The following is a 235,582-nucleotide window of genomic DNA, read 5'->3' on the forward strand; positions in this document are numbered from 1 at the left end:
GCGATGAATATTGTATATTTCGAATCAAATTTCCCATATTTTTCTCGAGGGAATATGGTCAGCCTAACATTGTTGCATCAATACCAGAACTTCATTTTGGAGAAGTAAGTCATGTGCTGTCATCTATCCTGGAACAGCGTAACGACTCGCTGGATTGAGTAACCTAGAGAAAAGAAATTGAGTGGGCTCTTTGATGAAAGATGGCAGCACACATTTGATAACAGGAAAATTGTTGGGCTACTACCAAAGTAATCGGAAATTTTTTTTTTTGAAGAGTAAATTTCTGGGGCACTCTTCTCTCAAAATTTCAGGGGTAATTCGGAAAAACAGGGAGAATTTTTTTTTAACAATAATAGCGAAATAACTTTAATAAAAAATCGATAAAAATTTGAAGGAGTATTTTCACTCCTCAACGAAATTTGGAGGAGTATGGGGGTCATTCCAGTATTACGTCAGCATCGAGTGGGGAGGGGGTTTCGGATTTGCTGACTTTTGATGACAAGGGGTGAGGGGGTTTGAAGGTTGCTTATCGTCACCAACCACACCTTTTTGAAGATATGAAATATTCTAAGCTGCTGACGAAATTTTGCTGAAAGGGGAGGGGGTCAGTGTTTTGCTGACTTTTGCTGACGGGGGGGGGGGGTCAAAAATGGGTAAAATTCTTCTTACGTAATACTTGAATGGTCCCTAAAATTGAGTAAAATTTTTTTATGTCAATGCTCATCTATGTTTTTAATCAGGGCCGCAACTGGGGGGGGGGGGGAGCAGGCGAGTCTCGTGCCCCGGGCGCTGGACCAGAGGGGGGTGCAAATTTCATTCACAAACGTTTCCTTCAACTTTACAAGGGATCGCCAAAATGCACACTTGTCCCGGGTGACCAAGCATCTAGTTGCGGCCCTGTTTTTAACAACTGGTTGGAGTGGGGATGAATTTAGGAAAGAGAGGAAATTCAACTGCTCTTGCGGGGAATCGAACCCCCCACATCCTCTCACTCTCCCGGTGATCACACTAGACCAGTGGTGTGCAAACTTTTTGAAGCTCGACCCCCAATTCCGCCAAAAAAAAAAAAAAATTATCAGCGACCCCTACATAAGCTGACCATATATTCACGACCCTTGCATACGCTGACTACATGTCCCGTAAAATCGGGACATTCCGATTTTTTGCCAGTAAACGTGCTGTCCCAAAAGACCTTTTCGCAACGCTTGTTTCGATTTTAACACTAGAACTTCGGAGTGGGTCAATTTGACCCAAATCAAACTTCGTTTTCGTTTATCTCGAAAACTTAGACGCAGATGTTAAAAAAATTTCGTGACTTTTCATGATATCATACGAATATTGATTCACGAACATTTTATTATCTTCACATTCCGTGTTTCAGAGCTATAAGTTCTCATACTTAGAACCGCGGTTTCGGTCATTTTGACCGAACGTACTATTCTATAGGAAAAAGGGGACGTATAATTTTCTTGGAAGGGGTTACCCTTTCTAAAAAGTATTTGTAAATGAAAATCTGAAGAATAAAGGTCTTTCAAGGTCAATTTATTATCCGGGGAGATTATATTTTTTTGAATAATGAAGGAATGGCAAGTCGAGCTAAATATTTTTTCCTTCGTAAACTTGAATACCTGGAATTCTGACAGAACTCAAGAAAGGTTTTGGGAAAGTAAAAGCTTAACTCTAGAAAGAAACGTGTGGCTGAAATTTCTGTAGCCACACGATGTCAGAAAAAAAGAATAAATTCTGGCATCAACCAAATATGTTTTGAACGGATTTCCAAACCTTGGGAAGGATCAGCGTTCAACGAATCTCTCCCTGTTTTAGAGCACATAGTGATGCAACTGATCAAGCCATTTCAGAACAAGGGCCGAAATGCCTCAACAGACACCTTTTTCCCCTACACTGAAACTGGCTCAAATGCTAAAGGCCAAAAAATACGAGTTTAGTAGAGACGGTGAGACGAAATCGAAGAGCAATATTATCTGGCGCAATAAAGATAGTCAAACTACAGTTGTATGGAACAATGATGCCACAATGACAGTTTATCAAGGAAAGAACGATATATATAAGTTTTCATTACTCAGCACGCGCTTCATCTGGCAGTCGATATTGGCGGTAGTAGCCCCAAAAAGCTTCCACACACACACACACACACACACAGAAACTATTTCACACTACAATTCAACAAAGTGTAACGATTAAATGCCCAGAAAATATTCGGTGAAGGTAGCACCACAGACGTTTTTTCTACAACGTCCTGGATATCACTTGATCAGCCATTTGATCAGCTGCAATTGAGTAAATGGCTAGAAAATGTTCGGTTAAGCCTGTCCGTGGCCTATTCACAATTTCTACATCTTAGATCTCAGTGTAAAAAATCCTAAATTTTGTATAGAGCAGTACAGAAGGCCAGAACTATTTTTTGAAAGCAGTTCCTCTAAAATCTTCTCGAAGAGCTGCGTTCCTCATACGTGTTGTCCTTGCGAAAAAGGAAACGTTCGTGCGCTCTTGATCATGTAACTGTTCAAGAGCGATCAAAATAATTATAGTAATAAATAAAAATAAACGAGTCTGATATGTCAGGTAACACTAAAATGTTGAAACAAAACTGCTAATTTTTGCATGGGTTGTGCAACTTCAACATGCGATGAATGTGCAAGAATAATAAAAAAAAATTGCTCAACTGCTCATCATAAATCCCACTTATCAGTAATAAATCAATACTTATTTCACAAAATCATATTATAGACTTTTTCATACTCAATTTGACACGCTTATTTTACATCTTTGTCATATTATGGGATAACTGAAAAATGTTTTTGGACTGAATAGAGTAAATAATGCATACTAAATCTTATTTTTACTGAATTACATTATTTTTTAGCTAATTTTGTGAAGCCCATTTTATATTCATAAACAAATATAGTTTTCCATTATGAATAAGCAATTAAACAACATTGAAATAAAGTAGGGGAAAACCCAGGAACCGAAAATAAATTCCATGTTTTCGCTATGAAACATCGTTTTTTCACAGTTATACAAGATATTCAAATTTTTTTTAATACAACCTCTGGCAATAAAGTTCGGTGAATGAAGTCAGAACGGCCGATCTGGCAACACTGGCGAAGCAAAACGCTGCACATGCATAGCGGCAGGTATTGACCATCTGCTGCCACCGTTGTTCAGTTGAGCGTCGTTTGTGTTCCGTGAAAGACTTGTTTTACAAAGTGCTTGTTTAGTGCGTTGGTTCCTAACTGAGAACAGGAAAATCCACAAGGAATTTCTACCTGAGGGAACGACGATGAATGCTGCAAGGTACAATGAAATTTTGACCCGTTTCATGAAACGTCTACGCAGGGTACGACCTCAGTACGCACAACAAGGTTGGAAATACGCATCTAGATGCGTGGTGGCGAACATCTGACAACTAGATTTCGGAACAAAAATTAGAGCACGTGTGGACATGTAACGTTACTTATACAGTCGAATTCCGTTATAACGAACTCCAAGAGACCCGAAGAAATCACTTCGTTATAAAGGAATTTCCGATTTTAAACATGTGTAAAAAAAAAAAAAAATTCGTTGTAACAGAATTTGATTCTAAGTAAAAAAAAATACTTATTTACGTTCTAGATCATAGTTTCCCAACCTTTTTTGTCCCATCGCGCCCTTCTTCAGAAATTTTTTTCTCCCACCGCCCCCCAACGCAATCCAACTCATAGGATCCTATGCTATACCCGTACCTTCTACCACCCCCCTGAAACATCTATCGCCCCCTAGAGGGAGTTAACGCCCACGTTGGGAATCACTGTTCTAGATAATAGAAAAAAATGAAGCTGAATTTTTTGAAAATAACACAAAGCAACTCCCATCAATTAAGCATTGAAGTTTTATGCATAAGTTTTACTTAATTAACACACATTTTATAGGCAAATAATTTTTTTTTTTGCGCAAGTGTTGCGAAGCCAAGGAAATAACAAATTCCTCTAAAACAGTGTTTCTCAAGCACCGGGCCGCGGGCCCTAAAACTAGTCACACCGGGCCGTGAGTGTGATTCGGTGTTTCATTTTCCCATTAATTTCTCGTCAGGGGTTATTCAAGTATTACGTCAGCAACGAGGGGGGGGGGTTCGGATTTGCTGACTTTTGATGACGGGGGAGAGGGGGGGGGGGTTGAAAGTTACTTACGTCATCAACCGCCCCTTTTTGAAGATATGAAATATTCTAAGCTGCTGACGAAATTTTGCTGGCAAGGGTGGGGGAAGGGGGTCAAAAATGGCTGAAAACCTGCTTACGTAATACTTGAATGGCCCCTTAACTGTATGTATGACCAGTGGCGGATCATGATTTTGGGAGGCCCCAGGCGCAACCTGATCTGGAGGCCCCCTATCGGGGGCGGGTTAAAGGTAGGGGCTGTCACACACACCCCCCCCCCCCCCCGAGAGCAGAAAAATTAAATGGAAAAAAAAATGTTTTCTACGTTTTTGACTGAATAACAAACCAAGAAAATAAATTTGCTTAAAAAAGGGGGAAAATTCAGAATTTTTTCCAAAAAAAATCAGAACCGTCCTGAAAAATTGAACACATGGTCACAACCACCGCCGCCACCCACAGATTTGCGTTTATCCACCACTGCATCCTTTTGGCCCTAATAAGAACGAGATGGTTCACTAAAATGCACAATATTATGAAAATCATAACTTTTTTTTTATTTTTGCATCGCCAAAACCATAAACACAAAAATAAGATAAGGAAATATAATGATATTCTCTGGTACTAGATGAAAAATAATCACACTCCCATTAAAAAAAAAAAATCACAGTAAAATTCTGCATCATATTTTTAGTAATCTAAGATGTCCGTCCTGGTGCCTTCAGCCACACGGCAAAAATGGAGATCCGTCATAGTTTTAGTAATTTAATATTACTGATTAATAAAGATTTGATAATATCTCAAATATAATATATTTGATTTGATATAAAGATACTGATAATATTTAATAGAAAAACATTTCTTCAATAGAGGGAAGAAATTATATCAGAGTAAATATAAGAATTATATTTTTAATGGAAGAAATTAGTTCAGAATGAATTAAATTTAATGAAAGAAATTATTTCAGAATGAATAAAATTTAATGAAAGAAATTATTTCAGAATGAATAAAATTTAATGAAAGAAATTATTTCAGAATGAATAAAATTTAATGAAAGAAATTATTTCAGAATGAATAAAATTTAATGAAAGAAATTATTTCAGAATGAATAAAATTTAATGAAAGAAATTATTTCAGAATGAATAAAATTTAATGAAAGAAATTATTTCAGAATGAATTAAAATTATTGTCAATGAAAGAAATTATTAAAAAAAAATTTTTTAGAAATTATTATTTATTTGTTTATTCTATTTTATTTTTACTATTATTATATTGATTATTATTATTTTCTCTTTCAGCCACCTCGTTGGGCACTCTGCCTGTTGTGGCCTTTGCCTTTGCATTATTTGTATTCAGAGTGAATAAAAATCTTCTATATTATGCCCCCCCCCCGTTTCGTTTAATAACGAAAAATGCCACAGTATAACATTGTGGCCCGCGTACTTTATAAAATGTTTCAATATGGCCTGCTATGCCTCAAAGGTTGAAGACCCCTGCAGTAGACTCTCGCTAATCCGATACGTATTACACCACGGTGTGCCAGATTTTACCGAAATTGCTGGATTAACTTTGAAGAAACCCATTGGAATAATATATGAAATTTGTGCAAAGACATAGTCAGGACTTGATCAGCAATTAAGAAACATTAGAACGTGTTAAGGGGTTAGGGCATCAGGAGAAGTGACACCACACCACCTAAATATCCTGGACTACTGGACGTGCTGGATTAGAGCACGACCGAATACTCGAGAGACTACTGTAGTTGAATTGAAATGCTCAAATGAAAATTTATCATATAATTTATATATTTTTAGTTTTGCTTACCGTTATTTTTGGAGATTCTGCAATCTAAATCCTAAAGGAAATCTTGAGGATCGGCATGGGAATTTTTTTCATTACAATAACACACATTACAATTACATTAACAATAAACACTTTTCGGTCTGACACAAAGATGTTGTCTACCCAAGCCTCCTTGACCAATCCAAAAATGTAGCTTTTTTTTTTTAGAAAGAAGGAAAAGAAACCCCCTTGATTTCTTTCAGCCGGGGAGGGAGTGTTAAAAGAGAAACAGAAAAATCACGTGATTCAGAATGCATGTCATTCAGCATTCATTTCAAACCCCACTTTTCTTTTGTCATATGGTCGTATGGTTCCAGTCATAGATTGCAAATGTATATGTTGTTTGAACCAGCTTATAGTATTTCATTCAAACAAGTGGGAGACAAAATCACAATAAGAGCTCTACTACATTCATTTTAATTAGTACGAGTGTCTCTTCCTGTCGATGTCGCCGCTTGCCGATCTTGCCATCCATTATACTGTATACAAAAGCTTACACCAAAGCTGTCGTATTATCGGCGCCCATAAAAGCATTTAATACTGTGGAATGAGACATCTGTTTATGCCCTCACTCCAATTTTCATTTCGGACAGACATTAGGACCTGCTGTTCTCACCCCTCCTCCTGCTTGTGCCCTTAGGGAAATACTGTTTGAAAATGACCCTCCCTGAATGATCGCTTTATAATGTCTCTTCTTTCTTTGCTGGGACCTGACTACGGCGCGGTTGCACGCGGTTGAGGTTGGTGGGGGAGGCATCATCTATAGTTTTATTCTGTCAACGCACAGATACAACTGCAACCGCTGAGCGCGGTTTTTTCAACCGAGAAAATCCACATTTTTTGGGACGGTTGGGGTAACCGGAAAGCTGCCATCATGTATTGCAAAGGCTTGAGCTCCCTGATGACGGTTCGGCTGGACCTGCGGTTGCTCTCTTCCATTGTCTATTAAGTGGTTTGACAAGGAGGGTGATGGGATTTCGGATGCACTGGACAAAGGAATTGCTCTCCTTCTCAGGCTGCCATAAAAAAATGAGAGGAGAAGACAAATTCGAGGAACTGTATGGTGAAGTTCCATGCGACGGAAACTAATTCTTTGTTTGGCGCTTTTGCACTGATAACAATAAAAAAAACCAATGAAGAAAAAATTTAAATTTTTCTAACTAGTGAAATTTTTTTGCTTTCCTACATGAGCATACATTGAAACTCGGTTATAATGACATTCATAAACTAACGTGATTACGCTAAAACCGAGATGTATATTTTAGAACACTTGAATGAAATGCATTGGATCCCGATTATAAAGTTTTAGCAAAAAACCAATTAGTTACCTCTTCCAAAAGTTACAAAATAAATCAGTAACTTTGATGAATAAATAAAAAATAGGCCTACGGGGCTCCGCCATAGAAATTATATACTGGAAAGGGCTCCGTGGGTCAAAAAAGATTGAGAACCGCTGATTTAGACAAAACGTTGTATGCGGGTAATATCGAAGAGTGCACTAAAACAATTTTCACACCTACCGTTCTTTTCAAGCAGTTTTTAATTTACATACACACACACAAAGTCGCAACTAGGGAGAGCGGGCACACTGTATCGAGTGCTGAACTAGAGGGGGCGCCGACAGGGGCGTAGCCAGAAATTTCGTTCGGGGGGGGGACCAAAGTGACAGAACAATGGATTTGGCCATCTTTTTCCCTTTTTTCGGTAATTTTCTCACATTTCGGGGGGGGGCAGACCCCCAAGTCCCCCTCCCCCTCGCTACGCCCTTGGGCGCCGAATTGCCCCTTTAACACCACTCCTTCTAACCTTTCCTTATACGGGACGCCAAAAGCTTGCTAGCTCTAGTTAAAAAAGTATCCAGCTGCGGCCCTGTATGTACCTTAAACCTTGCAACATACATACTGATGAACAGGGCCACAACGACATGCGTGGTCAGCCGGGGCAAGCACGCATTTTGGCGCCCCCTTTTAATATTGAAGGAGAGATGAAGGGTTAACATTTGCGCTCCTGTCTGGCTCGGAGTTCGGGGGCATCAGTCAGTGCCGTCTTAACGCATGGGCCCACCCGAGCACGGCCCGGGTGCCTCAAGAGAAGAGGGGCCTCCCAAAAATGAGATACGATTGAAAGTTTCAAGGATTTACCATGTAGGGCCTCCTAAAAACTACTTGGTCCGGGGGGCCCCATAATACTCTTAAGCAACAGTCCCACCTGCTCCTCTCTAGTTGCGGCCCTGATGCCGTATGTACAGGGTGTTAAGCGGGCCGGGGTAGCAAGTTCAGAGGGGCGGCAAATTTGAGTAATTCGTGGTCAAGAACTTTAAATTATAACGTGAATGGGGGCAGAGCAATTCGAATAGCCAGCACGTGGCGAAGCCATAAATGTGTGTCTGGAAACGGATTTAGTGTGAAGCATGTAAATAATTTCGTATAAGGACATTACGTTCCCTTCGTGTCATCGCATCATCTGGAAAAAATCATCTGATAAATGATCGGGAGAAATGATAAACGAAGAAGTTTTTTTATGACGTTTTTCGTTACCACGGTTCTTCGTGTTCATCACAACGAATTTACTAATCCTTCGTTGATGGATGTTCTTAGTATTATTATATAGCGTTATACCGTATCATGTGTGATTGAATAAATTAAAAAAAAAATTACATTAAACGAAAATATCATATGTTCCAGTGGTTGCCAATTTTTTTGTGAGCTAATGGCCCTTTGTACCGTATTTCCTTCTCGTGCTGCCCCCCCCCCATCTTTCCCCAGGACCTTCTACCCCGGGTGGGGCACTGTTTCACTTGCTGGTCGAAAATTGAACTGCAGCTTAATCCCATTATAGCAAACTTCCAAGAGACCGGAGAAATCACTTCGTTACAACGAAGTTTCCTTGTAAAGGAATTCCAGGTTGTTGCCGTTGTGCCTATGTAAACTGTTGTGGGAGGTTAGAAAAGTTTTCGTTAGAACGAGATTTTCACTGTAACGGTATTCGTTAAAATGGGGATAGACTGTATTTGTTTTACTTCATAAATCTCCCCATGGTCTCATTGAGATATCCTGAAAATTTGGATGTACTCGGTTAAGCAGTTTTTGAGGAAAAACTACTCGAAGTACGAGAACTTAAACTGTAATCACCCATTATGTAATTATTTACACTCTAAACCGGAAGTCCTCAACCTTTTTCTAGTTGTGAGCACTGGCTGTACCCATCATCGAAAGGAGAGCACCCTTACAAGTTTGATCATACATATGCATGAAAAACTAGGATGATTTTAATCCTCGAATGCAATTTGAACGAGGTAATTTGATTGAAACGTCGATCGAATTCTAGCAAGCAATTATTGGACAGCTTCGAGAACTCCAGTTGCTTCAGGTAGCACCGTGGTGCTCGCGAGCAACAGGTTGAAGATGCCTGCTCTAAACCATTATACTACATCTGGTCATGTAGGCCCTATGTGAACAAGAAGCCCAGGGTCACGCGAATATGGGTGGCTTTAAGATGGCCTTGGTCCCACGAACAGCTTCGCTGAGTTCGCAAAGTAGTCCCTTCCCCCCCCCCCACTTCTTTCTGATGTACACCCCAAACCCAAAACAGAAGTTCTCGAGGTGTGGGTCGCTTTTTCTGGGAATGTTCGGCATTATCGCTCGGAATGACGTCACGACGACTTTGCATTGCCGTGAACCCCTGCAGTGCTTTGGAATGGCTCTTGCTATTCTTACGAGCAGGCCGAAGAAGCCGCGAGTGGCAAAAGTTTCAAGAACCCCTGCCAAGGTCTTCCAAACGGGTATACCAGTCGGTAACCGTTTTCCAGTTTGTTTGCCTTCATCCGGATTTCTGAGAATTATAAGAAAAACCATTATCTATTTTAAGGGCAATAGACCTGTTGGGAATAGTAATAAAATTTAGATACTGTACTTCCATTTAAGCCCAATTGACTAGCCTTCCATGCACGCCCTTGGGAAAACGAATGGTCTTTTAAAAAAAGGGACTTCGCGAAACATAAAACAAATTTCGTGGAACCTGTCAACTCGGACATCTCCTACATGGGGCAACTTTGAAAGCCACCGTCATAATCCTACAACACAGAATGTCGGCAATACCGAACGGCTTAATTTAATTGTAATGGAACCGTAGAGGTGTCCACTTCAGAAAGGTTTTGGTATCAGTAAGCCAATCTGAAGCCGCAGCTACGATTATTATTAGAACGCGTGAGGGCGCTTGCACAGTGTTGCAGTACATTACTAATCATATTTTATCCATCTCATTTCTTATTTACCAGTTCCATTAGTCAGCTGTGTCAGAAAGACCAGACGCGCCTCCACGTTAATATTCGTGAGAACCTCTAACGTATTGGAGACGCGCCGGAGACCGTTTATTGAGTAAAAGAAAATCTGACTGCAAGAGCCATACAGAATGGACACAACCGTGGAAGACAATACTGTCCCATCACGAGTCCTAGATTCTTGGATAGATATATGTGAGAAAAGGAAAGGTGACAGAGCAGCGCGTCCGCTTTCGAGGGAGCTTGGTGTCCAGACCTAGGCTCCCACCCGGGCCGTCTGCGCCGGGGAGCATCTCTGCTGGCCGTCTGCCAGAGAGTGATGGCTCCCATCTAGCCGTTGCTAGAGAGCGCTCCCATCCAGGAAGCTGGAGAGCCAAGTTTTACCAAGGGGGGACACCGCGCCGTCCCTCTACGACGGTTACAGAAAGAAAAAGAAAAAAAGATTGAGCGAAGCAGAGTGCCCGTGCTGTGCAGATTTCCAAAATGATGGAAAAAAAAAAAAATAGTGCAAGAAAGAAGAGTATACAAATATACAAAATGTACAGGAGATCCTATAATACACACTATATACACACGATAATACACATGTGATCCTATAGTTACGGCGTCGACATCAGGGAGCTTACACAAGCCCTGGGTGTGGTGAGTGGATGAGTTGGTCGTATCGCATCTCGTTGAGGGGTTTCGGATTACACCAGCATAAAATGTTGACCAGTGGAGCGTGATCTGGTAACTGGCGGGTCAAGATCATCCGTATTTTCGCTGTCAGAGTCGCTAGACGGGGGGTCAGACATGGTATCTTGACGTAGAAGGTGCGAAAAAGCTTCCAAGAAGTTAATTAGTGCAGCAATTTTGTTGTAGTTGAAGGGGCTGCGCATCATACGTCGTTTCCATGCATATTGGTGCACGCTCCAGTCTCCCAAGAAGAAGGAGTGGTACGATTCCGTAAGGGTACATATGGAAACGTAGTGATGGAGATCGCCGATTCCCCCGCAGGCGCAGAAGTGGTTATTCGAGGCCTTAAACCTCTTCAAGTACGTCGGGAAGGGACCATGTTCCGTGTAAAAGATGATTTTCGTCCTTGACCACACCTCCCGACCACGTGAGACCGTTGGGACAATGAGGTTAACGTTGGTGGAAGTCTCCTCCGCATTCCATATGAGTTGCCACCTGCGGAGGACCAGCGAAGCAAAATGTGACTTCGCGTGCGAAGCTGGCAGCGGGAGAGTGATGGCAGAAGTGGCTGTCGTGGCGCTTTTTGCTAGGGTGTCGGCCTCCTCGTTGCCTTTAAATCCTTGGTGGGCTTTAATCCATGAAAGGCGTATGCGTGGGTGCAGGAGGAGGGTATTGCGAGTGTCGTTCACCAGTTGGGTTCGGTTGAACGGGTTTGATATGGCGTGGAGGGAAGAGAGGCTGTCAGTGAAGATCATAGAAGGTTCAGAGCATGATGAAGCGAAGCGGACCGCTTGGAGAATGGCAAAGATCTCGGCTTGGAAGATCGAGTTGAAATTGTTGAGTCGGGAGCTCCAGTCTTGTACTCGGACATGGTTGCGGAATGCCACGAATGCAGAGGCCACGCCGTCGGAGTTCTTGGAGCCATCTGTGAAGATCTGCCACTGTTGTTCGTTGAATGGCGCCTGGAAAAGAGCAATTTGGTTCGTGGGCAGCTCCTTTGACGGGTGCTGGGGAACGCTGGGGACCGGGCGTTCAAACCTGTCGGCCAGGAATCTCGCGTTAAAAAACGTGACGTCTTCCCTGAACCTAAGCAGCCGAACCTGGCGATTCTCCGCTTGCAGAACGAGGCCCAGAGGAGGGTTGTGGGTGGCCAGCTGGAGTACCTTGTTCGACGTGGACCTGTATGCTCGAGTGATGAACAGGAGGTGCGGGCGCTGAAGAGCCTGAACCGCCCTTGAGAGCCTGACGCCGGGGTCGGAATACCATATGGATGCACCGTAGGCCACTTGCCTGACAATTATCTGACGATAGAGGGTATTCCGGAACTCCTTGCCGTAGCCCCAATTCGAGCCTGAGAGGCGCCTGAAGTCTTTGAGCATCTTTGCCGTCTTCTTCTGCAAGTACGACACGTGCGAGAGGAAGTTAAAGTTCTTATCAATAATTATCCCTAGAACCTTAATTGATGAGGCATGCTTTAGCCTGACGTTGTTCAGTTTGAACGAGGGCTTCTTCAGGCGCTTGTTTGGCCACAGGACCAGTGATTTGGATGGTTCCACCTGAAGGTCGTTTTCCTGGAGCCATCTGGAGATCGTAGGGAGAACGATGCGTCCCAGTGACGTGACATTCTCCGGTTGGCGAGCGGCTAGGACTAGCACCAGGTCGTCGGCATAGGCTTGAAGGAACGCCTTTGTGCCAGGGGGAAGGGGGAACGATGAGTGAAGAAGAGGATCGAATGCGAGGTTCCAGAAGGCCGGACCGGTGCATGAACCTTGCGGGCAGCCACGCACTAAAGTGCGTGATACCTCGCCCATGTCCGTAGACAGGGTGACCTCTCTGTCCGGCAGGATATCCTCTAGTAGCGCACTAAATGGGGCTGGGACATCAAGGTTACGGATGGCGCTGATGACTTTCTCGTGGCGTACGTTATTAAAGGCTCCCTTGATGTCCAGCGATATGACTGCCGTAAGGAGATTCTCCCTGCGGTTTGCCTCGATCGAAGTCAGCAGGTGGCGAAGGGCGTCGTCTGCTGATCTTCCTGCCCTGAAGCCGAATTGCATCGGATGAAGCGCCTCTCCTTGCTCCAAGTAAAACGTCAGCCTCTGTGCGATTAGTTTTTCCAGTATCTTGCCCAGATTCGAGGTCAGCGTGATAGGCCGGGATGACGTTGTTAGTGCGGAACCAGGTTTAGGTACAAGTACCAGGCGGCCCTTTTTGAAGATGGATGGGAACAGGGAAAAATCCAGGCACTTGTTGCACACTCCTGTCCAGTAGTCCAACATTGTCTGGACAAACGTCTGTACAATTCTGTTGGAGAGCCCGTCTGGACCGGACGCCTTGTTGAGTTTCAGTGCCTTTGCTATGCGGAGGACCTCCTGTGGGTGGAAAGGCGGCTCATGGTGTGTATTGATTGTCGGTGCTTGGATGTGTATGTTTGTCTCCACGTCGGGAAAAAAGTCCCTGAGCTGCATGGCTGCCAGTTCTTTTGCTGAGAGATGGGGATGAGCCGTAGGAGGCGATGGCGGCGGTTTCTTTGAACGAAAGATAGCTTTGTAAGGTGTTCCGAATGTTGTGTTTGTCGTCGTGCAGAGCTTTCTCCAGGATTCGATCCGAGTACGTTTAACCAACCGTTTGAAATTGGCGCGAAGTTGTCGCAGGGAGAGAGTTTCTTCCGTCGTGTCTTGTTGGCGCCTTTTGCATCTGGAGATGCGCCTCTCCAGGGCTCTGATGGCCCTTTTCTCTGTCGAAAGTTGGGGGGACCACCAGCGTATGCCCTGCGTGAAGGTTGGGGGTAACTTGACTCCGAGAGTGGATGCGCAGGACGCTTGAAGAGCAGAAACCAGCGTGGTAATGTGCGTGTCGAGATCCGCTTTTGTGGAGATGAGGGGCAATTCCCGGCAGAGTTGATTGAGTGCTGCAGGGAGATGAGCGCGAAGTCTGAGCAGGCATCGTTGCGTGTCTCTATACCGGATAGGTCCTGGCAGGTTGTGTTGAAGATGGCGATCGTGGACGTGAATGTCGATGTACTTGTGGCTGGAAAGGGATTTATTTCTTGTGTCCACGGCCCACTTCGTGCGATCAAAGATATGCTTGGAACTTGTGAATGCGATATCTGGCCAGCCGGAGCCCGTTCCATGCGTGTATGTGGCAGGTGAAGAGGGGTCATTCAGCAGGAAAAGGTCAAAAGACGACAGGAAATCCAAGACTTTTCTGCCCCTGTCATCTTGATTTCTATAACCCCAGACAGGGCTGTGGGCGTTGAGGTCTGTAGCAAAGATAGTGTCTGCCGGGCCTGCTGCCTGGATGAGAGAGTCCAGTTCGGCAATGGACGCGTCAATGTCCGCTAATGGCGAACAGTATGCCGAGCAGAGGACCACCGTAGAGGATGGGAGGGACAACTTGATGGCAACTGCCCCTTGGCTGTGGAACAGGAAAATGGGGGAAAAGGACTGGTTGATTTGGATGATTGCCGCTTTTGCGTTTCGGGACTGCCAGTAACGCCAGTTATTGGGGCAGTCCACTCTGTGGTGCAGTAGGGCTGGCTCTTGCACAAGGAGGAAGTCGTATTCATGTTTCCTGGCGTGGACGTAGGCGTTGGAGGTGGCGGCATGTGCCTTGTCCAGATTGATCTGTAGGATCTTAAGGCCTCTCCCAGAAAGCGAGGAAGGGTCCAGTAGGGAGTCTGAGTCAGAGTTTGAGGAAGAAGTTGTTGATGAAGACATATAATGGCTGGGAGGAGAACAGAAAAAAGTTAGGCAATGTAGATGTTATGCTTAAGCTTAAAGTTGTTTGATATCTCCTGTACCACTTGGCGACGGAATGTTGTGGTCTGTCCCGTGATGGTGATGCCACTTGAGGTAAGTTTAGCAGCGACTAGTGGTTTGGCTTCCAGCGAAATGATGTTGGAAAGGAGGATTTGCTCCATGAGGTCGTCGTAAACCTTATCGTCGTATGCGTGGAGGGCCCACTGCCTGGAGAAGTGCGAGGTTTGATAGGCGTTGCCCACTGCCCTTGCATACGTGGTATAGCGAGGAGGATCCATTGTAAAAGACTGTTGGGGGCGGCTGTTCAGATGCGGGGAGCTGGAGGGGTGGTCAGTAATGCGAGGGCGGTCCCTCTGGAATTGCGTCGCTCTGGTTGGTTTCGGGCGCTGCCCATGCGTGGGTGTTGTTCGGGCCCAGTCGTTGCCTCTCACCATGTTGGGGCGCCGGTTGGGGTCAATAGTCCGCTCCTGTTGCTGACGCCTTCGGTCAGGGTGCTGACGAAGGTTCTGTTCTTGATGAGGGGTTGCCGTGTATCTATTGCGAATGGGGGGGTTCCGAGGGCAGGTCGAGGGGTGTTCCTTCAGGTATCTGGGCGTTTCGAAGTGGACGTGGCGGGATCGCTTTGGTGCATGACGCTGTCGACGACGGAACTTTTGGCTGGTGACCTCGGTCCAAGGGTTCTCCCTTCGGTATTGTAAATCCGGTGCCGATCTGTCGGCCAGTTCCAAAAGTCTCAGTTGAAAGGCGGTCGGCTGAGGTAACACATGGCCCTGTGTACTCGCTGGGGGATTGTCCTGTCTTGTCGTGTCCGCGGCTCTGTTGGAGGTCTCGTCCGCTGCTGTCGCTTGCATGACTGTCGGCCCTCTAGTGGTGTCCGCAAATTCCGGGGGGGGGAGGGATGGGTGCATCGTCCTCGTACGCCACTGGCGAGTCCGCTGGAGGGTTCAAGGCGTCCTGTGGAGGCGTGTCAGTTTTCTCCAGAAGTCCCAGGGCCCGGTTTTCTCGCAAGGGGGGCGTAGGGTGCATAGTTGATACGTTGCGGCCCCTAATGCGATTTCGTTGCGGTCTCTGAGGCCTGGTTGATGGAACGTTTTCCTTGAGGGTGTTATCCTGTAGGCGGGTGGCAGCACTGAAGATTCCATCTCCTTCCATGATGTCCTGGATAGTTCTTTCCCTTATTTCGTCTGTCTGGGTCTGTTGGTTGCGCTTGTACTCTTTCGGGCGGGCGCCAGAGTTCATTGACGTTGGCGAGGTGGCGTAGTACCCTGTTCCGGCAGGCGGTGTCGCTGAGCTCGTGGGGACAGGCATCTGGTCCGCCTTGTCGGCCCACAGAGCGAGGGTATCTAAGTGCCGGAGGGCAGTCTTCCTATGGGCTGAGGGGACGCCGTAGCGGAGATTCTTCCCCTTCCCTGAAGCGTGCAAGACAATCTGCCTGACTTCTTGGATGATATCCGAGACGTTGATCAGCGTACGGCGCGTAGGGGAGGTCGCAATCTGATCTGGGCCCGGCTTGGGAGCGTCAGAGTTCGCAGTGATTTTCGATTGCCCATTATGCCTTTCCAGGGGGGTAATTGGGTCAGCTGGCAGCGTTGTCCGGCGTGTTCGTGCCATATCTCTGGGGCTGGGGGCGTTCGCTGCAGGGGGATCTATGTGGGGGAGCGTGTGACGACGAGGGGGGGGAGTCCGCCGGGGGGGATCAAAGTCTTCTCCGGAGTCCGTAGCGGAGTACGGGATTCCCAGATTGTTGTCCAGGGCTCTCCTTCTCTTGGCTTTCTTGCCTAGACTCTCGCCCCTTAGACTCCCGGCGGCGGGGGAGCATGACGGGTCTTCGTGTATCTTTGCTGCCAGGAAGTCCGATGACGAGGCTTCCTGCGGGGGGGCAGACACATGCTTGGTTGTGCGAACGCACAATGTGGGCGGGGGGAAAGATGACGAGTGTTCGTGAGTTTCTCCTTCTGATCGTTCTTCGTCGTGAATGTCGAGCGGCGAAACGAAGAACGAGCTCACATCCCCAGTGGGCGTTGTTGGTGAAGCTGATTCCTTCTGGGGTCCGCCCCTTGGGTCGTTCGACGACTCCCGAGGCTCGTGGGACCGGGCCTCGACCTTCCTCTGGGTCTCGGAGGTCGCAGGTGCTTGGGAAGTGTTGGGGGGCCGGGACAGGATGTCCTCCATGGCTGTTGAGACAACGGCGGCCACGTCTTCGGTGTGTAATCTTGTTTTCTGACTCTCCGGGAGAATCGGGGAGGATGCCAGGGTTGGTGAAGTGCGTTTCGAGGGTAGCTTACCCCCGGGCGAAAGGGGGGTTGAGCAGAAGAATTGTTGCAGGCCAGGCTCGTCCAGCTCTCGCGAGAGATCCAGTGATCCGCTGCTATTGTCTTTCGGGGAGGCCTGGCACGGCCGGGCGTCCGTAGAGACTGGGGAAAGCACAATCTCAGCGATTGTATTGGTTGGTGGTGCATCTAGGAGGAGGGATCCATTGGAGCTCGAGATCGATGAAATGGAGACGACAGTAGCAGTTGATGACTCACTTCCACTGTCATCCTCGTAGGCTGTGGGGATGTGAAGGGAGTCCTTCAGCTCACTGGGCCACACCTGTGATCGGATGCGTGCCCGCATGCGCTTCTTCATCATCCTATAGTCCTGATTTTTCTTGTTATCCGCGGGGGCAGGGGTCTTCCCCTCAACAATGCTCAAGAAGCGCTTAGAGTACATGCCGTTCGGGCAAGAGGAAACTTATCGAGCAGAGCAAAACGGGGGTGGAGAAAATACGGGCTCGAAAACAAGGGGGCGGGTACACAGAAATGCACAGAATGATAGGTGTGGGGCACTAGAAAATTATCACAATGCAAAAATACCCAATGCAAAATATACACTGCAAAAAGACACGATGCAAAATATACACTGCAAAAAGACACGATGCAAAAAGACACGATGCAAAAAGACACGATGCAAAAAGACACGATGCAAAATATACACTGCAAAAAGACACGATGCAAAAAGACACGATGCAAAAAGACACGATGCAAAAAGACACGATGCAAAATATACACTGCAAAAAGACACGATGCAAAATATACACTGCAAAAAGACACGATGCAAAAAGACACGATGCAAAAAAAAGACACGATGCAAAAAGACACGATGCAAAAAGACACGATGCAAAAAGACACGATGCAAAAAAAGACACGATGCAAAAAAAGACACGATGCAAAAAGACACGATGCAAAATATACACTGCAAAAAGACACAATGCAAAAAGACACGATGCAAAAAGACACGATGCAAAAAAAGACACGATGCAAAAAGACACGATGCAAAATATACACTGCAAAAAGACACAATGCAAAAAGACACGATGCAAAAAGACACGATGCAAAAAAAGACACGATGCAAAAAAAGACACGATGCAAAAAGACACGATGCAAAATATACACTGCAAAAAGACACAATGCAAAAAGACACGATGCAAAACACAGAAATATGTACAATATCACAAAAAAAAAAAATAAATAAATAAAAAAAAAAAAAAAAAAAAAAATCCAGATAACTCAGGAGCGGGACGAGCAATCTGAATGGGACAACTTTGACAGTCCCTTATACGATGTGAGCAGTCTCCTCACCAAGTACAGGGATGATCGGATCAGCCGGAGAGAAGTTAGCTCCTACAGCCCCAGGCGGAGGGGGAGGAGTAGACCATGTCAAACAAAAAAAAAAACAAAAAAAAAGAAAGAAAAAAATGTTCGTATAATACCCAACTATCCGATGAATACACACGCACAATGTAGACACTATGATGACACTTACTCACAATGGCCGAGAAGAGACGCTACGAAACTGGTGATATCCGGAGAGGGGACAATACAGTCTTTGTGTGAAGAGAGCGAAGTGGCGTGGGTGGCCGATGCGCACAGGATTCCAAAGCGGAATATTTGACGAACCATTGGTCGCAGCAGGAAACGGAGAACGGTAAAAAATACGGGAGCAAATTTTTTACCTTCAGTAGGAATCACAGGGGCGGTCGTTCTCGGGAAGGGACGCAGGCGGAGGGCAAACTTCATCGTCCATAGGAAAACATTGAAATCCGCTGAAAAGAGGCGATCCGGGAAAATACACGTAGCTTTTTCCACGTTGAACGCAGGATCACAAACTTCGACACGAAGATGGTCGGAGGATCACTTTACACACTCGCGAAGGAAGAACGAGGAAATATCCAATTGGCGACGAGTTATTACGTTAAAAAAATCACTTCGCGAAAGAAGGAAATTTATCCTTTCGTTAGTCAGCTGTGTCAACGAAATTTTTTTGTGCCACCATGTCTTCAGCAGATTCTGATTCGTTAATGGCTAGCGATAGTTATTCCGAAAAAAATCATAAGCGCTGTTGAAAAAAGACCAGCTTTATATGACAAAAATATGTTATTTGAATAGTTTTTTTATAATATATGTTATTTAAATAAATTATGATGATTCCAGTCGTGATATATAAAAAAATTTGTGCGATTTGGTCACGAATCGTAAAAGCATCAAAAATGGGTCAACTTGTAGGTTGTCTTTCTTCAACTTTGAATTAATTTCAAACGGCAAATATTGTTACAGAAAATTAAATTCCATTACATGAATATTTTTATTAGTATATACAGTAAAACCCCTCTTTTTTGTGAACACGGCCAGGACAAAAAAATTAAATACATGTAAAATGGGTGACCGTTAAAAAGAGGTTTGAAATTCATACTTTTATATATTATACAACTGTAAATTATTATTTGTCCGTAAAAGAGGAAGTATCCGTTAAGAGGGGGTTATACTGCAATGCAGCTTATGATCACGAATTTGCATGCTAACTGGAGCCAACTTCAGCTTGGCGAAAATAATTTGGTCAATCCCGAGATGTCACGTGACATTAAAAAATAAAAAAAACCCCGGTTGCTAACAGCAGTGTGTGTTTCACGCGAAATTCCACGGTTGCTGATAAGATCAACCGCGCCAGCCGAACCGTAGTGTGTCGGGGAAGAACTGGCCCTTGAGAGCTGCGTCTTGTAGATTGTTCTTTTCTTTCAGTTCCCGTTTTTCTTCCTACAGTATACATAATACGTACAGTATACATAAAAAAAAAAACAAATTGCGATTAAAAAAAAAAAGGGAGAGCAGATACTGTACTTAGTTCAAGAGATTTGTTGATGCGCATGTAAATTCATATGTAGGATGAAGCACACAACTATTTGGGGGCCCCCCAGCTCTGCCGAGGCCCCAGGCGCGCGCCTCATGCGCCTGTGCGGTAATCCGCCACTGTGTATGACCGGGCCTTTCTTTCACTTACGCAAAAGAGATTCACCGGGCCGCGGGCTTCCAAAGATTGAGAACTGCTCTAAAGTATACACATTCTCAAACAAATGGTCCGGAAGGATCTGATAAATATCGTATTAGTGTTCCAAACTAGCTAAGACTTCGGATGGTGTAGGTACCAAAGCATACTCTAGTGTAGCGGTTCTCAATCTTTTTTGACTCGCGGAGCCCTTTTGGCATATAATTTCTATGGCGGAGCTCCGTAGGCATATTGTTTTACTTATTCATCGAAGTTACTGATTTATTTTTATTATTTAAGAGTATTAATGATTATTTTTATTCAAATTAACTTTTTTTCTATATTTTCCTCGAGCGGCCGCGAAGCCCCTGGGGAATGCGTACGGAGTCCCAAGGGCTCCACGGAGCACCGGTTGAGAACCGCTGCTCTAGCGAAAGCTCTTCTTCGTCACCGCTGTCCGCACGCGATTGTTCATTGTTTTCTTGTATCATACGAAAACGATATCGTTGCCTGTTAACGGTTCCAAAGCGAAGACGTCATCGTCACAGAAAAGAAATCGTCCGGCGTCCATTTGTAAACGGACGTTTCTGTTGCTATGTGTTCCCACAAAGGCTGCAAATCGCTGGACGCACTTTCGTCAGCTTTATTCAGTGCTTCTCAGAATTCTGCTGCGATTATGCGTATTACGTCAGCATCGAGGTGGGGGAAGAGGGTTTCAGATTTGATGATTTTTGATGACAAGTGGGGAGGGGGGTTTGAAGGTTGCTTACGGCATCAATCACCCCTTTTTGAAGATATGAAATATTCTAAGCTGCTGACGAAATTTTGCTGACGGGGGGTTAGTGTTTTGCTGACTTTTGCTGACAAGGACGGGGGTCAAAAATGGCGAAAAAGCTGCTTACGTAATACTTGAATGGCCCCTATCATATCCATAGCTTGCTTGACTTCAGGCCTCACTACGATTTCTGTATTACCAAGCTGGTGAATACACCTCAGCTGTTGCGTACGGTGCTTCCCTTTCACCACCTTAATTATGCATCGATCAAATGATTGAAGAACAGACGTGCACTTAGGAGGCGTGTATTCGATTCGAATGCACTCTAATATTGAAGATTTAATGTGTGCCGTGCAATTGGCGATGAGAAGCAGGATCTCTTTCTATTTTTTCCGCTTCATTTTTCCATAAAACTTAAATAGCCCCTCATTAAAAATTCCTGTAGACATCCATGTCCTTCGACTTGATTTGTAATTACACGGCAGTGATTTCACGTTCTTCAGGCACCACGGATTCACGAATTTTCCAATCACCGCGACTTTTCGGTTCCGTTCACGTTGCAGCAAAACAAAGCAGTTAAGTGTCGCTTGAAGTTTTTGCCACTAATGCATTTGTCTTTTTTTTTAGGGGCCAATCGATTATTACGTAAGGGGCCGTTCAAGTATTACGTAAGCAAATTTTCGGCCATTTTTGACCCCATCCCCCCCCCCCTTGTCAGCAAAATGTCGTCATCAGCTCTGCCCCTCTGAATCCTAACTCATATTTTCATAAAGGGTGGTTGATGACGTACGCATTATCCAAACCCCCCCCCCTCCCCTCCTTGTCATCAAAAATCAGCAAATCGGAAACCCCCATCGATGATGACGTAATACTTGAACGGCCCCTAAGCAGATTTTCAGCCATTTTTGACCCCCTCCCCCCTGTCAGCAAAATTTCGTCAGCAGCTTAGAATATTTCATATCTTCAAAAAAGGGTGGTTGATGACGTAAGCAACCTTCAAACACCCCCTCCCCCTCCTTGTCAGCAAAACACTGACCCTCTCTCCCTCCCCCCCCCCCCCCCCATCGTCAGCGAAATTTCGTCAGCAGCTTAGAATATTTCATATCTTCAGAAAGGGGTGGTTGATGACGAGAGCAACCTTCAAACACTCTCGATTAAGGACCAAAAGAGTGACAGTGTGTGCAAGTACCCCACCGTCGCCACAGAGGTGATTGGTTGAAGTTGGTTTTCTATGATTCCCAACTTCGATCTCTCCGTTAAAAAGTCTCACCACAGAGAGCAACGGGCTCACAACGATATAATTATCCAATCATTAAACTCTTGAAGCTAGAAAAATTGTTGGCAGATGTCAGCACTACACATAACAAGCATTTACACGGGAAACAAACTTCACGTTCACACACATTCCAACATGTATCAATTCGTAAGAAGTTTTTCAGAGGAATGTGGACGATGTGTATGTGGGGTTTAGTATTATGTGCAAGCACGTGAGTGCCCATGGCCCCACATTCTGGAGCAGTGCCCCTAGGCTACTTTACCGCACACCAACTCTGGTCATATATCGCCATATAGCAATTTCTAACCAATGGAGTTGGGGGGAAATGAATGTGCCATCTATCGGTGGTCGCCCCAGGCTCGGTAGGTAAAGAACTTGATCTGATGTTCTTTGGCAGGCATTGAAAACGTGGACCTTGACGGAAACCTTCATAGTGGAAGAGGAGCATCTTACGACTGTGTGCCCCTCGGGCACAGTCATGGCTCCCACAAGGGGTGGGCTGGCAAGGCTCCAGTCCTGGGGCCCGGGACGATTTTCATCTTTTTTGTTTTTGTTTTTTATGCTATAACTCCATCATATAGGGGCCCATGAAAGTCTGATCGGGGGCCCGCAAAAAATTCCAGCCTAGGGGCCCTACTCCAGGATGTGGGGGCCATGGATACAGTGCCCCTAGGCTGGGATCTTTGACGGGTTCCCAAGCCATACCTTCACATGCCCTTCTATATCCCTTCTCTATATCGTAAAAACAAAAATGATGGTAATTGTTCCGTGCCTCAGAGCTGGAGCCTTGTCAGCCCACACTCTTGTGGGGCCATGCGAGAGCCCAAAACAATAAGCAAGTATGCGTGTTCCCCCAACAAGGATGGGGGCTAACAGACTCCAGCACTGCGGCCCAGCACAATTACCATCATTTTTTTCCCCATGTTATAAATTCCTATAGCAGGGTTTTTGTGGAAAATCTTTTTTAATTGGGGTTGATATTTTCATCCATGTAGAAGGGCTCCCGGGTAGTAAGCCATGCAGAAGGGCCCACTTCGATCGAGAGGGGTGGGGCATGACGCTATAGAGAGGGGCTTTGGGTAACCCCCACTCGTAGTCAGTAATACTAGAGTTGATAATATCACACGGAGGTGTCCCCGAAAATTGTTCTTATCGGGGAGGGCGAGGGGCGCGTGTGATGTTATTATGACGGCCTACAGCAAGGGTACTCAACCTTTAGCAGAGTGCGGGCCACTTCATTGGTTTGAAAACACGTGTCACTCAAATTATCCGCATATGTGCCACGAATCACTAAAGTTATCTGTAAATATGCCACGGGTCACTTAAGTAATCTGGGAATGTGCCGCGGCCACTTAGGCACTTTGGGCCACTTAAGTGATCTGGGACTGTGGTGCGGGTAACTTTTCTGATGTGGAACTGTACCGTGGGCAGCTTAAATGCTTTGGAACTGTGGCGCACGTTGTTTGTAAGTGTGCCGCGGATCACTCAAGTGATATGCCAGTATGCAAATACAACAGGCAAAATGCCCAACGAGGTGGCTGAGACTGTGGATCACTTGAGTGATCTGCGGATGTGCCACTTGAATAATGTGTAAATACACATAGGCCGCTTGAGTAACCTTTACAGGATTGATGTCGCGGGCCGGCAGATATATGGCCTGCAGTTTAGAGCGGCTGGACGAAAGCACTTACAAGGAAACTCAGATTCGAACCAAGGACGGCTATACCAGAGACCTCGCGAGCTAACCACTAGGCTGCCTAGCGGAATGTTTTTAGCTGGTTACAAAATACTACTTCAAGATGGAAATAAAAATGCATTCGTTCACGAATCTTATCCGTGATTGGTCAACGTCATCAGATGAAATATAAAAATACTTCGTGTGGCAGCGGCGGTTCCGCTCGCACGTGTGAGCTTCAAAAATCCTATATTTTTTTAACGTTTTTTATAATTGTTATAATTACCACTATAATTATTGTTTTTAATTAATGCGCGTGTGTGTGCTTGTGTAAATCATGTATTTGAAGCAGCGAGGGAAATTATGGATGAGATATGATCTGGATCATTGTAAGTATTCGATATTGTATGTGTGTGGTTATATTTATGTTTATAGCAAAAAATGGCCGCCTACCCCCGTATGAGCCTTAATGAGTTCTAGCCGCTGAGCCTAGAACTGAAAATTAGAAAATTTTTTGACACAATAAATTTACTAGAAATTAGGGGAACGCCCACGCTTCGGGATCCCCTACATCCTTCGGCAGGGCACGTGGCTGAGATCTTTGTCGGGTCTCTACATAGTGAATTTGTCATCCCTTGTGGGACTCATGCGTCGTGTCCTACAATCAAACATATTAATCCTTGACACCTACATAGTGAATTTATGAGCCCTGTCAGCCCTAACCCTTGTGGGGCCCTACAGCCAAACTTATTGATCTTTGATGGGCCTCTACAGTAATTTTGTTTAGCCCAACAATTATGGGACCCATGTGTTTTGCCCTACAGCCGAACATATTGATCTTTGACGGGCCCCTGCCTGGTGAATTTATGAGCTCTGCCAGCTCTACCCTTGCGGGTCCCTACAGCGGAACTTATTGATCTTTGACGGGCCCTGTGTCAGCTCTACCCTTGTCGGATCCTACAACCAAACTTATCGATCTTTTGCGGCCTCTGTATAGTGAATTTGTGAGCTCTGTCAGCCCCTACACTGTGAATTTATCGGCCCTGTTCTTGTGGGGCCCCCCTACAACCGAACTTATTTATCCTTGACGGGCCGTACATAGTGAATTTATGAGCCCTGTCAGCTACCCTTGTGGGGCCTATGCGAGGGACCCTACAACCGAACTCATTGGATTTCTGACCTCGGATAAAGTTGGTAATAGGGATTTAGAGTTTGTGATGTTAAGATTAAAATGTTGATTACGATCAATTTGATCTCGGGATCGATCACAGTTGTGATCGTTGATTTTTGAATTGATTGAACAAAACCTAGATGGTATATATACAAATATATATATGCATACCTTGAGTACATGTTCTTTGCCCCCCCCCCGCGGGAAAAGCTGAAATGACGGCCCTGCTTTCAAGATTCCTCCCCCCCCCCTCACTTCTGGCAACCACCTCCCCAATTCCGGTCCTGCTCCAGGCATCGGCCTGCCGCTGTGGTGGTCGAATGGACATAGTGACGGACTCGCATCGCAAAGTCCCGGGTTCGAACAGCACCTCCTAGAGATAGAGGAGAGACCACTCTAGGAGGTACTGGTTCGAACCTAACTCGCGCCGAGTGGTGGTCGGCTGAAGTTTCTTTCTCTGGTTCTCAACTTCGAGGGGGGAGCCGACCTCCCCGTTAAGAAATATCGCCACAGACAGCGACAGTGAGTGGAAGGCCCTGTCAAACACAAGACCAACGGAAAATCAAATGAGGAGAAATAAAACCGCTGATCACTCGCGGCCCGGTATGAATGATGTCAGGGCCCGGCGGTTGAGAAACACTGCTCTATAGTGACTTCTAAGTGCCCAACCTTTTTGTGAGAGTGAGGGCCAGTTCATTAATTCTGATTGGGGGGGTGCAGAGCATGTCTTTGCCTAGTGGGTCTGTTGTCATCAGGGCCGGACTTGAGCAGGTGCAAAACGAAAGGTGCATCTACACAGGGCCCGCTAAATTTTAGGGAGTCGCAAAACGGAATAAAAATTCTATCAAGTTACATTGAGTAACATTTTGAGTTCTTAATAAAGCAATAGCTTGAGATGCTTTTTAATACAGGGAACTAGCAGGCTTAGGGTTTCGACCCCCAAGCCAATAGTTCACGCTGGTTCGGGGGCCCTGGACCAGGAGCGCCGAATTCTTTAATGACGCATTTAAAACTACATGGGGGGGGGGGGGGGGAAGCATGCTTGCCCGGCCGAGAAAAGTGTTTAGGGGCCGTTCAAGTATTACGTAAGCAAAGTTTTCGCCATTTTTGACCCCCCCCCCCGTCAGCAAAACTTCGTCATCACTACCTCCTAACGCATATTGGTGGGATCAGAAACGTACGCGGGGGAGGGGGGTTATAGGGGGATCGTGCGCCTCCCCCCCAGATGAAATTTTTATTTTTTTTAAGGCAAAAAATATATTTTTTTTTTTCTTAAATTTCGAAAGAAAATACCTTTATATGTTATTATAATCAATTTCTGTTAATTTCAATGATATTCGAAGGTTAAGAACTCAAAATTTATCTTTAAAAAATTCATTGCGACCCACCCTTTAAACCATATATGGTAAACCCTTGACCCACAGACCAGATGTGGTCCTGAAGGTTATCTGATGTGGCTTGCCCCCCCCCCCCGTCAAACCTAATTTTTGTAAAAATGAACTAAGCGGCACATTCACAAATCGCTTAAATTACCCATGGCACAATTCCAGAGCCTTAAAAAGTGGCCTGTGGCACATTTTCAGTTCACTGAAGTATGCTCAAAGATCACTCACATTCAAAGATCACCTAAGTAACCCGCGACACAGTTACGGAACACTTAAACGATCCGTGGCACATAAAGGATTCGTGAAACATTTATAGATCATTAAAGTGGCTCTGTAGGTGACTTATCAATAGGGCGAATGTTAGTTCAGGTGCCCAATAACTATCGAAAGGTTTTTCTGTTTTTGGTGCACCGAATAAGATGCCATTAAGAATATTTCATATCTTCATAAAGGGGGTGGTTGATGACGTAAGCATCTTCCAAACCCCCCCCCCTTGTCATCAAAAGTCAGCAAATTGGAACCCCTCTCCCCCATTGATGCTGACGTAATACTTGAATGACCCCTTAGTTGTGGCTCTGGGTAGCGGTGGGACAGCCTTTCCATGGTGGTGCCGTGTGGAAAGATATAGCCTCCCTCTAAGTGCCCAACCTTTTTGAGAGTGCGGACTACTTCATTAATTTGAAAATGTGTCGCGAGTCGCTCGAATGAACTGTAAATATGCCCCCGGTCACTTGAGTGATCTGTCAATGTGCCGTGGTTCACTTGAGTGATCTGTCAATGTGCCGTGGTTCACTTGAGTGATCTGTCAATGTGCCGTGGTTCACTTGAGTGATGCTGCACGGGCCGCTGAAGTACTCTTTAAATGTGCCGCAGCTCACTTAAGTGACCAGTAAATGTGCCGCTGATTTTATTTTAACAAAATTAGGTTTCAGGTCGCGGGCCACATTTGGCCAGCGGGTCATAGGTAGAGCCTATATGGTTTAAAGGGTAAAGGAAAAAAAAGAATCGTTCTCTGCTCTGGAGCCCCACCCTTGCTGGCCCATGATTGTAGAGCGGTGGTACCCGAGGACCACGCTTTTAATTTTTCGCGGTGGGTGCTATTGCCTGAATTTATTGTCATTGTCTTTTTTTAATACCGTAACATAGTATTACATAGTTTGATAGTCATTTACGGGTGCTAGTGTGAATCTGGCTGGCACCGGGCATGGGCGGCGATACGCCTATTCTAATAGCCCCCAGAGGGTGATGTCACCCACTTTCAGGAAAGCATTGTTATGTCTAATGTTTTTAAATGTAAAATATTCTTTATCGGTTACGTCCGCAGGCCAGTGGTTCTCAAAGTTCTTGCCGCGGTTCTCTGGGGCATCGCAAACTTGTATCAGGGGCGTTGTAAAGAAGGGGTCATTCAGTTATTACGTCAGCATCGAGGGTGCGGGTGTCGGATTTGCTGACTTTTGATGACAAGGGGGGGAGGGGGTTTGAAGGTTGCTTACGTCTTGAAGATATGAAATATTCTAAGCTGCTGACGAAATTTTGCTTACGGGGGGGGGGGGTCAAAAATGGCTGAAAATCTACTTGCGTAATACTTGAATGGCCCCGAATGTGAAAATTTATGTGTTCGTTCAGTTCTTTTGAAAAGCCGGACCTACACCCGCAGCACTACACTGCTTCAACCCGCAGAAAAACCAGTTTAGAGGTGCTGCTAGAACAGTGCAGGCTACTGGTCGATTTTGCGTAGCCCCTCCTTCAGAACAGGTTTTGTGCAGCTCAGAATCGCTTAGCAAGCACTGCAGGTGTGGGTCATAAGAGGATAGTCTCTGAAAAAGCTACTTTTCTCAATTTGTCGCGCATGCGCAGGGATTATTACGACTTTAATTATACAAAACTGTATGGGAGGGTTTTCCGATATAACGGCAAAAAACTCGTTGGGAGACAACGTGTTTGTTTTTTCACCTTCATAACGACACCTATGAGTGCCGAAACGTATGTCTTTGTTTTGTAAATTGTGTTATTTGTCCTCATCGAGTTGTCAATATTCTTCTGAAGAGAGATGTTTCAAAGTGAAAAAAAAATTCCCCGGGGGAAGAAAACAATTCCAGAAACCGGAAAAGGAACAAACGGTTAAATTTTCAAAAACGTAGGAGGACGCTTGAAATGACATCAAAAAGGACATCTGATAACCCTAGGCACGTGTCCTCATTTCCAATTTTCGTAGTCTGATACCCTATAGGTAGGGTTACCAGATTCGAAAACTGGGAAAGCAGGACGCCTGCGTGCACACCCTTGATTACATTTTTTGTAATTTCCACAACAGATGGCACCACTTTCCACCAAAAAAAAAAAAAAAAACACAATAATTTTTTCCCAATTAAAGTAGAACTGCTCTATATATGTTACAGAAATTTAATAAATCTGGTTATCATGCATAATCACTCGCTATTATGCATAGTTACCAACCAGTTTTGTAAGTTTAATCAATTTTGTTTTTCCCATTTACCTTTGATTATGAAACATCATAATCAAAGGTAAGCCAGCTTCCCCAGCTCTCGTATTGGTAAATATGATAAATCGTCAATAAATTATATAAATTTACTGGAAATTTTGCTCAAATTTCAGTCTAGGATGATGGATGATTCGATCAGTGATGTTGCTTTAGAAATGTTGATAAATGGAAGAAAGCCAACATTACAATGCTGATGATAATTTATACGTTTTTTGTTCTCATAAAACACTTATTTTAATTTACGTATTTTAACATGTACAAGGAACCCTTATTGCCAAAAACTAGGGTCCCAAAAATAAGGGGAGGGTGTTCCTTACACATGTACATGGATAGTATTATAGATATATCTTCAATCTTTAAAGAAAACCCTGGCTGCGCCGGGTATTATAGCTAGTATGAAATAAAAGAGTGATCTAAAGAGTTTGCAAGCACATGAGCAAGCAAAAGAGTGACTTGAGCATGGGCAAGCATGTGAATGACCAAACAAGTGATCTACAGAGCAAGGAGCTAGGTTAGAGAGTGTGCAACTATGGCAGTGACCAAAGTAATGACTATAATAGCGACTCTAGAGAGAAAGTGTGAGGAGGGGGAGGCCAAATGGGTTTAGTTAGACAACCATAAATATATTTAATGGGCATTGTATAACATTTTATCAGTTATATATGGTTTCTAGTTTTTGTAATTGCATTTTTAATTGGGGGTTGCTGTACTTTAAAAATATGTGACATCTATATTTGTCATGGGCATTTTTTTTCTCAGCCACCTTGTTGGGCATTTCGCCTGTTGTGGCCTTGCATTTGTATTTATAGCAGAGAGTGGCAAATCCAAAACCTTTTTCCAAATTTTAAGCCCAATAAAGCAGGGGGTTCAGGCATTACACTATAAAAATTTTGTAAAAGCTCTTTGATAAAACGTGAAAAATGCAACTAATAAACATATCGATTACATTCGAGCGAATATAATCAATAGACTTATTAGTTGCTTTTTTTCAAGTTTTGTAAAAGATCTTTTATCAAACTTTTATAGTGTAATCCCTACTTAAGAAACGGTAATTTAGTTTTTATGGCAAAATATGTGCAGGGCACCCATCACGTACGGGTGAAACTGATAAATGGATGAATTTAAGTGATATATATTGTCCAATGCAAGGATGACGTCACTCTCCTCGACCATACGAAGGGGTTTTTTTTTTAACAACTGGCTGTTGCGAAGACATATTTTGGAAAGAGGGAAAATTCAACTGCACCTGCGGGGAATCGAACCCACGTCCTTTCACTTTCCGCGTGAACGCCCTAGACCACTAGACTACGAAAACGAAACGACCAGTAGACCGAAACGAAAAAAAAACAAACCTTCATATACGGGGTGATTATAAAAAAACTATCCCGACATATGGGCCCCTAACTATCATACCATTCACAGAAACTGAATGAAATTTTGGCATAAGGTATTTTGATGTATGCGCTCAAGAATGATATGGAAAACAACAGTGTCACTCTAACAGTTACGGTGACAGTGAGAAAATTTCGAAAATATCAAATGGCAACACCAAGTTTTTTGTATTGGAATGTGATCTCCATACTGAAAAACACTAAATAGCGTTGGAATGGCACCTGTAGCACGAAAATCCCCGGAGCTAGGCAAGGAAAAAGTAAAAAGAACTTTGCCGTGCACCAGAGCATTAATGTTCGTTTCATTCGTCACACCGTTTCTTCGGCTGAGATCCAAGCCTGATTAGTCCTCCACAAGGTCATGTGGAAAATTTGTGAAACACAATAAAATGCTTTATTTTATGCTGCTTCTCTGTCCTTATTGGTTGTCCTCACTTTTAGCCTATCTACCGCCGGTGATTTTCATGCTACAGTTGCCGTTCGAACGCTATTTAGGGTTTTTCACAATGGAGATCACATTCCAATACAAAAAACTTGGTGTTGCCATTTGATATTTTCTCACTGTAACCGTAACTGTTAGAGTGACACTGTTGTTTTCCATATCATTCTTGAGCGCATACATCAAAATACCTTATGCCAAAATTTCATTCAGTTTCTGTGAATGGTATGATAGTTAGGGGCCCATATGTCGGGATAGTTTTTTTATAATCACCCCGTATATTGTCGCATGATTTCTTCCATATTTATCATACTTCATTAAAAAAAAACTGCTTACCAACTTCAATCGGGAATTACGCATAATTACCGGTAAAAGTGGCTGATATAGAGAGATTTATCAAACCGAAACGATAGGTGTAATGCATAATTGAACTTATTTAATGTTACCGTAAATTGGTTAATATTTTTCTCCTTCAGAATTTCAGACCAGGTGGAAAGAGGAGGGGGAGTAGGTTGATGAAACAGCTATACAATAGTATTGGACTTGAAACGTCTCGACATTTTGACATATATGTCTAGCACAGACATATGAGTTGGAGCAGAAAAGAAAATAACAATCTGTGTTCCCCCTCGCCTTTAATAAGTTGTGCCAACCTTCTGATCAGTTTTATTATTTCGCCTGGAGCAGGGGGGGGGGGGGTTCCTATAACCTCAGAAGTTTTTTATTTTAATATTTTGGGAATGTTTTTTGTTTTTTTTTTTACCAAAGGAATCTGCATTGTTTGTATCCTATTTTTTTATTTCTGAATGGAATAGGTAACCCCCTCCCCACTTCAGTACACGGCAACTGCTGTTGCTGAACAAACAATGGTATTCCCAAAATCTATATTGCGTTCTTCTCTTTTCAGAGCTGTCTTTCCGACGGTCTTTTTAATGTTACTGGGAAATGGTTAAAATAACATCTGCCCTGCTTGGGGCAACTTGGATGCATCTGGGAATTTTGAGGGCGTTGGTCAAAGCGTGTAAAAATGTGTGGAAAAAAACCACACGAAAACACTCATGCCAATAAACAAAGAGATTTCTGTTGGGCAGTCGCCATCTGGAGAAACACTGAAGTGGTGGCCGAAGAAAGAGCGTTAGCGCAACCTGTCGGCAACTTCGTGAAACTCGAGATTTCCCCCTTTCTACCTATACATTATTCGATCACAATGGATTAAAAGCTGAATAGTAATGATTTTTTTAAATCGGATGATTCTTTTTGAAACACTCTGTACATTCTTTCTTTCTCTCTCTCTCTCTCTCTCTCTCACTCACTCAATAAAATTAATCCAAGATATGAAAGTAAAATCTTCATGCTTCCATTTAATCGCTTTCATCATGTTAAACTCTTATGGGTAAGCGCATATCACATGTACACTACTACTACTCAATCGTACATGTACACTTCCAAGACATTTCTCTTTTCTTTTATAGAATTTCTAACAAATTGGTGCATGACGGAAAGTTCTTTCTCATATTATGCGTGACCGTAACGTATCCATGATGCCATAGTTATGCGTGGTTTTGTGTTCGAGAAGTTTTACCATCTGTCTTCCATATTAGAAGTAAAGCCGGCAGATGACTGAAGTTTCGTGTAATGCAAATACCACGGTGAAAGCCTGTCTGCTATGTGCGGGGAAACTTATCAAACCAGAGATCGGTTACCATTCGTACCTCGATATTGGAAAAACGAAAAAAACACTCACTCCACAGTCAAACCCGCACTCTGCCGCATTTACGGTTCAAACTGGGGTCATCGCGAAATAAGCCCATCATAATGCTCACACGATCGCACAGTGGCTATCACATACTACTGGATTGCAGACTTACAAGCAGAGGGTACCATGAATCCAAAAACGTTTGGGAACCACTGTTTTTTTCAAACGAACTGGTGTGTGCCGGAAATTGTGGTATATGTCCGAGGCGTGTTTCAAATGCCACTGCTCATCTTCCGAATCGAAGTGAAAGTGGCAGATGCGTGAATCGATTGAAATAATTTTTATGTTTGGTGGTCTACCGGCTTCCTTTGGAGAAACCGTTTGAATGGTGAGGTCTGATCGAAGTTGAAAAACTTAAGCAGGGGATTGGTGCACAGTATATGTATAGTTATTTCTAGTGAAATAAATTTATGGGGTGAGTTTTATAACAAATCAAAGAAGAATGAAAATATATCGAGCGATGAAAGGCACAGACTAGAGCGGGGGTTCTCAAACCTTTTCCATCCACGACACCCCTTACCCTAATCAACGCTTATCCGCAACTCCCCGGAGCAGTTTAACAAGGAATCTCTTTGAAAAACCTTCGGGTTGCTCCACGGTGCCCCCGACAAAGTGTGCGGTGCACAGTTTGAGAACCTCTGGACTAGAGAGTTCTTGGTTTTTTCCCCTCGTTGTTTGACCGGGCTTTCGCGTTAGTGCTGGCAAACCACACGACGGCAAAGTCCATATTAGTAAGCATCGTAAGCCCACGGATGAGTGCTAATTGAAAAACACTAGATAATATTTAAAGACTAGACTCACAAAATTTCGCGCGCACTTTAGACAGGCATTTCTAAACAGGTGGGGGGGGGGGGGGCCTCAGAAAAATCTCTTTGATGCTCGTAAGACGGCCCTGCGTAGACCACCAATGTGTTGTAAGAAATATAAAAAAAAAACAAATAACACCTGGAATTCTGTTCTAAACAGCGATGAGTATATAGTGTATTTATATTATTTTATTTCGGAAATATTCAACGGATTCTCAAAGTGTTCGCCGTGGCTCATCGCCAACCATTTTTTGAGGGGCGTCGCAACACGTTGGTGTATTGATGCGTGCTCATTGAATTCTTTGAAGTGGTTCTTTTTTACATTAGGCCAGGGATTCTCAAACTGTGCCCCGCGGCGCCCTCCAATCTTTTGATCAGAGCCGCCACGGAGCGGTGACTCTGACAAAGGTTTTTCGAAAAATATTTTTTGTTAAAAAGCTCTAGGGAGCCGGCGGAGCTCGCGGATAAGCATTGAATAGGGGGGAAAGGACGCCTCGGGTGGAAAAAGTTTGAGAACACTTGCGTTAGGCTATTCTAGGCAGCCGCAAATAAACATTGACGAAGTCAGGGGGACCACGGACACCAACAGTTTAAGAAACACTGGATTAATTGGATGTGTCATGAGTTAACAAACACACCGGTCATAACTTTTTCCAGGGAATATTTTCTCCTATTCAGCCCACTATTGTATATGCATAATGATGATGAGACAAACTACACCATGAAAAAAAAAAGACGCTGGGGGGCACCTTCCCCCCCCCCCCCAGCATCAAAGGTGGAGTCGACTGATCTAATGTATATATGTATAGACATCATCTTGCCCCCCAGCAATAATGACCGTGTCCAAGTCTATGTCAAGGTGGAAAAGTCATGCCACACTTTTCCCCCTCTTTTGACATATGACAGTGTTTTTGAAATCGAGAGTTATTCATATCGTGTTTATGTGTCATATTTTTTGTGTCAAATAGTAGATATGTGTCATGTGTTTTGTGTTGTAAGAAAATTAGTTTGTTGTTTTTTTTTCAGTTGGGAAAACGAGTAGCTTGCACACCTATTTTTTGTACACACGGTATGTGTTTTCGAAATTGTTGATTTTCCACACGATGTCGTGGACTTTGACCGATTTTTCTAAATTAATCCCCTGAAATTTTTGCTCCTTGGTGTCAACAGTCAACCGATTTTGAGGCATCTTCGTTGGAAAAATTAAGAGTGTAAAAATTTAAATTTGTTCCAGGATACTAATGCAGGAGATGGCCATTTTTCGAACTTTCGTTTCCGATCTCGAAGGTGACGCGGAGAGAATATTTTTTTTTGTTTGTTTGTTTGTTTATTTTTGCAGAGGGAAACACACAAAATTACCGCTTTTCGTGTTTGAAACTTTTTGCAACGTCTTCAGAAATTTTCTGGAGGATGAGACATACATGCTGATCTATTTTGTGGAATCATTAATTAAGTAATTCATTAATAATTTCTTTTTTTTGAAATGGAAACTTACACACGTGCCGTTGATATTTGTTAACGTTGAATTTGAATAATAATTCTGATTGGAAAATATTTAGATATTTCAAGAAAGTGTATTCTATGTGTCATCTTGAATTTAAAATCATGTGTTAATTAATTTTTTTAATTTTCTCTGTCATATGACGAAATTCTTTCTGTATCATTAATTATGCGTCGAAGTATGTCATGTGACCTATCATTGGAACGCGGAATTAATTTCCCGTCTAATGGTCAAATTTGATTTGTATTTTTTTAATGATGTGTGTGTATAATTAAGCGTTTTCCTTTTTGTATAACATTTAGTGCATTGTCCTTGGGATCAGAAGAGACTCCCCGTAGGAAGAAAGTTTCGTTCAGGGCGTTATTTTGTCCGGATTTTAGACTTGCCCTTTCACCTTAATTGGTCAAAATTGATGTCGTAAAAATTTACGCCACGAATCAAAGTGTGCGCATTTTCGAAACCACGCTCTGTATGCCCTATTCGAATCACTGGCCGAAGTGTTGAACGATATTCATATAAGGAGCAAAATGGTTATAGGTCTCGTAAATAAAATTGTTATGGTAAATATATTGTGGTGTATATCTAGTGCGGCCTAGAAACAACAAATAGTAGATTCAGTAGTGCCAGGAAGAGACAAGAGAAGAGATGAATCTGGCAACACGAGGAGTTGACACTTTTGGCTAGACCACGCTGTACTGATAGGACACGCTTCCGTCGCTTTACTAAAAATATGTAATTGTTCTGATATTATGTTAAATTAAAAAAAAAGGTTATAGTAGATATATAAAAAAAAGGCTAACTTGAGTTCTTTTCTGACTCCGACGAAACCATAAAATGGTGACCAAAACGTGATATGAACCTTCTGATCCCAAAAAAAAAAAACAACCTCGTGGAGTGATCCATCAACATCCGAACATCTGCACGAGATGCGAGCGATATACAACAGGTAATGTGGCATATTCTGTATATTTAATGTATCCGTGAAATTATTTTTAATTTCTACCACGATGCTTGAAAATAGAATCGGTGCATGTCGATATGTCACGCTGAGCGAATTTCCCTCTCAACCCATGTATATACCTATGTTATTTTTCCCGGTATTTACCGCATTTTTAATTGTTCGCATCTAAATTATTTCATTCTTCGCAACGCATAAAAAACGTCATGGATGACAATTCCGAGCCGCAAATCAACCGCATTGCCATTAAGCTTCCCCCATTTTGGAAGACAAATCCCACATTATGGTTTATGCAGATAGAGGCCCAATTCTCCTTGGCCAAAATCACCGTAGATGCCACAAAATTTCATCACGTGGTATCGGCTATGGAATCCGATGTCCTCAATTCGGCAAGCGACATCATTATCAACCCTCCTGAAGGTGGCAAGTACGAGGCCTTAAAGAAGCGTCTCATAGAACTGCATTCAGAAAGCGAGGCTTCCAAAATACGAACCCTCCTTCAAGGCCTCGAGCTTGGCGACCAGCGTCCATCACAACTTCTCACTCGGATGCGATCGCTTGCCGGGGGTTCCGTTGGTGAGCCACTTCTGAAGTCGCTATGGTTGTCCCGACTCCCAAAAAACACGCAAAGCATTCTGGCTGCCTTAAACGAAGACCTAACCCAACTCGCCGCCGTTGCCGACAAGATCAATGATCTTACCTTTTCACCCCACGTAGATGCCGCTAGAGTGGAATCCCCCACGACGCACTTAGAAAAGCAAATTGAGCAGCTGACCAGGCAGGTGAGCGAACTTTCAGCTACTGTCCATGCGTCCCGCTCACATAGACGTTTCTCGTATCGGCGGCCGCGCAGTCGTTCCCGCAATCGCCAATACAAACCCGCCGCAAATAACTTGTGTTTCTACCACACTAATTTCGGCGAAAAGGCTAAAAAGTGTGCATCCCCTTGTGCATACTCGGGAAACTAAGCGGGCGATCGCTAGGCGGCCATGACCGCGATTGCCGTATCAGCCGAATCATCTTGGCCGACCGTAAGAATAGAGTAAACTTTCTCATCGATACGGGCGCCGACATTTCGGTACTCCCAAAAATCCACCGCCCACAGGAAAAAACTGATGATGGTCTAGTCCTTCGTGCTGCAAATGGCACCAAAATCTCTACATATGGCACTAAACTGCTTACTCTCAACCTAAATTTACGTCGTGCATTTACCTGGTCATTTGTAGTTGCCGATGTCGAACATCCTATCATAGGCATTGATTTCCTCAAGCATTTTAATTTGCTTGTCGATGCCAAAAACAGTTGCCTCATCGATAAAGAGACCAATATCTCTTCCTATGGTAAAACCGCTGACGTCAGCTCATCTAGCTCCAGCGTCACTATTCTTTTTGAAGCTTCCGACTTCAACCAAATACTTCTGAAATATCCAGAAATCACAAGCCCCTCTCTTTTATCTGACAAGGCGGAGAATACCACAGTATTCCACCATATTGAAACAAAAGGGCCCCCAGTATTTTCTAAGCCGAGACGCTTATCTGCCGAATTAATGTCAGTAGCACGACAAGAGTTTGAATTCATGATGGCACAAGGTATCATTAGACCCTCTAGAAGCCCTTGGGCTAGTCCCCTTCATATGGTTCGAAAGTCCAATGGCGAATGGAGACCATGTGGAGATTTCCGTCGATTGAATGCTATCACGGTACCAGACCGCTACCCAGTCCCTCACATCCAGGACTGCACTCAACTATTCCACGGAAAAACCATCTTCTCAACCTTGGACCTCACACGGGCATACCACCAAATTCCAGTGCACCCAGATGATATCCCAAAAACAGCTGTTACAACTCCTTTTGGATTGTTTGAGTTCGTCACTATGCCGTTTGGCCTCCGCAATTCTGGTCAGACTTTCCAAAGATACATCCACCAAGTTTTAACAGGGTTGGACTTCTGTGTTCCATACTTCGATGATATTTTCATCGCTTCCACCAATGCTGAAGAACATACACACCATCTCCATCAGGTCTTTGACCGTTTGAAACAACATGGCCTTAAATTGAATCCAGCCAAGTGTGTTCTTGGTAAGAGTGCAGTCAAGTTTTTAGGTTGCCTCGTTACCCCACAAGGTGTGAAACCACTGCCAGAGAAAGTAAAAAACATCACAGACTTTCCGACCCCAAAAACCATCGCTGAACTCAGACGTTTTTTAGCAATGATAAATTTTTATCGACGTTTCCTTCCGAATTCTGCGACTACACAAGCTCCTCTGAATGAATTCCTGAAGGATTCAAAGAAAAACGATAAACGCCTTATTCCATGGACCCCAGAGTCCCTCGCTAACTTTGAGAAATGCAAAGCCGACTTATCCCAAGCGGCGACTCTTGCATTCCAGGCCCCTGGGCAACAACTCTCTGTAATGGTCGATGCCTCCGACATTGCCATCGGAGCAGTTCTTCACACTCACGAAAAGGATGGTCCTAAACCTTTAGCATTCTTCTCAAGAAAGCTATGTCCCGCGGAGCGCAAGTACAGCACTTATGATAGGGAGCTCCTCTCAATTTACGCTGCTATCAAATACTTCCGCCATAGTCTCGAGGGCCAGAATTTTATTATTTTTACCGATCACCGTCCTCTCACATTTGCGTTCACAAAAATTTCAGACTCTGCCTCCCCTAGGCAACTCAGACATTTATCCTACATTGCTCAGTTTAGCACCGACATTCGACATGTATCCGGCTCTAACAATGTGGTCGCGGATACATTATCACGCATACAGAGCATCAATGCCCAGACCATTGACTTTACTGCCATCGCTGCTGCACAACAGAGCGACAAAGAACTTCAAAAGTTGCTCAGTGATCCAACGTGTTCCCTTCAACTTCAAAAACTAGAACTCTCTCCTGGTGTGGAATTGGTATGTGATTGTACCGGACAAAAAATACGACCGTTCGTTCCCGAGAACTACCGAACTGTTCTATTTAAGACATTGCACGGCTTGTCCCACCCTGGGATTCGGGCCACGAAAAAGCTCCTCTGTGAGAAATACATATGGCCGTCTATATGCAAAGATGTCGTTTCATGGACGCGTGCCTGCATGGACTGCCAGCGATCAAAAATCACTAGACACACTAGGAGCCCGATCCAGCAATTCCCAATGCCTTCGAGCAGGTTCGACCACATTCATCTGGACTTGGTAGGTCCGTTGCCTCCATCTAACGGATTCACTTATTTACTCACCTGTGTGGACCGTTTCACCAGATGGCCCGAGGCGATTCCAATAGAAGACATCTCAGCTGAAACAGTCGCTCGAACTTTTGTTGGGCAATGGATTGCTCGATTTGGGACCCCATCCACTATCACTACCGACCAAGGACGCCAGTTCCAGTCCTCCCTCTTCTCTTGCTTGTCGAAATTATTGGGCGTTAAACAAATTCGCACGACCCCATACCATCCTGCCAGCAATGGACTAGTGGAGCGGTTCCACCGATCATTGAAGCAGTCGCTTCGATGCCACAACGATCATCGATGGACCGAGACACTGCCGCTTGTTCTCCTGGGTTTGCGAGCAGCCTTCAAAGAAGATATACAGTGCTCCACTGCAGAGATGGTGTACGGTTCCCCAATCAGACTACCAGCCGAATTCCTTAATCCAACACCTAAATCAGAGGAAGATACATCAGACTTCATCCTTCGACTGCGAGAAAATATGCAAAAGCTAACACCAGTGCCAACATCATCTCACTCAAAACGAACGACCTTCGTCCATCCTCAGCTCGATAAGTGCACCCATGTCTTCGTGCGCCGCGATGGGGTGAAAAAACCTTTACAGCAAGCATACGTTGGACCGTTCAAAGTGCTGAGACGTTCTCAGAAACATTTCACCATCAACCGAGGAACTAGAGAGACCACAATCAGTGTAGACAGGCTAAAACCTGCCTTCACATTATTGGAGGAGAACTGTTCATCGACAACCGAAGCAACAGATACGAAGGCAGATCCTACTCTACACACATCGACGGTACCAAGTCCGACTCAAACCACAACAACACGCTCGGGTAGGCGCGTACGTTTCAACCCTAAGTACAGTAACTCGTGTGTGTAATCAGAGATCGTACCGTTGGTACTTGGGGGGGAGTAGTGTGGTGTATATCTAGTGCGGCCTAGAAACAACAAATAGTAGATTCAGTAGTGCCAGGAAGAGACAAGAGAAGAGATGAATCTGGCAACACGAGGAGTTGACACTTTTGGCTAGACCACGCTGTACTGATAGGACACGCTTCCGTCGCTTTACTAAAAATATGTAATTGTTCTGATATTATGTTAAATTAAAAAAAAAGGTTATAGTAGATATATAAAAAAAAGGCTAACTTGAGTTCTTTTCTGACTCCGACGAAACCATAATATCTTTTGGGGAGAACACCATAACATATTGGTGCCGTGTTCTCTATAGTAAAACCAATATAACATCTATCTCCCCCTATGCCCTATGCACAAGCTAGTAGCTCTTGCCAAGGCACCTGCAGATAACGTGGCATTTCTAGGCACTTTAAATCTAGCCAAGTCTTCTACATAAGGTAGTATTTCTACTCTACCTAAGGCGCCCAAAGAAAATGTGATACTTGGAGCTTGAATCCTAGCCATTACTTCATAGGTTCACTAGTCTATCCACAATAGGTTCCCGTGCTTAATTTCTTCAGAAGGTGCCTTAATCAAAGCTCTTGGTGGCCCTTCAGAACAGAATGAGCATTTCGTGAAGGTTATATCCTCAGAACTGAGGCACCTATGAAAGGTATTTCTAGGATCTCTACCGAGAACGACGGGAAAAAAGTTACAGCAAGAAACAGGCAAGATTTTGTCATTTAATAAAGGCGGGAACAGGGGCTGGTCTGAACATGCTTCCAGATGAAGAGCTTGAGAACAGTTTTCGAAAATGGTAATGAAAAAATCTCCATTTTCTTTTTTGTCTTCTCTCAAATGACTAATAAAAACCCAATCACTGTGAAACTGGAAGAGGCACATACAGTATATAAATGGAGATTTTTTTTTCTCACTCATCATTTTAGTCGATGAAGGTAGAAAATGAAAAATTCAATTTTTTTTCAAGTTTTTTTAAAGATCATAAGTCGGAGAATAGTCGCCAATGTAAGCAAAATTTTGAGCGGGGGAGATTGCTCCCCCCGCTCTTCCTTCCTTCCACCCCCCCCCCCCCACCCCGGCTACGCCACTGAACCCTACCTGCAGGTCAAAGGCCGAAAAAAAACAGTAATAGCAGTTCTGTTTTGTTAGAAAAAAAATCAAAAGCGACTTTTTTTTTTAAAGCAGAGTGGTGCCATCTTTTGTGGACAGAAATGAGTCGTTACTAAGATGGCGCAAATGTCCGTCCTCATTTTAAAGTTTCCGAACCTGGTAACCCTAGTTGAACGTCAATAACCAGGCAACATAATGGTTAGATATTGCAAAATCCCCGCCACAAGTGGCAACAACCGCTAAGAGTGGGATTTTATTCTCGACACGGCAACACACAAAGGGGTTGTTCGTAGAGATTTTTTTCAAGGGGGGAGGGGGGGAAAGCACCAAACTCATCTCCTACGACATGGAAATTTTGCGAAATGAGTCTGGTTACCCACCTCCGAATGTACAAATAGCTTCCTCATCACATCAAAAAAAAAAGCAAAATAGCCGCCGACTCAACAAACGTTGATGACCTAATACTGGCATTTTGCCCTTGGCACAAACTAAGGCTGTTGTTTTGCGCCTCTCTCGTAAGAATATATATTTTCAAGAAACGGGCCTTTTTCTCTTCAAACAAAACACGAGATTTTATTTTCTTATTATTTCCTCCAGAAATTCGAGTGCGTCGTCATCACGAATAACCTTTGTGGTGGGAAAACAAGTGAATAATAAACCACGCATTGCACATATTCTCGTCGCGTAATGGATTATTTGAGGCCTTCGTTGAAACGGAGGCTTCCTCTCCTTCAAAACGAAAATATTGTCTCTTGACGATAAATAACGTCTAATATGTACTTGAAAAAATTTTTCGATGTTCTCACGACAGGATATGACTACCCACAAGGTTAATACAGTCGTCCAACCAGAGGATAAACGTTACACGGGGCATGTCGTAAAAAAATATATAAAATACTGGCTAACGTTAAGCTGGTAGAACACACAAAGATAATCTCTTTTTTTTCTTCATGAGACCTAGGATTAAAGATAACTCTCAATGAGGCTTTTTGGATCACGTGATATTTTCTTTCAGTAAAAAGGGTAAAGTAAAGCAGAGCCCTAACTGTAATTTTTGCCGCCAGGGGCAAACATGAATTTACAACCCCAAAACTTTAAAATTTGATAACTTTATAACGGTGTTCTTTGTTCCCTCCTAAAACTGCCCCACCCCCCCCCCATATAATAATACAATTTCAACAACTAGATATAGTTCAGTTTTAGTCGCGCCACTTTATACAGGCAAAAGGGACCTTCTAGAATAATCTCGACGATTCGCGTGGCATCTTAAGCTTACCATCCCCCATAAATTTTGCCACCTCTAATTCCGGCCCTGAGTGAAGGGTTTGAGGGACATACAAACCGTATCCAAGGTATCCAACATGGCGACTTCCTCAGCGGTTCATGGAAGAAACAATATAGATTGAGAAGAAATATATAACAATGAAAAATAGATTATTTTTCTTTGTGATGGACGCTAAATATTTAGATCTTTCTTTTCTGAAGTTCGTACCCCAGATTAAGATTTTTAACTGGCTCCTTGTATTAATTTTCAAGAAAATTTGTAGTTTTAAATTTTGGGAAAACAAGACCTATACTTAAGAGGTCCCCCCCCCCCAGAGCCCTATTAGCCTTTCCCTCGGGGTGAGGGGAAGGGGCATGGCCTCAAGAGCACCATGAGCCCTCAGGAAAATGGATTCGCTTTGCAAATCTCGTCCTTATCAGACTTGAGGGGTGCCAGCCATCCCAACTCAAAATAATTTTTCATGTATTAGACATTATTGTGTTTGCATATAAGTCTCGTTAACATGAGGCTCTCAATTTACCGGTTTATGCCTTAAGACGACCCTGCACTCTGGAACCTCCTCGAAAAGGTTCTTTCCGGACCCGAATTTCGAGTCTTTTAGAAAACCCCATAGATTAACTCATTTTTGCTCTATATATTCATTACGTAATCTCTGGGCCTAATCTCTATCATATCTCTCGTGGGAGAAGCGAAGTGGCATGGACGTAAATATTGTTACGAAAATTATGCGAATAATCATTATTTATCATGCATTATGTCGCTCATTTTTCGTCTTTAAGTAACCATTAATGGAATTCTCTGTAAATATCGCTAAGTTGGCACGTTTAGCGATGCCATGATGCCAAACGAGAAGCTTAAAGATGCCACGCGAATCGTCGAGATTATTCTAGAAGGTCTCTTTTGCCTGTATAAAGTGGCGCGACTAAAACTGAACTATATCCAGTTGTTGAAATTGTATCGGGAAGACGATACCTTATTTGTCGATTGTATTCTATTCGTAGGTCGTATTCCGTCAAGATCTTCGCTTGTAAATATAGGCTGTTCTGTACAATAAATCAGTAACGTCCTGCATTTCGTTTGATCCTCTGCTTATTTCAAGAACTTGTGAGAGAAGTTATCCGGAACAATGTTAGTTGTATTAGGGCCGCAAAACTGTTCTCGCACCGGGCTACTAAATTTTATATCCCGGGAGGGACAGAGCCTGTGTCGTGTCTGGTCTGACGGGCTACTAAATGATGCCGCGCGCAGAAGACTGGCTCACCCGAGCTAAACAGCCAAAGATTGGCACCAAGAGACGAAAAGTGGCCCAGCATCAGGGCTGGCCGCGCGCTGAAGATGGGCTTAATCGAGCTAAACAGCCAACGGCTGACACAGAGAAGGAGATAGGTGGGCCAGCACCGGGGCTGGCCACGTACAGAAGACGGGCTCATCCGAGCTAAACAGGCAAACACTGACATAAAGAGAGGTGACCCAGCACCGGGGCTGGCCACGTACAGAAGATGGGCTCACCCGAGCTAAACAGTCAAACACTGACATAAAGAGAAGAGAGGTGGCCCAGCACCAGGGCTGGCCACAGACAATCGTCGGGCTCACTCAAGCCACCTCAGCCAAAATAGTGACTGAAAAGAAATTACTAAAAGAATTGTGGCCCAGGAACTTGTTTATGGAAAATAATCGAATCTCATACAAAAATGTTCAAAGGAGCTGTCATCCATGTTTTATTATTTTTTTGTCTCCATATAAAACAACCTGGGAACTTCTGGGACCGGGTTGTGGTGTTGCGGCTGGGGGAGCCCCTTCGACCGTCGCTCTAGTTCGTGGGCCCATCCTGGGCTTGTATGGGATGGGGGAAGCTGCTGCTACTAAGGGGGTTGCGACTTAAAAGACAGGGTTTCGGGCTTGCAGCTAGGACCTAGACAGAGTCGAGGATGTTCACCGTCGGGCCAGCACGATCCAATCCACATGGGTAAATGGGTTACATCCCAGAAGGGACAGGGGCTACTAAATGATCAAGTCCGGCCCTGCGGTATTGTGACATGGACATAATTATAATATCAATCCAAGTATTCATAATATTAGCGAAAGTAGAAAGATAAATGTTCGCTTCTTCAATTAGACGATTTTCCTCCGTCCAGTGACTTATAATGATGTGAAATATTCTCAAGGTCTATATCTCCAAGGGCTGCTGGCATTGAACCCTTTTTTTTCCAGAATAACATTTATAGCGGGAAAAAAAATGCTTTTTTTTCCTCCTTTTGGAATTTTGCCAGACGTTTGAATATTTTTTTTTTTTTTTCGCCCTTCCGTTTCGCTCGTCCTTCAGTAATACAGAGATGGCCCTTTTTTTTCCCTAAATAAAACTGACCTTGTCCCAAAATATGTGAGAAAAATTTTGTTTTTGGCGACAAGAATGTAGTTACGGTTTTCAAGTACAATGTTGTTATGACGTGAATAATATTGTGATGTTATGTGAATATGCACTTCAAAGCAGGGGCGTCGGAAGTGTTTCGAACCTGTGGGTGCCCGTCTTGAGATTCATGTAGGAAATTTCGATTTTTGAATCAATTCTGTGGGTGCTCGAACCCGTTCTACAAACTTCCGTGGGTGCTCGAGCACCCACAGCACCCCCCGGCTCCGACGCCACTGCTTCAAAGTAACATTACTAAGAATTGGTTTTGAAAATAGAATAATCTGTTAAATTAATACCTTTGTTTGGTCATTTTACAGTCCGTCACAAAAGCACTTTTAATATATAATTTATTTAATGATGATGCACTTTTTTTTCTTAAAGTAACGAGAAAAATACAGCGAGTGAAAGGACATTTGGAGCCTGGATACTGATGAGATGAGGCTGATTGCCTATATTTATGAATTCTAAGTTCACATATAGTGAAAGCCTTTCAATCCAGTTGTTTATATGCAAATTTGAAGCCGAGATGCTGATGACATGGAACTCGTAGAAGGCCTATATAGCCAATAAGATTGGGAGTCTTATTTCATTTCACACTTGAGCTTTGAATTTATATACAGACAATCATATCAAATGTTATAATCTTGAATGCTATCCCAATAAGGCGCTTATAATCTGTCTGTCTGTATACAAATCCGAAGCTTAGATAATAACGTGACAAGTGTCTTTTATTGCGGTGGTGCATATATGCATGGAACTGAATTTGAAGGACCTACACGAATGAAATGAGACTTTTTCGATATGGTTGTTCATACACTCTTGTGTAAATTATTTTGAAGCTCAGATGCGTATTAATGTGATTGCGGTTGTATATATAGGCACCTACATTGGAAGACATGTTTCATTGGCATTTTCAGCTTTGAATCTGTACAAGGACAACCAAACTGAAAGTCATCAGCGTGTTGATGGAATTTGTACATCCAGAGAACCAGATGGAAAGCCAATGTGACGTTGGACCCATTGAGCTTTGTGAATAGACAACCAGATTGAAAGCCAGTGGTGCGTTGAGCTTCAAGTTTGTGCATAGATAACCAGATTGAAAGTCACTGGCATGTTGAGCTTTGAATTTGTACCTAGACAGTTAAATTCAATGTCCTAAGCTCAAATTCTAATGCAGTAAGGCCGGGATTACACTATAAAAGTTTGATAAAAGATCTTTCACAAAACTTGAAGAAAACAAACCAGTAAGCGTACTGGTTACATTCGCTCGAATATGACCGATGCGCTTATTGGTTGAATTTTTAAAGTTTTACAAAAGAACTTTCCTAAAACCTTTATGGTGTAGTCCCGGCATAAGATAGGGATTACTCTATAAAAGTTTCATAAAAGCTCATTTATAAAACTTCAAAATGCAACCAATGAGGGCATCGGTTGAATTTGCTCGAATGTAACCGATAACCATATTGGTTGAATTTTTCAAGTTTTACAAGTGAACTTTAATGAAACTTTTATAGTGTAATATCCTAAGACTCAATCTAGCTGTTTATATAAAAATTCAAAGCTCAGATACTATTGTGATAAGGCGTTCAATCTGGTTGTCTGTACACAAATTTGAAAATCAGATAGTGAAGAGCCTCTCGATTCACTTGTCTATGAAAAATAGCATTTGACCCTTTGGATTTGTACAGTTCTACCTACCCAATACTTAGACAATAAGACTATCAAACCGGCTGTCTATATACAAATCTGAAGCTCGGACAGTGGCGTATTTACAGAGGGGCTTAGCGGGCTATAGCCCAGAGGGGCAGCAAATTTGAGGAATGATTGGCCAAGGAAATTGGTGGAATGGGAGAAGGGCGGCAAAATTTGTATGACCCATAGGCGGAAATTGACTTGGAAGTCTGGGGGGGGGGCAACGTCATTATTGCTGGGAGGGCCGTATCTCCGCCCATGGTATGACCCTCAATAAATACGCCTCTGCCTAGCTAAAGGCTAGGTCAGTGAGTGAGCGAAAGAGTGACTCAGAGCTTTCGCAAGAATGTAAAGGACCAAAAGAGTTACCTACCGGATGTGGCACCAATTCAGTGAGTGACCTAGAGCGTGTGCAAGCATGTGAACAACTAAAAGAGTGACCCAGAGTGCGTGCAAGCATGTGAATGACAGAAAGAGGGACCGAGAGAGAGTGTGAAAGCATGTCAATGACCAAAAGAGTGATCTAGAGCAGTGTTTCTTAACCACTGATAAAGCAGTGTTTCTTAACCACTGATAAAGCAGTCTTTCTTAACCACTGATAAAGCAGTCTTTCTTAACCACTGATAAAGCAGTCTTTCTTAACCACTGATAAAGCAGTCTTTCTCACTTTATCAGTGAGAACCACTGATCTAGAGCGTGCAAGCTTGTGAATGACCATAAGAATGACCTAGAGCAGTGTTTTCCAAAGCCGAGTGGTTATCAGGCTAAGCGCAAATTGAGTCGCGTGCAGCGTTCGCGGGTGGGCGGGGCCTGAGTGCGATGACGTCAACACGCCCCACGCGTAGCGAGGGGATGCGCATATTGGAACACGTTCCCAGTGCACGAGCGTTTTAGAAAGGAAACAATTTCGGGAGACTGAAACCTTGTCATTTGGGAAGCTCCCGGAGCCTGGATTATTGGTAATTAAAGTTGACATTAATGAAGACAACATTAATTAAAAAGAAAATGCGGAAAAATGCGCTGAAAAATATACATTAAAATACCGTGTATAAAAACGTGAATACAAAGAAATAATAATAAATTAGGATTGATGACAATTCAAAATTAGAGTATAATTAAAAAAACTATTGAAAATTCAGATGTTTCTGATGAATTTTTCCTTAAAAAAACTAAAGGTACATAAATTAATGAAAACTTTACATTAATTAATCAAAATTGAAAATGGATAAAAATTGAGATAAATTTAGGAGGGATAAAAATTTTAATGAAAATTAAGGGTTTATGAAAATTAATGAAAATATATACAATTTAAGAAAATTCAAAATTTAGAATGAATCATACAATAAACTTAATTAAAGATTATTATATAATTAACAGAAATTGGATTAATGAATATTCCGAAATTAATCCCATAATGAATGAAAATTTGGAACTTATGAAAAGTTATAACAAATGAAACGATTGATCACAATTTAAAATTAATAAATAATTCCAAAACTGCTGGGAATTCATATTTAATGGAAAAATAGATTAGTGAAACACCAGAATTAGTGAAATTAATAATTAAATTTCAGATTTAATGAAAAATTATTCCCCTATCGTTCGATAAAATATAATTAATGAATATTCGGAATTAAAGCCGAATTCAGAAATTTAATGGAAAATATTTCGTAGGCTATGAAGTACAAGTACAACGCCACAACAGGCAAATTGCCCAACGAGGTGGCTGACTTAAGAATATCATGGATCCCCGAGCCCCTACCTACTACTGCTACACCACACATGCACCACCCCCCCCCCACGTGGAACCCCCAACGAATCGGTACATACTAGAATGTGCGTGTACGTGTAGTGCAACCTGACGTAAAGTTTGTTTCTGTGTAATGCTTGTTATGTGTAGTGCTGTCATCTGCCCCCAGTTTTACTAACTATGAGTGAAGTGTTATGGTTGTATGATTTACCGTTGTAGGACTGTTGCTCTCTGTGGCGATACTTTTTAACGGGGAGATCGGCTCGCATTTGCGCCTTGAAGTTGGGAACCACAGAAAACCAACTTCAGCCGACCACCACTGTGGGGTTCGAACCCGGATCCTCGCATCACGAGTCCGGCACTATAACCACTCGACCACCACAGCGGCGAAAAAACAAAAGCAGATTTTTTTCTCTGAAAATTAATAAAAATTATGGATGCATAAAAATTAATAAAAATTCAGAATTAATGACAATATTTTAAATTTGTAACCAAAAAAATTAGTGAAAATCGCATAATCGTAAATGAATCGCATAATGAATTCCGAAAAATAACCCCATAATGAATTAAAATTTATATCTAATGAAAAGTCAAAACCTTGGAAAGAACAATATTTAATAAAAACTCAGAAAGAAAGAAAATAATTCAGGAATTAATTATACAAATAATTGATAATATATGTAAATAACGTTGATATTAAACAACATTTTTCATAAGAGAACACGAACTCTATCAGAATGGCGGTTTAATTTTTAAAAAAACCCTACCGAATACGAAGAATCGTGCGCGCGGGACACGGAAATCTGCGGCTCAACAGCAGCGCCAACGAGTGCGCGCGTACACGCGCTTAGTGTAGTGTCACCTCGTGTCTCAATTTGCGCTGTCTTTCTGATTACCGTTGGCCGCAAAACAGAGTGCTGCCCTGCTTCGTGTCGCGAACGCTGCACGCGGCTCAATTTGCGCTTTGCCTCATGACGGACTCGCGTCGCGAGGTCCCGGGTTCGAGTGCCGCAGAGTGGTGGTCGGCTGCAGTTGGTTTTCCGTGGTTCCAACTTTAAGGTGCGAATGCGAGCCGATCTCCGCTTTAAAAAAATCTCGCCACAGAGAAGAACAGACCTAAAAAAAGTACAAATGTAATTCAATCATAACACATCACTCACTTCACTTCTGAAATATAGATGGCAGCACTGAAAAATGAAAAACACAACATACGCACTCAGACTGTTAGGTACAAACACAGCTACACTTCCGGCACAACTCACTAGGTAGTAAATCGCCCATAGAGATGGCGATAGACCTGAGTTGTGCTCGGTTTGACAGAAAGAAAGTGTTTCATGTAATGAAAGCATTCGCAATTGGTGGTTCAGTAACTTGTACGGTGTTGTGAACGATTCTTGAGCTGTTTTCACTGGACCCACCTGGAATCGGTTTTTCAACGAACACAAAGGAAGTTTGTGTATCCACGAGCGGATTAGAACCGCTGCAGGAGGTCGTGCGTTGCAAGATCGGAGCGCTAGTGCAGTGTTTCTTAACCTATTTCAGCTCATGGCCCTCCGACGGATCACATTTTTGTCTCGTGGCCCCCTGTTCTATCCAGGGCCCCCCCCCCTCTACCCTCATCCAAGAGTGAGATACTTTCTATTTTTTTTTATTATGAATGAAATTTAAATAAATCAGGTTAATCTCTAGAATCCTGGCTAAGCACGGATTCAAATGATGGATTATCATCTCTCCCAGGAGTCAAATTATATGGTAAAAACAGGTCTGTGTAAAATACGGGACTATCCAACGAACATGCACAATAAATCGACTCTCCCAACACATCAACCGTTGCTCTGGCAGCCCTCCATACTAAGCTGGTACTAGATTTGGTACTATGGTTTTCACATATAAGCTGTTCTTGCATATGAAAATCATAGTACTAGATCCCATATAGTGCAGTCTCTCCCTCCATTATAGACATGAAGACCCGGGTCATGCCCACATAGACCCAAGGGTTAAGATGTTCCTGGTTCTATGGACGGATCTGATGAATTCTGAAAGTAGTAATATTTTTCAACCATGTTTCACTTTTAAAGCTTTTTTTTCTTCACAGCTCTTTATGACTCCCTTCACCACCTGTCGTGGATCATCTTTCTTCTGATTTTTTCCCGTGGCCCCCCTAGAATATCCCAAGACCGCAAGGGGACCATATGGCCCCAGGTTGAGAACCACTGCGCTAATGTATACGCGCCTTTACACTGAGTGACGAATTCGAGGAAAGCGTAGTCAAGAAAATTAGACTAGAATGGGGGGAAGGCAGGGCCGTAACCGGTCCCAGAGCCGAACTGGGGGAGGGGATGCTCACAAATAATGTACACTTATTTTGCATAATTTTTTTCCTTTTAAGGGCCCCCCCCCCAAATAATTTTTTCCCTTTTAAGGGCCCCCCCCCCTCCAAGAAAATGTCTGCCCCGAGGCTAGAGTCCTGCCAACCCCACCCATGTGGGGCCATTCAGATGTGCCATGCAGCTCAGTTCAATGTTGAAATGATACGGCTCCCAATCTGGTGGTCTACAAATCTTTCATGAGAAGACTTTTAATCTTGTTTGTCTATGTACAAATTGCTAACTGGCATATCATTATAAGATTACAGGGTGAATAGAAATTCCATAAACAATTTAAAAATCCATTATAAATGAGGAAATTTTCTTACTGAGGAACGGTTGGTTGGCAGAATTGTTATTTGTCATAATTGCAATTAATTGACGATAGGTGGCATTGGTATGAAAAAGACAACTAATCATTGTGGAGGCATGGGCAGAGATATGGGAGTAGTGGGAAAAGGGGGTTACTGGAACAAAGGACTTAGTACAGTCAAGGCTAGGACCGGAAAAAGGCGCAAAAGGCGTTCGATGTACGCATGCGCGTCAGGAGGTCCCGGTTTTATCCCCCCCCTCATTATAAAAGAGGAATGAACCCGTGTTCCACTTTCACTCCGATTAAAAAAAAAAAATGGAAGATGTATACCGAAATCCGAAGAGTGAGGGTAGTTATGGTGGTGTCGAACCATTATATCGAGCTCTAAAAGGGGAATTTTCTCGAACAAAAATAAGAAAGTGGTTAGAAGGGGAAAAATCTTACACACTCCATCGTGAAAGAAGAAAAAAGTTCCCCAGGAACCGTATTATAGTTGGTGCAATGAATCAACAATTCCAGGCTGATTTAGTTGACATGAGAAACCTGGTAAAATACAACGACGGTTATCAGTATATCTTAACGTGTATTGATGTGTTGTCTAAATATGCTTGGGCCATCCCGCTCAAAGACAAAACGGGGCGGAGCGTGGTGAAAGCGTTTGATCAAATATTTGTCGAAAGGCAACCACATGTTCTGCAAACGGATAAAGGCACCGAATTCAAGAATAAGGTCTTCCAAAAGTTTCTGAAGGAAAAAGGGGTCAAGTTCTTTACGACAGAGGATGACGTCACAAAGGCTGCGATAGCAGAAAGGTTCAATAAAACGCTGAAATCGAGGATGTGGCGATACTTCACAGAAAATAACACGCATAGATACATAGACGTGTTACAAGATCTGGTTTTTGGGTATAATAATAAGTTTCACAGGAGTATAATGATGAGTCCTACCGAAGTTAATAAAGAAAACGAAAAGAGGGTGTGGGGCAACCTCTATGGGAAGAAAAAGGTTAAAAAAGTAAAACAAAGGTTTTTTATCGGTGACCAGGTTCGTATTTCTCGTACGAAACACCCTTTTGAAAAGGGATACGAGTCTAATTTTACACATGAAGTTTTCGTGGTGGATGAATACATACCGAGGGAGATACCCGTCTACAGACTAAAAGATTTGATGGGTGAAAAAATTAAAGGGACATTTTACGAACATGAAATGACGAAGACCACACTAGAAGACACCTTTCCTATAGAAAAAATTCTAAGAAAAAGGAAGAGGCAAGGTAAAACAGAGCTACTCGTAAAGTGGATGCATTATCCAGAAAAGTTTATATCATGGATATAAATACAGCGACTCAATCCATCTTTACTCATTTCAACAAGATGGCTTCGTTCTACTTAACGCTCCCAAGCGATTCGAGCATGAATTTCTTTCCTGATAACACCCTTTCCAACTTCGTCACAAAACTCCCCAGCGCGTTAGAGTTTGATTCGGATATGGAAGTAGCTCTATCAGAGCTGATATTTCCCCATTCTTTCCACAACATAACGGAACGGTCTAACAGCTTTGAATTTAATTCTGGAGATGGAGTGATAAAAAAAGGTGTCATCCCTTGTGGTTTCTACGAGAGTACCACAGACCTGATTAAGGTGATGACGAGAAATTTTAGAAAGGAAGATATTGATTTGATTTTCAACAAAACCACGAAAAAAGTGAAGGTGGCTACGAGGAAAGGTGCTAAGTTAATTCTACATACAGGAATAGCAGAGAATCTAGGTTTTGAACCCGGTGAGATAAAAGGAATGATGATAGAGGGGCCTTTCACGGCTGATCCGAAACTAGACTTTCATCTGTTGTACGTTTATTGTGATATAGTCGAACCGCAGATTGTCGGCAACACCTTTGCCCCGTTATTAAGAATCGTAAAAACCGAAGGACACGATGGCGACATCGTCAACGCAGCCTTCGAGAGGGGTCACTACATCCCTCTAGCCCGAAGGAGTTTTGAAACAGTTCACATTCATATAAGGACGCACACAGGTCATCTCGTGTCATTTGAACGTGGGAAGGTGATAGTTAAACTCCACTTCCGACTGAAACATTTATGATGTCTTACCACCCGTATCGCTGTTGTATAGATAGCGTAACTGATTATTACGTCAACCAAGCGGGTCAAGGTCTTGGATATTATCAGGGTATACCACTGCAACGGGGTTACGGTTTCGGTTCAATATTCAGCTCCCTTTTCCGATCGGCTATGCCTTTGTTCAAAAAAGGAGCGAAGGCTCTTGGCCGTCAGGTTCTCAGGTCAGGTGTAGATTTTGCCAATGACGTCGTACAAGGTAGAGATTTGAAAACAGCTGCGGTGGAAAGAGCAAAAGAGGCTGGTCGCTTGCTGAGTGATAAAGCTTCTACGAAAGTTAAAACAATGCTCGGAGGACATAAAAGGAAACGCTTAGCGAGAAAAAACGTCATTCGTAAGAAAGCTAGGAAGGCAACAGCACCCGATATTTTCGATTGAGAAGATGGCTCTCATCATGACAAACTCACCCGAGTGTCTCAAAAGCGAAGTAGATTTGTTCGCTTTACCCCCTACTCAAACCGCCATAGAAGGTGGAGAATGGATTGAATTTCTCCCACTTTCCAGTATTAAAGACGGTCCGATTGAGTTCAACATTACAGGTAGCACCGAAGATTACATAGACCTATCTTCCACACAACTACACGTCAAGTTGAGGGTCACAAAGAAGGACGGTAAACCACTTCTTGATACCGACCTAGTTTCTCCTGCGAATCTACCGCTACATTCCCTCTTCTCCCAAGTGGACGTCTCTCTCAATGGTAGGAATATCACGAATTCGTCTCACACCTACCCTTACAGAGCCTATATCGAAACTTTGCTGAACTATGGTCGAGATGCGAAGATGGGTCCCCTCACTATGGAAGGTTTCCACAAGGACACTGCAGGTTCCATGGCCGACCACGAAAATAACGAAGGTATGAAAGAGCGGTCAAAACACATTGCAAACAGCAGATCTTACGACCTATTGGGAAGAGTACACTGTTCACTTTTTTTTCAACAAAGACTGTTACTCAACTTGGTAGATGTTAAACTTAGATTAGTGCGTTCGAAGCCATCGTTTTTTCTAATATCCTCGACAGCTGATTATAACGTGCACATAGATCATGCCAGCCTCTTTGTAAGGAAGGTGAGAGTTAACCCAGCTGTTGCCATCGGGCATGCTAAAGCATTGGAGAAGACCACTGCGAAATACCCTATCAATAGAGTACTTTGTAAGGTTTACTCTGTGGCACAGGGAAGCATGTCATTCGTCCAAGACAATGTGTATCTGGGTGCAATGCCTCAACGAGTTATCATCGGCCTAGTTGACAATGAATCTTTCAACGGTACATTTAGAAGCAACCCGTTCGATTTCAAGCATTACGATCTCAACTTCGTCTCCGTATATGTTGATGGTCGACCAGTCCCCCACAAACCCCTAGAGCCTAACTTTGAGACCGGAAACACCGTAAGAGCCTACAATAACCTGTTTCGAGTCGAGGAAGATCGTGGCATAGACATAACCAGAGAAGAATTTCATAGTGGTTACACTCTATTTTGTTTCTCCCTACTCCCCGACCAGAGCGACTGCGGACACTTACACTTGGTGAAACATAGTAATCTACGTGTGGAACTAAAGTTTGCGAAAGCACTACCTAAAACCATCTCGGTAATCATATATGGTGAGTTTCAGAACCTTATAGAGATAACAAAATCGAGAAGTGTATTGTGCGATTTCTCTGGCTGATGGATTCCGAACAGATTCGTCGAGCACTCCGCAGAGACCCGAAAACGAAAAAAGTTTTCAGGAACGTTTACGCTAGTGACGCGTTGCCTTCGAGAATACGAAATTATCCTACAGCTCTGATCGTTAACACAGATACCAGTGCAGAGTCTGGAACACATTGGTTGGCTATATATCTTCATGACAATTTGACCGCGGAGTTTTTTGACTCATTCGGAAGACATCCTTCAAACTTTCAGAAAGGTAATATCACGAAATTTCTGAGAAGATATCAACGACTCACCTACAATGACGTGGCGCTGCAGTCAGCTGATACCCAAGTTTGTGGCTATTATGTTATTTATTACGTGTACTGTAAATGTATGGGTGAAAGTATGAATTCTATTGTATCTCGCTTCAATGTGAACAACGATTTACGTGTGTTTAACTTTGTAAGAAAATACTTTTCTTTTTAATAAAATTGATTTGCACAACTCATGTCTCATCATTTTTCACGATGGAACCGTTAACGTTACACCATCCATTCACTGCCGTCTGTGCAGGTGCAAGCGGTAGCGGGAAAACATATTTTTTAAAGGGTCTGCTCGAACATCGTGAAAGGCTTATCAAACCTTTACCGAAACGCGTGATATGGTTTTACGGAGAATCTCAGCCACTGCACGAGGAAATTAGAGATGTTGAATTCCGAGACGATTGTAATTTCGAGGGAGTCTCCAATGCCTTACTGATTTTCGATGATTTTATGTCAGAGTTATCGGGAGAAGAGAAAATGGTTAAGCTATTTACTAAGTATAGCCACCATCGAAATTTATCGGTTATCTTTGTAACTCAGAATTTCTTTCATAAGAAACTGCGGGAAATAACGCTAAACGCGCATTATATTTTCCTGTTTAAAAACCGGAGGGATTTGAACCAAATCACCCATTTGGGGAGACAGTTGTATCCTACGAAATTAAATTTTTTCGAAGAAAGTTACGCAGATGCAACGAAATCTCCGTATTCATATTTATCGATCGATCTTAGGCAAGAAACGGATGAAAAAATGCGTTTACGCACCAACGTGTTACCCACGCAAACGCAGTATGTCTATCAACCGAGACGTTAAAAGACTGGGTACGTCAGCGACACTATTTATTCAACGATATGTCCGCGAGGAAGCAACAAGTGCTGAGATTGTTAAGCGGATGTCCTCAAAGACAACGTAAAGAATTATTGAAGCGGTTACCAAATTCTGACATCAAAACCGTTTGTGAATGTGCATTGAATTTACTGCATGGTAATATCCCAATATCCACCCTCCAAAAAGCTAAACTTCAAAAGTATAAAGGTTTGCTCCGTACGTTAGCAAAGAGGAAAACACCTCTTTATAAAAAGAGAAAGATCCTCATACAAAAAGGTGGTTTCCTTCAAGTTCTTTTACCCGCTGCAATCGGTTTGATTTCAAGTCTGATAGGACATGGAATTCGCTAAAAAAGTTATGGTACTTGTTCCAGAAGATAGAATGAACCGCCATGTTATTAAAGAGCCGCAGCTTACGGAACTAGATACTGAAATGGCGAAGATACTGAACAGTGAATTACCGAACGAGGTTAAAATAAAGTTTTATCAACAGATTTTGAACAAGAGGAATACTGCCTTAGGAAACAATTCGCCACTCGACCGTTTCGATGAAGAAGAAGAAGAACCTAAAATGCGCGATCTCAGTAAACCGCCGTTGAAGAAAAGTGCAACATCTGATATATTGTTAAATTTACCGAAATCTCACCGTGAAATATCGGGAAAAATTATAAGTCACCTTAAAGATTACCCAAATGTTATCAAATGGTCACCGAGCGGTCAGCTTGTGTATAAAGGGGTGGAGATAGATAATACAAATATTTCCGAACTGTTATCCAGTGTCGTGAGCATTCAAAAAAAGAAACCTGTTCCGGGTGAGAAAGAGTTTCTTCAAGGTTTATACGAGATAAGTTTACCGCATTATTACATAAGAAATAAAAAATATATGAAAAGATGGCTTGAGTTGTAAAAAACGTACTGGAAATAAAGATTTTCTTCTCTGAATTGTGTCTCCTGTTGTTAAAAAAAAAAAAACACACACACACAATCGTTTAGAAACATGTACAATAAGCATTTATTTTTCTGTTGGTTACATCAACTTTCTTCTTCTCCGTGGGGATTAATCGCGTGGTGTCCATAAGCTAATGTTGAAACCCCATCATCTAATATATAGCGTTTGTCATCAAGGGGACAAAGACTTACTTTTCGTACCATGGTTGTGTGGAGTTGGTGCTTAGTGTTCGTGATTTTTACCATCGTATGTCTGTACCGCACTTGATCGAAAAGCGAAGACTTGTACAGCTCATGATGCAGTTGATTGCAGGAAACGGTTTTGCTGACTCCCTTGGCCGTTTTCTTGTTTTCCTTAGCCGTAACAATGCTGTACATTTTTGAACGAAGACCGACAAACGATAGAATGGGGTCACCGGGGCATTCGTCCTTCATCAGCCCGAGCACTGCTTTGTTATGAGGGTTGTAAAGGGTGTGATTTGGAGGAAAATTGGAAGTGTCGAATTCGTCCATGTTGGATTTTATCACGCGGTGTAGATTTTGGGTTTCGATTGCATACGTTAACGAATCTGTGTCGGTGAAGAGAAGTTGCGCTTTTTCTCCGAACCGTGATTTAACCCACCGATAGTGAAAATCATAAATTTTGATTTTACTCACGTCCAGAACTACGAAACCCACATACATAGGACGAACTAATTTCAGTTTTAACCTTTTCATTTTTATGGCAACCAATCCATTGCTAAAAATTCTGAAGGCTTCAAAGGCTGGGGATGCAATTAATTTTTTAGCTTTTTTCTCCTTATGCACAATTTTTACGTTAACATGCTTCCGCTGGTTTTCCATGGTTTTCCCGAATACTGCATTGTTCATCAGTTTGAAGAACGATTTTTCGAAATCGTTCGAAGCTGCTTGACGGCGTTCGGTATTAAAGTCAATGTACGGTTTCAGCCACGGTTTTTGATTGAACTCTATAACCCTTTTTATATATTTTATTTTGAGACCGAGGGTGAGGTAGAGTTGGAGGTTGCGATAATGTACTACATAGTTTTCTTTGTCGTATAAATTGGGAACTAGCTTTGTGCATTCGGACGGTTTCCCCTCCGGGTTAATTTTCCCCCACACGCTCTTCATATGGTTTGAAAACAACTTTTCTGTTATCACCATGTTTTCAGGTGCTAGCGGATAATCGTTATGGTCATTGTGAAGTTCTTTGGGGTATTCTAGCCCGACTTCTAAGACATAGCCTTTCGGAGAGTCCTCGGGAACGTTTGCGATGTCTATGTTAGATATTTCCTCTGTGCTCAACCATCGGAAACCTGAATATGGTAGGTATTGGGACATAGCGTAACCATAAAGGTTATTTGCATCCCAATACACTATTTCTTTGGTCGGTTGATTGGGTTCAAACTGTTCGCTGTATCGGCTGTTAGCCTCAGCGTAACGATGGGTGATCATAGAAACACCTCCTCTAATACCGGATTCAAAAAACAAATGCATGTCTATGTCTGTGAGAAGTTCCAAATTAATATCGGTCATCCTCAGACATGCCGAAAAAGCCAAACCAGGGCCTGTATACATATGCGCAGGGTCAATTTTGTAATAGCTCATGCTAAGGTTCCTGAAACGTTCGAACACGTCTGCTAGTAAAAGCACGTCTGATTTTACGTAAAGGTCATGATAATCACCGAGATGTTGAATGCCGAATTTTTCCCATACGAGTTGTGCATGAGTGTAATCATCCACACTTATATCGGTTCCAGTTAGACTGCTGAAGAAAGCTTCGCGGGGTGGTAATTCAGTCTCTGAAAATCGAGAGAACGAGTCGATGTACTCGTACGGGTACACCCCTTTCCTCACAAGTAGGTCAGCATCTTCGAAAATGCTGTCAGTCAATCGAAAATCTGAACGGGTAAGATTGCCAACCAACTTATCTAAAGAAGCCGGTAGGAATTGAAATGAGTCTAAGAAACGTAAATCCCCAATCGAGAAAGAAATGTATTTCTCCAAATTATTAGGGATGACTGAGATATCCTGATCTTTGAAGAGCCCTGCCGCCTGCATGACTAGATGACTGTCATACCCTCTCAAATTATGTATTATTACAGGTACATGGTTAGAATATTTCAGCTGTAAATTGCACGCGTTATGCAACGCTGCAACGAACTCACCCGATATGTGGTCATGGTGTCGAACTCTATCACCACCCAACGGTTTCTCACACGTCATACATACAACAGCATCCTGAAATTTTTTCTCGTCTTCTTGGGATATGTTAAGGGGCTTCACGGTGTTAAGAATGTTTTGAATGCTAGCGTTCTCCTTCACCAGCATGTGAAGGAATACCTGCACGCAATCTTCTCCTCTATACACCACTGGGGGTTTATAAAGTGTGGTGTCAGGGCCTACTATAATATAACTGAAACCACTTGGTACATGTTTTTCTGTGTGGGTAGTGGATGAGTGTGTTGGGTTCGGAGTACAGCAAGAAATTTTCTCTAAGATACACTCAAAGTCAGCGTAAATCGTGAAAGGAACACGTAGCTGATACTGGTGCTGAGTGAATCTAAGCCATTTTTCATCTTCATTAGGCATACATATTCGTTGTAGACCGTGAGGTTTGCAATACTCTTTATGTTCGACCAACAAATTTTCTCTAGAAAACCTGTGTAGACAGTAAGGACAATAGAACCGAGCACCTTTATGCTTAGTTAGAGGGGATAACAACCTACTCATGTTTTTTATTAGACTGTAATGACTGGTATTTTCGTTACATATGTATAGCAAGTCAACGTGGTGAAGACGTTGGGTTGCCTCTGTCACCCTCATCGTGAAGATTTCATTATCCGCTAACCCATAGACATTGACAGAAATGTGTGGGTTCTGTTCTTCAAAGCGATTTATTTGGGTTATTTTGACTGGGAGCTCTATCCCACCCATGTTCAACTCATGCTCGAACTGTAGATATTTTGATACTCGTTGCGGATTCTCGTCTTGGGGGTGAAGGGCTGCTAATACACTCCAAATAAAACATTTATTATCCGTGTTTGAGATGTTTATAATCGCTTTTCTGTTCACGATTGATGGAGGTATGGGTAAGTAAGAAGCTGCTGCTAATGGGTTGTAGGCAGCTATATTCAGGTCTAATTTTAAAACCTTATCAAAGACCCACCCGCTGCCCATTCTTGTAAACTCGTCGAGCGAAGACAGAATTTTTTTGATAGCTGAATCTATCTTATCACCGAGTTCATCCTCAGAATGTATGAGTTCCACTCTCGAGCGGAAAAAAGGTTGTATAAATTCAATTTCATTGGATTCTGTTCTTCTTGAGAAGAGAACGTTCAGCACAATATAAAATTTAAGAGCCTTTTTCACACCTACTTCCCGGAGTATGATGTTTTGTATTTCGACTCGAACCTCGTTAAAGAAAAGAATGGGGTCATATGCGTTATCGGAAGTTGGTTCTATCACTATAACTGTGAAAGTGTTCAACGCATCTTCCTGTTGGTTTGGGGGAGCACCCGCCCCATGAAAGCATTGCCGCTCGTGATTTCGTCTGTTATCGCCTCGGGAAAAGCGTCTGCTGCATTTTCTACAAGTAAAAATTTTTTCTTTTGAGTGGATTCTTGTATGTCGACGTAAATCATGTAACCTTTTAAACACCTTACCACAAGTCTTGCAAGAGTTCGGTTGCGCATCCTGAAAGCAGAAATGCAACAACGTCTGAGAAATAATAATAAAATTCTCGAATCCTTTCATGTGTTTAAGTTTTTCCCTCAGTAATCTATAAACTTGATTACTTACCGTCTGTTTCGATGTGCCCGGCAAACAACCATCTTGTTCATGAGAATTCGATTGCGCATCCTGAAAGCAGAAATGCAACAACGTCTGAGAAATAATAATAAAATTCTCGAATCCTTTCATATGTTTATGTTTTTTCCTCAGTAATCTATAAATTTGATTACTTACCGTCTGTTTCGATGTGTCTGGCAAGCAACCATCTTGTTCATGAGAGTTCGATTGCGCATCCTGAAAGTAGAAATGCAACAACGTCTGAGAAATAATAATACAAACAGATAAAATACCTGACGAAGTGGGTACAAAAAATCTATTCATTTTATCTGAAATAATACACTATTCATATAAATAAAAATAGTTGTCTTATGGAAAAACAAAATACGTAAACATCAGGTACCCATAAGATTAAATGGCAACATCAAACACTATAATGAAAGAAACGGTCATGGTTGACGATATGGGAGAAAGACATTAATTTTATCGTTATGTGATTTTTATCTCAATCGATTCTTATGTCAGACATATCATTCACTATCCATACTGAAGTTGCCTTGTGCAGACATGGTTAATTATTATCTGTTTAATATGCATAAAAATGTGGAATTTTGATTTATGGTTTTTAAGTTTTTTCTCTTCTGGGAAAAAAATATTTCTGACCTGTTCTCAATTAATGTAACTCTTAAGTTGTTCACATCTCTCATATAGCATATCGATTTGAGTCACTGAGTATATAAGCGACTTTGAAGTAATATTCACAGGAAAACTCTTAGGGAAACATTGGAGTTCATTCTCCAAGATCAGATCTTGGTTTACCAGAAAATACCGGTCCTTTTTTATAAAACTTTTACTTCGTTTCTTAACCCATTAACGCCGGTTGGTATGGAAATTTGTCATTCGAAATTTTAATTTTTTCCTTTGTCAATAAATGGCTGAAGTGGTATCCTCATTATTTTTGTTATTCTCCGTTAATGGGTAAATACGAATTTTGAAAATATGTCTAATAGATTTGATTAAACGAGTAGAAAAATCTAACGCTAACAAACGTCAATCCGGAAAAGTTTTGCGCTTCATAAAATACTAGCTATAATACCCGACGTTGCCCGGGTTTTCTTCAATGAAGCTTTTTGGATCACTTGATATCTCCCTCTTTCTTTGAGGGACATGCAAACCGTGTCTAAGTTAACCAATATGATGACTCAGAAACGTAGAAATGTATATATATATTTTTTTTCCTTTCTTAAAGAGAGCTAGGTATTTCGACCCTTCTTTTTGAACTTCAAGTTATCCATCTGCCTATTTCAGCTTCCGCAAATGCTTGGTTAAAGCTGTGGAATTTCTTCGATGCACTTTATGGGTCCATAATTAATTTAAAAAACAACTTAAACTATATGAATTTATGCAGTTGAATATTAACGGAGACATTAATTTTCATGCTTGAGAAGATATAAATGAAAAGTTGAAAGCAATGTTATTGCATGAATATCCAACTCGAAAATAGTCCCGACTAATTACTTCGTATTTAATTTTTTTGGGCTTCGTATCTCTAAACGGACTCAATATTTCAAAACTTGAGAATTCAATACAATTTTTTAAATGATTTATGTGGTGAAAAACCCCACTAAATTTCTGCATTTCTATAGTAAAATCAGCAATTTTAACACTGATTTCAATGAGGATCACCATTTTCCAGGTCCTCAAAGCGATGATGATTATAACGTCTATTCGAAAAGCCTCATTACTGGGAGTATTGAAAATGTAGCAAACCATTATAAAGGCATAAACTATTATACATACACTGACAGAAGTGACAAACCATTAATAAAGGCATATCTGAAACGTATTGTTAGGGAACCACGGTAACCAAAGTAAACGTTCTGAAAGTAATTGTTGAGACCCAAAACCCATTTGTTGCCAGACAGTTTTTAACCCATTTACCCAGGTCTGACAAAAGTAGCCTATTGTTTAAGTCGGGTCCCATTTGGTACATATGCAAAATTTGACGACGATCGATCTAAAATTGTAGATTTCCATAGAGAATATATACACACACAAAATCAATTTATATATAATGATATCCCCCCCAAATACTTCAGATCTCATGTGACCAAAGTATGATTATTTTGAATCAAAACTAGCCCCCTCCCCATTATAAAACCCTTTTTTCGGTGTTGATAAATATTTATTGTTCAATAAAATATAAGAGAATTTATACTCAGTTGGATACATAATATAGTAACCGTCAATGCTTTGCAATGTTCTAGAAACTTGGGAATTCATTGTCTATTAAAATATTTTGATTCAAATGCACAATGACAGAATTTCATAAATTCTACGAAAATTTTTTTTTCTTCCTATTATTTGAACTCTGATTTGTGAAAGTTAAAATGTTACTGGGTTGGATCTAATGTTTAGAGTTCAACCAGTCTTCCATATGGGTAACGTGTAATCCAGTATTAGAGAAAAATCCCTGTATTTGAACCGGAAAATTTAAACATTTCAAAATCAAGTCTTTCTTCAAACCCAAACATAATATATACTAATTAGAATTAATTGTAAAATAAATTTGAAGTAATAATATCAAAAGTACTTACAGTAACTTTCTGCTTTTTCGGAGAAGACGGTGTATCGAAGAAGTCTGGTTGCACTTCGCTAAAATGTTCTTCGATTTCGTAGAAGTCGCACAACGCGTTCAGTTCGTCAAGAGGTATGCCAAAGTCCAGAAAATCTTCGTTAAGATCCGACATCTTTCAAGTGAGGAGAGTTCATCAAGCGGATGGGGTTTTTATTCACCTAAGGGGGGGGGGGAGAAGAAAGTTGATGGGGCTATTTCCCTCATAGCATCCAACAGGGTAGGGGATCTTTACGTGAATAGAGGTCCTTCACGCGTAAAATAAAGTTTTCAAAATCTAACTTGTTTAAAAAGTTCGGATGAACATTCAAATCCCTAGCAATACTCTTCATGTTAATTTTAGCGAACGCCCGGTTGAAATATCGCACGAGTCGTATGTCAAAAGATTGGCTTAAACAATCATGAGAACTCTGACCCGGGGCATCAAGATCACATCCATCACATTGGAAGATGTCGTTGATACATTCCTCGAGCATGTCACTGAGTTTTTCAGCATATGCAATTTCAGGATCCGCGGTCTCTGAAAATGATCCGTTTTTCTTCATGCAATCCTGCATGAAGTCGATGCACTTCACACGTCTTAAATACGACGAGCACTTCGCTGCCGGATCAGCTAACTTCATGAAACAATCGCGGTAGATTGTTATATAGTTCTTAGCCGTATTGAATGTACCGTCTTCTTTTTTGTAAATCGGTTGAAGCAACACCTTTTCTCCGTCTGACTTCACCAACAGATCTTCGCATACCACAAAAAAGAATACTTTTCGGGGTTCATTCGACATCATCTCCCGTAAGGTCTCAAATACGTAGGGCGTCATCGATATCCCTTTCTTTGTAGGGATAAGGGATCCATCTCCACCAGATTCAAACATTCGTAAGTGAACTTTTAAAGTATTTTTGAAGATGACTACCGATAGGTGTACGCCATCACATACGGGAAACATGCTCACTTCGCTGGGTGCTATTTTCGGACGTTTCATCGAGTTGGTCTCATCTTCCTTCTGAACACGTTTTACGACGTTCATAGTATCCTTGCTGGATGTTGTTTCCATGGCAGATAACTGAAAATATAATGAAAAATATTTTATCGTCTATCTATAATTATTTAAAACGAAAATAAAATAGAATATAAGAAATATTAAATTTTTACTTACACGAGAGTTCGTGAAGACGTGGAACTACTTCAGGAGCAGCAGATGAAGCAACTGAAAATGAGGGTAGCACCTGTATAAATAGGTAGTTGGCGTTATCCGCTTGCGGAAGAAAATGCAGTGATTTAATATGAGAATGCTAGTGCGTTAGCAGGTGTTCGGACCGAAAGTAAAAGTGGCTTTTTGTCAGCGGTGAAAGTTTTCTTGGAAAAAAAGTATATGCTATATTCCCACAGGTTAACAGGTGTTCTATATCCAAAGGAAAGGCCAGCAAAAGTAGGTCGAGCAAGGTGCATCTTCTGAGAACGTCCCCCTTGAAAAAAAAGTATATCCCATATTCCCACAGGTTAACAGGTGTTCAATATCGAAAGTAAAAGTAGGTCGAGCAAGGTGCACCTTCTTGAGAACGTCCCCCGGGTGAACAGGTGCATAACGATCTTCTCCGAAAGTGAAAGTAGGGGACAGGTGCGATTTTCTTGAGAACATCATATTGGGTATTCTTTTATAACGGATCAATTATAATTTTCGTATGAAAAAAAGTCCTGTAGAATATATTCCCGAAGTTCAAGGACCCTATGAATAATCCCCCCCAAGAAGCACCTGACGCGCATGCGTACATCGAACGCCTTTTGCGCCTTTTTCCGGTCCTAGCCTTGACTGTACTAAGTCCTTTGTTCCAGTAACCCCCTTTTCCCACTACTTATGGGGGAGGGGGGTCATGGGAGGACCCCCCCCCCCAGCGTCGAAGGTAAAACCGACTGATATAATTTATTTGCGTATATATGAATTGACATCACTCATCCCCCTCAACAATGATCGTGCCCCCCCCCCCCAGACTTTCAAGTCTATCTCCACCTATGGGTGGAGGGAGCAATCATCCTGCATCCACTTATGCGAAACGAAAAAATATACAGCTGTCATTAGAAATGACATCGACTGCAATTATTATGGTGAATATTATGTTATCAAGTGTCCATGCCCAACCAAAGCGTTAAAGTGTTTACTACACTGCTGGCCACCTAAATTGCAACACCAAGAAAGACAAGAGATATCGCAACAATATTTATTTTGTAGATAACATGTTGACCAAGCATCAAATGATTAAATTTATAGACTTCTGTGAAGTGTGGTTCCTGCCAAAATCAGTAGCCAGAGTAGCCGCCATTGTTGGAGATCACCGCTGCCACACGCCTCGGCATTGATTCAAAGAGACTTTGGATGTGTTCTTGGGGTACAGCAGACCAGGCAGCTTCCACGCGTTGCCAAAGTTGATCTGGTGTGGCAGCTGGGGATGTAATCTGGGTCAATCGTTGAGCAACCATGGACGACATGTTTTCTATCGGCGAAAGATCCGGAGAGCGAGCTGGCCAGGGAAGCAATTCAATCTGGCGATTGACGAAGAACCTTTGGACAATGCGTGCCACGTGTGGTCGCGCATTATCCTGTTGAAATATGGCTGTGGGCAAGCCCTGAAGGTAAGGAAGGACAACTGGCTCCAACACCTCGGAGATGTAGCGCTGGCTTTTTAAAGTACCGGCAATGCGTACTAGAGGAGTGCGAGAGTGATATCCAATACCGCCCCCATACCATAATACCCGGTGCAGGACCAGTGTGGCGGTGCATAACGCAGCTGTTCAGCATCCTCTCTCCACGGTGTCTCCAGACTCGAATCCGACCATCGTGGTGTTGCAGACAGAAGCGTGACTCGTCAGTAAAGACAATTTCATTCCATTGTGCCGTCCACATCCTTTTTTCATCGCACCATTGGCGGCGGAGACGTCTGTGGTTCTGCGTCAAGGGTAGACGAAGCAATGGACGTCTTGCGGACAGACCACTCTGCTGTATACGGCGTCGAATGGTACGCGCAGACACTGGATGATGCGGTACAGACTGAATGTACTGTGCTATGGTTCGTGATGTGGCTGAGCGATCCGTCACTGCCATACGCACAATACGCCTGTCATCACGTGAAGTGGTGCACTGAGGTGGATGCGATCGAACACGTCGTACCCTCCTGCATCCAACGATCACATATCCGCATTGCAGTTGTTTGGTTTCGTCCAACACGACTACCGATTTCCCTGAAAGATAATCCACAATCTCGGTAGGCCACTATCCTTCCTCTGTCGAACTCGGATACTTGATCAAAAGATGATCGCTGTTTTCTACGAGGCATAATTGATCGTTTTTTTGAAAAAACCACAAGAAAAACACAATTGCCGTACTTCCAATCGTCGAAATCTCCAAGCCTTAAATAGCGCTTTGAAGTGGCGCCACAGGCGCGCGTGATGTGCGTCTGCGCTGAAATTCTAATCATTTGCATATCTCACCTCCGCTAATGCATGTTGTAAATTTCATATTATTTGCATGCTTCCTTCAGGGTGTTGCATTTACGGTGGCCAGCAGTGTATTTCTGAAAACTCGCTATTTACATACACCTTGCACGACGCAATTCCTTATTGAACCAATATTTAGTAGCCATCTCATATATTTTTGGGTCATTCTCAAAAAATGAAAAAGTTCAAAAAGTGTCAACCAAGAAATCCAAAAAAAATTCCTTTTTTTAACCTGTTAATAATTGAAACATAGTCAGTCAACAATGAAGTTTGTTGAAAATTCATGGTGAAAAAAATAAATTTATTACAGTCGAATTCCGTTCTAACGAATACCGTTACAGCGAAAATCTCATTTTAACGAACACTTTTCTAATCCCTCAGATAAGTTTACATGGGAACAATGCAGACACCTGGAATTCCTTTATAACGAAATTTCGTTGTAACGAAGTGATTTCTCCGGTCTCTTGGAGTTCGTTATAACGGGATTCGACTGTATTTATTCATTTTAGCTATGAGAAGAGGAATTTTGCCTGTTTCAAAATTTAACTTGATATTTACGCTTGACATTTGCAACCTGTTCCATCTGCTTCGGCAGTTGATTTTCAACTAGGATAAGTACCCATACTGTGAACAATTTCTTTTTTTCTTTTCAATTGTATTTTTATTTACTTCTAGTCGTAGTTTATTTATTAGTCGAACACCCCGTTATGATAGCGCCAACGCTGTAGTAGCGCTAACCCGCTTACCGCCACAAGTTTTCAGTGAACAAATCTTCCATATAAGGATTATAATATAAAAAACCCCGTTATAGCACCAACTCGTTATAACGCCAACTGTGGATGTATAGGAAGTCTACATGTGTCATGTGCCAAGAAAATTTTCACAAATCGTCTCTCATCATTTTTTTTCTCTGAAAGGAGTTGAGGAACAATTCTTTTCTCATCCATTGTTGTTATCAGTCAATATGACAATAGTTTAGACATGGCCCCCACAAGACCGGGGCTGATAGGGCTCTAGCCCTGGGGTCCGGGACAATTCTCATCATTTCTTGCTTTTTTATGATATAAATTAACTGTAGAAGGGTCCGTGAAAAGTCTAACCGGGGCCAGCAAAAAATTTCAGCCTAGAGGCCCTGCTCCAGGATGTGGGGGCCATGAGTTTAGAGCAGCGGTTCTTAACCTTTTTGACTCGCGGAGCCCTTTTTGGCATATAATTTCTATGGTGGAGCCCCGTAGACCTATTTTTTACTTATTCAGCAAAATTACTGATTTATTTTTATTGTTCTAAAGTAATAGTAATTATTTTTTGCGAATTACTGTGTTTTATTTTATTTCTCTCGAGCGGCCGCGGAGCCCCGAAAGAGCGCACAAGAAGCCCCAGGGGCTCCGCGAAGCACCGGTTGAGAACCGCTGGTTTAGAGCAAATGACTTGAATAAAAAATTGTGTGTAGTCAGGGGGGGGGGGTCTTAGAAAGCACATTGAATTCCTGTATGCTTGTAGGAATCAAAACCACCAGCGTATTCAACGAAACAGATTTCTTGATGGGGATGTGGGGGGAGGGGTGTACAAAAAATGAGCGTACTGCTCAAGTATTTTCAAGGTTGCCAAAAAAAGTCTTTCAACAGTGCATATTTTTTTACTCACTGGTAGGGCCGTAACTAGGCTGGGGCAACCGCGGCACTGCCCCAGGGCCCCGAGCCAAATAGAGGGGGGGGGGCAAAAATTTTTACACTTATTTTGCTTAATAACAACCCTTTCAAGAAAGGCTCTAAGGAAAAATCAGCTCCGGTGCCCCGAAAAGGCACAATACGGCCCCCTGCTCGCTGGTCATTACATTTCCTATACTATCATCTCCCTTGATTCGCTTCATTCAAATTATGTCGACAGGTGTTCTTTCAATATCTGAGAAACGGGAAATTTGTGATTATTAAACCAATACGGACTAAAAAAGCAATGACGCCATTGTGTTTTCCATTGCTTATTTTGTTTTTGTACTTATAGAATGCATCGATAAATTAATGTAAAATTAAAATAATTTCAGAGGTAAGTGTACAGTATATGTATCTCAAGTTTTACATCAAGAAATAAATTAAATAATTGAGCAGTTTTTATTAAATTTTACGAATTTTCTCATCTTAGAATTGAATGCGTATAAAATAGGTTATTTTACTTATGGAGTACCTAACACTAATAAGACACCGAGAACAGTAGTTCATATCATACTAAACGTGTGAATTTATATAATGAAGCCTCCCCGAAACGCTATTCCGATATAACGCTAAACTCGTTATACCGCCAGAATTCTTTGGGACGGAAGGTAGCGTTACAACGTGGTTCGACTGTATATTATTGAAAAAAAAGAATATATTTTTGTTTAACGATAGAAAGTTATCATTTTGAAATTCTAAAAATGCGCTGGGGGCAGCCAGGAGCAGGACATTGTGACTTTTACAATAAACTCGCAATCGTGAAATGTTATAAATCATAAATACACACAAAGATATCCTTTCTGAACTTTCAGCGGTATAAACTTTAATAAAATGCAACAGTTTCACAAATGATAAAAAGGAATAAAATACAAAAATATAATAATAATAACTAACACGGTCGAAATGATATGGTTCATCAACGCTATGAGAACTATCCTTTGACAAACTTAAAAATAAAAAGTAAAACAATATATTGTATAACTATCACAACAGAAAACCCTCACACACAAAAAAAAGAGGTTATTTTACACACCTTGTCTCGGGGGTAGGGAGGGGGATTTTAACACAGAAAGCACAATGGTTACGAGCCTCGCAATATGGAACAAGTACTCTAACAATTATTAAATTCATAGGTGATGTGCATCCAACAAATAGAGATTAATAATGAGTATATCGTAACTTTTGATAATAAATATTTCCCATTTCATTCATTAATATAACAATTAATGAGCAACACAAAAAAAATTATGTATGGTAAATACATATCTTGACATGTTAAAATTGTACCTTTTTTACCTCAAAGGCGATAAATATTTTTTTTTTCCACAATTCACGAACCAAAAAGAATCAAACACTCCAGTTTGCAGAATCGTTACTACAGCAATACATGAATGATAAAAATAAAAGCAATGAGGTAATATACCGTAATTTCTTTACAATACTTTTGAAGGAACAGAAGTCTTTCGCCTGTTAATAAGTAACAGAGTAAAGAAAAAAATACAACAATAAAGGCAAAATGGCAGAAAATACCCATTTGATAACCTGATTTTTAGGCAAAAAACTTAAGAGCCAAACGTTATGGTCAGTACGGTTATGCTATTTGCCTTGATCTATGGTTTTTTCCCTTCCATTATGTAACATGTAATCCATCTTTGAATTATCAGCCTCGGTGGCTAAGACATTATGATCATATGAAATGTAGAGGTAGTAATAATATTGAACGATTATTGTAATTAGATCCAAAAATATCCATCTTATACAGCTGAATAGGCACATGGTTCAAAGCAAATTCCAAAAGCTATGAAAAAATTAAAACAGGATCAATGGATAGTGGCATGCACTCAACCTACCAATGATTGTCTGGACACCTATGTGTTATGCACATAGGTTTATGCAGTGAGTATTTCCATCTGGAAAGTTTTCTGCTGGTAAATGGTCATTGTGACAACCATAGGGAGAGATAAACATGAAAGCTGGGGGAGGCATGATGATGATTCCTCCCGTATCTCCACCCATGTTGACAACCGGTGGTTTATCATACAACCATGATGTGGAATAATTACTTTCTAGGCAATTGCATCGTTTCTAGACTTGGGTGTGAAACTATTGTTGCGCCAATCTCAGCATTTTGATCTTCGACCAATTGAGAAGACCAGATCAGCACTTGGTTGAGCATCTAAAGCTTAACAGGCTTTGTTAAAATTTTCAGTGTAGTAAAAGATTGAGAGAAGAACCTTGCTTTTGTAAAACGTTTTAGGCAGAACTGTTAGGAATTTTGAACATGTGTCACCCTTGTCTGATCTCAAGAAACCTTACAATATCTTAAAGCAGAGGTAGCCAATGAGTGTCACATTATGCTGAGTTACATGTGAAGATTTATTTTAAAAACTTAAGAAATTTTAATATTTTTCAATCAATCAAAAAATTTCTCCATTTTTTTTTTTCTTACCAATAATAGTCCTGTAGGCTACCAAAACTACATTTGGTATGGTAGGCCTTGTTATTTATAATTATGCGATAGGCCTACCTTTCGATTTAATGTTTTTGTTTCACCTCTCATCTTGAAAAAACATTAACTGGAGATGGGGGCACAAAGAAAAACATTTGGGGTGGGGGCTAGTGCTGAATATCCCATATAAAAGGGACCCATGCAAAGGATTTACATGCATAGCATTGTACATCCACGAATTATCAGGTTGAGTGTGCTCAGTGCTCTTACCAAATTTATTTGAGTTGGGGGCAAGCATCCTGAGCGCTTGACAAGCATAAGATGACTTTTTTATCAATACACAATTTGTATTATATTAATCAAATTTAGGATTAAAAAAAACAAACATTTTTTTCTTTACTCAAAAAAGTGAAAAAAATTAGCATTACGAAAACAAAAGTACAGCCAAATCATGGAATGGAGAAAGGATAATGATTTTCTCTGGTAAAATAGGATGTATGTGGTCTATATGTTAAAATTTATAAAGTGGCATGCTCATTAAAAATAGTTCTAATTCTGGCACAGCTTGGCCACCCCCTGCCTTAAAGGACTGCAATCTTGCAGCATTCCTGATCTAGCGCAACCACAGAACATTGTTTGGAAATTTGTTCAAAAATTATCACAACTTAAGATCAACCTTAGATCCCCAGATCTACACCTTAACTGAGTACCCAACTGAATGATCATAATATTTTAGTCAACGAGTTATTCAAAGATGATAATGCTAGAAAAAAAATTATATGCAATTCAATATGTATCAAACAAAACTCTGCAATACATTGTTTTCTACTGTAACTGAAAGGAAAATCATTGATTGTCAGATTCATATCCCCGAATTAAAATATACATAAAGGGAAAAACATTATTTCTGGATTTACACAGTATCTTCCCGATTCATCAAAATGTGTGTCACATCTAAAGGAGGTATTCATAAGAGCATGATAATAATAATATTGAGCAAAATCAGTACAAATCAAAAAATTTCTACCAGAAAAAAAAAGTTCAGCTAAATCACTGAAACAACTAAGCAATATTTCATTAATATTTGAGCAATTCGATTTCAAGCATTCCGTTATCATATTTATGCTAAAGATTATTTTGAAATATTTCAACGATTCTTCTTTATAGTGTTACAATCAGCTATATTTTGCGATTCAAGTCTTGAGGCAGTGATATTTGTTCTTATAATGGTTATTTGCCAAAATATACAGGTACAGGATACGGAAGAGCCTAGTGAATAATAATCTATATAGAAAAGTGTTATTTGAAGTGAACAGTGGTTGGTACTCGACAAGTACCTTGAAATAAACCAAGATGTAAATGAAATGATAATATTTAATATTGTGTAATATATATAATATTTAAAATATTGTGTGTATATATCACAAGAAATCAACCTTCTCGGGTTCGACTTTCCATTGGAGGTTAACTAAATTTCATTGAGATGGCATCAAAAAAATATATCAGAGAATCTCTTTTGATAAGCAAATAAATAAACAGCAGTTAAAATAAGTGCTATTGCATGCACTGAGCGAGTTTTGCATTAGGAACACCTGTCTAATAGATTGTAGATTTTTTTTGAAAATTCCAGCATTTGGACATCGAGAAACCAAACCTAAAGTATTAAATTTTTCACATCAATAAATAGGAACCATGATACTTGCAGTCACAAGGATCTTTACAACACTCACGTGACTCTTAACTATAACACCAGATATTTTTACAGGATTTTTCACATTTTACATAAGAGACTATGTAGCCCCTGTTCGTGTTATAAGACATTATGAAATGAATTCTGTGTTGTCTTCAGAGTCTTCAATTGTTAATAAAGCTCCAATACCAATAGTGTCATATCATCATGGCAAACTTGGTACCTGGGATTTGTCATTTCTTATGTTAAACTAAGATTGTAGCCAGAGATTTCTTTTGGAAGGGGACAATTAGCATTTTGGAAAGGGGGAACCAAAGTGATAGAATAATAGATTTAACCATGTTATTCCATATATTAATAATCTAGCATATCAATTCGCACGCAGTAATGACTGAGGTTTTCCATGACAACCTGGCTTCACTGACGGAAGCATTTTTTTTCAGAAGTTTAATGGGGTAGCAGCTGAATAGTATGTAGTTCAAGGTGACAAGTTCAGAGGAGTGGCAAATTTGAGGAATGAAGGTCAAGAAAATTATTAGAATGTGAAACACATTTTATAGCTCACAAGCAATGAAACCATAAACCTGCCTCTGCCTAGAGAGCGAGGGACTAGGTCAGTGAATGACCGAATGTGTGACCTACAGGGTTTGCAAGCATGTGAGAAACGAAAAAGTGTGCAAGCACGTGGAGAATCAAAAGAGTGACTAAAAGAGCAAATAACCAGTCAGTGAATAGCCAAAAGAGCAACCTAGAGAGTGTCTGAATGTAGGAATGACCTAGAGATCAAGGGACCAGGTCAGTGAGCAACCAAAATAGTGTGAATGACTACAAGAGTGACCTAGAGCAGGGGTTCTCAAACTTCTTTCACCCACAGTGCCCCTTTCTCTAATCAATGTTTATATGTGGCTCCTCAGAACAGTTTAACAAAGAGTTCCTTTGAAAAACTATTGGTCAGGTTCACCGTGGCACACAGTTTGAGAACCCCCTGACCTAGAGAGTGTCTGAGCATGGGAGGGACCTAGAGATCAAAGGACCAGGTCAGTGAGCAACAAAAAGAGTTACCCAGAGAGTTTGTGAGCATGAGACTGACCAAAAGAGAACTATAGAATGTGCTTGCGAGCATGTGAGTGACCAAAACAGTGTGTAAGAATGTGAGAGATCTAAAGAGTGACCTAGAGACAGAGGCGTATTTACAGAAATGGGATCCAAGCGAGTTATAGTGCAAGGCTGCAAATTTGAGGAATGAGTGGTCAAGAAAATTAGACTAGAATGGAAGAAGGCAACATCCACCTCTGCTCACTGACATCGTACTATGAATTAGCATCATGAATGCATCACACCCAGAGATGTAGAACATAGTTTGCACATGATGCCAAACTATTGCACCATGTAAAGTCAAGCTGTGAGTGTTCTCAATGCAAAGCTCATTCAGTGCATGTGTTTACAGTTTCGTGGCCAATAAATATTTTACACTTTGATCTTGGCCAAAAAATGATACGCGCTGCAATTCCTTTATTCAGTAGTGGATAAATTGCATAAAAATTTCATACACATTGGTGATACATGTAAGTACGTATATGCGGGCGAACACATCAAACTTCCAGAACATATTCCTGATTCTAATTAGAAAATTCATTTGACTATCGATACATTTCAACAAAGAAACAGTTACACAACCATAATTTTCGAAGATCACAGATTTCTCAAAGTTACGATTTTGTCAGTAGGATATATGTAATGTTATACTATTTTAAATTATATATAATGTCACAGAACATAAATTACTGAAAACTGATTCCATTTAGTAAAGAGAGTAGAGATATCGAAACTAGTCTAATTTTTCATTGTAATCTTGTAAACTGGTAATGAGCGTTCACTTGATATTGTCCACAAACTATTATAGTGTGAGATGATTAGAAAAGGATTAAATAGCGATTCAAATTCATTTTACTATGATCATTTACAGTATATGTGCATTATAAAGATTCCAATACTGAAACATACTATATTATAAGCTGGCATCCAGTAAATATACAGTCCTTGTCCCTTCAGGACAGAATCGGGCCTTACCTGAGGAAGTTTTAACATATGGGATGTATGTCGGGAAAAGTAGACTACGATTCCATAAGCAAGGTTGCCACCAAATTGATGCCCCCAATCACCACTAGCTTGCCTTGGTGCTCTATTAAATTTTCTATTGGCAACCGGAATGTGTATTTCAAGACCCAGCATGTTATTCTTACCATCTTTTGGTACAGTTTTCGATTCTTATTATCATCAGCATCACTCCAATCTGATGAAAAGACCTAGATTTTTTTTTTTTTTTTTGGTGGGGGGGGGGGGGGATAGAACTTGAATATTATAAAGTTGATACCACTTATAACATTTTCCCGCTTAGTACAACTTATTTTCATAGTCAGAACCTTTAATTCTCATCAAGATTTCCCATTAAAAGCGCTTTCCGCCTTATGGTTTTTCCATGACCATTTCTCAAAAACTTTATAAGTGGCATTCATGGTAATTTATTTGGCCACCATGTTAAAAATGTTTGGTGATTTAAAAACATTCTGGATCGCTAAGGGACTGTGGTACAACCTTGGCGCAATTGGGAATCGCCAATTTGACAGAAACCTTGCTTATGTAATGTTATCTGAAAAGTGTTAAATGTATGTATTTGCAACGTTGCATCTGTCTTCCCCATCGGAGGCGAAATTGGCAGATGCCTGAATTTTTGTATCATTATTGGACTGCAAGGCTAGCTGCTCAATAAAAGTTTGGGCTATTTGAAATAGTACACTGCAAAGATTGCATTCAAACTTGCGAGGCCAGATTTTAGAAGCGGTAAAAAGTTTGAAACCCCTTATTTTTTAAATAATAAACCTTTTTGAAAATTATCAGCGGAACTATTTTTTTCCCCAGTCTGATCTCTCTACATACCGTCCGATACGCATCATTTATAATCAATATGACTAAATACTCATCATATTCCTAAACAATAGGGTGCCTGGTAGCCTACTCGAGACATGGAAGTTGTATTACCAAAGGTTCCCCAAGGGGAAAAAAATATTTTCTGGGGTGGGGGTTCTCTACTTTACCAGACTGGAGGTATCAGCCAATGAGGAGCTGTCTTAACACATGGGCTCAACAAGTAGGCAGGTCCCCTCTGTTAAAAATATGAGATCTGGTTCTTACAGCAGGGTGAATACGCCAAATCAAACAAAATCCGGTTTGGAGAAACTGATCTGCGCAGCTCATATGAACAAGTTTATTTCTCCTGATGTAGCCTACAGACACAGAATGGATCTTGTTCATCTTTGCACAATGTTGTGCAGTCTGCCAGGTCTGTGCAGAACTTCCTTTTTGAAACAGGCTTCCATCACATTCTGTGTGCAGGGCTGTAGCCAGAAATTTCTTTGAAGAAAAGATTGGTATTTTTTCGGGGGGGGGGGGAAGAACTGTGATGGAAAAACACTCTTAACTATATTATTCTATACGTCAGTGTGATTTCTTACATTTTGGGAAGGTGGGGAATTCACTCCCCCCCACTTTCACTCTGGCCTTGCTTCCATGAATGGAGCATGCTTGTGATTTCCCAGAGTAAATATATACTGACAAAAACCTTTTTCACAGACACCTATGGGACCAACAAAAATCTGTCCATAAAAAGAGTGGCTGACCATAAAAAAAGGGATTTCCTATTGAAGATTGCAAGCATAAAACTCGATTACTATTTTGACGTAAAAGATAGGTGACCGTTGAAAGAGATTTTACTCTACAGGTATTACATTCAGGCCTCGGTCAAATGTTTTAGAAGCCAAACATGGTCTTTGCTTAAAAAAATGGTCCAAAATAATTTTTATTAACTTCCCTAAGTTTTAATATATCGCAAGTGCTGTCATGAAATCAAAAAATTTCATGTCCGAAATTTTGTAATCGTGAATAGAAAGTTTTAGGTGCCAATATCCATACTCACCAGAGCCAAGGCAATTTGAGCCCTCTCCCAACAATTTCTGCAAAAACAATGCAATTCGCCTTCTGTCTCCTGCATATGTGCTTGAGTCTCGTACATACAGAATGACCAGCAACTTTCAGTTCCCCCCCCCCCAATGCTTCTTTATGTTGGCACCTCTGCCAATATTGATTTTCTAGTCACCATGGCGACCTTGGATTAGTGAAGCTCTGTATTTATTGGATCACAATTCTAAATAGGTAAGAGAGCCTCACTGAATCATCCTTTAGTAGGGACATCTTTATGCATGGAGCTCACCCAGGCACAACCGGTTGGTCTTTCAGTACATGAGCAGCGTATGACCATTTATATCAATTAATCTCAACTGTATCAGATTTATAGGGGGCATGACACTGTTAGGATGGCCTTGCCTGAAGAGGGAGATGGCCTACAGTTTTTTTTTTCTTCACATTTTAGTCTTGACACAAGGCACGAGTAAGTAGGCCCATGCATTAAGACAGCTTTCTTCTGAAGATTGAATTTTTTATCAAGGCCTAGGAGTAACTATCTTTGTGCTATTGGACTCTGGGAAATGTATGTTCCTCGGCACATAAAACGGTTGGCAGTCACTGCTGTAAATAATCTGTGATAATATTATAATAGTGCGATAAATATTTTACATACAACAACCCTTATTTTAAAACAGATAAAATTTCGACACTGTACATATGCACATGCAATATATCTCATATCGATATTGCCGGGAGTGGATAAGAACTCAATTATACCAAGTTCTGTTTTGATATAATTTGATAGAGACTAATAATTAAAGATACATAATTTACTTCCTGGGAGCGCCATGCATGTCCGTGAAAGGGATCAGCGATCTTGGTATAACCTTCTCGTAAGGTAACCTGTACTTCCTAACAGCCTTCGCCGCCAGACACTTCAGGCTGAAGCTGTACTGGGCTTTCAGTATAATTTCTGCGACACCCGTTAGAACGACATCCGCAGGAGTTTCCCCGTTGTTGTTGACGCAGTCAGCATGAGTACCGGCATCAACCAGCTGATTGATGATAGAATGCAGGGTCATGAAATCGGTTATAGGCTTCTGGTATGCGACTATGATATGCAGAGGCGTGTTCCCAGCATTATCTATAGCGTTTACATCTGCACCACACTGGATTAACATTTTGGTGGTAGCTGCGCACGGGAACTTACAAACGTTTCTCGTGTGGAAGTCGTCCACCGGAGTGTAGGTACTGACAGCAAGGTGAAGGAGAGTCGATCCATTTTGTGTTGACAGCTTGAGCCTATTGATTCTGTACACCAGTTTGTAGAACTCGTGCTCTTCTTCGGGTGGGTATTTCTTTATTATCTTTGTACTTACAACTAGGAGGTATAAAATTGAATGCATGTTATCACTCAGTTCTTCCAGAGCATTCGTGCATACATCTGTATTATTGCAAACAGCGAACTGAATGTTTTTCTCAACCTCTTCCACGGCAACAGTTAATACATCCCGTAGATGATGTAACGATACATCTTCCCCTATGTGAAGCATCTGTGAGAAGACCTGGGCAAAACGTAGTAGATCCTGCGTGACTGATATTTCATTAGTATGCTTCAACCTAAGAGCGTGGAGCCACAGATTGATGCACCGATCAAACTGGCCCACGTCCGCGAATACTGCACCTCGGAATATTATAGGATGTGGCAGTTCTGGATTTTTAGTGCCGAGTATTCTTTCCCGAATTACGAGTGATTCCATATGCAATGCGTTCAAGTCATGACGGATCGACTGCAAGTCTTCCATAGTTTGACTCTCAATTCTGTTGTCGTAAGCTGGCATTGGTGGAAGACACTTCTTAGGCAGGAAAAGATCTGGATTAACCAACCGCAGCTTCATCGCCCGTTCCATATAATAGAAAGCTTTCTCCAAGCTATAATGATCTTTATCATTTGCGAATGACGCTCCAAGGAGTTCAAATGCTTCGATACACTCATCACTCGTAAACCATGGCGAATCTATGAGATACTCTACAACACTCGCTTTCGTCCTTTCAGCAGCAGCTATAAGAGGACTCATGCCAATTTTATCCTTCGTGATCTTCGCTCCACTTTTCAGAAGCTCTTTGACTATATCTAAATGGCCGTGCTCAGCAGCAAAATGCAGCGACGTCGCACCACACTGAGCTCTGGCGTCAAGATCCATATTCTGGCTGATCAGATACTTAACCACGTCTAAGTGTCCTCGGAACGCAGATATCATCAAACACGTGTTATTGTACTTGTTCGCTGCATGAACATCAGCACCATGTTCGACGAGGTACCGGACGATATCCAACCGCCCATCGAAACATGCCGCACGGAGAGGTGTAGAGTTCGTGAAGGTGCAGTGATTGACATCAGCACCGTGGACAACCAGACACTTGACGACGTTGAAATGTCCAGCACCAGCAGCACACCAGAGGGCGGTAGCGCCCCTTATCAAGTAACCATCCACCACAACGGTGCCTTCCTCTTCGACGTCCGGCTGGAAGTGGTGCAGCAGTGTCTTGACGACGTTCGAGTGTCCATTTATGGCAGCGATGATCAATGGCGAGCAGTGGTGTCCATCATCGTGGGTCATGTGCCCAACGTATTCCCTCTCCTCTTCCATCTTGGACGTCGCCCTCCTCAGTAGGGTGTACACCATCGTGGCCATGCCATCTCTCGCTGCAAGGAAGATACGGCGTTTCAGCGTGTCTTTCTCGGCCTCAGTCATAACCGAAACACATGGTCGCCGCGTTGGAAGCTTCTCTACTCCATCGCACCGCACGTTGCTGTTGTTGTTGCTACCATCGACGCTGCACAGGTCCAAGTCCCGACTAACCATTTAAATGCCCACTGGCCACAAGTTGATGGAGCCCGAAGTTCAGTTGCCGCAGTCGGGAAGATCAATTTCTCTATAGAAATCAGTGGCGTAACTATTTAAATATTCAAAGCAATGGGGAAACGTTCGCGACCGCCGACCAGTCCTCTCAGCTACGGATTCATTATAACAGATGATCAGCACAAACACAGATTAAAAACGTGACATTGCGTGTGCGATGTTGCAATACAACACAGTGTGGTACAGCTGCTTTTATGCATCATCCTTGATCGACCAATCGTTAAACATCTTATATTGAAATATATAGTGCTATTGAATAAGACTTTTCTCGTGATTGGATGTTATAATAAGAACTGCCACCTAAACGCGTCAGCTTCTGAAGCTGTTCGGGTTGCTGCTAGTGCGAGGCCCGACCACCTAAATTTAATCACAATATTTACCACAATCCATCGCCTCCATCACGCTGAAGAACAACAGGCACAAAATGATCACATTTTTCAAATCAGTGTTAGAAATATCATTTTCACTGGAGAAAAAGAATGGAAATTTTCTGCCAAGTCAACATGTATTGCACATACAGTAATTTCAAAAATTAACCCTTTCACGTACAAGCTTTTGGCAACAAATTTGCACTATCCCTATTAGAATATCACCGATAGTTCTTAAAATAAATTGTTTCCTTATTCGAATGTTTCTATGTTCGCTAAAAAGGAAGAAGGCGAAAGAAAAAATAGGAGAAACAAGAAAAAAAAAAGAAATATAGAAGGACAGAAACACGCAGACAATAGATGAGATCGAGGTGCAAATGCGAGCCGGTCTTTGTCTCACAAAAAAAGTCTTGCCACAGACAGCAACAGGCCTACAATGGTACAAATATTTATCAATTCGGATAAACTCACAATTTGAAATAATTGTAGCAGCACAGAAAAGTCAGAACATTAAATACGCACTCAGTGTTAGGTTAGATCACTGAGCTATAGAGAAACTTGAGCTCACATTAGTTAGAGTTAACTTAACTTGGTTAGAGAAACTTAAGCTCACATTAGTTAGAGTTAACTTAACTTGGTTAGAGAAACTTAAGCTCACATTAGTTAGAGTTAACTTAACTTGGTTAGAGAAACTTAAGCTCACATTTGTTAGATTCATAAACTGAGAAAGAAGTACGCCTGCGCACCCTTGCAAATATCACTTTTGCCAACTTTCACAACAGATGGTGCCATTATAATGACAAAAAAAAACTCCATCACCACCGCAATAAGTTTTCCCAACTAAAACCTAACCGCTAAAATAAACCAAAACAAAAAAAGAGCAAATAGTGATCCACCTTCCTTCACTTATTATGAGTTGTTCCTGCCGTCTGGTCAATTTTATTGCTTTTCTTGGGGCAAAGCAAGAGAGGTTTTCAAAGAACTTTTTCCTACTGTTACATTCATTAGCGTTTCTGAAAGCTTACATAGGTTTGTTATGCTCCATCCTGAACATATTCCCTTCCTCCCCACTTTAGTTCAGGGCACTAACTATTGGTGAGCAAGCAGCAATAATATTCTCAAAATGGATGTTGCGGTTTCTTCTTCCAAAGCTATTTTTCTTACTGTCTGTTTCATATTATGCCGGAGCAAGCTGGGCCGTAGTTAGAATAGCATCTGCTCTGCTTGTTGCAGATTTTTGTGGAATCTGCAATAAAATTATCTCGGATTCTTGTATTCTAGGAATTCTGACTTTAATTGGTCAAAGCGTGTAAACATGTGGAGAAAAACACACACACAAACTCATATCAATGAAGAAATATGTTTCAGAATGTGTGTGTGAAAAGACATTCCCCAGAGAGAGAAAAAAATAATAATTCCGGAAACCTGAAAAGGAGGACAAAAGAGAGGATTTCCTAAAACATAGGAGGACGTTGGAAATTATATAAAAAAGAGGGCGTCTAGTATAACCCTAGTCATAATACCAATTCTTTTATAGCCATGACAACCCCTTCCCCTCTCGCTTGGGATTCACGCGCGTCAAGCCTTGCATTACTAAGTACAATTCTAATCCAGGCACAATTACAATCCAAGTACAACTCTACCTCTGGCAGGATTATGTTAAGTTACCCTAAGTTAGGTTCGCACACTTTGTTCCAGACTCTGCCACGAAGCTGGCTCTCTTTGTCCCGTATATATATGGGAACTCAACTCAAACGCTTACGCAGGATAGGGAGGGTGCATTATTTTTTCAGTGGGAGAATCAAACGGCCTATTATGGCCATAGGAATCAGTACTGTTGTTTGCATCCTATTTCTGTTATTTAAAAATGGGCGAAGTGACCCCCCCCCACGCCCTCTTTTGTACATGGCATTAGCTGTTTGTTGTTGAGCAAACGATGGTATTCTCAAAATGAATGTTTCTAGGACTGTCTCTTTCTTTTTATCCCGGAGCCAGGCTGGACCACTTAGATTAGATCATGGGCGGAGATACGGGAGGGGGGGGGCGTGGGGGGCATTGCCCCCCCCCCCAGTGTCAAAGGTGGAGTTGACTGATCTAATGTATAAATGTATATATGAATTGACATCATCGTCATCGTGCCCCCAGACTTCCAAGTCAATTCCGCCTATGGATTAGATTAGCAGCCAGTGTCGCAACTAGATGCTTAATCACCCGGGGCAAGCGCGCATTTTGACGCCCCCTTGTAATGTTGAAGGAAAGGCTTCAGAATAGACACTTTCGTGGGTCCATGAGCTTGGATGAGAAAACAGTTAACTCATTGCGTTGGTGTAGGCTTTGGCGGTAGGCGTCTAATTCAGAATAAGGATTTATTGGACTGTTAGGTCATGGTATGCTATTTCTATCAAACGTTTCTCTTGCAGCTGTGGCGGTAATCTTCAGAGGTGAGTCTGGTACTACCGATTGCAGACGACAGCAACTTCTAGACGGGCATCTCGTTGGCGCTCGGTAGTACCAGACTCGCCTCTGAAGATACCAATCAGAGCTGCAAGCGAAGCACCGGAAAAAATATCGGACCACGGCCTAACAGACCGGTAAGTTCTTATTCTCAATTAACTCATTGCTTGTACATTCCTATGTACAGAATATTTTGTAAAGGAGTTCGTGGACTTGATCTCACTGGCACAAATTTTCCGTGGAACACAAAACCCATTGACGCCGGTTGGTAAGAAAATTTGCCACCCTTAGTCAAACCTGTTTCACTGAAAAATAAAAGAAAAGTCAAGAAATGCTTAAAAATAAAAAAAAATTGAACTGATATAAAAAATGGCGTTTGGAAAATTCCAAGCCTTCATAGAAAAACTCCAATTTCCCCCTAGTGGGATGTGGGCCTCACCATTGGGAATCATCGTTCTCAAATGCCTCTTCTAAGTTGTAACCTTGATTTGCAATAATGCAGATCACGTGAAGAAATTCTAAAAGTAGTGATGTTGCTTGGAAGGAAAATAATACGATTTCTCTGGATATTTGAAAATGTTTATATTACACCGGGAATTACACTATTACCGGGAATCAAACCCAGGATCTCTTGTACAGATTTTTTTGAAAATTTTTATACATTATAAGAGTGCAGGTGTCGGAAAATGTGAGCGAAGTGCTCAAAATTTCCAATGGGATGAATTAAATGGACCTTGAATCATCAATACATCGTCAATCAACTGTTTCGACAACAGGACATCAGTATCGACTGGTAAAGGACAATTCAAAATTGTGGTGTCGTAGGGAGTTTTTCTCTAATAGGGTTGTGAATGAATGAAATAGCTTACCTCCGGGGGATCGTGAATGCTAATACAATCGGCACATTTAAAAAAAAGATACGATAATCATTGTGGGATAAATCTGGAAGCTATCCGTACTTAGATGAGACAACCATAGCTTTTTATGGGAAGTATATTTATATTTTATCATAACTATTGGTTCTTATTGCTCTTATTAGGTTTCAGTATTTTTGATATAGTTTTTAGATATGTATTCACATCCATATATGTAAATGACATTCAATTAGAATGAAGATGAGGGACAACTCGAAGCTTCGCATCACAGTTTACGGTAACGGCTACTGTGCGTGTTTAACACTAGAACCGCGAGTGTGTCGATTTGACCCGAATTAAACTTCGTTTTCATTTATCTCGTAAACTTAAGCTCAGATAAAAATATTTCATGATATATGAGTATTAATTCACGAACATTTTATTATCTTCACATTCCGTGTTTCAGAGCTATAAGTTCTCATACTTAGAACCGCGGTTTCGGTCATTTTGACCGAACGTACTATTCTATAGGAAAAAGGGGACGTATAATTTTCTTGGAAGGGGTTACCCTTTCTAAAAAGTATATGTAAATGAAAATCTGAAGAATAAAGGTCTTTCAAGGTCAATTTATTATCCGGGGAGATTATATTTTTTTGAATAATGAAGGAATGGCAAGTCGAGCTAAATATGTTTTCCTTCGTAAACTTGAATACCTGGAATTCTGACAGAACTCAAGAAAGGTTTTGGGAAAGTAAAAGCTTAACTCTAGAAAGAAACGTGCGGCTGAAATTTCTGTAGCCACACGATGTCAGAAAAAAAGAATAAATTCTGGCATCAACCAAATGTGTTTTGAACGGATTTCCAAACCTTGGGAAGGATCAGCGTTGCGTTCAACGAATCTCTCTCTTTCAGAGCACAACTGATCAAGTCATTTGAGAACAAGGGCAGAAATGCCTCAACCGACACACCTTTCTTCACTACACTGAAGTTGTCTCAAATGCTAAAAGCCAAAAAAATACGAGCTTAGTAGGGACGGTGAGACGAAATCGAAGAGCAATATTATCTGACGCAATATAGTGACACTACAATTTCATGAAACACCACTACGGGAAAACAATGATGCCACAATGAAAATTTATGAAGGGAAAAAAATGTTTTATTACTCAGCACATCTGACAGTCGATATCGATAGTAGTAGCCCCAAAAAGCTTCCAGAAACTATTTCACACTACAATTTATCAAAGTTTGATGATCTTTATCTCGGATATCTGCCATTTGATCAACTGCAACTGAGTAAATGGTCAGAAAATGTTCGGTTAAGCCTGTCCGTGGCCTATTCACAATTTCTACATCTCAGATCTCAGTGCAAAAAATACTAAATTTTGTATAGAGCAGTACAGAAGGCCAGAACTAATTTTCGGACGCAGTTTCTCTAAAATCTTATTGAAGAGCTGGGTTCATCATACTTGTTGCCCTTGCGCAAGAGGAAATGTCCGTGCGCTCTTGATCATGTAACTGTTCGTTAGCCATCAAATAAAATAAAAACAAATAAATAAACGAGTCTGATGTCAAGTGACATCAAAATGTGGAAACAAAACTTAAATTTTGCATAGGTTGTGCAACTTCAACATGAGGTGAATGTGCAAGAATAATGAAAAAACATTTGCTCCACTACTAATCATAAATTCCCTTATCAATTAGAAGTCAAAATACTTATTTGACAGAATCATATTAGATATTTTCATATTTAATTTCATACGCTTATTTTACATCTTTGTCACGTTATGGGATTACTGAAAAAAGTTTTTGTACTGAGCAGTATGCTAAGTCTTACTTTTTTGCAGCACCACATCAATTTTTAGCTTATTTCCCAAGTAGTCACCTGACGTCAAATATGACGTGGAAATTTGGTCATTTTCTCTGAATGACGTCAGTCGAAAAAAATTACGTCATTCCAAAGTCATTTAACGACCACGAACAATAAAGGTCAGGAAATAACGTGATACTTGATGACGTTAATGAAATATCATGTCATTTTATGACCTTAATTAGCCATGAAGGTCATGAAATGACGTGATATTAAATGGCGTAAATGATTTTGCGTCATAAAAATCCCGAATTTCTTTCGAACTGAAAAATTCTGTTCCGGATGAAAATATCAAAATTATCCAAGATGTTTATTAATGAACCTTCAGAGGGTGTTTCAAAATTACCCGGTACTGGTTTGGTCCAAGGTAATGAAGTACTTTTAATTGCAATTTTGTTTGAATAGAAATGTAAAACTTTTTAATGAGTACAATTATAATTGCTCATATAAATTTATTCACACGTTTTATAAATAATACCGTCGTTAGCTTGTTCGCTCGGGTGAGCGGTCCGCCGTGGCCAGGCCCGGTCCTGGATCACGCGTCTTTCCTCGTTAGCTTGTTAGCTCGGGTGAGCCCTTCGCCATGGCTAGACCAGGTCCTGGACCACGCATCTTTCCTTGTTGGCTTGGGTGAGCCCTTCGCCGTGGCCAGGCTCGGTCCTGGACCATGCGTCTTTCCTTGTTAACTCGGGTGAGCCCTTCCGCCGTGGCCACGCCAGGTCCACGCGTCTTCCCTCGTTAGCTTGTTCGCTCGGGTGAGCCCTCCACTGTGGCCAGGGCAGGTCCTGGATCACGTGTTCCCTCGTTGGCTTGTTGGGCCAATTTGACCCAGTCCGCGGTTCTAGTGTTAGAGAGACGATCTTTCTTTTCCTTATGATATAATGGTCAATGCACTTGTCCAGTATACAAATACAAAGGCTACAACAGACAAAATGCTCAACAAGGTGGCTGTAAAAAGATGCCCATAAAAATAAGGATGTCGAATATGTTGCGAAACAACGGGGTGGGTGGATTGGATACATCGATTATACGTGAAAGACACTCTTCACACAAGGAAACGCACGTCCTTCATTATCATAGCTGTACTTATGGGTCCATTCTACTTAACATGTTGCCAAGAGGTCAACTACAATACTCTTCATGCTTTTGGCATAACCAGCCATTACAAAAGCTTCACTTTTACATCGTAACAGAATATACATATCAAAAAACAATATAAAAAAAAACCAGAAACTTAATAAGAGCAATAAACACGCACAGTAGCGTGACTTGCTGAGCAGAGGCATTACAGCCCCTCATTTTAACTTCAGCTAATAACCTCCAGGCGGCATTAAGATGATTTGTTTGTTTTTTAAATGGTAATGTTGCTGTTTGGGAATACTAGAACAAATAGTCATCTAAATCCTTACGAGAAATTTTGAAAAACCCATCTCATTTGTTTTGTTTTGGTCCTTTTTTTTTCCATGGGAGAAAAAGCTGTGTTTTACAATGATTGCTGGTAAGGATTTTATATTTATTATGATAAAACTATATAATGATAAGCGAAGTTGAATATCGCATACAATAAACTAATTTGTTTTAAATCCATTGTAATGCTTTTTAGAAGTGCTATAAAATCGAATTTCAAATTATGTATTAACATATGCCATGTTTTGATCATCAACTGGTGTTATTTCGTGGGGAATTAGAGCCCTGTTTAAGTATCGAGTGAGAAATTATCTTGATCATTGCTTTGTTGATAATAACAGGTAAGGGTATTAAACAGGGAATTTATTTTATATAGTGTTGGTAGATTGTAATGAATTGACTGGGAGTACGAAATCTCATTGAAAATATATGCAGTCGGTATTCGCGGATTTCGTATTCGTGGCCTCTTTCCCAGTTTTTTCGGAAAACACTGTTGAAGTAATAATTCTTGTCTGGGAACAAAATATAAGTTGTGCGAGTGAAATAAACGTTTGAAAAATCTATATTTTTAAGTTTTTTATGGTGCTTGTGGGAAAATATTTATATATGACTGTTTAAATGTTTCTACGAGTGGAAAACTTTCAAAAAAAAAAAATTCTAAATGTTGACAAAGGTTAGCTTTATTGCTGTGATTTCCTGTTATTAAGGCAACAGTGAGTCTACAGTCAAACATATTAACCAGTCAACTGCCCAATTAATTTCTCCGAGCGTTACCCGCAGTGTCCACTTTTTTTTGAAGATGCACGCTTTTTCCCTTTTTTTTCTTTTCTTTGAAATATTTGGAAGTTTGAAATATTAAAATATTTTTTTTATAGCTCGAATGTGTCGAGATATAATATGATACCCCAAAAGTGGGGAGGGGTGGTCATAATGTCCTGTAACTAAAAGAAATGCTGTTGATGGATTTATGTGGAACCATAGTAGTTGAACCTTTGCTAAAAGGTATATGAGTAATAAAACAGATGCATCTTCGCAAGGGAGTTGGAAATTGAAACAAAAACGATGGGGATGCAGCTTTGCAAAGCATGACAAAGATAATAGTAATAATAATCTCAGACCTTGAAATATAATTGTCAACTCCATCTAGTGATGAGATAATAAAGTAGAAGGATGGCTGTACAGAGATGGCAGCACATGTATGACAAATTATTTCGTCATATCTGTGAAAAAGACTGAAAAGTCTTCGTGTCGGCAAATGCCGTCGTAGGCAACACCATTACTTATATCAGCAACGGCAAATGCTGTCTTAACCACTTGACTGGTGAAAAAGGCTGAAAAAAGTCTGCACGTCGGCACCAACATTACGTATGACAGCGATGGCAAAAGCCGTCGTAACCACTTGACTGGTTAAGAAATAAGAAGAATGCAAAATTTGATCAGCCATTGCTGTATCTACACCTGCTACTATATAGCCATGGATCTGTCTGTCATGTAGAAAGTGCAGTTTTTCTGCGGGTGCAATAGAAAAGGAATATAAGTTATGTATTACATAACTTGCACACTATAGCCATCATTATTTGATCTGCAAATTTGTGAAGTATTGATGAAAAGAATAAGTCATATTCTCCCAGTATTTTGTATGAACAATGAAAAAAAAAACTATGGAAAAAAAATTGGACTATGAAAACACTTTTTCTGGATTGCTAATGGAGAAGAGTTCACTGAGATGTAGACATAAAAGAAATTATAGAAAATAATTAATAGCAATTAAGCAAGGTTCCCACTTATCCTACTTTTTTTTAAAATATCCTACTTTCTTGGTTTTGTCCTACTTTTACTATTTTTTTTTACCAAAATCCTATCAACAAAATTAGTATAATTGGTTTTAATTGAGGAAAGTATCATCGATATAATCCCAAATATTATAAATGTTGTGGATTGCAATTAATGATTCTGCTAAAGCAGAACTTGTATTTTTTTAAAGTTATTTTGAGGGGGGAGTGTATGTGGATCATTTGATGGTTTATTAATTTTTCATTTCTTAGTTTGAGGGTTCAACAAGTAGAATAGTGATTAAAAACTTCTGCCTGGTTGACAAATAATTTTGTATTTACTTACTTCATGGTCTCTTGGACAGTTACTAACATTCATTGTTAAAAATTATGGTGCACATTTTGTGTATAAGTGACAACAGTTTGCATAACAAAGCAGCTGGGTACATAGGCCTATTCTACATTTAGGTGATTCTGATGATACCCAATAGCATTCAATTGTCTTCTGTATTTTTAGGGCATGCAGAGGCATAAACAATATTTACAATACTCAGCGAAGAGCTAGAAAAGAAACTGCTTCATTTGTCAAAAACAATTACACTGGTATTGAACAGTAAAATGTAAAATCCCTTTAAAAAAAAAGGATGGACAATGCAGTAAAACTATCTGGTTCACCTAGCCTTATTTACAACAGATCTTGTAATTTACAAATTTTGCACTGCTTTTGGAAGTGGTCTAGAAAGATTGTCATTCTTAAAAAACTTACACGTCTTCATAATTTCCTGTGCATTGTCAGAGAGAGTTGACAGACTCGACTGTAGAAGATTACAAAAAAAAAAAAAAAAAAAAAAAGAATATATATTGTGAGGAGAGACAGAAAAGAATTGTGTGATTGCTAATACCCTATTTTGGCCAAAAATTGTTTTTGTAACCAATTTTTCTTTGGCTCGAGAGTCAATCTTACAGGATACTGAAATAGTAATAATAATGTGATCCTCACGTATTCCCAAGGGATCAGCATGATCCGTCCAGGGAATTTGTTAGTGCTATAAAATTTTTTTTTAGGAATTTTTATTATGCTATGATTATGTTTGGGTGTACCCAAAATTCCAAAACGAACACGGCTATACGTGTTTCGGAACTATATGAAGTTCCTTCATCAGTGATGAATCAGTTCTTCATAACTGATGAAGGAACTTCATATAGTTCCGAAACACGTATAGCCGTGTTCGTTTTGGAATTTTGGGTACACCCAAATGTCAATTATTTAATCGTATTATCAAACCCAAAAGGTAATCCATATCTATGATTATGTTGTCTAATGGGGGTACCCTCCCCTATCCTACTCTTAATTTTTTGAATGGGAGTCCTGAATTCAGAAATTGTCAGAGGCATGATTAATCAAGCTTACTGCTTCTGAAACCTATAAAGATGATTGAGAATTAGAAGGCAAGTTCACACATTATGAGCAACATAGCAAAGCTTCATAAATTTGAATCGGCAATGAATTGTTTCCATGAAATAGACCCATCTGTGGAACATCTTTCACTTGTACAAAAATTGGTTGAGAGACCTCGTTTCTTCTGAATTCCAGTTGATTTGTTGTAGAAATGACAAACAGAAATTGTGCTCTTTCAGAAAGCATCACTTAGAGAATCACTGGTCCCTCCCTCCACTACTTCTTTCACCCAAAGCAGATACTGTAAAAATAAGATGCCTAAAAAATGAAAGCACAGGGTTTAGGTGATTCATGGTCCTGCCAGAATGTAACTTCCACGAAAAGAGAGGGAAGATTGTATAAACTTTTTTTTTTGTTTATACTCATCCAGAAGAGCGCTTATAATACTGATGCCAATAACAACTATGAGTAACTGTTTTTTTATAATGTTTTATATACTGATTTACCTGCTTTTAATTGTTCTCTAACTAATTTGTTCTTTATTTCACCATTCCATTCTACTGAGCATTGAAAAGGCACTATTGCATAAAACTTCCATTTTCTTTAATTTTCCTACCATAGTTAAAAGAAAAAAAAAATTAAGGGATATTTTTAATGTAAAAATATAGAATCAAGTTGCCAAGAAAATAACAAATGGATTAGTCTAATCACATTTATTGCAGATATAAATTCCTCAATAAAACTTAGAAGTAAATTCCATCAATATAAATTATCTATAAATGAAGAAAAATGAATTGTCCCTCCACCTCTTTAAAACGAACCATGCCCGTAAATTAAAATGAATTTGAAGCATTAAATTTCATCAAATCTAATATGAACGGACTCAGGAAATCCACTTGATTTACCGGGAGAGAACTTGTCACGATAACCTAGGAGGTTAGGTTGTGACTTGGTGCAATCTCCTGATTTACCCTTTCCGCGGAAGAGTGCCAAAGCTGAAATCGCTTGGCTGTCACCACACCTTTCCCAGGTTTCATGGAAAACCAGAAACCAAGGAAGCAAAGCACCCACAGCTTTCACTGGGAATGGTTAGGCTTCCCTTTTTCATCGAGGCTAAACCAAGTGGCATATGCCCTTACACCAGGAACATCCTATAATTCATGTTTGAAACTCATACCCCGATCATTTTAATTTACATCGGGGTATTACACGGCTTTAAAAGAACTCGTGTAGTCCTTTATCGGGACACGAATCCGTTTTGACACAAGTTCCTCGACCCACCTCATCGACCAAATCATTCTAATACCCTATTTGATATGGTCTCCCTCCCTATTCGAGAATTTACTTTATGCAACTTTTGAGCCAGTTGAAGCCTTGAAGGTGAATGAATAATATCAGTCACACAACCTCTATTTATATTATTTGTAACAATGGCAAGAATCATTCTAACTGTTTGAATAAACAATAGTTTCATGTTACATTGTTGATGCATTTCAATAGCTTTTATTTTACAACAAACCTTAGTGAACCAGAGTTCTTCACATTGTTGTGATTTCATTCGTATTTGGGACTTGCAAGAACTTGTTTTGCTGTTAGCCACTGAACTGACACTATGTTGCTCTTTCAAGAAAGCATCGCCTAGAACCATTAGACCCCACTTCCACACAAAGCAGATACTGTAAAAACGAGATGCCTAAAAAAACAAAATTTTAGGGTTTGCGTTTTTCGTGGATTTTCTATATTCATGGTCGCCCCTGGAATGTAATCCGGTGAATATAATGTAGTAAAGTATCCCATCACTGTGCTTTTGAAAGTGGTCTCAAAAGTGTGCCATTCTTAAAAAACTTAAATGCCTTCTCTCATAATTTGCTATGCATTGTTGAAGAGAGTTGACAACAACGAGAGTTGGACTGTGGAAGACTCCAAAAAAGAATGTAATATGTATTATGGTGAAAGAGACAGAAAAAAATTATCTATAGTTGCTAGTACCCTGTTTTTGCCAAAAATTATTTTTGTAACCAAGTCATTTCTGTCATTTTGCTTTGGCTTGAGTCAATCTTACAGAATACTGAAATAGTGTTATGAAAAAAAAAAAAATTAGAGTTTTTTTTTTTTTATTATGCTATGATTGTTGTCTTTAGGGGGTACTCTTCCTGTCCTACTTTTTTTAATTTTTTGAGTGGGAGGGAGCCCTGTTTCATATTTCCATTTTTATTACTTTATCCATACTAGCCATTATAGGCCTATCTGGAGTTTTAATCCCACAGTTTTAAATAATAAAACAATCAGGCCATGAAAGTATCTCTTATTTAGGTCAATACAAGCACGATATTGTGGGATTAAAACTCCTGTTTTCCAAAAGAAGTTTTCTAAAACTCCAAGAAAATTTCCAAAAAAGTCAGTATCGCCAAAAGTGATTATACTATAGCTATTCCCAATAATCTTAGCATTCTTAAAATTAAAATATGGATTATACACTAATCAAAAGGTGTCAAAAATTTGATCAAAATCTCAGTTAAATACATAAACAAAAATTGTTTTTTCCTTCATGATATGGTTGTAGACATTAAAATTATTTTTGCTTAAAAAGTATACAAGATGCTGCAATAGTTTTTTTTCTTCTACCAAGAGCCTGGTTACTGCAATGTTTTCCTGTCCCTTATTTTCAAATCATTCAGAAAGAGTTCTTTCTATGGATCACTCCTTCTACGTTTCAGTTCACCATCCAAAAACTGTTTTCTTCTATTCTTTTTTAAGATCATGGATAGGAAATGTTGAGAAATATTGAATTACTTTGATACCTAACTTTTTTCCATTTTTTGTCTTTCAAACAATAGTGTAGTTTCAATTTTTTAAGCTACAGACAACATTTTAGTGCTTGAAATTCACAAAACTTAACTTGCCACAAACAACATCCAAATCTAGGCAAAGATTAGTAAATGTGAGCACTAAAGATGTTTTGAAGCTTAAATTCTTGGGAATACAACCTCAGTTTTTTCTTTCTGATAAATCCTGTTTTGTTTGCGCAAAGTAATAGCAGAGAAGAAAAAAAAAGTGAAGCATGAGATCAGTATGAGAGGATTTTACAGTACTCAAAAGCGCTCTACTACAAAAGGAACCTGAAAACATTCTTACATTGGACCCTGCATTTGGTAATGATTACCCTGAGTTTGGTTACCCACTCTGCACCATTATGGGATGTGATGCACAAGATAGACATTCTAACTTGCAGCTCTGTTGATGACATCCTCCACTCAGGATTCCACTAAGTTCAAGCATTGAGTTTCATTTTCTTTGTTTCTGAATGGGTAAACACCCCCCCCCCCCACTTCAGTGCACAGCATTAGATGTTGGTGAGCAAACAATAGTATTCTTAAAACGGATGTTGCAATTTTTTTCTTTTAGAGAGTTTCCTCTGATTGTTTTTTTTACACTATCCTAGAGTGGTGGTTTCCAATTTGGGGTACCTGGACCAATTATAGAATTATAAGAAAAATTAATGCTAAGTTGAAAAAAAAAAAATATATAAACAAATATTAATTAAAAAGAGTTCTAATTAAATTAACGCATAAAAGCACAGCTGCTGTTGGTAGTTTGGGTTATGAGGTTGCGTGATTTGGATAAAATGATGGATTCAGGATAATTGATTAATTTCTTAAAATAATTATTTATTTACAACACGAAAATTCAGATGTAAAGTCCAGAACATTTGGAACACTGTACCGGTCTTTCACAGTCTGTGCATTTAAAGCTCGGTAATCACCAACTGGACGCCATTCATCACTGTCCTTTTTCGGGACCAAGTGCAGAGGTGATGCATAGCAGCTGTTAGATGGTCGTAAATGGCCGAGGTCAAGCATCTGCTGAAATTCTTGCTTCACGATTTTCAATCGATCAGGAGCTAGACGTCTTGGTTTGGCATGCACAGGTGGACCAACAGTCTCAATATGATGCACGACAGAGTGTTTCACAGGTTGTCCTGGTTGTGGTGGTTTGATGATGTCGGGAAACTTGCTGAGAAGGCTGTGGTAGATGGTGTCACCTTCGATGAGTTTGATTGAGTGAACTTCTGCAATGTGAAGATCACAGTCAGTATTGAGTTTTGTTGTCCTATCCAGCAAACATCGTCGTCGGAGATCCGGAACAAGATCAAAGTTGAACAGAAAGTCTGCCCCAATGATGGGTGTGGAAACATTAGCCAGTAGGAAAGTCCAAGTGAAATTACGACGGAGATTGAAATCTAATGTCACCCTCTTTTGACCATAAACACTAATGGATGAAGCATTAGCAGCAGAGAGCTTCATAGTGGCGTCGCGGCGTCGTTGTGATGGTGATGCCGGAAGGATAGAAACATCGGATCCAGTGTCAATCAGGAATCGAATTTTGGAATTTCTGTCCATGGTAAAAAGGCGACGAGATGCCTGTGGCAAGGAGCATGTCGCGATTACTCCTCGCCCGCCCCGTTTTTTTGAAACTTGCACGGCGACTCGCACTTTTTGGCGTTGTTGCCGAATTTGTTGTGATACTAGCAGTTTTCCGATCGTGGATGCGGACTGCGCGCACGTGAGGTACGTTGGCGAGAGTTGCTACGCGAACGCAGGACGTTTTTCAACTCGCGGCGTAACTGAGCCACTTCGTTCCGAAGTTGCGCGACGGAATCCGGCTGTTGCGGTTTCTCAACTGCGTCAACATGATGAGGGTTCACTTCATGAATTTTGTAGGCGAGTTGAGCAGCTTTCTCGAGAACGAGTGGAGTGACAGCAGCGAGAATGGACTGAGTTGATGCCGGTAGGTGTTGGAGAAAAAGCTCCATCAGCAATTCGTCGGAGACAGAATGCGATTCCGCTCGTCGTCGCAATTCGCGGAGAATGTCGGATGGTTTCCGATCTCCCAATGACCCGCATGTTAAGAGCTTTCGAAGTTGAGTGGACGACGACTCGCTCGACCGTTTAATCAGTTCCGATTTCAGCCTTTCATACGGATCCGTGGCCGGCGGATTAATGAGAATGTCTCTGACAAGAGCCGCACTTTCCGGAGGCAGATTCGCGACAACATAGTTGTACTTTGTGACAGATTCGGTTATCGGTTTCGGAACAGCGAGAGCGAAAGTGCTTTCACACATGATAAACCACAGCGCTGGATCATGGTGGTTAAAAAGTGGTACCTGAACGGCACTTACTTCCATGATGAAAATCCAGGAAAAGTGATGTCAAGTTCCGGAAAGCGAAAGTTCACTCACGGGAAACGCCAGTAGATTGCCTCGTGCTGCAGTGAAGAAACTGGAACTTGTTTGAAGTCCGCGGTCACCATACTTTGGGTTACGAGGTTGCGTGATTTGGATAAAATGATGGATTCAGGATAATTGATTAATTTCTTAAAATAATTATTTATTTACAACACGAAACATAAGACGAAATAAAAAATCTACGGAGCGACATGTTAAGCTCTTGATGGTTTGATCGCTTCTCTTGCGATTTCCCGCGCGACAATCCAATGGCGTCGGCTTTACAAGTGCCGCCATCTGTGAGATAAAATACAAATCGAATCTCACCACAGTAGACTGCAGTAGTGATATTGCTATGATTTGCCAAAAATTGAACCTGTAGTGACATCTCTAGATAGGACTATGCATATGAAACATTGTTTTAGTTCTTTTACAGTTAAGAAGATGGAATTGCTATCACATCACATTTACTATAGTTTGTTTCAGGTTAACTTTGCAGTGGAGAGAAAGGTATAGAGTGTATTCCTTCGCCACAAAATATAATTCCCATACATCGGAGGTTTATGATGATCATTTATATAGAATATTTAAAATTTTTTTATGATTTTGAAAAATATACTGAAAAAATACCGTTTTGAACCAATGTATATTCGTTTAAAATTTTTAAATTAGAAAAATATTGGTTACCATTATCAAAAATCCATGGCGAGCTCAAGAACATTTTGGTGCGATTTCCAAGAAATTTTCCCCGCCAATATTACTGTCGTGCTTTTTTTTTTTTGATTGCACAGTTATATATATATATATATATATATATTATATCGTCAGTTTGTTGAATTTTTTCCGATATAATTTTTCATTCAGTTTTGCATGTAGTTATAGGCCTACACACCCAGACGAATATTCAATCAGGTTTTTTTTCTCGCAAAAATAACCTCCAACGAATTTAGGTATTCACTCATAGATTACAGCAAGTGTCCCTCTTTCACGACAGTGCCGATACCGTTGTGAGAGGCTCTCTTTATGGGGGTAGGTTACGGTTCCAGACCCCCTTTTTTTTTATATCTATTTCTTGCCGTGTTTGTAGGATAGGGGTGGTTTCTGAATTCTAATAGCCAATAGCGGAGGGTGTTGACATAAGTAATGTCTCTTTTGCACCCACACCAACTTCCTCCCCCACAGCAGAGGCTGTTCCTCCAGATGCCCCTTCAGTGTCTCTCCAGATAAATATAAATAAGCAAGAGAGAGAGAGACCCACAATGGTTTAGGCTTGCAGTGTATTTTTTTCTTCTGTGACAGTTGTATCTTTCTTTTCACCAGAGATAGACACGCTAAAACGTTCTAACGTTCTCCGTTCTTTTTGGCAATAATGCATAAAGCACGTTATTGAAAAAGAAGAGGAATTTTGGATTGCAGGTGGCTTGATGGAGCAACAACAATTAATAAGTAATAGAGAATCAGATAGATCTACAACGTCAAGTGAGGATTCCATAGAATGGGAATCCGTGAAAAATGACTAAAACTGTAGTAATAATAAGTGGAATCGACGTATACCGTGCGTTTGGGTGGGTGAGGGACGGAAATTTCGGCAAGAAAAGTGAGTAAAAGAATTCTAAATTTTTCCGTATCATTTTTATTATTATTTGGGGCTATTCCCAAATTCAAACGTGAAAACCGGGTTAATAGGAGTTACTAAGATACTTTTCAATAAAAAAAAAATGATTTCAAAAACCGCCCTTTAATTTCTGAAAGTATCGACAATGATTTTTTTTTTCATTAGTTAATTTTTTGTTACTAACTGATTGCAATTTTTTCTACAATCATTACGTTACACGTAAAAAATATTTTTTTCTGCGCGATTGGCGAGAATCAGCCATACCTTACCGAGGCCGCGCATCGATACATAGGTTAAGAGGCTTTCGTTGTCATAGCAACGAGTGATGCGGTTCCCTCGTAGCTTCCTCTTCACTGCAAAGTTAATCTGAAACGGACTATAGTACTGTATAGTGTCCTCTATTGTTCAAAAACGTTCTTGCTGATAGATAGCTGTAGTTTCTGCTGCTATATAGCAAGCTCCCTAAGCTGGGCCAAGAATAGCACCTGCCCTGCTTGCAACTAGGTTTCTTGTAGTCTAGGAATTTTGACAGCAATTGGTCAAAGCATGTAAATATGTGTTGGGGAAAAAACAAACACTTATGTCAATGGAGAGATGTATATGTTTAAAGCTGGCATTACACTACTGACAGATGCAACCAATAAGTTTTATTGGTTGAATTTTTCAAGTTATATGCAAGAACTTTTATAAAACTTTTGTAGTGTAATCCCAGCTTAAGAGTGGGGGAAAAAAAGAGAAGAAAAATAACTGCAGAAACCTGAAAAAGAGGAAATTCAAAACGTAAGGGAATGACATGGAAAAAGAGGACGTCTGGTATAGACCAGGCGTTCAGTAACTCTAGTCTCAATTCTTTTGTAGCCATGGCAACTTCCCTATCCTCCCACTTGGGATTCGTCAAGCCTTGCATTATTAAGTGCAAGGTGTCCATAATTAAAAAACCCTATTTCAAAGCTGCGTACATCCAAAACCAGTCACTAGGAAATTATGAAATTTTGTGGATGACTTAATAAAGGAATGGGAATTTTTTTCAGCAAAAAAAAGTTCTAAATATCGCCAACAGACAGCCTATTACTTTGAAAACCTGTAGTATATGTGTCAATTTTTTTCGGCATCACGCAACAGCTGCTATAAAACCTGGAAACATTCAGAGATCTTGTTTTCCATGTGCTTGCTACCCATGGTTGTAAAATTGTTTTATCGAAATGCTGATTCCGTAGTAGCTGCTCGTCAGAAATTTCAGATTTTGATGGGGATTGGAAAAGGTCCACTCAATGTGAAAAACCTTTGGAAAATGCTAACAAAATTTGAATAAACAGGATCATTATTTACTCGTCCTGGAAGAGAAAAAAAAAAGACCAATTTCTGTACAGGTAGCACAGGGCTACTGAGGAACATGCAATCTTGCGATTTCAGATGGTGAAAATAATGGCCATCATGTTGAGCAGGTTCCGCTGAAATAAAAATCATACAAGTAAAAAAGTGTGGATAAATGTGTTACTTATTGATAAAACATCCTCTGGTGGCAATATTTGGAACTAATTTTTTTCTTTGTTGAAAAAAATTCCAATTCCTTTACTAACTCATCCACAAAATTTCACAATTTTCTGACGATTGGTTTAGGCTGTAGGCAGCTTTAAAATAGGGTTCCTTAATCACTGACACCCTGTACAAATCTAATCCAGGTATACCTCTGGTAGGATTATGCCTTTTGTTCTTTTGTTGAATTTAATTAAGAAAAGCTACATCAGTTCAGGTTATAATTTGAGGGTCATGCTTTTCAGAAAACCTGTGGTATATAGTGGGTTTCTGTTGTAGTCAAAGCAATATTCATTTAATCTTACTCTGCTTTGCATTTAATATAATCCCTTATTGTGGCGAATAACTTTGAACGATTTTTCCTTTTCAGTTCCTTCTGAAGCCTCTGCCTTCCTTGGCGCAGTTGGCGCTTTCTTGGTGATTCTGGTCATTTTCTACTTGTACCTGAACAAGAAGTTATGCTTTACAACGATCGGTGGATTTCCATGTTGTGACAAGCCTCTTGTGGAACGAAGGGAACCGGTTTCAAAAGACTTAGGTAAGGCAATATTTTAGTATTTATATTGGTTGTGGGGGTAGCTGACCATATTGATCCTATTGTAAGATGTAAGATCATTATTCTTGTTATCTCTCATCAGGGGCATCAGAAGTATTTTGAATCTGTGAGTGCTTCTCTTGAGCTTTATGCATAAAACCTTTATTTCTGAATTGTTTCAAACCGGTTTCAAAAATTACTTTGGGGCACCCCCAGCTGTGATGCCACTGTCTCTTGTGTTGCACAAACAGGGTTGGACTTTGGTACAGCCACAGTGGCTGTAAATAAAGATTAAAATAATATGGGGACTGATGTAATGCCACCATTTGTCTCGCAGATTTCTGGTGCTACAATGAGTTTAACGTTATATTAAGTTATTAAGTTACAAATTAACATGTGTGATACTTATATATGGAAGATTTGTTCTCTGAAAAATTTTGGCACCAATCAGGCTTGACGCTAAATTGGGTGGGGGGGGGCACTACAACAGGGTTTAACTAATTAATTTCAACTTCAACTGCCAAATGAAGTGATAACTAAAAGTTTATTGTTGATGTCATTATTAATAAACCTTAATAATTGCAGAATAATGAAAATAATTTTTTTTTCAATAAAAAAGGCTGTCTGGTCACTAATTTGGCGCAGCATGATCAGAATGATCCTTGCATCACAAAAAATGAAAATCAAATCAAAAGTCTACTATAACGAAACTTTTGCTGCTTAGTGGCTTGTTTTGTATCTACAGGAATGTCAGTATTACTGACTTGTAGAGAAAAAAATTGCTGTTTTGAATGTAGAATTAACTCAAATTCGTGAATTTTTGAGTTGTGACATTATTCTTACTGATGTGTGGTATGTCTTATTAATAAACATGCATACAGATATATTGAGATTCCTGTAAAATTATATTCATAAGCTAAAATGTCTAAGGCTGATCTAAGAGGTGATATTCAAATGATTTCCTGGTTCACAATGAAACTGGTTAAATTGATTGTACCTGCTAACACATTGGGGGGGGGGGAACCCTGGATAAATATATTACCTAACATACCCAGGGCATGTAAAAATGTTGACCAGGCCTTAATTTTTTCCCCCAACGACATACCAGTGCTGGCAAGACTGAAAAAATTGAATTTTTTGTTTGTTTTTTTATTGGTGACAATTCAAGTGTTCACAGTAAAACTTTTCAAATTGATTGTATCTGCAAACTCACATGCAGCCCTGGTAGGAAGAGCTATACAGGGTGTCCCATCAAGACCGCCCAAACTCTTCACAGCCAGATTCCTCGCTTGGAATATATAAAAAATGTCCAAAGAACTGTACTTGTATGACAGTACTTGTGCTCGATCACTCATATGGTCACTTGGTCATTCTTACAGTAGCTCACTTTAATTCCATCACTCACTTGCTCATTATTACAGTCACTCATACGTTCACTTGCTTGGTCAATCATATGATCATTCATTCTGTCACTCACTTGGTCATTATTACAGTTGCTGATATGGTCACTCATTTTATCACTCATACAGTGAACTACACAGTCACTCGGAAACTCAAATAAGCACTCACTCTGTCACCCATTCTGTCAATCCCTCAGTAACTCCCTTTGACACTCATACCATCACTCATATGGTCAATTACTCAGTTACTCATATGGTCAATCACTCACTTGGACACACTTACTGTCACTCACTCATACAGTTAATTCCACACTCACAGATACTGTTACTCATGTGGTCAGTCATTCGGTCACTTACTTAGTCATTTGTACAGTCACTAACTCACTCCTAAAGTCGATTTCACGCTCACTTGGTCACTCATGCATTCAGGACAGGTGAAATATCAGATGTGAAATTTTCGAGGGAGAAATGTACCAGGGCAGGCCCATCATTTGTGCCACCCCCCCCCCCCCCCGCTTTTGAAAATACACTAAAACAGATATATATATATACACAAATATACACAAATATATATATACATACATTGAGTACATGTCTTTGCCCCTCTCTCCCCCGGAAAAAGTTGAAATGATAGCCCTGTGTGTACCAGGGGCCAAATGTACCGGGACAAAATGTGAGAGGCGAAATATCAGAGGGTGAAATGTGACGAGGTGAAACGTTCCGGGGCAAAAAGTCAGGGAGACAAAATGTCAGAGGCGAAATGTTGGGGTGCAATTTCCAGAACCCATGTTACTATTTAGTGCGGGGGGGGGGGGGGGGTCTTCAACTTTTCAGACATTGCAGGCCAAATAAAACTTTCCAAGAAGCCCACTGGCCACCAAGTCATACTGCAGTGTTCTCGTTTAATAAACAGGGTTCCCCCAAATTATTTTTCATGCTTTATTACTTTTAAAAAATTCTGAAAATTGCTCTTAATACTTCTGAAATGTATAGAATTGCTACTGAATCTGGGAAATATCTCTCAGTTGTTAAATACAGTAGTACAGATTCCAGTGGCCACAGGGCTCTTTAAAGAATTCTATTTGTGAAATTTGATCATTTTTCTACGTAAAGTAGCTGTTTTCTAAAAATAGTCGGCAGGCCACAGCAAAAAGGGTTTATTGCAATACACTTTGGCGTATTGCACAAAAAGTAGTGATACCGAACACCAATATTATTAGATGTTCTCGGAAGAACTGAAACATATGAGTTGAAAAAATATACTGAAGGATATTTTGTGCAAAAAATAAACAGAAATAATAAAAGTTGCAGTGGTTTCAAAATCCTGCTAAAAATGTTGTTATAGAGGAGTTATCGTAGTAAAAGATATCATTATATCGAGAAGTTTAACATTACAGACTGTTCCAAACAACATTTGAAAAAATACCGCTGTAGAGAGATTTATCATTACATCAAGTATCATTGTAGCGAGGTCTTTTATGGGCTTATATAGGGCATTATAAGTAAATAGAACAAAATTATTTTGCGACATTGAAAACCATTATTTGACACTCCCGAAATGTGCTTTTCCTGTCATACAACCCCTATTTGGCAGTCACTTTTGCAGATGGTCACTTTTTTTTGTAAAATTCTGACTGACTGTCTTAGAGGAGTTTCACTGTATATAGTTTTTAGTTTTCATACTTACATTTTTAATTGGGTTGCTGTATTTTTGAAATATATGACATCCATATTTGTTATGGGCAACTTTTTCTTAGCCACCTCGTTGGGCATTTTGCTTGTTGTGGCGTTGTATTTGTAAAATGTTTTTTTGGGCATGTTATTTTAAGTTACATTCCCGGCTCAGCATGTAAATATTCCTGCCATAGGGAAGGGGGGCACCCAATGTAAAGCGAACCCTTGCTTGCTCTACAACAATATTTTTTTCTTGGGCCACAGAATATGGTTATTTTAAGTTTTTATTGTGCTACATTGCATGAAAATTTCTGTATAAAACCAGTGGATGCCACTCATCGCCCTCATGTGTGCTGCTGTAACATATCAATACACCTAGTGCAAAAAGTTTGTTAACTCAAAAAATATATTGTTTAAAAGTAAAATGTTACCTTTGTTCACCCGATCGACCGCATTGATCAACTGTTCAGCAATTGTGGCAGATCTGTTCTGGTGCCCTCTTGTTATGTTGAAGGTGAGATTAATGGGTGCAATTTGTGCCCTTTCTGGTCCAGTGCGTGGAGCACAAGACCCGCCTGCTCCCCCAGTTGCAGCCCTTGGTCTTGGTTTTCTACAGCTATTAACTGCTTCACATCGGTTCCTGAAAATAGACTAATTGCCAAACTTTCGCCACTTCATGGTTTTTCGTGATGACGTCCTCTGGGAATTTCCTTCAGCAAAATATCTAAAAGATAATCTAGGCCTTCCTCATAGACGGAAATGTGCTTGAGTGTCTATCAAAAAACGGAAGATATCTGGAGGACTATATCCTAAGACAAGTTTTCCTCAAGATCTATAGAATTTAGTTGAGTCTAGATCCCGATTGCAATGTGTAAATCTGTGCTGAGATGATGAAATGTCGTGTCACTTTTTCAAAAATTTGAGTTATTTGCATTCCTGAGTCTCGTTCGTCGAAATTTTGGAAGGTGGCAAAATTTTGTCTTTCTCTTTCAGTATATGAGGAAACAATAGAGGCAAATTGTGATAAGTCAAAAAACCACAGTATCACATTTTGGCAAAATATCGGCATAGTGAAATCTTGAAAAAGTGACTTATTTCTGTGTCCAGATGGCAAATTGCGTATATTATGAAACAAAGAAATCTTTAAATTGTTATAAATAAATCGTCTGTTGAAAGAAAAACCGATTTCTAATGAATTCCTTTTGTTGTCTGTATGTTTTGTGTCAGTTGGATATTTTAGTGAAATCAGAGGTGCAATGAGACACTGCAGGTTGGTCACCCTTGTTATAGCTACAAAATACAAAATTGAACCAATGAGCTTGAGACAATTTTCATAACACGAAAACTGTTGCATTAACATGTTTTTGAAGAAAGATGATGATCAGATGCAAGTTATGCGAATAAATTTATTTCTTACATTATCACAGTGGGAAGAGAAATTTTTAATTTCTTTATAAATTATGATAGTTCAACTTTTTTTTAGTTTTCCTTCAAAGGATTTAGCGGGAAAAATTTTCATTTTATTTATAATAATTTTAAGCATGAATTTTGAACTCTAGAAAAATTATCATTTGACATTCTTATTTTATTTATTTGTTTTGCATGATGTTTTTATTCTTTATTTTATTTTTTGCATGGTTCTTTTGATTTATATTTCATATAATTTATTCCTGCGCAGAAATTTCTGTTACGGTAGATGAAAAGCCAGAAATTCAGAGTCTTCCTGTGGAAATAAAGGTTTGTGAATTTTATAAGTGTTCTGAAATTAAGATGTACAGTCAAACCCAGTTATAAGAAGCCCCAAGGGATCAAAAATTTAGTTCCACATATCTTGCCAATAAATAAACAAATAACACTCTAGGTTCTATCCCATAAAGTTTTGTTCATATTATATCTGTAGGTTTGTTATACACTATGAAGCATTATATACTATAAGTCAGTGGGCACTTTGGAGTACAGAGATTTTTTCAAAAATTTAGAGAAATAATTGATGAATTGTTTTGAAATTTGTGCCATGTAAACCCATTAGTCATTATGAATGCTTGTATTTATAATTTCGAGTGAAAATTTAGTCACAAGTGCATTTAAGGGACAGAAAAAATTTAATGTGAAATTTTTGTTTTTGATTGACCCGGTGTCAGAAAAAGCTGCAAATCATTTGCAGCTTTCACAAAATATTTTACCTACCACCTTGAATGTTCATATGAAGTTTTGTAAAAATTATGTACATTTTCACCAAGATATGAATGTTTTGTCTGAAAATGCAAATTTTCATCTCGAGCCTTTTGCCTGTAACAAGTGGAGTTTTCAACTCCATTTTACAAAACTGAAAATTTGACAACATAAACATTATTCATAATAGTGGAATTTGAAATGAAACCATTCAAATCTGGAAAAAATAAGAATTTGCGAAGTTCTTGAAAGATCTACGTGTAAACTATTTGGAAAGAGTAGAAAAATCCTATAAGGGGTGACATCATTTTTGGGTTAATGGCGAGCTACAAGCACTGAGAGATTAATGAAGTGTAAAACTGACCAAAATTTATAACCACCCTTCTAGGGGGTTCTAGTGGGAGGCGTCCAACACAATCGGTCAAATTTACCAAAAACTTTTTCATTCCACTAGCTTTCAAAAGGACCTACAATAAACCATATCAGTGTTCTAGTTCAGGAGAAATTTAGCATTACGTTTACAATACATCATCGAAATTGGCATGTGAAGAACATTAGGTTACAGGTTTTGGAAACAGTTTGATTTTGCACTTCATCAATCTCTCAGTGCTTGTAGCTCGCTATATTTTGGTATCCTGTAGAGTCTGTCACCTTATATGATTTTTTCAGCAAAATCAAATTTTTGACAAAATATGTAACTGTCGATTCCAAATTTTTGTCAAAGTGAACATTTGGTGAAGTATAAATTATGTAACCATAACTGGGAAACTGTTAGAGGCAGGACCAAAACCGCACAGCATACTCTAGTTCAGGGCAAACTAAGCCTCAAAAAAGTGGAAAGATGACTTTGGGAAGAGAGTAAGAATGAAACCAAGCATTCTATTTGTTTTTTTTCACCATCAACATGGAACAATTTTCAGAAAACCTAAGCCACTCGTCGATGAGAATTCCCATTCTGTGAGCCCAGTTGCACCCAGAGCAGTTTTATCATTCAGATCGTAAGTAAAACGTGGGTTGTTTGAACCAAAATGAGCGACCATGCACTTGCCAATACTACAATCCTATTTAAGTTGGTCTGAAACAACTCACTTTGATTGCCAACTACACCCATTAATTTAATGGCATCTGTGAATTTGCTAATGATCCCATCACTCCCTGATCAAGTTTATCAATAATAAACTGATAGCCTGCAGTAATTAGGCTGTTTCCTCCTCTACATTATCACTTTTGATGATATAGCTAAAAATACAGTTGAGCTCTGATATCTCCATGTACTTCTGAACATTATTACAGGTACTTTGAATTATAGAAAATTAGTTATAGAGGTTTGACTGTATGTTTTCCTCAGGTAACTGTTATGATAATGAGTGAAATGTATTTTATGTCTCGGAGCCAAAGGAATATAAATCCAATTTATTTTTTGATATTTCACATTTAAATTGTTTAGTTTTATGTTATATCAATGCCACGAAGTATTAAGTCCAAATATTAGCATTTCTTACTACTACACCAAACTCTGGCCATATCGCTATATTGCAATTTACTGCAATTAATGAGATGGGATGGAAATGAAGGTGCTGTCTATTGGTGGTGCCTCAAGCTCGTTAGGGAAAATATCTTATCGATTTCCTCCCTCGGGTTTGAAGCTGTCACAGCCCCTCAGCAACATTCACTGTGGTAGATAAGCATCTTACCTCCATGCCACTCAGATGTCTCTGGATAATTCATATCCCACCATCGCCACAGTGGTGGTCAGCTGCTGTTGGTTTTCTGTGGTTCCCAACTTTAAGGCTCGAATGTGAGCTGATCTCCCCTTTAAAATGTCTTGCCACAGAGAGCAACAAACCTACAAATGGCACAAATGTAATTAAATCATTGCACTTCACTTCTGAAATATAGATGGCAGCACTGAAAATTCAGACAACACTAGATAAACACTCAGACTGTTAGGTACACACACTTACATTTCCGACACAACTCATAAGGTAGTAAATAGCCCACAGATGGTGATATGCTTGACTTGTGCTCAGTTTAAAGGCAAAAAGAGAATTTCTTTCTTTCAGCATAGAAAGAATCAAAAATTTACATACAACGACATCCATATTAAGCTCTATGCTAAAAAAATATTTTTCGCTCTCCCAAAAAATCAGATTATTGAAGTTATGTTCCTTTTGTTTCTGAAGTACAGTTTTTACTATATTTCAATGCATTAAAAAAAATTCAATAATTGTAATTTTGGGAGATTATTAAGTTTTCTGTCAGTCTTCATCTTATTTAAAATTTTTATGTATTTTATTTTTTTATTATGTTGAACTTTAATAATAAAAATGAATTCACTTCAACAGAATATTGCAGGAATTCGCGTATGCTTGAAATATTTTTTTCATGATCTACCTTTATTATAGCAGCGGAAGTCATTGACAGTATTACTTCTGCTAACTAAAAGTTACCATGAGAAGTCTTCAAGTTATTTGTTTCCTCATAGTAATACATCTTGCAAATTTAGCTACTATTTCTTTTCAAAAAGGAAGTTGATTTTTTTCTGTTATCAGATTTGCTATTATGTCTATCGCAAATCTTATGTGCAGTGTCTATTCTTATTGTTGTCCAATTGCTAATTGCTTAACCATTCATCTTAGAGATAGCTTCATTGCTTTTTTTTTTTCCAAATGTTGTCACACATTATCTCAGAAGTCATAAAACTTGATTATGAAAAGTCTGAATTTTTATGTAATTCCTGGGCCATGTTTATCTTTTATGTAGTCCCTGCTTAGTGTCAAGTTTCGTAAAAAATGCACCTGAACTGAAATGTGTGGGGGGGGGGGGAATCATCTTTTATGACCGAGTCATGAAACATTGAATTTGATTTTTATAATAGACATATTTTTCAGAAAACAGATCAATCCAACCTAGCTCTAAGAACTTGTATAAATTTTTTAGATCTGATAAACCAGGGCTTGACAAATCACAAAAAAAAAAAAATCTGGGCTCCAGAAAAAATTTGTGGAGCCAAAAAATTTCCCCCCCAAGAAAAAAAGGGTAAAAAATATTTTTTTCATCTTTTCCAGAACATATTCACCTCTTTCCATGTTAGTAGACATGATGATAAGAATTCCACAAGTTTTGTGTTGTCCTCACACTCCAATTTAGTAAGCGCACGTGTAAAATTTTAGGTGTCAGTTAGGTAGTAAATCAGACCGAATATTTGACTAATGTTTTGGCCGAATACCGAATATTCAGCAGCTTAATATCAATTTTCTTAAAATTCAACACAATTAGAAATAAAATTGTCATTTTTAATTGAAAATAAAATTATTGGTAATTTCAAATAATTGATATTGAATTTTAATTATGCAATTTATTATTTAAATTAAAATTAAAATAGTAGTAACTGAAAAATATTTTTATTGCCATGATACTGACAATGAAATTTAATGATATATTGTATTAATATTATGGTGATACCTCGGCTAATGAAGGTGATTCATTCCAGAACTACGTTTGTTAACCCAAACATAATTTACCATAGGTTTCTATAGAAAATTGTTTGATTCGTTCCAGCTTCTACTCAAAATTTAAAGATACATTTTTTAAAACAGCAAGTAATGCTATAAAAAAGACAAACTGATTGAAGGCTAAAATGAATAGCTTCAAAATTGGATAAATGAGAATCTACAGGAGTATGAGATACTACTACTAAACCATACATGTACCTCGTCCATATTCCTCTGCGGAACCTCTTAACGAATTGGTACATGTTCAGTATGAGCTACTGAAGATCTTTTTTATTTCACATTATGTACACAACCAACACCAGCTTTAGTCTATTAAAGCTTGTTTTGACACAATCCAGTCGAGTTCATGAGTGTCCCCATTCATTTGTAATTTGGTCAGCTCATTTCTTTGCCTGATACATGCAGATGGAGGAGATAATCTCCCAGAATGTCCAGATTCTTCAGCTTGATGCTAAGTCTTGCACTGAAAGAAAGAATGCTCTGAAAACATAAGCTATTTTTTTTTTTTTATGAAATGGTTCAAAGAATTTCAGAAAGAGAAGTGTAGGCACATTTGAAAAAAGATTCCAAGATGGACATTAGTTACTCGAGCTCCAGGGATAGTAATTTTGATAGTGATTGGTACAAAAATTCAGCTCACGACGGGGCTATTTTATGGTAGTACGTGCATTAATATCATCAGAAATGTTCTTTAGCTGAGTATTCATTAGCCGAAGCAGAAAAATCGCTAAAAAAACAGCTGAAAAATTCGTAAGCTGAGGCGTTTGTTAGTCAAGGTATCACTGTACTTACAGAGAATCAGTTTTTTTTTCAACACTTGTTACAATTTTACATCTAATTAAGAAAATGTCAACCATTGGTTACTCTGAAGTACTAATGCATCAGGTATTCGGCTGAACTGAATATTCGAGAAAAGGGTTGAATACAGAATAGCTGAATATTCATCCCATCTCTAGTGTTAATAGCGATACAATTTCCCATTGCGATCTAACACTTTTAAAGCCCAATGATAAACATTATAATTGTTTCTCAAATTTTATTCAATCAACATCATCAGGAGTTTTTAGAGTGATCTATGAAAATTATTTGTCTCGGAAATAATTTGGTGCATGAGCATTTTTCCTGAAAAAGACATATTTCATTTGTAATTGTTTAATTTCTGGTAAATAAGTAAAATCATCGTGTAAAATGACAGAGGATGAAAGTTTTTGTAGAAATTCTGCAACTTAGTATACCATATTTCTTACATTTTCCAGCATGCCGTAAAAATTAGGGGACCAGCCTTTTGACTGCTTTTCCTGGCATGCCAGGAAAAGCAGTCAAAAGGCTGGTCCCCTAATTTTTACTTTTCTGGCATGCCAGGAAAAGAGAGTTGAAATAAGGATCACGTGGTGCATTCAGAAAGACAGATTATAATTACTGAATAAATATGCAAATCAGAATATAAAATAGTTTTTTACTGTGCCAAATGTGTTTTGCCCAAGAATTTGATACCGATAATGAAAATTGAGCATTTGCTTATCACTCTAACGTAATTATCGCCAGCCTTATACAAAATACAAATACTGTGTTTTGCATGTTTAGCAATTGAAGAAATAGGATGCTGTCGTTTTTGTACTACAATATCGTGTTTTGTAGTGCGATTCTTTAATTTTTTGCTCTGCTTATTCAAATCTTAAACACATGATCAAAGAATACAAAAATATTTCACAGTCTATTAATTTTTCCATTTATTATCTAATTATAATATAATTTTTCCACCAGCTAATCTATGAGAACAAATATGCTTAGTATCTGACAATTGCAATTAAACAAAATTAATGATAACAAAAACAAATAGGAAATTCAAACTATCTTAACATAGTTAGTAAAATACAAAAAATCTTAAAATGCAGTGGGAAAAGTTCAAATCATCCAATTCAATCGATTCTCAGAATTCAGATAAGATGTATGAGAATTTTCAGGTATCTGTGACTCAAATTTCTTGGCATGCTGGCTAATACAGTAAGCCAACTGGTAATTTTTATTTGCAAACCAAAGGTTTTTATGAAACAAGTTTTTGTACATTTTAAATTACCTTGAGTGGTTTTTTTTTGGGGTATTTTACAATATTTACTTATTGAACATCAGACATACTGGAGTAAAAATGTTCATAAAAATTCATTGCAATCTCTCAAAGTTTCAATGCGATAAAAAAACTCTTGGATAAGCCGCAGCTTTTCAATTGAGCTGTGAGAGCTATGAACTTCCATGAAAGGCACAGCTTTATAGTATGGGAAATTACAGTAATTATAACTCGGCCAGTTTTAGTCATAAATAAATTTTTTTTGTGCAATGTGTGAGTGCAAGAATTTTTTTTTGGCACAACTCTGACTAACAGGACCCATTGACCAGATATAGAAATAGATTTCACAAATTTTTCAGAAATATTTTTCATGCTTAACCCATTGAGCAGTTTTTAAAATTTTGCTGATCCGCATTATCACAGTGGATCACTAGACTTTCTAGAAATTGGGATCTATTTTCAAGAAGAATATTCTTTTTCTGATTGTGTGAGCTGATAAATGCTTTTCTCCAACTCAAAATAATTATAAACGAGAAAGAGAAAAGATGTTTTCTGTCATTTATGCTGTGCACATGATCATATACTACCTCGACGGAAAAGGAAAAACATCCTTTCTCTCCCCTTCTGTTATCAAAATTTGAACAAAGGCCAACTCCGCTCACTGGTAGTTGATTGGCAGGACGGGAGAAGGAAAACATGTTCTCTTGCATGTTTTGAGACAAAGCTCTAAGCTCTATGTACAGAGATAGCTGGGCTTGAGATTGTCAAAATGAGAGGGTTTTAAGAAGACAAGATAGCTCTCTGGATTGCCGCTGTAAGGGTTGAATGAGACTTTTTTTAGGATGATGTATGATAACATTTGAAACTTTTTTTGTAATTTGAAGTTTCTTCTAAGGAATTAGCTGTTTTATAAAGATAAGAATGTGCGTGGACACATTATATATTGCTTTTCTGTCGTGACTGCCCGAAAAATTCTTTCATGCACCCAGCAGTATCAATGCTATTTCCTTTCATTGACAAAAATGACTACAGTAAATCCCGTTTATAATGGTTCCACTTAGAACATTTTCTTACTTAGTACAACCTGTGATAACTTATTGAAAAGCATTATAAGCAGGATCCACTGTATTGAAATTTCTTAAAATATTGTTGGTTAGTAAAATTATTGACTTGTATTAACAAAAATGTTATAACTAAACAGTACAGTATACTAAACAGTACCACTAAACTATACAGTAGATGTCTTGTAAGGTGAACTTGTATCTTACATTAAAATTCTTTGTTTATATTCTGATTTACATATCTGCGGGTCGTTTTTGGTCATTTTCTGAATGAACAACAATTGAAAATAAAATTCATATATACCCCAATTTTAATCTGATGCCATAGGGAAATTTATTATCATTTGGGTTGCTTCGGAATAAATTCCTAGCATGCTATACAATCAGAATGAATTGACTCTTTGCTGGAAAATCTATGTCAGATAATAAATAGCAAGAATTGAATAAGATGGCATGTTAGTTAATCCAAAAGTCAGTTGAAGAAAAAACAAATTGAAAAAATAATCAAAACTTTAAAGAATAATGAACGTACAACACTCTGAAATAAATTTCTATTTTTTTAATTACACCACATTATTTCTGTGTACCTGTGCTTAATTCATTATTCCTTTCATTGGCTTTTTGATCACTCTGTGAAGAACAAGAATCGTCTCTAACACTCTTCAAAATAGCATAGAAGCCATGTCACCTGCGTGAGAATGACTATCATAACAGTGCATAAAATGTTACGTTCACAGTGAAAGAAAACTATTAATCCTTCCACTACCACATTATGCAAAAATGAAAGCATTGTCATGCAAATTTTTTAGTAGGTAATTAAAGCCTAAACCAAAAAAAAAAATAATTAGTATGCAATAAATTAACCTGGTACTTGAAAGTTTTGTCTCAGCATTATAAGTTTACAATAAAAATTAAAAATAACAATTCAAATATGGCAAATAACTAACCAGGATTGGGTTTTTTGACATGACAAGTGTCAAAAACTGGTTTAAACTGTCAAAAACTGCCCCATGCATCAAAAACCTGCCAACCCTATAACTAACACATAATAATAATTACTTATTTTACTACAAAGAATGTTGTAATTTGCTTATATGCTACTGCCAAAGTCCAAAGTTGGCCACTTCATGAACCAGCCAGCTCAGTTGATCCAGCCCATGTCAGAAATTCTGACTTTCGCCAGCTTCTATATGTCAATCCCTATGCATCTATATATATATATATATGAATCACTAAGATATATATATTCAGATTCCTTTGATCATTCGAGTTGCCATAGTTGAGCATAATTATGGTTAGCTATAGCTATCTAAATGGTCATAATTATCACACAAAAAATACGCAGATGGGGAAGATCACCAAATCATAGGGATCAATAAGGATAGATATATAGGGGCTGGCCAAAGTCCAGTGAAAGCCTGAATTTCGGACACCAGCTGGGCCAACTGGGCTGACCAGTTCGCAAAGTGGCCAACTTTGGGCTTTGGCAGTAACATATACATTTGTTAGGGAACATTTTGTAAAAGCAGTGTTTTACTGCATTACACAAAAGTGTGATGCTGTAAACACTTTTACAGAGGCAAAGCATCTAACTGAATTTTACTAATTAACATATTTAAAAAAACTAGTTGTCCCACACTTGTGCTGTCATCTGCCAATCATAAAGTTATACAGCTCTTTATATTTCAAAATCTCAACACCCAACAATGTATGTAAGGAATGTTACAGGGGTCGAAATATTGGTGGTACTTTAAACTACTCAGTAGTGAAAGGGTTAAGTATTCTTTATGTGTGTCAGCAGTGTGAAAGTCTAGCTAAGTGGTCTTGCGAGCCACTTGTTTGCCAAGTTCATTGATAAGATACATTTAGTATGGCTTTGTGACCTGCAGGAGTTTTCTTCCTTTTTCATCATACTCTAAATTTTTATCTTTAAGTAAGAATGTATGCCAAACTTTTATGTCCATGCTTTATTGCTATTTATTGCATTTACTTGTATATGTATGCACATTATTTCTCCTTTTTTCATTCTATTTCTGTGCTGCCTACCCCTATTGCTTTTTTTCCCCTCGATTATTTTTTTCTCAGGTTCCGCTTTTCAGTATGAGGAAGTAGATTCCTCAACTGACAGTGAAGATGAGGTTTTACAGAGGTTACAACAATCATCAAGCTTGTATAACAACCTTCGTAAAGCAGCGACCGGAGGCAATGGCCATTGTGAGGGTGACGGTGCCCAAGGCGAAAAAAACGGTTTTCGCAAAGGAGCTTCATCAACCAACAGATCTTTTAATCACTGTAAGCTATTAGTTACAGCTTCATCACTGTTAAATCGTTGTTGGCATGTTCGTTTGATGCATTGCTCGTGGCCAGTTAGTATGTGTGTTTGTAATTGAATATTTTGCTGGTTTCTAGTAAACTTTGTTGCTTGTTTTTGTGAGCATTTGCAATAAGAATGTTAGAGCGATTTTTACTTAACAAATAATTAATGATGTGTTTATTCACTGCATGAGTTTAACACAATCTTCTGTGTGTAAGGGTGAGCAGTGACAATAATTGTATCTCAACAAGAGTAGCTGACTAAATCTGTTATGGAAAAAAAAAATGTGTTCTCCTCCTGTGCAGACTTGTTATCCATGGAAGAACTGATAACACAGTGATAACAATAACAAAAACCTTAACAATGTACAATTAGAGAACATTATCACACCAATGTTTTTCAAACTTTTTCCCATAGGTAGACTCTATCTTATTTAGGACAGACTTTTTCAACTTATTGAATTTTTGAGTAATTTTATGGTTAACAAAAATTTAATAGAAACGTTTGACTGCCGAAGAACCCCTGGGTTCAGTGAGTGCCCCTCTTGTGGGATTCTATGCTAAGCCGTCTCACATCATCATGGGCTCCCATCCAAAGTGATGTTCTGGGGTCCTGTATTTAGCTAGAATTAACAGCTTATATGTTTACATACTTACTCCCAAAAAATCATAGTATCACATCTCTCATCATCTAGACTCCCTATGGACATGAGATTTCTGGGCTATGCCCAGATAGGCCTATTTTGCATAATTGCGTTGGATTCTAAAAGTAGTCTCTCTTTTTCCACCATATTTCACTTAAAACCTTTATTTCATCATATCTTAATTTGTTTATGCTGCTCTGTGGCCCTTTCCCACTTTATATTCATTCATGAACCCCCCCTCCCCCCACCCCAAAGAATATTTCAAGATTGGAAGGGAGCCATAATCTCCCTCCAAGTTGAGAACCACTGAGTTGGAGTAAGCGAGTGAGTGTATCGGCTGCTTCATTTTCCCACCCCAAAGAATATTTCAAGATTGAAAGGGAGCCATAATCTCCCTCCAAGTTGAGAACCACTGAGTTGGAGTAAGCGAGTGAGTGTATCGGCTGCTTCATTTTGTACATGCAATTGTGAAGATTACACAAATTTACCAAACAAGATGGCATAGATTGAATGACAGCACCCCACAACCAGGGTTTCCTTGATGGTTTTCAATTATAATAATTATGAATGAAAATATTGAATAATCCTAAAACCTACACAAGTTTTTTCAAAATTTACTCAAAATCATCCCATTTCTTCTCTCCAACGTAATCATAAGAAGCTGCTCAGAAATGTTGTGTGCTTAGTGCATTATATTTGTCTGTGTAGATGGGTTCTGATCTTAGCTGGTGCATGGCTGTCTTTGTTCAGCCAGTTTTAATATGCTTCAAGCTGTAGGTGTGGTCTAATCTATTCTGTCAGACCATAAATACCATATGTGACCAAATTAACAAGATTATAAAACATGTACAGTTTTATAATGTATGTGTATCTCCCGTAGTGAGATTACGCATATTTCATTCATTGAATAATCTTGATATGCCACAAGTGAAGAAGCCATATCAATTACTGTTTTTCTTCTCGCTATTCACTGCATGACTACACTGATATGCTTTTGCTTTGCCTGTTTTTAACATCTCATGAATATTTTTCCATATGCATTTTTTCTGTCTTTTTTTTTCTTCATAATCTAAAAATATATCTTTACTTCCTCTTTTGTTCTTTCTCTTCCTCTACACCCCCACCTTCTACTTTGTCATTGGCAGTTAAAACAGATGAAGGAAGTAGAGTTATTAATTGCGAAGCCATTTCTTTCATGGATAAAGCTGGTTCTAGGAAGTCTGGTAGCATGCCATCATCCTCCAGTGAAGAAGAAGTGAGCGATGAGGATGTGAAAGAAGATGACCGACATGCTGTGATGCAGCCTCTCCTGGATAATCAGATGCAGACACAGCATTATGAGAACAGTGCATTCCAGACTGCTGATGATTCCCCAGCAGCATCTAATGACACTTTCTCTGCATGCGGAGACTCGGTTGCAGATGTAAGGGGCTCTAAATGCATAAGGGGCTCTATACCAAACTTAAGTCTTCCTTATATTTGGTCTAGAGATATGTAAATTTTGAATGTAGAAAATCCAAATATTGCAAAAAAAATCAGAATTTGAAATTTTGCATTCATTGAAAAAAAATTACATTTACTTGCAAAAATGAGAAATTCCAAATTAAAAATTTTATACTAATTTGCAAAAATATTTCTCAAATCAAAAATTTTGCATTCATTCGCAAAAATATTTTCCAGATGAAAAATTTGGCACAGTTTAGTTTTACAAATGAATGCAAATGATGCAATTTTTTTCTTTAATTTTGAAGCCAAGTATTAAAACCTAGTCAAAGTGTAAATTATCAAGATTTTATAGGAAAGTGGTAAAAATCAAACTATCAAATTTATGCATTTATTCATTAAAATATGGGAAATTTAGCATTTATCGCATAAATATGAAAATTATACATCTCTAATTATGACATATTTTGAAGAGCTTGGGCAAATGTGTTTATTTTACAGCGTTACAATCAATGATGCAAAAAAAGAGCAATCAAGCTTACAACATTTAAAATATTCACCCATATACAAGCAAAAAAAAATTTTTTTGAAAGAAATTTAAAGAACTAAAATATATAATATATATATATATATATAACCTGCCGAGTTGTTTGCTTCAGAATTTTTGAATACAAACAGCAACACATAAACAAACTTCACTTTATGTTCAAAACACATACACATTCCAGCATGTGCCTATTCATTAGAAATTCCATACAGGAATATAGACGAGGCATGTATATGCGGTTTAGTAATAGTAATCAATGATGCAAATCAGTTACCAGTATTTACATTGACCTGGGAAGTCGGAAATGAAAAATAATTGCTGAAAACATAAAATATTTGCTGGAATAACTCTTTTTCCCCATCGAAGAGCTTACCTGCTTATAATCTCAACAAACTTAAAGCTTCTTTTTTTTTAATGGTAAATTCCACTTTAAAGCAACAGCTATCATTTGCAGCTTCAGTGTAATCTTACTTAAAACAGTTTTTCCTTTTTCTTAATGAGGCTCAGAAACAGATATTTTTTTCTTCGATACAGTCCCAAAAAAACTTGAAAGATTGAACACCCCAGTCTATAACCAGAGGCGTATTTGGAGAGGGTGAGGGAAGGCGGTACCGATTATTGCCCAGGGCAACTAGTTAGCAAATTAAGTAATTGGTGGCCAAGAACATGAAATTTTGCCACCCTTCTCCCATCATAATTTAAATAGCCAGCAGACCAAGGAGCCCATGAATCTGCCTCTGTCTACACTCTGTTGGTATGTTATGTAGTTTGTGTAAGAAAAAAAGAAAAACTATGTGAAATCAAACCGTGCAAAGCTTTTCAATGAATGGGAAGTTTCTGCAATTATTTGTCACGTCAAATTGGTTATATGAATTGGTTTCGATGCCACTGAAAGTTCACAAGAAACATTTTGCGATTTTACAATGTGTTCAATTGAAAGTTCAAACAATGTTCAATTCCTTGCCAGTTGGAATATAGAGGGTATGTGATACATTCAATAATTATTTTGAACTGAAAGGCATTCATGAAGAAGTTGACATATTATGTATGCTTGGTTGTGTTTAATTTTTATGTTGGGGAAATTATTCATCAGCATTGTTTCATTTACAGGAACAGTTATTTGATGCTACCGATACCCGTTCAAATGTTGAAGATCCAGAGTCATCTAGTGCAACTAGATGTGGTATTATTGAAGTAGGCTTTGCTTATGATGTGCCATCTCGTAAAATGACTGTACATGTTTTACAAGCTCAAGATTTACCCGCAAGAGAAAGGGGAGGAGCAAACCATGTGCAGGTTATTTAATATTTGCTTCTTTTTTCAGTTTGTGTCTCATTATTTATTGAACTTGCCAATGTATTGATGGATCCACACTATATGTACTTGAGTTCTCTGGTTTTGCCACCTATGCGCTGCTGATGGAAATGCTTAGGAGCCCCAAACACTGTATCAGGGGTGTTTTCCTGACAAGACATGTGCCAGATCAAAAAAACTCCTGAGTGGGCGATATGCAGGATACAAGGCACATCAGGAGTGGAAGGACACTACAAGAAGCTCATTTCACGTGGACACCAATGAAATCACTTGAAGGTTTCTGATCTGGTACTAATTTTTTGTGGGAAAACTTTTGTAGTACAATCTTTGGCTTCCAAGGCATATGTATAAGTAACAAAACCATTGCTTCATGCGTTCAATGACAGCACTGTCTAACTGTCATCCACTTGCATTACAACAAAAATTGCTTGTAGAACAAATTTATATCATTCTGTAAAGTTTTGCCCATAAGTTTCGAATCCTCCTGTATACATGATGGTAACTATCAACTGCCCAATAATTGCACGTCTGATTCCTTGTGAAAAGCTGATATGAAAAAGTGTTTTTTGTTTTTTAATTTGGTCCGTAATTAATGAGATAACGCTTTAAAAATTCATGACATCACTTAAAAATCCTGCCAAATTCACCGAATGTACACAAAACGCATAACTTGGTGTTCTTCAAACTAATAATGATTGTATGTGCTACCGTAAAGAGAAATCAAGAAAAAAGCAAACCATTTTTTTTCTTCTCTTGTGTGTGTGCATGCACATTTCAAATATTTATGCGGTGGTTATAAGGATTTTTTCCGATTGCAGTTTTTGAATTCATTCGTGAGACGAAAAACCTACTACCCCAAAAATTCTGAAATTTTGCTGAAATGTTTACTCGCAGTGTGTTAGTAAATGAACTTAAGATTTTTAGAGATTAACCCATGGGTAGTATTTTTCTTTTTAAAAATGTTGAATTTAACTTTTTAAAATTTTTTTCAAACTTTAAAAGTTCATAAAATTCTTACAAGTGATTAGATATCAAAGTTCAACGTTCATTTTATTAACTCGTGTTGTACAAAATTTCAGAATCATTGGTGCAGTAGATTTTTTTTACTTTTACGTATGAGCTCAAAAACTGCAATTTGAGAAAATCATGTTCAAAAAGTGTTTTTTCTTGTTCATGGTTGCACTATAACTTATTAAATTTTTTATTTTATTTTGAAACAAAACCAAAAAAAAAAAAAAAAAAATTAACCCGATTGACACAAACTTTTTTGCATTTGATTGTCACAATTGAATGAAATAATGTTCAAAGTCATGTTTGAAAAATCTTCAGGGGTCGTGACACCCCCTTAAATGAATAGAGTATCACTGACAATTTTGAGATGAGATTTTTTTTCTAGTTTCGGTTCAGATTTGTTTTCAATTCAAATCATTTCAGATCATCAATTCAATTCATTTACACATTGCATCTCAGTTTTTGATTGTAATTCTGCAACACAATTAACTTGATTAACACAATAGCGTTCAAGTATTACATAAGCAAATTTTTAGCCATTTTTGACCCCCCCCCCCTTGTCAGCAAAATTTCGTCATCAGCTCTGCCCCTCTGAATCCAACTCATATTTTCATAAAGGGTGCAGGGGTGGGAACTCTGCGCCAATTGCGCCGCACTGCGCCAAAACTAATATCTTGCGCCATCCTGCTCCAATAGCGTATTTTCTTATTTTTCTGCGCCAAATAGCGAATTTTGCTTCAGTATGCCCGGAATTTCGGAAAGGACGAAAAAATTTTTTTGCTCCTGCTTGCTACGAAACGATTCTTTCCGAGAAGAGATTGTTTTATTCCACTATGCCTAAACTATTGCCTTAAATTATCGGCCCCTCATCGGGCTTTCCTACGTGAAACCCCGATATTGTCCGTGATCGTCGAACTGAAGATAATTTGCAATGTCTTTCAGCGTCAAAGTGCAAATGCGAGTGTTTCCGTTTAAAAAAAAAAATCGCCACTGGAAGCAGCAGAAATTACTGTAGTCGACCGTCATTGTGTTAAATCCCGATGTTTCGTGAAAAAAAATTTCATTCCGGGAGTAAAAAGCGCATGTCCGCCGAATTACGAATGTTAGTTTAGAAACTTTGGCGAATAACGAGCGTTAAATCGTCAATATCGCCAAATAACGAGTGTCAGGTCGCCAATTTCGCCAAATAACGAGTGTCGGATAGCCAATCTCGCCAGATAATGAGTGCTGAATCGCCAAACATCGTGTTGATTCTTCCGAAATTCAATTCCATTTTGCAACAAAATCTTTCCAAGTATAAAAAAATTGAAAACTTATAAAAATGTTTTAGCTCATTTGAAGTGCTGCTGTTCAAGGCAGCAAATAGTGCCCTCAGTAAGCAAAAATCATCTTAAATAGACAGGTGCAAAAAATTTTATGACAGCCGCTCTTTCAAACAAGGTTTCAAAAGCCTAAAACACCAAAAACAAAAATCAAGCTGACGAAAAAATGTTTGATATCAAAAGACAGTGCAGTTTTATTTTGAAAAGGGTTGAGGGTTAACGAAAATATTCTTGTTAATTTCACTGTTCTAATTTATAAATATCTGCTCCGAATCCCATATTTTGCTGCTCCAAATCCTGAATTTGCTGCTCCAAAACTGCTCCGAATCCCATATTTTGCTGCTCCAAATCCTGAATTTGCTGCTCCAAAACTGCTCCGAATCCTGAATTTTGCTGCTCCAAATCCTGAATCTTGCTGCTCCAAAGTGGACTTAGTCACTTCCCACCCCTGAGGGTGGTTGATGACGGACGTAAGCATTATCCAAACCCCCCTCCTCCCTCCCTTGTCACCAAAAGTCAACAAATCGGGAATCCCCCCCCCATCGATGATGACATAATACTTGAACGGCCCCATATTCTTTTGAATTAAATCGATCATAGTTATAAATTGTCATGATGAAATCTATGAATTACAGTTTAAATTTTTTACAGCTTCTCATTTATGTTATGAGTGTTGTGTATGAAACAATAGCCTACTCAAAACCATATTTAGAAAAACAAACAGTAAAGAGATGACTTTATTTTTCAATATGAAAGCCATCTCTTTATTGTTTGTTTTTCTAAAGATGCTTTTGAGTATTGTATTGGGGAAGAGGGGGAGGGCATGATTTTTCGGAAAAAATAAATTAAGAAAAAAAATACTAGAGCATCTCAAAGGGGCGGCAAAATTAGTTCTGCCTAGGGTGGTGAGAGCATGAAGTCCATCTCTGCTAAGAGGTTCCCTGGGAACTGCCGTCTTATAAATACACTCCAGAATGAAAATTCATCTGAAAAAGTTACCAAGTTTGGCGCGAATCATGTAGGTTGGAATAAATTTTGAAGTCACCAAAATCTTTCTTGTGAAAAGGTATAGAGAAAATTTATTAACATTTCGGCATTATAAAAATGAATTGCAGTCACAAGGAAATCAGGAATCTTTGTTGCAATGTGTATAAATTGGCATGAAAATATGACTCGATGAATAATAAATAGCTAACTATAATCAGAGAATCCACTAATTATATTGAATATGTGAATTCATAAAATAATTAGTTTTATTAAAAGTTTCTGACTGAATCATTATTTTACTGTTTCCACCAGTCACATCTTCGTCAAGAAGCTACAATTTTTTACATCCTTCATTGAAACTTTTTACACATAACAATTTTGAAGGAAGTTTGAAATTGCTCAAAGCTTAATTTTAAGAATTCAAAATTAGCTCAAAGAATTTTATGAATTCACAAGACTTGTTTTATTGACCAGCATGTTATTTAATTCGAAAGACAAGAAAAAAAAAAGGCGATCGCTCAGTAAACACAATGCACTGTATGCACCTTCCCTCAAAAGATTTCACTTATCAGTGAAGGAGAGCAAATTTCCACATTTTGGCAAAAAAGTGTTGATTTCGTTTAAAAAAAATTTCGAATAGATCTTAGTTGGCTAACACTTTACAAATATGGTGATATATTTGCCAACATAGAGGACAAAGCTAACATGTTATACGTAATAACAAGGTTATAATATCGCACTACACAGAGAGAACAAGCGCCTGTCATGAAAGAAGGCCAAACTTGGTTTCTAATGAGACGGAATATTTCAGTTAATTTTCAGGAAGTGACAACCCGCTATTGATGGAGAAATTATGCACTTGCATTCAATGTTTGGCATGTAATTAAGTTAGACAAATTACACATCACAAAATTTCAAATCATTATAACTTGCTTAATATTTGTCTGATCCAAAAATAAAAAACACTTTCTATGTTACCAGGGGCGTAGCCAGAAATTTCGTTCGAGGGGGGAGGGGCAAAGTAATAGAGCAATAGATTTGGCCATCTTTTTCCTTTTTTTGATAATTTTCTCACATTTTGGGGGTGGGGGGCAGACCCCCCCCCCCTTGCTACACCCTTGGTTATTACCCTGTATGGTGAAACCTTCATTATGAATACTCCCCATTAACAGACACACTTTTGAAGCCTGTGGAGCAGGGCTTCAATGCATTTTGCTATGCGTTTATATATACTCCCTGTTAGTTAACCTGTAGAATGTTTCTTTATTTTCTCCTTCTTTCAGTGAATCACATTTTCTGCTTCTCTAGCAAAAATTCACCAAAAGTGGAAGATTCATGATCATATCGAGAGAAAAGAGAATTCTAGTCGGATTTTTTTTTTCAAATATATTCTTGGTTTCAGAACAGGTTTTCAAGACGGTTTGCTAAATGGAGATAGGAGGATATATGAGTGGATATTCATCATTACACAGTAGGTGACGATTTTCAGCTGAAGGAGTATTTGTTCTCATTCGTTCTAAAACATGTGTTTTTCCCTCCTTTTAAATAAGAGGTTTTAGAACTAAAATCAAGTATCAGTATTATTAAATATTCATCATAATTCCTCTTATGCGTAATATATAGGGTCTATTTATATACCTTTGTAGGTATAACTGTGGCATCAGAGTCGAGGGTGCTATGAATTTATGAGCAACCGTTGTAATTTGCAACACTATGCCAAGCATATCCAGAAGTGATTTATAAATAGAATTTTCTCACCAAAATGGAAGATGAGCACCTACAGGCCTAAAGCACTTCCGTCAATCGTTATTTCATTGCTGTTTTTATCCTGGAAGTAGACTTACGTATTAAAGATGTGACATAGTTAAAACGACAAAATGCATTGGATGCATTGATGTAACTTTCATTATGAAAATGAGACAAATGTAAAGAAACTCAAATCCAACCAGATCTCACTAATGAACATGGTCAATGCTATCAGAGTTAAGATTGAAGAAACAACCTTAAGTGGCCTAAATTGTCATATTTATGAGGAATATTCTGATGCAAAGACAGAGAATGTTGCTTGCCAGCTGAATCTTGGTTATTTTTATTTTTAAAAAGTTATCAACCTATTGTACCAGGCTCTTCAATAAAGAAAACATTGAGAATCAATTGAAAGTAGTGAAGAGACAGAATCACAATAGTATTATCATATATATATATACTCGTGTGTAAACTGACCCCCCTCATTAGAGGACCACGAAAACCGCAATGAATGAGACAGCAAAACCAGCATATGAGGCTACTGCTAAAAATCAGCACACTTTAGTGGGGGGGAAAATTTACATATTTTCATGCAATAAGTTACAATGAAAAATGATTCAAACTTTCTGATCCATTTCTCATTCTGATTCTTCAAGCTCTACATCAAAAGCCAAGTCATATGACGTGACATTAGGGTTTCCAAATCCCTACATTTTGGAGCCATCAAGAACGGGAAATTGTACTTCCAGAGAATTCGGGAAATCACCAATCTACAGTGGAATCCCAATTATACAACTCTAATTCCTAATACTTTCTCATTTATATAATGTTTATGTTTGGCCTTAATTATTCTCTATAATTTTTTATGTTAAAATATTCATGTACCACATGACTTCATGATATTTTCACTCCGACTCTAATCCCAAATTTTGGCAAAGGTGTCATTTCACTCAATTGATGCATGTGGGAATTTTTCGAAACATCCCTTAACATATTGTGTACATAAAACGCTGCAATGAAACAAATACATTTAATACACCTTAGATTTTAATTTATGACCCTTAATAATAAATAGAAAAATATAATATTAAAATTTTATGATACAGTAAATAAATTTTTAGAAATCATATTTCAAACTCAAGTAAAATGTCAGAAATAACATTCTTCTTAAAACGCCTTTAAAACTTTCATTCACAGAGTATTTGATATAAAAACGCAACTCTAAAGTGGGTGTAACTTCGGTTTTAAGTGTTATTTAAACAAAACAAGGCCTGTGGTTTAGAATCACAAAAAATAGGGCTTTCATAAAAATTAAAAAAAAAACTGGCATTTTTTTCCAAAAATGAGGTTTTAAACGTAGTCGGATACCTAAATCAACTTCTATTGATTTTTTTTTATTTCACAAATACAAACATGTAATACACATATTTAGACGTGTTACACGAATGCAAACATATAATACACACACACACACAAAAAAAAAAAATAAATAAATAAATAAATAAAGATTACAAACAAACACTTTGTAATAAATTATTAACATTGAAAAAACATTTTGAATATTCTATAGCTTATTCCTTTAGGCCTGCTGGAAGGACTTTTCAGTTCCTTTTTCAATGCCGAAAATACTATTATACAAGTGGGAGAACAATTGTGAGGAGTAATAATTTGTTCACACAGTTGTACTACAATTCTTAGAAGAGAGGAGGAGGAAGGGAAGGGTGCTGTGTCTGTCATTGACAGAATATTCTGGAGAAACTTTTTAAGGAGGTTAGCCAATGGCCTTTAATGGTCACAAATCAAACTGTCAATTTTTTTTACCATGACTGAGATTGCAGGGAAAAACAAGTCAACACTTTTGAAAAGGAGCTAATAGTACAGGGGTGAATATGATGCAAGAGATGAAAAAGCCGACAAGAGTCATTCCACTTTGAAAAAAAAAAGGTAAATTAAAAATACCCGAAAATCACTCTTTATCCCCTAAGTGTGAGTGTTGCTTCGGACTCTTGTCCAGCTGTACACATTTTTATCCAGTGCTGATCTTCATCTGTACTGATCTTTATTCTTGATGATTGCTTAAAAAACTGTATTGTTATATTACGGCTATATAATGTATAGATAGCTCCTGGGAATCCTGTTTTCTTTTGAACCTCTCTACTTACAATCGTGAAATAGCCTGCCATTGTGATGCGGATGGGAAAGTGACATTAATCGAAGAAATCATGAAAGCTATGTGCCTTCTGAAACACAATGCTTCTTTTCAGATCTTATCTCGTGTTCATCTGTAGTGTTTCCCGAACAGGGTCATAAAATGAAAGAGGAACTTTTTTTTTTGGCTTTAGGCTCTTTGTATAGTTCTCTCATATCAGGATTTTATAGCAGGCGCAAGGTTACTTGTACAGTTTTTAGAACTCGCAGCCTCCTTCCCACCTCCCTTATTTCTTTTCAAGCAATGCTAGAGAAAATTTATTTCTCAACGAATATTATTTTTACCATTATATTTTTGAAATTTTTTTTTATATTCCATTGCAAGTACTATTATGTTGCAACAATATTTTTCCCGGGAATTTTCTCGGGATTTTGGGAACGGGAAATCATAAAAGATTACAGAGAACAGGCGGTTTCGAACCCCACAGTGGTGGTTGGCTGAAGTTAGTTTTCTGTGGTTCCCAACTTCAAGGCGCGAATGCGAGCCGATCTCCCCGTTAAAAAGTCTCGCCACAGAGAGCAACTGGCCTACAACGTTACAAATATTCAATCATTACACTCACAGTTTGAAGTATAGATGGCAGCACTGAAATATCATACACAACACTAGCTACACACTCAGACTGTTAGGTTTACACACTCACTTTGTTCCAGACTCTGCTACTAGATCTCGGCAACGGGATAAGTCTGGTGGCAGAGACCCTGGCATTCATTCATTCAGAGAACAGGCGGGTGGGAATTCCCTCTCGAAAACCCTGTGACATCTTCATTTTCATTTTCGACTGTGCTGTCATCACAGTCGACAACTTTCAAAGAGGATGTCGTCTTCAGTTTCGTCCATCATATTACTGATATAACACTTTTTAAAGGATTTCATGATTTCTGTGGAAACAGGACTGGTGAACCCACTGGCACACTAGTCCAATGTCGGTTTCTTTAAGTCACTGCTTTTTTGTCATTTCTTTATCTTTGGAACTCATCCATTCAGTCCTTAAATAATCTTTAAAAAAGACTTGTTGATGCTCACATCTAATGACGGTAAAATTGATGTGTGTGTGTTAGTCCACAGGGTATCAAAGCCAACAATGTTTTTGATATTTTTGCTTTAGCTTTACCATCATCTGTCCTGTGGGGTTCAAACATAGCTACAAAAATCACTCTACTGATTAGTTATTCTAATGATGTCACATATCTTCAACTAAGCTGTGGGAAGCCATTTAGCTATATAATTTGGTTGAGGAGGGGGTTCGATAGTCTCTCCTCAAAGACTGACCCGTGCATGAGGTGACTCCCCCCCCCCAAATTAAGGACAAATTTTTCAACAAAAAAAAGGCTTATACAACGAGTATCTATGGTAATTAAATTCATTCATATAGCTTAAATTTGATGATTCATTTATGAATTTGAATAATTCAAAAAATTTATTTTGCTGCTGGAAGTTTAGTTCATTTTTTCTTTTCTTTCTGAAGAAAATTCCCTATCTTATCCATGTTAAATTCACTTTATGCGATTTCATCTCATGCGATTATTTTGCAAAACTAATTTATCACATGAAGTAAGATGGAGGCAGAATAGCCTGTACCGTGAAATTTTTCCTCAAAGTAACAAAATTCTCATCTGCGGATGATATGCAAGAAATTACGGTACCAATTTCTTATACTAAAAATCATTAAAAATTTATATCCAACTTGCACAGACTAATAAAATGTAACTCTTTTTCATGTGACGTACACCTTTGATTTCAATGCATACGTTAAAATCAAATGGCTAACGAGTTGTTTGCAGCGGCGAGTTTATTAAAATTCTGATGCACATTTGTTTTTTTTTTGGCACATCAGTTGGAAATTTCTGTTTGGTGAGAGTTAACCCAAATCCCATTTTATTATTTATTTTAATTATTATTTTCATTATTTTATGTAGCCTATTGTTCCCCCTTTTTAATTGTAATTATCTTCATTGTGTGATAACTTTTGATACAATTATTGTTCATATTTTAATGGATAATCAGAGGTTTAAGGGAGGTCCCATGCCATCTTTTTATTTCTTTATGCTGAAGTTGGTTTTCTGTGGTTCCCAACTTCAAGGCACAAATGCAAGCCCGATCTCCCCGTTAAAAAGTCTCGCCACAGAGAGCAACAGTCCTACAACGGTAAATCATTCAACCATAACACTTCACTCATACTTTGTAAAACTGGGGGCAGATGACAGCACTACACATAACAAGCATTACACAGAAACAAACTTTACGTCAGGTTGCACTATACGTACACGCACATTCCCGCATGTACCGATTCGTTGGGGGGTTCCTCGGGGGGGGGGGTGCATGTGTGGTGTAGCAGTAGTAGGTAGGGGCTCGGGGATCCATGATGTTCTTAAGTCAGCCACCTCGTTGGGCAATTTGCCTGTTGTGGCGTTGTATTTGTATTGTATTGTATATTTTCTTTTTATCCTATCAGTGATATTTTTTTATATTGAGCTGGTTTATCTTTAATTATACAAATCATAAAGCATTACGTAATATTTTGTAAATTACACAGCTGGTTTCTCTTTCAGGTCCGCCTGGTTTTGCTCCCTCACAAACGGCAGAAATTCAAGACCAAGATAAGGCATGGAGATAAACCTCAATTCAATGAAAGTTTCATATTCAACCGTATCATTCCAGGTACTATAATAAGATTTTCTGCTCTTACTCTCCAGTTTTTTAATTCATTACTTGATGTATCGTTCAAGTTGGTAAGTTTTTTTTAAACCACTTTATGGTCAAGGACTTAAATTGTATCCAAACACCTGTAGAATAAATTCAAACAAGCCCTCTGTTTTCTTTACTTTCTACTTATGATTGGGGGGGGGGGGCTTTTTGTAACCCTAAAAAGTTGTTCTTTTACCTTCCTTTTATTTCTAAACAATTATTAGTGGTTTTTTCTCTACATATGAGGAATCCTATTATATACACATGAGAGCAAAAAAGAACAGGCAGGGTGAGGGTGAAAGGAGAAACCTACGCTCTTTCATCTCTATCCTCTCTCTCTCTTATCTGCACTTATCTATTAGGGGCCATTCAAGTATTACGTAAGCAATTTTTTTAGCCATTTTGCCCCCCCCCCCCGTTGTCAGCGGGGGGAGGTTTCTTATATTATTAAGAACTCAAAACTGCTATTTCAGAACCCCCCCCCCCCCCAAGCCTATTGTGCTCCCTCCAAAGGTTGATCCTGCATATACCTCTGATTGGATTGCCCTTCGAGGATACACATAGGAAGTCTGATCATCACCGTCTGACACTGCTGTAATGAACTTTGCTATGTATGTGCAAAATTATTTTTCATATGATTGTGGACTGAAAACACTATATTTTAAACTTGTGTTTTAAGTTTAATAATTACTAGTTTAAGTTAAGCATTAATTAAAAGAGTGGTATAAATTGCAGTTGCTAGTTGGTGCAAAGTACAGAGTATTGAGCTCTCGTCTTCTCCAACAGGGTTTCTGTAAATTCCAGAGATGTTGATCAGTCAACGGTAAGGTGGTTGCTCCTCCCCCCATTCAAAGAACATCTGCATTATATATACAGGAGTCCAGCAAATCACTCAAGGACAATGCATGTGATGCACTGAGTGGGCACAAAACAGTTTAGCTCCCCCCATAAGTGAGACAGGATGGGGGGGGGGAGGGTCTGAGAGGATCTATCAATTAGGGGGGGATATTAATTCAGTTGCCAAAAAACTAGGGAAAGATCATCCTCAACTGGCTGAATGATATTGAATACAGCGTTTCATAATTGAACCTTTTTTGTACTAAATTATCAAAATCTTGTAATGTATATATGTATGTATATATATATATATATATATATATATATATACATATATACATATATATATACATATATATATTTTTTTTGTCATTACTCTAGAAATTTTCAGTTTTTCAGTTTGACTCTCTTTGTTATGTTCTAGATTCTTATCACAATTTTTAAATGCCTATTTTCAATTCTTCAGAGGAGCTGACCAGCATGGGTATTCGATTCAGACTGAGTGGTTGCGAACGAATGAGACGTGAGCATCTGATTGGTGAATGCATTGTTCCTTTTACTTCCATACGATTAGACCAGCAGACAACTATGTGGCTGACTCTTGAACCCAGATCAAATATTGCAGTAAGATCTGAAGCTTCCTCCTATTTGATTTTTGTATTTTACTTTTCTTTTGGAGATGTTCTGTGAGCTTTGGGTTACTGCTTGATTTTTATCAAATTATTCATTATTAATGGGCGCAGTAGCCCAGGTCAATAAGATACTCGCCTAAAGTGCCAAAGGATGTTTAGAGGTGTCACGAGTTTGATATCCGATTCGTCCTTGTCATAAACTTTCCTGACTTGGAGGTACAAATGTACAAACACAAAGGCCATAACACACAGAATGCCCATTGAGGTGACTGAAAAAGATGACCATAAAAAGTATGAATGTCGAATATAAATTATATTGAAAACGCAGCAACCCAATAAGAGCAATAAAAAACTAATAATTATGATAAAATATATATACAGCCCATAAAAAAATTATGGTTGTCTTATCTAAGTCTCTCAATTTATCTCAATATGTTTATCTTTTTTTTCAAATCTGTCAATCGTGTTACAATTCACGACCCCCGGAGGTAAACTATTCCATTTATTCACAACCCTATCTGACACCACAACCTAGAATTGTCCCTTACCAATCGATACTGGTGTCCTCTTGTCTAAGCACTTGATTGATGATGTATCTGAATGTACATTATACAACAGAAATGGCAATGACATGATCACAAAAAAAAAGTGCTGTTGCAGAAAAATATTGCAACCTAATAAATTGTAGGTCCTGGTCTAATTATCCGTCCTGTGCAGAAAATGGCTATTATTATTGAACTGTACATGCATCTCGCCATATTCTGCAGAACTTCTAACAAATCAGGTGTGAAGTTCGTATCTGTTTTAATTAGGATAGGTTTAACTAGACATCCTCCTTTGGGAGGACACATCCTTTTTTTATGAAAATACAAGATAGTCATTTCAAGTGTCATCCTACATTTTAGAAAATTCACCCATTTGTCTTGATTTTTGGGTTTACGGAATTACTTTTTATTTTTTAGAGGTATTTTTTTTCTCACTCTGAAAGAAACATAAACTGAAGAGCCAAAAAAAAAATGGTACAGGCATGCGTATGCAAATAAAGAGATATGGAACCAATCAGAGTATGGCACTGCGGTCGGCAACGCCTATATAACACAACAAGTGTCTGGCATAGTTGTTAGATCGGTTACTGCTGCTACAATGGCAGGTTATCGAGATTTAAGTGAGTTTGAACGTGGTGTTATAGTCGGTGCACCAGAGATGGGATATAGCATCTCCGAGGTAGCGATGAAATTTGGATTTTCACGTACGACCATTTCACGAGTGTACCGTGAATATCGGGAATCCGGTAAAAAATTAAATCTACGACATCACTGCGGCCGGAAAAAGATCATGCAAGAACAGGACCAACGAGAATCATTAAACATGACAGACGTGCAACCCTTCCGCAAATTGCTGCAGATTTCAATGCTGGGCTATCAACAAATGTCAGCGTGCGAACCATTCAACGAAACATAATCGATATGGGCTTTCGGAGCCGAAGGCCCACTCGTGTACCCTCGATGACTGCACGACACAAAGCTTTACGCCTCGCCTGGGCCTGACAACACCGACATTGGACTGGAAACACGTTGCTTGGTCTGACGAGTCTCGGTTCTAATTGCTTCGAGCTGATGGACGTGTATGGGTATGGGGACTACCTCATGAATCTATGGACCCTACATGTCAACAGGGGACTGTTCAAGCTGGTGGAGGCTCTGTGATGGTATACAGCGTGTGAAGTTGGCGTGATATGGGACCCCTGATACGTCTAGATACGACTCTGACATGTACATAAACATCCTGTCTGATCACCTGCACCCATTTATGTCCATTGTGCATTCCGACGAACTTGGACAATTTCAGCAGGACAATGCGACACCCCACATGTCCGGAATTGCTACAAAGTGGCTCCAGGAACACTCTTCTGACTTTAGACACTTCCGCTGGCCACCTAAATCCTCAGACCTGAACATTATTGAACATATCTGGTATGCTTTGCAACGTGCTGTTCAGAAGAGATCTCCACCTCTTCTTACTCCTACAGATTTATGGACAGCCCTGCAGGATTCATGGTGTAAATTACCTCCAGCGCTACTTCAGACATTAGTCGAGTCCATGCCACGTCATGTTGCGGCACTTCTGTAGGCTCGGGGGGGGGCCCTACACGATATTAGGCAGGTGTACCAGTTTTTTTGGCTCTTCAGTGTACATTGATACGAATGATTGTGTGTATTTTTTCCCACCGATTTTTACGCGATTATGAGAATTGTTGTCTAAATTCCCAGAATACAAGAACCCAAGTCGCCTCCAAGCAGAGGATATTCTAACCCATGACCCAGCTTGCTACAAGATGCTATGAAAAAACGGTCTGAACAATTGTTCTGGAAGTAGAAAACCACAACATATCCATTTTTGAGAATACCATTGTTTTCACAACAACAGATAACGCAGTATACTAAAGTGGGAAGGAAGTGGGGGGAGGGTGTTTCCTCTTCCATTCAGAAATGAAGAAAATAGGATGCAAACAAACACTTGATGCTGATTTTTAAATCACATCTGGCAAAAAAGCAACGCTATGTCAAGATATGTTTCAATTCTAAGACCATTGTCTTAGAATTGTTTCAAGTTGTCCTACTTTGTTTCCTCCGTATAGCCTGAAATTCTCAAAAATTTTTTTGTCACTATAATGGCACCATCTATTGTAAAAATTGAGAAAAGCAACGTTAAAAAAAGGTGTGCATGCAGGCGTCCTCCTTGCTCAGTTTTTTAATCTGGTAACCTATGCTTAATGCTTGCTATGTGTAGTGCTGCCATCAATTTTTCTAAGTATGAATGAAATATAATGAACAAATAATTGTACCCCGTTGTAGGTCTTTTGCTCTCTGTGGCAAGACTTTTCAACAGGGAGATCAGCTCCATTTGCACCTCGAAGTTGGGAACCTCAGAAAACCAACTTCAGCCAACTACCACTGTGGTGCAACAAAAATGATAAAATATTGTGGTAAAAACAAAAAAAAATTAATCAAATAGTAGAAAAAGTGGCCAAATCCACTCCCTTTTTTTAGAAACATTCGCTACTAGGAACTCTTCATTTGGCAAATTCAGTATGTTATTTACTCGCCAAGTGAAAACTTTCGTGATTTAATGTAATGAGGTAATAGACAGCAGATACCCTGCTAAAGTCAATAACTTATTAATTTTTTAACAATAGTAAAAAAAAATACTTCTCTATGAAACGAGGCAAAAAATAAGTATCGTATCGCTTACTCAATTACAAAATGTTTTTAATATTTTATAAAATTCATAGTTTCTTATAAATGATGATATTGTTATAATTCTTTTATATTGACATTAATTTCTTCAAATTAATGTCTTATCTATTACTCTTTCATCCATAAAGCACTCTGACTCCAGAGCAGATATATCCAGTCTTGCACGGAGTGATAGCACAGGTTCTACACAGTCTATGCAACATGGAGGTCTGCCTGAATTGTTGCTTGGCCTTGCTTACAATGGTACTACTGGTCGCTTGTCCGTGGAAATCAACAAAGGGAGCCACTTCAGAAATGTTTCAATGAACCGTGCACCAGGCAAGTCCTCTATTTCTCACTCTAAATATTATCAACGTACTAGCTATAATAACTGGCGCTGCCCAGGTTTTCCCCATATAGGCTACTGGTAGCATTAAAAAAAATAACAAACCATTGTAAAGGCATATACATGTCTGAAACACACTGTTAGGGAACCATAGTAACCAAAGTAAGTATTCCGAAAGTGATTGTGGAGGCCGAGAAACTATTGCTACCCAACACTTTTTTCCCATTCTGGGCGTTCACCCAGCTATGATGAACTTTTAAAGTAGCCTATCATTCAAGTCGGGTCCTGTTTTGCATATATGCAAAATTTGGTGTGGATCAGTCTTGGATCTCTATACAAATTTGGATTTGAATAGAGGACATACTCATACACACAGACAGACATACCGAAAATCAATTTTACATACAGGGTATCCTGTAAGTGCTAGCCGGGCCTTTATCTCATCAACCATCTATCATAGAGGTTGTAGTATTCCAATTTATAAAATGCTCAACAGGCTTTCAAAAATTTCCTGTAGCAGTTTTGAGAGTGGAAATACAGTGTCACAAAATAAAAATCTAAATTTTTATATGTTCCCCTTGTGCTCAAGAACCCTGTTACAAATTTGTTGCCAGTCTCTCCTAATGCCATGAAAAGAAAATTCCATGTTTCTAAGTGCAATATTTGCAGAGATATTCAAATTCAAAAAACAGAGGAAATTTGACAAAGAACAGCGGTTGGAAAGAACATATGGAAAACCCAATTTACCCGTACTTAATACTGTTCTTTCCCAAATTTCCTCCATTTTTCGAATTTGAATAGCTCTGTGAATATTGCACTTAGAAACATGGAATTATTATTATTTTTTGATGGCATCAGGAGAGACAAGGCAACAACTTTGTAATTGGGTTCTTGAGTACACTGGGACCGTATAAAAAAATTTAGATTTTATTTTGTTACACACACTGTATTTCCATTCTCAAAACTGCTACAGGGTAATTTTTGAAAGCCTGTTGAGCATTTTATAAATTGGAATCATACCTCTATGACAGACAGTTGATGATGATGAGATAAAGACCTTGCTAGCACTTACAGGACACCCTGTATATTAGGGTGGGTCGAAAAAAAAATGAAGTTTTTATTTTCAAATCGCTATAGTGTGGAAAAGATGCCTCTTTTAATAAGAAGAAAAATAACATTAAAAAAATTTAAAACCGGTTGATATCTCTTCCGGTTCTATATATTTAGTACTTGAAGTTTATGGAAAATTTTGACGAAATTAACATTTTTCTTAAATTTTTTAATATTAGTTAAAATTCTACGATCGACACGCAAAAGTTTGGTGTGCTCATTTTATGATTCAATAAAGTAAACTATATATAAATTAAAGCATCATTAATATTTCAATGTTTATTGGTCACGCAACATGTTTAAAAAACACGAATTAACAAACTTTTGCATGTTTCATTGTGCAGCTCTTTGCCTGTTTTGTTGACCCAGAATTCATCACAAGGAGGTCACTGCACATAGAGTTTCACACCCTACCCAATCAATCATCCAAAGTTGACGTGTGTAATTTACATTATATTTTAAAACTAGTTACCGAAATTGACTAGGATTCAGGGGCTTACTGTTTCTTCTCCAGATGCACACGTTTGAAGTCTGACTTCTGATAGAAATCAGGCATGACTGATTTTCATAGCAATGTAGATCTGATGTAGCCATCTCTAGTTTCATGTCCACATACTTTAGTTGAGGCCTTGGTAACAAGTTAGGACATATCTCTTGACTGCCTGAGTCTGATTGGCGCATGAGTGAACTGCATTGGGAAGACCATTATAGTGTATCGTGTATCTACTCCATTTCAATGAACTCTCTTTCCATCATATTTGTTAGCATATAAATGTTGCAATGAATCAATGAACGCCAGGGCTCTGTACCTGACAGTCTGAGCCATATATAGCGTTGTGTGGGAATTTTCAGTGCTGCCATCTATATTTGCAATTGTGAGTGAAGTGTACCATTGTAGGCCTGTTGCTCTCTATGGCTAGAGTTTTTAATGGGGGATTGGCTCGCATTCCCATCTTGAAGTTCGGAACCACAGATATAGATGGTGCATCCACAGGGCCAAAATCTTTTCCAAGCCCATTGGATAATAGCTTACTGGATGTGATACCTCCCTGTGGTAGAGTATGAATCTGTAGATTGTTTGATACTAGAAGTAGACAGAAAGATGCTGAGCAAAGACCAACAGTATTGTATTTAAGAGATAGTATTTTTTCGTCCTGAAATATACTGAGAAATTGAATTTTCTGGATGTTATGCTCAAACTGATATTTGGAAAGAAAAGTAATTTGTCTCCTCCGGGAATCAAACCTGTGTCCCCTTGCATACCGGGCAAGTGCGCTAATCAATACAGTTATACAAAACGCCAACTGTGGTGAAAATTGCTGTAGTTAAGGGAGGCTGCTATGACTCCACTCAGCGCTTCATGCTACTAATGCGTGTTATAAAGAATTGAAAAGTGTGTGTCTCTGGTGTACTGGTTAGTGCACTTGCCCGCAAGGGGACCCAGGTTCGATTCCCAGAGGAGACAAATCACTTTTCTTTCAAAATATCAGTTTCGGGATAACATCCAGAAAATTCAATTTCTCAGTACAGTATTTATTAGGCATATCCAAACAATAAAGTCTGGGATTGTACAGAGGATTTCTCAGTTAGAGATCCTGGGCTTCTGTCACATTCTAGATGGCTAAATGTGGCCAATAGAGTGCTAAGGTTGTGGGCTTACTAAAGTTAGCCAAATCCTTCTGCAAACCTGAAGTTCTCTTCATCTTGAAATCGTATATGTTTGTGTGGTTCCACATGAAAAGAACAAGCATTTTAGTGACTCGCTAAATATGTTTTTCCACAGTTCAAACATTGCAATATTTATTTGACAACTTTAAGTTGTTAATCCAGTAATTGAATTTAATGCGTTCAGTGAAATGCATGGCACATTTGACTCCTCCAGAAGCAGTCTGCCTATCATGCCCACTGTTGTGAGTTGTATTGTGCTCTGTAGGACAGTCGTACTGCTTTTCTTGGTGAGTGGACGGTGCATTACGCTGGGCGAATCATGTTGAGCACGGCACAGACAACCTGCGCCTAGGAAAACCCAGCTTTAAATATTATTGGAAGTGGGGAACAACCTGGCCTTGGGCAAGGAAGTAATTTTTTGTTTCTCCTAGTTGCGGCCCTACTTAAGGGCCTGGGTATTTAAAACTCAGGTTTCTAAAACAATGAAAGGTGTTCAGTTGTGTGTGAATGTGTGGTTTGTTATAATTTTTTGGTCCACAGTTCATGCGTTGCACTATTAGAAAATTTTGATACGGTGGGAGACAGACCGGGGGGGGGGGCAAAATGCATGGTTTCCTAGTAAGAGAAGAATATTACTCTTTTTTTCTAATTGCTCCTTGTGAAACAGATAGAAAATGGCACCTGAGCGCAAGATCCCTGTTCAAAGTGAGCCTAGAAATCATAACAGACATTATTTTGTATGTCGAATATTTAAAAAAATACCGTGATGGCAATTTGATTCCATGTTTTGAATGGGGGAACTCGGAGACGTCTCAGCCCTCTCTGGTCATCACTTCAGAAGAAAAACCCTCTCTTCTTTTTTTTTACACCTCGCAACACAGGGGAAACAGTCTTTTTCTTGTTAGCAGAAAAAGGGGTTGATGGAGGGAGATCACTTTCTCAATTCTCTTCATTTTTTCATCGCTACTGGAAAACAAAAGAGAGCAAACTGCCAAGTATCTCCAAAGGGTTCACAAAGAAAAAAACTAGTGTGTGTGTGTATATTCTTATCTTCATGGGAATCAGTATACAGTATGCACTGTATATGTACTGCTCATCAATTCAAACCATGAAATTTTTTTTTTCTCATTAGTTATTTTTCATGTGCATTTTGCACAGTAATTTTTTTTTTTTTAAATTACCTTAAGGGTTATTTTCTATTTATTTGTGTATCTAAGTTTTCTAACTCATTTTAGTGTCCCCTAAATTTGGCATCCTGTGCAATTGCACCAGTTGCACAGCCCTAAGACTGCCACTGATTCAAGGGCCAACATAATGGTCAGCTGCAGTATCACAGGCCACACCAGGAACAACTCTCTGGCATATAAGATGCAGCCGTAAAATTACCCATTAGTAGATTTGTGTCCACCATAAGTAATATGGTGAAAAATGGGCAATTTAGTCATTAAAATTTTACCTTGGGCTCCACTTCTTCATGAAGTGATACACATGTATTGTTTTTCCTGGTTTCCAGTTAGTAGATGCAATGCATCAAAAATTACTGGTTCTTTTGCAAATTAGTCCATTCAAATACATTCATAGTTTGAATTTTACAGACAAAACATTTTTTCCACATTATTTTACAATTATTTTTATCCCTTGCTTCTAATTTAGCAACAAGAGAGGGCTGCATGGGTAGAATAGACACTCAAGGAATTGATTTCATGCACTGGTAGATTTTGAGAGGAGTTATGTTATTGGGATGGAAAGCCAGTCGTTTGAATAGTATTGACTATATCATGGGGGTAAAACTGTGATGGTATCAACATAAAATGGACCAGGCAGACTATCTGTAGATGTGAAATGATGCACACACGCACCATTTCTTGATGATGCTGTATGTCCATTAGATTACATAGAACCAGATTTGCGATGCATGTATTCTTATTACCAATTCAGTAAGACCTCCTACAACGGCCCCATTTTGGTGGAACCGAACGCGTCCCATAGACTTGACATCACAAGTAACCTCTACTACTAAACCATACATGTACCTCGTCTATATTTCTTCTCCGGAACCTCTAATGAATTGGTACATGTTGGAATGTATGTGTAGTGAAACCTGATGTGAAGTTTGTTTCTGTGTAATGCTTGTTATATATGTGTAGTGCTGCCATCTGGCACTATTTTTTTAAACTGAGTTAAGTGTAATGATTGAATAATTGTTTCATTGTAGGCATGTTGCTCTCTGTGGCGAGAACAAGTAACCTCTGAACAACATCCATTTTAGACATGGGGTTTGAAAAAAATATGCATATCGCTAGGAGAAAAATAGTTTTCAATCTGATTTTCAAAGGAGTTCTCCTTCCCCCAAACTCTATGCAAGGAAAATATTATGTATACATTCTTTTCCTGAATACAAATGCTAGATGGGTATATTGAAGGCAGTGCAAAGAGGGGAAAAGGCCACTTAAGTGATCTATAGTTGTACTGTGGACTACTTAAGTGATGTGTAAATATTCAGCAAACCTTTTAATTGGAGTGGGAATGGGCCATGGGTCATTTAAGTGATCTGTAAATGTGCTGTGGGTCACTTAAGGGATCTGAGAATGTGCCGCTTTAGTTCATTTTTACAAAATTTTAAGATTGTGATTGTGATCCACATTTTTCCTGCATGTCATGTATTGAGCATGTATGGTCTAGTTTAGTGATGGCAAACTATGGCCCGCCAAGGGTTTCTGTCAAAAGTGTTCAAGTAGAAAAGTATGATATTACACACAGCTCAATAAATACCTAGACTTACCCTATTTCCTTAATGAAAATACAGGAGACAGAAAATCTGGATCCATATGGATATCACAAATTATCGTCAAAAAAATTGTGAAATGCAAGTTAAGTTGCTAAATACATCGAAAAAAATTTCAAAGGCAAGTAAAGTTACCAATTACATGCAACAAAAAATGTTAAAGGCAAGTTTCAGAGTACTGCTGAAATTTCTGAAAAATCGCCAATAGTGGGAAGTAGGGAGCTTCCACAAGGCACGATGGGTGGAAATTTATAATTCACCAAATAAAATGTATATGTTTGACAAATATGTGGGATGGATATGTTTATGTGACAAAAATTAATTATGATATGAATTATCTTGTGATAATTATTACTAAGTCATGAAAAAAAATCTCGATTATTAATTTCAAATATAAGTAATAAATAATTTTAATTTAAAAAATAAGAGAAAACATTTTTTTAAAAGTTGGGATGTCCAAAATTACAGAAGTGCCGTGTAAAATACGGGTCATATGGTCACACTATGCATACAAGTTTCTGGCTCGCAAGCGATAGAAATACTGCATATCTGGCCCGCTGATTGAAAAATTTGCTCATCACTGATATAGTTGATCATGGGTGAAAATAAAGAACTATTTCGGGGGTTGCTGGTACATGTCTTGGTCCATGTCAGTTTTTCTCGCTAAGTTGTTTCTGTTGTGTTTTATCTCAGCACTACAAGCCTAAACTTTAGGATGCCAAAATAACGCTGCAGATCGATTAACAGGGCAGTAATTAGGTACTTGGTCAGCTTGGGCAAGCACACATTTTGGCGCCCCTTTGTAATGTTGAAGGAGCATTTAAAGGGTGAAATTTGTGCCCCCTCTGATCCTGCACCCAGTGCACCAGACACCCCCCCCCCCCAGTTGCAGCCCTTCGATTAGTCAATTAATATAATGTTACAGTATCAATATAGTAATATATTCTAATATAATAAATTATATAATTATCATAATCAGTTACAGAACATATTATCATTCTACATGTTATATAGATCGTAAATTTTAGGGGTTTTTTTTGTTTTTTTTTTTCAGAAATAAAACTACCATTTCAAATAACTGCCCTTCTCTCTCTCCCAATAGCATGACATTTTCTTGTCCCGTTAGTGGCCATTGTTGGAAGTTTTTACTGTAGTTTAGTTACCTTCTTGGAACAGAATAGCAATTTATTGATTTTAGAAAATGTTTGTTTGCTTCAGCATATAAATGCCACCAACCTGCTATGTCAAAATTTAGAGATAACTGCTTTTCTGTTTTTGACACAAAAAATCGTGTGTGGGTGTGGAACTCTTCTTCAATGGCACAATAAGAACCCGACAATCCCATATGATACATTTTTGCTCTTTGAAATTATTAGGGTCTTCGTAGCTTAGTCAGTTGAAGCTGTGATGTGTCATTGTCAGTTGGCATCTACTTTGAAAAAGTTTTGTCACTGTGAACAGAACACAAAGGCAACTTGCCTAACGAGGTAACAGAAAGAAATGCAGTAAAAATGATCATAACAAATTTTAAGAGCAATACATGTGTATGAACAGGCAGCATGATGAGAACATAGCTAATTACTATCGTCACCAGAAATAATGAATGTAAACAGTCTTTTAATCAGATCTGCTGTGAAAAATTATGACAAATAATAAGAAAATCAGTTTAATACACAATAATGTTACTTAATCATGGGCCACAAATCATCTCACGGGTCAGCTGTTGGCCTTTGTCATGTTTTTGTGCCATCTATTTACTAAAAATAGTTGTTTTCCTCGCCCTTTTCTCATACAGTCACCATCTTGAGGTTGGACATTTGCCCGCTTAGGCCCACCTTTCCCTTCCTCATTAGATAAGTGTGTGAACATGAGGAATATGATACAATAGTTGTAATTTTAAAATCAGTGAATTGACGTGCGAGTGGCTTGTAACTTTAATGTTCTGACATTTAATTTTTTTTAATGTTATAGATACATACGTCAAGTTATCTTTGGTATCATCGAGTGGTCAGGAAATCGCTCGCAGCAAGACATCTGTTAGAAGAGGCCAGCCAAATCCACTGTTCAAAGAAATATTTGTTTTCCAGGTACAATTGTTTGATCTATTTTTCACTTTTATGTTTTGGATCAATGTTTTTTTATCTGAGTGGTGAGGCTAATTGAAGACATGGGATGCTACCATATATTATTTATTAAAGAAAACATAACAAAAACTAACTGGATTAATAAATAACTTATAGAATAGACATTACACAGCAACCAGCAACATGACAGGGCAGTGATATAAAATGTAAACACATAAACTAGACGATCTTGACTACTGTTATTACAACTTGTTGTGTGGGATACAACAGTTCTCCCATGTTTGATTGAACAGTTAATCTGCAACATAATCTTGCAGGTATGATGATCTGATTTCTAATGAAGATCTATGATGATCTATCTATGTGACCTTTGCAGCCAATTATCAGGTTGGTCTATGATTGGTACATCCTGGCTGTCTCTTGGTTGTGGTTGAACATCTGAATTCTGGGAGTAGTCAGGTTGTTACTGATACATTCCTGGATAACTAAACTCTTGCCATCTGGGTTGTTGCTGAATCTGTTCTTCAGAATCCTCATCATATATCGTTGATTTCAGTCATACCTGTAGCCAGAAGTTTCGTTCGAGGGGGACCAAAGTGATAGAACAGTAGATTTGGTCATCTTTTTCTCTTTTTTCAGTCATTTTCTCACATTTCAGGGGTGGGGGACCAGACCCCCCCCCCCCAAGTCCCCTCCCTTCGCTACGGCCTTGGTTTCAGTACTTGGTATGAAAGAAACAGACTTCTTTGGAACCTCTGTTTTTCTCAGTTGATCGATACACATCGATCAACTGAGAAAAATCTCTTGAAGCCATCATCTAACTTTACTTGATAGTGAGGCTTTCCAAATTTTTGAGTGATAGTACCAAGTTTTCATATAGTTTGATTGTGTTGATATAACATCAGGCTTGTACTCTGTCTCCAATGTTCAATTATCTAGACTTGATTGTGTGGTCAGTGTTCTTAATATGTTTCATAAGTCATGAAGGTGAATACGGATGTTACATTGTAAATATACCTAAGCAGGAGTTTTACCATTTGACAGTGGAGTGGCTCAATATCGAAAAGGAAAAAATAAATTCTCCCACCTTTGCATGCATTGAATTTGGCTCATTGGATAGGGTTTCAATCGATTTTGTAATGTCTGTACTTTTTGCTCGGCCAAACCATTAGTAGCAGGATGTCCAGTGGCAATAAGTTTCTGAAAGATTTCATTTTTGGCACAATACTATTTGAACTGGTCACTGACAAAAATTGTTGTATCGTCTGCAGGTCTGAACTTAGATGGGGTGCGAAAGGTGTGGTCTCACCAGGCTGTAAAATTTCAGGGGCCACAATTTCCAAAAGAAACCCTTTCCTTTCTCAGCAGATGTTTTGGAAATTTTTGATTAAAATTTAATTTTTTCTCATTAAACTATAATGATTTTGAAAGGAGGCTTTTAGTTTAAAGCCCCTGTCATATCATTTTTTGTGTTATTAGTTATGTCATTCGCTTATTTCAAAGAGGAAAAGAGTGTGTATATATATCACAACCAATCATATAACCAATATTAATATAATACAAATACAACGCCACAACAGGCAAAATGCCCAATGAGGTGGCTGAGACCAATAAATATAACCAATATAATGGCTCAATATAACCAATCACAACCCTCTTTCTGAGGACTCCCTTGACCTTAAAATTTGTCTGTCTAATCACATTGCTTTTATTGGTATATTTGATAAAAGAAAAGGATTTTCAAATTTAAAGTTTATTTTCAATTCTAATATTAGTATTAAAATTCTGAAAAATATATTTTTTGTACAACTTTCTAGAATTAAAAAAACATGTAGCAATGTAAAAATGATTGTCTTTTTCTTAATACGCTTTTTCTTAAATATAGACTTCTTAAATATCTTGAGTGGCAACGGATATCCATCTTCCTTTATGGGTTTCAAACTTCACCCATGTTTTTTGACTGGTTAGTTAATGTCATTTTGGCTTTTAATTTTGTGACACCCCAATGCAGTTGAATTTAGGGCAGGATTTTTGTAACTTCTTAATTTATTTTCATAAACTACTTTGGAACATGCACTTGTATGGTAGTGTCCATTATTTTATTTTTTTACCAATGCTTTTTTTCACGTATGTCTAGTGATTTTCAATTTTGTATTTTCTCAAATTTGCTTTTCTTTCTCATGTATTTTGGGCTTCCAAAGCTTGTTATTGCAAAAATGTTGGGGGAACAGACAGTAGTTTTAGCCATTCTATGGCTTGCCATCATCAGAAACATTTTTGCTTGTCTGGAACAATGTCAGGGGTTCCCCCTTGAGAACAACCTCCTGATTGTTCCTTATATTTTTCTTTTCTTTATTTGTATAATTTCCAGTTATGTGCATACAGCTGCCTTAGGTGCTATACTCTGGCTTCGGAAAAAATAAAATTTTATTTTTTGAGTTGGTATATTTTTGCTTTAAATTTTCAGTTTCAGTATGTTTTATATAATGTATCATACTGCTATATATATATATGAGCACAAATATTTTAAAGCAGATTAAAGAATATTTTTAAAACAAAACACAAAAATTACCAAATATAAAGTATATATATGCAGGTGATCACATTCTTTACCACTGAAAAAAGTCGGGAGTTTCTTTTTCCCCATTAAAGAATAATAGCTATATTAAACAAGAAAAAACATGCTTAGGGCATTACAAAATGAATCTAGTAATTTTCCCCCCCTCTCATTTGAGTTACTACTACACCAAACACCACTCTGGCCATATCGCTATATTGCAATTTACTGCCATTAATGAGATGGGTTGGCGCTATCTATCGATGGTCACCTCACCTCGAGCTCGTTAGGGACAATATCTTTTCTATATCCTCCCTCGGGTTTGGACCTGGGACCCTGACAGCAACCTTCGCGGTGGTAGAAGAGCATCTTACCACCATGCCACTCGGGCTCTTTTGAGTTACTGGTCTGGAGGTACCAATAGTGTGCATAAGGTGATCTTGTGGTGCTTCCACTATTGATAGTAGCCTGTAGCATGGGCATCTCTAGATGATGACTGCCCTGGAGCGAGGCAACTACCACTGCCTTTCGGAGTGCTAATTGCATGCTTCCTGGGAATCTCTGAACTGTCATCTTTCCCTAGGGAGGCTTGAGAACTTCGAAATTTTCAAACACCACAATGTTAAAAATGGCGCTTGGTTACTTTTATATAAAAGCCGTCCAATTATATCTGAGGTTTAGGCTGATTGCAGCTAGTGGTATTAATATTCGACAACCTATACCAAGGCGTCTTTTTGAATTTGAATATTCAAATATTGAGATTGCAATCATGTATTTTATTTGTGCAAGAAAACTCTTGGTTTTAAACATGGTTTAAAAGTATGTCAGAAATGTATGTCTGTTCAATATGATTGGAGCCACGATGAAGTGCAAGCAGGAGAACCACTCTAATTATTATTAATCATTTATAAATTTTGCCAACTTAATTAAAATGCAATTCAAAATGGATCATATTTGATTGCTAGAGCCCGGAAGTTCAGGCAAAAGTGCCTTTTTTCTGCTTATTTTCAAGCATTTTTTCAAGCACAATTTTTCTGCCATAAATGCCTATTTTAACACAGTTTTAAGTTTATTTGTGCATTTCAGAGGCCATAATATGTAAAAATCAAATGTTTTGAGCATTGAAAAACAAAAGAAATGCTTTTTATAAAGTTTCCAACTCTCAATATTAATTTGCATCAGAAAGTTCTCCCCCCCCCCCCAACTCCATTTAAACGTGAATAAGTGATCTGAGAGATAGGGAACTTGGTGTTACCAAGAGTTAACTTTACTTTGACCAGATGGTGTTAGCATGGCCCCACATCCTTCCCCTGACAAAGATCCCAGCCTGAGGTGCAGGCTGGGATCTTTGGCGGGCCTCCTCTTCAGATGCTTCATGGGGCCACAAAGTAGTAAATTTATTGCATGAAAAAACAAAAAAAAAACCGTGAGAATTGGCCTGACTGGATCCCTGTCAGCCTCACCATTGTGAAAGCAATAGGTGTTAGACGTGATGTTTCAGATGAATGCAGCTCATGCTAGAAAAACAGAGGAAAATTAAAATTTTTTGCTTCTCCACATGCTTCACATTCACTGTTTCACTCAGGCATTGGAACTGCATTGCACATTAAGTCTGACTTTCAGTGTCCAACTGCAAGAAAAGTTCTCACAAGCCCCGAAGACAAATGAAATCACAACAATGGGAAACACTCGGGTTCATTAAGGTTCGTTGTAAAATAAAAGCTATTGAAATGCATCAACAATGTAACATGAAAGTATTATTTATTCAAACAGTCGGAATGATTCTTGTCATTGTTGCAAATAGTATAAATAGAGGTTGTGTGACTCTCATGTCATTCATTCGCCTTCAAGGCTTCAACTAGTTCAAAAATTACATAAAGTAAATTCTCGAATAGGGCGGGAGACCATATTAAATAGGGTATTGGAATGATTTGGTCAATGAGGTGGGTCGAGAAACTCGTGTCAAAACGAATTCGTGTCCTGATAAAGGACTGCACAAGATCTTTTAAAACCGTGTAATACCCCTGATGTAAATTAAAATGATTGGGGTATGAGTTTCAAACATGAATTATAGGATGTTCCTGATGTAAGGGCATATGCCACTTGGTTTAACCTCGATGAAGAAGGGAAGTGTAACCATTCCCAGTGAAAGCTGTGGGTGCTTTGCTTCCTTGGTTTCTGGTTTTCCATGAAACCTGGGAAAGGTGTGGTGACAGCCAAGTGATTTCAGCTTTGGCACTCTTCCGCGGAAAGGGTAAATCAGGAGATTGCACCAAGTCACAACCTAACCTCCTAGGTTATCTAGGAGGTTGTGACAAGTTCCCTCCCGGTAAGTCAAGTGGATTTCCTGAGTCCGTTCATATTAGATTTGATGAAATTTAATGCTTCGAATTCATCTTAATTTACGGACACGGTTCGTTTTAAAGAGGTAGAGGGCGAATTCGTATTTGTTCATTTGTAGATAATTTATTGCAACGAAATTTTTGGGAACAGGAAAAGTTTGTCATGTTTTATGGAAAAAATTTTGATTTTTCCACTGGAATTTAAATTTTTATTTAGAATTCATTGATAGTCACTCCTTATAAACTTTTTCTAAATGCAAATACAAACATCACAGTAGGCAAATTGCCCAGTGAAGTGGCTAAGAAATAAAGAAATGTACAATATTTCTCTTCCAATCTCTCGGTGGAAAAAAAACCACAGAAAACAAATAGCGGCATCTGCATCAAGAAATTCAGATTTTTCTAAGGTATCAAATTTTATTAAGTGAAGAGCATCTTACAGCATTGTTAAAAAACATTGTTTCATTCATACACATTTTCTTTCATTTATATGCAAGATTTTTCAGTTTCACAGTATCAAAGTTAACGAGTTATTTGGTGGAATGCAATTTCGCCAAAAGTTATGCCGCTCATGGCGTCTTGCTAGCTTCTTCACTTGTTGCAACCAATTGCTGCCTGCTAATTCCTCTGATACAACTAATGTAAGCACTGTAAATGTCCTTTGCATCGCCCCAGAGAGCGTCACAGACACACACACCACACCCAGAATGAACAAAAGGTTCAACTTCGATCCATTTGAATATGTTTCATTCTGCTTATTGTTGGGCGACTGGAACACACATTTTTAAAAAGCTGATTTATATGTCACCAAGCGGCATTGAGACCTGTCAGATAGTTTCCATGAAGGTTGGTGAGTAATCAGGAATGCAAGCAACGCAGAGGCGCCAGACGAACTCGAATATGATTGCAGCCTGGGCTAATAAATGGAGCATTAGTGTTGATAAGTGCATGGTCGCTCATTTTGGTGCGAAGAACCCACTTTTCACTTATGAATTGAATGATATAGTTATTCCCGATGCAACTAGGATAACCTATTTTAGGATTCTCATTGACAAGCAACTCAGGTTTGCTGGACACTATTCCACAGTAGTCAAAAAGAACGAATAGAATATAGTAAAGAGCTATGGTTGCTCTTGTTGGCACACAAGGCTTGAGCTATGAAAAATGACTTCATTTTTTAAATGTTTACATTGGGGGAACGCAGGTGTCGGAGTGGATATAATCGAAGTGTTCACAATTTTCAATGGGATGGATCATGAGTCATTAATATATCGTCAATTGAGCGTGTCTACAAAAGACAATGAGGTATTCATATTGGGATGAATCAAGAAGCTATTCATATGCAGCTAAGACATAATCCATATTTTTTTGGGGGCATCTTTTTCATCCACCTCCTTGAGAATTTTGCGTGTTGTGGCCTTTGTATTTTTTGTATATATAATATTTATACTTCATGTCAACTTGCATGAGTTTTGGAAGCATAATAAGTTCAATGGCTTTTTTCAGGTGGCACTATTCCAGCTCCCCGATGTAACCTTAATGATATCCGTATACAACAAGCGCAGTATGAAACGCAAGGAAATGATTGGTTGGTTCTCACTGGGCCTGAACAGCAGTGGCGAAGAAGAACTCGCTCACTGGAATGACATGAGGGAGAACAAAGGTGAGCAGGTCTGCCGATGGCATGTTCTGCTCGAAACCTAAAGCTTCACCTGTCAACACATCGTAAAGTATCTGGGCTAAAAGAAAAAAAAAAGATATGATGTTGTTTCTTCAACTTCACCACCATTTCACTGGTATCTTCTCATGAGCCTAAAATTTGCTCTTTCTCTCTCTGTCTATCTATCTCTCCCCCCGACTGTCGAGTTCTGATAAGAGTCGCGGCGGATATGCACATCAGTGTTATGGAATGAAAGACATCCGTTTGGAAGAACTGGAACTGTCCCTTCGCTATCCTCGTCGAAAGATCTGCTTTTTGATATCGTGTGTGTGTGCATTTTGTAGCATTTAATAAGTGTTTGTACCCCTCTTTGTGAAATGCTTTGTACTCTTTTCTCTTTTTTAAATCTATATTCGAATAGTTATTTTATATTTATTTTTTAATTTTTATCTAACTCTTTTAGAGGTTTTTCCTTTTTATACAAATAGTATTGGATTCTGTAACAAGATAAGTTGCTCATCAAATATATATTGGAATGTATTCTGTAATTGGTTTTCAGCTATAATAATGTTTTAAAGTATCCTCATGATTTTTGTATCACTTGTTTTCTCTGTTTGAATTTTTTTTTTAAAAAAACAACTTTAAAAAACTTGTCATTAACCTTATGAGATTAATAACTTGGAGTTTTTGTTGTTTTCTGACATAAATCGCTTTCTATGGCCACTGTTTTCCTCTTATAACGTCATTTTACATGAGCACACATAAAAGAAAATTGAAACGAGATGGATAAAATCTGAATATTGCTCGATTAACAAGTAACTTCCCTCAACTGTTCATATTTTATGCGAAACCTATCAAAACATTCATTTGAGTCACGAGCATCTGATTTCTCCTCCCTTTTCATTCATTTTTTACCCTATTGAAATAATAACTCATTCTGACCATGAGTGACTTTTCCTAATTACTCGTACTTTGAGGAAACCCTATCAAGGAAAACTTAACATTTAACTCATGGATTCTTCCCCAAGCATTCATGCTTCATGTAAACACCATAAAAAAAACTTGTTTGGTTTGCTACTATCCTCTTAGGAGTATTCATGCACTGTGCAGACCTGTTGGAAAAAATAATCTCTTACACTTATCTTTCTCAAAATATTCATGCTTGATTGAAACACTTAAAAACCAACTTACTCTACTTAAAAGCAATTTCCCCTGATGATTATTTATGCTTTATACAAACCACATTGAACACCTTCACACTAGTTATTTTTGATGAAGAATCTAATTGGGAAAATTTTTTAACTGTTGACAACACTGCTCGCACGAGTTCTTTTTGATTTATTCATGCTGTGTGAAAGACCTATTAAAAAAACTGCATTCATTCAACTCATTGGTAATTTATTTTTCCCCTCCTTCATGGAATCATCAAAAACAACTCGTTCTACTCATGAGTGACTTTCCCAAATTATTCCTATTGCATAAAAATCCTTCAAAATCCTTAACTCTTTTGACTCACATCCTCTTCCCCCCCCCCCCCATGCTTCATGGAAAACCCTATCAAAAAACTTCTCATTCAACTCATATTTAACTGTGCCATACTATTCGTGAGTTTGATGGAAACAAAAATCTTATAAGCTTGTGGAAACACTATCAAAAAACAACTTAATATTTATGAGCATCTTTCCCAGAGTATTCAAACTTTATGCTAACAGTATCAAACAACTCATTCTACTCACAATTGACTTTTCCAATTATTCCAGCTGTATCAAAACTCTTGACTCAACCCCCCCCCCCCCACTCTCTACTCATGCTTCGTCATTTAAACCCTACCAAACAATACTGATTCATTTCATGTTTAATTTCGCCCTTACTATCCACGTGTTTATGTAAACATAAAATCTTTACTCACATGAATAACCCTCCAACTGTACATGATTCATAGAAACACTATCAATAAACAACTTCTTAGACACTCATGGGTATCTTCTTCAGAGTATTCATGCTTTATGTCAACACTTTATAACAAAATGACTCATTCTACTCTTAGGGATTTTTCCCAATTGCTCCCGCTCAACCAAAATTCTTGACTCAAACTTTCCTTCCAATATTCATGCTTCTCGGAAATCCCATCAAAAAAAATATTCATTCAACTCACGTTTAATTCTGCCTTACTATTCACATGCTCTGTAGAAACCCAAACAAAAACCTTTATGCATGAGTAACTTCCCCCCTGACTCTTCATGAAAACGCTATCAAAAAACAACTCAACACTCATAAGTATCTTCTTCAGGGTATTCATGCTTTATTCCAACAGTATCAAAAAACCACTCATTCTGCTTGTGACTCTTTCCAATTATCCCTGCTCTATCCAAACGCTTGACTCACAAATTTCCCCTCCACTACTATTATCCAATTTCGCCCTACTTTTCATGTGCTTTATGGAAACAAACAAAACCGTTACTCACACATGAGTAACTTCCTCAGACTATATTCATGCTTTGTTTGAAACCTATCAAATTATTTAACTCAAAGAACTATTTATTTTCTCCAGCTTAACCATAGCCGCACTATTTACCATTTTGGTACCAATGTCTCTGACATCCTGGCAATGTTCAGGCGAAGGGTAAGCTCATCATTATACAAGAGGAGTGACAAATACTGGAGAAAATATATATTTTATGGAGTACCGAAAGTTCTTGATTGTGTAAGAATCTAGTCGTTTTTTTTAATCTTTATTTGATATTACTTTTTTAATATATATATTGTATTCTTATGAATTCCATATTCATATTGATCTTACTTATCACAATACTCTTTAGATATAGAATTTTTTGTTGATTTTTATAACGCTTTATCAAACTAGTAATTCATTTATGAACATCTCGTTGTATGATCTGCTTATTTATTATCTTTGACTGTATGTTCCGCAATTATTTAGTCAAAGCTATTTGTATGCTGTTTCTTCTTGATGTATCAAGAGTTGATATATTTCAGGATCGGGCTTGTGCATAATGATTATATCGATCAGTTGTATCTTCTTATAAAGATATTCAAACGTGTATTGATTCAATTGAGATGAAGTTTTTGATTTGGTATCTGTACCAAAATCCTTTAAAGTTATTTTCGTAAACTGTGAAACCCCTGCTATATATTCATACTTTCTATTTGAGCGTATTTATAAATGGCTATTTTCAGTTTTGTGATTTTCATTGCTATATCGATAATTATTGAGCGATCATGCTTTTCGCATCACAATTTCTTGATTTTTATGGAAAAATATTATTTTTCGGATCCACACACACACATAGCCAAGTCTATCGCAACACAGCGATTTTGGGATAAAGGTGCTCAAAAACTGATGAGGATATGAATAATCGCAAATTGTTCAATGATGCAGTTGGCATGATGTTAGAGAAGTTTTTACTGATTGTATTAGTCCCACCCCTTCCCCAACCTAGTTATATCAGCATGTGGTACATGTTTATAATGTATTTAACCATATATAAATGTTTCTAAACTGTGCTTTTATATAGCCTTTGCTGTAGCAACTTATCACATGGTCTGAAACATGGGTGCACAAACTCCATCCAGCCTGCGGGCTGATATGGCTATTTTGAGAATTTTACCTGACTGGAAAAACAAATTATAAGAATATTCTATTTAAATTTTAATATGACCTAAAACATACATGCTCAACAAATGTCCCATGGGTCTTCGACCTCAAACATGATTCTGTAAAAATGAAATGAGTGGCATTTTCTAGATCACTTGAGTGACCCACAGCATATTTACAGATCACCGCAACACAGTTCCTGAGCACTTGAGCAACCCGTTGCATATTTACACATCATTCAAGTGACTTGCAGCACAACTCCAGATCACACAAGTGGTCAGTTGCACATTTTAGAATTTTTTAGATGACCCACAGCACAGTTCCAGATCACTTGGGTGACCCTGCAGTGCATTTTCAGATTACTTGAGTGACCCACTGTACATTTATACTTAAATAATATTATACACATCACTTAAATGCCCCATAATACAGTTCCATATCACGTATGTGACACTCGAAACATTTTCTGATCACCGCAGTACATTTTTGGATCATTTTTTATCAGCGCATTTGGGCATTTTGCCTGTTGTGGGCATTGTATTTGTATTTAAGTAACCAGCGGGGCACAACTCCAGAACACTCAAGTGGTCTGCTGTACATTTTCAGATCACTTAAGTGGCTTGTTGCACAGTTCCAGATAACGTAACCCACAGCACATTTACAGATCAGTTTATTAAGTGGCCGCGACACGTTTTCAAATCAATGAAGTGGTCTGCACTGTCCTAAAGGTTGAGTACCCCTTAATCTAGAACATAGTGTCAGACATAATGTGTATATGAATTGTTTATAATTACACAGAAAATACATCTGTGGCAATCAAAACGAGTATGATCCTAATTATTTCGTCAGTGGTTTTTTTATTCATATTTGACCTGTGAAATAATTTGGCTCTTATATAGCTAGTAAAAATGGTTCTGGGCGAAATATTTCCCTCAAGCAGGAAGTTTGTGCGCCCATGGTCTAGTTTGGAATGTGTCTCATTTAAACAATTCGCCAGTGGATCTGCTGAGCTGTGAGAACAATCGACTCAACATTTCTTTTTCTTTTTTCGATGTGTTTTTCTTATTCTATGTGTCGAGTAGATAAACAAATGTGTATTTGCTGACATCCTGAATAACAACATGCTGAATTTCGCTCAGTAAGAAGTCTGCAGTCTTCGACAAGCAAATCAGTTTTGATTGGCAACACGTTTGTTTATATTTCTATTTTTTTAATACTAAATTTATCCAACAGGAGAAATAGACGTTATTATATATTCAGTCACGAGTCGCATGGTGGCGCATTCAAGGCTAAACTTATTTCCTTGGATTTGTAATTTACCACCAAACGGTTGCATGGGTTTTGTTTTTGTGTGTACATTACGGTAAAAGTGGTAGACCCTGGTGATTATGTATAATCTCCAATCATCTTTGAATGTTTTAGAAATTTCACTACATTTAATATTTTTACCAGTGATTATGCATAATTCCCAAATGAAGTTGGTAGATTTAATAGAATGTATTAAAATTTATTGCCTTCATTTATCTACTTATCAGTTTTGCCTGTTCATTATAGATCCGCAACAAATATACAACAGCAGTTGGCATCTGTAGGTGGTGTCTAAGATTCAAACTTTGATCTTAAAATCGAAGGTTTGTTTTTAGCCAGAAATCCAAGACTTCTCAATAGTTGACCGACCAATGATCACTGTTTGTGTTTATGAGTTTTGTCAGCATGTGAGGCGCTGCTTGTTCTAATTAGTTGTTGTGAATATTAAATTGATTGCTCATTATAAAAATCTATAATGAACAAAAAATAGGTGAAATGCATTAAACCATAGCATCAATGATCTAGTTTCTCAACAAATACAGGTTCGGATCTCAAGAATATGAAATTGATGTCCCATAAGAAACATATCTACGTCCGGAAGGATGTAATTGGACAAGAAGCACCTGGCAATCTGATTGGTTTTCTCATTGATGGCCATAGAACAGAGATCGTCTGCTGGCTGGAAACAAATTTTTGTATTTATTATTAAGCTATGACACCTGGTGCCAACCGCTGGTGTTATGGACAAGTTGAGGAAAAATTAACTCGTATTGAGAAAAATTTTGCCCAGAAAACTTCCCTTCCAAATAACCAGCATTACCAATAAAACTACTCGTGCTAGACCAGTGTTTTCCACTGGTGGGCAATATCACCCGTGGGGATGATGTTATGTACAAGAGTGGAGGGGGGTGATAATAGTTATGGCTACAATATGGGATCCGATGCGATCTCTCAAGCTTGTTAGGGGGTGGGGGAGCTAAGAGGCGATGAAGGAAAACATTTGGGAAACTGCCAGACTGAAGCTGGAGCATAGTGTCCAGTAAATTTGAGCAATTCATTGATGATTTATCATTCCTACCAATATGAGCTGAGGATTATTCATAATCACTGGCAAATATGATAAATATTAGGTATCTGAACAAAATTGATAAATCTCACCAACGTGGTCGGCAAATATGGATAATCACCAGATTTATCACTTTTACGTAGCATATACAGCATGTGCATTGTCACTTTTGTCATTCATATTGTAAATATTGTTAGGTGTTAGAACAGCTTCTTGTGTCATTTTGATAGTCAAGCTGTTAGTGCTCTATAGTCTAGTTGTGTTTGAAAACCCACCATGGGAATAATGAAATCGATATAGTGTACTTTGATTTCCCCTCCCCTGAAAAAGTGTGAATGCGATATCAGGTTTGCACACATGTAAAATTTGTGCTGGACATTCAAGGCACATTTTTGAGCAAGCATTTACAGTAGACTCTCGATATGCCAGACTACTGGAAGGTCTTCGGAAAAAGCGACGCATTCAAATTATTGCAAAAAAAAAATCACTGTATGCCAGATTTTTATTAACAAAATGTCTTATGAAGCGAAAAATGAACTCATCTTTGTATATAAATTTAGAATATTTTATATTTTATAAATTTACTGAAATGAGTTAGCATCTGGTAACTGTATTATTCCATTGGTGTAAAAAATCTGGGGGTTGCGTGGGGGGAGGAGGCATATTTCTTGGCAAGGTCAACCAACTTCCCGCCTTTCTCAAGCATTTTAATAATCTTTTCTATTTTAAATGAGAGTTAATGTTTTGATTGCAAAAACATTGCACACACAAGAGAAGCAACAGAGATGTAGCTAAGACGCTATCACAAAATGAAGGAGACTGGGAATCATTTCGAAGCAAAGACTGGACTGTATAGACATGATGGGTGGGTTATGATACAGAATATTTGTTGTTCAGTAATTGTTTTTCCTCCACGTAACAGACGCATGCAGAGACATGTGGTGCCATTTTCCCATTTCTGCACATCTGCAAAGAGCCAACAGCCTTCATAGATAAGATATTTATACTGGGCATATAGTATATAGTCATTACTTCGAAGCGCAAATGTGAGCCGATCTTCCCATTAAAAAGTCTCACCACAGAGAGCAACAGTCCTACAATGATACAATTATTCAATCATTACATTTCACTCCTAGTTAGAAGAATTGATGGCAGAACTACACATAACAAGCATTACACAGAAACAAACTTTACATTAGATTCACTACACACATATTCCATCATGTGCAAGTTTGTTAAAAATTCCTCAGAGGAAATGTGTACACGGTTTGTGTACGGTTAAGTAGTAGTAGTATATAGTTGCTTTTGAGGCCCCACACTCAGCGTATGCTGTTTTTTTTTTTTTTCTTTCATGTTTTTACCTTGCCTACATATTCGGAGAACATGTATGTATATGTTTTTCCTATAAAAAAAGTGGTCAGGCAAGAAAACGCTGGATTACTGGATGGACTGGATTATCGAGAGTCTACTTTAAGCGCATTTAACATTCAAAGCATGCTAATCTTTCTACATCTAGTTAGCTGGCCTGTGGAGAACAAATCTCGGAGGCCCCGGCATATCTCTGGTTTTCCCTGCATTTGTCTTTGAAGGCATCAAATTTAATGCATCTCAGTTACACAAAACTTTTTCGTAACCTGCAGTGACAGCCATTTTCGTTGTTGCTATTATCGGGTGTAAGAATCAATGTATACAAAGTACACTATATTGTTTTGAATGGTAAAAGAATGTCTCGCATCTAGAGATAACACTGTGTCATTTTTTGCATTAGATGCTAAACCGTGGCATATTGAAATAGTATGGTATTTTATACCAAATTGTACAAGTGTTCCGCAATATAATATGTATAATATGTCACCGTATAGCAGACCCATATGCATCTAGAATATCAAAATATTTTACCGTTTGATTTTTTTGAACTGTTTAGTGTTATCTGTGTCTAAAAAATTAGGTGTAGTATTTGAATGTATAAATATATCTAGTCTAATTATTTAGTATTTGCTTTTTTTCCGGCCCCAGTGCCATATCGGTTCATGTGCATCAATGTCAGTGCAATGCAAAATGAATTAATCTAATCAAAATATTTGATTATCTTTCATTATACATGTATTTCTGAATGGACAGAGAGGTGTTTGCCCTATAATTTGAAGGCATCAAATTTAAGCAACGGGCATTGGCTGACGAACAAAAGTGATTTTAACTTGTAATCATGAAGTTGGAGGTCACCTACTTTATCTAGGGTTCCTTCAAAGTCAGGCACTAGTCGAACTAGAGTTGGAGGCTTGTTTATTACACTGACCGGGATTTGCGCTCATTATGAAGACTGTCAAAGACTATTATGACTGTTCCCAAATGTTTCCATATTACCACCATGGTGGTTTTTATCCGATATAACGACTGGTAAATAATTCAATGTATTACAATGACCAAACTCAGCTCAGCCTCCATTTTTCACACTGCTCTATCTAGATTGTGGGATAGGGACGTGCAGGTTTCTTATGTGCTCAATGTTACCAGCATATAATGAGCAAAGGCAAGGCTTTAATTATGCCTAGTGCCCCTAGGTAAACTAAAATTATAAGCAGAATGATTAACACCTAGACAGAAAATCTTAATCTGCCCAAGGACCTCTCTATGTCCCTACCCAAGAAGTATAGCCCCAATTGCGTGCCATTTGTATTTTTGATGTTTGAAGATTAATTTACTTACAATAACCCCAGAAAGCATGAAATGCACTTACACTGTAGAAGTAATGAAATCTTATATATAAATGTGAAAGTATGTCTGTGTTCTGTATACAAATCTACAGTTTTACACTGATCGTTGCCAAATTTTGCCTATATGCCAAACAGGGTCGGGATTGAACCGTAGGTTACTTTAAAAGTTCGTCAGAGCTGGGCAAATGCCCGAAATGGACAAAAACCATCGGGCAACAATGGTTCCTGGACCTCAACAATCACTTTCAGAATGTTTACTGTGGTTCCCTAACAATGTGTTTCAGACATGCACACGCCTTTACAATGGTTTGCCTCTTCTTTAATTCTGCCAGTATTATGTATAATAGTTTATTTCTTTATAATGGTTTGTCACTTTTCCAATCCTCCTAGTAATCGAAGAAAACCCGTTCAGCACCGAGTATTTTTGCTAGTAATATATAAAATTGATTTTCTGTCTGTGTTTATGTTCTCAATACAAATCTACAATTTTAGATCTATTTTTGCCAAATTTTGCACATATACCAAATGGGACCCGACTTGAATAATAGGCTACTTTAAAAGTTTGTCAGACTTGAGAAAATGGGCGAAAAACTGCCAGGAAACAATGGTTTCTGTGCCTCAACAATCATTTTTGGAATGTTTACTTTGGTTACCTGGCAATACGTTTCAGACATGTATATGCCTTTACAATGATTTTCCATTTCTTTAATGCTGCCAGTATTATGCATAATAGTTAATATGCCTTTATAATGGTTTGTCGCTTTTCAATCCTCTCAGTAATTGAAGAAAACCCAGCGCAGTGCTTGGTATTATAGCTAGTAAAATAATAAAAATAATTATAAATAATAGAAGGAAAAACACTTGCATATGGAGCCAACTTGAAATCTTCAATAGCGGAAGCAAATCTTGCATAGGAGGCCCATACAAGTTCTTATGGCAGACTATTTCATATTCTCCTCACACTGCATCTGTATCGGTGGGAAAGGCAATCTCTTCTGGCTGTTGGTATTCTTATTCGGAAGTGATTCCTCTGTAGGTTAACTCGTCTGCCCACATGACGAAAGGCACAGTATACAAAGTACAGCTTGTACTGCATTATTACATACCTAAAACAACGATACAATACTAAATGACTCTCTCCCGGAAATGAATGTATGGCCAAGGTAGGTCTCAGAAATTTTGCCACCTGAGGCGAGTAATTTTTTTGTCGTACCATAGATACGACTATCCTAAAAAGAGTTCTTCATGCCAGTACAGTGGTTCCCAAAGAGTGGGTCAGGACCCTTTGGGGAGGAGAGGCTGAAGATCACGCAGATGATTTAGAGCAGTAGCTCCCTCCTTGTCCTGACAACGCTTATCCCCCTCACTGCAGGTTTCTAGAATAGTTTTTCAAATCGAGCACAACTCAGGTCTATCGTCATAGGCAATTTTCTACCTAGTGAGTTGCTCCAAAAATGTAGGTGTGTTGTGTCTGATTTTTCAGTGTTGCCATTTATATTTCAGAAGTGAAGTGTGATGATTGCATATTTATACTCTTGCTCTCCGTGGCGAGACTTTTCAACGGGGAGATCGGCTTACATTTGTGCCTTGAATAGTCTCTACAAAATAACAACTTCAAAGCACTAAATAGGCAATAATAAGCTTGAATGTCAACAGCTTCCCACGATGACCTTAAAAAAGGTTGGCGGACGCCCCTAGGAACCGCGGAGCAGACTTTGAGAAACACGAGTTTAATCCCATAGAAAGACACAGACAATAAATAGCCCAAAAATTTCTTTGTCTTAGACAAAACTTAGAAAGTGTCGACGTTTCTGGCGAAATTTTGGCCTCTGTAGGTTAACTCGTCTGCCCACAATCTCGAAGAAAAGTTCTTGCGATGGTAGATAAACCATTTGGTGGATTAGTTTGTAGCACATCAGATCTGCAGAAATTCTTCAGTTTCTTCATATGTTCTAGGACTAGATACTGACCCTTGGAGCGAACTAGGGATCACCAGATAGTATATATATATACTTAAGCCTAAAATTCATTCTATAAAACATACTGATCACTTTTGCAGTTGCATTGACAATGATGCACATGAACTTTGTTTTTTCAGTCATAGAAGAATCGTGTCAAACGTGTATGTCCTTTGCTTAGTATGGAGTTTTTCTGCATACATGGATATTGATATATGTATTCTCTTTATTGTATTCTATGTTCAGTCATCTATGGATGCTTATTTTAAGTTTGCATTTTGCTAAAACTAGGTAGTGGTGGAAAATCTTCTTGGACGATGGCAGAGAAATTTTGTATAACCTGTTTGAGAGTTCTTACAAATTTTAACATTAAAAATTTGTTTATATGCATTCTGAATGCGGACATTTGTGAGATTTGATATTAATTCGGTTTATGAAATTCGAGAGTTTATTTAATTGACAATCGAACTTGTTTTTCTTTTCCTTTTGTGGATTAATCGCGGTATTTTTTAATCAAAATGTATCTGTAAATGCAATCTGTGTTTTAAACTGTATTATATTGAAACAGGTGAAATAGTTTTCATTTTTCTTTTTGGCTTTGTCCTTGTGTGTTAAAATGCAATTTATGCAAGTGTATTATACCCTTATGGTCATTTGCATTGATATTGCAATAAAAGTAGATTTTAGCTATGTATGAGTATGCATTTCTTTTGTAACATGTTACTGCTTTTCTAAAGTGGTATTCACAATTGAGAGAATTTTCACATTTCATTGAATTTCTGAAAGAGTAATGGATGCGTTGTAACCCTCAGAATGCTCCCATCATCCATAGATCAAGTGTAGCAGCCTGCCAATCATCTAGTGATGATTCTTTTCGACACGTTCTTATAGATAGCATACATATACGTATAATTTTTTTTTTGTTCGTAACAGATTTGCTTGTACTATATAAGATTGGTGTGCATTGTTGAGTAGTGGTAGAGTACCTACCTTTCACCAGTTCAGTGATTGTGGGTTCAAACCCAGATTCTCTGTGTACCCATTTTTTTAATTGTATTATACAATGACACTTGTATGAAACTGAGCATCAAGTGACTGAAATAATATTCCATTTTGGACAGGTTTTCGTTTTATCAAAATGCTCACACATAAAAGCATTAATCAATGAAGGAGACTATTTTTTTTGATTTCGTCGAAGACAGGTTTACATCTCATTCAGCGTACATCTTGGATAGGTTCCGAGTTTGAGTGCTATCTTTCATAAAAAAACTGAAAAAAAAAAAAATTTCATGTTGCCGTTTCAAGAGAATCATTTCTCAGACTATTTCTCGCAGCCTAAGGGTTAAGGAAATTCGACATGGATACACAATTATTTAAGATGAAAAACAATTGTGGTGCACGCTCCTGATTAGTTAATTAGTTGAATGTATTTGAATAAAGGTTTGTGGTTAGAATTAAAAATTCGAGCCATAATTAAAGTGTCAAAAATTATATATAAAGAATAATCACAATACAAACCAGTTGACAAGGTTTTGGATATTATAGTAGTGAATATACCAAATTGTCCAGAAAACATTCCATGATAATATTTCGTATTTGTTTCTTAAAATTCTTCCTGAGATTGCTCTGCGATGTACGTTGCAGTTTTTTTTTTTTTGGACATTTTTTTCTCTGCTTTAGGGCGGGAAAATATGGCATGAAGTTAAAATATCAAGCAAATTTTAAAAAATTGTGAAATTAATTTGCCATTAACAAAAGTTAACGGCAAAATTGGTTGCTGCTTGTTTTGATCATTTGAAAGATGCCTATGGTAAACCAATCAAAATGGTCAAAACTTATATCGCCCAGAACAGTTGACGCATGGATAAAAAAACCCTGAATGTTTTCTAGCAAAAATATTCTGATATTTGCGAACCCTCCATCAGACACAACTGATCCAATAGTCTCACACAGCCCCTTTATATTTTCTCTTCTCTCTCCTTGATGGCATTAGCGTTATTGAGTAGATATCTCAACCGTTTCTGTTGCTGTGTCCCCATCTGTTTACATTGTTTTCTATAGGTTTAGGTGTGTAAGAGTAAATTCAGTCATAACCCTATCGTATGTGGATGGTAATTAAAGTGAGCTGCTAGGCTCATTATGCCGGATTATACAACGTTTTGAAATTTAGATACTTTAACCCTTTAATGCATGGGTTTTGTCTCTCTACGAGATCCATACAATATGCATATTTCTCATTCACCGACAAGTGACAATTTTCTTGAGGTTCTTGCTAATTTCCTTCCGCTAGGCACATTTGATCCAAAACAGGCACAGCGCACCTTTTTTTCATCTCACCCCACAGCATTAAAATTTGTTCAACTGGTTTTATGTAAAAAAAAATAAATGGTTTTACAGAAACTTTTTTTCCATCAACATCCCCTCAATAACGATGTTCATCACTTGGCAGTTGAATAAATGAACTTGATTAGGCGTTTGTTTTTTGAAGTGTGCCCAACAAAGGGTTAAAAAATAACATTTAATTTAAAAAATTTCATTAAAAAAGAACCATCACTTCATCGGTTTTAAGACCATTTTCAATAGCTTTAGATAGTGACCTGGTTTTGACAGGCTAATATAACCGTTCCCCACCCACCTCTATCACATAGAGAAGAATTATTTCCATGTTTGTAGGGGTTCTAAGAAGAAGGAAAAACTCGAGAGAGAGAGCAACTATTGTGGCTTTATTATACATCATTTTTTATTTGGGCTGAATTCAGAAATCCTTATTCAGAGATTAACTTTGATATGTGGCCGTTGTTCAGAGACGATTCTGTTAAGAGAGGTTTCACTATATACGACAATTGCTAAAAGAGCCAACTTAACATTTTTCGAATTCAACTGAGATATGATCTTGAGCATAAAACCATATGATCACCAAGCACAATAAGGTGCTCTCCTTCAACCTTTCAGACACAGCAGGCCAAACTGAAACTTCCTCAGAAGTCTGTGGGCCACCAACTCATAATTTAGTGACATCCCAATATAAAGAGCCAAAAATGATGAGACTTCAGTGGCAGCAGAAGCTTCTCGTGGAGGCTTACCGATATAGATGGTGTTAATCTAATACTTGTACATTGGTTGCAGAGCACCAAACTAAACAGCATTGTATAAGAGATTTCAATTTCTGAATTAAAGACCAATTAAAGTCAAGCACCTTCAGTTTTAAAACACTGCTGCAGCCTCTCTGCACTTGAATAATTTAACTACTAGATATGCTATACTTGCAAATACTCGTTCTATAATCCTATTACCTATAGAATTAAAGTTATTTAGAAGACAGCACAAAATCCACATAAACAAAAAAGATTCTGTCAATGTCGTTTATTACATTTCTCCTCAATAGAAAAAAGACAATTACATTGTAATTCAGGTTTATAAAAAGTAACATTACACTCTAATCAACCAAGTCACTGATGAAGAACGAAAAACGGGACTAATGGAATTACATTCTACAAAAATCTGTATAATGAATACAAATTACAATTATATGACACTAAGTAAATATTATGCCCGATAAAAATTCATCTTAACTGGACATTAAACGATTATTTGAACCCAGTTTTATCCCCTATAACATTAATGAAAAATATGTTAACATACAAACTTAAATCTGAATATTTTCAAAATATTCAATTAAATAACTGATATGTGAGAATATATATCTATATAAATAATAATGAACATTCGAAAAATGCAAGTCCCAACAAAAATGGCTTTAATCGTTTACAGGGAGAGAAAAATGCAAATATGATCTGAACGCAACGAATAGCCCTCAACATGTTCATAATTCAATAACTAAGAAAAAAAAAATCTGACTAAATTTAACATTTTCTCTGGGAAAAATTCAAATGGTAAGAAAATATCTGGCAGCTGCCTTTGGCGTTAGCCAAATAGCAATCAAATCACACTCGGGCATCTAAATAAATGTCAATACAATTGAAAATTGTGTAAATATGCAATCATGGGAAAAAGACAAATTAGAGTTTAGGCATTATAATAGAAAATAAATACTGTTATCCTCTGATAAACAGTACTTAATAAGAAGTGTTAGATAACGGAAAAAAAAAAGACATTAACACTTTAAATTCACTGGACTTGTTACACACCGAAGGTCTCAATCCCGTATAAAGAATGTACAAATATCACGCATCCTATCACACTTAATTTAAATAGACACTGAAAATAAACGGTACAGTTCAAAAGAAATGTCAATCCATCGAAAAGTCCTCAATAAAGTGAGTCTCAGGAAAGAGCGCAGTAACGGACAGTAACTGAGGTTTACAGTTTTCTTTGTTATTTACTTCACAGTTCATCATGTTCTTCTACATCATCTGTTCCTTCCGTGCTGTCTTCGGCGGCTGGCTCATCCTGTTGTTCCGCTTCCTCTGGCTCTTCTTCAACTTGAGCATCTTCAGGGATATTGAGAGTCTTCCTCAGTAGTTGCTCGACGTTCTGGGCGAACGTAGCAGTGTCATCGATGGAGAAACCTGAACGCAATGTGGCAGTCTCAAACATTATATTTGCCATTTTCTGAGCGATGTCATCAGACTTATCAGCCTGTACTCTTCTGAGAAGTTCTCTTATAAGTGGGTGGCGGGGGTTGATCTCCAGTGATTTCTTCTGGCTCAGGTAATATTCCCTGGTAGTGTCGTGCATTTTGGTATGGGCGTTGCTCTTGGCCAGACGTTCCATGTTGCCCGTCCATCCAAACTGACTGGCGACCAAGACACACGGAGAGGAATGCAATCTCTGCGAGAGGGCTACTTTGGATATTTTGTCCTTCAGAGCAGTCTCTTCCAGCCATTTTGTCAATGGCTCGTACTCTTTCTTGAGCGATTCCAGAGATTCTTTGGACTTCTCACTTTCATTCAATTTCAGGCCATCCTTGGCGACATTCTGGAATTTCTTGCCTTCGAATTCTGGCAAGTTAGAGATGGCATATTCGTCAACGGGCTCTACAAGATAGAGGACTTCATAGTCTTTTTCCAGCAACCTCTCGACGAATGGAGATTTCTTGACCTCATCCAGCGAGGCACCAGCAATGTAATAGATGGCCTCTTGTTTCTCTTTCATCCTACCAACATATTCAGAAAGCGACGTGTATTTAGTGGCGTCGTTCGAGGAAAGGAACCTGACCAATTTAGCGAGCCTCGTCCTGTTGCTGGGATCTTCGATGATTCCGAACTTGATATTCGTGCTATACTCTTTCCAGAATTTTTCAAACTCTTCTTTCGGGATCTTCTTGATCATGTCCAGCGTCTTGCGAATGAGTTTCTTCTTGATGACTTTCAATAGCTTATGCTGCTGCAGCGTTTCTCTAGACACGTTCAGGGGAAGATCATCAGAATCTACGACACCCTTGACGAATGAAAGATAGTTTGGCATCATGTCCTCGAGATCGTCTGTAATGAACACTCTTCGGACGTACAGTTTGATGTTGTCGGTCTGTGTGCCATATCTATTGAATGACTCGGATGGCTGGACGGTAGGTATATACAAAAGAGATTTAAATGTAACTTCGCCTTCTGCCACAAAGTGAGCTTTAGCCATGGGTTCGGTTGTGTCTTTGGTGATAGACTTGTAGAATTCGTTGTACTCATCGTCAGTGATATCAGCGGGCTTGCGGGTCCATATTGGCTTTGACGAATTTATCAATTCCCAATCCCATGTCGTTTTCTCGACCTTCTTCGTCTTTGGTTTGTCTTCTTTCTCTTCTTCAACCTTGACGTCTTCTTCGTCTTCTTTGGGGGTCTCTTCTGATGGCTTCACTTCCTCTTCCTCGATCGGTTCTTCGACAGTTTCAGTTTTACTCGCCCACAGATATATGTTGAAGTTTATGAACTGACTGTACTTCTTGATTAAATCTCTCAGAGTATCTTCCTCAAGGAAATCTCTAGCCTCTTCCTTCAGGTACAAACTGACAGTCGTCCCACGTTTCAAGTCATCGCCCCGTGGATCTTCAGCGACACTGAACGAGCTAGCGTCTGACTCCCAGATGTACTGTTTGTCAGCGTTATGCTTACTGGTGACTATGACTTTATCCGCGACGAGGAATGCAGAATAGAAACCGACACCAAACTGTCCAATCATATCGTTCAACTCTGCTACATTCTGCATGTCACCAACCTTCTGAAGGAACTCTGAAGTACCAGATTTGGCGATTGTTCCCAAGTTAGACACGAGCTCGTCTTTAGTCATACCTATACCAGTGTCGGTTATATGGAGCGCACCATTGTCCTTGTCGCACTTGATCCTTATCAGCAGCTCGTCAGTGGCAGAGAGGGCATCCGGATCAGTCAACGAGAGAAGCCTTATCTTGTCGAGGGCATCCGAAGCATTGGAGATGAGTTCTCGGAGGAATATCTCTTTGTTCCTGTAGAGGGAGTTGATGATGAGCTTCATCATCCGGTTCACCTCGGCCTGGAATGTGAACTTCTCGGCTTTCTCCCTGAGTTCTTTCATCTGCGCGACGCTGAGGCCATCTAGCTTGATGGCCTCCTCCTCCCTCTTGACCACTTCATCATCGGTCCTGGAACCTTCCCTACTGCTTCCCAGGTCGGGCTCGACGGTGGCCGTGTCCTCCTCGTCTCCTCCCTCGGCGGCGAAGGCTCCTACGGCGAGGAGAACTAGAACCAAATACGCCAAGCGGTTCATTGTCCAAGCTTTGTCAACACTAATTTAAAAGTTTAAAAATAACTTTCGCTCTCGAATTAATTAGCGGCAGCTCCTAACACGAGGACATTTAAAACTCCTTCCGGCACTTGATCTGGATCAGTGATTGTTTATCACAATACTTTTAAAAGCCGGGCCGTGACCAACCAGCGCCTGCTACGCGTTTCGACGTTTACTTGGCCGAATCTGATTGGTCGTTCGAAGTTGATGTTGCTGGTGATGGACGTAACGTTATTATCTTATCTTGACGTGTCGTCTGAGTAAAACAAGTGACCATATAATCTATATTTTACGGGACATCTCATCGTTTTGATTCAGATGACCATATGACCTGTATTGCACGGAATATTCTCGTAGTTTTTTCATAATTTATGCCGTCCAGATGTTCATTTTAATGAAACTATTTAGTTTTTTTCGTGTTATATACGATGCTTTTACATGGATTTTTATTCTTTAATTACTTTAATTTTTCTATTTCCGTAAAATTTATGTGACAGTCTGTTCCGCAAATAACTCTACCGAACTCTTGGTTCAAAATTCTCAATTTACGCTTTCGTTATCGCACGGAGACCTTCTGCTATGAAGCCGGGTTTTCCTAGGAATAGGATTTTGCGCAGCACGAACCGAATTAGACCATTTTGCGCCGGCAGAAACGTGTTACATAATTACATTACGCGTTTGTGTTTTCCTAGCGTGGCGCATCAGATCACGACCTCCTATATAACCTATTAGGTTATCTAGGTGGTCGTGATCAGATCCGGGCGGCTATATTATAGTATAGTGCCTTGGCATCAGCTACTCTGTCGTCTGCATGCTTTGGTTTGAAGGGAAGGGAAAGAAAACACACAAGAGTGAAGAGAATATTGGCAAAACCGCGGCGCACGACGCATTTGACCCCTCCAGAAGCAGTCGGCCAATCACGCCCAACGTAAAACGCTGTCGTGAAGCGTATTGCGCTCTGAAAGACAAACAGTCATGCTGCTTTTCTTATTGGTGAGTCGCCGTGCACTCACACTTCATTTTTTGCAACATAATTCCTAACTAAAAAAATCAGACACTACGATTGTGTGGCACTCCTCTCCGATATTAGAAATGAGTGGTCCAAAAATAATAAAATATCCCGCGGACCACTCGCGTTACAATGCACGTTTTGAGAGGTGCCACTTAACTGATCACGGTGAACCCCCACCTTCTTGTGCCATCTTTTTTTTGCAGCACAAAATTAACGGGGGGGGGGGGCGGCTAACATCTGTGCCTCAATACCACTTTTGCCTAAAGTGGCATTAAGGTACAGATGTCAACTTGTACTGTATCGTATTGTTACAGTACAGTGTGTTCCAAAAAATAACTGAACTGGACTATTGGTCCAAAATTCTTTTTTTACGCTTTCATTTAAGGTGAAATGCAGCCTGCGATATGTTTACAGATCACTCGAGCGATCCACGGTGCAGTTTCAGGGCATTGAAGCGGTACTCGCCGCATTCTTCTAAAGGTTTAGCTGAGCACCTTGGTCTATACCAGTGGTCGGCAAACTCCTTAGTCAACAGAGCCAAATATCAACAATACAACGATTGAAATTTCTTTTGAGAGCCGAATTTTTCAGACTTAAACTGTATAGGTAGGTACATTGTTATTAACTTAATTAAGGTACTCCTAGTCTGGCTTTTGCTAAAAACGTCCTCGATCTGATTGAGATACGTTCGCTGAGGTCGACCCCTTCCAACTCTCTCATCTACACTCGTCTTGTATACTTGTTTCGTCCATCTCCTTTCGTTCATCCTCTATATATATATGTACTGTATCCAAACCATCTCCACATACCTTTTTCAATCCTCGGCACTACAGCTTCTTTCACTCCACAACGATCCCTAAAATTAACTTGATAAACTTTACATAAATTTTATTAAGTTATTATTTTGCTTGTTGTCTTACAGATATCTGGCTCCCTTCACTGGGAAATGTGCGGAAGACGGGTTTACTGTAAGCTCGTCCGACGAGATGTTACCCGGAGGACGTCGTCGATGAAAGCCCAAGGGCCGTCTTGTGGGGCAGAGGCCCCAGGAGCATCGCTTTCGGATGGTCGTCCCTGGTGTAGCGATGACCGATGTTGGATGCAGATGGATGGTGGCCACGGGAGAGTCGTCATGAGAGGTGGTGGTCCAGGAGCGTCGTCTTCAGAGGTGTGGCCTCTGGTGGATGGCTCCTAGCAGTGTTGACTGATGTTGGATGGAGAGAGGTGACCACGGGATAATCGTCATGAGAGGTGGTGGATCCAGGAGCATCGTCTTCTACGATCTGGCAGGGTAGAGGTTGACGTTCCTTAGTATGAAAACCATTGCATGTCCCCCCCCCCCCTTCATGTTCTGTGAGGAGACTCGTCTTTTGCGTCTATCTTCCTCGAGTACCTTAGGGAAAAAGTTTTCGACAACTTTTTCCCGAACTTCCCAGTTTCGACCCAAAATCAAGTTTTGATTGGTCGCAGAAGTGACATTAGCGTAAGGGTTTAACTCTGTTTTTCTGCAAAAAAAAAAAACCGCGAAAAAGATGACTCACTTGGGAGGGGAGGGAGCGAGAACAAAAAATTGCCAAAATGCATATCTAAACATTATTTTGCAAAAATCTGGAATTTTTGTGCTCCCGCACGTGGTATTTTGTGGAAGAGCTGCATTCAAGGGCCAAAGAGCCACATGTGACTCGCGAGTCGCGGTTAGCCGACCTCTGGTCTATACCAGTGTTTCCAAAAATAGACAACATCGTTCCCTGATGGGCGATGGAATTTTGAACGAAAGGCACAGTATACAAAGTACAGCTTGTACTGCATTGTTACATACCTAAAACAACGATACAATACTAAATGACTCCCTCCCGGAAATGAATGTATGGCCAAGGTAGGTCTCAGAAATTTTGCCACCTGAGGCGAATAATTTTTTTGTCGTCCCATAGATACGACTATCATAAAAAAAAGTTCTTGACGCCTAATATAGTGGTTCCTAAAGAGTGGGTCACGACCATCTGGGGGGTGGGGGCAGATCACACCGATGATTTAGAGCAGTAGCATCCTCCTTGTCCTGACAACGTTTATCCGCGACTTTCTAGAATGGTCTTTCAAATCGAGCGCAATTCAGGTCTATCGCCACAGGCAATTTTCTACCTTGTGAGTTGTGACGAAAATTAAGTGTGTTGTGTCTGATTTTTCAGTGTTGCCATTTATATTTCAGAAGTGAAGTGTGATGATAGCATATTTATACTGTTGCTCTCCGTGGCGAGACTTTTCAACGGGGAGATCGGCTTACATTTGCGCCTTGAATAGTTTCTACAAAATAACAACTTCAAAGCACTAAATAGGCAATAATAAGCTTGAATGTCAACAGCTCCCCGTGATGTCCTCGAAATAGGTTGACGACGCCCCCTAGGTGACGTGGAGCAGACTTTGAGAAACATAGGTCTAATAAATTGTCCAAAAATTTAGTGTTCTTTGTCAGAGACAAAACTTAGAAAGTGTCGAAGTTTCTGGCGATGTTTTGAGCTGTGAAATTACAATAGTCAAGTCAAAACAACCAAAATATAACATTATTTTTTTATGTCTGGCACCTGCAAAAAAAAAAAATAACAAAGTTAGTGGCTTTTTATGGAACCTCGTTTGCAAGAAGAGGAGTCTGTGTTTGTGTCAGACGATTCCTATAACAGACTGAAGGAGAATAGATACGTATATACAGCAGTGGCTGTCAAACTTCCCTCACCAGCGGCTTCCTTTTCTCTAGTCCAGGGGTTCTCAAACTATGCGCCGCGGAGCGGTGGCCTGAGACAAATCCTTTTTTCGAAGTGGTTCTTTGTTAACCTGCTGTGGGGAGCCGCAAAATAAGCTTTTATTAAGGAAAGGCGCGACGCGGGTGACGACATTCGAGAGCTTCTGTCCTAATCAGCGTTCATTCACAGAACAGCCTAACAAAGAACCACTTCGAAGAAACGAACATGCACATATGAATATCCAAACTCACCGCGATGCCCTTAGAAGCCGCGATATACACTTTGAGAAATATTAGTATGCAAAAACGAGCAGTCACAAAACCAAGACCATAGCGAGATGGGGGGGGGGGAGACTTGGGGTCTGGTTTCCCCCCCCCCCCCCGAAATCGAAATGTGAGAAAATGGCTGAAAAAATGATGATCAAAGTTCGGCCACTTTGGTTCTCTCCCCTCCCCCGAAATGTAAGTGATCTCCCTCGGGACGAAATTTCTGGCTACGGGCGTGGTCAAAACATTTCTAAGCCGAAACAGCACCACGCTAGAAATATACCATCTCTGGTGTCGTGTTGGCTGAAAGGGGCATTTACTAGAAGATGAACAAGGAATCGAAACTTGCTGAGGCATTCGGCCAAAAGGAAAGTCAACTGGAAAAAATGTTAACAGCTAGCCTTTAGAATAGCGGTTCCCAACACCGGGGGTACGCGTAACCCCAATAATTTTTTAAAGTAGGTAGAGGTTTTTACTAATATTTGTAGGAAGCTATTGAACAGCCGCTGAAAAGGAAAAAATGTAACGTGACTTTGTGCTCGAGCGAACGAGCGATTTGGAAGAACGTTAAATTTAAAAAGTATGAGAGGTAGTAGTATTGGGGAGATTGGATTAAGGGATGGTAGAGGAGAGTAGTCGTATTTAGGCTACGCTTGTCAATGTTCCGGAACGAGAGGCCGAGCGACAGCGGCAGTTCGAACTGGAGCGTCTTCGGATAACATGTGCGGCGTCGCGAAATATCGATGATGACGCCGAAAGTCATCACATCGTACCGTGTGATTTGACGAAGAAGATACAGAAGTTCGGCGCGGATAACGGGGATTTAAGTCTGTACTTACAGTACTTCGAGTGCCAAGCCGAACTTGCGAGAGTACCAGAGGAACAATGGGTCACTAGCTTATTAGTGTTACTGCCTTACGAAGTGTCCGAAACCCATTCGTGAACCCAAAGAGAGAATTAACAACTACGGTTTCGTCAAAGGACTGTTGCTGAATCGATTCAAGTTGACGACAGAAAAGATATGGCAAAAGTTTATCCAGCGCACCCGACGTCTGAAGTCGACTTGGAAGGACTGGATATGAGTTAAATGTCTTCTTCTCCGAGTGGCTATCCCTTCTGAATGTTACCGAGTTCGAATCCTTGAAGAAACTGATCGTCACAGAGCAGATGAAATCGTGGGTAGCGACGAACATTCGTGAACATTTCATCGATCAATGGTCTATCCTTGTGAATCCTGATGAATTAGCGAAGAAGCTCGATGAATATGAAATCGTGAGATCCGAGATCGAGGATGTGAAAAGCCACAAGGTCACCGGGACTGATGAACGAAGATCCGGATTTTGGGATGACCAAAGGGTAGAACTGTTGATCAGGATCGAATTGTGCACGTGGATCCAAGGAGAGACATGATGATGGAAAGGACTTTGAACCGGAACAATCGACCTCGTATGAGTGAAGTTGTTCGTGACGGCGAGAGACAATGTGTCAGGCCAACTGTTCAGAGAGACAATAAGCGGCAAGACTGGGAGCAAAGATGTTTTCGTGTGGATACCTGGGTCATGTGTCGCGTGATTGTCCAAGAAAGGAGAATTTAACATGCCACCTGCGTGGTGTGTGGCCGGTCATATTCAAAAGCACTGTGATCCGACTACAACGAAGAAAGTGAACTTGGCAGCAAATGGTTGATGTGCTGATTGTTACGAAGGGAACTGCATCAAAAATGCTAGGATCAATGATGGGCGTCTCATCTCGTTTGTTCGACACTGGAAGTAGTGTGACATTGTTGAAGAAGTCCGTAGCGGACGATATAAAGCTCAAGTATGTGCCGAAATCAGAAAATCAGAAGAATTATTCGGTTATGGAGATCTGGTGAAGCCATTTCTCAACTAGACTTCTTTGCGCTACAAAATCTGCAATAATTATACTTCACTCACAGTTCAAAAATAGGTGGCAGATGGCAGCACTATAACAAGCATTGTACAGAAACAAACTTCGTTAGGTTCAATCAAGAGTAAAATAATTTTTTTCTCTTACAAAGAGCTCACGTTTTGCAAACGAGTCAGGATGGCCGAGCGGTCTAAGGCGCTGCGTTCAGGTCGCAGTCCGGTTCTCCGGGCGTGGGTTCGAATCCCACTTCTGACATCTAATAAACTTTTTTTCCCTCAACGTCGAGGCACATGGGAGCAAGACCCCCGACAGACCAGACACGACCCAGGCTCTGTCCCCACAAACCTTCTGCGGTCCAATGTCCAAATGGAACCACATCGGGAATCTAAGGTACTTGATTGTGACAAAATGGACGGGTCGCGGTAGCCCAGGTCGATAAGATACTCGTCTAAAGTTCCAAAGGATGTTTAGAGGTGTCGCGAGTTCGATGCACGGTTCGTCCTTGTCAGAAAACTTTCCTGACACAGGGTTACAATAAAAAACGGTGACTTGACTGCAGAAAAAATTGCTACCGCAGGGAGTCCCCCATCGAGGGGTTAGCGCACCAACCTCTCGGTGAGTATAAAACCAAGCCAGCCGTTCGGAATCGGCAATAAATCGTAGGTCCCGGTCTAATTAGCCTTCGTGTGTAAAAAATGACCGTGGCGCGACAAAAATGATCAAAATGTTACAAAATAGGAAGACCACTGTGAAATTGGCTTCTCAGGCAGACCTCATACCCTATACAAAAACTGCAAAGGGACAAACATCCAGGGGCCCCCTTCTTCATTGCGGGGGGAGGCATTACAAAGTACCGAACTGTACCAACGAAGTGCGGGGAAAAACCTCTGGACCCTCGTTAACCTTTTGCAGTCGAATGCGAGCCGATCTCCCCGTTAAAAATTCTCGCCACAGAGAGCAACAGCCTTTATATTATCATGTGTATAAACAATAAAACCTCGTTAAGTCGTCACCCTGATAAGTCGTCACTCCGGTCAAGTCGTCATTTTTCTTCAGACCCTTCCAGCTCTCATAGACCGCAATGTTATTAAACCCTCGTTTACTCGTCGCTAATTTCGGTTAACTCGTCACTACGAAAAAGTTTGAGAAAGAGGAACAGAGTATTTTTATGGCTCCCATTAAAAAAAAGAGCTTTTGTTAACAGCATTGCCGTATGCTTAAAAGTCACCATAAAATCCTATATACCCAAACAGAACAGTTTAAGTAACGAAAGTTACACATATATATATATATATATATATATATATACAGGGTGATTATAAAAAAACTATCCCGACATATGGGTCCCTAACTATCATACCATTCACAGAAACTGAATGAAATTTTGGCATAAGGTATTTTGATGTATGCGCTCAAGAATGATATGGAAAACAACAGTGTCACTCTAACAGTTACGGTTACAGTGAGAAAATTTCGAAAATAACAAATGGCAACACCAAGTTTTTTGTATTGCAATGCGATCTCCATACTGAAAAACACTAAATAGCGTTGGAATGTAGCACGAAAATCCCCGGAGCTAGGAAAGGAAAAGATAAAAAGGACTTTGCCGTGCACCAGAGCATTAATGTTCGTTTCATTCGTCACACCGTTTCTTCGGCTGAGGTCCCAGCCTGATTAGTCCTCCACAAGGTCATGTGGAAAATTTGTGAAACACAATAAAATGCTTTATTTTATGCTGCTTCTCTGTCCTTATTGGTTGTCCTCACTTTAAGTCTATCTACCGCCGGTGATTTTCATGCTACAGTTGCCGTTCGAACGCTATTTAGGGTTTTTCACAATGGAGATCACATTCCAATACAAAAAACTTGGTGTTGCCATTTGATATTTTCGAAATTTTCTCACTGTAACCGTAATTGTTAGAGTGACACTGTTGTTTTCCATATCATTCTTGAGCGCATACCTCAAAATACCTTATGCCAAAATTTCATTCAGTTTCTGTGAATGGTATGATAGTTAGGGGGCTCATATGTCGGGATAGTTTTTTTATAATCACCCTGTATATTGTCACATGATTTCTTCCATATTTATCATACTTCATTAAAAAAGAATTGCTTACCAACTTCAATCGGGAATTACGCATAATTACCGGTAAAAGTGGCAGATATAGAGAGATGTATCAAACCGAAACGATAGGGGTCCATATGTCGGGATAGTTTTTTTATAATCACCCCGTATATATATAGTTACCTTTAAGTTATTACCTTATTAGTTACCTAAAGTTACCTTTTTGGTAGCACTCTTGTACTCCCAAAAAAAAAAACAAAAAAAACCCAGCATTTTATGTACGAGAAACACATGGATCCCGTAGGCGATGCAAAGTTTTCGCTGCCACAGGTGCAGCTACAGCCACGGCTGAACGAATTTCAGGTTCCTTTTTTCTTCGTATATATCACCGTAGATTCGTTGATTCCGTAATGGCGGGAAACTGCAGCAATTGATTTACTTTCACCAAGCATAGCCAATATATCCAATTTTTCTTGTAAACCTTTCACTTTTTTTTGTCTTTCCGAAGCATTATCAGTAGCACTAGAAAAATGAGCCATCCTAAGCACGCACAACTCAAATTGTGTAAACAAAACACGTGAGTGACGATTGCTGAGTGTTTCCAAAAAAAATTTTCCAATGAAGGGGAAAAAAAACCGCGAATACGGGGGGCCGACTGTATATGTATGTATGAATTGACATCATCATCCTGCCTCCCCCCCCCCCCCAGACTTCCAAGTCTATCTCCGCCTATGCATGTTAGAAGTTCCACAGAGGAATATAGACGAGGCGTCTGTGTGTAGTTTGGTGGCCACTGTATGCACACTCGACAGAATAGTGACCATACGAACAACTTTTTCACAGGGCATTCCCGCATTATTCCCGTAATAAAGTCTCAATTATTTGTTTTATTAATTCCTTAAAAAAATTTCTTTAACTTCAAAAGTTTTCATTAATTTTTTTAGCGTGCGCTTAAATTTGGAACGATATTTTCCAACATTCCTGTGCGACCTAAAATAACTTCCCTAATAAAATCGGGGGGGGGGGGGATGGGGCGAAAACGTTGAGGGCTCAACCCCCCTCCCCTTCCAAAATAATGAAATAACTCACTTAAAAAAAGTAAATTTAGACTTTTAAGGCAAATTTTAAAAAAAAAATAATAAAATTAGACGCCATTTTTTTCCAAGTTAAAAAAAGTCAGCCAAGTTTTTTTGCTGTTAAATAAATTTTGATCAATATAAATTAATTATTTTATGAACCTCAGTAGATTTATACATTGTGTCACACACATTCAAGAGAGAAGCAATATAATTTTTTTTTTCAAGTCCTTGGCTTAATATTGGTTCTTAACATTCTCTCAATGCAGTTTTCCTATGTGTGTGTGTGTATTCCCTCTAAAACTCATTCATTTCTCCCTCTCTCTACATGCAACGTTTCGTTTCCCCACAAACAAGATAACTGCAGGGCTCCCACTCAAAAAGTCAGAAAAAGCAGGAAAACGCAGGACTTAAAAGTAAGACATTGGAAGGTAACCCCCTCAGACAACATAATCATAGCATAAAAAAAATCTCTAAAAAAATTTTGTTTTTCTCTAATTTTGAATTAACTTTTTTTTATAGCACTTTTTTGACTCAAGCCAAAGCAAAATGACTTGGTTAGAAAACCAATTTTTGGCCAAAACAGTTGTACTTAGCAACCACAGATAATTCTCTCTCTCCCATAGGCGGAGATAGACTTGGAAGTCTGAGGAGGCACGATGACGATGATGCCAATTTGTATATACATTTATACATTAGATCAGTCGACTCCACCTTTGCCCCCCCCCCCCACATCTCCGCCCATGCTCTCTCCTCATATATATTACTTTTTTTTTTGGAGTCTTTCAAAGTGCAGAGTTTGTCAACTCTCTTAGACATTGCAAAGCAAATTTTGAAGACATACGTTTTTTAAGAATGACGCTCCTTCAAGACCACTTTCAAAAGCACAGTGCAAAATGTGCAAATTAATTACAAGATCTGATGTAAATAAGGAAAGGCGAACCAGATAGGTTTACTGCGTTGTCCATCCTTTTTTTAAAGGGATTTTTCTACATTTTACTGTTCAATGCCAGTGTAATCGCTTTTGACAAATGAAGCACTTTCATTTCTAGCTCTTTGCTGAGCATTGTAAATATTGTTTATACATCTTCATGCCTTAAAATTACAGAAGACAACTGATTGCTATTGGGTAGCATCAGAATCACCAAACCTAGAATAGGCCTATGTATCCAACTGCTTTGAAATGCACTGTTGCTTCACCTATTTGCACCGTAATTTTGAATGATGAATGCTAGTTACTGTCCAAGACCATGAAGTAATAAATACAAAATTATCTTTCCATCCAGACAAGTTTTTAATGGAAGTTTTAAGACTACTATAATTGTTGAACCCTCAAACTAAGCAAATGAAAAACTAATAAACCAAATGGTCCACATACACTCCGTCCCCAAATGATCTTAAAAATGATAAAATTTCTGCTTTGGCAGAATCATTAATTGCAATTGGCAATATATCAATGATTCCCTGCTCAATTAAAATCAATTACACAAATTTTGTTGATAGGATTTGTGGTAAAAAAGTAGGAAAAGGAGGACAAAACTAGAAAGTAGGACATTTTACCAAACAGTAGGACGAGTGGGAGCCCTGTAACTGGTTATCTCAATTAGAGGAGTAATTTGACAGTTACTTCATTTGAACCCCCCCCCCCCCCCAATTGTACATTATACAGAGAACTTTTAGCAGAGGTGTAGTTTATTTGCAAAGAAAAAAAATTCCAAATCTGAAATTTTGTATTCATCCACGAAAATATTTTTAAAATCAAAAATTTCGCATTCATCCGCAAAAGAAAATTTCATATCAAAAATTTTACATTCATCCCAAAAAATGTTTAAATCAAAATTTCATAAAAAAAGAATTAAAATGGACATATTTTTTTACAGTTTAGTTATGAGGCCAAGTATATTAAAGCACATTGGATTTAGTTGAAAGTTCTTGAATTACAATGACCCACAAAATTACTATCAATTTTCACTTTAAAAAGTGTAAATTATCAAGATATTGCGGAAGTGTTATAATTTTTATATTTATTCATCAAGAATGACAAATTTTGCATTTATTCATCAAGAATGAAAATTTTGCATTTATTGCATCCATTTCACAAATAGGAAAATTACATAACCCTAACTATAAGTGATGACGTAAAAGTTTTCCACAGTTTATTGAAAAACCTGGCTTAAGAGACGCTTCCCTGATTTCCTCGATATTTTCAACTCAAAATGAATTTCCCGACAATTCCAAGTTCTCCCTGGCCTGTATGTACCCTGATGTTGATAGCAACAGTTTGTATTATCAAAGAAGAATTTAAAATCATCAACACAAAGTGTAACAAAACATATCTTTTATTTGAGTCATAGTTGCAACGTTTCCAGATATACATTGTATATGAATACATGAAACAAAAAGGAAAAAAAAAATTGTCCTTGGAAAAGTGAACATTTCTCTTAATTGCATTCAATTCAATTTAAAACAAATAGAAAAAGAAGTAAATCTATATGATTTTCTTCTCTTCTGGTTTTTTCGAACCCAACACTTTGGCTCGTTGACGTCTCATGTGGTTAAACAGTTGAGGAAAAACTGCAATTGAAAGAGATAAAAAATCACATAGATGACATTTTGTTACACAACATTAATACTTCATTCAGACTTGTACAGAATTTATTTCATGCACTATGGCGTGAGACACTGAAGCAGAGGCATTAGTAGCCTCCCTTAACTTTGGCAAATTCCTCATGCCACAGTGTGTGAAATAAGGAATGCAAGGTCATGCTCCAGTGTTATATATGACAGCACGGTTTGCAAAAGGGCCTGGGCCCGATTCCCAGCAGAGACCAGATGACTTTTCTTCCTGAGTTCATATCTCGGCATAATATCCAGAAAAAAAAATTCATATTGGAGACCTCTAGCAAACTGATGTATTTTGGGAAAGTTTTAACTTGTATTATGGACGCCATAATATATTTAATGCCAGATATTTGCGTGTTTGCGAAGTGCTACCATGTGTTTCCATATTAGAAGTGAGAACGGTGACTAAATCATCAAATCTTCTGATGGGTACAGGCAGTGCTCGCGACTAGAAAAAGGTTAAAGACCATGCTGGTTATAGCACAGGGTGGTGAATTCGAAGAAAGAGTAGTCAAGAAAATTAGACTAGATTAGGAGGCGGCCAAAACCATAAATGCGCCTCCGACTTCTAGTAATTCCAAATTTCTTTAACACCTCATTTTTTGTCAGTTTTCGGCTTTGAACCATGTGTATAGCTTCACTTTTGAAAGCAATAGAAAGCATTTTGTGCTTGGACATTCTCAAAATTCACTTGCAGATGATCAGGGCTGCAACTAGATGCTTGATCACCCGGGGCAAGTGGCATTTTGGTGCCCCCTTGTAATGTTGAAGAAGAGGTTTGAGAATAAAATTTTCGCCTCCTCTAGTCCAGCGCCCGGGGCACGAAACCTGCCTGCTCCCTCCTAGTTGCGGCCCTCCAGACGATGACACCACCACAACCAACATCCGAATGTAGGTAAAGAAGAGTGGTAAATGTAACAGGTGTTTTAGAGGTTGAGGTCTTGGGAATAGATAATGTTTCTTTTGTCAAGCAAAATAAGACTATACTTATATATGTTATATTTATGTGAGACTTGGCAACAACGCAGAGCACGAGTGTCAATACGCAAGCGGCGTTCAATTGCTGTGGGGGATTCGAGTTATGACGGCCATGGCGGTCAGTCGTGTTTCTCCGTAGCTATTATATTAATGTTGGAATAAAGCTTATTTATGCTATTGTGCAATTCCGCATGATCCTTCAGTCTTTTAAAAATGTATTAAATATATATAATATATGTATGTAATATATAAATGTCTAGTGAAATCTAATAAATGTATTAAATATATATAAATGTCTAGTGAAAGACGTTTCAGAGGACTTTACGGTAAATTCCTAAAAACGCCCTAGGGGCCATTCAAGCATTATGTAAGCAGATTTTCAGCCACTTTTGACCCCCTTCCCCCCTTGTCAGCAAAACACTGATCCCCCTCTTCCCCTCTGTCAGCAAAATTTTGTCAGCAGCTTAGAATATTTCGTATCTTCAAAAAGGGGTGGTTGATGACGTAAGCAACCTTCAAACCCCCTCCCCCCTTGTCATCAAAAGTCAGCAAATCCGAAACCCCCCCCCCTCGATGCTGACCTCCCTAATAGAATATTTTCCAGGGAAAAAAAAAGAGAAAGATCATCAGCTGTAGCAAAGGATTGTTGAAAGGTAAATTTTTAGATAAGAAGAAAATTTAGAGAAGATTACACTGGAATTCTTGAAAATCCCTGTTTGAAAACTGGTTGAAAATTCGTTATAGGCATGCTTTGCTGAAATAGATGTTCATTATAAGCAATTAAAATATCACAGATAAGCAATACAATAATTCACGGGGCAATGGAAAAATTTGTTACATGTGAAAATTTGTAATATCTGTGTTTGCTATAAGCAAGTCTGACTGTATGAGTAATATTCATTTGAAAAACTGGAAAAATGTGATTGAGCTTTCGTTAAACTTATTCTGAAAATATGCAGTTATTCTGAAAATTCTTCCATTTTATGCATTTATATGCATGAATACTGAGAAAGAACAAAATATAGCATATAATCCAGGCTCTAGATATCACGAAGAAAATAAGACCATTCCACAGATTAATCAGTCAATTACTTAAACTTTAAATGAACGCGCACAGGAAAAGAAAAATGTGTTTCAACTTACTCGGAAAATATGTCATAATGAGAAATATGTTGGCAAAATAATAACTGAACGAAATATTGAGTGCATTCGGTAGCATGATGGAGTACAGCTGCCGCTTCTTTATATAGCTCAAAGCTTGAACGATGTTGCCAACTTCACCCTGTCACAATGGTGGAAAAAATAACATGTATACCACAGACACACACACATATATATATATATTACAAAGCAGAAAAAACAATTATTGAAATACATATAGGGTACCACCACATGACAGAAAGATCAAGCATTCCACCAGATTATAATACATAATTTCTACATGTAGCTAACAGGGCTTGGCAAGCTACTGTGTCACCATGGGGAGTAAAAAATTGGTATTGGCCAGGGCCTGTTTCTCGCATGGACAAATGGGACAACAGGGTATGTAAAATAAAATATAGGCGCTATATCCCGAATCAGCTCTATTGGACTATCGATTCAGGGGATTATTCCTGTCTCGCTTTGTAAGATTATTACAATTGAGATTGTAATGTCTGCCCTTTACTATAATGTCTGTATGCCGCTAGGAAGAGAGTCGAGAGTTGGAATCCATGCCTTACCTACCTCTCTAACATTCAGCAAGATTTATGAGTTGGAATATAAAATTTTGACACTTTAAAGAATGCAAACTTGTCTAACCTGTCCCAGCCTCCGATGGAAGAATTAAAATTTCCTTCCCTGCCTTTCATACATATATATATGTAAGAGCCTCTGAACATACTTGTACTCACTAACCAGACCGTTTTCAGCTGCATTTGAACGTTAAAGAGTTTCGAAGTGGTGGAACATACATATTTTTTGATACAAGATTAGGAATGAAACATGAAAGTGTAAGATGGAGCACCAAGCACCTGTTTTGCTCTCATAAAAAGTGTCATTTTGCTCCCTTTAAGTTTTCCTGACATTCCACTTTCAACATCTTGTAAAAAAAATAATGTAACAACTCTGTGGTTTTCATCACCACTTAAAATTTGGCCCTATATTTTTGGTACGAGGACCGTTTGATAAGTAGGTAAATCGCTGAGATAGCAGCATGATAGCTTTTAGATTATTACAGTTATAAGCAGGATCCCGATGTTGAACATTTGCATTTTTTAATACTTTTTCACTTTTAAGATATTTTTTCCCGGTTTTAGCACATTTTTAAGATATTTTTTCACTTTTTAAATTTTTTTTCAAAATAAAAAGTAGGCTAAAATTTTCTTTAAAAAAAACCACTACTTTTATCTTCCTTTATAGATGACGAACAAAGTTTATAATCAATTCCAGGTAAATTTAGTTTATTCAGTTAAAATTCCAAGAGCTGGCAACAGTCAACCAAAAAATAAATGAACGTAAATTCAAGAAATTCTGATCCTATATGGGATGTTGAGAAAGAGGAATTTTGATTATATAAAAAGGGGTAGAGTACTAGCATGTACTACACGGGGAAATCTGCAAATTTGTATTGAATGACTTTGATCCATAAGAATGCTGTATGCAGTAAGATTTCGTAAGCTTTGTTTAGCCTTGGGAATATTGAAGAACCAATGACGTACATGAAATCAATCTTCAGCATTCTGGTTTCTATTCTTCAGTCCTTGCAGCAAAGTATGAAGCTTACAGATAAATAATGAAAAGTGTTTGCTCGAGTTGGAAGACCGTCATCTGTTTGTCAGTTCCCAATATTTCCCTAACAACTATCTCAAACGAACGACGATCTCTGAACCTGAACAAAGAATTTTCATCAAATGATGATCACGAAAACTCTATCAACTACTTATCGATAAAGTCAATGTGCTAAAAATGGGGGTAGGCCAATTCGCTATCATGAAATTTGATAAAATGGGGAAAAAAGCAGACATTGCCTGTAGAAACATTTTTGATGTCTTTATGCCGTCTGGCAGTCTAGTGGTTAGGGAACTAGCCTCTTGTTGTGCAGGTCTGGGTTCAAATCCCGGTTCGGGCATGGATGTCTACTAACACTAACAAACTCCCTGGATGGATCATGTTGATCCCTTGGGAATACGTGAGGATCATGTTATTATTATTATGGGAACGTCTAAGTTTTGAAACTGAAGAGAAACAATAACACTGAGAAGAGATCAGATTCCCTTCCATTCCACTCAATAACATCAGTTGATGTTGAGAGAAGTTTATCTTATCTTTTCAGAAATTTATATTTTGTCTCATAGGTTTAGGTTTCCTAACCCACTCATAAATTATGAATTGCTAATTTTAAAAATTCCATTGGCATGTTTGATGAAATCGAATGTTGAGAATGGATGTGATTATCAATACATACCAAAAGTTTTTTTTCTTTTCTAAAGAAATCTGTTCTGCTATTTTGATAACATTTTTTGTTATGTTTTGGGAGTTTTCTTTTAGTTTTTAAGGTATTTTTCAAATTTTGTGGGTATTTTTTCAGAATTTTTTTAAGGTCAACAACATCCGGGCCTTGGTTATAAGTATCAATCTTTAAAACATGTCACTACATATTTGAGCACAAAGAGCTTTGTGGTGTATTTTTTGTGGCTGTTCCAAGTTCGGGTTGGAGGAGAGATTCTATAAATGCATAATAAGTGAGGTGAAGTGAAAAAAAAACAAAACATTTCTACTTATAAAAGTGACTGAAGCTGAATTGGAATAAGTTCATGGGGACTCCAGAGCGCACCACCATTAATGACTGTTTATATATATTTTTTTGGATCAACAAATTTAAACGGGTCTCACAGCCACTGAAGAAGAGCGTCCTGGACACCTGGTTTAGACTGAAAAACTGAAAAATTAAAACCCTAGAAATCATTGAAAATAGTTCATGATATTACCATGGAAGATCATGGATGGAAATTACTTGAGATAGCAGATATCGTCATAGGTATCTCAATAAATTGGGTTAACAATATTCTATAAAAGGGAAGAAATTGGAAATGAAAAAGTTTTGTGCAAGATGGGTGGTACAATTGCTGACGATTGATCAAAAGTTAATGCAAAAGACATTTAAAAAGAAAATTTGTAAATATTGGCTCACGACACTGAAAACTTTGCGTCAATTTTTGACCATATACTAAACATGGATTCAGACAGCAGCTAAAGTAGTGGATGGGATGTGCTGAACTGACACCAAACAAGGCACATGCTGTTCTGTCAGCTGGAAAAGTGATGGCCACATTTTTTTGAGATTTTCAAGACATTATCTATATAGACTACTAGAAGCGTCAAAAGATCAAACAATAATTGGAGAACGTTATGCTATACTTCTGGAAAATTTGAAAGAATAGCTACAGAGGAATTGGAAAAGATTGATGCACAAAAAAACACCATCTCGCAGTTACACCATTGCAATGGCTAAATAGCATTAATCAGGCTTTGTACCAATCTCCCATCCACTAAATTCTACAGATTTGGCCCAACGTGACTTTTTCCTGCTCCTAGTATTGAAAGTTTCGCTGGGTGGAGGAAAATTCATCTAATGAAGAGGCCATTGCAGCTGTAAGGGGCTGTTCAAGTATTACGTCAGCAAATTTTTATCCATTTTTGACCCCCTTCCCCCCTTGTCAGCCAAATTTCGTCAGCACTGCCCCCACCTCCTAACGCATATTGGTGGGGTCAGAAAAGTACACTGGGGCATAGAGGGCTCGTGCGTCCCCCCAGAAGGGAAAAATATTTTTTTAATGTAAAAACATTTTAAAAAAAATTGAAATTTCGAAAGAAAATACCTTTATATGTCATAATCAATTTCTGTTAATTTGAATGCTATTTGAAGGGTAAGAAATCAAACTTTCTCTTAAGGAAATTGATTGCGACCCATCCTTTGAGCAATATATGGTAAACCCTTGACCCACGGACTAAATGTGGCTTGCCCCCTCAAAACCAATTTTGTAAAAATGAACAAAGCAGCGCATTTACAAATCACTTAAATGACCTGTGGCACAATTCCAGAGCATTTAAGTGACCCGTGGCACATTTTCAGATCACTTAAGTAACCTGCGACACAGTTCCAGAACACTTAAACGATCCGTGGCACATTTAGAGATCCCTTGAGTGACACAGGGCACAATTTTAGAGCACTTAAGTGGCCCCCAGTGCGGTTCTACATCACTCAAGTTACCTGTGGAACATACCCGGATAATTTAAGTGATCTGTAGCATAATTATGGATCACTTGTGACGCGTTGCACAGTTCCATAGCAGTTAAGAGGGCCGGAAACATTTCCATAGCACTCAAGCAGCCTGGACACATTTCCTGAGCACTTGAAGGATCCGTGAAACATTTAGAGATAGCTGAAGTGGCTCTGTAAGGGATTTATCATTAGGGAGAATGTTGGTTCAGGTACCAACAAACTAGCAAAAGATTTTCATCATTTTTGACGTACAGAATAAGATGCCATTAAGAATATGTTACATTTTCATAAAGGGTGGTTGATGATGTAAGCATTATCCAAACAACCCCCCCCCCTTGTCATCAAAAGTTAGCAAATCGGAGACCCCCTGCCCCATCGATGCTGATGTAATACTTGAATGACTCCTAAGTGACCTTTAAAAAAAATGTAATTTTCTGACAAGATAAAGAAATTTTTACGCCATAGGAAAAAAGTTTGTGGAGCTTGAAGGAGACAATGGTTTTTTACCTTACTCATCAAACAACCCTCATATAAGCCAAAAAGCTGCAAATTTTATCATTTTATGTAAAACCCTGTGGGTATAACCTTGAACATCAAAGTGTTTTTATTAGATATTAATTTCATTTATACAAAATACATCTGGGTAAATACTTATTGGAAAAAAAGTGCTAAAAAATACTTACAAAAACTCCTGCTGGATAAAGACCATAAAATAGGGTATACCTGCACAAAAAAAAGTCACAAAAAAATGGATAAGAAACTACAGATACATATAGATTTTTTTTGTCAAATTATACAAAACAAGTAGCATGTTCGCCAAAGTATTAGACTTTCATTAGAGTTACATAAATTTTGCAAATAAAGAAAATCCACATTTTGAAAAAAAATTTCCAAATCAGAAATTTTTTTTTTGCATAAAAATTTTTAAGAAAAATTTTGTCAGCACTGCCCCACCTCCAACACACATTCGCGGGATCAGAAACATATGTGGGGTGGGGCATGGGGGCTTGTGTGTGCCCTTAACGTTCGCTTAAACGATCCCTGGCACATTTAGAGACCACTTGAGTGACATGTGCATGGGTGCACCCAACGAGGGGCAGAGGGGGTAGCTGCCACCCACCCCCAAGAGAGAAATTAAAGTGTAGTAATTGACATACAGCACAGACATATCAATTTAGTATCTGTGAGTTGCCCTCTTCTAGTTCAGATCCTGGGTACGCCCTTGGACATGTGACACAATTTTAGAGAACTTAAGTGGCCCCCAGTGTGGTTCTACATCACTCAAGTTACCCGCGCAACATTCCCAGATAATTTAAGTGATTCATGGTATAATTACGGATCACTTGAGTGATGTGTTGCACAATTCCAGAGCACTTGAAGAAAGGATTCATGAAACATTTAGAGATCGCTGAAGTGACTCTGTAAAGGATTTATTATTAGGGAGAATGTTAGTTCAGGTGTCCACAAACTAGCGAAAGATTTTTCTCGTTTTTGGGGTACTGAGTAAGATGCCATTAAGAATATTTCATATTTTCATAAAGGATGGTTGATGATGATGTAAGCATAATCTAAACCCCCTTCCCTCCTTGTCATCAAAAGTGAGCAAATCTGAAACCCTCTCCCTCGCCATCGATGCTGACATGATACTTGAGTGACCCATTCGCAAAAAAACTTTTAGATAAAAGATAAGATATTAGATAAAGATTTTAGATATACTACTTCTTAAATCTTATACGTATAATTATAAAGAATTATATAAGATTTTAGATAAAGATAATATTTAGATAAAATTTCGCATTCATTCACAAAACTATTTCTCTATGGAAAATTTTGTGTTCATCTGCAAAAACAAACTGAATTAATGCCACATTTTTAAAATATTTTAATTGTACTGAAGTAATGTACTTAGTTGAAAGTTGTAGAGAATTTAAGAGCTCAGCGCAAATTATGAGACTTTCGCGGAAAAGTAGTAAAATAAAATTTTCACATTTATAATACACGCAAATACAAAAATTCATGAAAGATCAAATGAGATGGACTCTCATTCGATCAAAATCATCAAAAATCTACTAAAAAATAGAAGAGCTAAATTTTTGCTTTGACAAATAACTTTTCAGTCTTCACAAAAAGTCTGCCACCTTTTTTTGCTGCATACAATGCACAGATTATAATGTTTAAAAACACATATGTGAATAGATTACACGCCACTGTGTATTATTTTTGCTTTTTTTTTTAAAGCAAGACATTGAAATTCATTTTTTTTATAAATAAGAGGTTGAAATACTAATGATAATACCTGCACCAAGTTAGAAAACTAGAAGAGTAACCAAGTAGGTTGACGAGGTAATATGAGTAGCGGCACACTTCTGTAAGACCCCATGCTATAAACACAACTGCTACCGTCGGTGAACTTTGAATCTACAGAAGTACAGGATTAGATAATAATGAGTCATTTTCTTTTGAGCATCTGTTTACATCATCAGTTTGATATTTTTAGCTGACGAATTATGTAGAACAATTATTTTCACAGTGTCATTATACATCACTGTCATCACCATTATCTATCACTTTTATCTTTATTCTGATATACCATAACTTTCGTGTGAAAGATCACTATTCTCTGTTTGTATTGAATGAAAATTTTCTTATGTTTGGGTTTTGTTAATGAGCTTGAAGCTTAATCCCACTAAATCGAACCGTGTCCATAAATTAAAATGAATTTGAAGAATGAAATTTCATCAAATCTAATATGAACGGACTCAGGAAATCCACTTGACTTACCGGGAGAGAACTTGTCACGATAACCTAGGAGGAGGCACCTAGGTATAACCTAGGAGGTTAGGTTGTGACTTGGTGCGATCTCCTGATTTACCCTTTCCGCGGAAGAGTGCCAAGGATGAAATCACTTAGCTGTCACCACACCTTTCCCAGGTTTCATGGAAAACCAGAAACCAAGGAAGCAAAGCATCCACAGCTTTCACTGGGAATGGTTAGGCTTCCCTTTTTCATCGAGGCTAAACCAAGTGGCATATGCCCTTACACCAGGAACATCCTATAATTCATGTTTGAAACTCGTACCCCAATCATTTTAATTTACATTGGGGGTATAACACGGTTTTAAAAGAACTCGTGTAGTCCTTCATCAGGACACGAATCCGTTTGACACAAGTTCCTCGACCCACCTCATCGACCAAATCATTCTAATACCCTATTTGATATGGTCTCCCTCCCTATTCGAGAATTTACTTTATGCAACTTTTGAGCCAGTTGAAGCCTTGAAGGCGAATGAATGACATGGGAGTCACACAACCTCTATTTATATTATTCGCAACAATGACAAGAATCATTCCGATTGTTTGAATAAACAATACTTTAATGTTACATTGTTGATGAATTTCAATAGCTTTCATTTTACAACAAACCTTAATGAACCCGAGTGCTTCCCATTGTTGTGATTTCATTCCAGTTTGGGGTTTGTGAGAACTTGTTTAGCATTTGGCCACTGAAAGTTGAGCTGAAGGAAAATTTGCATATACTGTCAGTCTGTGCAAACCAAATGCTCTATAATCTTTTTATGTTCAATAGATAAGCTTCTGACAATTGTCACTGCAGGCATTGTGGCTTGTTGCATTTAACCCTCCCTACATCTTCAGGTTTTGAGAGACACTCTGACCCCTTTCGGCTTGGTTAATTTTACTCTTATTCAAATGATCCAAAATGTGAAGGAAAAAAATTGTGAAGGTGCCAAGTTGCTGGTGTGGTGCCATTTGTTGTATACGTAGACAAGCAACTTCCGTCAATCATCCCATTGCAAGGATGTGTGAGATTTTCCCTAGGGGTGAAAACTTTCGCATAGGAAAAAAGGGAAACTATTTTTCTACTCATTTCACTCACAAAAAGATAAAACATGCCAAAATATGCAAAAAATTAAAGTGACTGGAGATCAAGTCTTTCTTCACAGCTCAAGCCTTGCGTGCCAGCAACAGCAAGCGTAGCTCTTCTCTGCAACCCAGTCAACCAAGTCTATATGTGTCTCTATAGGTAAGATCTCCAAAACCTCATAACATATTCCAGTCCAGGAAGAACCAAGCCTCGCAAAAATAAAAAAAAATGACTTTTTAGAAGAATGTGAAGAGAACTTTTCAAGAATGAAATCAAGCATTCTATTTCATTCTTTGACCACCACTGAACAATGTTCATAAAACCTAAGCCACACATCAATAAGAATTCCTAAATCTGTGACCCTAGTTGCATCCAGGATATATAGTAATACCATTCAACTCATAAGTGAAACGTGGGTTTTTTGAACCAAAATAAGTGACCATGCACTTGTCAACACTAAACATCATGCTCCATTCATTAGCCCATGCCACAATCATATTCAAGTTTATCTGGAGCCTTTCCCTATCACCTGGATTACAAACTACCCTCATTAGCTTCATGTCATCTGCAAATTTGCAAACAATCCTGTCGATACCCTGATCAAGTTTATCGATAAAAGTGAAAAAAATATGGGGCTAAAGATACTTCCTTGAGGAACTCTAGTTTTTACACCTGTTTAATCAAAAAATTTCCCATTCACTACAACCCTTGTGGCCCATCTCTGAACCAAGATTCTATCCAAGCCAACAAATTGCCTCAAATCCCAATCTCATTTGAATGCTTCAAGAGTTCACCATGTTGGACCCAATCAAATGCCTTCTAGAAATCAAGATCAACTACGTCAATATTTTTGCCTTTTCTCAAAGCTTTAGTTGCATGATCATAGAAGCGAAGTAGGTTGGTTACACATGGCCTTCCCTTCCTGAACCCATGCTGGTTTTCCGACAATACGGTATTCTTGTCTATCCACTTTCACAATTGCCTTATGATGACAATTTCAAAAATTTAAGAGGAAGCTTGTCAAACTCACTGGACGATAATTTGACAGGGGTTTCTAAACCATCCTTTTAAATATTAGAACCACCAAGCAGGTTCAGTTCTGGACATTTTTCAAGTGCAAGCGAATAATATTTTGATTTTAAAAGAACATCCTCCTTCCCCCCTTTAGTTGGCACTCTAAGAAATCGGTCCCTTTCAGTAGGCACTTTCTGAAGCCACATAGTTTGCAGGATTCGAGATTCAGCCCTGCACATAAGCAAGCTTCCAATCCTCTTGGAAAAGAAGGACTAGAAGCTTTTCCCTTTACTTTTGTAAATCAGTGCAACTGGCCCCAACAGTTCACTAGCACATTACCTAAGGTCCCTAGGATAAATATCATCTGGTCCTGTGCTGTGCTTGCACATACGTTTTTTAGGAACTTTCGGACTTACACATCTTTCACTTGAATATCGCTGAGGGCTTTATCACCCCATGACACTATATTTTGAATATCATCTTCCCTATTAAAAACTGATGTGAAAAGTGATTGAAAACAGCACACGCCTACTTTGCTCTCTACCTTGGATCTTTCTATTGGGGGGGGAGCTAACTGTACCCTCACATCCATTGTTGAAATACTTCAAAAATGATTTTGGGTCAACACGAATGTTGTCTATCCTCCTTGATTCAATTTCTCTTTTTTACTTTCCCTAATCACCTCCTTCAGTGCCCTTCTTTTTTCAGTAAATGATGACAGGTCACTTATTCCATTTTTGTACTCTCTAAATGCCCTTTTCAAGATAAAGATTATGCACTTTTTCTGCGAATCAAGGGGTGCCACAAATATGCTTTTTACGAACAAAGGGTATGACATCATTATGCAATATGTGCAATTAGGGACCACACCCGTGCACATCTTGCTTAGAGCCTTCATTTTGATGAGCATTTGGCGACAATATGAGTACAAAAATATGTCACGGACATGGAATGAATGGAAATTTGAAATTAAAAAAAATGTGCACATATACAGTGGATCCTGCCCATAACGTTTCTAAAAAATCATCAAAAGAAATGCTGTAAACCCATTGAACCAACATTGGTGGATTAACTGAACTTTAATAATATTGCTCAAGAAAATATGTCTCACAATCAAATCAAAATCATAAAAAGAAAATGAATTGTCTCGAAATATATACTGCATATATGTGAAGTGCTAGGAATGTACCTGAACTTAAATTTAAATGTCTGTCTCAATAGTCTGAGTATGAAAAATCACTGAATCGAACTATCCCAAAAGTCTGATGTTGCTTCAGTGGCCTTTTTCATGGTGTGTTATTCAAGTTAGCACATGCTTAGTTCTTCAGAACAGATAGACATGAAATTTACTCAAGCTGAAATTTATCATCTACAATCATTTTTGGTTGGTCATCAATCCCAGGACTCTGACATCCTTGTGTGAGCTGGATCTTTGATTGCCGCTAGTAGATGTTTTTCAACTCATGAGACTTGGATGATTCTTTAATGGCTAGAGAACCAGTCATAGTTATGATATTACAGTTATACATAGTTTAGATATTACAGTTATCACAGTACAGTTATTACACTACTACTAAACCCCACATGCACCTCGTCCATATTCCAATACCGAACTTCTAACAATTTGATACATATTGGAATGTGCGTGTATGCACAGTGGGGGAGCAGGGAGAGCAATTGCTTCCCCCATCAAAATTTTACCCACATTGGCACCTATTCTCTTAAATAAATGACTGTTGATCTCCAAAAAAATTTGAATTTTTCATTTCATTGACTTTCATAAAATGATGAGTAAGGGAAAAAACTCCACTTATATATACGCCTCTTGCAGTTTCACATTGAGTGTGTTTGTACTATTCATTTGAGGAGAGAAAGTGAAGGTTTTCATTACCATTTTTGAAAATTGTTCTCAAGCTCTTCATCTGAAAACATGTTCAGAGCAGCCCCTATTCCCGACTTTATTAAAGGACAAAATCTTGCCCGCTTCTTGATGTAACTCCCCCAACTATTGGTCGTACTTGGTAGAGCTCCTAGAAATACCTTCCATATTTTGCCTTAATTCTGAGAATATGGTGTTCACAAAATGGTTGGTCTGTTGAAGAGCCACTAAGATCTTTGATTAAGGTGCCTTCTGAAGAAATTAGGCACAGGGACCTATTGGAGAGAGAATTACTTCACTTAAGATGCAATGGGTATAGAATTCAATCTCCAAGAAGTATTACATTTTCTTTGAGTTTGAGGTAGAGCTTGAGCTCCAAGAAATATCACCTTATGTGTAGGAGACTTGGCTAGATTTAGTGTGCCTGGAAATACCACATTTGCCAGCACTTAACACAAATGTCCTCTGGTTAATCAATGAGGGGAAAATCAAAAACTCCCTAGTCCATGGGTTCTCAAACTGTGTGCTGCCAACCCCGCTGCACCCAGTACATATTTTTCAAAGAGATTCTATGTTAAACCGCTCTGCGAGCCATGGATAAGCTTTGATTATAGTAAGGGGCACTGCAGATGGAAAAAGTTTGAGAACCCCTGCCCTAGTCTGTACCATTCATCATTTGATATACTTTAATTCTTTGCTGATTTGTTATAAAACACACCCCATGAATTTATATCGCTAAAAATAAATATATAAAATTAGATTTTTCTCCAAAGATCAAGTGATAACCACACTACAACATAGAACAAAATAGCATGACAAAATAATAAACTTACCTCAGGAACAGCATTTATGATACCCCAGACCTGCCCGACTCTAGATGCTATTTGGACACCAGTTATCACAGGATTCGAAGGCACAAGTCCGATAATACAATGCACAACCTGGAAATTGAAACAAATATAAGAACTCTTTTCTCAAAAGATAATGGGCTAATGCTGTTAAAGAAGAGCGAGTTTTGTGACTGATATTCATGATGTAATTATGGCTGCATTTTCTCTCATGTTTGCAATGCTATTTTTCTCTATTGGTTAACCCAACCGCAAAAGATTATGCAAGCATGTGAGTGAGCAAAAGAGTAACCAAGAGTGTGCGCAAGCCTGTAAAGGACCAAAAGAGTGGCCTAGTACGGGTGAAACCATGCGAGTACCATAAAAGTGACCTAGTGTGCAAGCATGAATTTTGAATTATCAAAAGAGTGACATGGAAAGAGGGGACCAGGTCAATCGCTGACCAAAACAGTAACAATATGAATGATCAATATAGTGAGCTAGTGTGTGACTATGGGAGGTCAGTGAGTGACAAAGAGACACGGGCATATTTATAGGGAAGAGGGGTGGGGCGAGCGAGGTTCTAGCACAGGGTGGACAATTCGAGAAATGAGTGGTCAATAAAATTAGACTAGAATTAGGGAAGGGCAGAAAAATTTATGCACCCCACACAGGTAACAGAAGCGTAAATCCTCCTATGATCCCAGGAGATATTTTCTTTTTTCCCGACAAAAACCAGTGCTAAATGACATATTTTTAGGTTTTCCTGAGACTTAAGCCCTAATTACATATGCAAGATTAGGGGGTTGCTTTGATGATTATTACCTGCATGGCAACTGTTTTTCCTCATGGGGGGAAAAAAGAGAAGTGGAGATTCGTCAAAAGAATTTCATCTTTGTTGTGAAATACAAATACAATGCCACAACAGGCAAAATGCCCAACGAGGTGGCTGAGAAAAAGGCGCCCATAAAAATATGGATGTCATAAATTTCAAAAATACAGCAACCCAATTAAAAATGTAATTAACAAAAATTATAAACAATATATACACGTGATAAAATATTATACAATGCCCATAAAGAATACTTATGGTTGTCTTATTCTAAGTATGGATAGCTTCTCGATTTACCCCAACATGTTTATCGTATTTCTTTTTAAACGTGTCAATTGTGTTACAATTTACTACCTCCGGGGTTAAGCTATTCCATTTATTAACAACCCTATTAGAGAAAAATTCCCTGCGACACCATAACCGAGCATTGTCCCTCACCAATCGATACTGATGTTCACTTGTAAAAGCAGTCGATTGGCGGTGTACTAAAAGTTCATGGACCATCCTATCCATCCCTCTGAAAATTTTGAACACTTCGATCATATCTCCTCGACACCTGCATTCATCCAATGTAAACATATTCAAAAAATGAAGTCTCTCTTCATAACCCAAGCCCTGTGTGCCAATAAGGACACGCGTAGCTCTTCTCTGCACCCCTTCAACCAAGTCTATGTCCCTCTGTAGGTATAGTCTCCAAAACTTTACATCATACTCCAGTCCAGGACAAACTAAGCCTCGAAAAAACGGAAGAATGACTTTAGGAGAACGCGAAGAGACTTTTTCGAAAATGAGACCAAGCATACTATTCCCTTTTTTGACCACCGCTGAACAATGTTCAGAAAACCTAAGCCACTCGTCAATGAGAATTCCCAAATCAGTGACCTTAGTTGCATCTGGGATAGTGACACCATTCATCTCGTAAGAGAACCGTGGGTTTTTCGAACCAAAATGAGCGACCATGCACTCATCAACGCTAAACATCATGCTCCATTCATTTGCCCATGCTGCCATCCTGTTTAAGTTGGTCTGGAGCAACTCCCTATCGCTTTCATTCCCGATTACCCCCATTAGCTTCACATTATCTGCGAATTCGCTAGTAATTCCATCGATACCCTGATCGAGTTTATCGGTTTATCGATAAAAAGTGAAAAAAGTATGGGGCCAAAACACTTCCTTGAGGAACTCCACTTGTGACGTCTGTCCAACCAGAGAATTCTCTGTTCACCATAACTCGTTGCGACCTATCTTTTAACCACGATTCTATCCAATTCACCAAATTGCCCCCAATTCCAATCTCGTGTAAATGCTTCATGAGTTTACCACGTTGGACCGATCGAATGCCTTCTGGAAATCAAGGTAAACAACATCTACATTTTTGCTCTTACCCAAAGCCTTAGTCACGTGATCATAGAAACAAAGGAGGTTAGTTACACATGACTTCCCTTCCTGAACCCATGCTGATTATCCGACAATACATTATTCTCGTATATCCACTACACAAACTGTCTTTTGATGATAATTTCCAAAATTTTCGAGAGGGAGCTCGTCAAACTCACTGGATGATAATTGGACACCGCTTCTCTACTACCCTTCTTAAATATTGGAACAACGTTAACAAGTTTCCAATCCCTTGGGACAAATAATGGTGGGCGACTCCGAGCTCCTCTCCCATAATCCTTTGTGCTGCGAAAACTATTGTTAGCGCCTTTGTGAGCTATCTTGAACAAACTACTTCGACCCATGGAACCAGTGACAACTTCCAGAAAAAAAGGGGAATACCGACATAAACTGAATACCATGTAAACGAGTTATAGCGAAAATCCCACACTTACCAGTGATTTCTCTGAATATTATATTTCCCAAGTAAACAGGGCTTTATATATAATGATACCTTCCCATGTTCTTAGATACACCGAGGTAAGTTATCTTTGTTGGCAGATGTCAATTTAGTAAAGCATAGATACAGAACTTATAAGGTACCACTGCTAATCTTTCAGTCGCTACGCAGCCTGGCATCTGAAATTCGTCAATCCCAGGCTGACATTATATGTATAAATATTTAAAATATTTTATTTTATTAACGACAAATTATTCCCCCCCCCCCCCTATAATTTAAATATTAAGATGCAAAAGAAAAAAATATTTCTCAAACCTCTAGAGCTGCTAGACTTTGAAATATCAGAAGTTCAGTCCCGTAACTATCCCAAAGGCCATCTGCAGAGTAATTCCTGAGCAGATATCTCATTGACTGGAAGAAAATGTGACTCCACCTATAATTATTAATACAAGGAGATAACTGTTTTGATCTCAAATGAAACATAATTCAGATAAATTGGAAATAAACAAATGAAGATGCGAGTATAATGCAAGAACCAATAATTAATTTGTTCCTATCATGCTTTTGCCATTCCAGTTTACTCGCTCCTGTCATGCTCTGCGCTGCTTATTTTTTTTTTGCAACAGTGAATACTGACCCTTTACAATATAATGTGTTTCGTTAATTTGTGTATGTTATCGCCAAAGCTAGAAGTTGGCCACTTCGTGAACTGGCAGGCCAGTTGATCTGGCCCAAAACTTGGAGTTTCATCAGTCCGAAAATGATGACCTCTATATATGGATCACTAAGGCCTTGTGCAGGGGCCATGCTAATCTTCTCTGTATCGTTCCAATGTTAGTATATTTACTGCTGAAGTTAATACGATCACTAAGGCCTAACACATACTGGAGCGAAGAGGTAAAGAGGGCGATGAAGAAAGAAAAATGCATCTGAGAGTGGAGGTAGAGGTGCCCCCACATAGTAAGCAAGTCTTGAAAAGCAAAAAATGGCTGGGGGGGGGGGGGGAGGGAAGGGTTCTGAAATGTAAAGGTGAGATGGTTCCTCCGCAGATGAGAGAGAGGAGAAAAAAAGGGGAGAAATGAACCAATCAACAGATAGCGAAATTCCTTACTTTGTGGTAAAAACAAACCGAATTGTTGAAGTCGCATCCCTCTTTGAGTGGCCTCTTTCTCGTCTTTGTCTCGCTGCTCGAGTGAGGCGTAGAACAAAACAGTACTATTTTTTTCAACGTTTGCCTCTCCGCGGTAGTATATGTTTGCCTAAGATATCAATAATCAGATTCCTTTGAGTTTTAGGGTTGCCATAGCTGACTGTAATAATTATGGTTAGCTAGTGCTAATTATAAATAGCCACAAGTATCACACAAAAAATACGGCAACATAGCGAATACCCCAAATACCCCAAGGCCTGATCCTAGGGGGCTGTCCAAAGCCCAAATGTTGGACAATGGCCAAGTCAACTGAGCTGGTCAGTTTGTGATGTGGGCAACTTTGGGCTGTAGCAGCAAGATATATACATACATATACAAATTAACTATAAATATAACATTTTGTTCCTTTATATAAAATCGACTAGATTGTTTCAATTTTCACAAAAATAGGAGCCTACAAAAAATGCTGAACAGACCCCTAGAGTGATTAAAGTGACACCTGTAGTCCAGGTTCCCCTTGAGACCGGGTTCCCAACATTTCGTATGCAACACACTCCTTGTATCAATAAAATGGCAGATTCCTTCGATCATTAGGGATTGCCATAGCATGGCATTTTTCAAAACTTTTTCAAACACTTATGTAATTTCAAAAATTGAAAAGTTAAAAATTTGCAACTTACCCAACAGTTTGAACACCACTGTACAAAGCTAAATAAAATTTAGGGCCACAGGGACCCCTTGTACAAATAAAAGGAAGGTCACAGACCCTCTCCATCAATTAAATGAGGGTCTCCGATATCTTGCTCCAATAAAATGAAAGCTACACCAATCTCTTGTCTAGAGGTCCTACTACGTGTAAGTGGGTCCCATGGGCAGAGATAAGGGGACATTGCTTCCCCAGCGTCAAAGGTGGAGCCGACTGATCCAATGTATAGGCTATGGGTATATGTGAAGTGACAACAACCTTAATCATCATCGTGCCCTACTACTACTTTACCAAACACCAACTCTGGCCATATCGCTATATTGCAATTTACTGCCATTAGTGAGATGAGCTGGAAGCGGGGGCGCTGTCTATCGGTGGTTGCAGCCTCGAGTTCGTTAGGGAAAATATCTTTTCGATATCCTCCCTTGGGTTTGAACCCTGGACCCTGACAACAACCTTCACGATGGTAGACGAGCATCTTACCACCATGCTACTCGGGCACTATCATCATCATCGCGCCCTGCCCCCCAGACTTTCAACTTTATCTCTGCCTATGGTAGGAGCCCCTCCAGAAAAAAAAAACTTTGTCTGAGGGCTCTCATGCAGCTGTCAAGACCATTCCTCCCCACTGGAAAGGGCTTTTGCCGGTGGGGGGAGGCACGGATATCGATCTTACACACACATACTCATAGCCCCCACATGGCCGGGGGTGACGGGGGCTGGGGAAAATTCTCATCATATTTTGCTTTTTCACGATATACATGAACTATAGAAGGGCCCGTGAGAAGTCTGACCGAGGGGCCCGCGAAAGATCCCAGGCTATGGGCCCTACTCCTGGATGTGGGGGCCATGCACATACTTCAATTTTTTCAAACACACAGAATTCCAAAAATTGAAAAGTTAAAAATTTGCAACTTACCCAACAGTTTGAACACCATTGTACAAAGCTAAATAAAATTTAGAAGCCTTAGAAATTTCTCTCTTAGTCTTGGCATCACCGCCCATTTTTTTTTTTTTAATGAAACAAATTAATTAGCCCGCGTATCAAAACGAGGAAATGAATGTGAATTAATGGACGGGGTCTGTCTCAGCACTGCTTGAGAGTGAAGGTCACGGAAGCTCTCAAAAGAAGGGAAAAAACTAGTTTTACAACTCACTAACCATCACACCGAGAAGAGCTCTCGAGAGCACTTTGAAACTAAAAACATTTTTCCCCCAGAGACAACGTAGCAACATGTAAACATTGGCGAGAAATATAACCGGGCAACTAGCCAAGGTTGCCAATATATGACGTTACGTAATATACGTCTATTTTGGTATACTAGGGCTCTATATCCGCTTCAAAGGAAATTGTAATAATTATGACTCGGATTTTTATGACTTGAAAATGAAACGTCGCTGCTGATAGGTTGAAAAAAAACCTGAAATTTACGTATACGAGGATCATTCAACTATTACGTCAGCTTCTATAGGGAACAGGGGAGGGATAAGATCAACACCTAGGTGTTGGTTCAGCTGGTGCCTTCATATACAGTATATAAAGGGGGGGTTCTAACAGTGGTTTTGGTTTGCTGACTTTTGATCGAAACGGGCGTGGGGGTTTGAACGATGCTTACGTCATCAACCACCATTTATAAAAACATGAAATGCAGTCGAATCCCGTTACAACGAACTCCAAGAGAACGGGGAAATCACTTCGTGGAAACGAAATTGAGTTATAAAGGAATTCTAGGTTTTAGCATTGTTCCTATGTAAACTTATCTAGGGGATTATAAACGTTTTCGTTGAAACAAGATTTTTTTTTTTCGCTATAACGGTATTCGTTAAAACGGGATTCGACTGTAGTCTTAATGGCATCTTTACTTGGAATGCCAAAAACAAGAAAAACCTTTCCCTAGTTTGCAGGTACCTGAACTAACATATTCCCTATTGACAAGTCCTATATAGAGCTCTTTTAGTGATATCTAAATGTTCCGCGGATCCTTCAAGTGATCTAGAAATGTGTCCCGGCCGCTCATGTGTTCTAGAAATGTGTTGTGGGCCGCTTAGTGCCTGGTGTGCTCTGGAACTATACCACGCGTAACTCAAATAATTCGGGAATGCACCGCGGGTAACTTGAGTTATGTAAGTAGAACCGCACTGCGCCCCGCTAAGTGCTCTAAAACTGTGCCACACGCCACTTAAGAGGATCTCTAAATGTGCCACGGACCACTTAAGTGTTCTGGAATTGTGCGGTGGGTCACTCAAGTGATCTGTAAATGTGTCGCGAGTCAATTAAGTGATTTGTGAATGTGCCACGACCCTACTTGAGTGATCTGAAAATGTGCTACGGGCCGATTTAATGCTCTGTAATCGTGTCACGAGTCACTTGAGCGATCTGTAAAAATGTGCCGCTTAGTTCATTTTTACAAAATTAGGTTTGAGGTGGCAGGATACATTTTGCCCGCGGGCCATTTAGCATATATGGCTTAGAGCAGAAGTCTTCAACTCTTTTCTGGTCGTGAGCACTCCCCGCACCCATCATCAAAAGAAGAGCACCCTTAAGGCAAGTTTTACATACGAATGCATGAAACAAGGATGCAATTCGTATAAGGCATAGTTTCCCAAACTTTATGTTCTATCGCCCCCTTCTTCAGAAATTTTTCTCTCTCATCGCTCCCTCCCAACTCAAGCGTGCCCATAAGATCCTATGTTATACCCGTAGTTTCTATCGCCCCCCCCCCTGGACAATTCCATCGCCCACCAAGGGGTGATATTTCCCACTTTGGGAAACACTGGTATAAGGTATTCAATTTTAACGTTGATCAATTGTTCGCGAGCATGAAATCGGACTTCATTGAATCAAGCATCGAGCGTGCAAAGCTCGTGACGTCACTTTTCTTTCAAACCGAGCACAACTCACGTCTATCACCATCTCTGGGCGATTTACTACGTGGTGAGTTGTGCCGGAAGTGTAGTAACTGTGGTTGCGTACCTAACAGTCTGAGTGCGTATGTAGTGTTGTAGGGGAGTAGTATGTAGGGGAGGGGGATGGACACTGATGGAGTTTCTTAATCCACCAGTGTCGCTGGTGTGTGTGGTCGCCTGAAGTTGGTTTCCTTTGATTCTCAACTTCAAGGCGCGAATGCGGGCCGGCCGATCTCCCCGTTAAAAAGTCTCCCCACAGAGAGCAACTGACCTACAATGATACAGTTATTCAACCATTACACTTCCCTCATAGTTAGAAAAGCTGATGGCAGATGGCGGCACCATGCACAACAAAAATATTACAAAGAAACCAACTTCATGTCAGGTTCATAACACGTACAAGCACATTCCTGCATGCACCAGTTCGTTAGAGGTTCCGCAGAGGAATATGAATGAGGTGCATATGTGGTTTAGTAGTACCCTTGGTGCAAGCCAGGCTTACATTGGCACCCGAGAATGAATATCAATGTACTACTTCATAGTGATGAAAAAAAACCCCATTTGACCATATAAATTTGGACTAGGGCCATCTTAAGAGCATCATGGGCCCCGGGACAAGTGATTTTTCTGAGGCCATTCATATTCAACCTGGCAAATTCTCGAAATATTCAACTACTTCTCACTTTTTTGATGCTTCTGTTCTCTTGAGGCCTCCGTACATTAGGCCCATACATTAAGACGACATTGATTTCTACGATAATGGCACGCAGCGAAAAAATTTCAAGTGTGACCCCCAGTTACCTTAAAGGGGAGGTCACGAAAGAGGGAGCTATCTAAGCCTGGGAACCGACTACCTACCCAGGGCCACAACGCTTATTCTTTTAGCTGGGCAAGCATGCATTATGCCTCCCTCATATAATTTTGAACAATTTTAAAAATGGAATTTAGAACCCTCCTTAGGTCCAGAGCCCGGGACACCAGACAGTGCCATATCTAAAGCATGAGTAGTATTGTTATGATAGCATGTTCGGTTACTGCACGGCAAGTCAGCGAGGTCAAGTGAGCAGTGCCGTCTTTAGGCATGGGCCCACTGGGCACTGCGGGCTCCAGACCAGACTTTTCACGGGCCTTTCTATATTGAATTTATAGCATGAAAAAACAAAAAACAAAAAAATGAGAATTTTCCCGGGCTGGAGCACTGTCAGCCACGGCCTTGTGAGACCCATGCCCGGGGGTCTCGAGTACTTAAGTGGCCTCATGATACTGAGATCTAGTTAGAATTTTCAAGAGTATGCATGTAAATTGGTAGAAGGCATTTCTAACCAGTGGGAAGAGGTCTTGGAAAAATCACTTTGCCCGGGGGTTCCCTATGATGCTCTTAAAATGGCTCTGGCACATAGGCGGAGATAGACTTGAAAGTCTGGGGACGACACGATGATTGCTGGGGAAGGGGGGGGGGGCGTGATGATGATGTAAATTCATATTTACGCAAATACATTAAGATCAGTCGGCTTTGACGCTGGGGCGCACTGCTCCCCCCCCCCCCCCGTATCTACACCCATGCTCTGGCACCAGGTCAACCTGCATCTTTCTCTTGGCTGGGGTGGGAGGGGAGGGTCTGTGAAGGGGCTGGGGTGGGTGTTCGATGTCTTGGACAAAAGTTTAAGTTATTTTCTTTGTTAAGAACGTTAAAGTCAAAATGCAATCAATGTATTTTCGTCCAGTTTTGCGGTCCCTAAAATTTAGCTGTCTGCTGCGACCACCCTCTTCGCACCTGCCCAAATCCGGCCCTAGTTGGCCCATTTATCATGTGTATATATTGTTTATAATTTGTGTTAATTGCATTTTTAATTGGGTTGCTGTATTTTTGAAATATATGACATCCATATTTTTATGGGCATCTTTTTATCAGCCACCTCGTTGGGCATTTTGTCTGTTGTGGCGTTGTATTTGTATATAAGAGAATACAGTCTCTTCGAACGAGAGGGGCGATTGTGTAGTGAATGCCGGGGGGGGGGGTTCCAGACACACCCATCCTCCGGGAACGCTTCGGTATATTAATGAGATGGGAAGCGGGGTGTGTTTGGTTTTCAAAGGTCAAAGTATATCCAATGGTAATAGGAGAAATGGCCTTCTTTGTTGACGTCACAAGCTTCGTGCAGAGGCCTTGTTTTATAGGTGGTTTTGCCTGGATCCGCGCCTGGTCTTTCCTTGGGTAGGAGCCCAACACCCCAACCACCTTTTCCTACGAGAGAGCTACAAAAATATCAACTTCGAAAAAAAAACCCTCCATTTCATCGTGTAAATAAAGAAACTATCCAAGAAAAAGAAACGAAAGTGAAAGTGGTGACGAGAGGTTATGGACCTCTAAAAAGTGCTTCCGCCATATTTGTCCTCAAACAAAGTATGATTTCACCACAATTCAACGCAAAAATGGTAATCATGGCCATGGCCATTTTCTCGCACATCTCACCCATCATTGACGTATGGCTAGGTAAAAATAGCCGGTATTACACAATCCACCATTATCTCGATTAGAGAGCTTGATAAAGTTGTTTCATATAACAATCTAAAAAAAAACAATTTTTTCTTTTCCCATTCTCTTAAGCACTTTTACGTTTTCCTGGTGTTTAACAATAATTATTATTGGGTAAGAAAAGAAAAAAAAGAAGGGGGGGGGGAAACAAAAGAGAAAAATGGTGGGTTTTTTTCACCTTCGATCACTTTTTGTGATGCTCTGATGAGCTTGTTTCCGCGACACGTTCCCCGTCGTTGGAAAAATCATTCCGTTTTTCTAATAATGTTCGAACTTTTCCCTATTCCAGTATGGACTCGATTGTAACGGCACCTCGGTTATAACGTCAATAATTGGCAGTTCTAATTCCCGCAGAGTGTACTGTTAACGAACTATGCTTTTAGTACAATGAAAACCGCGACTACCTCGGATATAACGACAAATTTTTATTATTTAAGCTGCTCAGTTAATGGTCATTTGATCATTTTTGTCGCACCACGGTCATTTTTTTGCACACGAGGGCTAATTTTAGACCGGGACCATGGCCCCCACATCCTGGAGTAGGGCCCTAGGCTGGGATCTTTTGCGGGCCCCCGGACCAGACTTTCACGGATCCTCTTATGACGTATTTACAGCGTGAAAAAACAAAAAATAAAGAAAATCGTCCCGGGCCCCAGGGCTAGAGCCTTGCCAGCCCACCCCTTGTGGGGGCCATGACCGGGACCTACAATTTATTGCCAATTCCGAACGGCAGGTTTTTTTTTATACTCATCGAGAGGTTGGTTCATTAAACCCCTTCGATGTGGGACTCCCTCAGTAGCAATTTTTTTCTGCGTTCATATCGCCGTTTTTGTTGTACCCCAGGGTCAGGAAAGTTTTCTGATAAGGAGGAATCGGGTATCGAACTCGCGACACCTCTAAACATCCTTTGGTACTTTAGGCCAGTGTTTCTCAACCGCCGGGCCTTGACCACATTCATACCGGGCCGCGAGTGATTAGCATTTCATTTCCCCTTATTCATTTTCTGTTGGTCATGTATTTGACCGGGCCTTCGACTCACAGAAATCAATGAAATCGGGCCGCGATCTCGAAAAGGTTGAGAACCACTGCTTTAGGAGAGTATCTTATCGACCTGGGCTAACGCGCCCTGGTTAATAGTTACCTCTGCAGTTAAATATTAATAGTTAAATATTGTTACGAAAAATATCGTAGAGTAATTTTTTAAGAACCCCTCGAGACAATAATCTCCTGTTGTCAAACCGGAAATGTCAAGATATGCTCGAAGCTTCTGGATCTATCTAGAAGGTCTCCAGACAATGGCGACACAAAACCGGAACTATAGAAGAATTCTAGAATTTTCGTCGTGTCTGTAAAAACGGCGAGAGAGTTGTTGAAGGAGCTGCTCAATAAGAGAAACTATGATCTGGTTAGCGTGCATCTGTGCATGCAAATACATCTAAAAATAGATGTTCTGTAAATAAATTTGTGACGCCCTGAAGATTGTTTCATCCCCTGCTTATTTCAAGGACTTGTGAGAAATTATCCGGAACAATATCACCAATTAATTTCTTCTATAATGAATTTAGTTATACAATCCTGCAGGGGCATACGCAGGACTGACTTTTAGGGGGGGGGACACCGGTTTTTTGGAGGTGCCTAATGAATTTCCTCCAGAGATTGCTCGGTTACCTACCTTTTTTCCAAAAGCATTCTGAATTAACAACAATTGATGAAGGTAGCATGTAAATGAATTTTTTTGGCGATGTTTTAATCATTTTGCAAAAATATTTAAAAATAATTTTCATTTTTAATTGTCTTGTGGGGAGGCACGGGCCCTTCTGCGGCCCCTGCCTGCGACGCTTCTGCAATCCGTACGGTTTAGTAGTAGTAGTATATGATCGAGTGGGTCTTCCATTTGAAAAAGTCTCTCCACAGCGAGCAGGCTTCGACACGATACTTACATAACGTGAAAATTTTCAAGCATTTATTCATTTCAGTTCAATATGTGGAAGACAGATGGCAGCACCAGGAATAATACGGAACAAGCACAACTCTGACAACATAAAAACGTTTTAGGGCCACACATACACTCAAAAGACACATTCCGGTGGCGTGTACCGATTCGTTAGAAATTCCGCAGAGGAATGTGTAGCGTGTAGCGAGGTGCCGCGAAAGGTGTTCTTAGAAGAATGATATTAATACACAAAACACGACAGATACATCATTTTCTGGCCAGGATAGGATCCAGGGCAATATACCGAGGAGGACGAATTAGGAGCAAAGGGCGTACGGAGAATATACGACCCGTATTTTACGGAGTACAACAATTATTTTACATCGCTTTTCTTGCTCCCCCCCATCACCCCCCACTCTATATCCAAGAATGCATCTGGCTCGCAAACGGTGTCTGCAGTCGAATCCTTATAGCGAACTCCAAAATACCGGAGAAATCACTTCGTTATAACGGAATTTCGTTATAAAGAATTCTAGGTTTTTGCATTATTACTATGTAAACTTATCTGGGGGGGGGGGGATTAGAAAAGTGTTCGTTAAAACGGGATTCGATTGTATATCATGCATCAGATCCGCGGATTGAAAAGTTTGTACGTCTCCTGATCTGAGACGTAAAAAAACCACACGAAAAAACGCAAATCATTGAGTCAATAGCGTGTCATTTTTCAAAGAAAGTTATAGATGATAGTTATGAGGAAAATAAAACTACTCAAGATCTACAATTAACGTTCTTAAATTAAGGAAAATAATTATTTCCTTGGTATGGGTATCGAATTTGTTTTCTGATTCTATAGATGTGAGAAGGGGAGTTCCTCAAGGAAGTGTCCTTGGTCCCAAACTTATTAACTTTTTATCGATAAACCTGATCAGGTTATCGTTTTCTGAAAATTGTTCAAAGGTGGTGAAAAAAGAGAATGTTCGATTTCATTCTTCAAAAAAAGTCTCTTCGCGTTTTCCTAAAGTGATCCTTCCATTTTTTGGGGCTTAGTTCGTCCTGGCCTGGAATATGCCAGCACCTCCTAGAGATAGAAGGCCTCTGCAGTCTGCTTGTGACATCAGTAAGTAGTCCATTTTCCTTTAGAATATTCGGGGAAAAAATTCGTTCCAGTATCATCGTCGTGGGGAAAAGAAATGATAGGGCTGGAATTGGCGATTTCTATGCCCCACATCCAATCACTATGCGGTATTTGTGAGCCAATCAGGAAGATTCTTCGCCAAAGTAAGAAGAAACGAAATAGGATGCCAATGTCACATTGGAAGAACGAATATGTGACGGGGGAATGATCGAAGTGTTTAAAATCTTTAATGAGATGGATAGGAACGACCATGAGTTATTAATTTGGGCTCTTCACAGAGACAAAACACACAGCATCCATTTTCTAAACATTTATTACGCGTACAAAAAATTACTAGATGACCATAGACATAAGAAAGACGTGGCCTTTCCCGCCAACTTCTCGCACAACTCGCTGTTGCCAAAAAACGAATCTCTTATTCATCTCCATAACCCTATTTATTTTCCTGCTTTCCGCAGGCCATCTACCGATTAGAAAAGGGATTTGGAACTAAAACTTCCACATTAATACACCGACAATCAACTGCTTCAATAAGGGGACACCAGTACAGGGGCGGATCTAGAGCTCGCTGCGCTAAGGAGGGGCGATTTTTTTTTTTTTACATTGTGAATAGGGTGACCTAGAACATCACCACCTAGAGATAGAAGGCCTTCGCACTCTGCTTGTGACGTCAAGTAAGTAGTCCATTTTCCCTCAGAATATTCAGGGAAAAAAAATTCCCTGCTCGTTCCAGTATCATCGTTGCGAGGAAAAGAAATGATCAGGCTCAGAGTTGGCGATTTCTATTCTGTATTTCTTTCATCAATCGGTCTTTCTTTCAAAATCTGGTCTATCTCACCATGAGCAATCGATTTACTACCTGTGCTGGAAGTGTGGATACCTAACAGTCTGAGTGCGCATCTAGTGTCGTGCCGGATTTTTTAAGTGCTTCCTGTGTGAAGTGTGATAATTGCATCGTTGCAGGTCTGTTGCTCTCTGTGGCGAGACTTTTTTACTGGGAGATCGGCATGCACTCGCGCCTCGTGATTGGGAACCACAGAAAACCAACTTCAGTCAACCACCACTGTGATGGGGTTCGAACACGGGTTCTCGTGATGCGAATCCGTCACTATGGACACTCGACCAAAAATAATATGACAATGGGCATGAAAACTTTATCAGCTACATGATTTCGGATGTTTTTGGCATATGACTATACTTTTGATATACTTTTGACATCATTTTTTGACGATATCTGGAGATCTTCCGTATTTTCCCCTATTTGGGATCACAATTACACATGTTATTCTCTAGGAAATATGGTTAACCTAAGGTGCCAAAAATTACACAAACGGCTCTACAGGCGCGGTTCCAGACAGCACCTCCTAGAGATAGAAGGCCTCCGCAGTCTGCTCGTGACGTCAGAAAGTAGTCCATTTTCCCTCAGAAATATTCAAGGAAAACAAATTCCCTGCTCGTGCTAGTATCATCGTTGTGAGGAAAAGAAATGATCGGGCTCAGAATTAGCTATTTTTATGCCCCACATCCAATCACTATGGGGTGTTTGTGAGCCAATCAGGAAGATTCTACGTATAAATAAGAAGAAACTAAATAGGATGCTGTGTTTCAAAATGTTGCAAACTTGCTAGGTAGTCTGAATGGCGTTTATTGCAAACACTGCAGAGGCCTTCTATCTCTAGGTGGTGATGCCTAGAACCCCTTCCCCTTAATACAGGGCGTCTTAGGGTGACCATACGTTCTTTTCTTTGTTCCGACTTTTTTTGAAAAAAAAATCCCAGTTTTTCTATTTTTTTGGTCAAAATTTTCTTGAATTTGTTATTTGATCAAAAACATTGATACCAATAATTTTCAACAGATTTATTGAATGTAATATCATTATATTCGCATTTCTCGTGGGGGATACCCCGAACTCCCCCCCCCCCCCCCACCACCTAGATCCGCGCCTGCACCAGTATCGATTGGTAAGGAGCAATTCTAGGTGGTGGTATTGCAAAGAGTTTTCCCTCTAAAGGCGTGTATTTCTTAGGCCGCATATCATGCAATGAAAGTATTCGCAATTGGTTGTTCAGTAATTTGTATAGTGTTGTGAACGATTCTTGAGCCGCTGTGGTGGTCGAGTGCTCATAGCGACGGACTCGCGTCGCGAGGTCCCAGGTTCGAACCCCACCGTTGCCACAGTGGTGGTCGGCTGACGTTGGTTTTCTGTGGCTACCAAATTGAAGGCGCAAATGCGAGCCGATCTCCCCTTTAAAAAGTCTCACCACAGAGAGCAACAGACGTAGAATCAGTATTAATGTAATTCAATCATAACACATCACTCATTTCATTACTAAAATATAGATGGCAGCACTGAAAAAGCGAACACACTACTACATACGCACTCAGGCTATTAGGTACACACACGGTTACACTTCTGGCACAACTCACTAGGTAGTAAATTGCCCATAGATGGTGATAGACCTAAGCTGTACTCGGTTTAAAAGAAAGAAAAGATTCTTGAGCATTTTTCTCTGGGCTCACCTGGAATCGGTAACACAAAGGAAGTTTGTGTACCCACGAACGGATTAAAACCGCTTCAGGGGTCGTGCGTTACAAGATCGGCGCGATAGTGTATAAGTGCCTTAAAAGGTTGTGAATAAATGGAATAACTTACCACCGGTTGTCGTGAACTCTACCACAATTGACACTTTAAAAAAAAGTACGATGGGATGAATCGAGAAGCTAATAACGGTGATTGTCAACCAGTTTTGTGGGGCAGTGTATTATGTTTTATCATAATTATTAGTTTTTTGTGATAATTGTGGGCGCGGTAGCTCAGGTCGATAAGATACTCGCCTAAAGTACTAAAGGATGTTTAGAGGTGTCGCGAGTTCGATAACCGGTTCGTCTTTGTCAGAAAACTTTCCTGACACTGGGGTACAACAAAAAACGGCGACATGACCGAAGAAAAAATTGCTACCGCAGGGAGTCCCCCCATCGAGGGGTTGGCGCACCAACCTCTCGATGAGTATAAAAAAAACAAGCCTGCCGTTAGGAATCAGTAATAAACTGTAGGTTCCGGTCGAATTAGCCCTCGTGTGCAGAAAATGACCGTGATGCGACAAAAATGATCAAATGATTCATGGTAATTGTTATTATTTTGGGTTCCTGTAATTAGATATAATTGACATCCATATTTTTTATGGGCATCTGTTTTTCAGCCACATGAGCTTTGCAAGTTCCCTTTCCATACTCCGCACACCACTTTCACGTGTATATAAACGTATTTGTATATATAAAACGTGATAATAATTTGTAAATATAAAGCGTAATAATAATTTGTAAATATATACCGTAAATATATATTACAAACGCATTTGTAAAAACGTATGAGCATTTTCGTGTTGTGGCATTTGCATCTGCGTTTGTATTATGTACATATTATACTCCTAGCAGAATTATGTATGTTTCCCACTTCCCCCTGTACTCATGGTGACTGCTGTTTTAGTTTCAATTTACCCGTGCTCATAAAGATTCGGCGCTCGCTATCTAGGATTTTCCATCAACTTTTTCTGTTCTGGTGTGTATCTGGTGCTGGGCGAAGAGCGATATTCTAAGAATTCTTCATAGATTTCAACTTCTTAAGCGTTCTTAAAGTGAGTGTGACGTTTTTTCTTTGGATTCCAGCGATCGCAGGAGATTTTCCTTTGTGTTCATAAGTATCGTTTTCACATACATTTTCCAAGAAAATGTCTCTACGCACCCAAAGAAAAGTTGCTGATAAGGGAAGAAAATTTCAAGGAAAATGCATAATTGGATACGGGGGAAACTGTTGTACCTTGAGCTTGGCAAACCTTGAAACACTTGGAATAGTTTTTGTAATAGTATTGCATTCTAGCTGGTGTTTTTGGATTGTAAGAGATCGGAAATACACATGATCTCGCAACTGAAAGTTATTTGATATGTGTGACCTTGAGTGAGATCTTACACGTGGGCCGGTTTAGTAACAAAATTGTGTACTTGTTTTGTCGTGTTTCTTTTCAACATTGCAAGTTTTGGGGGAACTATACAGGGTGGTCATATATAAACTGACACCCACTCAGACGTATGTAGCGCCCATTCTGTTGATATATAGGATATATGGACCATGGGGGGGGGGAAAGAAAGATTCAATAAAAAAATTCAATTTTTTATCACTAGGTCACTAGGTGGAAAAAGTGGCGCTTTTTATCGTAGTTGTGGTGGTCGAGTAGTTATAGTGACGGCCTCGCGATGCGAGGATCCGGGTTCGAACCCCACAGTGGTGGTCGGCTGAAGTTGGTTTTCTGTGGTTCCCAACTTCAAGGCGCAAATGCGAGCCGATCTCCCCGTTAAAAAGTCTCGCCACAGAGAGCAACGGTCCTACAACGATAAATCATTCAATCATAACACTTCACTCATAGTTAGAAAAACTGGTGGCAGATGGCACCACTACACATAACGAGCATTACACAGAAACAAACTTCACGTCAGGTTTCATTACACGTACACGCACGTTCCCGCATGTACCAATTCGTTAGAGGTTCCACGGAGGAATATGGGTGAGGTGCATGTATGGTTTAGTAGTAGCAGATTGTCTCCTGTCCAAGTATTTTTTGCTTGTCTTCAAATTATTTCTTATATACTCTATCTACATCCATTTTTCGCCGGTCCACAAATTATTTCTCCTATTCATGCATTTTTTGACCGTTCGCAGGTTATTTTTGATATTTATATATTTTTTGCTTGTCCGCGCATATTCTATCTGGTATTTATGTATCTTTGCCTATCCTCAAACTTATTTTCAAATCAAATCAAATTTATTCATTTACAACATACAGAGATTTAGATTAGTTTTTAAAAAAAATATATTTATCATCCAGAGGCTGAATGAATGAACGCCAGGATCTCTGCCACCGGACTTATCTCGTTGCCGAGATCTCTTCTAGCCCAGCTTCATGGCAGAGTCTGGAACAAAGTGAGTGCACCTAACAGTCTGAGTGTGTAGCTAGTATTGTGTTTGATGTTTCAGTGCTGCCATCTATGCTTCAAATTGTGAGTGAAGTGTAATGATTGGATATTTGTAACGTTGTAAGCCTGTTGCTCTCTGTGGCAAGACTTTTTAATGGGGAGATCGGCTCGCATTCTCGCCTTGAAGTTGGGAGCCATAGAAAACCAACTTCAGCCGACCACCACTGTGACGCCGGTCGATCATCCAGAGGCTGCGATGCCTGTATAGATGATTGAAAATTTACATGATAATTAATGAATAAAACATATAAAGCATACGACATGAACAGAAACATTTAAAAAAAAAGACACATATACAACACAGAAGAGACAAAATTATCACTTTTTTTGTTTTCAAACCGAGCACAACTCAGGTCTATTTCCATAAGCAATTTACTACCTAGAGAGTTGTGCCGGAAGTGTAAGTGCGTGTACCTAACAGTCTGAGTGCGTATCTAGTGTTGTGTATGATTTTTCAGTGCTGCCATCTATATCTCAGAAGTGAAGTGAGTGATGTGTAGTGACTGAATATTTGTACTGTTTGTAGGACTGTTGCTCTCTGTGGCGAGACTTTTTAACAGGGAGACCGGTCACATTTGCGCCTTGAAGTTGGGAACCACAGAAAACCAACTTCAGCCGACCACCGCTGTGGTGACGGTGGGGCTCGAACCCGGGTCCCCGCGATGCGAGTCCGTCATTATGACCACTCGACCACCACAGCGGCTACAAAATTATCACTGTCAAATAAAAAAAATACGTAAAGATAAAAAATCAAGAACGAAAAAACATACACAAAATAAAAAAAAAACAAGGATCTTAATGCATGGCGAGAAATGTAAAATACAACAAAACATTAGATAAAGAATATATGAAAAAAAAAAAAAAAAGAAACTCGCACATACATGGATAAGGGGCCGTTCAAGTATTACGTAAGCAAATTTTTAGCCATTTTTGAACCCCCTCCCTACCCCCTTGTCAGCAAAATTTCGTCATCAGCTCTGCCCCTCTGAATCCTAACTCTCATTCTCATAAAAGGTGGTTGATGACGTAAGCATTATCCAACCCCCCCCCCCCACGTCTTCCCCATCGACGATGACGTAATACTTGAACGGCCCCCAAACAAATTTTTTAATTGAAAAAAATACACATAATTAAAGTGGCAAAGCTAAATTGAATAAATTTTATTGCTCCTCCTAAAGGTCAAAATAAGAGTCTACAGCGTCTATTGAAATTAATAATTTGAATAATGATTTTTTAAATGCCGCGTGTCTGGGTATAATTTGTATTTCTAGTGGTAGTGAATTATATAATTTCGGAGCTAAATAATAAAAATGTTTACGAAAAATTTCTTTCCTAAAAGTAGGAATACGGTAAATCATATGAGGTCTACGCTCGGAAACATTATCTTTTAAACTGCATAAGCCTTTATTACGGTTTAAGAACAGAATAATAATACGAAAAAGAGCATTATGGCGTAGAGCAAGTAGATTAAGATTTCTAAAAATTGTACAATAATGAGACTGATCCCGATTCGAAAATTTGAAAACTCTTTTATTGTATTGAAAATAAAGGCAATAAATTAGTTTTATATATAATCACCAATCGTTCTGAGTGTACGTACGGCCCTAAAACATATTTATGTTTTCAGAGTTGTGACTGTTTCATGTTATTGCCGGTGCTGCCATCTGTCTCCCACGTTTTGAACTGAAGATGGTAAATGCTTGAATTTTGATGCCTTGTAAGAACTGTGTTCAAGGTCTGTCTGCTCTTTGCGGATAATATTCCAGGGCTATTAAACTACACACACATGCACTCCGTCTATATTCCTCTGTGGAACTTCTAACGAATTGGTACATGTTGGAATGTGCGTGTCCGCGTTGTGAACCTAACGTGAATCTTGTTTCTGTGTAATGCTTATTATGTGTAGCGCTGTCATTTGCAATCAATTTCTTTAAACAAAGAGTGAAGTGTAATGAATGAATAATTATACCGTTGTGTAGGACTGCTGCTTTCTGCGGCGAGACTTTTTTAATGGGGAAATCGGCTCGCATTCGCGCCTCGAATCGCAGAAAACCATTCTCAGCAGACCACCACTGCGGCGACGGTGGGATTTGAACCCGGATCCTCGCGGTGCGAGTCCGTCACTATGACCACTGGACCACCACAGCGATTGTATAACAAGGCTGTCTCATGAGGCGCTATAATCGGTACCAGCTGACGTCACACGTGATGTCATTCCTCCTGTAGAACCGAGTTGCTCCCCAGCTTTGCCACCTTGTTTATTACGGTAGTTTGCATAATGGTTATACTGCCCAATTTACTGAATTCTTTCTAAAATTATCTTTTCCATTATTTTCATTAGTATCTGTTCATTTATTTTTGACTCGCTTCGTTCAACCTAGGGCCGTCTTAAGAGCATCGTGGGCTCCCGGGCCAAGTGATTTTTCTGAGGCCTTAGCAGGCAAAGTCTCCAAAATTTCAACTAATTCCAATGTTTGTGAGGCCCCTCTTCTCCTCAGACCCCCGAGCCATGCCCTGGAGGGCCCATGCGTTAAGACGGCACTGGTTCAACCATTTAAACACTTTGTAGCGACCTCTACTTGAACTTTTACCGATTGCGGAAAAATAACGACGTCGCACTTCGCAATTTTCTGATGCGAATATTTTGTTACCTAGCAACGCAAGTTGCGATAAAAAATCGAATGTTTTTCTTCGCAGTCGGCAAGCAACCATTGTCATGTGATGTCTTTCATTTTTATGTGTCCGTACCAAATTAAACATGTATTATATAAAACCTTCTGATTGTTATTATATTTGATAATGGAGCTCAACAACCGGTCCTACAGATAGGCGCCTACACACCGGTGCCCTGCATCGGTCCCTAAACTGGGTGCCTAAACTAGCGACGCCGGACGTGATTTCGAACAGCGCCATGATTTCGAACAGCAAGCTTCTCAAGGTAAGCGAGTAATCGTTTCCTCCGTTCCAAATGGACAATCCGCCGAATGTCGATCGCGTCGCTATAAAGCCGCCTCCATTTTGGAGAAACAATCCAAACTTGTGGTTTATCCAACTAGAAGCACAATTCTCGATCGCAGCGATAACTGCCGATGCTACGAAGTTCAACCATACTATCGCTGGTATCGATGCCGATATTTTATCGACAGTCCAAGATTTAGTTCTAGAACCTCCCCAGCAGAATAAATACGACGCGCTGAAGACACGTTTGGTTCAGGTTTACGCGGAGAGCGAATCATCGAAAATTCGTACGCTACTGCAAGGTTTAGAACTAGGAGATCAAAAACCTTCGCATCTGCTTGCCCGAATGCGTGAGCTTGCCGGACGTAACTTTAGTGATGACTTGCTGAAATCGTTGTGGTTAGCGCGACTCCCCGCTAACGTCCAAGCTGTACTAGCTGCTTCAAGCAAAGGACTTCAACAACTCGCTTCGATGGCAGATAAAATCGCCGAGTTGGCCATTCCAAATATCTGCTTATCATCCGGTCGACCTGAGAATCAGCCAATCACTGGAGCAACAAGTCGCAGCTCTGACCAAAGAGTTGAGTGAGCTGAAGGCCGCTATTCACACTTCACAGCGACAGCCTAGACCTCGATTCCGTCATCAACGGTATTCTCGCTCGCGATCCCACAGCCGAGCCCAATACAAACAAGCTAAAAATGGCTTCTGCTTCTATCACACCAGTTTCGGAGCTCAGGCTAAGAAATGTCAACAGCCCTGCTCCTTCAAAACCTCACCGGGAAACTAAGAAGGCAGTCGTCCACCGGCCAAATTCACGGCTGCCAATTCGTCGACAGAGTCATACTGGCCGATCCTTCTACCAACTGGACTTTTTTGATCGACACGGGCGCTGATGTGTCAGTCGTCCCGCGAACTGTCGTCAATACCCACAAGAAACCCGAGAAGTTGACTCTTACAGCCGCCAATGGTTCTCCTATCTCAACTTACGGTACCAAACTTCTAACACTGTATTTGAACCTGCGAAGGACATTTGCTTGGCCATTCATTATAGCCGACGTAACCCGACCAATTATTGGTGCAGATTTTCTATCGCATTTCAACCTGTTAGTCGATAGCAAACATCATCGCCTCATCGATGGAACAACCCTGCTATCCGCTACTTGTTCCATTGCGAGAAATATACCTCCATCTTTTCTCTTGAACAGTATCGACCTATTATCATCGTCATATCGGGATGTAGTCAAAGAGTTTCCTTATATACTCCGTCCACACATCCAAAATAATAAAATTAAAGAGCACAATATCAAGCACTTCATTGAGACTACAGGTCCACCAGTTTTTTCCCGACCTCGACGGCTTTCCACGGAAAAGTTGAAAGTTGCGCGAAAAGAGTTCGAGTTCATGATGCAACAAGGACTTTGTCAGCCTTCGAAGAGCAGTTGGTCTAGTCCACTCCATCTAGTGCCAAAGAAATCTGGCGACTGGAGACCGTGTGGAGACTATAGAGCACTAAACAAAATCACAGTTCCTGATCGTTACCCGATTCCTTTCCTCACAGATTGCTCGCACATTCTCCACGGAACGACAATATATTCCTCAATCGACCTGATTAGAGCGTATCAACAAATTCCAGTGCACGAGCCGGATATTCCAAAAACAGCAATTACTACATCGTTTGGACTCTTCGAATTTCCGTATATGACCTTTGGATTACGCAATGCAGCGCAGACCTTCCAGAGATTCATGAATACGATCCTACAAGGATTGGAATTCGTATTCTGTTATTTAGACGATATCCTGGTAGCTTCTCCAGACGAGCAAACTCATCTCCAACACTTACGTGAAGTATTCAGTCGACTTGACGAATACGGACTGTGCATAAATGTGCCAAAATGCATATTTGGCGTCCCGACCATCAAATTCTTGGGATATGAAATTAGCAAGAATGGACTCAAACCGTTATCCGCCAAAGTAGATGTCATCAAGAACTTTATGCAACCCACTTCCTTGCGCCGATTTCTGGGCATGTTGAATTTTTACCACCGGTTCATACCTCAGTGTGCAGACCTGCCAACATAGCGCTATGTTGGCAGGGCATGCGAAAAATAGCCGGAAACCACTCAATTGGACTCAACAAGCTTCAAAAGCCTTCGCCGATGTCAAGGAAGCACTATGCAACGCCACTTTGCTCGTTCATCCAAAACCAAACACGCACATTTCTCTCGTAGCAGATGCATCGGACAATGCCATCGGTGCAGTGTTACAGCAAGAGCATGACGGTGTGATCCAACCCCTCAGTTTTTTCTCTCGCACACTCTCCCAGTCTCAAGTAAAATACAATGCGTATGACAGAGAACTTCTAGCTATTTATAGCGCAGTTAAACATTTCAAATGCCAGCTAGAAGGACGTCATTTTACCATTTATAGTGACCATCGTCCATTGATGTATGCCTTCAAACAAGACCCGAACAAAGCTTCACCTCGACAACTACGGCAATTAAATTATATCGCAGAATTTACTACTGATATCAGGTATATTCCCGGACCAAACAATGTAGTTGCTGACACTTTGTCACGCATCGCAACTATTGCTTCTCCATCACCAATCGACTACGATGCGATTGCCGACTCTCAATGTGACGATGAATTACGTGAACTCCAACAAAGCTCATCATTGAAAATCGTCAAACTGCGTTTGCCGGACAGTAATATAACGAAGCACTTGTTTTGTGACATTTCTACGGGGCACATCCGTCCTTATATTCCAGAATCACACAGAAGACAAGCTTTTGAATCACTCCATACGCTTGCTCATTCAGGTATCAAAGCTACTACCAAGTTGGTTTCTCAACGCTTCATCTGGCGCAACATCAAAAAAGATTGTCAGACGTGGACTAGAGCATGCATTGCATGCCAACGTTCTAAAGTTCACCGACACACTCGTTCCGCTCTGGCCGAATTTAAAGTACCAAACAATAGATTTCAACACATCAATCTCGACATAGTTGGCCCATTGCCATTATGCCAAGGCTCACGGTACCTCCTAACGATAATAGACAGATATTCCAGATGGATCGAAGCCACACCTATGCCAGACCAAACTGCCGAAACAGTCGCCAAAGCCCTAATTGCGACCTGGTTTGCCAGATTTGGCATACCACAGAAGATTACCACAGACCAAGGAAGACAGTTTGAGAGTCATCTTTTCCAAACCTTAAGCAGATACCTCGGATTCCAACATCACAAGACGAACGCATATCATCCTCAGGCGAATGGACTCATCGAGAGACAACACCGATCTCTGAAAGCTGCCCTAAGATGCCGAATCCAATCCCATGCAGCTTGGGTTGACGCTCTTCCATTAGCACTACTAGGCCTGAGATCCGCAGTGAAAGAAGATTTAGGATGCTCCTCCGCCGAAATCCTCTACGGATCACCATTGCAACTGCCTGGCGAGTACTTCTCCGCAATACCAGACATCAAACAGTCCGATTTCGTCCATCAACTTCAAAAACTAATGCGTTCAATGAAACCCATACCTACAACAACTCACGGATGTACGCCAACATATGTTCCTACATGTCTACAATCCGCATCTCATGTCTTCCTGCGTAACGATGCACCACACTCTGCCTTGCAACCAACGTATCAAGGCCCATTTCTGGTCAAAGATCGACGAGATAAATTCTTCGACATCGACTTCAACGGGACATCCAGGAGAATCTCCATCGATCGGTTGATCCCAGCTTTCTTAAGCGACCAGCATACCCAAGTGCCTTCGACGTCACCCGTTCATCCAAGTACAGTACCAGCAACTGTGACTCGTTCCGGTCGTCATGTCCACTTCCCCGACAGATACTCGACCACGACATTTCGTTGACACTAGGGGGGGAGTGTGTAGCGACCTCTACTTGAACTTTCACCGACTGCGGAAAAATTATGACGTCGCACTTCGCAATTTTCTGATGCGAATATTTTGTTACCTAGCAACGCAAGTTGCGATAAAAAATCGAATGTTTTTCTTCGCAGTCGGCAAGCAACCATTGTCATGTGATGTCTTTCATTTTTATGTGTCCGTACCAAATTAAACATGTATTATATAAAACCTTCTGATTGTTATTATATTTAATAATGGAGCTCAACAACCGGTCCTACAGATAGGCGCCTACACACCGGTGCCCTGCATCGGTCCCTAAACTGGGTGCCTAAAACTTAAATAAGAAATTTTGCATGTGCTAGTGTGAGGTAACTTCCATTAAGAATATTTTTTTCGGATCTCTCTCAATACAACTTTCTTTTCTTTTCTTTCAAACCAGTCCCAACTCAGGTCTATCGCCATGAGCAACTTACTAGGATGGATGGGACGGATAGGATTAGGATTACGGAATTGATAAGATTAACGGGATGGAAATAGGATGGACCATGAATTATTAATACGCCGTCAATCAACAGCTTTTACAAGGGGACACCAGTATCGAGTGTTAAGGGACAATGCGAAGTTATGGTCGCAAGGAACATTTCTCTAATAGGATTGTTAAGGGGCCATTCGAGTATTCCGTAAGCAGATTTTCAGCCATTTTTGACCCCTCCCCCTCGTCAGCAAAATTTCGTCAGCAGCTTAGAATATTTCATATCTTCAAAAAGGGGTGGTTGATGACGTAAGCAACTTTCAAACGACCCCCCCCCCTTGTCATCAAAATCCGAAACCCCTCTCCCCCCCCCCCCGATGCTGACGTAATACTTGAATGACCCCTAATAAATGGAATAGCTTACCCACCGGAGATAGTAAATTATCACCACTATATTACAACAATGGAGAAAAGGGGGGAATGGTCACCATATTACAACAATGGAGAAAAGGGGGAATGGTCACTATATTACAACAATGGAAAAAAGGGGGGAATGGTCACCATATTACAACAATGGAGAAAAGGGGGAATGGTCACTATATTACAACAATGGAAAAAAGGGGGGAATGGTCACCATATTACAACAATGGAGAAAAGGGGGGAATCACCCCTCCCAACAGCGAGCTCTAGATCCACCCTTGATACCATTGGTGAATGGAACAAAGGGCTAGGTACCGTTTCGTCCTTTCCCGATTCATCCTTAGGTCAAAATAGTCCCGTTTCATCCGATCTCTTCTATCCCCTCCCACTTCCCTGGATTACTGTCAATCAAGATAACACACCCCTTGTTTTCACACTGAGAAGGAAGGCGAGTGATTGACGTACCAGCAAAAGTCTGAAACAATTCATATTTGACCATATTACGAGGAATATCCCGCATTTTTAATGATATTCCCGTGTTTTCGGTCGTTCTCACTTTTTTTATACACTTTTCCAGTTTTTTTCCTTCAACGAAGCATATTTAAATTGGCAATCTCTACTGAAATTATGAATGAAGATAATTTCCATCACTTGTAAATTATATTATGATAATTGCGTATAAATATAAATGTTCATCGAAACATATTTGTTGTGTTCTAATTTTTTTTCCCCGTGAACACACTCTTCATTACCCTATAATTAATAATTTATGAACTGGTAATTTCGCTATCTTTCGACCAAGTTTTTGGTGAATATTACCGATATCCCGTATTCTACTATATTTAAGCTTCAAATTTCCTGAATGAAACATGTTGGGTGTATAATAAAATGTACACCCAAGTCATGTTGAAATATATTATATTGAAATATATCTATTAAAAAATTATTATTATTTTTCAATTGCTATTTGTAGCAGCTCTTTACTTCTCTGTCCTTCGGGAATTTCATCAATAATTAAGAAATTTGTCGTAAATTGCAAACGTAATGAAAAACTTTTTTTTTTTTACAAAAACGGAAATGAAATGGTGCTATTAGCATAATTTTCATTGAAATAATGCATCACCATCAGGGCATTACAAATCGAAAAATAAAGTTTAGGCAACAGATAAATTCGTCTCCACACAGGGGTAATTAAGGCAAAATTATACAGTTTGCCTTTATTTCAAACCTATGGCACAGGTGGTCCACAGACAGATATGGTAATTTAACTCAAACGGACCGAAAAACTAAAATTGTTGTAATTGATATAAGTACACTAATGCCCCCTTATGTTTTAAAATAGGAAATTAGACATTTTCGTTCCAAGGATAAACATATCTCGACGAGAAAAATGCGGGAAAAAAATTGCGATCCGTAATACGAGACATAATTGTAATAACAAAACTGCAATTTTCGACGAATTTCCTAATTATTGATGAAATTCCCGAAGGACAGAGAAGTAAAGAGCTGCTACAAATAGCAATTGAAAAAGAATAATAATTTTTTAATAGATATATTTTAATATAATATATTTCAACATGACTTGGGTGTACATTTTATTATACACCCAACATGTTTCATTCAGGAAATTTGAAGCTTAAATATAGTAGAATACGGGATATCGGTAATATTCACCAAAAACTTGGTCGAAAGATAGCGAAATTACCAGTTCATAAATTATTAATTATAGGGTAATGAAGAGTGTGCTCACGGGGAAAAAAAATTAGAACACAACAAATATGTTTCGATGAACATTTATATTTACACGCAATTATCATAATATAATTTACAAGTGATGGAAATTATCTTCATTCATAATTTCAGTAGAGATTGCCAATTTAAATATGTTTCGTTAAAGAAAAAAACTGGAAAAGTGTATAAAAAAGTGAGAACGACCGAAAACACGAGAATATCATTAAAAATGCGGGATATTCCTCGTGATATGGTCACATATGAATTATTTCAGACTTTTGCTGGTACGTCAATCACTCGCCTTTCTTCTCAATGTGAAAACAAGGGGTGAGTTATCTTGATTGACAGTAATCCAGGGAAGTGGGAGGGGATAGAAGAGATCGGATGAAACGGGACTATTTTGACCTAAGGATAAATCGGGAAAGGACGAAACGGGACATCACCGGAACAAAGCCCCAGCTCTATTGTCGACTCTCCCTCTATCGCTTGTTTTTTGTACAATATCAAACAATATCTTATATGTCTCAATCAACCGCATTCTCTTGTGTAGGCCTAAGGACCAAGAATATGGCATAAGTTAATAAAATCTCTCCCAATCGTATGCTGATGTCGTATTTTATAAAATAAAAAGTAGCTGGGTCGTGACTTCACACGGCACCCACACCCGATGAACCAAGGCGGCAAGCGCATACTGCCTTTACTATATAGCCCTGGAAAATATCCACCCTCTGCGTATGTCCCTCCGCAAAATTCGGATCATTTAGAAAATTCACGCAGATTTCGGAACAGAAATTCTCTCGATGCAGAACCTAAATCTTCTCAGCATTCGTGACAAGATGCAAAATGACTCGATAATTTATCCGAAATAACAGAAAACTTCCCGCCAAAGTATAACACAGTATCTAATCCTACTCTCCGGAAAACTTTAGAGGAAAAGTTACAAAACTCTCTCTTACGAGAGTTTCCACAGATTCTTACTCTCCACCCCCCTTTTAAGAATGAGAACCGAACCGGCTGATGGGATATATACTATTGAATACCATACTCCCCTTTTTCCATCCCCTCTATCCACCCACGAAAGCCGTAACTGGAACGGGTCTTGATCTACATAAAGACTCTCGAAGGGTCTATACTCGAGAGTATTTGTACAAGGGAGTGGATCGCTTATACGTTCAATTTGAGTCATTTGCATGCCGGCGGAATATCAGGTTATGGAAACTCTCTATCGCAATTCACGGGGATTACCATTTTACTCCTACTCCTCTGGAAGTTTAAACAACGTCCCCTTGTATCCGCTCCATACAAGGGATTATCGCTATGGCGGGTGTGGGAAATATCCAGAATTATCTTTAATTCGGTGCCGCTATTAGTACCACTAGATTTAGTGAAAGCATATATGCGAGGACCCCTCCCTCTCTTCAAAAATGGACACTTCATACTCTTTCCCCCCCTGTTTTAAAATGACGACATCTAATCTAAACATCGGGCGGACATTTTGCAGAAATGGATACAGCTCAAACCTCGTTGGGGAAGTCTCGTACAAATATTTACATGCTAATTTGCGTAATAAATCCGTGAAACCTAAATTGAGTTTTGTCATACGGGGTAAAAAATAAACTAAATATGAAAATGGGAATTAACAGCGCCATCTGGAGGAATACATTTACAGAATCCTATTGGGGGTGGGGCAGACCTAACAAACCGGAAAAAAATAGATGGTGTTCGGTGGCGCGCGTAGATGTTTACAGTCCATTTCTACAGTTTCGACTGGCGGTTCTTAACCTTTTTCTCTTTTCCACATTTCCAATGCAATGCGCCTAAGGGGGGTTGCCGATTTGCTGACTTTTGATGACGGGGGGGGGGGTTGGATGATGGATTACGTCATCAACTACCCCTTTTTGAAAATATGAAATATTCTTAATGACATCTTACTCGATGCGCCAAAAACGAGTGAAACCTTTCACGTGTTTATGGGCACCTCAACTAATATTCTTCCTGTTGATAACTCCCCTACAGAGCCACTTCAGTGATCTCTAAATGTTTCGCAGATCCAAGTGGTCTGGAAATGTGTCCATGCCGCTTAAGTGCTCTGTAGCTGTGCCACTCATCGCTTAACTGCTCTGGAACTGTGCCACTCATCGCTTAACTGCTCTGGAACTGTGCCACTCATCGCTTAACTGCTCTGGAACTGTGCCACTCATCACTGAAGTGATCCGTAATTATGCCGCGGATCACTTAAGTAATCTAGGAATGTGCCTAGGGTAACTTGAGCGATGTAGAACCGCACTCAAGTGCTCTAAAACTGCGCCACATGTCACTCATCGGATGTCTAAATGTGCCACGGACCGCTTAAGTGTTCTTGAACTGTCACTTAGGTGATCTGTGAATGTGCCACGGGCCTACTAGAGTTGATCTGTGAATGTGCCACGGGCTGCTTAAATGGTCTTGAATTGTGCCACGCGTGTCTTAATCTATCTGTAAATGTGCCGCTTAGTTCATTTTTACAAAATTATGCTTGAGGGGTATAGGCCATATAATAACCCCCAGGGCCACATTTGGTTCGCGGGCCAAGGGTTTACCACACATGGCTTAGGGGCCGTCCAAGTATTACGTCATCATCGATGGGGGGGGGGGTTCCGATTTGTTTACTTTTGATGACAAGGGGGGAGGGGGTGGGTTTGGATAATGCTTACGTCATCAACCACCCTTTATGAAACTATGAGTTAGGATTCAGAGGGGCAGAGCCGATGACGAAATTTTTCTGACCGGGGGGGGGCCAAAAAGGGCTAAAAATTTGCTTACGTAATACTTGAACGGCCCCTTAGAAGGTGGGTTGCAATGATTTCTTAGCCTTCAAATAGCATTGAAATTGATTATAATACCATATAAAGGTATTTTCTTACGAAATTTTAATCTAGGGGGAGGCCCCCCGCGTACGCCTCTGATCCCACCAATATGCGTTAGAAGGTAGGGGGACAGAGCTGACGAAATTTTGCTGACAAGGTGGGGAGGAGGGCCAGACTTTTGCTGACAACAGGGGAGGGGGTCAAAAACGGCTAATAATTTGTTCACGTAATATTTGAACGGCCCCTAAACATTAGATAAAGTGTGAAAGAAAAATAATGGGGGAGAGTGGGCCGTGCCAGGGTGGGCCCATGCGTTAAGACGGCACTGGGGTCACACAGACCCCCGTCCTTCGTCTTTCTAGTGTTGAAGACGAACATTCTAAAAATCCCACTTCAAATATATTAATCAAGAAATATCATGTTCATAGGCAAGTGAACGAGGGAGTGAATGAATGAGTGAAACTGGCCTATCACAAGAGCTATCTCGCTCACTAACTCATCAGGTCACTCAGTCGATCACTAGGTAGTTCATTCTATTGGCCATTCGCTGGGTCGCTCAATCTGTCACTCACTCACTACGTCACGCATTATATCACTCACATATACTCACCAGGTCAATCACTCAATATCTCATTCGATCACTCTCTCAGTAGGCCAGTTGCATATTTGATCTCTAGGTTGCTCATTTACTCCCTATAGGTCACTCGCTCACTACTTTTTTTCTTTCAAACTGAGCACAACTCAAGTCTATCGCCATCTATGGGCAATTTACTACCTAGTGAGTTGTGAAGGGAGTAAGTATAAGTGTGCATACCTAACAGTCTCCGAGTGTATATCTAGTGCTGTGTCTGATTTTCCAGTGCTGCCGTACCTAGGATTTTTGTCGCCCGGAGCAAACATTATTTTGTTGCCCCACAGCTTTAATATTCGATAATTTTGTAATGATGGTCTTTGTTCCCACCTAAAACTGCCATCCCTTAAATTTTGCCGCTCGGGGAAGTTACCTCCCCCCTCCCCTCTAGTTACGGCCCTGCTGCCATCTATACTTCAGAAATGAAGTGAGTGAAGTGTAATGATTGAATTATATTTGTAGGTCTGTTGCTCTTTGTGGCGAGACTTTTTAAAGGGGAGATCCTCCCGCTAGGGGGCAAAAGAAAACAGTTATCATACACGACAAACCCAAGTGGCGAGTAACGCCCCCACCTAATGTAAATAAACAAACTGGTGGTGGTACATAACCTATTGTAAATATTGTAGATAAAATTTCATTTGAATTTAGAATTTTAAGATATGTAACATACTGTAAATAAACGGCCCTTAGAAGAGCCCCCCCCCCTCTTTAATTTTGTCAATTACTGATACACACACACACTAAGCCAACGGCAGCGCGAGCCACTATACAGATTACACTTCTCTCGTGAATGATGTGTGGGACGTCCGAACTGTGTTGAGAAGCCCGCAATGGGTGCTAACTCCCATGGAAGGGGGAGTAACATAACTATAATAAATCCGCACAAACGTTAAATGGCTTAAAGCATTACTCGCTAGCAGACGGCGAAGACCTACGAACGGGGTATGAAGCACTACTGGGACCCCAAGTACTGCTCTATCTAAAGGGGAGATCGGCTCGCATTCTCACCTCGAAGTTGGGAACCGCAGAAAACCAATTTCAGTCGGCCACCAACCACTGTGGCGACGGTAGGGTTCGAACCCGGTACCCCGCGATGCGAGTCCGTCACTATGACCGCTCTACCACCACAGCGGCTCGCTCGCTAACTATATGTATATTTTCTGTAAACCTTTTTCCCTACACGTGTGCGTAAGTCTTTGAAACGAATCTTAAACCCGAGAAAAAAAGCATCTTAACCCAAAATTAAATGTCTTCTAAACGTTATTCTATGTCCATTAACTATGTCTTCTAACGAATTTTCCGTAAACCAGAGAACATATACACGCCCGAAAAAGCCGTCTCTAATCGTCGACGATCTTATTCGGGATTTAAACACCATAAATAACGTTTAGAAGACATTTAATGTTGGATTAAGATGCGTTTCTTTTTCCTCGGCTTTAAGATTCGTTTCAAAGACTTACACACACGTGTAGAGAAAAATGTTTGAGGAAAATACACAGCCGGAAAATTCACTGACAACAATTCACCGCTAGGAAAATTCACCGTCCACACAACAATTCATCGACAACAGTTCGACACGAGTCGGTGAGCGAGGAGTGACCGAGTGAATGGGTAAGCAAATGATATAGTAGTTAGTGAGTGAATGACGGAGTAATTAGTGTTAGTGAATGAGCAAACCAATAAATTATTGAGAGAGAGAGAGAGACAGAGTGAGTTTAAAGTCCGATCTGATCCGAGCTTTAAAACCATCATAAATAACGTTTCCAAGACATTTAATGTTGGGTTAAGATGCGTTTCTTCTTTTCTCGGCTTCAAGATTCATAATTTCAAATACTTACATACACACACACACACGTGTAGAGAAAAAGGTTCGATCGATGCTGATCAAATCGCTGAGTCAATGAGAAAAACTTACTCTCGCGAAAAAGAAAAGAGTTAGTTCACAAGGTTGTTCGAACATGATAAGGCACGTCTCGTTATGAAAGGCACCATTTCTTTCGTACACGGAAAGTGCTTCACAGACCCCCCGTTTGGTGTTGCACGCAATATATGCTACATCAGCGCAAAGAGCATAATGAACGGAATACAAAAGAAAAGGTGCTCCAAAATCTTTATTATAATCGTGTCTGGCCTTAGATAGCAGATAAAACACTCATAGAAAATACACATATTAGGGATCAATTTCATGAGGTTTCGTTTCTGATCTCGATCTCTTGCATGTCGTGTGGATTGTTTCGATACTAATTAGTTAGCCATGGCGATGTTGAAATTCTTTCTTTTTTATACAATAGGTATAGTTACAATGTACAGTTTATAAAGGGTGAATGAGAAAGAATGAGAGAAAGGGCTCACCCCACATACATGGACAGAAGTAAAAGCAACTAAAGGATTCAGAACAAGGATAGAGCGGAGGTAGAGGTAATTCAGAATATAGCAATGGGGAAGGTGATTGAGAAAAGCTCAAGAGGAGGAGAAATTCGTGACAGCAATGGGGGACAGAAATTCAGGAAAGCAGTATATACACTGAAGAGCCAAAAAAACTGGTTCACCTGCCTAATATCGTGTACGGCCCCCGCGAGCACGCAGAAGTGCCGCAACACGACGTGGCATGGACTCAACTAATGTCTGAAGTAGTGCTGGAGGTAATTGACGCCATGAATCCTGCAGGGCTGTCCATAAATCCGTAGGAGTAAGAGGGGGGTGGAGATCTCTTCTGAACAGTACGCTGCAAGGCATCCCAGATATTTTCAATAATGTTCATGTCTGGGGATTTAGGTGGCCAGCGGAAGTGTCTAAAGTCAGAAGTGTGTTCCTGGAGCCACTTTGTAGCAATTCTGGACGTGTGGGGTGTCGCATTGTCCTGCTGAAATTGTCCAAGTCCGTCGGAATGCACAATGGACATGAATGGGTGCAGGTGATCAGACAGGATGCTTACGTACCTGTCAGAGTCGTATCTAGACGTATCAGGGGTCCCATATCACGCCAACTGCACACGCCCCATACCATCACAGAGCCTCCACCAGCTTGAACAGTCCCCTGTTGACATGTAGGGTCCATGGATTCATGAGGTTGTCTCCATACCCGTACACGTCCATCAGCTCGAAGCAATTGGAACCGAGACTCGTCAGACCAGGCAACATGTTTCCAGTCCTCAACAGTCCAATGTCTGTGTTGTCTGGCCCAGGCGAGGCGTAATGCTTTGTGTCGTGCCGTCATCAAGGGTACACGAGTGGGCCTTCGGCTCCGAAAGCTCATATCGATGATGTTTCGTTGAATGGTTCGCGTGCTGACACTTATTGATGGCCCAGCATTGAAATCTGCAGTAATTTGCGGAAGGGTTGCACGTCTGTCACGTTTAATGATTCTCGTCAGTCGTCCCGTTCTTGCATGATCTTTTTCCGGCCGCAGCGATGTCGTAGATTTAATTTTTTACCGGATTCCCGATATTCACGGTACACTCGTGAAATGGTCGTACGTGAAAATCCAAATTTCATCGCTACCTCGGAGATGCTGTGTCCGATCTCTCGTGCGCCGACTATAACACCACGTTCAAACTCACTTAAATCTCGATAACCTGCCATTGTAGCAGCAGTAACCGATCTAACAACTACGCCAGACTATTTTTGCGTTATATAGGCGTGGCCGACCGCAGCGCCGTACTCTGATTGGTTCCATATCTCTTTATTTGCGTACGCATGCCTGTACCAGTTTTTTTGGCTCTTCAGTTTATATAAAGGATCAGAACAGAAATTCAGGTAATCAAAGGAGACACACCAGCACCTCCTGGCGATAGAAGGCCTCCGCAGTCTGCTTGTGACGTCAGTAAGCAGTCCATTTTCCTCAGAAAATTCAGGGAAAAAAAATTCCTTGCTCGTGCCAGTATCATCGTTGTGGGGGAAAAAAATGATCGGGCTCATTGGCGATTTCTATGCCCTACATACAATCACTACGCGGTATTTGTGAGCCAATCAGGAAGATTCTACGCCAAAATAAGAAAAAACGAAATAGGACGCTGTGTTTCAAAATGTGGCAAACTTGCTGGGTAGTCTGAATGGCGTTTATGGCAAACAGTGCAGAGGCCTTCTATCTCTAGGAGGTGCACACACGCATAAAACCAATAAATATCAATATTGTTCTGGATAATGTCTCTTGCAAGCACTCGAGATGGCAGAGTACGAAGCAATTCTACGGACAACACAAATTTATTTTGCATAACAACTATGCACATGCATTAAACAAGTAGCAATTTGAAAAATGCGACCTACAAGTAAAACCTTGCCTTTCGACTAAAATTCTACAAACTGCTTTTCGTTCCGCGTAGGTGGTACCACTATTTAGCGGAATGAAACCATCTAGCATAATCTCGGCAATTCTCGCGTAATCCTTATGCTTCTCTAGGCACAATGACATCGCCAAATCATCGTTTTCGCTAAACTCGCCAAATTTGCCGTTAGTTTGGCGAGATTTACAGAGAATTGTGTTAATGATTATTTTCAGGCGAAAAATGACACAATGCTTTATAAATAATGACTAATTACATAATTTTCGTAACAATGTTTGGCGAATGCCCGAAAACGACCAGTGTCAGAATTTTGGGCTTCCGCCGGCCCCACATACACACACACACATACGGGGTGATTATAAAAAAACTATCCCGACATATGGGCCCCTAACTATCATACCATTCACAGAAACTGAATGAAATTTTGGCATAAGGTATTTTGAGGTATGCGCTCAAGAATGATATGGAAAACAACAGTGTCACTCTAACAGTTACGGTTACAGTGAGAGAATTTCGAAAATATCAAATGACAACACCAAGTTTTTTGTATTGGAATGTGATCTCCATACTGAAAAACACTAAATAGCGTTGGAATGGCACCTGTAGCACGAAAATCCCCGGAGCTAGGCAAGGAAAAAGGACTTTGCCGTGCACCAGAGCATTAATGTTCGTTTCATTCGTCACACTTCGGCTGAGATCCCAGCCTGATTAGTCCTCCACAAGGTCATGTGGAAAATTTGTGAACACACAATAAAATGCTTTATTTTATGCTGCTTCTCTGTCCTTATTGGTTGTCCTCACTTTTAGCCTATCTACCGCCGGTGATTTCCATGCTACAGTTGCCGTTCGAACGCTATTTAGGGTGTTTCACAATGGAGATCACATCCAATACAAAAAACTTGGTGTTGCCATTTGATATTTTCGAAATTTTCTCACTGTAACCGCCGTAACTGTTAGAGTGACACTGTTGTTTTTCATATCATTCTTGAGCGCATACCTCAAAATACCTTATGCCAAAATTTCATTCAGTTTCTGTGAATGGTATGATAGTTAGGGGCCCATATGTCGGGATAGTTTTTTTATTATCACCCTGTATATCGATCCCTAAGATATCCATATTCCTATTCTTTTGATCGTTGTGATTGTCATAGCTAACCATAATTAGAAATGACCATAATTATCACAAAAAAAAATGTCAACTTGGCGATGACCCTGAATCATTGAGGTATAAAGGACTTAATTTCTTGAATATGTTTACGTTGGTGGAACGCAGGTGTCGGCAGCACGGATCTATGGGGGGGGGGGGGGAGGTTCATCCTGATCACCCTCCCCCCCACAAGCGAAATATGATAATTCGTGAAATTTTCGGATCTTCTATAATGATAATATTGCATTTAATAAATCCGTTGAAAATAACCTGTATCAATGGTTTTGATTAAATAACGAATTAAAGAAAACGTCGACTGAAAAAGGAAAAAACCGGGGCAGTTTTTTTTTCAAAAATGTCGGGATGGAGGGAAAAAAACGGGAATGCTCCGGAAAATACTGGACAAAATACGGGATGTATGGTCATCCTATTCACAGCAATTTGTAAAATCACTCCTCTCAACATCGGGTTCTAGATCCGCCCCTGGGCGTCGGTGGGGATATAATCAAAGCGTTAAAATTTTTAACGGGATGGATAGGATGGACCATGAGTTATCAATACACAGTCAATCAACTGCTTCGACAAGGGCACGCCAGTATCGTTTAGTAAGGGACAGGTTGTGGTGTCGCAGGGACTTTTTTTTTTTTTCTAACGGGGTTGTTAATAAATGGAATAGCTTACCTCACCTCCGGGGGTCATGAATTGCAACACAATTGACACATTTGAAAAGAAGCACGGTAGCATAGTGGGATAAATCAAGACTCTATCCATACTTAGATAAGGCAACCACAATCATCGTGATCCCTATACTTCTTGGCACGATGAAATCGCCAAATCATCATTTTTGCCAAACTCGCCAAATTTGTCGTCAGTTTGGCGAGATTTACAGAGAATTGCATTAATGATTATTTTCAGGCGAAAAATGACATAAGTCCAAACTGACTGGTTGAAACTTGTTCATTGGAGCCATAGACATGAGATTAACATAAGATTAACATAATGGTTACATTATATCTATGATTAGAGCAAACGTTTTCCATTTCGACAGGGAAACAAGAAATGCCACCATTTGTTTCGCGCAATATCACTGAAACATTTCCGCAACAAGCCAGCAATAAATTTGAGCTGTTGCGAAACATTCACGAACATGTTCAGCAACATTGTCACTTAGTCTGGACGGGGCTCTACCATTACCTCCTAGGGGCAATGGCTCTACTCCCTTTTTATAAAAAAGCAAGATGAACAATTGCACACTCGCTCTTTTTTTTAGAGAAGGCGGGATGAACAATAATGAAGCATTCGGCAGAATAATGGTCTATGTTACACAAGAGTCTCGAAAATCCGAGCCCCGAAAGTTCGAGGTTCTGGATAATCCGAGGCACTGAAAATTTTCGAATTTCCTTCTTGAGACCCTCTTTCCTCTCTCTCTATTTTTTCCCCCAAGAACCCAACTTCTTTATTTTTTTCACCACGAATACTACTCAGTACGTATGTATTATACAGTAATTTCAGTTTGAAAGGGACTAGGCAATCCTATAATGGGTAACTGTGGTAATATAGTATAAGACTCTTGAATGGACGTAGCCCATTTCAACTTCCGGGGGGTCTGTGAGAAAAAGGAGCAAGTTTGACCTTAATGGTAAGCAATGGCATTTTCCCCCAATCGCTTACGCAAAATCATTGGAAAGGCAGTTGAAAGCTATCAGTGTCTGAGCGTCACCATCATAGACCATTGTTCGACAAAACGCATTGCCAAAGACTCCAAGATAGTAATATCTAGGAGGCTTTAGCATCGCTTCTTACTCTCTTTTAGAAAAAAGAAAGAAAACAATATATATTACTCCCTTTTCTGGGCCGTTCATGTATTACGTCATCATCGATGGGGGTGGAGGGGTTTCCGATTTGCTGACTTTTGATGACATGGGGGGGGGGAAGGGGGTTTTCGATAATGCTTACGTCATCAACCACCCCTTATGAAAATATGAGTTAGGATTCAGAGGGGCAGAGCTGATGACGAAATTTTGCTGACAAGGGGGGGAGGGCGAAGAGGTTCAGCGTTTTGCTGACTTTTGCTGACAAGGGGGGGGGGTCAAAAATTGCTAAAAATTTGCTTACGTAATACTTGAACGGCCCCTTGCGGGCGCGGTAGCCCAGGTCGATAAGATACTCGCTTAAAGTACCAAAGGATGTTAAGAGGTACCGCGAGTTCGATACCTGGTTCGTCCACGTCAGAAAACTTTCCTGACACAGGGATACAGCAAAAACGGCGACTCGACCGCAGAAAAAATTGCTACCGCAGGGAGTCCCCCATCGTTGGGTTAGCGCACCAACCTCTCGGTGAGTATAAAAAACAAGCCTGCCGTTCGGAATCGGCAATAAATTGTAGGTCCCGGGGTGTCTAATTAGCCCTCGTGTGCAGAAAATGACCGTGGTGCGACATCAATGATCACATGATCAAATTACTCCCTTGCTTCCTTTTATGAAAAATTTTTCACCCCCCCCCACTCTATTTTTTAGGTGAATAATTGTTCCCTTACTTCTTTTTAGTTAACAATTGCTCGTTTGCTACCTTTTAGAAAAGGCAGGGTGAGCAATACCCTTGCTCCCTTAGGTGGACAATTGCCCCCCCCCCACTGCTCCTTTTTAGACAAAGTAGGTTGTGAACAATTGCCCCCTTACTCCCTTTTAAAAAAAAGCAAAATGAAAAATTTCACAGTTGTTTGGGGCCGTTCAAGTATTACGTAAGCAAATTTTTAGGCATTTTTGACCCCCCCCCCCTCCTTGTCAGCAAAATTTCGTCATCAGCTCTGCCCCTCTGAATCCTAACGCATATTGGTGGGATCAGAGACGTACACGGGGGGGGGGGCAGAGGGGGCATAGCCCCCTCCAATTTTAGTATTTTTTAAATGCAAAAAAAATATTATTTCAAATTTGGAATTTCGGAAGACAATACCTTTGTATGTTATAATCAATTTCTGTCAATTTCAATGTTATTTGAAGGCTATGAACTCAAAATTTATCTTTAATAAATTCATTGCGACCCACCCTCTATATAAGCCATATAATGATAAATCGCATAAATGCCCTTGGCCCGCGGACCAAATATGGCCCTGGGGGTTATCTGATGCGGCCTGCCCTCCTCAAACCTAATTTTGTAAAAATGAACTAAACGGCACATTTACAGATCGGTTAAGTGTCCCGTGGTACAATTCCAGAACATTTAAGCGGCCCGTGGCACATTTTCAGATCACTTAAATTACTCGGGAGTAACACGTGACGTAGTTTTAGAGCACTTAAGTGGCCCCCAGTGTGGCTCTACATCACTCAAGTTACACGCGTCACATTCTCAGATTGTTTAAGTGATCCGCGGCATATAATTACGGATCAATTGAGCGATATCGTGGCACAGTTCCAGAGCACTTTAGCAACCCGGACACATTTCCAGATCACTCGGATCCGCGAAACATTTAGAGATCACTAAAGTGGCTGTGTAGGGCACTTATCAATAGGAGGGAATGTTACTTCAAGTGCCCACAAACTATCGAAAGGTGTTTTTTTTTTTCGTTTTTGGCGCACCGAGTAAGGTGCCATTAAGAATATTTCACATTTTCATAAAGGGTGGTTGATGACGTAAGCATTATCCAAACCCCCCCCCCCCGTTGTCATCAAAAGTCACTCCTCCTCCCGCCCCCATCAATGATGACGTAGTACTTGAACGTCCCCTTTCCTGTTAAAAAAGGAAAGTGAAAAATTACCCACTTGCTCGTTTTTTAGAAAAAAGCAGGTCGAAAAATTGTTCACCGCCCCCCCCCCCCAGACACACACACACCCTGTTTGAGATGCACAATTGTCCACTTTCTGGCTTATAGATACAGCAGGGTGTCCAAAACTGTCTCCCTTAGGCCGCTCACATAAGTCCCGTTTACATGTGCAATATTGCGGTAACATTGAAAAGTTCTAGAACTGCTTGACGACTTTTTGCCCTCTTAAGTAGGCTGACCATATTTCCTCGAGAGAAATACGGGACATTGGGATTCCAAATACGGGAAAATACGGGACATCGCCAAACACGACGCCAAAATCAAACAAAGTTGCCAAATATTGCTGAAATTACGGGAAAATCACAATGGCGGGAAATGATGCATTACTGCAAGTTGCAGTGGATCAAAATGTATTCCACGAAAAAAAAAAAACGTTCACCAAGGCAAATGTGGGAGATTAATATTCTCATATATAGTTGTAATTATCATAAAATAATTTATGAGTTGAAAAATAATTTCAATCTTTGACTTCAATAAAGAATAAAAATTCAAGTAGGCTTCGTGTAAAATACGGGAAAAACCGGGACACTTTTGCCAAAAAGTCGGGACGGCCAAAAAAATAGGAAATAACGGGACTGTCCCGGGAAATACGGTACGTATAGTCACCCTACTCTTAAGGAAAGAAATTGAGAGCCCCCCTTCTTTGTTGGAGATACTTGGGGAGCATAACACCACCTTTCCCATAATACTTTGTGCGGCGAATTGAACCGGCTGATCCACGTGATCTCTGATGGCATCTGAAAAGTGGAGTTGAAGTGCTACATGTAAACGAGTTTTGGTGAAAAAATCCTTTTCCCATTTCACCATGTAAACGGAGCAATAGTAGGGCAGCCAAGAGGTACGGGAGTGTGTAATAAAGATTAGCAACGAAAACAGTGGTACTATTTTGTTCTACATCGCACATACTCCAGAAACGGAACAACGGGCAGAAAGAGGCCGCTCAAAGAGGTGCGCGACTTGAATAAACAAGTTTGTTTTCAACTCGATCTGCTGGTTTTTGCCATCTGCAGATTTTGGTCCGTTTTCTACCTTTTTTCTCCATCATTAAAAAAAAAAAAGAAAAGAGCTTCTGTGAAGGGATCATCATCATCATCATCACTCCCTTATATTTCAGAACTTCTCGGGTAATTTTCTCTATCCTCATCTACTAAGTGCGGACATCTCTTCCTCCTCCCCTATGCGATTTTGTCGCAATTCTTGAAACTCGTACGTCTTCGTCCTATGAGCACAGCCTCACTCAAAGGGGCCATTCAAGTATTACGTCAGCATCGATGGGGGGGGGGTTTCCGATTTGCTGACTTTTAATGACAAGAGGGAAGGGGGGTTTGGATAATGCTTACGTCATCAACCACCCTTTATGCAGATATGAAATATTCTCAATGGCATCTTATTCGGTGCTCCAAAAACGGGGAAAAAAACATTTCGATTGGGCACCTGAACTAACTTTCTACCTAAATCATAAGTCTCCTACAGAGCCACTTTAATGATCTCTAAATGTTTCACAGATCCTTCAAGTGCTCTGGAAATGTGTCCGGGCCGCTCATGTGCTCTGGAACTGTGCCACTCATCACTCAAGTGATCCGTAATTATGCCACAAATCAATTAAGTGATCTGGGAATGTTCCGCGGGTAACTTGAGCGATGTAGAACCACACTTAAGTGCTCTAAAACTGTGCCACATGTCACTCATCGGATCTCTACATGTGCCACGGATCGCTTAAGTGTTCTTGAACTGTCGTGGGTCACTTAGGTGATCTGTGAATGTAAAAGTGATCGTTGAGGCCTACTTCAGTGATCTGAAAATGTGCCACCGGCCACTTAAATGTTCTGGAATTGTGCCACGTGCCATTTAAGCGATCTATGAATGTGCCGCTTAGTTCATTTTTGTAAAATTAGGTTTGGGGGGGGGGCAAGCCACATCAGATAACCTACAGTGGCACTTTTGGTCCGCGGGTCAAGAGTTTACCATATATGGCTTAAGGGGTGGGTCGCAATGCATTTTTTAAAGAGAAATTTTGAGTTCTCGCCCTTAAAATAGAATTGAAATTAACAGAAATTGATTATAATTACATACAAAGGTATTTTCTTCCGCTTTTTTTTCGTCTGGGGTGGGGACGCACGAGCCACCTATGCCTCCCTCCCTCGTATGTTTCTGATCCCACCAATATGCGTTAGGAGGTAGGGGGGGGGGCAGTGATGACGAAATTTTGCTGACAAGGGGGGGGGGTTAGAGTTTTGCTGACGGGGGGGGGTCAAAAACGGCGAAAAACCACTGCTTCTAGATAAAAATGCAAATCTTGTACGTCAAATACGTAAGCGTACACGTGTGTGTAGGCGGAGCCTGTAGAGAAACAGGCTTTATAAGCGGCGTAAGTTAAGACGCATTTCGTTCGCTAGCACACCTCGGCGAATTTCTTGGTGTTATTTTGCAGCAATCGGTTAATTTCAAATTGTAACAGTAAAAATGAGTAACCACCAACGTTTGGGTGATGGAATGAGGTGGCGAATCGTGGGGAGGCTAGAAGCAGGCCAATCTCAAGTCCAGATTTGTAGACAGTTCAATTTAACGCCCAGCGTCGTGTGTAACTTATGGAAACAGTTCCAGGATACCGGATCCATCGAGAAAAAGCCTGGGCAAGGTCGTCCAAGAGCCACGACGGCCAGAGAAGATCGCCATTTGTCGATTATAGCGAGGCGTAACATCAGTGTTACAGCTTCTCAGCTCTCTCGTGACTTGTATGCAGCCACAGGAACCCGTGTATCAAGGGTAACTGTTTCCAAAAGACTTCATGAGAGAGGGTTGTTTGCAAGAAGACCTGCTGTTTGCGTCCCGCTCACGTCTACGGACAGGAGAATCCGTTTATCATGGTGCAGAGAGCATAGAGATTGGAGTATGGATCAATGGGCGACCGTTCTCTTCACTGATGAGTCCCGGTTTCAGCCTAAGCACCGATTCTCGCCGTACGTTCATATGGAGAGAACCAGGGACCCGCTACCTACCCTCCAATGTCCGCGAAATCGACCATTATGGCGGAGGAGATCTCCAGACCTTAACCCTATAGAGCATGTCTAGGACGCTCTGGGGAGGGCGCAACCCCTCTCCGGGAACCATCCAGGGAATGAAAACAGCGTTGCTGAACGAGTGGGACCAATTGCCACAGGAAATGATAAACTGTCTTATTTCAAGTATAAAATCACGCTGCGAGACCTGTATATCTGTAAGAGGGGACCATACCCCCTATTAATCCATCTATTAACCCATTTTTTTGTTTATTCTGCAACCGCTGTTTCATACCTTCCGACTCCAACGAGTGTTACGCACGATCATGCGTGTGTATTACAATTAATGAATAGTTATTTGTTTTGTATTGTATCAATGTATGTACATATCAACTTTCATTAAAATCGGTACAGTAGTTCTAGAGATAATCGACCAAGTCTGCAAATCCTCTTAATTTCTTACACCAGTGGATATTGATGTCCGTTGCTTATCTCTTGGACGTAAATGAATATACTTGAGTTGTACAGAGTTGTTATATTGTATCAGAGTGAACAGCAACAGCAATTCAAGTAATTGCATAATCGGGCATTGCCTGAACAGCATCATAATGATGAAATAATGTCTCTTTACACAGTTCCCTATCAATCTAAAGGTCAGAATGCTTTTTGTTTTTCCTCGTATATGGCGCTAACTGAGCACGCGATTTGTATTTTCTTCCCGTTTCGACAGACCCTTAATCATGATCGAACATTAATGACTTTCCTCTATTATAAAATGAGGCTCATTAGCATCGAATACGATCCATGAACTTGAATGCTTAAGTATCATTTGGGTGTAGTTTTAGGTAATTCCCCTTGTAGTAATTCACAAAAACATTTATCTATATATATAAAATTGATTTTCTGCCTATGTGTGTGTATATGTTCTCTATACAAATCTACAATTTCAGATCGATCGTCGCCAAATTTTGCATATATACCAAATGGGACCCGACTTGAACGATAGGCTACTTTAAATATTTCGTCAGAGCAGGGTAAATGCCCCAAATGGGCAAAAATCCGTAGGGCAACAATGGTTTTTGGGCCTCAACAATCACTTTCCGAACGTTTACTTTGGTTACCGTGGTTCCCTAGCAATGCGTTTAAGACGTGTATATGCCTTTACAATGGTTTGTCATTTCTTCAACGCTGTCAGTGAATGTATAATAGTTTATGCCTTTATAATGGTTTGCCACATTTTTAATGCTCGTAATAATGAGGCTTGTTGAATAGACGTGATAATCATCATCATCAGCATCGCTTTGAGGGTTGGGAAAAGGGGGAATCCTCATAGAAATCAGTGTTAAAATTGCCGATTTTACTGTAGAAATGAGGAAATTTAGTGGAGTTTTCTGTCACATCAATAATTTTAAAAATTGCATTGAATTCTCGATTTTTGAAATATTGAGTTCGCTTAGAGATAGATATACGAAGCCCAGGAGATTAAATATGCAGTAATTATCCGGACCTACTTTCGAGTTTGATATCCATGCAATAACATTGATTTCAACTTTTTATTTATATCTTCTCAAGCATGAATATTAATGTCTCCGTATTGTCTTTTGATATTCAACTGCATAAATTCATATAGTTTGGGTTGTTTTAAAATTAATTATGGGCCCGTAAAAAGTACATCGAAGAAATTCCACAGTTTTAATTAAGCATTTTTTGAAGCAGAAACAGGCAGAAATAGATAATTGAAGTTCAAAGGGGGGAATCGAAATACCTAGCACCCTTTAAAAAAAAGGAAAAAAATATATATTAATTTCTCTCTACGTTTCTTTAAATCTAGATTTGTTTGTTTCATGAGTCGCGCAGTAAGTCGCCATATTGGTGAAATTAGAGACGGTTTGCATGTCCCTCAACGAATGAGGGAGATATCACGTGATCCAAAAAGCCTCATTAAAGAAAATCCGGGCAAAGCCGGGTATTATAGCTAGTGGTCAATAAAATAGACTAGAAAAAGCTGTTATGTTATAGGTCGGTCGTCCACTGGAAGCTACAACGAGTGAAAACAAGTCGCGTATACGCGCAGGACTACTATTGGGTGGAGGGAGGGGTCATTCAAGTATTACGTCAGTTTCGATGGTGGGGGAGGGGGGGGGGGTGTTCGGGTTTGCTGACTTTTGATGACGGGGGAGGGAAGCGAGGTTTGAATGATGCTTACGTCATCAATGAACCTTTATAAAAATATAAAATATTCTTAATGGCATCTTACTTAGTGTTCCACAAACGAGAACAACCTTTCCCTAGTTTGAGGGCACCTGAACTAACATTCTCCCTATTGATAATTCCTCTAAAGAGCCACGTGAGCTCTAAATGTTCCACGGATACTTCAAGTGATCTGGAAATGTGTCCGGGCCGCTCAAGTGTTCTAGAAATGTGTTGTGGGCCACTTAATAATAGTGCTTGGAACTATGCCGCACACCATTCAAGTGATCCGTAATTATTCCTCGGATCACTTAAGTAATCTGGGAATGTGTTGCTGGTGACTTGAGCGATGTAGAACTGCACAGCGGGCCGCTTAATTGCTCTAAAACTGTGCCTCGTGTCACTTAAGGGATCTCTAAATGTGCCAGACCGCTTGTGTTCTAGAATTGTGCCGCGGGCCACTCAAGCTATCTGTAAATGTGTCGCGGGTCACTTAAAAGTCATCTGTGAATGTGCCACTGGCCTACTTAAGTTATTTGAAAATGTGCTTCGGGCCGATTAAAGGCTCTGGAATTGTGCACGGGTCACTTGAGCGATCTGTAAATTTGGCGCTTAATTCATTTTTACAAAATTGGGTAACCCAGAAAGCCACATTTGGCCCGCGGGTCATGAGTTTAGCATATATGGCTTCGAGGATGGGTGGCGATGAATTTCTTAAAGATAAATTTTGAGTTCTTAGCCTTGAAACAGCATTGAAATTGGCCGAAATCGATTACTATAACTATATAAAGGCATTTATTTTTTCTCCCGATATTTTGATTTTTAAAGAAATATTTTTTGCATGGAAAAAATTAATTTTCGATCGTCTGGGACACACGGGGAGGGGGAGCTCGTGCCACCCTGCCCCCCCCCCTACCAGCGTACGACTCTGATCCCAATATGCGTAAGGAGGTACGGGGGCATAGACAAAAGTACTCTGTGTACGAGGGCTAGAGCTGAAGAGAATTTGCTGGTGGGGGAAGGGGTCAGAGTTTTGCCGACAAAAGGGGGGAGGGGGCAAAAAATGCTGACGTAAAACTTGAATGGCCCTGATATAGCGGTCTTGCGCATCTACGCGACTTGTTTTCGCTCGTGGTAGCTTTTAGTGGACGACCGGCCTTAAAGATAGAAACAAACGGCTTAAAGAATTTGAAACAATGTTCCAAAGGTTTTCATAGTTTGGTTTTTTTTGTTTACTGTTTAAAATTTATTCATGCGCATCTTTAGTGACGCGGAGGGTGGCACTTCTTGCCATGCTGTTTACAACATGAATGTTACAAAGAATGGGAATAAGGAATGGAAGTTAAAAAAAAAAACAACCTTTGAAACCTTCTCTTTTGAATGCTTTTAGCCGTTTGCGTCTATTTTTAATGGCGTTTTTAATTATTTTCTGGACCAACCCGTATATACAAGATCGATCGCTGGGGCTTCTTTACGTCAATCTCTCTCATGTGGGGGGGGGGGCATGGTCGTTACAGCAACATGAGCACTTAATGAAAGATATTCTCGCTGTCACTCACCAGACTAAACATAACACAAGACTGTTGAAATGACCAAAAAAAACTAGCTCAAAAATCACCCTCAATTTTATGCTACTATAAATTATACATGCACC

At 39.6% G+C, this 235,582-nt stretch overlaps 7 protein-coding genes and 2 non-coding genes across 10 annotated transcripts; 4 read left to right on the top strand and 5 right to left on the bottom strand.

The window, feature by feature from the left end:
- The first annotated feature begins 23,952 nt into the window (after window positions 1-23,952).
- On the top strand, window positions 23,953-145,755 carry Syt14 (Synaptotagmin 14). 2 transcript variants are annotated; one of them, XM_089253241.1, is made up of 10 exons: window positions 23,953-24,124; window positions 98,079-98,246; window positions 112,216-112,422; window positions 114,233-114,510; window positions 116,188-116,373; window positions 126,219-126,327; window positions 127,658-127,815; window positions 131,209-131,398; window positions 138,940-139,055; window positions 145,458-145,755. In XM_089253241.1, exons 1-10 carry the CDS (start codon window positions 24,073-24,075, stop codon window positions 145,653-145,655), a joined length of 1,662 nt encoding a protein of 553 aa, XP_089109367.1. In that variant the 5' UTR covers window positions 23,953-24,072; the 3' UTR covers window positions 145,656-145,755. The 2 variants fall into 2 exon arrangements, with proteins under 2 accessions (XP_089109367.1, XP_089109368.1); XM_089253242.1 differs by lacking the exon at window positions 23,953-24,124 and adding an exon at window positions 86,196-86,253.
- On the top strand, window positions 35,269-36,629 carry LOC149066187 (uncharacterized). Its single transcript, XM_089253219.1, has one exon. The coding sequence runs from the start codon at window positions 35,852-35,854 to the stop codon at window positions 36,611-36,613; it is 762 nt and encodes a 253-aa protein (XP_089109345.1). The 5' UTR covers window positions 35,269-35,851; the 3' UTR covers window positions 36,614-36,629.
- LOC149066188 (uncharacterized) lies at window positions 56,654-64,823 on the bottom strand. The gene is made up of 5 exons (XM_089253137.1): window positions 64,148-64,823; window positions 62,956-64,054; window positions 60,536-60,595; window positions 60,371-60,430; window positions 56,654-60,265 (listed from the first exon to the last, which is right to left on the bottom strand). The coding sequence occupies exons 2-5, from the start codon at window positions 63,106-63,108 to the stop codon at window positions 56,654-56,656; spliced, it is 3,885 nt and encodes a 1,294-aa protein (XP_089109263.1). The 5' UTR covers window positions 63,109-64,054; window positions 64,148-64,823.
- On the bottom strand, window positions 68,984-79,479 carry Fem-1 (protein fem-1 homolog B). Its single transcript, XM_089253256.1, has one exon. The coding sequence runs from the start codon at window positions 79,153-79,155 to the stop codon at window positions 77,119-77,121; it is 2,037 nt and encodes a 678-aa protein (XP_089109382.1). The 5' UTR covers window positions 79,156-79,479; the 3' UTR covers window positions 68,984-77,118.
- Window positions 145,756-159,618: 13,863 nt separating the features above from the next.
- Gp93 (heat shock protein 90 Gp93) lies at window positions 159,619-163,145 on the bottom strand. Its single transcript, XM_089253069.1, has one exon. It carries the CDS (start codon window positions 162,964-162,966, stop codon window positions 160,615-160,617), a length of 2,352 nt encoding a protein of 783 aa, XP_089109195.1. The 5' UTR covers window positions 162,967-163,145; the 3' UTR covers window positions 159,619-160,614.
- Window positions 163,146-169,055: 5,910 nt separating this feature from the next.
- TRNAL-CAG (transfer RNA leucine (anticodon CAG)) lies at window positions 169,056-169,139 on the top strand. The gene has a single exon. It is a non-coding gene; the product is annotated as a tRNA-Leu (tRNA).
- A 5,206-nt stretch (window positions 169,140-174,345) lies between these two features.
- On the bottom strand, window positions 174,346-194,355 carry Hacd1 (3-hydroxyacyl-CoA dehydratase 1). The gene is made up of 7 exons (XM_089253179.1): window positions 193,934-194,355; window positions 191,474-191,591; window positions 188,496-188,603; window positions 183,184-183,305; window positions 181,571-181,610; window positions 176,768-176,906; window positions 174,346-174,598 (listed from the first exon to the last, which is right to left on the bottom strand). Exons 1-7 carry the CDS (start codon window positions 194,017-194,019, stop codon window positions 174,513-174,515), a joined length of 699 nt encoding a protein of 232 aa, XP_089109305.1. The 5' UTR covers window positions 194,020-194,355; the 3' UTR covers window positions 174,346-174,512.
- LOC149066193 (U6 spliceosomal RNA) lies at window positions 191,914-192,016 on the bottom strand. The gene has a single exon (XR_016195442.1). It is a non-coding gene; the product is annotated as a U6 spliceosomal RNA (small nuclear RNA).
- Window positions 194,356-209,521: 15,166 nt separating the features above from the next.
- On the top strand, window positions 209,522-210,100 carry LOC149066194 (uncharacterized). Its single transcript, XM_089253087.1, has one exon. It carries the CDS (start codon window positions 209,522-209,524, stop codon window positions 210,098-210,100), a length of 579 nt encoding a protein of 192 aa, XP_089109213.1.
- The last annotated feature ends 25,482 nt before the right edge of the window (window positions 210,101-235,582 follow it).

Source organism: Pholcus phalangioides, unplaced genomic scaffold (genome assembly GCF_987345545.1).
Source record: "Pholcus phalangioides strain wild (caught in Gottingen) unplaced genomic scaffold, Ppha-v1.0 ptg000032l_1, whole genome shotgun sequence".
NCBI lineage: Eukaryota > Metazoa > Arthropoda > Arachnida > Araneae > Pholcidae > Pholcus > Pholcus phalangioides.

What these genes read in the sequence shown, in the direction of transcription:
- LOC149066187 (XM_089253219.1), top strand. Translation starts at nt 35,852, where the DNA reads ATGGATGACAATTCCGAGCCGCAAATCAACCGCATTGCCATTAAGCTT.
- Hacd1 (XM_089253179.1), bottom strand. Translation starts at nt 194,019, where the DNA reads ATGGGCGGTGATGCCAAGACTAAGAGAGAAATTTCTAAGGCTTCTAAA. An exon ending in AGTTTTCTAACTTGGTGCAG is followed by an intron (nt 181,611 to 183,183) that starts GTATTATCATTA and finishes TTTTTTGTGCAG; the next exon opens with GTATACCCTATTTTATGGTC. An exon ending in TTTATCCAGCAGGAGTTTTT is followed by an intron (nt 176,907 to 181,570) that starts GTAAGTATTTTT and finishes CCATTGTGACAG; the next exon opens with GGTGAAGTTGGCAACATCGT.
- Fem-1 (XM_089253256.1), bottom strand. Translation starts at nt 79,155, where the DNA reads ATGGTTAGTCGGGACTTGGACCTGTGCAGCGTCGATGGTAGCAACAAC.
- LOC149066188 (XM_089253137.1), bottom strand. Translation starts at nt 63,108, where the DNA reads ATGTCGGATCTTAACGAAGATTTTCTGGACTTTGGCATACCTCTTGAC. An exon ending in CAGACACATCGAAACAGACG is followed by an intron (nt 60,431 to 60,535) that starts GTAAGTAATCAA and finishes TTCTGCTTTCAG; the next exon opens with GATGCGCAATCGAATTCTCA. An exon ending in CGGGCACATCGAAACAGACG is followed by an intron (nt 60,266 to 60,370) that starts GTAAGTAATCAA and finishes TTCTGCTTTCAG; the next exon opens with GATGCGCAACCGAACTCTTG.
- LOC149066194 (XM_089253087.1), top strand. Translation starts at nt 209,522, where the DNA reads ATGGACAATCCGCCGAATGTCGATCGCGTCGCTATAAAGCCGCCTCCA.
- Syt14 (XM_089253241.1), top strand. Translation starts at nt 24,073, where the DNA reads ATGTATTTGAAGCAGCGAGGGAAATTATGGATGAGATATGATCTGGAT. An exon ending in GAGATATGATCTGGATCATT is followed by an intron (nt 24,125 to 98,078) that starts GTAAGTATTCGA and finishes TTTCCTTTTCAG; the next exon opens with TTCCTTCTGAAGCCTCTGCC. An exon ending in GCGGAGACTCGGTTGCAGAT is followed by an intron (nt 114,511 to 116,187) that starts GTAAGGGGCTCT and finishes TTTCATTTACAG; the next exon opens with GAACAGTTATTTGATGCTAC.
- Gp93 (XM_089253069.1), bottom strand. Translation starts at nt 162,966, where the DNA reads ATGAACCGCTTGGCGTATTTGGTTCTAGTTCTCCTCGCCGTAGGAGCC.